At 36.2% G+C, this 288,358-nt stretch overlaps 2 protein-coding genes across 4 annotated transcripts; both read right to left on the reverse strand.

The window, feature by feature from the left end:
- Nucleotides 1-1,346: 1,346 nt before the first annotated feature.
- Nucleotides 1,347-13,416, reverse strand: BLOC1S4 (biogenesis of lysosomal organelles complex 1 subunit 4). Of its 2 annotated transcripts, XM_031946764.1 has the most exons (5): nt 13,046-13,415; nt 8,542-8,613; nt 7,801-7,902; nt 6,461-6,595; nt 1,347-6,120 (listed from the first exon to the last, which is right to left on the reverse strand). In XM_031946764.1, exons 1-5 carry the CDS (start codon nt 13,364-13,366, stop codon nt 6,019-6,021), a joined length of 732 nt encoding a protein of 243 aa, XP_031802624.1. In that variant the 5' UTR covers nt 13,367-13,415; the 3' UTR covers nt 1,347-6,018. The 2 variants fall into 2 exon arrangements, with proteins under 2 accessions (XP_031802624.1, XP_031802625.1); XM_031946765.1 differs by lacking the exon at nt 8,542-8,613 and having other exon boundaries at nt 13,046-13,416.
- Nucleotides 13,417-39,322: 25,906 nt separating this feature from the next.
- On the reverse strand, nt 39,323-186,247 carry PARD6G (par-6 family cell polarity regulator gamma). Of its 2 annotated transcripts, XM_031946766.1 has the most exons (4): nt 185,846-186,247; nt 143,134-143,356; nt 73,954-73,995; nt 39,323-41,174 (listed from the first exon to the last, which is right to left on the reverse strand). In XM_031946766.1, exons 1-4 carry the CDS (start codon nt 185,915-185,917, stop codon nt 40,318-40,320), a joined length of 1,194 nt encoding a protein of 397 aa, XP_031802626.1. In that variant the 5' UTR covers nt 185,918-186,247; the 3' UTR covers nt 39,323-40,317. The 2 variants fall into 2 exon arrangements, with proteins under 2 accessions (XP_031802626.1, XP_031802627.1); XM_031946767.1 differs by lacking the exon at nt 73,954-73,995 and having other exon boundaries at nt 185,846-186,246.
- Nucleotides 186,248-288,358: the final 102,111 nt, after the last annotated feature.

Below are 288,358 nucleotides of genomic sequence, written 5' to 3' on the forward strand. Positions count from 1 at the left end.
TGAAGGAAAGGGATACTTAACAATTGTAACCACTATTTAATCAAATGAAAACATAACTGGACTTGGATGAACTAATTCTAGTCTGAATTATGCCAATTACTGAAGCCATGAGAAATTGTTCCTTTTTTTTGAGGCTGATACCACAAAAAGTTGCAGATGTGTTTATTATTTGAATGTTTTATCACACCTAATAGCATGAGCTATTTCCTAAAACAATATTCTATGGTGCCCAGTACTAATGGATAAATGATGAAAGAAGGCTAATAATTTTAGAGTTGGAAAAAAAAAAGTAGTCATCTAATCCCATTTATAAATCTTGTCTTATACAAAAATCTTGTCTATAAACTTCTTTAACAAATGGTCATCCAGCTTTCTTTTGAAAACCTGACAAACATACCACTGCTAAAAGATAGTTTATAATACTTTCAGATAGCTAATTTTACTTTCTTTGAGCTCAAATAGGTCTCTCAAAGAACTTGGTGCTTTAGGGCCTTGGCAAAAATATACTTGACTCTCCTATCCCATGAAACCCTACTTACTGTCACATTCTGTTACCTGAACTCAGTTCCCTCAATTAATCCTCATGACAATATAGTGTAAGTATGAGTATTAAAGAGGGACTGTTGGTGGGTAAGAAAAAACTGGACACTAGAAAATGCTTACCTGGCTTTTTTAGTTCCCTTGACACCTCAAATACATCTCAGACTGTCAGTGCTTACCTAACATGCAGTACCTCAAACTCAACAAAATACTACAGATTTTGACTCAGGTTGGAAAGAAGATATAATCTTATTCTGAACCATGTTTCTGTTAGTGCAATTTGATAGTGTTCCTATGGTCTTATTGGTATGAGTATTCCCACTGAGGGATACTCTTTACTGCCTATAATATGCCAGACCTGAGGATGCAAATAAAAAAAGTTAGGTAGTCCCTACCTTTAAAGAACCTGTCTTTTTTCTTTTAAAGTTTTTAACACTATAAATATTTCCATACATAAAAAGGGGATTTTACATATATGAGACCGAATATCCATTTCTCATCCCTTCTTTAAAAAAGCAAGTACCAATGCCATTCTACATTCCTGTGCTTCCATCTGCATTTCCTTTTTCTTCTTGTGTGCATTTTTTAAAATGGCTGGGTTTTTTTTTTTTTTGGCATTTTTGCTAATCCTTCCCTTTGCCCCACCTCTCCCAAACAAAAGGGAGGGCCCCTTGTAACAAATCATAGCAAAATAAAATAAATCCACATGATGGCCGTGTCCAAAAATGTATTTTCTTCTACTCATATCTGTCAGGAGGTGCTTCATTATAGGTCTTCTGGAATCATGGTTAATCATTGCTTTGACCTGTGTTCTTTAAAGTCTTTCAAAGTGGTTTTTGTTTTTTTTTCCTATTTGTGAAAATCGTTCACCTGGTTCTTTTGTAGTTAAGATTTTCTTAGCAAGGATACTGAAATGATTTGCCATTTTTCTTCTTCAACTCATTTTATACCTGAACTGAGGCAAGCAGGGTTGGATTACATAACTAATGTCTGGGGTTACATTTGAACGCGGGAAGATGAATCCTGACTTCAGGCCTGGTACTCTGCTAGCTGCCTGATTCTTGACATTTCCTAGCACTTATGATTTTCTAAAATTATCTCATGTTATTTTTTATGGGGTAATAGTATTACATTACATTTATATGCCATAATTTACTTACCCATTCCCTAGTTAAAGAAACAATATTACACACAGAATGATTACACACACATATAAAAGACAGGAAAGGAAGGGAGGGAAAGAAAACATAGAAAGAAAAATCAAAGTCCTAACAGTTGGGACTATCCCAAAATTCCACAACTGAAGGAAGAAGGTCCTTGATGCTTCTCAGCCAATAGGAAGATGCATATTAAAGTTATGAAGGATCTAACTCACTTTCTCAGTTCAACATTAAACTGAGAAGCTAATATAGATCATGGGAGATTAATTGCCAAACCTCACTTTGGGTATGTTTTTCAGTCTGCTGTGGAAGTTATGTGTGAAATGAAAACAAAATGTCCTGGTGTCCTTTGATTTTGTTTGTATTTGACGTTTACTGCATTGTTACTTTGGGACCTTTGGATTTTTTAACTTTGTTTTAAAGAAGTGAATCTATAATCTCTGAAAACATTAAATAAATAAATAGATGTTTTTCTTTTTTAAAAAAAATATAAACACCTTTCCCCTTTCTCTTTAATTCCTTTCAGGATCATTAAGTTTATTTTGCTTGTATCTTCCCTCCTTAATATTACCCTTTCTTAACCTTCCCCTTCATCCCTACTTGTTCATTTGTTCAGCTTCATGTATATTCACACTAAATCTTATTCATTTGAACAGACTTTACCTCTTCATCTTTCTATTTACTCATGCCCTGAAATTAGAAAAATCAAATTCCACCTTTCCTTTCCCTTCAAACAACATCCATTTACAGGACAGGTTTTTCTTATTTAATTAATACCCTTACAAGATATTGTTTCTTTTCCTGCTATTAGTACATCATCTTACAACTTTAATTGCTCAAAACAATTTACCTAACTTTTTTTCTGGATTCTTGCTTTTGAAGATCAAAGTTCTTACTTAACTGGTTCATCAGGAATGTTTGAATTTTTTTTTTTTTTTGGTTAAAGTCCATATTCCCCTGTAGAATGTGTAAGGGAAATTAGTTTGTCTTATATTGTCTATTACCTTTTAAAATGTTGATGCTTGTTATTTTTTTCTGGATACTTGAGAGTTTTTTCTTCTCTATTAAAAGAGGAAGTGTGAATTTTGGCAATGATACTTTGGGCACTTTTCCTTTAAGAGTTCCTTTTAAAAGGATTCAATAGATTTTGTTCATCTTCACTTTGGCCTCTGCTTATAGTAGTTCTGGGCAGTTTTAATTTCAGATTTCTTGAAATGTTTTTGGTTTTCGGGGAATCCAATCATTTTAAAACTCTCTTCTTAATCTGTTTGCCAGATAAGATCACTTGTTTTTTATATAATTTTCCATTTTTAGCCATTTGATTTTGTTCAAATATTTCTTGCTTTCATAGAATAAATCAGCAAGTTATGGATTTTGGTCCCTTGACCATGAGTGTCTGGCTAATAATTTGATGTACTCACTAGTTTCTTATTGCATTTTTTGACCATTATTTGGTCTGGTACCAACTTAAAAGGTTTTGCTAGTTGGTGTGAGACACCTGAGCAGTCTGTCTCCAATTTAAGTAGGTTTCTTGGCAAGTATAAACTTATATTAATATAGGGACACAACAGAGGAGTAGAGGCCAGGGAATTATATGAATAGTTATAGGGCAGTAGATTTTAAGTATGGGGATAATAATAGGACAAGTGGTAAGATGTTAGTGCTAACTATGCCCTGGTATCTTGGGGCTGAATGGTATATGAAATATGGTCTAGTGACTGACTATATATAGTGGGTTAGGTGAGATTTTAGTGACCTTTAAGGGTGGAGTGCCAAAGCTAAGTTGCAATGAATAAAGTGCTGGGCCTGAAGTAAAGAAGATTCATCTTTCCAAGTTCAAGTCTGGCCTTAGACACTTACTAGTGTTGTGATCCCAGGTAAGTGTACTTAATCCTGTTTGCCTCAATTTCTCTATAAAATGTGCTGAAGGAAGAGGCAAATCACTTTGCTAAGAAAACCCCAAATGGTATCACATAGGATCTGAAATGATTTAACAAGCCAAAGCTGAGGCTAGTTTGGGGAAGACAGAAAAGAGTGGTGGGAAAATCATGACGTCTAGGTCTGAAGGATAGTTTTTTCATGCTGGGGAGAAGGGAGGAACTGATCAACAAATAGCAGAGCACATGGCAAGATGCCTTTGTAGGGTAGGCTTAATTTTCTGGTAGATGCTGATGCAGCTGTAATCTTTTGTTAGATTTCTTGAAATGCTTTGGCCAGAAAACCTGTTATAGATTAACCAACTTGGTTAAAAGCCTCTCCAAATTTAGCTGATCTTTAGATGAAATAATTCATTTTTTAGAGTGTACTTGAAGTCTTCGGTGTTCAACAGGAACTATCTAAACTTGTACTCTTTTAGAACCTAAAGGACCATAAGTAAACATGTGAGAAACTGAATTCAGACTCTAGTGAGAGAACTTGGTATATTCGTTTTTCTGGCACTACACTAGGTCAGTGCTAATTCACTGAGCCTCTAATACAATAAAACACTCCACATCTCTTTCATTCAGTATACTGTGGAAGCCCCATCTTTCTTCACTTATACTTGTACATCTGATTTTTTGAATCCAGGTAACAGGACTTTGCAGTGATCAGAATTGGTCTAACCTGTATATATACAATCTCTCATACACACACACACACACACACACATACGTGTGTGTGTGTGTGTGTGTATACTAAAAATACCATAATAGTGAAAAAAGTGTTTCACTTGGAGTTGAAGAGATAGGGGTTTGAATCTAATGCCTACATGAAGTGTGTGACTTTAGATAAGTTATTTAACTGTAGTCCATCCATTTGTAAGAAACAAATGGGACAATATGTACAAAATGCTTTGCAAACTTTAACATGTGTTAATATAGAAAGCTCTTAAGATCCTGAATTATAGGCTTTTTAATAAAGAACTGCCAAAATTATTTACTGAGAACAAATGAGGACACTGAATAATGGTTAGAGTATCAAACAGTAACAAATACTTATTAGCAAAGTATAAAATCCTAGTGAATTGTCCTAGTTCTATTAACACCAGTATTACTTACAATTAAAGGAATCTAGAATGGACCCAGACACCTATTTGTCCTCTTCATTGAAAGGTAGACCAAAGCTCTGAAATGGAAGCTGAAATCTATTATACAGAAAAGACTACATCTTTTTAGCTACTGTAAAGAAGATCCAACTTGTTATCACGGAATATAATAGGGAAAAAAATGACATTGCATAGAACTGGATTTGGGGTCAAAATATTGTCACTACTTGTAAGGCCTCAGGCAAGTCACAACATTGCTGTGCCTCATTTTCCTCACCTATAAGGGAGGTGGGGGGGGGGGCCTCATCCAACTCTTCAATTTTAAGAATGCAAAGCTTACTATTTAGGGTGGAGGACACAAGTTTTTCCTCTTTTACTTATATAAATCTTCTACTAACTGATTTTGTGATTTTAATTACTTTGAAGTCCAGTGCAACTGTTTCTTGATCAGAGGACCAAACCTCCATAGGCCTTTCTAATTTTCTAATGTTTCTATGATCCTTTGACTTAGAAGAATTGTATGATTTTGCTAAAACATTAGCTAAGAGTAAACTACAATTTCCCCCCCCACGTAAACCTTTTATGGAAGTTCTTAAAGTTTACTGTATCCATTGAGAAAATGGAAATCTGTATTCAAGATAAAACAAAATTTCTATAAAAAAGTTTCCTAGGCTTTTGCTCAATAGCACTTCAAGAGAAAAATCTATGCAAATAAGTCTTTGATTTTAATTGAATTTAAATTATAACTCAAACTATGTACACAGTCATTTACAAACAAGATTATAACGAGCACTATTTCAATATAATTTTCAAAATTAATTACAAGTTAATAGTCTTGCATAGTTTACAATTCAAAATGTATAAAGCTCAAATCATGTTAATTAACAGTTTATTTAAAAAAATAAACTATAGGAAGACTGTCAACCATTAAGAATAAATAATGCTCTGTAATACTTCAGTAGTTTTTTCTTTAAGACCTTGTGAATGTAAATCTTAAAAAACGTAATACTGTTGACACAAGGATAGTATAAATACAAAAGTAGCAATTTTGATAATTATAAGGAAATATTTACTCATTTTACTCCCCCATTTAAACAAAATTTTAGTTGAGATTTGGAAGACATGGGAAGCTATGCAATCTGCACAAAATGAAAAATACTGTTTTAAAATTACCTATTTAATATACACAACATCTTAAATACACTAACTAGTAGATATGTATAATAATAATCTTTTCAAGATAAGAACTTCTCCTTTGATATGTCTTTTCTTAAGTAGTTGTATTGTACAGTATCATGCCTGAGGTCCTTCTTTGCAACAAGGAAAATAGTCTTCTGTCCTGAAAAGGATAGGAGGTTCATAGACAGTTTGCTGTTGTTTTGTGGAATACGATTTCTGGAAATAATTGCAAAAAAGAAAAATTATTCATATCACATATTACAAAAGATTTTGTCCCACTTATTTGTTATCCTTCAAATTTTAGATTTAGCTTGCTTTAAAAAAAATTATTTGTGACAGCTTCAAAAACATGTTGCCTTTTCAGCCAGAGAAGTTAAGCAGTTACTAACTTCTAAATTTTAAAAATGTCTTCCTATCCATACCTATGATTTCATTGGTTTAAAAAACTAGCTAGTGGTCAAGGAAGCTTCCCAAGTATAAAGTTAGGGCTATAATTTAATCTACAGGAGCTTTTAAAAAACCAGATACAATAAAGCCTCTAAAATTAGTAACTTACATTAAGGAAGGATGGCACATTAATTGTGTGCAAAAGTTTCTTTAATGTGTTGGGAAATGTTCCAAGCTCTGCTTCTGCTTTTGTCACCTGCTCTTCCATTCTTGTCACACAATTTCCAATCATTTTAACAAAAGCCTAGGTAAGAAGGAAAAATGTGGGAGTTGAGAGAAACAGAAGACTTTTCAGTATTATTTATCCCTATGTGTATGGTTCAAATGTATGGGTGACTGCAAAAGTTAAAAAATTTTAGCAACCAGTATAAGCCTACACTAAAGAAAACAAATTATCTCCTGCCTGCCATCCTATTTACATAAATGTCTCTATTCAGTTTTTCATGTTCATTTGTGTTGAATGACAAAAGAAAAGGTAAAACAGTTTAATAAGTGGCACTGATATTATTTAATTCATATCTTAAGTTAAACATTTTTGAAAGTTAAAATCTGCTTTTTTAAAGATAAAATTCCTTGCCTAATTTTACTTGTACATTTCTCTGACTCTTATAAATATATACAAAAAAGCTGATTAACAATAAAAATTAGCTTTAATGAAGTCACAATAAGAACATTAAGTCACTCAAAAAGCGGGTGAAATTAAACTAGTATTGATGACTTTAGAGTTTGTAATTTGACCTTCTATGAATAACCTGATTTTTTATCTCACATCCAATTAAGAAAATTAATCTTCAATATTTTTTGAGCCCCAAACTGTTTTCCAGAATCTCTAAAAACTTAGCCACCATGTCGTAAAAAACCTAATGAAAATTAAACCCATTATTTCTCACTGATTTCTTCTGAAAGTAGAAAAGAATCTTATTTTCAACTTGCTATCAAGTAGTCACTACATGTGGCTTATTCCCATCATTAACTTCTAGGATGTTGTCTTTTATTCTTAATTCTTACCACTAAATTTAGAACTTTTGCATTAACTGCCCACTAGTCTTTTCAGACAATACTCATTTTTAAAAAATTATAAATATGCTACCTATATTGCTAGTTTATAGATATTGTCTTAAAGTAACTGCTGTTAAGAGGATAAACAACATATATCCTTGATAAGTACTAGGATAGTGAAGCTTCTAAACACAATGAAATGTCCCTTTGAAGTTTATTACAATTCATTTTACCTATACATCAAAGTTTGAATAGCTTAGTTTAGCTTAGTTACCTTAGCTGAGAACAAGTTGGTGCCAACAAAAAGATAAATGAAAAATAGTTTTAAAATGAAATACAGAGCTAAATAAATTTTCAATAAAATGCAAGTCTATAAACATAGTAATACACTGTTTCAAAACTTTCAAAAATTAATTTGTATCATATATACTTTTAAAAGTCACTACCTACCTCCAATTTGTCAATTTTTCTATATATCTCATTCATTTCAGTGGCTTTGTTGTGAATATGAGGTACACTTTCATTGACTACTTGTGAGGAGTCACTTCGAATCTAAAACAAAATATGAATGAATGAATATTAATTAGAAAAATATGAATACCATTACTAGAATGCATACATATTCTGAATTTCCTTTACTTCAGTTAATCTAGTGATTTTATTAGTGTAGATATTCCCCACCACTGATCCATATTACAATCTGTCTACCTCATAATGTGACATTCAAACAGTATTTCCTAAGGAGTATACCTCTGATGTGCTTGTGGATGTAAAGAGTCGATAAATTTCATTAGATCTCCATATTATATAGGAATCAGTCCAGCATACACAGTTTGTTATCTATCCCTTGCTCTCTCTACATGGTTAGCCTGCATGTTACTTTCCATTTATATATTTCCTTGATGCCATTTAAAAATCTTAATTTCCTACTCTTTATATGGCACTGTACTGGGTGGGGTCCTGGCAATACAAAGACAAAAGAGACAATTCTTTCAAAAGTAGTTTATGTTCCACTGGAGAGAAATCACTTATGAAAACATATAGAGTAACTCTAGTGTGAACACAGCACTTATAGCACTAAACAATGCCTTAAAAAATGGAATGGAAAATGAGTTTCATGGCCATTTAAATACAAGTGCATATTTATAACTATTTAAAAGGAACAGCAAAATGAGTTTCATCAAAACATACCATATCTAGCATCCCAACAAATTCATCAACTCTAGTTAGTAAGTCTTCAAGACTCCTGTCTAAAGCTTCTATCTGCAACACAAAAATAGAAAGTTTAACCATGATGTTTGAAATTGTCATACATGAGTTTACTGAAGGATCAATAAACTTTGGAAGCAACTTTCTAATCAACTGATTACCAGGATAGAAAATACAGTGAAAATGACTTATCCATAGATTCTTTGCACTAATTTTTATGTTACTCTAGTTCAAGTGATTTTTATTTTTCATTAATGTGGAGCGCCCTCCACTGAAAGACAACAACTTCCCTATGTCTAAAGTGATTAAAAAAGAAAATTCATCATGTAGTAGCTGATCAATTCTATATTTCATATAGTCAGTAGAAAAAATAATCAGTGTATTCATTTTTAAGATTTCTCAGTTGATATGGTAAATGAGTAAACTTTCAGAATTCCAAAAATATTAAAATTCAAAACCTCATTCACTTTTTCCTCTCTTGGCGTACAAGCATACCAACCTACTGATGTTGAGACATCAATACCACAAAGAGGCTACAGAATAAAACACAAGTAGTTTGTATGGTACCAAAAGGATAATTCGTTCATAGGTGTAAGAAGAGAGGGCTTAAATCAATGATGTTCACTATATAGCTATAACTAATTTATTTTGGCTATTAGGCAAACTAGCCCCTACTTAAACGTAAAGAAGATATGGTCTTTAAAAACGGCATACTTTAGAGAATAAGAGTCTTTTCTAAACATGGGAAAATTGCATGCATGTAAAATATGGAGAACAGCTACATGGCACAGTGGATAAAGTACTGTCTTTGTAATTAGGAAGACTGTCTTCCTGAGTTCAAATCTGGATTCAGACACTTATTGTGTGATTTTGGGCAAGCCATTTAACAATATTTACCTCAGTTCCTCATCTATAAAATGAGCTGGAGAAAGAAATGGCAAACCAGTTGGCAAATCTTTGCCAAGAAAACTCTAGATGAAGTCTCAAGAATTTGGACACAACTTGGGGGAGGAGGGGGGGAGAGGGAACGACAAATAGATTGTGGCTTAAGAAACACTGAAAGAAAGTAAGACATGGCACAAAAGGAGAAAAGCAGGAGATGAGTAATGAAGGAAAGGGGGCCTATAACAGACTATTTAAGCCTATCTTATAATAATACATGTAAGATACCCCAAAATAGCATTAACTAGAGATAGATAAGCTGAAAAGTTTAAAACCACAATTCAAGATCTGAAACTGATATAGAAGGATAATTAAGAGTAACTATTGCAGGGTTTCCAATAGGGAGGGAAAAAAATAAAAACAAGTAATAATGGAAAATTTACCCTCATAACTGAAGAAGGCAGATCAAATTTTGCTAATATCTAGGCCCAGAGAAATTACATATTAGAGCAGTGAAAGAAGCAAGCTATCAAAGTAATTTTTGAAAAATCATGAATAGGAGAGAATAAGCTAGCAAATTTTAGAAATTCTAGGCTGGTAGTTTTGACATTGTACTCCTGGAAATTCTAGGAATCCAAGTTATGGATGAATTGCTGATATGCAGTGACAAAAGGATGATGAAATTATGGATCCAGAACCAAAAAATCTTGACCTCAAGCCTCAGCAAATGGATTATTAAAGAGATGGTTTGTGAGCATTTAGGAAAAGATGTGATTTCTAAGAAAGACTAGATTTGCTAAGAATAACTGAGTACAAAGAAGTCTGGATTTGAAGTTCAAATCCTATCTATTTACTACTGCTTGTGTAATTCTGAGAAAATTGTTCTCTCTCTGGGCTATATTATCTTCAGTCTCTTCCACAGTCTTAAATCCTATCTATTTACTACTGCTTGTGTAATTCTGAGAAAATTGTTCTCTCTCTGGCCTATATTATCTTCAGTCTCTTCCACAGTCTTATTCCCTTCCTTCCCTTTCTCCTCTATGAACATTTTTGTATGTTTGCCTTTGTATCCCTTGAGTTTAGCAATATATGTTCCCTAATTAGTCCCTACCAGCTCTAAATTCTATTATCAAATACATTCCATAAGTATCAAGAGATGGTCAGACCTTAGAAAAATTGTTCTGGCAGCTATGTGAAAGATAGATTAGAGATGAGTCAGGAAATGATAGCTAATTTCTATATAAGTTTTTGGCTTTCCATGGGTATCTCATTTGATCTTCAAAATTCAGAAACACTTAGTTGTGACAATAGTCCACCTGAGAGAAGAATACAGATATAAGAGATATGGGAATATATTAAGACTTTGCAAAATCAAAGGGATGATATACTCTTATTTCAATAGACATAAAATTTGAATGAAAGTAGAGATTTCAGGTGGAGTGATGGTTTCTGCTATGAACATGTTTAGTTTTGAGTTGTTGACTAAATCTGACAAGCAGGCACTTGTTCGTGGGAGGTCACATTGAATTAAGGAATATTAAGTCTTCAGTCTATATATATTACAGCAATCATCTGGGTAGAGACGAGTATTTATATGTTTTGTAAAAACCAATGGATAATATTTAAAGTGTTAACTTCTCTTTGTAGCAAGAAGTATTAAGTCCCCAAATCACATATCTATATGTGTGTGTGTGTGTAGATATATATATATATATATCTACACACACACATATATTATACATATATGTATGCATATGTATAATATATGTGTATTATATACACACACACATATATATATATATATAAATAAATGCTCAATGAATCACATTTAAAAGAGACAAAAGTAACTTAAGTGACATCTCTTGGCTTCCTCATGTTTCACAGTAGACTGAAGCTCAGAAACTGTTCAAAGTCAAATTTGTGGTAAAGCTAGAAGAGTCCAGACTCAAGCCTTACTTTTCTCCAAATCCAGTATTCCTTCCACTATGCCAATGCTGCCTGAGTTCTCAGAGTTGAGAAATTAAATTTCTTACAAAATACTTGGTTAGGAAGCTAGCTTAACATGTAAAGGAAAACACAATATCTTAACTGAACAGCACAATCATCCTTCAGTTTTCAGTCTGTTTGGGAAATATATTTTATTACAAACTATTCATAACAATACAATAAAATAATACCTAAGCTCAAAAACATCTTGTTAAAATACTAAGTACTAACAAAATAGTACTTTTCTAGCCCCTGTGACACCTTTCACTTCTACTTTGATTTCCTTTTTCCATCTCTCCTACTTATTTACTAAAGTTCTGTACTGAAAAATGCAAAGAACATTTAAGCAGGAGATTCAATGGCTGTACAAAACTTAAGCCAGGTCACGGGTACCATTCTTAAACACTGGGAAATGGAAATGTTTTTTTTATTTTGACTTTCCTAACAGTGAATTTCCTTCCAATGAATGGGGGAGGTGGGACTGGAAGTAGTTCGAAATTGCCAAGTTTATTATACATTACTTCCCATCATGCACTCTAAAGCCCAAAGAAACGGATCTGTTTGCATCTTCAGGCTTTTGCACAGGCTGCTCTCCTTACCTGAAACATTTAAAGCTTTAAAAGCTAGAACCACCCCAGAGCTTTTGGGACACAGGGGCGCTTAATAAATGTTTGTTATATTTTCTCCGCCTCACCCCTACCTCTTGGAATGCCTACTTGTCTAGAAAGCTCTACTCAAGTATCAACTCCTCGAGGAGGCCTTTACTGAGGTGTTCGGCGGCTGGAGTCTCCCACCCCACACTATTTTGATTGAGAGAGAGAGAGAGAGAGAGTGATAGAGAGAAGAGAGTGTGAGAGTGATAGAGAGAAGAGAGAGAGAGAGGAGAGAGAGTGAGAGAGAGAGAGAGAGAGAGAGAGAGAGAGAGAGAGAGAGAGGAGAGGGGAGAGGAGAGAGAAGAGAGAGAGAGAGAGAAGACAGAGAAGAGAGAGACAGAGAAAGAGAGGAGAGAGAGAAGAGAGAGAGAGAGAGAGAGAGAAGAGAGAAGAGAGAGAGAGAGAGAAGACAGAAGAGAGAGACAGAGAAAGAAGAGAGAGAGAAGAGAGAGAGAGGAGAGAAGAGAGAGAGAGAAGAGAGAGAGAAGACAGAAGAGACAGAGAGAGAGAGAGGAGAGAGAGAGGAGAGAAAGAGAGAGAGAGTGGAGAGAAGAGAGAGAGAGGAGAGAGAGAGAAGAGAGAGAGAATGACTCAAACAGCCAGAAAGGTGTATTTTTAAGTGCCTAGGAGTCTGCATCCCCACGGGCACGGCTTGCTACCACACAGTTAGCACTCGGTAAGCGCAGGGAGGTTGGCTGACCGCTTTGCTACGCTAGCCCGGGTCAGATAGCGGGGGTCGCGTCCCCTCCCTAGCCCGGCGGATCAGGGGTTCCCGGCTTCCCAGGGGGCGGAGCACACTTTATGGCGAGGACATCAGGAAGTAATTAGAAGCGACCCGAGCCGGGCGAGGGGAGAAGCCGTCCCAGGACAGCCGGCTAAGTCCGTCCGAGCCCGGGGTGGGATAGAGAGGGTGGGGGAAGGGGGGAGGCCCGGCGAGGAAGCCTCCTCTCCCCGGGCCCGCTCACCTCGGGGCCGCCTCCCTCTCCCGCCGCCGGCAGCAGGTAGGCGGCGTAGCCAGCGGCGGTGCGGCGGAGCAGAGGCAAGTCCGAGCCGGCGGCGTCGCCAGTGCGGTCCCGGCTGGGCCGCCGCCGCCGCCCGCTGCGCTCGCCTTCCTCCCCCTGGGCCCCCGCCGCCGCCTCCTCCTCCTCCTCCCAGAGCCCGGAGGCGCTGCTGTGGCTCTGAGAGACATTGCCGCTGTCTCCGCTCCAGGAAGCTCCCGGGGCTTCGAGCTCCTCCTCGGGCGCCAAGCCCTCGCGCGGCCCCAGCCCCGCGTGACCCCTCTCCATGGCCGCGACGCCGGCAGCTCCCGCGACGCGGCTCCCTCCCCCACGGCTCCTTCCCTCCGCCTGCGCCCGCAGCGCCAGGGCGGGCCCGCGCGGACGCGCGCGCCGGGGTCCTCCTCCCCCGCCTCCTTTATCGGCCCCACCCCCTAGCGCGCGGACGCGGGCCGGGGAACTCTGCCCCGCCCCCCGTTGCCCCGCCCCCTTAGCTGAGGCGCGTCACGTGCTGGGAGGAGGCTAAAGGGAGGCCTCGGGAAACTAGCCTAGACGGCTGGTAGTTTGGACAAGTCCGGAGGCTACGGATGCTGTGCAACCGAGAGAGAAATAACCACGACGGAGTGGAGGAACGTCCACTCACCGATAAGGCACCGGGAGCCCAAAACTGAGCCCATGTGGATGAATCTGCAGCAAGAGGTAGAGAGGCGACGTAGGAGATCTCTTGTATCCGTCTTATTTTGCCCACCAACACTGACAATAGGGGAAATAATACTAGTAGCATTAACAACAGCAGTCGGAGCTTTTCGTTGGATACCGCCCCCTCTCGGCCGCCTCTCCCCACCAAACCCCGCCCGATGCTCTCCGTTAGGGAGGATAGGAAGCAAGCATTGTGCTTGCGTCGGCTGCGCTGCTTCCTTCTCAGCTTGGTGGAGCGGCTGGTCCCCCGGGAAAGGCCACCGCTTACAAGGAACCACCAGCTGCTAAGGCGCGTCCTGACCGACACCCCCTCACTGCTCTCCCTTGCAGAGGGAGGGCGGGAGGGTAACCGGAGTCCGCCCACCGCCTTCCTTTATGCCGGGCAGAAACTGGGCTCTCAGTCAGGCCTCGCGTCGGCGTGGCGTTATTTTCCCTTTCCTTGTTTTTAATTGTATCCCCAATGCTTGGCCTAGTGCCCGGCACATAGTAGGTACCTCATGTTTATTGGCTTGGATAACGTTTTAGGCTCATAAAATACTTTTTTCATCCTGGACTTAGGAGGTTATAATGCAAATATTCATGGGTGAGAGAACAGTCTTGGAAAAGGGAAGCTCCTACAGCCAGTGGATGTAAGGACTGAGATTTCTCCTTAGAGTGGTAACCATCACAATAGCTGACTCTCAAATTCAGGAAATGTCTAAATTATTTTGTTTGGCCACCACTGGGAAGTTTTGGAAATTTCTATTTTTCCTGTCGAGCATGTTGAAGAAGAGCTCTTGAGTTTAAATTTTCTGTGGAGCTGATTAGATGCGATGTGCATAGCATCGTGTTTAGGCCCTGAGGGATTCAAGTCTTGAAAAAAATGGTACAATTCATACCTTTATAGTGCTTACAACTCTTAACAGATGAGTTAAGATGCATATTAAATAGGTATGATACAATAGAGAATTCAAACAAAGGTAGAGCTCCTACTACAGATAGCTGCCTGGAATAGTGGATAGACGTCAATAAGACATCTTCCTGAATTAGAATCTTGTCTCAGTTACTTAGTAGCAGTGGGCAATACTATTTGCCTTAGTACCTCATATGTAAAATGAGCTGGAGAAGAAATTAACAAACCACTCCAATATCTCTGGCAAGGACTGAGCAACATTAGAAATCCTAATAGTGCTATATAAAAATTTGAGAAATGAGAGAGAACAATTGTGTATGCTGAGGTAAAAGGATCTTGAAATATACATTGCCTCCCCAGTCTTCCTTCCATTAATTGTAAGATATTAATATTTCCTAACGCCTGACAACATCTATTTAAATATTCAATGATCATGGCTTTCCTTTATCCTTTTCAATGCTTATATAAATATTTTTTCATATATATATATGTGTATATATATATATATAAAACGACAGCAAAGGACCCTACCAGGTTCAGAATCTAGATGAAGCCAATTCTGATCTCTCAAAAGTCACTTGGGAACACAAACCTAGCCTGTGTAGGAGAAGGCTGAGACACTTTGAGATCTAGCACCCCAAAGAAGTCTTGAACAGAGAAGAGGGAGTTAGAGTGAACAGGGGAAAATCAAAAAGGAAAAAAAGAATAACTGAAGATCTTAGGAAGAAGAAAAACTCAGAAATCTTCAACATAAGCAAATAAAACATCAAAGAAAACATTAACAGCAGAAAAAAAAATATGATTTCCAGATTAAGTAAATTAGTTCAGGCATGTGTAAATAATGCAAAACAAAGGAAAATAATCCAATTTTTGATTAGAAGGACTATAACTTCCTGTTTCTGAAAAGAGAAATGAGAATTATAAAAGCAGGATTTGTGGTCTTCACAACAAAAGTAATGGCAAGATAGAAAAACCGGAATCTTTGATGACCAAGTATCACCAAATAAACACAAGAGAGGATAGATTGGGAATGTAAATTTATAAGGGTGAAGGTGAAGTTAGAAGAAAAGAAGCAAAAGACACTAACATTAAAGAAAATATTCTCACTATGCCAGCAAAACATACTGATCTCAAACTCAAGATGTATGGAGACAACATAAGGATTATAGATCTTCCAGAAGAACACAATAGGATCAAAAGCTTAATACCATAATGCAAGACATAAAAGGAGATAACTGTCCAGAACTTCATAATGTAGTAAATGAAATAATATTTGAAAGAATTCACTGATCATCTATAGAAAAAAAAAATTCCAAAGCTGCAAACTTGAAAACATGAAATGGTTAAATTTAGCAATTTAATTCAGAAGCAACAAGTTCTTCAAGTAATCAGGAGAAATTGATAAATGGTCAAAGGATATGAACAGACAATTTTCAGATGAAGAAATTAAAACCATTTCTAGTCATATAAAAAGGTTCTCCAAATCACTGTTGATCAGAGAAATGCAAATTAAGAGAACTCTGAGATACCACTACATACCTCTCAGATTGGCTAAGATGACAGGAAAAGATAATGATAAATTTTGGAGGGGATGTGGGAAAACTGAAACACTAATACATTGTTGATGGAATTGTGAATGGATCCAGCCATTCTGGAAAGCAATTTGGAACTATGCTCAAAAAATTATCAAACTGTGCATACCCTTTGATCCAGCACTGTTTCTACTGGAGTATTTGTCTTTCCAGATTAATTTTGCTGTAATTTCTTCTTCCTCTATCAAATAGTTTCTAGTTTGATTGATACGGCACAGAATAAGTTTATACTTTTGTAAATATTCTCCATTTTTATTTATATAACTTACAATTATATTGACATATAATTGGGTAAAATAAGTCCTAATAATTGTTTTGCTTTCTTCTTCAGTGGTGATGAGTTCTCCCTTTTCATTTTTTGATACTGGTAATTTGGTTTTCTTCTTTAAAAAAAAAATCAGATTAATCAATGGCATATTGTATCTTATTGTTCCCCCTCCCTCACCCCATAAAACTAGCTCCTAGTTTTATTTATTAGTTCTATAGTTTTCTTTCAATTTTATTAATTTCCCTTTGGTTTTTAGGATTTTCAAATTGATGTTTAATTGTGGATGTTTAATTTGTTCTTTTTCTATTTTTCATTGATTTGCTTTCTCTTTATTTTATTTATATAAGGGTTAGAGAGAGAAATGTTCCTTTAAGTACTTCTTTGACTGCATCCTTTAAGTTTTGGTATGTTGTCTCATTGTTTTGTTATTCTCTTTAAATTATTGATTGTTTCTGTGATCATTTCTTTGATCATCTCTTTCTTTAGGATTCAGTTATTTAGTTTTCAATTAATTTTATTTATTTGTTTTTGCTGAGGTAATTGGCGTTAAGTGACTTGCCCAGGGTCATACAGCTAGGAAGTGTTAAGTGTCTAAGACCAAATTTGAACTCAGGTTCTCCTGATTTTAAGGCTGGTGCTCTATCCACTGCACCACCTAGCTGCCCCTCCAATTAATTTTTAACCTATCTTTCCACTGCCCTTTGTTGAATGTAATTTTTATTGTATTATCACCTGAAAAGAATGCATTTAATATTCCTGCCTTCCTACATTTGATTGTAAAGTTTTTGTGCTATAATATATGGTCAGTTTTTGTGTAGGTACCATGTGCCACTGAGCAAAAGGCATATTCTTTTGTATCCCTATTCATTATCATATCTAACTTTTCTAAAGCTCTATTCACTTTCATCATTTCTTTCTTGTTTATTTTGTGGTTAGATTTATTTAATTCTGGGCGAGGAAAGTTGAAGATCCCCGCTAGTATAGTTTTATTGTTTCCTCTTGTAATTAACTCAATTTGTTGTTTAAGAATTTGGATGCTTATATTAGATTTAAACATATTGTTTAACATATATTGAACCCCTTACCATTTAGGGGAAGGGGTGGGAGAAGTGGGGGAAATTGGAGCACAAGGTTTTACAAGGGCTAATGTTGAAGAATTGTCTACACATATGTTTTGAAAAATAAAAAGCTTTAATAAAGAAAAAAAAAAAGAATCTGGATGCTACACCATTTGGTACATGTATGTTTAGTACTGATATTACTTTATTGTATATTTAAACTTTTAACAAGATGTAGTTTCCTTTCTTATCTTTTAAAATTACATCTATTTTTGCTTTTGCTTTATCTGAGATCAGGATTGTTGCCCTTGCTTTTTTTACTTCAGCTGAATCATAAAAGATTCTGCTTCAGCCCCTTCAGCCCACACTCTTTGTGTGTCTCTGCTTCAAGCGTGTTTCTTGTAGACACACTTATTGTGTCTCTGTATTGTAGGATTCTGGTTTTTTAATCCATTCTGCCATTTGCTTCCTTTTTATAGGTGAGTTCATCCCATTCACATTCACAGGCATGATTACTACCTATATTTCCATCCATTTTGTTTTTCCTCTTGTTTGTCCTCTCCTTTCAGTCCTTTCCCTTCTCAGTTTTTTGCTTCTGACCACTGCCTTCTCCAGTCTTCCCTCCCTTCTGTCAGTCTCCAGGCCACCTTTATTTAATCTCTTCCACTCCTATTTCCCTACTGGGTAAGATAAATTTCTATAACTAAATGGTTGTGTCTGTAATTTCCCTTTTTGAACCAATTCCAATGAGAGTAAGATTCAGGCAATGCCTCCTTCTCTCCCTACTTATTTCCCCCTCCACTATAACAGGACTTTTGTACCTTCTCATATTAAATAATTTATTCCATTTTATCCTTTCCTTCAGCTCCCAATTGATCTTTTTAATACCATCCCACCAAAGTCACTATATATCTGCATCCTCTGTCTATGTATACTCCTAATTGCATTGTTCTTAAGAATTACAAGTAATTGGGAAAATATTTTTACAGTCAAAGGTTCTGATAAAGGCCTCATTTCCAAAATATATAGAGAATTAACCCTAATTCATAAAAAATCAAGCCATTCTCCAATTGAAAAATGGTCAAAGGATATGAACAGACAATTCTCAGATGAAGAAATTGAAACTATTTCTAGTCATATGAAACGATGTTCCAAGTCATTATTAATCAGAGAAATGCAAATTAAGACAACTCTAAGATACCACTACACACCTGTCAGATTGGCTAAAATGACAAGAAAAAATAATGATGATTGTTGAAGGGGATGTGGGAAAACTGGGACATTGATGCATTGTTGGTGGAGTTGTGAATGAATCCAACCATTCTGGAGAGCAGTTTGGAACTATGCTCAAAAAGTTAACAAACTGTGCATACTCTTTGATCCAGCAGTGTTATGACTGGGCTTATATCCCAAAGAGATCATAAAGAAGGGAAAAGGACCTGTATGTGCACGAATGTTTGTGGCAGCCCTCTTTGTAGTGGCTAGAAACTGGAAACTGAGTGGATGCCCATCAGTTGGAGAATGGCTGAATAAATTGTGGGTATATGAATATTATGGAATATTATTGTTCTGTAAGAAATGACCAACAGGATGATTTCAGAAAGGCCTGGAGAGACTTACACGAACTGATGCTGAGTGAAACGAGCAGGACCAGGAGATCATTATATACTTCAACAACAATACTATATGATGACCAGTTCTGATGGACCTGGCCCATCCTCAGCAACGAGATCAACCAAATCATTTCTAATGGAGCAGTAATGAACTGAACTAGCTATACCCAGAAAAAGAACTCTGGGAGATGACTAAAAACCATTACATTGAATTCCCAATCCCTATATTTATGCCCACCTGCATTTTTGATTCCCTTCACAAGCTAATTGTACAATATTTCAGAGTCTGATTCTTTTTGTGCAGCAAAATAACGGTTTCGTCATGTAGACTTATTGTGTATCTAATTTATATTTTAATATATTTAACAACTATTGGTCATCCTGCCATCTGGGGGAGAGGGTGGGGGATAAGAGGTGAAAAATTGGAACAAGAGGTTTGGCAATTGTTAATGCTGTAAAGTTACCCATACATATAACCTGTAAATAAAAGGCTATTAAATAAAAAAAAAAAATTAAATTAAATTAAAAAAAAAAAGAATTACAAGTATTGAGAGTACATCAGTAAATTTCAAACTCTGTAGCATTTCCCCACAAACAAAACAAATTTGTGCCTCAGGACAAACATAAACTGGTGAAAAATCAAGAAGATCTGGGGCAGAACAGGGGTCCTCCTAGTATAACCCAAGATAATCAGAAGAAAGTTCCCAGGCCGGAATTGCAAACATCTTTGGATTAGCTCCACAGAAACACCAAATATCACACTGATAGCTGGGTCTGTCTGGATCCACAGCAGGAACCACAGGAACTTTCACCTCTTGGACTGCACGGGGGAATGGGAGATTTGAGTTTTAGAAGACAGAGAGAACCTTGGCTGATTGGGAATGCCAGGCTGAGATGTGCTGCAGTGATGTAGCCAGCATGCCCATGAATGCAGAAGCAGGTGGGCAGAGATGCTGCTGTCTGCAGGCATTTGTAGGAGAGGGGAAGTTTTGGGTTTGGAGTTCCAGGTCAGTGGGGAGAGCTGAAGTGAAGCTATAGGCACCAGCTCCCCACCCCACAATTAGAAGTGCTTACACTAATATTAATCATTTTGAAAAAAAAAAATGGACCAGCAAAGAAGAATCTAACCATAGAAACTTAACATGGGAATAGGGAAGTCCAGGGTTCATCTTCAGAGGAGAACATTGAAGTAAAAAAAAAGCTTCTTATATCCCAAAAAGTAACATTAAATAGCTACCTACCCAAAGAGAATTTATAGAAGAACTCAAAAAAGAATTTAAAATTCAAATGAGAGACATTGAGGAAAAACAAAACAAACAAACAAACAAAAAAACCAAAAAGAAAAGATACAGTCTCAAAGATGAAAGTAATTCTTTGAAAATTAGAATTGGGCAAGGGGAAGCTAGTAAAGCTTTTAGAAACCTAGAAATAACAAAACAGAATATAAAGAATGAAAAAATAGAACAGAATGTGAAGAAAGAAAAACAACTGATCTGAAGAGCAGATCAAGAAGAGAAAACACAAGAATAATTAGACTACCTGAAAGCTGTGACCAAAAAAAGAACCTTGATAAAATAATACCAGAAATAATTCAAGAAAATTTTCTTGGTGTGATAAAACATGAAGGGAAAGTAGAAATAGAAAAAAATCCACCAATCAACACCTCAAAGAGATCCTTTGTGGAAAATACATAGGAATATTATCACCAAATTTCAAAACTCCTCAAAGAGAAAATTCTGTAAGAGACAAGGGAAAAAAGCATTCAAAATACACTGGAGCTACAATTAGGATTGTACAACATCTATCAGTAGGCACAATAAAAAACTCCAGGTCCTGGAATCATATCTACCAACAATCAAAAGAACTAGCCTTGAAAATAAAAATATCATATTCAGCAAAATTATCCATAATATTGAATGAAAAAAAATGGACATTCAATGTACTTGCAAACTTTCTATCAAACTCAAAGTCAATAAAAAATTTAATATATAAGAGCCAATATCAAAGATAAATTTCAAGAAACTTAACATGGACAAATTGTTTATGTTTTTTTATGTGGAAATGTATACCATATGACTTCAACAATTGGGTAACTCAAGAAAAAAGATTGGGACAGACTTGAGTATGATATGACTCTAAAAACCAAAACCGCCTAGAAGAAGGTAAAGTTAGTAATTATATTATACAAATTGGATGCAGAAGAAGAATAGTCATAGAAACATTAGAAGGCGGAGGAGGGCTCATACTTCTGAAAATCTGCTCACAACAGGAATGGGTTAAATAGGCAACACTACATATATACCATGAATGGTATAGCACTCTCCAAATATATACGTAAAGAAATAAGGGGGAGGGATGGGCAGTGGGGGAAGCAAAGAATGTGGGGAAGAAGAGGAGAGGGATTTATGAGTAGGGGAAGGTTAAGTAATAGCAAGGCAAATTGAGGAGTAGAGTTAAATCAGAAAAGTTAGGAAGGATAAAAAGAGATAACTCAAACTTAAAGATTAAATCAAGAGAAATCTGTAATATGTTAGCCATACTAACACTGTTTTAGATACATGTTTTCATTTGGGTAAATGTATATATACATAGATGTAGATGTATGTGTGTATCTGAATATATTCGTGCATGTTGCTCTGTGTATGTGTATACATAGAGTTATGTATATGTGAGTGGGTTTGTGGGTGGGTGTGAATATATATGTATGTGTATGTATATAAATGTGTGTATGTATGTGTGTGTGTGAAAGAGTATGTGTGGGGTGGTGTGTGCGTATGTATATATGTGTATGTATATATCTATATATGTATATAACATCTGTGCCTAATTATAGCCTGTTTGGGGGAAGTGGGAAGGGGAGGCTAAAAGGGAAAAAAATAAAGAAAAAAAAAGTGCACAGTAGAGAACAAAAGAATAACCTACAAGGAAGCAAAGAGAAGATGGATACTCATGAATATAATTTCTTCTACTATTACATATAACCTTTTTAGAACTGGTAATTTATTGTTATACATTTTGAATCATCCCTGATGTTCTGCTGCACACTTGACAATGTTCTGTTTTATTTTGTTTTCCTTTTCTGTTTTTCTTTATTCTTTTTAAAAAATAAAATAAATTTTAAAAAAAGAATTACAAATATCTTCTTCCCATGTAAGGATGTAAACAGTTTAGCCTTATTGTCTTCCTTATGTTTTCTTTTTTTTTTTATGCTTCTCCACTCATATTTGAAAATCAGTTTTTTTTGTTCAGTTCTAATGTTTTCATCAAGAATATTTGAAAGTGCTTTATTTCACTGAATGACTCTTTTCCCCCTACTTAATTCTGCCAGATAGGTGATTCCTGGTTGTAGTCTTAGCTCCTTTGCCTTCTGGAATATTACATTCTATATCCTCCAGTTTTTTAAAATATACAAGCTCTTAAATCCTGTGTACTCTTCTGTGTGACTGCGTGATATTTGAATTGTTTCTTTCTGGCTGCTTGCAGTATTTCTTTTTGATCTAGAAATTCTGAAACTTGGCTATAATGTTCTTAAGAATTTTCATTTTGGACAAACCCAAAGACCCCAGCTTTTAGGATAAGAATTTACTATTTGACAAAAACTACTGAGAAAATTGGAAACTAGTATGGCAGAAGCTAGGTGTTGACCCACACCTAATACCATATATACCAAGATAAGGTCGAAATAGGTTCACAATCTAGACATAAAGAATGATATTATATACAAATTAGAAGAACATAGGATAGTTTACCTCTAAGATCTTTGGAGGAGGAAGAAGAACAAAGATCATTACTGATCACAAAATAGATAATTTTGATTATATTAAATTAAAAGGTTTTTTTTTTAAACAAACAAAACTAATGCAGACAAGATTAAAAGGGAAGCAATAAACTTTACATTCAAAGGTTCTGATAAAGGCCTCATTTCTAAAATATATAGAGAATTGACTCAAATTTATAATAGTTCAAGCCACTCTGCAATTGATTCAGTTCTCCTTTGACCTTTTGGTCAAAGGATATGAAGACAATTTTTAGATGAAGAAATTGAAACTATTTCTAGTCACCTCTCAGATTGGCTAAGATGTCAGGAAAAGATACTGATGAATGTTGGAGGGGATATGGGAAAATTAGGACACTGATACATTGTTGGTGGAATTGTGAATGTATCCAACCATTCTGGAGAGCAATTTGGAACTATGCTCAAAAAGTTATCAAACTGGGGATACCCTTTGATCCAGCAGTGCTTCTACTGGGCTTATATCCCAAAGGGACCTGTATGTGCAAAATGTTTGCAACAGCCTTTTTTGTAGTGGCTAGAAACTGAAAACTGAATGAACGCCCATCAGTTGGAGAATGGCTGAATAAGTTGTGGTATATGAATGCTATGGAATATTATTATTCTGTAAGAAACAACCAACAGAATGATTTCAGAGAGGCCTGGAGAGACTTACATGAACGGATGCAAAGTGAAATGAGCAGAATCAAGAGATCATTATACACAGCAACAACAAGACTATACAATGATCAATTCTGATGGATGTGGCTCTCTTCAATATTGAGATGATTCAAACCAGTTTTAATTGCTCAGTGATGAAGAGAACCATTTACACCCAGAGAGAGAACTATGGCAACTGAGTGTGGACCAAAACATAGCATTCTCATTCTCTCTATTGTTGTTTGCTTGCATTTTGTTTTCTTTTGCAGTTTTTTTTTCTTCCTTCTTGATCTGATTTTTCTCATGCAGCAAGATAACTGTATAAATATGTATACTTATATTGGATTTAACATATATTTTAACATATTTAATGTTTTGACTATCTGCCATTTAGGGGAGAGAGTGGGGAGAAGGAGGAGAAAATTTGTAACAGAAGGTTTTGCAAGGGTCAAAAAACCCAACAACAATAGTTTGAGAAATTGAGAAAATAGGTATACATATAGTAGATATATAGACATCTATTTTGCAAATGATACAGTTGACTTAAAGAATGCTAAAAATTCAACTAAAATTTAATTAAACAATAACTTTAGTGATGTAGCAGGATATAAAATATAACTACAAAAGCTTCATGCTACGTTTTATTGGTAATATTGATAAAGATTCAATTTTTGAAATCAAAAAAAATGTTTGTGCATAAATAAAAATAGTGCAATTAGAATTAGGAAGGAAATGGTTAACTTTGGGAGTGAGGACGAAACAATTTGTGACATAACATAATCAAGAATTTGAGAGCTGACAAGTGTGTTAGCAATCATTTCTTTTGATTCCCTATATGAATGAAATATTCCTTTTGAGATGTCTAACTGTTCATCCAGGCTCTTCTTAAAAATCTCCAAAGAAGAAATAATTCAACCCCTTTTGAAGTTGCCCATTCTATAGCTTTAAGTGTAAGGAATTTGTTCCTGACATCAAGCCATCAAAATTATATTTGTTTCTTTACATCTTTCATATGTTATTCTAGGTTCTATACTTTTCAATGACATTGAACATCAGGTCTTCTCTTTTCCAGACTAAGTATGATCATTTCCTTCAAATGAATATCATGTCAAGAGCTCAATCAAGGATTTTCTTTTAACAATCTCTAGAATATAAATGTCCAACAAAATTTTGCAAGCAGCTTAGAACACTGTGCTCCAGGTGTAGTTTGATGAGGGAAAAAAATACAGTGAGACTTTTGTTTCCCTATGTCTTGGAAGGCAAACAAATTTAATGTAGCACAATATGACATGTTGTTATTGTTGTTCAGTATGGGAGAAGACTGTCACATTATACTGGTGACTAAACATAAGCCCAAAGAGTTTTTTTTTTTTAAACTGCTGTTACCTATCAATGTTTTTAACAGTTTACAATTGTGAATTTAACTTTGTTTTTCATCCAAGTGAGAGACTTTATAGGTGTTGAATTTGGTTGCATTAAATTCACATCACTATTTTAGTTTGTCAAAAAAAAATTTTCATTTTGGGATCTCTTTCAGGAGGAGATCAGTGATTTCTTTCAATGTCTTTTTTGACTTCTGATTTTAGATTATCAGGGCATTTTTCTTTATAATTTCTTGAAGAATGATTTCCAGGTCCTTTTTTTGGTTATGGCTTTCAGGTAGTCCAATAATTCTTAAATTATTTTTCTGTATCTATTTTCTAGGTTAGTTTTTTTTTTCAGAGATTTATTTATATTTTCTTCTATTTTTTTTTTCATTCTTTTGGTTTTGTTTCATTCTTTATGTTTCTTTTTTTTTTTTCCTTGCCTTTTTTTTTTTTTTAAATTTAATAGCCTTTTATTTACAGGATATATGCAGGGGTAACTTTACAGCATTAACAATTGCCAAATCTCTTGTTCCAATTTTTCACCTCTTACCCCCCACCCCCTACCCCAGATGGCAGGATGACCAGTAGATGTTAAGTACATTAAAATATAAATTAGATACACAATAAGTATACATGACCAAAATGTTATTTTGCTGTACAAAAAGAATCAGACTCTGAAATATTGTACAATTAGCTTGTGAAGGAAATCAAAAATGCAGGTGGGCATAAATATAGGGATTGGGAATTCAATGTAATGGTTTTTAGTCATCTCCCAGAGTTCTTTCTCTGGGCGTAGCTGGTTCAGTTTATTACTGCTCCATTGGAAATGATTTGGTTGATCTCGTTGCTGAGGATGGCCAGGTCCATCAGAATTGGTCATCATATAGTACTGTTGTTGAAGTATATAATGATCTCCCGGTCCTGCTCATTTCACTCAGCATCAGCATCATTTCTTTATCTTTCTTGGAATCATCAGCTTCCACTTGTCCCATCCTAATTTTAAAGAATTATTTTCTTCAATTAGCTTTTCTCTTTCTCTTTCCATTTGGCCACCATTTGTCCAATTTTACTTTTTAGGGAGTTTTTCTTTTCAGTAAATTTATATAAATCTTTTTTTTTTTTTTGTATGTGTGTTTCCTTTATCAAGCAATTGAGTCTTTTTTTCATGATTCTTTTGCATCATTTTTATTTCTTTTCTCAATTTTTGTTCTCTAATTTGATTTTAAAAGTCCTTTTTAACTCTTCTAGGAATTCTTTTTGGTCTCAAGACCAATTTTCATTTTTCTTTCAATTTTAAATGTAAACATTTCAACATTGTTGTCCTCTTCTGAATTTGTGTTTTTATCTTCTCTGTCACCATAATAACTTTCTATGATAGGTTCTTTGTTATTTGCTCTTTTTTTCTAGCCTATTTCATTACTTTTAAAGTTGAACTCATTCCTAAAGTAGAGGGGGCACTCTTCCAAGCTTCTTGTGCTGGGCACTGCAGACCTTGGCTGCTAGGCTGATGTATCTGGGCCATAAGGGACTGGCTATTCACCTGGTACTGTGCTGGGATTGTAGAGATGGAAAGGGATTGATTGGCCTCTTGCCGGATGCTTCATTGGGGACTATAGTGTGTATATATGGGAAGTTGTTAAGCTGGGGCTGCAGGGAGTCCTGGTACTTTGCCAGGGCCCATGAAGGGCCTGGCTGCTCACCTGGTCTGTGATGGGGCTTTAATGGGAGGGTGGGAGAGACTGGCTTGGTGGTTCGCTGGAGCCCATGGTGGGATGGGGTGCTGCTCTATGCAGCTCTATTGTTTGCACTGGGGCTCAGAGTTTCTTGCTGGCTTGCTGAGGTAGACCCTACTGCTGGCTTTCCAGGAAACTGCCTCCTGAACTGTACTCCACTTTTATCTGAGACAAACCTTTCCTGCCAACCTTCCAAGTTGTCTTAGAGTTGGAAATTGTTTTACCCTATCTTTTTGTTGGTTTTCCCTTTCCAGAATTCATTTTGAGGCACTGTTTTTATAATGTCTGTAATTGAATTTAGGAGAATTCAGGCAATTTCCTGTTTACTCTGCCATCTTGGCTCCTGGAAGTCTCAATATCCAGTTTTGACATCTTTGAGCAGCCCAGTCCTTCCTCCCTTGACTTTTATTGTACATTTCTCTCCTGGTTCTTCTTTTTCCCATTCCTTCTCTGAGCTTTTGCCAATTCATTTTCTCCCACTGAATAAGTTTGGATATCCCCCAAGGTTTTGTCCTTGGTATCTTTTCCCTTGATTTATTTCATCAACTTTCATAGGCTTAATAATCATCTTTGCTCAATTGACTTAAAAATCTATGACTTTAACTCTAATTTCTGACCTGAACCCCAGGACACAAATAAATAACTTGGTCATATTGGTGATGTGAGCCTTAACAATGGGGTGGTCCTTGTTGAAGGTGGCATTTGAGCTGAACCTTGAAAAGGAGATAATAGTTTGAAAAAGCAGAGATGAAGAACATTCCAGGCATTGGGGACAGCCTTGCAAAAGCATGTGGGCAAGTTTAACAGTTTAACCTCTTGCTCTCCTCCTTGCCCAGTTTCTACACTCCCTCTTCATCTCTGATCCATCATAATCCTGACTTTCTTTGAAGGCTCAGCTCAGGTCTTATACCCTCCCAAAAATCTTCCCTGATTCTCCCAATTATTAATATTCTTTCTTTTCTCAAATGATCTAATATGTAGTCATTTTATATATTTCAGTCTAATATAAGCTCATGGAGGAAAGCAATTTGTATTTTATATTTATAAATTTATATTTTCCCCGAACTGTTTACCCCATATTAACTCATTATATTAATGAAGTACAAGGGCCATTTGGGCTCTTTCACATTGTGAATCTTTTTCTTGATGTTTATTAAGTCATGCTCCTACTTTTTTCTAAAATTATACTGCTTGGTCCAGTAATTTCTTGTACTGTAGGTATGTCGAGTTTCAGATATCTGTGGTATATCCCAAAACATCCAGTGTAAATGTAAAGGCCAAAAAGGATAAAGACTGAGAAAAATTTCAACAGTTAAGAGATAATTGATGAACTTAGAGAAAGCAATTTTAATGGGGGAGAGAGGTTGGAAGCCAGTTTGCAAAGGATTGAAGTTTGAGAAGTGAGGAAAGGAGGCAAGATGACTTTTTCTAGGAGTTTAGCTGAGGAAGGGAAGGAAGATAGAAGATATAGCTATAGTAGCTGCTTGTTGATTTAATTGTCTGGGCTCTCGTAGGTCATACATTCTATATTGAAATACAATAATGTGAATAATTAAAATATCAACTTTTCTAGCTAAAAGCAATTGCATTTTAAATAAAGGTACAATGTGCAGGAAGAAGAGTTTAAGCCAAAGGAATATACTTATAATAAGAGAATTGAACTATTAGTGAGCCAGCGAGCAAATTTGGGAAGGTTGGCTTCCTTACTATTTGTGAAAACACGCCACTAGGTGGCTACCTATCCCACCCATTCATAAAACAAACCTTTTTTCGTTGTTTTGTTAAACTAATGGAACAAAACTGAGTGATAGAAACTATGATTACCTCAATAATAATACTGCATTTGGAAGAGGGTTGCCTTTTAGTATATTTTCTTTCTTTTTCTTTATATATTTTAGAAAAATAATGACACTGTTGTTAGATATTTCCTGTCTCCTCTGAAATGACTGTGTTCAAAGCCTGAGGCAAACTCTATAGCATTATCTTTATAGCTAGGAAATAGTAAACCAAGATGATATTAGCAATAAAACTACTGTATAATTATGTTTAAAAAAGCAATTTTCATTTTCTTTTAAAAAAAAAGTTTAAAAATGCTCTCTCCTAGCCCCCAAATCATTATACAAACAATACAAACAAAATACAAACAGGTTGTAATTATTCTATTACACAGTATCCTTATTATCCAGTGGATTAAATAGGACTTGGTGACATCAACAAATAAAATATAACAACAAATTGGATACAGAACCAAAGTGTTAGGCATCTATCACTATACTGATCTCCATCTGTAGAAAGAACAAGTTTTTTTTCCCTCAAAACTGTCAGAAACAAGACTAATTTTGAAGATAATAGGAATTAAAAATAAAAACAAAGATGGATAGAGAACTGACTTGAAGTCAGGAGTTCAAGTTCCAGCTATTACATATTAGTTGTATGGACATGGCCAAATCACCTAATTGCTTTAGGTCTCATTTTGTTTATCTGTAAAATAAGGGGCCTCTATGTCCTCATCTTTTGATTGGCAGATTCTTACTAGAACTAACATTTTAAAGCAGGCTGTGTAGGTTAACAGTCTCTTCATTCTTCTCCATCCTGCTTCCTTACTCTTCAGACCTTATCATTCCCAGAAATATATTATCTTTTCACATTGGAAAGGAAGCTCCTTGAGGGCAGGGAATTTCTATCTGCTTATATTTTGTAAGTGCTTTATAAAAGCTTATTGACTTACTTTGAAATGTGTATCAAGTGCCTACTAAGGAAAGAGCATTATGTTAGATACACATTTAGATAACATTCAGTCTTTACTCTCATGGAATTTAAAACCTAGTAGGGAATGGCACATAGAAATGACCATAATGTAAAATAACATAAATGTAAGTTGACCAGAGGAGTCTTGATCAACTCAGATAAATCTGTAGGGAGATGAGTTTTTGCTTGATGTTATTTTTGTTATTCATTGGTTTTCAGTTGTTTCTGATTCTTCATGACTCCATTTAGGAATTTCTTAGCAAATATACAAAAGTGCTTTGCCATTTCCTTCTCCAGCTCATTTTACAGAAGAGGAAACTGAGACAAACAGGGTTAAGTGGAAAGTGTCCAAGGCCAAATTTGAACTTGGGAAACCATGTCTTCCTGACTCCAGACCTTACATTCTATCTACTTTGCCACCTATCTGCCACCTACTTTGTATTTTTGTATCTCATTTCTCCTCCCCAGCCCCGATCTTGAATTCTAAGCCTGAGTCCCTGGGCTCTGATAGGTGAGTTTTATACTTTATCCTGCCAAAAACAAGCTCTCCATAACACTAACTGCGCCTTAAGAATCAAATTAAAGGTTTTTTCAAATGCTTTGTTAAAATTGTGGGTGGATAGTACTCATGGTATTATTCGTTTTTTTATCAATTTTGTGACATTGTCAAGAGAGAAAGAAATAGTGAATGTCTTGAAAGACTTGTTCTTGATGAAATCAAGCTGGATCTTAATATTCATAACATCTGTGTTCAAATACTCATATTTCATTCCTTTAATAAAGTATTTTAGAATTTTGCAAGGAATGGAAGGCAATCTTATCAGCTTGAATTTGAAGACTATTTTTTTTTCCCTTTTTTGATATTAGATATTTGCCCTGCTCAGTGCTAGCTTTTTAAGTTTGCCAGTCTTTCACCTATCCACCCACACCAGCAGCTAGACAATCATATGTGCCAGTACTTTAGTACTCCATATAGTAATTTATCTGGGTTTAGGGTCTTGATCTCAATGAAGCAGTTAGATATTCTCTTACCAAGCTCAGGCTTATCTTGAGGATCAGCTCCCTATTTGAACTTTATTTGTGTAAGAAGAATCCCTTGAAGTCTCCTGGCTCAGGAACCCTACAAACTTCTCAAGTTCAAATGTAAACTCTTTTGAGATTATGGCTTGAGTCATAACCTAGTGCAGTCCTCTTTTCACAGACCATGAACGAGGTGGATCCCGCTTATACTGGTGCCTTACCTCTGAAACCTCCATTTTGTTCTGTTTATATCTGTGTATGTGGTTGTTTGTTTGCGTATTGTCTTTTCCATGAAATTGTAAGATCTTTGATAACAGGAACCATTTTTACTTTTCTTTGGATCCCTAGTTCTGGGAACATGGTAGGGAATTAATGTTTGCTTGCTGATTTGATATGATACCACTTGGTAGTGGTACAGTGGATAAAATAAGGACCTGGAATCAGGAAGACCTTATTCAGGTTGTCCCTCAGACATATATAATCTGTGGAACCTAGGAAAAAAAGCATTTTACCTCTACCTGTCTCAGTATCCTTGTGTGTAAAATGGGGAGAATAGTAGCACCTATCTCCTAGGGTTGTTATAAGGAAAAATGAGATAATATTTGTAAGGTGCATTGAAAAATTTAAATGGCTACATAAATAAGTTGTTACTATTATTATATAATAAAAGAAACGAATATCTGGACATTAGAGCCATTATTAAATGTCCTTGCTTTCTCCCTAAACCAAAAGGGGACAATCTATTATACCTTCCAAGGTAGTAAGTGGGGGAAATTTTCCAGGGCAAACTTATTCATGAGTGGCACACCATCTCTTATATATGTCTTTCTCAGGAAGCATTCCATGCCTGGCACAGATATCTATTCCAGCCCTTGAAGGTAGATTGTCAGCTATATTTCTGGGATCCCAGCTCCCTCCTTATGGAGGTTTTGCTCTACAGTATTATCCCTGTGTGGGGAATAGATAAGGTGAAGAACTTACAGGAATGTATGAATTCTTTTTCTGTATTTTATTATTTCTGTATTTCCCCTATGGCCTGTATAATATGTACAGGCTCAAACCTACTTGAGCCTTGGCCAACTAGAAACATATTTACTTAACTTGAGCTGATGACATTTATTGGTATTTGACATTTATCGATATTTAGTCTATTGGCTGGACCACTGTCTTCTTGATTAAGCCTGAAGGCCTGATTTTCTGTTTCCTTGAAATCAGGAGATTTCTGGGAAACAGAAACCTTCCATTCCAATCTCCCCAAATAGCAACAACCAATTAGATGCCTCCCCCTCCCCTTCTCAATGCTCTCTTACTTGTGATGTAATTTCTTGTATAAAAGCTATGTATCTTTACTACTTCTTTAGCCCTCCTACCTCGAGCTTTCTCTTTCTTATCTCGCGATGGGACGGCTCATCCTCCGGAGGTTTTCAATAAACAACTTTTCTGCCTTCTACTGAGTGATCTCTGAGTAATCATTTTGGGTAAGGGTCTTCTACATCCCTCACACCTGGAACCCAAAGAGATTGTGTCAATAGAAAATGTATCACATCAGATAGTTAGCTGTCTGTTTAGCTTTGTACCCACAAGCAGACCAAGACTGTCTTTTTCATGTGCACAAGCAGACCAAGACTGTCTTTTTCATGTGCTTTATCATCTTCCTATTCCAACTTCTCTCCCCAGAGCAATTCCTGCGTCCAGGCACAAGTTCCATGGGATTCTGACTCCTCAGCCTTCTTCCAACAAACACTAGCTACTCGCCAACCCCCACCTTCTCATTCCTATTCCATCTTGGGTATATGGTCATGTGATGAATCCCCCCACCCTCCACAGGCTGGATAATTTTTTTTTCTTTTTTAACATAGCTGTGATTGGTGCTTACATGTTTCTGCCCAATTATTTTTATGCTGCCTGTTTTTCTTGGTTGCTTGTTTGGTTAATAATTAAGGTTAGAAGAAAACAATAAATGAGGAGAACAAAAAGAAGACTCTTACTTTACCGTTTTGCTTACTTACTTTGCCCTCTGGTAACTACCTTGGGACACTGAAAATCTTTCTTTAAACAGACAAATCAACGCCATGATGATGGCAAGACACAACCATACTAACAACAATTATAAGGCACAATAATATAGCTTCATGATGTCTACAATGCTTTTCCTCCTATGAGAAAAGATGTACAATATGATGTTCCTCTTCAGAGACATTCAGGAAACTGCCCAGAATCACCCAGCAGCTTCCATGTGGCTTCCAGTGTGGGATGGTCGAGGGCCTCCCTGCTTAGTGCTCACTGCTGCCCTGGGCATGGGGAATGACATAAAGGCAGGCCCAGGGCTCCATTCTGGTTAAGACAATTTTTCTGATTCACTAAAGTTATTTTTTCCCCTGGGGGGCTCCCAGTCAGAATTCTCTTGCTCCTCACACCTGCCCTATGAGGATTTCTTTGTCCTTAGCCCACATACAGACAGAGGCTTCAAGGCCTTGCTCACACACAGCCTGCGGGGGGAGGAGATGGGAGTGAGGGAGAGTCTCTGCCATCAACCTCAGCTCTCTCCGACCCCCACCCATTGATTGGAGAAGGTGTTGGGAAGGTAGCTGAATCATCCTGAGTTCTCTGGTTGTTCCCCATCTCCCGAGCCCACCACTTCCTCCCGCCTACACTCAGGAGCAGAGATGGGGAAGATGGGGAGGGTTCACTCCCAGCCAGTCTTTTCTGGGAAGGGGGAGAATGATAAGAGAGGTGTGGGATCACCCCTCCCCCTTGGCTGGGTCAGCCCTTCTTGGGTGGAGCCTTCTACACCTTGGCCGTAGGGGTTCTGGTAGGGACTGGTGGGGACTGGTGAGGAGGGGAATGTCTCTGCACTGAATCCTCTCCCTGGAGAGCCTCAGCTTCTGGGGAGGGGTTAGGGAATTGAAGGGAGGGAGAGGGGGGTTGGCTTTCTTTACAGCAGCTCCCTAGGTGGAGCAGGTACTTTTATCCTTATTTCATAGATGGGAAAACTGGGGTCCATACAGATGATTCATTCCTCCTCCATGTCCCACTGCTAGCTAGGTGAAGAATCTCAAGGACATCTAGGAATCTGAGGACTCCTCCAGGACAGAGACTTTGGAGAATTCTGTCTTTGGAGCCCAGTGCTCAGCACAAACCAGGCACATCATAAATGCTTGTCTGTGAATGGCCTCAAAGATCACCTGGTCCAAACCCTACTAAGAAGATTTCCATTTAAAATCCTACCCTTCATGTAAAGCCCACCCCCACACACGCAGTGCCGAGATACCCTAATTCCCAAAGCTATGCATCTGGGACACCTCGTCCTGCATTCTGTTCCCAGCCTCAATGACCTCCTCCTGGCTCTTTCCCTGCACCATGTACTGAATTATTTCATCACTGGCAAAGGCAATCACACTGCTAGACAATCAGAAGTCACTGCAGGATTTTAAGAGATTTAATCATCATATTGGACAAGGGAGGCTCCTCAGGCAGACTCATCAGAAGGTTATTGTAATATTGCAGGTGTGAGGTGATGGGGGCCTGCACCAGAGAAGTGACAGTGGCAGAGGAGGAAGGGAATGTATTTGAGAGAGGCTGCAAAGGTGAAATTGGCAAGCCTTAGCAACAGATGGGATGGATTAGGGTATTAGTGAGAGGAGGAGTATGAAAGGAAGTGAGGAGTGAAGGATGACACCTAGGTCATAAACCTTTGTGAATTGCCCATTAATTTATAGAATAATTAATTTGTGGTAATCATAGGTAGAGGGGGAATCTCCTAGAAGACAAAAGGGTTAGTTACCCAACTTTGCTTTGTACCAATGCTCTTTCAATAATAGGGCAGCCTTTTTTTCCCCTTCTCTCAGGAGGAGAATTTAAATAGGGGGTCCCTGTGGGTTGAGATGGGGCAGGAATTCTCAGATACTCCCCAGAAAATATCATGATGGTATCAAGGGAAGAGTAACTGTAATGCGGCACAGAAAATACAAAGGCAAATAGCCCGGATGGAGATGGAAATAAGGAAAGGGATAAGGATGGGGTAGTGGAAGGAAGGAAGCAGTGGTAGGGAAGAGTGGGAAGGACACAAAGTCATTAATATAATCTTGGGATTTTGGAGCATTCAGACAACAAGCACCTGTAGCACGGAGAGGAGTGCTAAATGGGGTTCTATTTTTATAAAGTTTATAAAGTTTTGGTGATAGGTAACAGACTAACATATCCATGCCATGTGCAAGTTTATTCAATAACATTCACATTTTAAAGCTTATCAGCAACACCTTAGATTTAATTCATGAGCATAATGCTTTGCTGGTATCTTGCTGCTGTTACTGAGAATGTCTGGCGCTTATCTGAGGTTTACAGACCAAGGGCAGTAAGCAGAACTGAGGGACTATTATCTTAAGGTTTAGCTCCCTTCCCTTAATTTAGCAGACAGTTTCAGGATGTGGCCTTAATTTATGAGTTTCCAGTGACTCCACAGCTTACCTAATTTATAAGATAGTTTGTGAGTGACTTCTAGGTTTCTCTTTACAATCTTACTTCTTATGCTTAATACCTTATACTAGCTATTTACAAATTTGCTATATTAATGGGGGTATGTAGGTCAGAGGGACCAGAACAAGATAGTTTCAAACATATTGGGGGACTGGAAGGAGAGTGGTGCCCTTGACAATAATAAAGACGTTTGGAAGTGTTTGAGGTTTAAGGGGAAAGATGTTTTGGACATATTGCGTTCAAGAGATCTACTGAGCATCCAGTAGAAATGTTATGCCTGTAGCAACTGACAGAACCTCAACTATTTGTGAGATGATAGATCAGCACAAAGGTTAAGGCTGGTTTGAGAATCATCAGTTTAGAGATCATAATTAAATCGATGAGATCTAATGCAGTCACCTAGTGAAGCAGTATAGACAGAGAAAAGATAGAGCTCTGTAGGATACCCAGGATTAACTGTTATGTCCTGGATGAAGCTCCAGAAAAGGAGACTGAAGAGCTAGAAAAGGCTCATGGGAGGATATAGCTGTCTTTATATATTTAAGGTCTAGAATTTGAATGTGATGGCCCTGTTGTAATATGCTCTGGTTAGACTACATCTGAGAATGAGGAAAGCTGCTGACAAGGATTTTGAGATCATGAGATTAAAAACTTATGGGGAGAAATGATAGTTGTCTTCAAGCATCTGAATGGAAGTCTCATGGAAAAAGGGTTATACTTGTTCTGCTTGGCATCCAGAGGGCAGAACACAGAGGAGAAGTAGGGTAGAAATAGTCATTTTTGCTTGAGGGAAAAAATAAAACTTCATGATATTTAAAATTAATGCAAAAAATTATGAGTGGCCACAGAGGTTGTAGGTTTTCCTTTACTTGAGATATTCACACAAAAGCTAGGTAGGATAGCATTCCGGTCTAGATTGAACTAGATGGCCTTTTAAAGCCCTGATAATTCCAATATTCCATGAAAGATCATTTTACCTGATAAATTATCACTTGAGGAAGAGGAAGGTACCAGCAAACTGAGATATGAAGGACTCATGGAATAGATAATGAAAGAATTGATTTTTTTTTGAAAGATAAGGATTCTGAAACTTGATCTTAGACAAAAGACCAATAAGCAATGAAGATAAAGGATTACTTAAAGCGGAGATGAGGGGGAAGGCATATTTTTTCTTTAATAAATAATGAACTGGAAATTAAAAGATGAAAGATAGTTTATATATATTTGACATAATTAGACTTGTACTTTAGGAATATCAGCTTGCAAGTGGCTTAGAAATGAGTTAAATGTGACAAAATAAAGGTAATTAGAATTGCTAGATGTGTCACGGTGGATAGGACTAGGCCTAGAATCAGGAAGACCCTAGTTCAAATCTAAGGACTCATTTATTAGCTGTGACCCTGGGTAAGTCACTTTACCTGTTTGACTCTGCTTCCTCAACTGTAAAATGCAGATAATAGCATCTACTTCCCAGGTTTTTTGTAAAGACCATAGAAGGTATTTGTAAAATGCATAGCGTAGTGTCTGGCACATAGTAAGCATTTTTCAGTTGTGTCCAACTCTCTGTGACCCCATTTTAGGGTTTTCTTGACTGAGATAATGGAAGGTTTGCCATGTTTTTCTCCAGCTAACTTTATAAATGGGTTATCTTCATTTATAAATGAAGAATTGAGGCAGAAAGGATTAAGTGACTGGGTGAAGATCACACAGCTAGCAAGTATCCGAGGCCAGATTTGAAATCAAGAAGATCAGTTTTGCAGTCCAAAACCAATACTCTCTCTGGGCAAGTTTTTTAAGGATGGAGAGATCAGGGCAGATTTGCCCTGTTGTAGGGAAGGAGTTGGCAAATATGGGGAGTTGTATAAGTTACATTACCTTTTCCCAGAGTCATATCAGATCTCAAAGATAACCACTCCCATTCATAAAATCTCTTCATTTTAAAAGTTTTTTTTTATCTCTCTGCCAGTGGAAAATAAATTTTTTTGACTCAGGAAATCAGTGCATCCTTGATACATCTGATGTGGGTAAATCTGATAAGGCAAAAATAAAGTAATATGAATATTTTTGGTCCTTAACTTTTGAATGTACACTCAGAACTAATAACTTTAGAGTTAACAGATGTCTTAATACCATCTTCTTCAGCTAGTCCCTTCGGAAGGGGTTGAGCTTGTAGATCACCGAGTAAATCACTATCTGTCTTCAAGTTCTAATATTCTATAATTCTGTGATTTTTTACCAATGACAAAACTGAGGCATGAAGTATCACAGATGATAACATTGGAAGCCATTGCTACTGATTCGTAGTTAAATGTTATTAGTATAACATTGTGATACTTCTCATCCCTTTGGCTCTTTTGCCTTCCTTCATTTAAAATGGAGATTATTAGGCATGTAACTGTACTCTTACCAGTAACATGTAGTAATTTAGCAATCATTTAGGCATTTCACTATTATCAATAATATACTTTAGCTTACCAATGAAAAAAATATATAAACAAATTTTAATACACAGGCAAAGGAAAAAAAATACTGATTCTTCCACATACAAAAACCAAAACTTTAATAAGCAATACTACAAAGTTCTTTTTTTTTGTTTTTTTAAAGAAAATGACAAGTAGCCGAAGGTAGAAAAATACACTTTGTTCTTAAAATTGAAGACATTTCCAACTGAGTTTTCTTTTCCTTTTTAATAGCAATTTTCTGAATTGGGGAACAAAAGTAGACTGGTACAAAAGGCTTCTTGACTTTGGCCAAGAAAACAAATTACTAAATGAACCAAGCAAGTCAATAGTGAGCAGTATATTCAGCATGATTGTTAGGGTTCACATGATGAAAACAACAGTTTGCTCAAGTAATATTTGCATTCTGGATGAGCTTAAAAAAAAAAAGTTCCATTGCATTTTTCATTACGATGTATCATATTCATCTTGTTTGAGTCTTTTCCCCTAGACTTCTAAAAGTATGATCATCTTCAGATCTCTATATATTGTGGATCAGAAAAGCTTATTAAAGCTGTTTGCATCCCACAATATAAAAAAACAAACAAACAAAAAAAAACTAGCACAGGTGAAGAGAACCACAACTACCAAAATACACAATTTCTGTCTGATATAAATATTTTCCAAAAGAAAGAGATTTTTTTTTTCACATAATTCATTCCAAATGCCTTAAGTCAATTGTTTTCCTTCCAATATATAGTATATGCCATACATGAAATATATCTCAAAACAGTACTTCCTTTGACCAGTAAGTGGTGCTGATCTAAAAGGAATCAGGAAATCAGCAGCCTTAGCTTTTTGCATCTGTTGCAGTGTTAAAAAAAATATTTTACACATACATATTTATACAAAAATTTATTTTGGATGACTTCTCAAAGAATATATGTTGAATGTATTTCCCCCCTCCCCAATAAAATACATTTCATATAAAATTTAACTAGAGCATTAGGAAATCTTTAAAATTAGTTAATATGTAAACACATTCCTGGAAGAATAAAAGGAAAATAGCCATAAAAATTATGGAATTAGGATTTGCAAGGTAACATTGATCTTGTTTGTTAAAAAGCAGTACGTTCTATATGACTTGCAAAAACTTATTAAAAAAAACATGTATGGATACACACATGTACCCTATAAACATGTTTGCATACAGAATACAAAATGTGCATATGATCAAATATGTATATATAGATGGCTTCATATAAATAATACATATATTCCTATATATGAATATATGCATTGCTTCTATATATACAATACAGACATATATACAATATAACAATATATGTATAAATACATGCATGTGTATGCATAAGCATATGTTCACATGTCTAGATGTGGCATACGTATATATCATGCTATATTTATACATATATGCATGTATGTGTACAAACATGTTTATATGACACACACATATAATATTTATATTTATATACATTCTGAAGGCTACTTCACAACTTTTTGTAGCTATGGAGCAATGGAAGCATTATTGGGATAAGTGCATACCCTTCTCAAAGAACACTACTTTATGACACAGTTATTTGACTATGTAAATTCTGATTCATGTATATGCAGACACACGTTTATGAACATGTGTACATGTGCATAGAAACGTCTACAAACGTACATATATGGACAGAAACATGTATGCTTATGCATACATATATGCACATGTGTACACACACATATAAATATTTATGCTTCAGCTCTGCTTCAAAACTTAAATATTCAAATGACTGTTATCCTCCAAAATAGTCACCTTGGGAGGCCACATACTTATCCCAAAGCACTGACATTGCTCAGATATTTTTGAAATTGCCTTCAGACATTGGGAAAAATCAAGTCTATGGGCTCTCTAGGTTCTTTCCTTCTTTTTTTTTTAAACACTTCTTCCTGGTTTATGTGCCTAGTTGTCTTTAGATGTTGACAAAAAAAAAAAAAAATTAAGTCCCTCTTTCAAAAGGAGATTTCAGAATTTTTAAAGTAATGAATGATACTATCACCTACCTTCAAATGCCTGTTTTGATAATATTTATTGTAATGTAATTATACTGATTTATACAAACAGGAAAGATGGCATTTTTCTTTTTTTAAAAATATAGTTATAGCTGTACCTTATAAAGATTCAGATATGTCTGTAAAAACATTCAGCCTTATTCCTTAAACTTAAGCCTTGTATGTAATGTTAATGCATAGATGTACAAACCAAATTCACTTGTAAAACATCTGCAAATAAGGAGAGGGGATTTGCCCATGTGCAGTGGCCATTAATGATGTTGCCAAACTATATCCTTATTTAATTTGAGGTTGTACTTATTTTAAAATTCACTGTTCTTTAATACAACAATCAAACAATTTCATATTTCAAAAACTCTTAATAAGGCTTTTATTGCATTTGGATGTGATATAATTGATTTGCAAATGGCCAGTTTTTGCATTTAAGCATTAATATAAATATAATTTATATGCATTTGCAAAGTCATAATTACAGAACACTTCTGTTTTCCAACTTATCCCTTGGAAAGAACCGTGCAAAACAGGAAAAGGAAATTGAAGACAAACAAGAAAATATACAATTGAGTTCCTACTTATTTTTAAATGGGGATGGCTACTTTCTGTGTTATTTCTCCCACAGTGTCTTTGTTTTTTTTTTGTTTTTTGTTTTTTTTTGTAATGTGACCATTATGCATGTAATCAATAAGATTTCTTGCAGTTCTTTTCCTTCCATTTGGTGAGGTTTGTAAAAATATAGGTCCTTTCTTCCTGGGTGTGTGTGGTTCTAGTCATCTCTGTTCTGAGTCACTTTCAGATCACAAACACACACAGAAGAGTACACAATGGAACCACTAAAGGGTGATCACTGTCCCATCCTCCTCAATTCCTCCCCTGGGAATGACCAGACTATGACGTGGATCTGATTTTAGGGAACTCAGTAGTTTGTGGAGATTGCCATTGCTTTCTCTACTGGAGTTGTTGAGAGTGAGATCCCTCTGTAGCCTATGGCTGAAAGTTGTGCCATTGACCCGGGAAAGGCTGCTGGAAGGCAGACTTGGCGTTTTGGAGATATGCTGGGGCTCCAGAGCTCCTTCAATGACAATGTCGGTCTCTTCATCACTCTCCATTTCATCAGGGTGGAAGTTCTGTTCAGCATGGGAAGAAGGCAAGCTATGGTGACTGGCTGTACTGTCTGTTGACTGACCTGAGCTACCAGACATCCGGCTGCTACGAATAATATTGTTCCTTTGGTTGGCTGGTTTAACAGTAATAATGAGATTATGGCTGTTGGCAATCATCATGTCTGTGACCTGGTCAAGGGTTTTGCCAGCCACTTCAATCCCATTCACTTCTAAGACTTCATCATTCACAGCCAGCAGCCCTGTACTCTCAGCAAGGCCTCCAGGGACCATGCGGGAAATGAAGATGCCCGGGACTTTCTCAAGGCCTTGGGACGTCACCCGCACACTGGTCCCATCACGGATATAAAACCCAAGTGGCTTTTCACACCCGTGCCGGTACAGCCGGACCCTCCTGTGGGTTTCAGGAAGGATGTCCACATCAATGATAGAAGATACCGGTCGGAAGTCATGGGGCATGCTGATGTTGAGGTGAGGACGCCGGCGGAGGTTATCATTACGAAGGGTAACCAGGACCTTCTTCTTCCTAGTTAATGTGCTGGTCCCAAAGTTACAGAAGTCTACTTCTTCTGAAACAACAAAAAATAATTAAAATCAGTAATGGTCTCTATTCACATAGATCACATAGTAATAACCCCTGTTTCAGTAATGCTGGATGGTTTATAGAGCGCTTTCTTTACAGTCCACTAAAAGAAGTAGTTCAAATATTCGAAACTGGCTCTCTTGACTCTTAATCCTTAAGAGCTGATACTACCTCACATTTAACAGTTTGGCTAATATGACAGAAAAGGAAAATAGCAAATGTTGGAGGAGATGTGGGAAAATTGGGACATCAATTGGTGGAGCTGTGAACAGATCCAATCATTCTGGAGAGTAGTTTGGAATTATGCCCAAAGGGCTTTGAAATCATACATACCCCTTTAACTAACAATATCATTCCTAGGTTTATATCCTAGAGATTTTTTTTTTTAAAGAAGCACCTAAATGTAAAAAATATTTCTAGCAACTCTTTTTGGAAATTGATGGGATGCCCATCAATTGAGGAATGGGCAAGCAAGTTGTGGTATATGATTGTGATTTGAAAAGTGACAAGCAGAATGCTTTCAAAAAACAAAACCAAACCTGGAAAGACTTAGACAAACTGTTTCAAAGTGAAATGAGCAGAATAGCACCATTGTACAATTATTAAGTTAGATGACTTAACTAGTCTTAGCAGTATAATGATCCAAGATGATTCTAAAGAACTCATGAACAACAATGCTAACCACCTCAAGAGAAGGAACTGATGCAATGTGAATGCGGATTGAAGCATACTTTAAAAAATTTTTTCCTAGGTTTTATTTTGTCTCTGTTTTTTCACAATGTGACTAATATGGAAATGTTTTGCATGACTGCACACCTATAGAGGAAGAGAAGATGTGTAGGTCAAAATTTTTAAAAAGAATGCTAAAATTTTGTACATAGTTGGAAAATGATTTTTAAAAGATATAAAAGGCATATTGTATCTTCTTTTTAACTTCATGTTTTGTTTTTTTAAAATAATCTTGTTCTATTAGAAAATTAATTCTGGGAGCAGAAAAATAGTTTTGGGGGAAAGAAATCTGACATGGATTTAAAATTACAAGATGGTTTGAATCCTGCTACTTACCGAATCTTGCTCATCTTTGGAACCCCTCAGTAAAATGAGGGGGTTGGACCTGATGCTCTCTATGGCCTTTTCTAATTTAAATCCTGTGATCCTATCTTACTTAGAAACCCAATTCCAGTCACAAAGAAATGCATTATAATTACTAACTTATCATTTACTGTACTTTACTTTTTCTTCATCTCAACCAACTTCAGGCATTGATTTTTGGAAATTATAAAAAATCCCCACTCAGTTGCTGCTAAGCAGCCTGCCAGAAAGACCCACATTTAGTTAAATACTTCGCATACTTGCTTCTGTTGGGAGTTCTCTGTTGATCTCTCTCAATGGCATCTGCTTTGTTTGGGTTGGTGAAAGTGTTTTCCAACTGAGAAGCTTGGCTAATTGACAGTTTCCTTCCACTTCCCAAATGCTGGCAATTTTTCTGACATTTCTCTTTATATATGGAACCTTCTTCCTTAGCCTCATCCTCCAAATCTCAACCTCAATGAGGTATCTTGAGGTAGATACCTGAAAAAATCTTATAGGTACAGAACCCTAGAATCATGCCATATGACCTTTGTGAGGAAATTGACCTACTTTATTTACAACTATTTCTATGAAACTCAAAATAACGGATTCATTTTATTGAAAAAATAGAAACATGAGGGGAATTCAGAAGTTATCAATGGAATATGGTTAAGTGTATTCTTTTAAATGGCTATTTATGAAAAAAAAAAATTTAAGACCGTCTCTAGAGCCTAGCTGTAGCCAAAGAAGTATAATATCTCTAAACAAGAAGTTATAAACCTCCTGAAATGGCATTAGGAGCACCAGCCACACCCACTGCTTCAACAGCTGCTTTTCATAGGACTTGCTGCCAGACAGAATGCCAAAACTCAGCCAGATAAGATTCTATAAACAAGCTGAATTCCTCAGAAAAGCAGGCAACCAGGCTCCTATAGAAACAGTTTAAACTCTTACATTGTCGGTATGTGAGAGCTCTTGACTTCTTATTTCCTTTGGGAATCATGGAACATTAGTTGACAGCTTTGGAAAGTACTTCAAAGACAGAATCACTTCCACTAAGGAGAGCAGCCCTTCAGGCAGCTTGGGAAGGAAGCCAATGACTCATTAAGAGAGATGTGCATTGTCCCTCCGACCTGAAGATCACCATTACTGAATATTAAACAGAGAAGTCCTCCTACCTGTACTAAGGGACTCAAAACAGGAGGAGCTCTCAGAGCTAACACTATGGCTTCCTGTACCATAGGTATAACAGAACTGTTGAGTTTGAGCTGGAAAGAACCTGAGTGGTTGTACAGCTCAACCTCTTCTTGGGCAGCTGGATGAAATCCATGCCTGCAGTCAGGAAGACCAGAATTCAAATGTGGTCTCACAGACCTACTAGTTGTATGATCCTGACCAAATCATTTAACCCTTTTTGCCTCAATTCTCTCATCTGTAAAATGAGCTGGAGAAGGAAATGGCAAACCACTCCAGTATATTGGCAAGAAAATGACCATGAAGAGTCAGATGTGACTGAAACAAGCTCAACTTCCTCATTTCACAGAAGAAAAAACTGAGACCCAGAGCAAGTATTATATTAAAAACTTATCTACTAAAGTAGATCCTCTCTCCTAACCTTTCATAGATGGACAATGTTCCTAATAATGTAGCCAATTAAAATGGACTGTTTTAATATATGTAATATATGTGGTTTATCTGGAAAAGATGATGGTGCAGAACATATCCAACTCAACCTACTATTCTAGCCTGTTAAAATCTTGTTGATTCCTATTAATCTCTTTGTTATATATTTCCCTTATGTATTGCTATAATCATGCCATAATCTCTAGGCTTAAATACAAATGCCTTAGCCTAGAATTTAAGGCCATCCAAAATCTGCTTCAACTTACCCTTCCAACTTTACTTCCAGTCAATTGAGACTACTGACAATTGCCTTAGGTTACCCTGTTCTTTTCTTCTGCCTTGTAATCTTACAGGCTGCAGTTAATTGATTTGCGCAAAATCACACAACTAACTACAGTATCCTGCAGTACCTGGCACAGGTACTTAATAAATGAATGTATGAATGAATAGATGGACAGAAGAACTGTGATATTTTTACCATTGAATATTTTCCACTGAGCTAACTTAGAGGGAAAAAATTGGCTATAAACAGGAGCCCAGACCCATTTACATTTTCAAAATTTGAATTCCAGTGATAATTGTTATTAAAGGCTTTTAGTGTCTATGCTAAAAATTAAAAGCAAAAGTTTGGCTGAGTTTTCTTGTTTTCTCTTGAGGGTATTTTACCCATCACAGTGAGATTCTGGGGATTAATGTAATTACTTATTTGATTTTGAGCCCGGATTTCCCTATTTGGAATTTCAAACCACTTTTAGAATAGTTGTTGTATACAAACAAACAAGAATCCAAGCTAGACTACAGTCACAACATCTTGGCAACCCATTCTTGGCAGGGCAATCACAGACAGAAGACAAGAAAAGGTTATTAACAAGAACTGTAAGAATTCCCCAGAGCAGACAAGTTTTTCCAGCACTTGTGACAGTTCTTTGAATGAACTCTTCCTGGATGTGAGAATTGGGACTGGCTATGAAGGGAATTCTGTAGCTTTGATCATGAGAACAGGACTCCCATCTTTCTCCAAAACCCTGGGCTGATAAACACCTGATGATAATTACACTATGGGAAAAAAGAGTTGAAAGGCAGTTATCCAGCTGGCTTGAGCTGTTCAATGGAATATCTTACACTATCTCTCACATAAGTAAGCAGTCCTTGGCAAATGGGAAAACAGAAGACTCTCATGACATTACCACAGAGGGCATTTTAGTAGAGTGGTGAATGAGGCTGAAGAATGAGTTTTTTTTAAACAATGAAAAAAGCCCTGATCAAAACATTATCTAATATTTTATTTTTTAGTAATTTATTCTATTTATGTATTACATCCATCATATTCATATTATGCATATTATGCTTTTATTTATAACAAAATTTAATAAAAATCATTACTTTAAAATTTACTACTTTAATCTTTCTTCTTACCCTAGCCAACTCCCTCCCAACTGTTCCGAAACCTAAGAAGTCTACAACTTATAAAACTACCTAAACTGTTACCTCTACAAAAGCCCTACTCTGATGGATAGTGCTGGTGGTGCAGAAGAGCCTAGCAGTGTTTAGTAAGCCTGAAAGAAATAGAATGATTCTTATGACAGAGAATATGTGCTCTAGCTTGACATTGAAAACTGTATCAGCAATACATTGTCCAATGTGTGATGAATTCTTTGGCCCAGTAATATACTGCACCAATTTCACCATATCCCCTCCTAGGGCATGATTCTACCAAAGCCAAGTGTATCAAATCTGAATTCTTGTGCCTTTCTATTGTTAGTGTCCACAAAACCATAATATTAGAAAATTAGAAAGCAGTCATCTTGTAGAAATTGATTCTTGAATGTAGTGACTTATCAAATCACACACTGAATTAGTGATTTTAAAAAATGATCTCCCATCATCTTTACCCTTCCAGGTAAGCCATGTTTTAATTACACTGTCTTCATACCCCTGTCTTCTCATACTTGCTTCTTAGCATCTGCTGACACTTCTTCAAATCTAGAATCCCTGCTAGCTACATCCTCCTTCAAGACTTACCTTCCTAAAAAAAAAATACCTCTCAACCCATTCTGATCTCTTTCTCATATTTTCTTAACACACCAAGTCTACACCATTCAATTTAGGACACAATAACATTGTCTCAATTACTATCTCACTTTCTGTTTCATATACCTACATTTTCTCTCCAACAATTCAATTTTATTTCATTTTAACAGACATTTATCTATATCTTCTATAATTAAAGCATTATTTTGGATAGTGAGGATGCAAAGATTGATGTAAGACCCAGCTCATGTTCTCACCGAGTGTACAAGTTAAGTCCATGGAAAATTCTAGGTTGAATAGGAAGACATACATTTGGGTGGTGGGGAATGGGAGTGGAGGTGGAGGGGGGAGATTAGACTCACAGGAGACATGGTACCTGACTTAGGCCTCAAATGAAAGGAGTAAGAGGCCATTTTGTGCCTGGCACATAGTAATGCTAAACTAATTAATGTCTGTTGATTGACCGATTCCAGGCATGGAAGATGGAGTGAATATGAGAGAGAACATTAAAAAATAGAATGTAGAAGAAGGAAAGAATGAGAAAAGATATTTTAAAAATGAGCCAAAGAGGGGAAATTTAAAAGAGAATTTAGAATAAGCATCTGTTTAGCACTGCTAGTCATTGTAGCTTACTATCTCATTTAGTCTCATAATAACTTTGAAAGATAAGTAGTATTATTATTTATAGTCAAGGAAACTGAGGCAAACAGAGGAGCCCTGGGTCGTTAAATGTCCAAGACTGGATCTGAACTCAGGTCTTCCTGATTTCAGACCCAAAATTCTGTCCACTATGCCAAATAGGTACATGAAGTTATTGAAAATCCTCCTGTTTCTCAGAAAATGATCTTGAACATTTTAAGATAATTGAGGCTTTCTTTTGGATTACATTTTTTTTACACTCCTGTGCCTATAAGGACAGTTCTGGAACCAAAGGAAGAATTGAGTAATTTGTTTATTCATTTGTAGAGGAAGGGATTTTATTTCCCTTATTCCAGCTCACATTATGTAGTCAAGGAATATTGCTTAATTTTTGCCAAGTATGATGGCACACACCTGTAATGCCAGAAGCTGTCTGGCAAATCTCTTGAGCTCAGGGGTTCTGACCTGCAATAAGCTATACCAATCATATTTCTCTGCTAAGTTCAGCATCAATATAGTAAACCCCAAGTACAGGAGAGCATATGGTTAAGAAAAGTGGGGTGAACTAGCTCATCTTGGACACTAAGAAGTCAAAGGATCCAGGTCAATCAATCACAGACATTTTAAACTGTTTTTCTTTTTCTTTCTTTTCTTTTTTTTTTTTTTAGCTGAGGCAATTGGGTTAAGTGACTTGCCCAAGGTCACCCAACTAGATGTTATGAAGTATTTCTAACCACCTAATGTGCTTTGCTAAAAATAAGATGTGTCTTATTCTTTTAAGTCCTTTCCAAACTAAAATACCTATTTTGTCATCATCTGGATGTGTAAACAAATGCCATCCTTTTTCATTTGTGTTTATCCTTCTGAAACCATGACATAGGGAGGGATCACAGTGTAATGACACCATATGGCCAAGTCAACTCTAACAAAAATATACTGAATTAATCATTCGTTTGTTTATGTTCACATATAATGGACATGCGTGTGTGCGTGCATACATGCCAAAACAAAACTTTCAAGACTCAGGTGTGTAATCTTCAGAAAAACTGTATTACTGACTTCATTGCATACGCTCCCTCTTAGGTTCTTTTGGAAAGGCTAAGATTCTGAAACTTTTTTCAGACTTTATTAACATGAGGAAAAGATGTTTAAGCTCTTGAGTCACAGTTCTACAACTAGGTTTTTAAGAAAGAATCATGGTTCTACTTTTAGAAGAATGGAAGAGTACAAAACAGGCTCCAACATCCCTAGATAACATGAAGGTTTGATGTTGTGTTCCAACAGTGAAGATGGGTGAAAGGACCTTCCAATTCAATTAATAATCATGAAGCAAATAGTGAACAGGTTTTAATATTCAAATAATCTATAACCTCATACAATGGGTGGTGAATTCTTTGGCCCAGTAATATACTCCATGTTTTCATTGTACTTCCTCATCTTTTTTGAACATCTAAATCACCAACTTGCTTAATTATATCCATGATGAATAAATTATAAGAAGATTCTACATTGTTATTTATTGTGAAAGCAGGACATAGAAGTACTTTCAACTCAGAATTTTAAATTCTAAATCCTTCAAGCGATTAATCAATAACGCTTCCCTTTTGAATTGTACAAGTCCCTGGAAAGTAATTTTTTTAAAAAACAGTCACCATACCCCACACCAATACCAAATATTAATCAATCAAGAATGCTAATTGTAAATATAAAAAGTCATTCTATATCTGATATTATCAGGAGTCAAAATGTAACTGAAAGAACTAAATTAACTCATCTAATTATTGCCAATTCGGTTATAAATAACTGTTAATTGAAAACACTTTAAAGATTGTAAGATGATTTGTAATGAATAGGAGATGCAAAATGACAAATGTTAAAGAATTTTTGAAACCATATATTTTTTATTAATATTCATCAATGATCATGATCTCCCCTGGTTTTTAAAAACATATCTAACACATATAAAAGATATCTTGAGGTGGGACTGGGGATCGATTTTTCCTTAGGATGGCCATAACAAAAACTTGAGGTCAATTTATCATTTTACCTGAATCACAACTCTCCCCACCCCAATAATTTGATTAAATTAAAAAAAAAAAATTGTCTGCAAACTGAAGTGGGATCTTATCTTAGAGAAGGAAGAAAACTTAGGTGATCATTTCCTTCCATCCCCTAGTTTTACAGACTTCATTTTACAGAGAAGTGACTTGCCTAAGAGAGCATGTAGCAAATAGCAGAGGGGAAAATCAAAATAAGGTTGAACTAACACTGAGCCCGACATGCATTCTGTAGAAGAGGTGGTAGGAATTTCAAAGTATAAAGATCAAATGCTTTGTATTTCATGATTTTCATCAAGTTTTCCTTTTAATGTAAATAGCATATAATATAGGTCTAAATATAGACCACCCTTGCCCCCAAATTTGACAAAGAAATCCTGAATACAGTCTAGAAATCTAGTCCCATACCAAACAAACAACACTAACTCAGTGTAGACCAATCTAGAACCGATTCCCCCCCACCCCTTTTAAAAAGAATCATTATTAATCTGCTGTTATAATACTTTTTCTGGAAGATACATAGGTATATAAAATTAAACATAGGAAGCAAAGTAGTGAATGCTTGTCATCCTGCTGAGTCTAGTAGATTGCTTGAATCAGGCATTGTGACATGCAAGTTCCCCAGCTATATGGGAATCTGTATGAAATTTAGCACCAAGTCAGGGTGAGATAAAGAGATCCTAGCTGCCAAAAAGACAAACAAAAAGAGAAATATTTGGATGGATAAATAGGTAAGAACTTGAATGAATAAATGAACACATAACTTTTAAGAAATAAGAGAGATAGTAAACAATACAAGAACCAAATGGATAATATTTATTACAGAAATAAAACCATCTCTTTTAGGTTAGGGTAGTTGGCGAAGAAGATAGGACTTGAAAAATAAATAAGATCTGGACAAACAGAAAGGTAGAACATCCTAAGGGGGAAAAACCTATAACCCCAAAGAGTTTTCAATCTCCTAATGCAGATGAACCCTTACGATCTTATTTAACTTTTACCAGCTGCTGTACAATAGAAAAAAAAAAAATCCTTCCTTTCCAGATAGAGAGGGAGGTACCTGGCAGGGCTCACAAACAAGTCCTGGGGCATATTAAGGAGTGCCAATGATAGAGCCCTAAAAGGAGGTAACATCCTGTCCTCCTCCTCAGAGAATGCCACTGTCACTGGCCTTTAATGCTGGGTCAGCTAATTCTGAGAGAAGGGAACAAGGTGAAGAGAACATGTAGGTTATTCTCAAGTAAGAAAAGGAAAGGGCCATTACATAACTTGTTGGCCACTCAGATCTTTGTATGCTGACATGCAGGAGTGTTCTTATATGTGGCAAGAGCTTAATCTTTGTGGAATGAATGATGAATGATTAAGTATCTCATTTGTCTACATATAGCCACCCTTCTTCCAATGAGATTTTTTTTTTGAAAGGAAAATTTGTTTTGGAAGGAAAATATAGAATTATTAAAATATACATATTGAAAAATAGCCCATTGAAAAATGGGCTATTTTAAGTCTTCCTTGGTAGATTAGGGGGAGGGGAATGATGGTCTAGATTTGGACTTAATGTATGCTATTCAAATTAAAAGGAAAACAAAAAGAACTAAGTTGTTTTTTTGTTTGTTTGTTTGTTTTTTAAAGAATCCAGGGATTCCCAAATAAGTGTAGTGGTTTTATGCTGGAAAAAATGACATGGAGGTATCTCAAATAATGACAATAGCTCACATCTACATAATATTTTAAAGTTGCAAAACACTTTATATATATGACCTCATTTGATCCTCATAATCCTGTCAGTATCCCATTTTATAAATGAGAAAACCAAGGTTAAGTGTCTTGTTCTAGAACCATAAAGCTAATCAAGTAGCTGAGCTGTCCCTGGAATCTAGGTCTTTTTTGTCACCAAGTCCAATGTGAAAATCAAGGTAAAATGTCTTCCTCTAGAGTCACACAGCTAGTTTAAGACCTAAGCCATCATTCAAACCCATGTATTTTTTATCTCTCCTATCCAATAATCAATTATAAACTGCTTTCTCTTCTCATGTAAGTGGTTAGCACATACTCCCCCACCCCCATCCCAGTATTGTGAGCTAAGAATGGTTTTTATAGTTTAAAATAAAGTTTGGTTTTATAAAATGTAAAACTCACACAGGCTGCATTTGACTTAAACCACTGTATTATGAATACTACTTTGAAACCTAGTGCTAAAGTGAGAGGGGGAAAATCTGTATCTTTCCAGATGAAGAAATAAGGAAATAAGATAGCATCTAATCTCATCCGGCGTTCACCCGTGGAAGCTGAAATACATGGGACAGGCCCTATTATTTATCAACATATGATGCTGGTGTTTCTCATCCTATTTTCTTTCCATTCTCCATGAGTTATGGCAAAGTATTGTGAGTGAACCAGCATTTTCCACTCTTTTTTTCCGTTGTGGAAAAAAATTGTGGTTGAATGCCATTTATGAAACAACTACCTTTTTTTTTTTGGTCTCTATAATTGTGGTTGAATGGAGCTCTCAGGAATAAACATCATTACACCAAACTAGATCAATTCTTCTGCGGTCTATTAGTCTTAGAAAGGTACCTGGGCACTTTCCTGAAGTGATTTGTCCAGAGAAACAGAATCACTGTTACTTGTCACAGAGGTAGACCCTAGTCTTCCAGAATCTTAGACCTACTCTCTATTTACTAGGCCTTCCTTTTTCTTTAAACAAACTGACTTAAAACTGTACATAAAGAAATTATACATCAATTATGCCAAATAAAGACTATCTTTCTCCTTTTCCCCCTATTTCAAGATTCATCCATCCACGAGATGGAGAAATAAGAGCCGGACCTTTGATAGAGAAAACTTTTTTTTTTTTTTTTTTTTTTTTTTGGGGGGGGCAGTACTTTAAAGTTAACTTCATAATATATTACTTATTTTAAAAGATTTGGGTTAGGACAAAAGTAAATTAGAATCAGAAATTCTAATTCTGTCCACTGTTAGCTCTGGAATCAGGAAGACCTGACCTCCTCAAATGCTTACTAGCTGTGTAACCCTGGGCAACCCTTATATGTAAAATGAGTTACAAACCACTCCAGTATCTTGGCCAAGAAAATCCCAAATGGAGTCATAAATAAATTTTATCTATTATATTTCTTTTTTATGATATCCTTTTATATAATGGTATTCAATTAGCCAGGTTCTTCTAATTATTGTAAAAACAAGGGGATAATCCTTTAGTTTCTAAAGATTCTAATAGGTTTACTACATGAGAATATACTTATTTTCTAAACACCTTTTCACAATAGTATCAAATGCCAAGGGTAGGGTTTTTTATTTTTGTTGTTTTTTTAAACCAAAGCCACATTTTTGATCTTCTACTATATTTTCATAGCAAAAGTCAACAGTTAAGGGAGAAGAAATGTTTTTGAAGCCAATCATGTCCACCCACTCACTTGCCACACCCTGCTTAGCATTTTCACTAAAATAAAATGTATTTTTCTTCTTTTCTTTCCACTTCAAGATTTCATCCATAAGAGATGGAGGAACAAAAACACAAGTAGAGGTAAAATGGTTAATAATATTTGTGAATCAAAAATATCTTGTTAAATAATCCCCAAAGATCATGATGAGGAGTTCATATGTGTGTGTGTTTTAAAAAAGATTTTAAACTATTCCACCTCTTCTAACTTCGAGCAAGGGTTTTTGCCTTCCCACTGGAGTGAAAAGGGGTGTGAAACCTGTATAACCAGTCTCTCACATTTTCAGAGTGACATCTCCCTTGGCACAAGAACCTGAGGAACCAGGTTTCTACAAATGGAGAAAACTTAAAATGAGTTAGGAAGTGTAATTCTCTGAAGGCTTCCCTCTTTCTGTCACATCTGGGGCCTGAGAGAAGGGAAAAGCTGGAGGAAGGGTAAAGTCCCAATCCCTATACCTTCAAGGATCCATAATTTGTTTGTTATATTTTTCTCCCCTATCTAGAGGATTACTTTTACATTTTAGTTTATCTTAGGTGAAAGCCTGCATTAGCAATATTGGTTCCTCTCCAAGTCCCACTCCCCCATAAAACATCCCCACCCAAACCCATGTTCAGATGTCTAGTGATGACCTTAGTCAATGGGCAGGCATTCTGTCATTAGTAAACTTATCAGAGCTAGCACTCCACTAGTATGGCCCCAGTGAACCCAGTGTCATTTCCCCATCACCATAAGCCATAAGAAGAAATTTATGAATTATGTATTTTGTCAGATATTGTCAGAATGCAGCGAATATTATGTGTGCATAGTGCTTTCAATAATCCACTCCCCATCTCTTTAACACCAATATTTTCCTATCTCAGAGGAATTAAATCTAGTGGGTCAAAAAGGCAGTAGGGTATACAGCTTATTAGCAATGATGGCTAAATATTATCCAGGATACATATGACAATGAAAGAATTGAGTAAATAATGTAACAAGAATGAGATGATCTAGAATATTTTGAATATCATTTTGGTACCCTGGAATTTTTTGAGTTGTGAGGAATGGTGGAGGTGTGAATCCATACTCCATACTGTCCTTTGGTAACCTAAAGATCATGTTTCCTTTTAGTGAGGAAACCCAAAATGAGTTTAGTCACTTTGTCAGGGGCTCTGAAATTTTCACTTGTTCAAAAAGGAAACATCTTGACAACCTCTGTATACAGGTCCCCTGAATGTTGCACGCACTTTGTCTATGAGTTTTTGTTTAAAAAAATCAGGAAAAATAAAAAAAAGTAGAACTATCCTATGAATCATATAAATCACCTGCTTGTCGGGGCAAGTTGCATTTAAACAATCTGGAGAGGATCAGCAGGCAGGAGGAGAATTGCGTAATTTCCGGAGTAGGGTTATCACAGCTGGACACTGGATTCAAAATATGAAATGGCCAACACCTCCTGATTCTTTTCCCAGCTAACATGGGAAATTATGGAGACTATGGACAAATAACACTATTAATATTCCCTAAACCTAATGCTTACCTTGTGCACCCTTCCAGTAAACATGATTATTCTTAACTCTGTGTCCCCTGTTTTTTTCAAATGCCTGAGAAAAACTTAAAACTTTTATGCCAGGTTGGTTCTTTTGACTTTTTTAATGAAATCATAATTCCCTGTACTCCACACCCCCCAGGAAAAGAGAAGTGACTTAACCATATAATAATGTTAGCCAAGAGCTCCCAGCACATACTCATTATCAGCACACAGCCTATGAACACGCCATTGTTAGCTCCACACATCGTGGGATGGTGTTGGAGACGAGACTGGTCACATTGTGCAAAGTCAGCCTTATTCCTTTCACAATGGGAGCTTTTTGTGATGGGGCTGATTTCTAAAAGGAAAGCTTCATAAATGATAGAACCAAGTAAGCAAGTTAACTGAACTCAGATTCAACTCTGCCAAACTTAAATAATGAAAACAAATGGAGGGAGATTGGTGGTATGGCTTGTAGCATCTGGGTATGGATGGTCCCAGGAGGAACTGTTTCTCACCCAGCACCAATGAATGACTTGTTAATATTTAGTTTTTGTGCTTAATTTAAGGCCTAATATTGTATAGATGGGACTGATTTAAATAATTTAATGTCACCTTAGCTAAAAGTTCTACTTTCTGGGAAGAATGTTGTCATATTTATCACAGATGAGTAACCGAGGTAACCAAGGATCTGGAATTAATAGGATGAAAACATGTTAATAGGTTTATTTAAGTGGCAGACAGACTTTCCCTCAAGTTTTTCCCTCCTGTGACTATAATAGCAAACGTTAAAATTACTTGGACCCATCAAGATTTTATTCTGCTCTTTTCTTGACAGAACTGAAGGATCAAAAAACACATGCTTTGTCAGTGCACTTGTCATTACAAAGTGTTTTCTCATATTCTTAATATTAACCTATGACAAACTCATAACTATAACTCTCTGACTTGAGGCATATGTCTTTTGGGTTCTCAGAAGGCCTTGAAAAATTTTGTTGACACTCTATAACTCACTTCAGGTTAGATCATTCAGATGGTCAATAAGCATTAAGCAAGTATAATGTGCAAGGTATTAATATCTTAGGGAACTGATGAAGATCACTTATTAATATTTCTAGGAGGTATTAGGGAGCAATTCTCAGAGACCAAGCCACGAATATGGAAGTTAGTCAGGAGCATAGGGAACGATTATGAATGGGGTATGAATAGCCATGATTAGAGTGCTGAGAATTTTTCTTTCTTCATATTCATTGTTTTATCATGGGAGCCACAGATTAGGTGGCTAGTGTGACTGGCTGCTTATAGATATTTCAGTTTACTTTGAGGTTGGACTCTACTAAAATCCACTTCAACCTCTTGGTGAGATGTAGAGGTGATCTTGGCCTTTCAAAGGCTACAGAAGCAGAACACAAGCTCTGACAGGTCCTGAGTTGTGTGTCATTAACTTACTGTGGCCAAAGATAATGATCTTTAGACTGGAAAGGATGGCACAAAAAATGACTAATAGGATAGTTTAAAACTCTTGATAAGGAGGGAGGTAGTGAGAGATCACTCAGCTGCCCCTGCTGAATTCATATTCCTCTGAGTACTGAAAGAATAGGAGAGGTGCCTTACACAGAAGAAAAGTAAATGGTCTAATTTTCCAAAAGTGAATATAGTAAAGTGCATAATCTATAGTCCGTTGACCTTGATTTCTAGAAAAAATTCTAAACGTTATCAAAGAAAGTTTGTGAGCATTTATATAAGGAAAAACAAGGTTTTAACAAGAATGGATCTGTAGACTTCATTTTCCTTGTGATTTTACCTAAAGTGTCAGGGTCTACGTTTTTGATTTGTAACCAAATGGTCCACTTGGACTCAGTTACCTCTGCTAGAGAAATCTGTTGAAATTGTTTTAAGTATTTGAATGCTTTAAACATAGATTAACTCAAAACTCATAGGAGTGGGGGAAATATAATCTTAAAGATGAAATCCTGACCATTACTTCATGATGATCTTTCTCTTCTCTGACTAGTCCTAAGTGATGTATGTGCTATTCTTAGTTATGTTAAATTCAATTCCATTGAAACATTTCTAGCCATTTTTCCCCCTTTAGGGCAAAACACCCAGAATCAAAATTCAATAAGGTTCAAAGACACAGGAAGTGTCTTTAAGACTTTAAGACCAGAAATTCACACATTTTCTTTAATTTGGCTTAATTGCTTTGAAAGAGAGATCTAAGCTATAGGAGATATGAAAAGCTTAGGAAATACCAAAACTATTTGTTTTCTGGAGTTATCTCAAATTATCTTCTCTGTACCAGGAACCAAATGGCTCATTTTGGCTTCAAAAGTCTTTTAGCTAGAGCATAAGCATCAAAGCATATTATCTTAAATGTACAAGTGAATTCATGCTCCCATTTCCTTCCCGGGGAAGTTGCTTACCTTGCTCTGGTTAGATATCAAATGAACCTAATTTGCATTACCACTAATAGAAAACTACAACAGAAAAATATATTATCCAATAAGGAAAATCTTGCACAGAGACACCATGATTATATTACAGCTCTGTTACAAGTAGAAGTAATCAAAGAGTTATCAAACTATGCATACCCTTTGATCCAGCAGTATTTTTACTGGGCTTGTATCCCAGAGATCTTAAAGGAGAGAAAGGAACCAACATATGCAATGTGTTTGTGGCAGCCCTTTTAGTAGTGGCCAAAAAACTGGAAACTGAGTGAATGCTCATCAATTTGAGAATGACTGAATAAATTGCCGTATATGAATGTTATAGAATATTATTGTTCTACAAGAAATGACCAAAAGGATGATTTCAAAGAGATTTGGAAAGACTTACATGAACTGATGCTAAGTGATATGAGCAGAACTAGGAAATCTTTATACATAGCAACAATAAGATGATATTATGATCAATTTTGATGGACATGACTCTTTCCAACAATGAGATGATTCAGACCAGTTCCAATGATCTTGTGATGAAGAGAACTATCCACACACAGAGATAGCATTTTCACTCTTTGTATTGTTGTTTGCTTGCACTTTATTTTTTCTTTTTTTTATTTGATTTTTCTTGTGCAGCAAGATAATTGTATGACTACATATGTATATATGTATATACTGGATTAAAAAAACAAAACAAATAGGAGTAGTATTGGAGGAACCACAGACTAGACAACCTCTGGTCCAGGGATATGACAATGTTTGGTCCATAATGTTTCATTTTTGGCTCTACCAATTTTGCTCAGGAGTATAGGCTCTCCCAGCCATCCCATCTTGGGATGTTTAACAGAATCACTGGAGAGTAAAAAGTGGTTGGATTTTGCTATCTCATGTCTTTTCCTAATTTATTTCCTTTCATTATCTATAGTAATTTATTTCATATAGTCACTTTAAATTTACAAACAAAACTGTCTGATTTATTATAATACTGTCTTCTATTAAAGTTTTTGGCTATTTCTCTAAGGCTTACAATAATGAAGAAAACCTTTAAATAAAGATTGCTTTAAATCCAGCAGCTATCATTCCATTTACTTGTGTGCAATAATGAAGAATTTCAAGAAATTTAAGCTCCTGGGGATAGGGGGACAGGAAGAGAGAGAATGTTTTCTTTTGTCAGTTCAAAGACCAAAAGAAAAAATGAAATTGGGGGGGGGGGGGGGGGGGGGGAAAAAGAGGGAGGAAGAAAGAGTGATGTGGACAAATTTCAAATATATGTAATATAACTTTACTTAGAACCCTTTACTGATCTTAAAGTTACCTTGAAAACAATTTCCAACATGACTTGATAATAAAAGCAGTTGGTATGTTAGTATATTTCATTATAATTATTTTTATCCAGTTACTTTTAAATGTCTAATTTTGTTTTACCATCAAGCTACATGCTGCCAAATTTCTTGGAATCTAGTATTGGGGCAGAAATTTATGAGACATTATATAGCTATCAAAATTATAGTATACAAAACTATATGCTGAATAATTATAATGACTAAAAAGATAAAGAAGCACTTCCTTTCTGGAGAGAGATGGAAGACCAAGAATGTATTAACATGCAAAGTTAAATGATATAAACGATATGTTTTGTTTTATTTCTTTTCTTTTTTTAAACCAGGGAGGACTCATTTGTGGGAAGAAGGAAGGAATATTTGGAGAGATATTATTAGGGAAGTATCTGGAAATAATTGACCTACAAAACACATCAATAAAATTTTTTTTAAAAATTTAAGTTATATGATGTCTTGTAGGTATCAAGTAACTATATAAAACACTTCTTTTTTCAGGAAAGAAGCTGGGGGGGGGGGGGGATGCCTAAGCTCACTGAATAAAACTTTTGCCATGAGAAATTTTGATCTAATCAGATATCATTTTCTGATCCAACATTTCCCAAATTGTTTGGTAAAAAACAAGTACAAGAAAAATATTCCAGTGATATTTTCTCCTTTAAATATTAAATATGAAACCATATACGCACCAATAATGTTTCACATAGGAGTAGTCTGTAATGAAAAGAGACTGAATTTCCTGTATTTTGTACTAAATATCTATTGCCCCATTCCCAGAGGTAGGATCTATCAATGAATATTGTGATGGAGTGAGGAAAGTATTCCATTTGGAACCACAGAACAAGGGATCAAATTCCAACTTTATTATTTGCTACAGGTGTGATCCTGAGTAAATTACTTAAGTTAACCTCTATACACTTCAGTTTCGCCAGATATAACATGAGAGGATTTGATTAGCTCTGTTCTATGATCCCTATATTATGACCACAGAAGATTGAGCTTTGTTTCCACTTAACATATTCAGATATTTCTGCTGTTTCTGCAACTTTAATTTGTAACAGCTTCAAAAGGAATTCATTGCAGATGGGGTCCTCCACTTATCCTACTAGAACTCGGATGACAAGCAAACCTCATCACATTCAGTCCTAAGCAGTGAATTTATTTCTTATCTTAAAATCCAAAGGTAACTAACAACTCTTACATTTCTGTCTCTGAATCATGGTTCTATGAGATATACAAAACTACAAATGGACAATTTTCTTTCCTCTTATTCTGCATTTGATCTGGAACAATGTTTAAATTGTTCTATTAAACTATTAAAGAATAGTTCATTTTATGTGTCCATTTGCAGGGAGAAATGAATCTAATAGCTTTAAGTGCCTTTTGCACTTATCATCTGTATTTTTCTTTGAAAATATTTGCTTTTGCCATAAAAAATGAGAACATATACAAGTCAACTTTTAGGCCAATGACAGATTGAATTAATGGCTAATGGGCCTTAAGTGGCTTCTTAATTCTGTGGGAATTGCCAGATTATCTGTTTGATGCTCCCAGAATATGCTGGAATGAAAGGCAACAGTAAATCTACCTTATTAAATATTTTAGTTTATGTTTTTTGTTTATCACAGTTGCCAATTCCCTCCCCATTATGAAATGTCAAATATTTAAACACACTTGGGGCTGCAGAGATTGAGGTTGGATATTCATGAAGCACTCAATTTATCATAGAGTAGTCGTATACTTGAATGTGGTCCAGTAAAGACTGCTGATGGAATCTCAAATGACAAATAACCATGATGTGATATTCAATAATAGATCTGACCAAATACTGGTAGTAGACTCATTGCTTTGGTGTCATGGTGCTCTTTCTAGTGCTGCAGTTTTTGTTATTAAAATATCTCCTACCCTGGATATCACTCTGCAAACCTCTGCCCTCTCTCTATTCTTAGTGATTTCAGTAACACCATTTGGCTCAATGAGCATTTCTGCTTATATTAATTCTAAAATTTATAAGGTTAGCCATGCCTTTTCCCCTAACTCCAATCCTACCTTCTCCCCCGTTATAGACACCTGAAATTCAGTTATGTTCAAATTAAACTCATCATTTCCCTCTTGACTCTCTCTTCCTCCACCTTTCCCTTTTTCTTACTCCATATTCTCCATTACCTTTATATTAAGGGTACCATTTTCCTTACCCTACTGGTCATTCCTTTAACCTCAGAGACAAGTTCTTTCAGACTCACCCTATACCTCATATCCAATCATCTATCACATCCTGCTGACTCTACTTCCACAACAACTTGCAGCCAGGATCCTTCAACTTATCTTCTCATTTATTCCTATCACCAACCTCCCTGACCTATTGTAATAATCTACTAAATCTGCTTTGGGCCCTATTCTCTCCAATGCATAATTCACAGAAGTCATTAGCAAACCATTAAATTATATATACTTACAATTGAATGCCTTATATAAAAATCTTTCTAAGCACAGGTGTAATCATGTCATTTTCCTGCTCAAAAGCAATCCGTGGTTCCCCATTGCTTTAGGTATTTAGGTATTGCTAAATTCCTTAACATATTTAAAGGTCACCACAATCCAATTCCAGTCTAATTTTCCAGGTTTATTTCATATTTCTCTTTGGACTATACTAGGCCACCTCTGGCATTCAATCAATCCCCCGTGTCTAGAATGCACTTGCTCTTGAATTCTGTCTTTCAAGGTCCATGGTTGAACAAGATTATATACATTTAGGAAACAGCAATGAAGATGGTGAAAAGATCATGATAAAGAAGGGTCAAATGAAGGAAGGGAGATTATTTTTTCTGAAAAGAATACCTAATTTCTAGACCTAAAAGAGAAGAGAAAGGAACAGGTAGCTATTCTCAAATATCTGAAGCTCTCACACGGAAAAGGACTGATCTTGTCTGCTTTGGTACCTAAAGACAGCACTAAAAACAGAGGATGAAATTTGGCTCAATATAGAGAAAAATTTCCCTAACAATTATTAGAGCCATGTAATAGTAGTGTATCTTCCTTCACTGGAAGTTAAGTAGAGGGAACATGGTAGAAATATTTCTTGTTCAATTGTCCTTTTTACCAGGTGACCTCTTAAGTTTAGACTATGTTTGGAGTTATTTTTTAGGCTTTTTTTTTTTTTTTTAATAGAACCTGTGGTATAGAGAAATTCCCATAAGAAAGCTCCCCTCTATCAATATAGATTAGCACCTGCTCTGAAATTTATACTCTTAGTAGGGTCTGCCTAGGGCACAAAGTTAAACTAAACCAACTAACTAGACCAAAGTTACATAGCAAGTTATATATTAGACAAAAACAGTGGTGAACTAGACCTGACTTGTTTATACTGGCTCTACAAAAGCTGATTGTTACATTTTAAATGAATGGAATTTACATTTTCAGGAATTTTTCAAGTTGATTGGTAAGAAGCTATTAGTAAAGAATTAAATTATACAAACCTACAATCGAAGGCATTATATAAAAAATGATACTCAATTCTTAATTATTTTACTACTATCTATATATTTGAAGTTATTTACTATTATGTAGTAATTATACTATCTAACGATGTACATCTATCTTCCTTATCCCCAAGCTCAGTGTTGTTATTATAACTTAATGATGAAACTATTCATACCACAGAAATTGAAAAATCATATGAATCAAGGATTGTTTTGGTGGTTTTTAGGTTTCAAAGTTGTAGAGAAAATGCTAATAATGCAGATAAAACTTAAAATGTATCATGTCTGTTACATTGTGAATAGCACAAAAATTGTAGAAATAGTCTTCCAGTATTTGGAAACCATTTAGAAAAAAACTGATTTAGAAAAAAAGTTGTTCACGCCATTGACAAATAAACCTATATCTTCCTCCAGCTCTCTCTCCCTTGTCATATTCCTCTCATTTAACTATTAACCTTTGAATTTAAGCTTTATCAGCAGCCCTTTATCAAGGCTCTAGGTTAAAATTCATTCTTCCCCTCAAGTTCTACTCATGATAATAACTAGATTAATATAATTCTTAAAGACAATAAATTTAAAAGGAATAGAGCTAGTGGATTGGGATGCAACTCCATTTGAGATGACTCAGTTCTCATAGGTTTTGGTGGGAGGGTCCAATTATGGACATGGAAAAGTTTGATTATGGAAAGTCTTAGACATGGGCCTAAGACTAAGTCATCAGGAGAGCCTAACTACAAGGAGCCACCCAGGTTGGCAAGATTTTTAGCCACAGCAATTCTCAAATCCCTTCTCCTAAATTTCAAAATAGTTGAGATCTGTTTTGTGGGAGTTAGCTCTTATATTAATCACTTGAAGTATTAACTGAAGGTTTCTATTATTTTATTTGAATTTTATTATTTTAAACCCACATTAGATAGTAACCAGAGATTAGGACCTTTAGTGTTTAAGTAATAAAATGGGTTTTGCATGTGTAGGTGCCTACTTCTGAGCCATAAAAATGGAACTGTCTTCCTTTTTGGTGGCATCCAGAGGAGAGAAGTATCCATAAATTAAGTTGGATAGTGGAAAATCAGCTAATGATGTAGAAGCTGCAGAGCTAGATTGAACATGGGACTCTAGTCAGGAGGACCTGAATTCAAATGTACCACTTACTAGCTGAGTGACCCAGGGCAAATTACTTAATCCTGTTTGCCTCAGTTTCCTGATTTGTAAAATGAACTAGAGAAGGAGATAGCAAACCACTCTTTGACAAGAAAATCCCAAATGGGGTCATAAAGAGCTGGACATAACTAAACAACAAAAATGAAGAACCAGTAGAGGGCGAAAGTGTCTTGATCCCAGGAAGCAAAAGACTTTGAAAACAGAGATCTTGAGATTTTGAATCTTAGACACCTTTAAAAAAAATTAGATTAGTTGTAAAATAATTGTAAAACTCTGAAACTAAAAAACAACAAAACAAAATATGACTTTTAATTTCATTTTGGAAGAATTTTTAAAACACAAAAAAAGTGCTAGTTAGTGGAAAGAATGAAATCTAAATATTAAGTTCCTACTAAATGCCAGGCAAGCAAAACAAATATGGCAAAAGTCAAAAATCTTCCCTACCCTGAATATGCAAAGGAGTTGGATCAAAGTCCAGCTTTGCTGTTTCTCAGTATGTGACTTGGAGAAATCATTTTACCTCTCAAGACCTGTTTCCTGATCTGTAAAATAAGGTTATAGGACTGCATCAACTTTATCATCCCTTCATTTTCTGTGCTAAATGTCAAAATGTTTCACAGCAGCATCTGCCTGAAATGCTATTTAAAATTCCATTTGATCTCCATTGTCTCATAAACAGAGATTAACTAAAAAGCAACAATGTCTTCCACATTTATTTTAATGAAGATTTATTCAAATACTAGGCCTTAGTGAATGCCAAATCCATTTGGAGTCAAGAGTTTTGTGAGAAAACATCTTTTCTAAAATGAGTTTCTTTTATTCTAAATAGCTTTCTTCCTTTCTCTACAACTATCTGAAATCTTGTACCACCAGGGAAAAGTTTTAGAAGGAACAGCTGGGGAAAGAATGCCTAGTTTGAGCCTAAATTCAGCCATCTGTGGTGCTTTTCAACACCTGGTGTCTACAGACAAAAAGAGGTAGTTCACTAGAGCAGGGCTATTTCAGATGTTGGTCAAATGGGAAAGGAATCATCCAAGAAAGGCAAGTGAATTGTGCTCATGCATCATTATTCCATGTAAATTCTAGAAATCATCTAATAATGGTACAAGTGAGGCTGAACATGAGGTCCAATGGCTGTGTGTAGATGTAGGTAAGGAAGGAGCATTTAAAAAGATGGCATGTGATTGGAAGGAGGCATTGTGGAAATGGGGCTCAATAATAGAATTAAATCAGAGAAGAGGTTCTAGATCAAAATATTTTTGCAGAATTGCTTAAGGGAATGGGATTTAGCTTTAGATTGACAACTTCCTTCCTGGAATATTCCTGTTTTAACCTTGAGGGCTTTAGCCACAACTAGAGCCATAACTAGCATTCAACTGAATGGGACTTTTTGCCCCAGGATGCTGACCCTGGCAGAGTCATATCTGGAAAATCTTCTTCCCATCCCTGCGGTTCTGCTGCCTAAGCAACAGGTGCAGCTGCTACACCCAAGGGCTCTCTTTCTGGGCTGCCTAAGCACCATCCCCACCTTGGCCCTTGCTCAAGTGTTTTTGATCCAAAATGTCTAAAATATCCTTTTAAAAAGTCTAATTACAGTTATAGCCATGAAAGAAGTAAATTGAATTATGTGGAACAAGATAAATGGAAAAGACAATGGTAGGGGAGTCTTCCGTACAAGACAAAGCACTTTCACCATCTACATTATGATTAAGGATTACATATTTCTGACTCTTGTTTCCTTCTGGCTCCCACCATAAACAATCCTCATCCTTCCCTACTTGCACAAGCAGAGAACATCAATCAGACCCTTAAGGGGCCTTAGAAAATGACTTACCTCAAATCTAATAAGTGGCATGCCAGAACTTAAAGCCTGGGTTTTAAATTTTAAGTAAAATGTTGTCACTTAAAAAAAATGGATACTTTTTGGTTTTGTATCATCTTTTCACTTTTCTTCCTCCTTTTCATTATTCCTTCTGAAAGATCCATTCATTATACCCAGAGATCCATCCATTAGAACAAAGAATAGAGGGGGTAAAAAGCGGCTTAATAAAATCAATATATCAAGCATAATTGAGGGCATAGGTAATATTCCACTCCCCCACCTCTGCTTTGGATTTATTTAACTCTTTTTTAGGGGCAAGCTTGCATTAGTTTTCCATCTCTCCTTTATGTGTAGTCGTGGTGGTAGTAGCAGTAGCAGTAGTAATAGTGATGGTGGCAGCAGTAATAGTCTGTAACTACTCTGACTTATTTCTCTCCACCATTTGGAGTTCCTTCTTCTCCTCCTCTCTTTTAAACTTTCTTTTATATTTTACCTTTCCATTAGATCACAAATTCCTTGAAGGCAGGGACTGTCTGGTTTTGGGGGTTTTGTTATTTTGGCTTTTTTGGATTTGTATCTCCATCACTTAGCACTGTCTGATATATAGAATGTGCTTAATGTATATTTGGTGACTTTGACCAGTCATTGTGTTGATTGCTTTTCTGATTCACTTCTTTTATTCTCTATCGGTTAACACCACTCTTCCCATGTTTTTCTGAATTCATTGTATTTCTTTAATTGACAATAATATTGTTAAATGTTATGTTTCATAATTTAGTTAGCAGTTCCTCAATTGAAGGGCATTTACTTTGGTAACACTATGAAATATTTTGGAAGAAAATTTTTGAGGGGATCCTATATATATATATATATATATATATATATATATATATACACATACACTTATCATCAGTGAGGGATCAAGGAACGTGAATATTATACTGGCACTTTTCTTTTGCTTGCTTTTCCCAGCCTCTCCTCCCCATTTCCTGATCAGGGAAATCATTCTTTAAGCAAAACTAAATGAAATTAAATATTAATTATGACAACCAAGGAATATTTCAGATTCCTGGCCATCCCTACCCAGAGAAAGCATTTAAGACAGCCTTTACATTTCTTTGAAATAGGATTTCCTAAAAGGCTTTATATCATAAGCCCTTATTTAAGTCAGTATTTAAGTCAGTGATAATTTTGGCTTGAACTTTGGCTACTTTGCATGTGGGTGTGGTATAATGGAAAAAGGGCTAGTCAGGAGAAATTTGGGTGTGAATCCTGCTTACTAGCTGTGGCAAATCGCTACCTTTCAGTCAAATGGGGAATAAAATACCCTCTGAACTTTGCTCTCTGGGCTGTGTTGAAGATCAATTAATGTACTGTAAAGCACTCTGCAAACCTATAAAGTTTATAAAAACTATAAAAGTTTATTTTTTAAAAACCTATAAAATAAAGTTAATTTATTTATTTATCACTTTTTACCAAGGTGAGGTGAGGAAAAAGATGAGAGAAAGGAATTTAGATCTTTGTACCTACTGACAGGGGAAGCAGTACTGTCTTACAACTTATAATTCTGGAAATGAATTAACTTGTTTTCCAGAGATAGAAACTGACCTTCAAAAAAGTGAAGTACTTTGCTCAGTAACATGAACCTTTATGAGATATTATTGCACACTATTCTTGTACTTTAGAAAACCCATGGGGGCCTCTCCAGAAAGTCTTGGCAACGAGATGTGTGATTTAACTTTGCAATGATCATATAATGATACCAAATTCATCATGGTTTGTGGTGCCCAGCAAGAGAGACTTACAGAACTGACTCTCCTTGAATATAAATATATGTTATTATAGCCTCCTGGTTTGAATGAACCTCCACTAGAATATCCTTCTATGCGCCAACAAAACCAAATAATTTTTATAATTTAGTCACAAATTCTTTTATTTTATAGTACACGCATAGAACTAGATAGGGAGGAATCCTTATGTGTCTATAAATCTGATATCCATTTCTCTTACTTTTAGCCAAAAGAACTTATGTCCATGTAAACTTCAGGACATTAGGGACCTCTTGGCTTAGCCATTTTAGCCCTGTCCATTATACTTTGTATTTAGGGGGTTCTTGATATTTGTATTTGTATACACCCAGGGGATAGAAATGAATGAAAATAAATAAGAGCCAAAGAATAGTAGAAAGAGTAAATTGATTTTAAAAGCAAAGCATCTGGGCTCACATACTGGTTCATCATTTACTTCCTGTGTGATATTGAGTAAATCATATAAACTCTGGTCCTCAGATTTCTAAATTGTAAAATTTAAACTTCCTTCATTCCCAAATCTTAACCTCTAGTCAGGAAGAGGGTAGGAAAGAACAATGAAAATAAGGCAAAGATGCACTCAAATCAATCCTGTTGTTGGGTACACAGGATAATCCACTTCTTAACAGAGTATACTAATTCCTTACTTCCTATGGGAATTTGGAATATGTAATAATTTCCCTCCTAAAAATTTTACATAATACCCTTTGACCATCGGTGTTTCTTAAATCCAAAAGAGATTTTTTTTTTAAAATTAGTTTTTTATTTGCAAAGCATATGCATGGGTAATTTTTCCAACATTGACCCTTGCAAAAACCTTTTGTTCCTTCTCTCCCACCCCCTCCCCAGTTGGCAGATAGTCCAATACATGTTAAATATGTTGAAATACATGTTGAATCCAATATATGTATACATATTTATACAATTATCTTTTTGCACAAGAAAAATCAGATCAATAAGGAAGGAAAAAAAAAACTGACAAAGAAAACAAAATGCAAACAATAACAGAGAGAATGAGAATGCTATGTTGTGATCCAGACTCAGTTCCCACGGTTCTCTCTCTGGATGTAGTTGCTCTCTTCATCAATGAACAATTGGAACTGGTTTGAATCATCTCATTGTTGAGGATGGCCAGATCCTTAAGAATTGATCATCGTATACTCTTGTTGTTGCTATACAATGATCTCCTGGTTCTGCTCATTTCACTTAGCATCAGTTCATGTAAGTTTTTCCAGGCTTCTCTGAAATCATCCTGCTGGTCTATTCTTACAGAACAATAATATTCCATAACATTCATATACCACAATTTATTCAGCCATTCTCCAACTGATGGGCATTCATTCAGTTTCCAGTTTCTTGCCACTCCAAAAAGGGCTGCCACAAACACTTTTGCACATGTGGGTGCCTTTCCCTCCTTTAAGATCTCTTTGGATAGTCAATAACTATAGTAATCTAGTGTTTGATAAACCCAAAGATCCCAGCTTTAGGGATAAGTAGTCACAATTTGACAAAAGCTGCTGGGAAAATTGGAACCTAGTATGGCGGAAACTAGGTATCAAACCACATGAGAGAGTTACATGAAATGATGCTAAGTGAAATGAGCAGAATCAGGAGATTATCACGGCAACAGCAAGATTATACAATTTTCAATTTTGATGGAAGTGGCTCTTGTCAACAATGAGATGATTCAGGCCAGTTCCAGTGATGTTGTGATCAAGGGAATCATCTGCACCCAGAGAGAAAACTGTGGGAACTGAGTGTGGATCACAACATAGCATTTTCACTCTTTGTGTTATTGTTTGTTTGCATTTGGTTTCCTTTCTCATTTTCCCCCCTTTTTGATCTGATTTTTCTTGTCCAGAAAAAAAATTGTTTGTGTGGGTGTATTGGATTTAACACATATATTTTTAATATGTTTTAACATATATTGGATTACTTGATATAAATTGGATTATCATCTAAGGGAGAGGGTGTGGGGAAGGGGGGAAATTTTTTGCAAAGGTGAATTTGAAAAATTATCCAAGCATATGTTTTGAAAATAAAAAGCTTTAATTAAAAAATATGTAAGCAATTTAAGCTGCAAAAATGGATGAGGAACCATTTTAGCTCTCTTACTTGTTCCCCGCTACTCCCTCTTCTCTTTTTCCCTCCCCCCTCACATTATTGTGTCTGACTATTCCTGATTCTGCAGACCATACTAACCAGAAGTTTGCTTGGCAAAGATATTGAAGTGGTTTTCCATTTCCTTCTCCAGTGGATTAAGACAAACATAGGTTAAATAACTTGACAAGGGTTATACAGCTGGGAAAGGTCTGAGACTAGATTTGAATTTAGGTTTTCCTGAATTCAAACCCAGTACTTTAATCAATGAGCAATCTAGCTGCTTAATAATGTTATCCTCATTTTCCCCCCGACGTATCCAAATTAGAGTTGCAGGAAGGAAAAAAGTTATCATTACTTGGAATTATGACCATTATTAACATTTAGGAGGTAGGAGCTCATCTGTTCCTCTGTTCCATTTCTCTAATAACAGCCCCATACCCCTAAAATTTTACCCTAAATGCCAAAATCTGTTCCTTCCAGTCCTATCCATCCCCTCCCCCAAACAAAACAAAACCCTCCAATGTGCCTCAGTCCCTTAGTCAATAACTTGATTCCCTCAGTGTTACTAGGAGAATTAAATCCCTGCTTCCAAAACAACACAAGGAAAAATTGGCATTGGATTATTCGTTTGTTCATTTCTGTATCAGAAAATCAAAACACCATTGTACATGACTGGGATGCACCTAATACAAAAAGACAGAAGCTAGACCTGCTCAACCTCATTTACAATCTACTTAGCCAGGTTGCTGTGAGGAAAAGCATGGCATACAACTATAAAGTGCTATCGGTATAAATGGGACTTGTTATCTTTTCATAAGCATCCTTCATCTCCCCTCTGGAGCCAGGATGTCACACACACAAAAGGAAGACCAGAAATCTTCACATAAGATTACTTTAATCCTGTCAGATCAACATGCCCATGTTAAAACACCTCTTCCAGCCCCGGCTTGTTCAACAATAATTAAGACCCAATAACTTCCCTCCCCGCACTTCAACAAGCATGCAGAGACACATACTAAATATTTCAGGACTACAGCAATTTGGCCAAACAACAAGTCTAAGCAAGGTTGAAATTTTTTTTTAAGAGACCGGAAATGTCAACATTTTAAAAGTCTATCACTAACTAGAAAAACAAAACACATCCTAATATTGCAAAACAAACAAACAAACAAACAAGAACACATGGGCCATTTTATTTCCCCTTTCACCAAAACTTCCAGCAAATTTCACTCTTTTCCCAAAACTCCCTTCCCCCTTTGCCCTACATCAAGAGCCAGCCCCCACCTTATGGCCCTAGCCCTAAACACAGAATCAGTGTTTTGATAAAAGTAAAATTAGACACTGAGTAATAAGCTGAGGTTTTCCTATCAAAGATACTGGAGTGATATATCATTTCATTCTCTATTCAATTTATAGATGAGAAAACTGAGGCAAACAGAGTTAAGTGACTTATTAATGACATAGCTACTGTGTCTGAGGCCAGATTTAAATTCAGGTCTTTCTGACTTCAGACCTGATACTCTATATAAATATATAACTATAAGCCTAGTTGCCTACAATGTAATGATTCCAGATATAATAACTCAAAAATTTCTTAAGATCTGTGTTTAGTAACATTTACTGAGAAGTTATTTTGAAAATTCTGGATATTTTCAAATAAACACCTGATACCCAATAGGTAAAAGGCATAATTAAAACACAGTCCCTGCCCTCAAGAAGTTAACTCTCGCATTGTAAGGAGTAAAACAAAAGCATATTATAATACAAGATAGAATATAAATAATAATATTGTATACAATATTTTTATTTTATCATTGTATTATATATATAATACTATATAGTACAGATAAATAATAATAGTAATAAATACCTAGGATTTATATAGCATTTACTATGCTGATTCCCAATTATCTCATTTGACCCTCACAAGCCAATAGGTGCTAAAATGATCCCCATTTCACAAATGAGAACTGAAGTAGTTAATAAGTGACTTGTCCAGAGTCACACAGCTATTAAGTCTCTAAGACTGGATTTCAGCTTTCAACTTTAAACCCAGAGCTTTTTCCACTGCACACCTAGTATCATAAGACAGGAATAAGCAAAGTAAGAATCCAGAGGTAGGAGAGATCAGTGTCTTTTCAGTAAGGGCTGGTTTATTAACTGTGTTTATTATATTCCCTAGAGCCTAGCACAGAGCTTAACATATTATAGATACTTGATAAATGTGTTTCAATCATCTCTAATCTGTGTCAAATTGTTTACTTCTCAAGAATCTGGAACTCAAATTTAAAAATTAATGTTAAAAAAATTTATTTACATATGAAAAAACTAAAGAAAAATTAAATGTGTCTCAAGTAATTGTTCATATTCAAATTCTGGAAGGGAGGAAGATTTAGAAAAATCTCATGATGCCTTGGCATAGTTCTTGAAAGATGATTATGAATTTAATAAATGGAAGGAGCAGAGAAGGGTTGGGCATGCATGATGGGAAAATAGTACAATGTGCGTGTATGCTTAGAGAGTCAGAAACTATGGGGTGTGTTTGGGGAATGGAAATAATTCATTTTTATGACACTTTAAGGTTTACAAAGTGACTTCTTCACAACTCTGAGGCAGAAGTGCAGGTGTTGTTATGCATTTTACAGGTGAGAAAATTGAAATTCAGTGTGACATTCAGAAGACAGAGCATTTAGACCTGCAAAGGACTTGGGGGACATATCCCTTTATGTAAAAGCAAGGGAAACTGAAGCTCAGGAACCTCAAGGGATTTGCCCAGGAATACAAAGCTTGTATCAGAGGTAGAATCAAATCTAGAAGTCTCTCTCTCTCTTTCTTTCTCTTTTTTTTTAAATAGCTTTTTATTTACAAGTTATATGCATGGGTAATTTTACAGCATTGATAATTACCAAACCTTTTGTTCCGATTTTCCCCCTCCTTCTCCTCCTTCCCCCCACCCCCCATGGCAGGTTGACCAATACATGTTAAATATGTGAAAGTATAAATTAAATACAATATAAGCATACATGTACATACAGTTATTTTGCTGTACAAAAAGAATCAGACTTTGAAATAGTGTACAATTAGCCTGTGAAGGAAATCAAAAATGCAGGTGGACAAAAATAGAGGATTGGGAATTCTATATAATGGTTCACACTCATTTCCCAGAGTTCTTTTGCTGGGTGTACCTGGTTCAATTCATTACTGCTCTATTGGAACTGATTTGGTTCATCACATTGCTGAAGATGGCCAGGTCCATCAGAATTGATCATCATATAGTATTGTTCTTGAAGTATATAATGATCTCCTGGTACTGCTCATTTCGCTCAGATCCAGAACTTTTTACTGCATCAGACTAACTAGCAGCAGTATAATTAAAACTCAGTTTTCCTTATTCCAAGTCCATCCCTCTCACACTCTAGTCCAGGCAGAGAGCTAAACTGAAAGAATTAAGGTGGGATGTGGTTTCCTCTCCCAGTTCTTCTTAAGCTTTTCCACACTTTGCCACCATGTCCCAGTTGCCTCTTTCTCTCTTTGCTGGTGGCCCCTCTCTCCCAGAACTGTCATTTTGAGGAAGGGCCCAAGGTAGCCTCCCTTTGCCAATATGCCTCTTTGGACAAGCATGCTCCTTGAGAGCAAGAGTAGAATATGTATTCCTACTACTTAACTTAGTGACTGGGACAAAGCTTCTTGACTAGACCATATTACATGGACCTCAAGCTGAGGAGTTTTGTTCTAAGCTTTCCTCAGTAAATGGAAAATGGTAGCAAAGGAAAAAACTCAGAAATACCTGAGAAGTGGGCAAATGACACCCTAGTTCTCAGCTTCAGTGACTAAGGAGTCTGGGTGCATTGTTAGATATATTAATTTAAAATATAAACATACCTAAAAGTATATGATGTACTTAACATGTAACATGTACATGACTGCCTGCCATCTAGGGGAGGGAATGGAGGGAAGGAAGGGAAAAGTTGGAACAGAAGTGATTGCAAGGGACAATGTTGTAAAAAATTACCAACATGGGTTCTGTTAATAAAAAGTTACAATAAAAAAAAAGTATATGATGGTTGAGATATTCTCATGACCCACAGAACAAGAAAAGACAAGGCTACCATAGTGCCTCCTGATCCATCTTGCTCTCAACTCTGAGATTAGGGGTACAGAGATATTTATGGACTTAACTGAGTCTCTAACTCATACAAAGGCTATCCAGGTAATTTGAGAATCAATTTTTGGGAAGAAGAACCAAATGTTAATGATTTCCTAAAGAGCTTTCCTAATAGATAAAGAGTCTCAAAAGAATCTGGGGGCTGAAAAGAAGAAGAGTAGGGAAGGCAAAGTAGAATTCACCACTCTCAACCAGGGTATTGATAAAACTATTTTCTGTCCTCTTGAGGCTGACTGAAACAAATCTCAGAGATGGAGTCAGGATTTCAATAAGCATTCAGATAATAGGAACATGTTTTTGTAATGGAGTCTACCTTTTAATAGAATGTAACTTCCTAGACTTTCGTTTTATATATAGCACAGGTCCAACCTCCTCCCTCCCATCCAATCACCTTGAGTTGGAGAATCATTTAAGACTTGCTCAGTTAATGGCCTTTACTTTTATTTTTAATCTAATTTAATTATGTGGCAGCTACATGGTACAGTGGATAGAGCATCAGGCCTAGTGTGATGGGAAGAACTGAGTTCTAATTTGACCTCAGACTTTTAGTAGTTGTATGAGCCTGGGCAAGTCACTACTTGCCTCCTTTTCCTTCTCTGTAAAATGATCTGGAGAAGGAAATGGCAAATTATTCCAGTATCTTTGCCAAGAAAACCCCAAATGGAGCCATGAAGAGTTGGACAAGACTGAAACAGCTTAATAATTTCGTGATGCTTTTTGTCCTTATCATAGCCAATTCCCACCTACCTCCAAACTGAATCATGTGTTAATTATTTCAAAGGGAAGAAGCAAAGAATATGTATTTGGAATCCCTTCTAGACTGACCAGGCTTGTCTACGTGGCTTATTGTGAAGCAGCCCAGCTGTTTGCTGCTGGAGTTCTCACTCTGATTAAGCAGAAGGACCGTAGGAGAGAGTTCCCGAATAGCTGTGTGGGGACAGCTGCACTCTGAAGGCTGGAGCCATCCTGTTTCTCCCACTTTTCTCCTTCATATCCTTCTTTGTATAATAATATAAATATAATAGTTTAAAGATGCAAATTATTTCTCAAGTGCAAAGTGTTAATCAGCGTCTCCTGGACTGCATGTTCAACATTGGAAGTTATTCCTCAACATTTCATTTGGTGCTACATAAACCCGCTTTCCTCACTCTATAAGGTTCTTATTAGTATTTATTATCATCAATGAGGCTTTATTGAATCCATAATGTATAAGCAGTGCAGTTTAGTAGATTTAAACTAAAGTTTAAAGATTTAAACTCTTAAGTTTGGAGTCAGGATTCTCTCTGAATGAAAATGACAATTCATATTTATAGAAATTTTTTTTGTTTTTTGGAAGTAATCAGGAAGTCAGAAAGCTGTTAAGTGTCTGAGGCTGAATCCTCCTGACTCCAATGCTGGTGTGCTATCCATCACACCTATAGAGAGCTTGATGAGTGAGTTTGCCTCAGAGTAAGAAGACCTGTATTTAGATCCTGGTTCTGACATATACTAGCTGTATGACCCTTCCTTCATTTAATCTCTCCATGCTCTGGGCAGTTTTCTAAGCAAAGTTTTCTAAGTTTCAGAGAACATACTAATTCACATGAAAAGACCGAGTTTCTTCAAAAGAGTTTCTATATGATATAATGACATAATCACAGTTCCAGGTCTACTCCCAGAATGTTCACAAAATGCTTTCTTTACAACAAACCCCAGGGCTGATTATAATTATGACAACTCTTTTCTCATTATTGGAGAGAACAGTCACCAGCCAAATGCTGCTTCTCTGAGGCTCTCCAAAAGGTAAGGAGTTGTGTAAGGGGTTCCGCTGCTGGCCCAATATCATGGGTAATAGGAAAGCACTGAAGGTTTTTGGAGGACCTGTGAGTTCCTTTAAAAGTCTTAGAGTTCAGGACTGTTTTATGAAGATGCTTCTAACATGAATGTGTATGATTTCTCAAGAGTTTAGAGGCAGTTAGGAAGCTACTGCTCCCAGTAACCCTCTAGTGAGAAAAAGAGTGAATTTGGTTTAAGATTAAGTGAATGGAAAGAAGAGAAGAGAGTGAACCCCTACTTACCTAACCAACATGGGGTAGAGGGAGGTAATGAAGAACAGCCACCTTCAAAGGAGACAAAAAGAGTTTAGAGAAATAGGAGGAAAATAATGATAATTCAATGTTAAAGAATCACAATACAGGAGGGGGCATGGGTAGTATTCCATGGTTTCAAATGCTGCAAATATTAACGAAAATTTGACCTGAGAAATGGCCACTAAGTTTTCCTCATCTGGGGAAAAACAAAATAAAAAACTTGTAGGCAAAAGTTCATAATTTACTGTGACAATTTCAGTATGGACCAATTTTTTCTATTTTTGGTTTGTACACAATTCAATCAAGACTTAAGCAAAGACATTAAACGATTGCAAAATCAACTACCTCATTTAAAACACCAAATCAGGGAATAAGTCTTCAATAGTAGATTTGGGACAAAGGGATGGTTAATACAAAAGGATTCTTTGCTTACTAAGAATCTTATATTTTCTCTCGATATGAATGCTTAAAATTCCACATTCAATTAAATTACTATATCTTTCCCTCTGCTCAAAATATTCTAGACCCATGATGTATATACCACCTCCCCCTACCATATATTAGAAATCTAATTTCAATTCAATAATGATTTATTGGCTAGAAGGGGAAAAGGAAACAAAGTCACCCTAATTTCTACGTTAAACCTCAGGCAATCTGACTGAGAATTCATTTTACAGCTACACAAGTCTTTGGAAAATGAAACTGAGTGTATATGTAGCATGTCTCAATTTGAAGGAGAAAATGATAAAGAGAAATAGGTTAGTAAGTTACTCCTATGAACATTTTAAAGACTAGATCAGCAGTTAGAGAATTGCTGTAATTAAACTTAAAAAGTAGTGAGATTCTGCCTTCAGGAGTTAATAGTGAAAGTAAAGAAGACAATAAGAATGATTATGCTGTCAGAGTTGACAAGATTTGGCAACTGAATGGATAGAAGTCAAAGATGATTCCAAAAAACACAAGAGGAAACAAAATAAGTATAAAATTTAAGTCTTGAGACACCAATAGGACTTTAAGATAGAAGTGATGATTTGGTAATTGGAAATACAGAGCTTGGTGTGGTTGCTTTAATTTGCATTTTTCTAATTTTAAGTGATTTATAATAATTTTTATACAGAAACTTGAAACTCTTTCTTGAGCATTGTCTTTTTATATCCTTCAGCTATTTATCAACTTGGGAATGACTTCTAATACCATATTTTCACCTGAATATCTTTCCATCAGCAAAGGCCCCACAAATCTAAAGCAACCTCCTCTTCTTGAGTTCCATATTTCTGTCAATGATATCATCATTTTCCTTATTTCTAGCCTAACTCCTTATTTTAGAGGTAAGAAATAAGGCTTAGGTAATCAGAAAGATAATCCAAATCCAATTCTCTCCATTTTGATATATGAGCAATCTCACCAAAATCTAGGCTTATTACTGCATACAAGCCAACTTCTTTTCAAAATGGTTTGTTGTTGCTTCATGAATGAAGTTTCCAATCTCTATGATAGAAGAATGAATTAAACCATAACTTGTCACTAGCCAGAATGGTAACAAAATGATCAGTGTTTGTGGGATCAGAATAAATGCAAGACTCTCCAAAGAATGGAATAAAAAAATACAAAAACATGAATGAGCAAGCCCACTTGGGAAAGACCTACTCAGAGCAACTACACTGCCAATTAGGATGGGATGGAGACTGTATTCTGGTCTGGGGGCAATGGCACGCTAAAACTCATGGGAAATTGAGCTTAAATTCTTAAGTACAAATCAGCCCAAAGAAACAGAAAATGGAACAAAGTGCCTAGTCCAAGATAAACCTGTAGACATATGATGTTTGGCAGCTCAAGTTATTCCAAGAGACTATGGGCTACTTTCCATAAGCTGGAGCAAAGATTTTCAGAGCATTTGAAAGTTTGGCTTCATATTGTAATCAAACATGTTCTTTTTTCCTGAGTCCCCATGATGAGAGTTGACAATCAGAAGCCTGAGTTGGGCTACTTTGAGTACATTTCCTCACCATAGTTATTTTGTTTACTGCTATTTATGACTTGAGCTGGGATGGATCATCAGAGATATTTTCTTAGCTTCAGTGGAGAAATACTTCCTCCTCTCTATTCTCCCACTCCCCAATCAAAGGAAATCGTTGATTTAAAAAAATCCTCATGAAAGATTAGGTCAAAATAATAACTGACATTTATCTAGTATGTTAAAACAGTCATCAGTTGGAAATTTTTGTATCTTAGTTGAATTTAAACTAAAGTAGGGATGTATAAATCCTACACTACATATTTACTTTGATGCTGCACATATTTATACATGTACTTGTTTCTTTCATTAGAATGTAAGCTTCATGTTATTATTTATTATCTCAGTCATGTCCGGCTCTTTGGGGTTTTCTTGAAAAAGACCCATTTTGGGGCAGCTAGGTAGTGCAGTGGATAAGAACATCAATCCTGAAGTCAGGAGGACTGGAGTTCAAATATGGCCTCAGACACTTAACACTTCCTAGATGTTGACCTTGGGCAAGTCTCTTAACCCCAACTGCCTCAGAAAAAAAAAAGACCCATTTCCTTCTCTAGTTTACAGATCAAAATTGAAGCAAACAAGCTTAAGTGACTCGTCCAGGGTCACACAACCAGATTTTTGAATTCAAGAAGGTAAATCTAGGTCCACCTTGCCCAGATGCTAGGGATCCAAAGTCAAAAACAGTACCTGCTCTTGAAGAGTTTACATTCTGTTGCCCAAGTATCAGAGGTGAAGTCAGGAAGATGAGTCTTCTCAAGTCCAGGTCTGATACTTTATCCACAATTCACCTAAGCTGCAATTCTTGAATGTAGGTATTGTTTTATTCTTCCCACTTACATCCTCAGGATCTAGCATAGTGTCTAGGTACTTAATAAAAACTTATTAATTACTGCTACTCATCCAAATACCAAACTATTTAATTCCCTAATCAAACACTGGGAAGAGATTTATCAATGATAACAGGGCTAACTAAAAATAAAATCTACAGTTAAAGGAAAAGTTAGTGTAACATCTTTCAAAGAGGTAAGATAGGTGTATAAGGTTCCTCCCTTCGGATCTTGGGAGGGATCTAGATCATCTTATTCCTGATATTCTGCATAGAACAACATACAAGAGGCAGCTCATAAATAAAAATTCACCTTTTTTACTTAGCTGTTCTCATTAGGGCCAGCAATAAGCATGAGAAGAAAGTCATGGGATTGGGGATAAGAAATATTGTTTTTTCACAAATACCATATAGAAATCCTAAATGTAGGAAAACTGGAATGAATTTGGTAGAAAGAAGGGAATGATAATTTTTATCAGCTCATCAAAAAGAAAGACATGGCTATTTGGGGAAAGTAAGGAGAACGCACACATGTTTTTCCCTAGGTTTATTTTGAGAGAAAAGCTCATTAGTGGGATTACCAGTCATTGACCCTTCTCCTCCCTTTAACTTCAAAACAATATTCTTTCAAAATAAACCTTCTTTATGAGAGATTTCAGAGGGATTTGGGGAGCTTAGGGTGCCTAATAATAAGCTTGCTTTCACCAGAAAAAAAGTATAAAGTAGTAGTTTGTATCTAAGTGGTGTTTTTTTGGTAATTCTTAAACAATATTTTATTTCCACTAATATAGGAGGCAAAGAATAGGGTTGCATACTTATTTTTGGATTCTGCCTTTGGCAAAGTTGGACTAAAATGTGGCAGAACCCAAGCAATGCTTATATAAAGAATGGTGGTTTTTCTCCAGGAAGAAAAGAGATTGGCATGGAAAAGAAATAGGAGTCTTAATGCTGACACAGGAAATAGAACACAGAGAGGAAGAAGGTGGTGGAGGGGTCCGTAAGAAGCAGAGAGAAAGATGAAGAGAAAGGGAGAAAAAGTATCAGAAAGAGGAGAGACCATGCACAAGCAAAGGAATTAAATGGGAAAAATTTAAATATTCAAGAAAATCAGTCCTTGGGGCAGCTAGTAGATAAGAGTTCTGGTAGGGGAGTCAGGAGCATTTGAGTTCAAAATCAGAACTCAAATACTTACTAGCTGTATGATCCTGGGCAAGTAATTTAACCGGAATTGCACCTCTGCCCCTCAACCTGCATCATCAAGAAAAATTCAGTCCTTGTTTTAATTCTGATTCTCTTGTCATGATATATCCCAATTTCATGTCTTCCTTGAGAAATCTTTTTACCTTTCAACTTTTTCCTTTTCTATCAAAAAGAATCCATCAACAAACATGTATTATGTCAGACACTGTGCTAAGAAGGATACAAAGAGAGACATAGAGATAGTTACCCTAAGCCTTGTGAACATCCTATCTTGCTACACCTCTAAGGCTTGCCTATTTGTCCAAAGAACCCCAGAACTCTTACCTGATATAAAAATACTATGTGCACCCCCTTAAGAGATAATGTACTGTTTTGATAGTCCCTCCTCTGGCCTAGCCATGGCACATAAAATCCTGTTCTTTCAAAGAAGACTATATTTAAATGTATTTGTTCTCAGAGAATGAATTACTTCTCATAATTGATTTTCCAGATAACCCATACAAATTATCTTGGATGAATCTACCTACAAAGTAACCTACCTACTATCTAGAATATATTACTACTTGTTATAATAAACTGAAGAATTACTGTTGTTCATTTTTATCCAGATTTTTGATTTTGTAATTTATATGGAACTCCCTGGTAGGGAAACTTTCTTTACAAATGCAAGTCAGCAACCCTTTTGCAACTCCTAGACTGAGAAATTTTCAGGGATTTGGTGACATGCCCAAAGTCACAGAGTCATGTTGTCCATTTTTCCCCCCGAGTCTAAATGAGTTTTTAATTCACTGAAACATATTATCTTACAAAATATTATTTAACCTTTCTTTGTCAGCATCTTATTAAGAACATATGCTGAGCTACAATCTAGGGACTCCTTTCTACTCCCGTAACTGCTATAGTATGCAGCCCCCTCTGTAACATGCTTTTGCTTTTGGAATTTTGACATGGGATTTTCAGAGTTGCTTGCTCTCTTGCCTCTAGCAATCTCTTCCTACTTTTGCTCTATCTAGTCCACAATGGGCTGGGTAATATGATTGCTAAACTGTCATAATTATACAATACAAAGCTAGGTGATGTGAAACATAAATATAGATGCAGAACTGTAACTTGTCAATTGCACAGATTTTGGGACATCTGTTTGACTCATGGGTCTTTTTCCTCATATTTCCTAGTTTTTGTCTATTTTCCACATAGTATAGGTTGCCAGATTAATGAGGTGTGATTGCTTCCATTGCTTAACATAGATGGTATTATGTGATATAGATTTCTGGTACTGACCTATTAATAGTTACTATTTACCCTTCAAGACACTGCAAATAGATCTATTTACTAAGAGACAGGGGGAAAAAATTAAATAAATATCAGAGAGGTGACTATCCATTAGAGAAAGCTTTTTTGGAGAGACTCTGGGACCACAGAAATCCACTGTGAATTTCTGCCATTCTGATTCTTCCTAAGTGATTTTGAGCTCATAGGGAGAGACTGACATGTATATACAATCTCCTCAAAAGACAGGCAAGGCTTCCTGCTGGTCTGTGTAGGAAAACTTGTAGTTCTACACACTTCTAGATTAAGAATTGAGGAACCCCTACATTTTTCTTCCTTCAGGTGTAAACAAGAGTTATTGGACATACCTCAAATAAATGGATTTTTTTTAAAAAAGATATCATATTGATATAAAATGAACTGAGTGACCTGCTTTTAAAAATTAGACAATACTATCTTATATGTGTGTGATATTTTACACACATACATATATATGGATATATACATATACATATATAGCTTATGTAGATTTAAATGAGTGTTTGGATTACTACAATCTTTGATTTCTGATTAAATTTGACATATTGGATTTAAAAATCATTCACCTAATACAATGATTGAAGACAATTCAAAAAAATTCATGATAAAAATGCTATCTATTTTCAGAGAAGGAAATGATGAAGGCTGAATGCAAAATGAAGCATAGGTTTTTTAAAAAAAAAAAAAAACACTTTTTCTTGTTGTTTTTAGTATTATGTTTTCTTTCACAACATGACTAATATAGAAATGTGTTTTGCGTGATTGTACATGTAGAGCCTCTATCAAAATGCTTACTGAGAGGGAGGAGTAGGAAAAGGGATAAAATTTTTTAAAGTGTTTTTTAAAAATTAATTTACATTTTTAAAAAATTGTGTATGTAGTTGGGGAAAACAAAAATATTAAATAAATGTAAAGCATAAAGAAGTCATGTGCCTTATTAACTTGGTAATGAATAATAATGATGCCAACATAATACCAAACACTTGTATGGTGTTTCACAGTTAACCAAATATCATTATACCACATGACCTTCATTCACAGAAGTTCTGCAAAGTAGGTAGGGTATATTAGCTGCATTTTAGAGATGGGGAAACTGAAGTTGAGAGGATAAATTACTTGCTGAAGTTCATATCAGCTAGTATATAAATGCTGAGTGGGTCGTTTATCTTAATCCTAAATCCTTTAGTGATTTTTTTTTTTTTTTGATCAGCAAGTTATCCCTCAATGGGAGAGTTAATAAATAGAGATTTGTTTTAACAAGAAAATAAACCTTTGAAACTGTACTATTCTTAATCAGCCAGTAACACATACTACTTGCATGTATATAGGGCAGTGTATTATTGAGCATTAATATCATATAAACTGGAAGTTTTACCTAATGCTTACAATTATATTAAAGATTTTTTTGGCAAGTCTATAAACTTTAAACAATGAAACCCTGCAACCAGCCATGAAATTCTTTCCACCTTCTCCTAGATAGGACTTGATGCTGAAGTTTGGGGCAGATTATTTTGCTAATATCAAGTTATATTTAACTGCAGCATTTTTCAGGATTCAATAAAGTAAGTAAATCACAAGTAAGCCAATGGGGTCAAGGTCTTCTTTACCTTGTATAATGGGATTTATTTTTTTAACCAATTACTGGATATAAGATGCAATTCTGGGTCTCAACCAAACATTAAGACAAGGGAGAGAGGAGCTTACAACCCAGTACCCTCCCATTTTGTGCACTTCTAACCAAGACAAAGGGAGCTTGAGCAATCAAGTGGAACCCTCTATTTCCAGCGCTTCCCTTTCCTTGGTTTCTTTCTTTCTTTTTTCCATTACTAAGGTCAACCTGGGCCATCACCAGATCCCTTGCCCCTGGACTTTGATGACTGGAGGACACCAAGTCTGACTCAAATCCATTCATTGGCAAGTCAATCCATTGCTCTTGTGATGTCACAGGTCCCCAACACCTAGTACAGTACCCAGAACAGTTTGTATGGGGGATGGAGAGAGAAATAAAGTATACAGCTTCCTCCATTGATACAGATCTACAATTGACTCTGTAACTTAAAACTTGAGGCACTGAGAGGTTCAGTACCCAAGTTTCCTACATTCAGGACTTAAATTTGGTTTTCCCTTTCTAAGAACTCTCATCCACACCACACCATTGTATCTAGTTGTTAATAAGTGCTTAAACAATACTGGTTAGATCAAACCGAAGTACTTTTGCTTTTTAACTCATAGAACTGATAGGCCCCAAGGAGGGCTCTTATGTGCAGACAAGCATTCTTGGGCCAAGTCTAAAAACTAAAACAATACATAGTTGTATTTGATCACAAAATTTGGCTGTACATTAGTGCTATGTCATTCCCTCCTCTCTCAAACATAAAAAAATGATCTAAAACTTTTGGGACACTGTACCTATACATATACTCTTATACAACATATTTTAAGGGAAGGCAGACTCATGGTATGCATAAATATACCCTTATAATTGCTTACTTATATAGCATTTTTAAGATTTAGATATGCCTTCCAGCTTATATACAGTACAAATGTCATTACCACATTCAACAACACAAATGTGGTTTATGCTACCACAGCAATTTACAATTTGAGCTTTATGGGTGGCAGGCTTTAAAGCATGTGTTTCTCCTTTACTACAGTATAGGACATAGATTATCCAATTCTAAGAGAGGCAAATTGTCACCAGACCCTCAAAGTTGGAAGAACCGAGAGATCATCTCATCTCTCACTTTTAGTATCCATAAAGAAACACAGGGAGATGACTTGTTCACAGTCACACAGAAGCAGTATCTATTATACCCTGGTGAATGAGGGGAGAAGTTGTTAAATAAAGGAGTAGCATCAAAGAAGGTCTTACAGAAAAGGGCAAAGAAAAAAGGAAAGAATGAAAAAAGCCAAAGACAGTAAGTCAGACAGGAGCAGAGGAGTCAGTGAGCTCCTTGCAATTAAGTCAGCAGAGAAACTGCCTCAGTTTTAAATTTCACATGTAACGAACATTTTCTCTTTGTTCTTATATCTTGGAAGAGTTTAAAATATTTGATGGAAATATCTCAGTGGGACTCAATGTTTTAATTAATACTAATTAATCTGTCACTAACTCTGATATTCAAATTTGGTCCTCAGAGTAAGCAGGCTTTTTTCCCCCCTTAGAGTTAGCTTAAAGATATGTTCCCAATAGCTATAAAACAAGAATCAATCGATAGCTTAATATAGAAAAAAATGGCAAGGTTGAATTCTAATTGCATGTATTGAACAACCACAGCAAAAGTAACTAAAAGTTAAAATTTAAAAAAAAAAAGATTTCACTAAAAGTCAATATGACTGTGGGCTAGGAGCTCTAAAACTACATGGTTGTATTTGATCACAAAATGTGTATATTAGTGGTATGTCATTTCCTCCTCTTTCAAATATAAAAAATGCACTAAGACTTTTGGGACATACTGTATCTATACATATACACTTATATAAGATATTTTAAGGGAAAGCAGATTTTTAGTATGCATACATATACCCTTATAACTACTTATTTACATAGCATTTTTAAGATTTAGAAATGCCTTCCTCACAATAGCTTGTATGTAATGCCAATGTTACTACTCCCATTTAATAGATGGGCCCCCGTTCCCCATTTCTATCTTTTGTCAGACATCCATCACAGGAAACAGAGGCAAGCTATTTATTATGTGAATAGAACACAGGCTCAAACCAACCAGAACTAATTAAACAAGGCAGAGTCGTAGGTGATAGGCAGTTTGCTATTGGGGGACATGATTTTTCAGATCTCAAGGGAGGAGGGGAAAATAAGGTAGGATCTGGGGAGTAAGGGAAGGAACCAGGGAGATGTTAAAGAAGGTCAGGGAGGGATCAAGGAGGAGCCAGGTGGAAGCCACTTGACTGGCCAGATCCCAGAACTGTTTAAAGACATATAAGCAAGATCTCTCAGAGAGGTTGAGATGATTTAAAAGTTATAGCCTACATCAATAAGATCACAAATATAAAGCTGGACCACCAAGTCCAACGCCCTTACTGACAGATAAGTAAACTGAGACACAGAAATACTAAATGATCCAGCTAGTGAGTATCTAAGGTAGGATTTGAACTCAAGTCTTTCTGTCTTCAAATCAAGTATAAGCTCTAGTACTCCAACCTAACCCTATCCTTTCATATCAGATCCCTTTATTACAGGAAAATTCTGTAAGATGCTAATCTATTTCTTCCTTCCAAATGCACGAAACTAGAAAATCCAAAGAATTTCTTCCAGTTCTAAATCCTATGAACCTAAAATCCATTGGAGAGCCTTATATGCTTGTACCTACACCAAAGTAACAACAAGGCAAAGACTCAGACAAAATCAAAATTACTATGACTTTCTATTCCAGAAAGCTTCCATGTTACTTTTTCCAACTTGACATCTGAAATAAATGAGACAACTGAAAGAAAAACAAGTTCATAAATGAAGGTACCAGAAGTGGAAATATGGAGTAGAAAATATAAAATAGATTTGAGAGAGCATAATAGTTCAATTGACCTATATCAACCACAATCAACAAATATATCCTCCCTAGAAGCAGGAGAAGGAAGAAGAGAACAAAGAGAAGGAAACAGAAAAGAAGAGGAAGAAAAGGAGGAAAAGGAAGAAGAAAAGAACAAGAAAAGGAAGAAGGAGGAAGAGAAGAATGAACTGAGCAAAGGAGGAATCTTATTTAGAAAGCATTTTACACACTTAATCTCATTCAGCCCTCATAAAGAACACTAAGATAAGTACTATCATTATTCTTACTTTATAGATGAGGAGAAACCAGGGCTAAGGAAGAATGGATTGGACTGCTCTGGATTTCATAGCTAAATGAACTTCAGATTAGATTCTCAACCCACTGGGCCCCTTGGATAATCATAGCTCCCGAGATCTAACGAGAGGTTAAATATCTTGTCCAAAGACATACAGTTAGCTAAAGATAGCATAAGTAGTGGAACCCAGGTCTCCTGCCCAAACCAAACCAAAGTTTTTCCTATCCATCCTATCCCATGACCTGCTTAACTACACAAAGATTGGGGGCTCCTCACTTGACAGCTTCAGGAGACCTGGGAAAAAATATTATCAAAATCTTTGGGGACACTGCAGAAGGACAAATGTGTTTTTCCCTTAGCAAAACCATCACTAAATAGCATCCATTTGTCAAATCAGACAGTTACTGCTTCTCCTCACAACATTAGCTGTTTCATGGGAAAAATACAGTCAAAATGAGATTTTCCTTTAGGAATAAATGAGTACTTACTGAATACAGATTTATGATTGATGAACCAGGCTTATTTCAGGCCATTATTTCTTTTCCTAGTTCATTCTCCAGATTTCAACTAGTATTAACATCTTTAGATATCAACAACCGAGGAACCATTTAAGTAAGTTTCTGACTTTGCTGGGGAATTGTGGAGAAGAAGTTTTGATTGAAAAATATTGACTTCCTAAAATTAGGAAACCTTTCTCTTCCAACCCATCAGGAGCCTCAAGCTATAACAGCTAACCAAATTTTTCTGGGTGCTATAGAAGCTTTTTGAAAAACTCTTTTTTGTTTGTTTGTTTTTCTTTTTTCTGAATTGGCTTCAGAAGTTGAGTTAGAAATAGTTCTAAAAGGAAAAAAATCTGTACTTGAAAAACATACAACTTCAATTTTTCTATCAATTGTCAATCAATTTCCCAAGATTTTGCTTCTGATTTTATAAGAGACATATTATTCTTGTCAAGAACCCGAACTATATTTTTTTCTCCTTTAATTCTGGTTTCTTCTTTGCCCCTTCAGATGAACTCAGCAGTTAGACATAGGTCTTGCCTAAAAGAGTTTTCCAATAAGTTTTAGTCCATTGTTCTCTGGCATATAATTAAACAGGTAAACAAGCTGTAAGAATCACTGTTAAGTACTACTCCAAACTGGATTTGATGTCTCTCTGATGTCACTGATGTGACATCAAACAGTCCAGAGAACAACTTACCTATGCTGTGGCAAACCATCATTCATGTCCTTCCTGCATCTGAATGGGGGTCATTCTAAGTCAGGGGTCCTCAAACTTTTTAAATAGGGGGCCAGTTCACTGTCCCTCAGACTGTTGGAGGGCCAGACTATAGTAAAAACAAAAACTTTGTTTTGTGGGCCTTTAAATAAAGAAACTTCATAACCCTGGGTGAGGGGGATAATCGTCCTCAACTGCCGCATCTGGCCCGCAGGACATAGTTTGAAGACCCCTGTTCTAAGTCTTTCTTCCTTTCCCTCCTCGGCTATACAGTAGAGTTAGCTAACCAACAACTCTTGCTCTTTGCTATGTCTTTCCTCACCTCGATTTTTTCTAATGATACCTTTGAAAGAATGAAAAACAGACCTCTGTCATGACTGACAAGGCAGAAGAGTCCCAAGACTCAAGATTTTAAAACCTTCTGTAAATATTAGTTGTCATTACAACAAATCTTTGCCCAGTAACTGAGTGGACATGTTTCAACCACATCCCTTGTCACATCCAGGCTCCCTCTGTACCCCACATCTGAGAAAAAGTATATCTGGCTATTTCTAGAACTGCTCCCACTCCCAAATCCACATTAACTTTCATGGAAAGAGCAGGTATTGGCCTTTATACTCGGCTATCTGCAAATGCACAGTGGAAAATATTCCCTTTTTCTTTTTCTGTGAGCTATATACCTCTCTACTTTGCTGTCCTACCATCAACCCCACAGAGTGTAAAGGAGGAAAGGACTTATTTTCCTCCTACCTGTATGCCTCCAAACCTGAGAGAGAGAAAAAGACAGAGGGACAGAGAGAGAGAGACACACGAGAAAGGGGAGAAAGAGAGAGATTGGGGGAGGGGGGGGGGGGGAGGCGGCAGCGGCATAGGTCATTAAGTGTACATATAAATGCATGTGTATGTGTGAACGTGGATATGCTAGATATATGTATATAACTGCACATATATGTACATGTTATAGCTATTGTATATATTAATATATTATAATACATATGTGTATATAATATAGATAGACAAATATAGATACACATGTGTGTATAAAAATTTAATGTCTATTCCAGACCCTTTGTGGTACCATGTAGCTCGTTAGTTCCTCTTTCAAAGAGAGAATAAAAGAGAAAATAAGTAGGGAAAGAAGAAAGGAGATCTGAACATCTTGCTCCTGGAAAGTTGAGCAAGTTTTACCGACAACAGATCAGCACAGTATCTGCCTGCCAGAGTCAAAATTACCAGGAATTGGGCAGGAGCAGTTTTGTACTAACAGTATAACCACCAGCCTCATCCATTTTGGTGGTGAGGATGGCTGAGCTCAAAACTTGTTTTAGATTAACCTAAATCCCGCTGCCCAAGAGAGCAGAATGCTTCCAACATGAGACTACTGGATGGTTTCTCTTTCTTCAATAGGCTAATGATTAATCCTTCTCCAGGACAGAGAGAAAATGCTCATTCATTAGGCTCTCTGAGCTTGCCTGTACCCAGAATTACCAGCTTCTGAAAATAGGACAAAAACCCTGGTATAAATAAGCAAATACTCTAACAGTGGTTCTCAAACCTTTGTTCTCAGTATCTTCATGTTGTTTAAAAAAAAAAAAAAAACTATCGAGGATCTGTTCAAAGAGTTTTTGTTCACGTGGTTATATTTATAGCTATTTACTATATTAGAAATAAAAAAAATGATTTTGAATTTGTAGACCTTATGAAAGGGTTTCAGAGACCCCAACAATTCTTTGGACTACACTTTGAGGACCACTGAGTCTAGGAGCTTCCTGTTTCTACAGTCAGTTTCCCAAGTGATACACTGTCTTTAAAGGAACAAAGAAGTCTTGGAAGAAACACTGAAGCAGTTTTGTTGTTGTTGTGTGAGTGTGTTTTTTAAATTACGACTAGAGGGGAACATTTTTCTTTAGTAATCCCCACAAACTGAAATCCCTCAGGTGTGTCTCCAGTGAAGCAAGCCTCAGACACATGGCAAGACCATGAAAGGATGAAATCATTCCCTCACAACTGAGCAGCACATGCCCCAAAAGTGCAGGGACATGCTCTCCCTCCCACTCAAACCATTTCAGAGAAAACCCTGACGTGTACAGGAGCTGCAGTTGGTGAGCACCTGTGGTGGCTGGTGAGCTCTCATAGAAGAATGAAGGTAGGGGAGTTTGAAGAGCCCCGACAGAAATACAAAAAAGAGGAAAAAAACCATTCCTCTTTAAGGGTTCATGTTCTAAAATCTCCTCATCTTTAGTCCATATCAACTCTAAGTGTTAGAATACTTGGCTTTTGTTGCATAGAAATACAAAGGAGTGTGTTGGTAAATGTTCACAACCAGCTCTCAAAAAAAAAAAAAAAAAAATTACCAAAATTTTAAATCTTCATATACATTATTATAATTTCTTCTTTGCATTCTCAAGTCCAAAGAAATCAACAAATTAAGTTGCTTTGATTTTTAGTGTTTAGCAATTTCATGTTTACCAAATATTCGTACTAATAATTTAACAATTCTCTCCCTCTCTCTGGTATGAGCCAGCTCAAGCAAACCACTAAATGTACAAGATATAAAGAAGAGAGAAAGGACAGGATAGTTAATAGGCCTAAATTTGAGTCCAGGCTGTGAGCACTGGCCTTCCTTTCCCCCTCTACAAGATGAGGAAGTTAATACCTCAACAAGGATATTTTAAGGAAGGACCTTTGCATAATATATTTATGCATAATGCATAAAGATTGCAGAATTGAATTATAATTATCTGTGTTATTATTGGGGAGCCACAATTTGGATAATTTGGAAAAACCACAAAATGCAAAATCATTCATATTTGGTTTAACAATACATGTTGATTCAATTCAACAAATGGACATATGATATGGACAGGTTAGGACAGCTAGATGGTAGGATAGATTGACAAGCCTGGAGTCAGGAATTCTCATCTCTCCGAGTTCAAATCAAGCATCAGACACGAACTGTATGAATCTGGGCAAGCCATGTAACTGTTTGCCTCAGTTTCCTCATCTTTAAAATAAACTGAAGAAATAAATGACAAATCACTGCACTATCTCTGCCATTGAAACCCCAGAAGGGGTCACAGAGAGTCAGACATGATCAAAACAACAAGAAGTTTTTGTTATGAGAGTTATAGGTACAAAGAGAGTCATTGCCTTCAAAGAGTTTATGTTGTAGAAGGGATAAAAAAACACCGTATCAATATGAATGTGGAAAAACAGAGCCTAAAATATGGCATAAACAAAAGCAAGGAAGGAGATTTCTTTCCCAACTATAGATAAGACAAAATCACAGGCAAAAAAAGGGACGGGAAAAATTACATAAGCATCTAGATGACTCAGAAGATAAGAGCATCAGACCCGGAGGTAGGAACATCTGACTTCAAATTCTACATTTATTGGCTGTGGGATCTTGAACATAAACCTCTGTGTACCTCAGTGTCCTCATCTGTAACATTAGGACTGATAATAATTCCTATGTCTCAGGGTTGTTGTAAAGATAAAATGAAGTAAAATTTGTAAAACACTTTGCAAATCTTAAACAATTACATAAATGCTAACTATTGTTATGGCTTCTGCACAAACAAAAACAATACAGTTAAGGTTAAATAAGAAATAGTTAATTAGGAAAAATATGTGCAGCAATACTCTCTGATAAAGTCTAATATCCAAGATGTATAAGGAAATGGTTTAAATATATAAGAAAGAAAAGCATTCTCCAATAGATAAATGGTCAAAAGATATGAACAAAGAAGAAATCTAAGCTATGAACAGCCATATTTTAAAAAAATGATTCAATTAATTAACAACAAGAATAATGAAAATTAAAACAACTTAGAAATCTTACTATCAGAGGAAAAATGTTTATTACAAGGTGTAGAAGAGTCATACTAATAAACTACTTGAGAGGGTTAATGATAAGAATGTTTCCTCCTTTCCCCTCCCAAAAAATGAGAAAAAAGGGCATTTTAAAAATGCATAGAATATTCAAGACACAAATGGAACAAATTTGAAACTCACATGTTGAATAAAAAATTTTAAATTAATGAAAAATACAACTAAAAATTCAAGCTAAACTCTTGTACAATCTTCTGTTCTTCAGTATATGTAAAATGTTCGTGCTTGATATTTGTCATGCAGTGAAATAAATTTGTTTTAAATCATAAAGAATCAGAGGACTTGAGCTCAAATTTTGTCTGTTGATACTTTATTGCCTAAATTTAGCATTTTCAAATTGAAAGGGCAGGAATAGTAAAGGATGGGAAATTAGAGAAGGCTCCATTTGTAGAGGAAGACACACCTGAATTTCAGTGTTTGATGTTATTATAAGAATTTGCTATCCTTAAAAAAATAAAACTAAAAATAAAATAAACTACACTGAAGATCTAGGTACTGGATACATTAGTTAACTATTCTCTTTCCTACTTCATGCCGAGGATGGATAGTACCACCCCTCAGAATAATGAGAAACACAAGTCTAAGCAAAGTTGTCTTTTCCCTCATCAGATGGAGTCCTTAGGGGGACTCATTCAAGCTCCAGCTTGGCCACAGGCCCAACTGGAAGTATTGAATAAGTAAGAGTTGGTGGTAATGTCTTATGCAAAGCAGGCAATGATAACATCAAAGTCTAGGACCTGATCCACAACAGTGTAGTGATAAATGACAGTGTGTAATTAAAAGTGGATGGGACTGCCAGCTGTGACTTATCCATGCTAATAGAAGGGAGAAAAACATAAATAAATAAAATTCTTTAATAACCTAGAAGCATTGGCAAAGCTACCACCCAAGTGTATCCCCTATGGTGAGGAAGGTCTCCAGGAGAATTTTCTCTCCTTCCACCATAACTGTTGAGGCTCTTCTTAGGGAGGGGAGAGAGGTCATCTCCATTTTGTTTGAGGTCCAAAATTTAAACATCAACAACCATAACCCCTAAGTCTCTTCTATGATCAGAGTTTCTGTTAGATTTGCAATGATAGATCTATAAGATAAACAGGTTAGATTAAGATGATTTCAAATATCCTTGCTACTCTAGCATTTTATGATTCTTGGAGCCCAGATTTTTTTTTTCTTTTAAAGATTTTGTTGCTTGTTCTATACCTAAGAAACAACTATGAAATTTACATAGACTTAACATCTTAGGGAGGAGGGAAAGAAATGTGAAATTCAAAATCTTATGAAAAAATTGTTCAAAATTGTCTTTACATGGAATTGGAATAAAATAAAATGCTATTTAGAAATTAGAAAATAAACTTCCATATGTATGGAAGATAAGAAAAAGAGGATTATACATGATATCACGAATCTTACATACAGGTTGAATTTTTTTTTTGAAAGAACATAATAAATTCAACATGTTAGTTTCAAAGCCATCTTACTTTTTTCTTTCTGAACTTTCTTCTGTCCTGTTGTATACATTTTTGCTACTCCCTTCCTTTTTCTTCTTCTTTTTTGGGGGAGTGGGTTGTATTTATCTATCATTAGTCTCTACTCCTGCCTTCCTCCCAAGACACCCCCCCTCTTGTGACAAATAAACATAATGAAGCAAAATAAACGCACAAATCAGCCATGGCCAATCTCAACTGACCCTCTATCAGATGATAAATAACATGATATAAGACGTATTAGTGGTTTAAATCTTGAAAATGTTGATTTTATTTTAAAGAAAGATAAGAGAAACCGAGTGTAATTTGCTGCAATATCCTTCATTGATCTGCCTTGAAATTAATCAAGTACTGTAAAAACTGGTTTGTTTAGCATATCTACCATGATATCAATCTAAAACTATAAATTAATTGAAAACCGGTTGAAATAAACACTTGTCTAAGCACCTACTGTGAGGGGTTGAGTGGAGCTAAAAGGATAAAGACACTATTCCTTGCCTTTCTGGAGCTCATAACTTCAGAGGTCAATCTGCCATGTATGCAGTTAGGTATTATACAGAATAATGCACGATCAGCATATGAAGAAAGGCTATGAAAAAAACAAAGAAGGAAAAAAATAATTTCTGTCTCCAAGGGACAAGGGGGAAAGAGGAAGGAACCAGAGAAGTCTTGATGGCATTTGAGGTGGGTAAGGAAAAAAGAGTGTTTGAAATTTTCAATAATAATGATCCTGAGGTATTGTAAAATCCTGAAGTTCCTTCTAAATCATAAAGAGAAGGAAGGAATTTTAGTGTTGAATATTTCATTAGACTCAAATTATTTTCAAAACTGGAGATCTATATTTTCCACAGGATGATTATGATTATTACTATTAAGATAAACAACTCACATTTTTATAGAATTTTCTGGTTTGCGCTTTTCTTGCAACAGATCTGTGAGGTTATTATTACAATTAGTATTATTGTCCACATTTACAGCTGGAGAAAATTGAGCTTTTCAGAGATTAACTGATTTGCCCCGTTCATACATGTAATAAGTGTAAGAGCTCTGATTTTAACCACAGGACTTCTTGCTTTCAAAGTCAAATGAGTTTATAACAATAAATCCTATTTGGAATCTTATGCTGATATAGATGGTTTTTATCAAGTGAAGAAAGAAATGCTAAGTAGTTGCTGTGTATTCATCTTTTTCTATGCTCCCAATAAAAACAGCCTGTTTTCTAAGACTGGAAATAGGTAGGGAAAGAGGAAGTTATTCTTACATGTTTCTTCTTAGCCTCTGGTGCATCAGGGGAATCCAAGTTCAAAATAAAAAACACTTGTTCTTTGATTTATTAAGTTGATTCTCTTTGAAATTTTCTAATGCATATTAAAAAAGAATAACCTGGAATCAGCACAGCTATGAGAACAAGGATTTATAGTTTGTAGAAGAGATTATTAGAAAAGAAAAATCCAAAATTAATTCAATTTAATTTCAAAAATCTTTATTAAAAGCCTATTATGGCCAAAGACTAAAACATAACAGATCTTGTCCACAAAGGCGAGACAAGACAGGGGTACAAATAAGCAACAATCTAAGAGTAATTGAGGAGAAGGGAACATTAATAACTGGCAGAATTAAAGAAGGCTTCATGGAAGAGAAGGCACCTGAAAAAAGCCTTGAGGAAAGACAAGGATTCTGAAAAAAAGTTGAGGATAAAATGCATTCTAGGTTTAGGGAAGAAGTGCCTAGGGAAATGAATACATTTGGAGGACAGCTAGAGATCTAGTTTGGCTGGAGTATAGAATTTGTGCTCTCTGAAATAAAACTAGAAAGGTAAGCAGGAGACAGGCTGTGAAGGGTCTTAAATACTACGTTAAAGAGTTTTCATTTTATCTTAGAAGCAAAGAATGAGAAGCTATTGGAGACTTTTGAACTGATATGGTCAGATCTCTGCCTTTGGGTGATTATTTTGGCAGCTATTTAGAAGATAGATTAAGAGGATGGAGAATCTGAAAGCAAGGAAAATAATTGACATTAGCAAGAAATCAGGAGAGAGAAAATAAAGACCTGAAAATAGAATAGTGTGAATGAAAAAAAGGGAATGAATGAAAGAACTGAAGCATCATAATAAAGAGAGAAGAATCAGATACATAACTCTAAGATGGTGAGCCTGTGTGACTAAAAAGATGGTAGAAATGTAAACAGAAATAGGAAAATTTGGAAGAGAAACAAATTTAAGTGGAGAAACATACTAAGTTTTAGTTTGGACAATTAACCTATAATCGGCAAGGTGTCTAAGTGTATAGAGAACTGGGCACTCATCTTCATGAGTTCAAATCTGGATTTGAACACTTCCTAGACCCTGGGAAAGTCACTTTAACCCTATTTGCCTCAGTTTCCTCATCTGTAAAATGGAAATGGCAAACCATTGAAATATCTTTATCAAGAAAACTCCCAAATGGGATTACTAGACTGAAATAACAACTAAATGGGAGATTCAGGTAATATTGGCACATGGTTTATGATGCTTAACCAGAATTACCACAGTATTTACTTCATGGACCAAATGTAGATCTCATCAATCAATTTCAGGTTTCAGATATAGGATGTTGAGCTGTAAAGAATCTTAAGAGATCAACTCTTCTCATTTTAATATAGTCCAAGGATACCTGGGTAGAGTGAGAAATGGAACCCCTAGAAGTACAAAGACTTCATTCTTTCTAGGGCAGGGCCAGGTGTATGGATGGGAAGTAGGTGTGAGGAAGGAGTAGTTCACAATATATCATCTGATTTCCTTTTTCCTGATTTGCTCACACCCCATCAATATGACACACTGGCAGCAACAAGCCATCTATTAAAATGACCCTGGTCCTGGTGTTCTGGTAATGAGTTATAGCTCACTGGTCAATAGATGAACTGCAGTACTGTTGTGATAACTTGAGGAACCAAGGATACTCAAGGGCAAAAAGTATGAAAGGGAATACTTTAAAGCCAAACCTATGATGACTGAAATCTGAGGGAGAAGAAAAATTGGGGCATACTATACAGCTGGGGTAAATAAATACAATTAGACTGCAACACATAACTGCTTTCAAAGAAATCGACCCTGGATGTAGCCTGCCTCAACTGGAGCACATTTCTGTTCAATGAAACACATCCACTTGAAAGGTACTCTCCAAAGCTCCGAGTTCTGCTGCCCTTTTTAAGGTCCTGTTTTTCAATAGCATGATCACATCTCTCAAGAGTTCTGCCTTTGCTTCTGGCACTTAATGAATGTTAATTATCCATAGAACTTGTTAATACAAGGCAAGCACGGGGTCTGCAATGAATCCTAGAAGATAGGCTCACTGTACAACCTCGGCCACAAGCCATACAACCAATCATAATTCCAAGAGGGCATCCATCTTTCAAGCACTGTGAGTATATCAAGAAGATCTCAGGCAAATCTGGTCAGCAGGATTCCTCTGAGACAGCCCACTATGAAAACAAGCTCCTCTTGCATAATTTCTACAGAACAGCACTAGGACTTGCATTGTCAGCTTCCAAAAGAATTTAACTCAATGGTAGGATCAAAGAATAACAAAAGAAGTGGAAGATTAAAAGTGGGGGATAAAGTGTCAAATACTTCGATAAAAGAAAGAAAAAAGCAAGAAAAGGGGAAAGGGGAAAGATGGAAAACAGAAAAAAGAAAAGTAAAATATGAGTGAGGGAAAATAATAGCAGGAAAAAGAGAGAAAGGAAAAAGACAGGGAAAAAAAAGAATTAAAAAAGAGAAAAGAGAGAGGGATACAAGGAGAAAGGAGGAAAAAAAGAGGAAAGGAGGGAGGAAGTAAGAAAGACTCAAACCAGCTGTTCAATGACTCCAGCTTTACATCACTCATTTCATTTTATCAGCCTCTTCATTCCCTGCTCTCCTCAAAATCCCATATGTAAAAGTAACATTAAAGATCTGGATTAAAGCCAAAAAGGGAACAGAGATGGGAATTACTATTTGCAGGCTATCATTACCTCTGCCCCACTGTGCCTAGGTATTTAAGTATGTGAGATCACTTCTTGGTGATACAATCTCCCACAGTCCTTCTGTCTGAAAAATGAGTGTGAAGAGAGTGGGCCCTTTGACTCCAGTCCTTCATGTTTTGGGGAGTTTCCCAGGAGCAAGGGCCAGGCAGCAGTGGGTGGTGACAGACAGGCACTTGGTACAAGCGGGAACTTGTAGGAGCAGGATGGGGATTCTTTGATAGGGCCACAGTATACCAGAGCTGCTGTGTGGTATGGCTTTTGGGGGAGAAGGGGGAGAGAATGTTGTGTTTGGTTTGATTTTTTGAGGGGCTATGAAGAGTGGCTAGTAAAGCAGTGTAAAGGTACTTCCTCAATATCCTCATTCAGATCCTGGGTTCACTGCTGCTACAATGAACTACCATGTGAATGAATGCCTTAAGGGGCATTCCAAAATTGGTACCCGTTTCCAAACATCTGCTCGGCCTTGTTCACTCACCAAAGGTTCACAGACCATTGTGAATAAGACTGATAATATTTGTAAGAATTTTAATAAAATTAAGTATAGGCTCTATTTCAAGGGCATCCAATCAGTTATTTAAATTTTAGGCTTGAGCCTAATTGTATGAAAGGGCTCCTAGACTTCAACATCTCTATTCCCTCATATATTAATCATTCAACAAGTATATATTAAGCACTTGCTATATGTCAGGAATTAAATTCTAAAGATACAAATCAAACAAACAAAAAGCTCATGAAGGAAAATAACCTAAAGAAATCAATTACATTTAAATATATTTATTAAATTTAAATATAATGGGAGCAAATTTATACACACACACACATGCATAAATAAATCAGTATGTTTTTATAGATGGAATGGAATGGAATGAATAAATGGGAGGTAACCTTACTAGTGAAGCTTTCAGCAGTTGGTAGCACCAGAAAAGACATACTAGAGAAAATGGTATGTGAACTGAAAACCAAATATTTTTCTAGCCTCTCCTTTATCATACTTAAGCCAAAACCGACACACCTGTACTACAGTTAAAATATTCATTCTCATCTGATAGCAAACTTAAACTGTTAAAAACACAAATGGGGGGAGGGGGGAGAGAATTAAAATCCCCATATGCAGTCTGTGTTTTACAATACAAATGTTAGTGTGACATTGAAAAGTGTGGTTAGGTAAATTTGAAGGAATTAATGTAATAGCAATTCTCCAAAGGATCAAAAAGTAACGTTTAGAATTGGATATCATTGAGTCAGAGAAAACATGAATTATGGGCCATTAAAAAAACAACCTACCAAACTAAAAATAATTTCTAGGCTAGTTGTTTTCTGTAACAGGTAAGTAGTAAGGAAGCTACACTGGATAACCCTTTCCCAAGAAGACTTTGCCTTGTAATAAAGATATTAAAAAGCTACACAAACTACAGAAACTGGTCTTGTTAAGCAATGCAAAAGCTACCTCAGACTGAAAGACGAATCCTTTCATTGATTGGCAATAAATTATGGCACCTAGAATAAGAGATATAGATATATACACACACACATAAAAAAAAAAAAAATATATATATATATATATATATATATAGAGAGAGAGAGAGAGAGAGAGAGAGAGAGAGAGAGAGAGAGAGAGAGAGATACACACATAAATACATTCCTGATCAGACTTGGGATCAAAGTTCTAGATGTGGAAGACCATTTTACAGGTAAGGAAACTTGAGACAAAGGAAGCAAGTAACTTGCTCAGGATCACACAGCTGTAGAGACAGGAAGTTAGTCTTTCTAACCCCAAACCCAACTTGTTTTTCATGATACCCTTCTTCAGGCAGAGGCTGGCCCTACTAGAGATATTGGAGAGGGACTGTTTTATTCAGATATGCACATGACGAGATAATTATGGTCCTTTCAAATCAGAGATTCTCTTGATTCTTGAATTAATAAAATTAAATCAACTTTCTAATATTCTTATCTACCTGGAGACAGAGATTCCCTAATCAACTAATTAATCAGTATTTATTAAGCACTTAGTATATGCCTAATTCTGGGCAGCTAGATGGTACAGTGGATAAACCGCTGGGCCTGAAATCAGGAAGTCTTCCCAAGTTCAACTATGGCCTCAGACACTTATTAGCTGTAAAATACTAAACAAGCCACTTAACCCTGTTTACCTCAGTTTCCTCATCTATAAAATGGGCTTTAGAATAATATGTCAAACCACTCCAGGATCTTTGCCAAGGAAACTCCAAATGGAGATATGGAAGAGGGAGATATGACTAAAACAACTCAATAACAACAATAATAAAATGCCTTATGTACCATGCTAAGCTTTGGGGATAACAAAAAGGCAAGAGACAATTTTTGCCATCAAAAAAACTTATGAGGGAGACAAAACATATACAAATATATATATAGCAAGCTATATACAAGACAAATAGGAAATAATCAGAGGAAAGGAACTACAATTAAGAAGCATTGAGGAAGATTTGCTATAGAAGAACTAAAAGAAAACTAGTGAGGTCACCAAAAAGGAGAACATAGTGATTTTAGGGCATTCAATCCAAATGGTTCATTATAGGAACAGGCAACAGAAACTATTGTTAGACTGTTATGTTAGACACAGTCCATGAGACTTAACTACTTCCAGAGCCAGATGGCCCTAGAGAACCAGGATTTGCTGCAGTGTAGTGGAAAATTCAGCTTTGAGGATAGATGGTCTTGATCTGGACAGAATCTATAAAAAAGGCATCTATTTCAAAGATGCCGACACTCGGTAATTTAGACCTTGTTCATCAGTATACCTTATGGGTGCCTTTGTGACATGTTCAATTATAGACCCCTCCGACAGTCTTGTGAAACCAGGTTTCATCTTAAAATATTTTTAAAACCATTAAATAAATTACATAATATTACAAAGTAAATAAGGGTATTTAAGAATCCCTGAATTAGGAACAATTCTATCTTCGAATGTAGGGCAAAAACAGTGACTGGGCTATACTATCAAAGATCTGAGTTTGAGCCCCAGCTTTACTGCATCTTAATTGTGTGATCTCCAGAAAGTCAATTACTCAGTTTCCTCATCTATTAGATTGGATGAGATAGAAAATATTAATTATAATAACAGGAACTTACATTTATTGCTTGAATATCTTCAAAGAGAAGTGGTAGACAGAAGGACAGTGAGACTTGTTGATAAGAAATGCCTGGAATGACTTCTAAATCCAAAAGTGGGTACCCCTGACATTTACGGATTTTTTCCCTTTTAAATAATATTTTATTATTTTCCAACTACAATTTTAATTTTTATTTAAGAAATTCTACTAGCCCCTGTATTTATCCTTTTTTAATCCACTCATAATCCAATCCAATAAATATTCATTAAACACCTATGTGCTCCACAGGCACTGTGCCAAGTACGAGAGATACAAATAATAAAATGACAGTCAGAAATGATCTCCCACTCCCCACAGGAGAGGGCAAAGGAGAAGGCACATCTTGTTCTGTGAAGTTAAAATTAAGCAAAGCAGCAGCAGATGCAAAATATAGTTTCTGCCCTCAACAAAAAGGAAGGCTTCAGACATAGGAGAGAGGAAGCTGAGGAGGTGGTACTACTCATCAAGGCTTGAGTTTGAAGCATAGTGGTGGTTTCAGAGTAATGAGCTTATCCTGGATTGGACACCTTGGTCTATGGAGGTGAAACCAAAAAAGTCAGCAGAAGGTATTTAAAGGTATTCAGTGTTATTTAGAGGCCTGCTTTTTAGGGATCTCTGCCCAATGTTTTTGAATACCCCAGAAAAAACTGTATAACCTCTAATAGCCTAGGTCAATTCTTAATTAGTTAACAGTCTGGATAGGGCTAATGTCCTGGGCTAAGTTACCCACATGGTTTTATTTTCCAGCACTAGACCAAGATAGATACAAGAAACACGTCTCCATGTACTTTACTATGTGACTGAGTATTTTACCAGCACTGTGTACGTTTTTAATAAACTATAGGTTGTATTGCAATTTTTACTCAGAGAAATGTTTGGAATTTGCCTCAGCTGAACCTTCCAGTTCCAGTACAGTTGAGTGTTAAGCTTGGATAAGGAAGGGCTAAATTTATGGTCCCATGTAGATGTGTAGATTCCTTTCCTTAAAGCAATCCCATGAGGTAGGTACCACAAGTAGCAGCCATTTTATTAAAACAAACAACAGCAACAACAACAACAACAAACAAACAAACAAACAACAAAAAAAAAAAAACACCCAAAAACTAAGCTCAGAGAAATGGACTTATGAGAACTGTTGATATTAGTTCTTGACTCCAGAGCCAGTACTGCCCTTCTTAAAATGATACAAATATAACATACCAATAAGTATTAATTTACTCCTCTAATCCCAACCTGAAATACTGATAAGGCTAATGCAATGTACATGTTGCATACAAAACACACAATATACTCAGGCAACTACATGGTACACAGACACACATTCTCTATCATAAGATATATGAGCAAATGAACAAGAAAACTGCCAATTCCCTGACTTTTAACTCCTCAGAAATTTAGATTCCTGCTAAGCTAGTTACCTAATTAATAGTCACTTTAGGAGAGAAGGATTCTTTGCTCAAGACCAATCAGTCATCAGGTGCTAGAATCTATTCCCAGTCAGACAGAACAAAAATATTCAATGCAATAGCTATTCCACGGGGCAGGATATTGAGGGCTGAGTATGCTGGGAAATGTTTAACAACTAGCTCTGGGAATGAAGGAGGAGGTGGGGAGAGATTCACGATACATTTTTAATCATTTTCTCTATCAATTTCTTAAATTTAGACAATCCACAAAATAATAAATCAAACCCTGATTTGCAGAACTTGTATTTTTCTGAGGAGCAAATTCTCATCCTGAAAATTTAAACAATTGAGTTAAATGAGATGACTCCATCACACCCCCCCTAGGTCAAATGGTCCCAAGTGACCACTTTTACAAATTGTTTCATAATTTAAAAAAAAAAAAAAAAAAAAAAACCACAAGATGATTGAGTAGGGAAAAAAAAAGAAAAGAAGTTAAAAAGAATAAAGAGTGACTGACTGTGGGCAGATGAATACCAAGTTGTTCTTACCTTTCTTCCTCCATACCTGACCCCACCCTCTCTGAGGCTGGGGGATGCCATGTTAGGTGTTTCATAACTCAAGGCAGAGTCATAGGCACGGATGAGCAGGTCACCCATGCAACTTCCTGGAGTAAGCCTTCTTTCCTTGCCATATGACTTCACTTAAAAAAATATTGCATGAATCATGTTCTTATCAAAAATCCCAGAGTCAAAGGATGAAATAGAAAGAACTAGAATCGATACTCAATAGTGCTCCACAGTAGCGAGGGTCCAGTGCCACAGGCCATTGTAGCACTTTTCTAGAGAGCAACTGGTGAGAAAATTATGTCTCCCATGTTTTCTATTTGCCCTTCATTCTCCAAGAGAACCATGACATCAGGGACGTGACACCATGCCATGCAAGTGTCTCGTGGTACTTAGTACATCCTACAATGTATTAAACCTGTTTGTTTACATGCCATATTTTCCCATGTGACTAAGTTCCTTGAGAGTAGAAATTGGGTCTTGGTTCTTAGCCCTGTGCCTTCTACAAATGAGATATTTAATGTCTGTCCAAAGAATATATATGATTCATAACTTTAAAACCAATTCTGAAATTAAGTAAAAAAACCCATGTAATTTCAAAATGACAGGTTGAAAAGATACTGGTTTTTTCCTTCTAGAGCATTTTAGGAAGTCTGCATTTCAATTCTGATATTGTTGCATTATCTTTCTTCCTCACAACTCCTGAATAACTTAAAATTTTCTATTTTCTTTAGGTAATTGAGAATAACATCACCTTCAACAACTACGAAAGCAGTCTTGACTCTTATTCTGGGCCCACTTTTCATAAAAATACCTATTGAGCAGGTAAGTGGCCCAGAGTCTGTAAGATTTATATTCCTGAGTTTAAATACACTCTCAGAAAGTTACTACCTATCCAATCCTGGGCAAGTCATTTAACTCAGTTTACCTCAATTTCCTCACTGTTTTATAAAGTGAGCTGGAAAAGTAAATGACAAGTCACCCCAATATCTTTGCCAAGAAAATCCCAAATGGAGTCTAGAAAGGTCAGACATAACTGAAAAATAACTGAACTATTAGATCCATTTAGTCCAATAAATAACCTGGCTCTTGAGAGTGATACTGGGGGAATATGATGGTTTTTCTCAATGTCAACTTTGAAAAGACCCAAAATCCTGGCTCCTCTCCACCAACTGGGGCCTTGCATTTGTAAAATGGAAATAACAATATCACTTGCTTTATAGGACTAGGGGGAAATCAGTGACAAGATACTGTAAGATTCCTTAAAACAGTTTAAGTAGGCATTATAGGTGGCAATCTATTTTTTTTTTTTTAAACAAAAACCTAATGTACAGTTAGCATGCAAACTCTTGCTAGTTCTATGGCCTTCTACACTCCCCCAAGTTCTTTACAAAAATAGCATCATTAGCAACATTCTCCACCCTCACCTTCCCAAGTTATGAAAGATGACTCATAATCACAGCATTTTTATAATCTGAACAGTCTGATCCCTCTGTGAATGGGTTTGTGACAGAATATACAAAACAAATGATCATAAATAAACACACATGTCACATAATCAAAAGAGGAGGGAGTAGAATAAGCATTTATTAGGCACCTACCATAGTAAGCTGGGTAGGGCTAGATAATGCAGCAGATAGAGTACAGTGCCTAAAGTCATGAGGACTCATCTTCCTGAGTTCAAATGTGGCCTCAGACACTTACTAGATGTATGACCCGGGAAAATCACTTAATCCTGTTTGCCTCAGTTTCTACATATGTACTGCAGAAGGAGGAAAGGGCAGTGTCTTTGCCAAGAAAACCCCAAATGGGGTCACATTGGGCACAAGTAAAAATACCATCACCATCACAACAACATGACAGGCCCTTTACTAAGATCTCTGCAAGTATTATTTCATTTGATCATCACAATAACTACTGTGCTGTAGGGGCTATATCCCCACTTTTTAATTGAGGAACATAAGACAGATATAAGTTAAATGAGTTGGCCAGGACCCCAAAGTGGCTAAGGCTAGATTTAACTCAGATCTTTCTGATTCTAGGCCCTGCACTTTATCGATTTTGCCATTTTGTTGTGGCCACAAACTGTAATTCCTGGGTGACTGACTACCAATTCCAAAAAATTCTGGACAAGTTGACTAGTTCTCTTGAAAGAGTGACTCCCCCTATTCCTTTAAATAAACCCTGCCTAGTCACCACCCACAAAGAAATTCAAGAGCACCACCAAATGGTTCGTGAGATTTGCTTCCCAATTCTATTGCTCTGTTTCAACTTTTGTGTTCTTCTCTGCTATGAATCACAAGGAACTCCTTTGTGGAGGTTGAAACCAGTCATTTGTTTCTGCAAACATTCCTTTGAGTTTTAATAGACCTTCTACTCTCTTGGCCACTAGAGATGGTTTTATCAAGGTCAGCCTTTACAATATATATGGGGAAAAGTGCTGTAGAACTAGAGAGAGGGGAAGCAGGAGTGAGGAATCATCCACTCAGTTCAGGATGCATTAAAGGCATATGGGAAGTTAGAATCTTCCAAGTCAAAATCTCTGAGGAAAATACCCTTGCCATCACAAGTCAGAGTAAAACGAGCTAAGTGGCTTGGAATTCAACTATCCAAATGCAAATCACTTCTTTTAAAAGAAATGATTCTTCTACAATGATTTGCAGACTCTTAACTTCTAACTTATATTTATGGCTATTTAAAGTGGTCCTTTTTTTCTTTGAAAACCAAAGAAATAAAAATATTTTCCCACCCAAGCAGCCATTCTCATCTATCACAGAAGGAAGACAGCAATACTAAATCACACACAGCTTTGTGCAAGGCTCATGGTACTCTAGTGCCTCTTCCTTTAAAATCCTGCTACTTCTCAGCCCACCCCAGGATCAGCTTTCATTCACATTCTGTCCACCACATACAGAAATCATTGTTAATAATACCCCATCCCCCAATCTTTGACTTTTAGCATTATTGCCAGATAGGTATTAATTTGTTTGATAAGCAACTATCAAAAATAAATTAAAATCTCCATTTGGGAGGTGGAATTCACTTTTACAAGTAGGATGCGCCCTTCTCCCAAAGCCAAGTATAGAGTTTAATCAAGTCAGAGAAACTGCAAATTCCTGACTAGAGTGGAGAATTAGCACCAGGAAGAAACTCCATTAAGATTCTGCCTGTGATTTGGAAAGACAACTGTGGTAGCTACAGAAACTAAGATTAGAAGTCAGTTTGTTGGGAGTTTCCCATTTCCAGATTGTTGAAATGGCTGTGCCCCAGACCTGAAATGTACATATTTACTTCTGAGAAGTTTCCTTGAAGACCCAGTTCAAGGACCATTTTCTACCTTTTCTAATTTTCCAGTCTTCTAGTACCTTTTCCTTCAAATTATCTCACCTTGATTTTGTATGAATCTATGATTTCTCCTTGCAGGTGGTGATAGGTACTCCATTCTTACAAGCTGGAATATTGGCTGCATAAATTATAGTATATGAAAGTAATGAAATGCTATTGCTCTATAAAAAATGATGAACAGCATGATTTTAGAAAAACCTAGAAAGATTTACATGAACTGCTGCTGAGTGAAGCAAGCATTAACCAGGAAAACATTGTGTGCAGTACACAAGACTTTGCAATAATCAGCTATGATAGAGTTGGTTGTCTCATCAGTTCAATGATCCAAGGCAATCCTAATAAACTTTGGGTGGAAAACATCCGCATCCAGAGCAAGTGAGCTATGGACCCTGAATATGAATCAATGCATAGTATTTTCACCTTTTTCCTTTTGGCTTTTCCCTTTTGTTCTGATGTTTTCTCTCCCAACATAATTCACATAAAAATATGTAAAAAAGAATGTACTTTTAACCTAAAAAGCTCACAATGTACAATAAAGTGTACTGTATATGTGTACATATAAAAGCTGACTGTTAAACATTTGTCCACCTACCCCTGAACATAAGTACCTCAAAAAAAATTATCACTTATTTCTTGTCTTTGTATGCCCTATACTTAACACAGTGCTAAACATCAAATAGTTGTGGCTAATTAATTTTAATTGGTGTTGGTTAATTTATTGATAGCTCCAACTTTGCCTCTAATAATTTTCTGTGATGGGAAAGGGATCCCCTTACCTCTTTGGGTACCCTGGTTTTTGGTGCTTTAGAATTTGTAATATTTAAAGACACAGTGATCACAAATAACTTATTGATTACTTTCACAAAACCTATCTGGTTTTATCTTAATTACAAATATTATATTATGAACAAATGTTCATGGCAAAATGTGCCATGGTAGAGAGCGTACAGAATCATTATTCCCAGATTTTTTACTCTCCTCTAGGTAGCTCTTAGCCTTTCACATTGAATCCTGCTCAGTAGAGTTCTGACAAGGTTGCCATTATAATAAAGAAATGTTGGGATGGGGACAGAAGGTGTGAGAATTACAGGGTCAGCAGATTAAAGGAGCAACAATTAGAGGTTTTCTAATAAAGTTAATCCTGAAGTTAAATTCTGCCTTTTCATTTTCAATCCGAGGCAGAAGGAAAGACAAAACAAACCTGTTAATTACTGTTAGTTTTAATGATACTTCATATACACATGAAGTCTTTCTTCTTCCAAGCTCCCAGTAATTTGCAAACATTATCTCATTACTCCTAATAGCACCTTTTTCAGGTAGGCAATTGACAAGCAAAATTATCTCCATTTGTAGATGGAAGACAATGCAATAGCGAAAAGTCAAAAGGATATACATACAAATTTAGTACAATGTGTACACTTGCTAGATGTGATAACCCCCAAGATGATCTCTGTATTTCTATATCGTGTGTGATTTCCTATGTGGATAGAGGGGGAAGAGGAAGGGGAAATTGAATACTAGGTCACTGTTTGGATTTTGATGGTGCAAAGTGAGTATAAAGAGCAATTGTTTGTTTACAGGACTAGGGGGAAATTGGTGACAAGATAATGTAAATAAAGCACTTTCCTTAACATAGTGAATGAAGTAGATATTAGAGGTGGCAATCTAAATTAAAAAAAAAAAACCTAATGTACATTTAGCATGCAAATGCTGTAAATTTCTGGCCAGAACTGTCTACTCCCAGACTTTTTTTTTTTTTTTTGGGGGGGGGGGGGGAGGAGGGGAGGATAACTAGGTAAAAGGGGTCATTCTTTGCCTTTTTTTTTCTGACTTAGCCTTAATCAATGAATGGGCCTTACCTCAGACAAACTAAGACCAAGGTCTCCTACTATATCCAGTCATCCTGCTCTATATCTTGCCATTGGACCCAGATGGCTCCAGAGGAGAAGGTAAGGCTGATGACTTTGCACAGACCGAATCATTTGCAAGTCATGATATCATCTCCCTAACATCCAGGTCCACTGGGGGGAAAAGGACAAACAACTTTAATGGGAATTCCCCAATTTGAAATAAGGCTAGTCCTATATAACTACTAATAAAAACGGACACAATGATCAAAGCCAAAGATCAGATTGCAATTTATTTGCCACAACAGGAGTGGGAGGCTTATGAACTGGAAAGAAATAAAAAAATGAAAACCTATTATTAGATTCAACCAGAATTTTTCTTTTTTTTTTGGGGGGGGGGGTCTTTTTCTCATATGCTAGACATAGTAGCACAACTAATTGATTCCTGCTTAGGTTAGGGGTAGGGAAATGAAAAGTATATACTAAGATATTCAATATAAACAATCCATAGTGAAGCTCTAAAAGTGGACATAAAAACAACTTATTAAACAATTTCATCTTCACAAGGCTAATTACAGGTCACTTTCCAGACTCTAATTCCTAAGATAGAATTCTTGAGGATTTTAACCTTACCCAAAGAAGTAACAGCAATTATTTCTATAGTGCTAAGCACTATCTTAGGAGAGAGGTACTATTATTTTCCCTATTTTACAGATGAAGAAACTGAGACAAATAGCTTAAGTGATTTTGCCCAGAGTCAAATATTTCTGGCTCCATTTGAACTTAGGTCTTCCTCATTACAGATTCAGGGATCTATCCACTGAGCCACCTAACTTGTTTTTGATTCAATATTAGAGAATAATATTGTGTTCTAGAAAGCTTCTGCTATCAATATAACCTCTCATATCAAGGATTAAGTGTACAGGTAAAAATGATGCAAAGAAGAGAAAAATGAATTTTGCTTTTATGTAAAAGGATTTTAATATCATTCTGGTATACATATGTATTTCACATTTAATACTGAAGAGAGGAAAATATGCCTGACATTTTAATTTCCTCAGATGACCAAACTCTAATCACATTTTGAGGATCACCAAGGTTTGGGCAACTTTGTTCTAAAGAAAGTAGTTTATTCAACAACAATACTACATGATGATCAATTCTGATGGACATGGACATCTCCAGCAATAAGATGAACCAAATCAGTTCCAATGGAGCAGTAATGAATTGAACCAGCTACACCCAGCGAAAGAACTCTAGGAGATGACAATGAACCATTACATAGAATTCCCACTCCCTATATTTTTGTCTGCCTGCATTTTTTATTTTCTTCACAGGCTTATTGTACAATATTTCAAAGTCTGATTCTTTTTGTAACTGTTAGGACATGTATACTTATATTGTATTTAATTTATACTTTAACATGTATTGATCAACCTGCCATCAGGGGAAGGGAATGGAGGGAAGGAGGGAAAAATTAGAACAAAAGGGTTTTGCAATTGTCAATGCTGTAAAATTACCCATACATATAACTTGTAAATAAAAAGCTATACTAAAAAAAAGAAAAAGAAAAGAAAAGAAAGTAGTTTATTAGCATTTGTGGAATTTGACAAGCATCAAGGTGGAAGGGACTGACATTTAGACCTGTAGTCAGAAATTTGGGTTTAAATCTTGCCTAAGTGATGAACAAATCACTTAAACTAAGTTTCTGAGCCTTCATCTGAAAAAAGAGACTTAACAAAAGTTAAAACTAACAAGTGGGTTTGAAATGATCCACTGTAACTTGGCCTATTTTTAAGTACTATAGGAAATATCCCAAAACTCTTATTAAACCACTAAAAGATTTTTATAGCACATTTTTATTGTTCTCATTCAAATCTTATTTTTAATAGAGTTCAGATAGAAACAGTCTCCAGATAGGTTGCTATTATTTCTTTCAGAATTAATATTCAGAGTACTATTGCACAGGTACACAGTATAATTGTATTTTCTAATTGAATCCTGTGTATGCTCACTGAAGGCATCCATAAACTCTAGAAGCAGACCAAATACTGGAGATTTCAATCTGTTCACTCTTGGTTTTGGTTTTTTCATTTAGGTCTTACACTTCTAATTTGGACTTGTTACATATTATAGCAGCATGTATTTTTAAAGTTTCTCCAGTTTTTATGCATCAATGTGATATCTGAGCAATTGTAAGCCAATTTTCAATATAGTTATATGTTAATTTCCCAAGGATATTTTGGTGTTCATAATTTTTTGTTATTTGTTAGTTCATGAAGGACAGTGTATTTTCTGGTATTTATTTCTGGCCATTTGATCATGCTTTGGTAGGCATTCAGTAAATGCTAAAATTTTTGCAACTTTTATATTGCGTCATCTACTTTTCTTATTTTCCTACTGAACTGTAATGATCAATAATAGGAAACTGAGACAAACAGCCTCAAACTTGCTCAAGATTATACAGCTAATAAGTATCTGAATGCAGGATTTGAATTCATATCTTGACTCCAGGTTCAGTTCTCTATCTACTGTGTTGTGTTACTTATTATTATTGCTGTAATGCCAATAAAAGATGGTGACATGTTAAAAAAACCCATCATTTCCTGCTGACTGAAATTAACACATATTATTTCTCATTATTAGGGGTTTTTGTCAGATTTTATTAATTTAATCCCTTTAAAATATGAATTCTTATTTTCTGGATGATCAAAAGGAAAAATCAAAAACAAAAACATAAAACCTTTTTAGATATGTTTTTTCCTGCCACCCTTTGGAGGAGTTAGATGGTTATTTGTCATGCATAAGTCATGAAAAACTCATTTCCATCAATAAACAAACCTTCCAGTGCTATTCACTTTGCTGAGAAAAATAACTCCCTTTGATTATACATAAAGCAGGATCAAACAAGTCTGCCATTCAAAAAAGAGTTATTAGATAACTACAGAGGAGCCTGGGGGGGGGGGGGGGATTTTATTTCTAACCCATTAAGAAATGACTTCCAAATTATTTTAAATGAAAGCAATAATGTGAAAGACCATTTACCCTTTACCCGGAGTTAACCATATATACCTCCAGTGTGGGGCCTGATTATTTTCTTATTAGCCTTGAAACATATTAATAAGATTCTTTTTTTGCTGAGGCAATTGGGACTAAGTGACTTCCCCAGGGTCAAACAGCTAGGAAGTAGTAAGCATCTGAGGTCACATTTGAACTGATGCTCTACCCACTGAGCATCTGGCTTCCCCCAGAAAAATTCTTAATGCATTTTAAGTGATCGTATATCTCAAAGCCATTGAATATGAATACACCTTCCTGCCTTCAGTGTGGTAGTCTCACATTTGCAAATAATACAAAGGCTTAAGATGGGTTTCTTCTTTCAAATACTCTTTCACAAGAAGCTGCTATTAATCCCTGTTTAGTTTCCTGGGATCTCAAATCTAGATAGTAAAAACAAAAACAAACAAACAACAACAAACAGGAAACTTCTTGTTATGCTGATCTTCCAAGAGACAGGAAACATGGCACAGGACAGGCACATCCTCCAATTCTCACAAACCTTCTGATCCATAGAATTACTTGTTAAAAAGGTCGAGAAAATAACTAGATTATTTGCCATACTTAGCCTTGGTAAGCTTCCCCCTTATGGTTGTGAGGGCAGATTCTCTGACAAATATCAAACTACTAAGGTTCCCATCATACACAAAAAAAAAGCTCTTTGGATGTCTCTTATCAGAAAAGCCTTTTGACCTTGGTGACAGATCTCCTATTCCTTGGGGGCACAAGAGCATCACACTGGATTGACTATTGGCTCATTGGTTTCCTCGTGCTGGGACCTGCCCGAACTTCAATATGAAAATAATATGGGGTCCCCCCCCAAAGCTCAACATACACACTAGCCTGGAGGACCTGGATGGTATGGTATGAAGACAAGTATTTAGCCATTGTGACTTAGTAAAACTTCACAGCCAGTTGCCACAAATAAGTTGTCTGTCATTAGCTAACAACCCTTCCACCTGTCCCTCCCTCTACATTCTACTTCAGGAAAGGCAGTTCCCTCCCTAAGGCAAAAATCGAACCAATGAAAAAATGTCCCTCTGTAATGAGTCTGACTAAATGTCAATCATCCAGGAGTTGCCAAATGACATCCACCTCAGGTAATTAAAGTCACAGAAAGACAAACTGAAAATGCTGAACTAGCAGAAGAGATAAGCTGTCCTTTGGGAAAACTACTGTACTATCATCCATCCTCCTCTGCCCCAATACCATGCCTGGAATGTTCTCCCTCTCAAGTTAAGATCTTTGGAATCACTTGACAAGAGTCAAGTGCCATCTCCTCCAGGAGGCATTTCCTGGTCATCCTCCTCCCCCAAAATGCCATCTCTGTAATATTAAATTCCACCTACTCTGCATTTTTATTCTATGTACTGTCTCATCAATTAAAATATAAATTCCTTGAATGTGATATTGGGTTTGCTTTGTCTTTGTATCCCTAAAAAAAAATCCCAGTAACAAAGTAAGTGCTTAATAAATGTTTGGTGATTGGTTAATGATTCAGGCTACTTGCTACAGATTCAATAATAATTGAAATATTCTTTAAGGAAGGGAAAGGGACCTGTATGTGCAAAATGTTTGTGGCAGCCCTGTTTGTAGTGGCTAGAAACTGGAAAGTCAGTGGATGCCCATCATTTAGAGAATGCCTGAATAAGTTATGGTATACGAATGTTATGGAATATTATTGTTCTATACAAAATGATTAGCAGGATGATTTCAGAAAGGCCTGGAGACACTTACATGAACTGATGCTGAGTGAGAAGAGCAGAACCAGAAGATCATTATATACTTCAACAATACTATATAATAATCAATTCTGATGGACATGGCTCTCTTCAATAATGAGAGGAACCGAATCAGTTCCATTTGTTCAATAATGAATAGAACCAGCTACACCCAGCAAAAGAACTCTGAGAAATGAGTGTGAACCACTACATAGAATTCCCAATGCCTCTGTTTTTGTCCGCTTGCATTTTTGATTTCCTTCACAGGTTAATTGTACATTATTTCAAAGTCCAATTCTTCTTGTGCAGCAAAATAACTGTATGGACATGTATACATATATTGTATTTAACATATACTTTAACATATTTAATATGTATTGGTCTATCTGCCTTCTGGGGGAGGGGGTAGGAAGAAGGAGGGGAAAAATTGGAACAAAAGGTTTTGCAATTGTCAATGCTGAAAAATTACCCATGCATGTATCTTGTAAATAAAAAACTATAATTTAAAAAGAAAGAAAGAAATATTATTTAATTCTGAGTCACTCAATAGGGTCCAAGTGTCTACTGATAATAAGAGCATAAATAAAATGCTTCAAGAACAATTACCTAAGGCCCTCTCTCCCTTCTGCCTCTTATGAACATCAGGATGATAATAGTGCATCTCACTTGTGCAACAGGAATGGCAATGAAACAAATCATTCAGGGCAATGAGCAAAGTAATGATTTGGGAGCTGACTATCCCGGGTTTCCCCATAGCAAGGAAGCCTCAGAAATGAAATGTTCTTGTGGAATCCATGAAGCAACAACTCCGGACACATTGATAATTCCTAAGACACCTCCCCATCCCCGATTACCATGAAGGTTTCTAACCATGCAGGAACTGACCATCTCTGCCAGAATTTTATCACAGAAGAATGGTACTTCTTACTGATAAATCTCATTAGGACCCTTTCATTGCTCTTGTTCAATGTTAGTAATTCCCTCTGTACTACACTGATCTATTCTAATAGTTTTTAAAAATCCTCTGGTTCTAAGCCAAGAAGTTGATTGACCCCAGTGTCTTTGCCCCATGAGATATAAACACATCTATTTTTAGAACACTATAAAATTCTTCCCAAATCTAAGCAATATAACAGAGACCACTCAATATCTCCTTTCCTCATAAAGTCCAAGTGATTTCTTTTTATTTATTAGGCTGTGCATAACGAGCGGGGTCCTGCCTCCCCCACCCCCAACAGGCCTTAAAAAGGCAATGCCCCCATCCCAATTTAGCTCCAAGTGCTTGGTTGTTGACATTCACCCTGAATTTACCTAACATGACTGATTACCCAAGAAAGTGATTGAACTTAAAGAGCAGTGACCTCAGAGTTAAAAGACCCAAATTCAAATCTTTGAACAAGGCACAAGGTTTGCTAGTTTTTTCACCATGATCCTTTCTAACCTCAATTTCCCTATCTCTAAAATGTAGATAATACTTGAGTGATTTATCTCATAAAATTATTGTATGTTAAGTGATTTGTAAAATTCTCTCAGTGTAGTTTATTATCGTGATTTATCAGAACAGTTAAGTCAACAAATATTTATTGTCAGCCTTCAACATTTAGGTTTCTACTACATTCAAATGTAAATCCTAATTAAATGAAGAATAAAACCAGATTTTTTTTTCTTTAAGACAAATTTTCCAGAAGTATAATCCTGGGATTTTTTTTCCTTTCTCTGTTCTTCTTTCAGTAGGCCCAGGAGAGATTTTGGTAGCTCTAGACTACTGATAAGAGGTAACTCTTCAGAAATAAAAATCTGAAATTCTGAATGATAGTTCACAATTTCTGGCTCAGAACAATCATAGCTCAGAACATAAAGTGACTATAGGTGGGTTGGGAGCTGGTAGAGATGAGAGGAATTATAAAACAATCACCCCAAACAGTGAAACTTTAGGGTGGGTATTAAGTAACCTGACTGTCCCAGGAATAAATACTGTTGACCAGAGAATAAAATTGTTTCCTTCTCTAATCTTGAAAGTACAATTAAATACAAAGCCTGACTTTACGAGTATTAAGAGTAATATTAAACCAAATTCAGGTTTAATCCTGATCAAATTAACTTTTCAAATAATCTCCTCCTCCTATTTTTTCCCCCACTTCTTTCCATAGTCTTGTTCAAATTCTATGATATGAGGAAGGGGAAAAGACTGAAGTCATTAACCCATTACAAGATATAGTATACTAATAGTTTATACATGTCTCTTTAGGGTGGCATTCTGAGTAAGAAAAATTCTTTTATTTTCAAGTCATTTACTTTTTCAATAATTCCTGAACTTATAATTTCATTAGTGTGGATGGTAAATGGTGTCTCCATTAATGCAAACTTCTGCAACTCATTAGCTGGTTGAAGGATAAATGTTATTCAACTAGAGGATCTTCAAAAGCCACTTATTCCCAAACTTTTGTTTTAAGTGGTATAGTTATTGAGTTATAGGTGGATTAAGTGACTTGCTCATCATAATCTAAGCAGTGAAATGGCCCTTGAAAGTTCCTATGGCTGAAAAATTCATCACCAACCTGTTAAAGGGCATCCTTAAACTGATCAAGGCAGGTTCTAAAAAGGTACAGATGTTCGATCCATCAAGACTCTCATCTTCAAAGCCTTTCTAGCTTGGTAGGACTCAGTAGAGCTTATCCTCTTCTACAAGTCTTTGGAAACCTTCTCCATGCTATGATGAGACACATGGTATAGGACTAAAGTCCTAAAGGAAGAACTAAGGAAGGTTTTTAAGGAAAAAATATTTAGATAGTGTTAAAGGCATCCTTAGCTTCAGGAAGGAGCCCCTTTTAAGACATATATTTAAAAAGGAAGAGGCTAACAAATGTAAGGGACCAAAAAAAAAAAAAAAAAAAACCCACAAAAAGCTCCTCTATAGACAAGAGACCAAAAGACATCAGGGAAGAAAAAGAATACGATATTAGCAAACTCTTTACCTTCCTTCAATATAACTGAACATAAGGACAATTTTATTTTCAAGCTTAGCGGGTAGACCAAGATTTAAAACAATCAAGCCAATAAGCATAGTATAGCACAAGGCAACCTCAGCATTAGTTGTGTTCATATTTTCCTTCAGAGACAATATTTAAAAGGCTAACCACCACCCTGTCTCCAGGGCTGTCTCTTCCAAGTTAAACTTCCTGCTACTGCTTAGACTTAAAGCCCTCATCACTCCCATGGATCTGTGAAGGAAAGAATCCCAGAATGATGGGAAATGGGAAAGGGCTGTACCCTTGTCATCCACTCCTATCCTCTGTTCCTCCCCCTCTTCCCCCATCCCAATTTGGCTCCAACAGTTTGACTGTTGTGATCCAGCCTGTATTTACATGACAGGACAGCGGTTACCCAAGAAGACGACTGTAATTGAAACAACTGAAAATAACCATTGGCAGGGAACCCCCATATTTAGAGCAGACCACCTTCAGCAATTCTCATGGACAAGATTCAACAATGCAGGCTTAGCCAACCCACCAGAAAGAGAGGATTGCTTTTCTTCATTTCCTCCTCAACCTTTATTTGCAAAAAAAATCCCAAAACCCAAAAAAGTGAATGAAGGCACCCAATGAGAGTTTTCAACAAGGATCCTATAAATTCACTTCCTGATAGGTGGTACTGAATTACTGTTAGAGCTTCATAATGATTGAGTTGTCAGCATCAAGTCTCCTAACATATTCTTTCCCACAAGGCAAGCTAATTCATATTGCTTTTCTTATTAGTTGAATCCAGGAAAACTGGAACTGAAGGGTTATAGCAAATAGCACCCAAGGAGAGAAACTAGCAGGACCAATCATTGGATCTCACAGTTAGCAACAAAAACAAAAAAGTCTTATGGGAACATTTCATTTTTTTCCCAAGGCCATACAGATGGTCACTAACTATAGCCATTTTCAAGTGCATTACTAATATAAGATCCTGAAAATCATAATTTTTAAAAATCTTTCTCTACATATTGTAGTTGGACATTTTTTCGACTCTTAGTAAATGATGAACAACAGGTAAATGTTTTAATGAATAGAGACCTGGAGTTAGGAAGATTCATTTTCCTAATTTCATTTGTGAACTCATGCACTTACTAGTTATTATGATTCTAGGGGAGTCACTTAACCCTGTTTGCCTCAGTTTCTTCAACTGTAAAATGAGTTGCAGAAGGAATAGTAAATTACTCTAGCATCTCTGCCAAGAAAATCACAAATATAGTCATAAAGAGTTGAACACAACTGAATCTACTAATGAATGATGTCTCAGTGGATAGAACATAGGCCCAATTACCAGCTGATTAACAGCTTAAACCCTTTCCTGGCCTGGAGTTCAAATCCAACCTCAGATACTCACTAGCTGTGTGACCCTAGTCAAATCACTTAACCTGTTTGCCTTAATCCACTAGAAAATGAAATAATAAAACACTTCAGTACCTTTGGACAATGTAGTCTACAGGTCATTGGACACAACTGAACAAGAAGAAAATGATAACATTTAAGTTGGGAACTTGCAAACTATAAAAGTTTGCAACAGATATCCAGCTAAATCATTTGCCCATCCTATAACATCCTATACTTAGTATAGGTGTTCTTAATCTGGGTCACATACACTTCCAAAGAGTCCACAGATTTCAAAATTTTGGGAAGTCTGTGAACTTGGTTATAAGAAAAAAAAATTACAACTTTATTTTCACTATCTGCTGACTGAAATTTTATCATTATGAATGTCCTCCACAAAATGCTATTTAGAGAAAGGACTCAGACTTCACTGGAGTCACCAAGAAATGATCCATGACCCAAAAAAGTCAGCAAAATTCTTAAATATCTAAGCTTAATAAGCACCAAGCACTATGCTAAGCAGTAGACACGCAAAGAAAGCAGAACAAAACAAAACAAACAAACAAACAAAAAAAAAAAAAAAAAAAACACATACACAGTCCCTGTTTTGGAGGAACTCTGTTTAATAAGGAGATATTATGCAGAAAAATGATGTACAAATAAAATTTAGATAGTAGAAAATGGAGATCATCAGTAAAGAGAAAGTACTAGCATTAAGGGGGATTAGGAAAGACTTCCTGTGAGATTTTATTAAAAGTTAAAAGACACTAAGGATGTCAGGAAACAGAGAGATAAAGAGAGATTCCAGGCTAGAATCCCTATCAAAAGCAGAGAATGAGTCATTCCCAGATATAGACTAGTTTTAGATGATTAGGGACTCACACCAAATAAGATGTTCAAATTGGACCATTTCTGGGACAAAGTCTGACAAGTTTCTTACCAGAACTTTGGTTCACTTTGAAGGAAAAAAAAATTCCCTGGTGGCAGTATGGATGTCCTCCAATAACATCAGTTTTAATCCTCTGCAATTTATTAGAGGGATTATAGGATCTTGAATCTTCCTCATTTTGTAAATGAAGAAATTAAGGTGTGGGCAGGTCAAAAGATTTGCTCAAGGTTCACATTCATTGGTTTCCCTGCAGGATTCACAGATTTGGTTGTCCAATCTATTTTGGGGTTCATTTGTGATTTTATTTAAATCCATACTGATGTATCATAGGATTGTTAAACACACTGCAATGGATTGGAAGCTACATGAAGTTGGATTCAGGTAGTCTGAGTTCAAATCCCAATGCTACTTTTTACTATTTGTACAAATTGCTTTCCCTCTTAGGACCTTGGTTTTATCATCTCTAAAAATGAGGCGGTTGCATCTAATAAACTCTAATTAAAATAATACCTGAAGAGTACAAAGCCACCTTGTAGACACTGTCTCACTTTTAATATTACAGCTATTGAGTGAAGCAAGTCCTACAGGTATTCTTATCTATATTTTACAGAGGAAAAACTGAAGCTAAGAAAGGTCAAGCATCCTTCTTTCTCATGGTTGTGATCCCAAATAGAACCCCAAAGTAAATTAGTAGGTCAGTGTAGTTTTAACTTAAGCTTTATCAGTAATCAAAAGGAAGCTAAGTGCTGCACAAAGTTGCACAATAAGGTGTTTACTTAAGTTCCCAAAGGGAATAATGTTTTCATTGAAAACTAGTGACTCATAGAAACTAATAAATTGAATAAATTTACTTCACATGTATACAAATATTACTATATAAGTTTTAAAAAATTACATTAATAATTTTTTGAAGGCCTGAAGAGACTTACATGAACTGATGCTGAGTGAAATGAGCAGGACCAGGAGATCATTATATACTTCAATAACAATACTACATGATCATCAATTCTAATGGACGTGGCCCTCTTCAACAATGAGATGAACCAAATCAGTTCCAATAAAGCAGTAATGAACTGAACCAGCTACACCCAGGGAAAGAACTCTGGGAGATGACTATGCACCACTACATAGAAATCCCAATCCTACTATTTTTGTCCACCTGCATTTTTGATTTCCTTCACAGACTAATTGTAAAGTATTTCAAAGTCTGACTCTTTTTATACAGCAAAATAACTGTTTGGACATGTATACATATATTGTATTTAATTTATATTTTAACATTTAACATGTATTGGTCAACCTGCCATCTGGGGGAAGGGGTGGGGAGGAGGGAAAAAGTTGAAACAAAAAGTTTTACAACTATCAATGCTGAAAAATTACTCATGCATTTATCTTGTAAATAAAAAGCTATAATAAAAAATAAGAATTTGTTGAGAGCAGGAAACATTCAAATGAACCACTTTAAATAGGAAACATTTTATCAAAAAACAAAAAGAAAACATTTTAGTTTAATATGAGGAGAATAAAAGTGGCCACAGAAACAGTTTCCCTCAGGCTCTGTCAGTCCCCAAAATACCTACAACCTCTTCCACTTCTGAACCCACTAATAGTCACTAAGAACTACAAGGATTATAATTTGTATCTCAGAATCACAGGTGGCTATCCCTTTCAGCTTCCCAAATCCCAAATATCAGGTTTGTCAAAGAGGAATTAAAAGAGCTAGAGAAGAAGAGGATGAGAAAGTGAGTCTTAAATCCCTACAGGACCCCTTTCTATTAGGTTCATCACATGCACCTATGTCCTTCCTAGCAGGCCAAAATGCCACAAACTAAGAACCAGTAAAGCACTTCCAAGTTCATGCTTCTGTTATGAATATTGCCTCAATGCCTTCTCCTTTTCTGTAAATGCTATCTCAGAGTGGAGCACTGACTGAGATGAGGAAAACCCTCTGTAAGGAAGGCAGGGTGCCCAGAACTTGCTGCTGGAACAACTCTGAAATGTGGAAGAGTTATTGGTCACACAGTTAGGATAAAAATCAGGATTCAAAGATCTAGACCCAAGTAGAACCCCTTCCAATTACATGATGAATGTGACTATTAGCAATTCACTTATGGCTGTGAGCCTCAGCTTCCTCATCTATAAAGTGGGGATAATAACAGCAGCTTGCACTTATGTAACCCTTAAGGCTTACAAACTGCTCGACAAATACATTACCTCATTTGATCCTCACAACAACCCTGGGAAAAGAACCAGAGGGATTAACATATACCCTTTAAATTAGGGTGGAGAAACTCTGACCCCCAGGCTTAATGCCAGATTTTTTTATTATTGTTGTTGTCATTATTATAAAAACGACTCCCATATTTGGCATTTATCAGACAGCACCTTACCTATGAGGTAAGCAGTACAAATAATAATATTCCTCACTCGCAGCGCTATAACTGAAAGCCATTATGATTATCCCAATAAAAATTATAAGTAATAATAATTAGTATCATAATAGCTAACAGTTACATAGTGCTTTTAAGGCTTGCAAAGCACTTTACAAATATTATCTTATTGATCCTCACAACCTCACTGATTTTATTATTCCTATTTACAGATGAGGAAACTGAGGCAGGAAGTGAAGTGATTTGCTCAGGGTCACGTGATTAACAAATTATCTGTATTTGAACTCAATTTTCCTGACTCCAGACCTAAATATCTCATCCCTGACCCAAATAATACTCAGATTTTATTTAGTTCTTTTCCTTCCCACTTCCAAGCTGTATCAGAAAACAATCTCCAATGAAATTTCCCATGCAGTTCTTGGGGCTCCATGGCCAACAGCACCTTGCTAAATAGGATAGATTCCAATTTCTAATGTGTCAGCCTGATATTCTGCAATGCACAAAAATACTAAGGAATAAATGGAATCATGATTCCAGAGAGAGGTAATTTATTAACAGCACATGACAAAGTTTGGGGTGGGAGGCAACCTACTGCCTCACTTTTATTCTGCTCCACTTTGAAAACAGAAGACAAAACCCCAGAAATAATTAGCAGAGTGGAAGTAGTCAGGATCTGAGTAGGCTATTTTTCCTTCAAGATCACCCTCCATATACCTAAAACCATCAACCAAAAGATGATCTCTAAAATTACCCTAAAGTTATCAACTCCATTTCATAAACATGAAATCAGTCAAAGCACCAACTACCTATCTACTAGTGATGATTCAACTCTTCTGATTCAACTTCTGACTAGGATCGCTAAACTTGGATTGCTTTTCCAGCAAGGGGAAAGTCCTAAACAAATAAATTCATCCTATCATCTTTTGCAAGAAGCATGAGGTTCTACAGTATGCTTAGTTAGCCTGGATTGGTGTGAGCTTCCTCCAAGAGACTAAGGGATACGGAAATGACAGCAGATGGCTAACCTAAAGAGGACTCCCATTCCCACAAAACCATATGTCCTTTTTTATGGAGTAACTCCAGTGATCCTTATAGATCTTCCTAACAAGAGATTAGCAGATGAGTTTAAAGTAGTATTGATTTAGTGGTTTAAAGTTTTCAAAATGCTTTGTACAAATTAACTTGACAATTACAGTTGTCCCAAAGTGGAATGTGCTGCCTCAGAAGTTGTCAGCCTCTCCACCCCCACTACTGAAGACTTCAAACAAAAAGAAGTATGTGGCAGAGGGAATTAATTTTAGGTACAAATTAGATTTAATGGCCAATGAGGATCTTTCCAACACTAACATTCATGCCTACATTTATATTGGAACATTAGGTGTGCTGAAGATGATTTTTTTTTTTCCAAAATAGCATATTTATAAACTTAAAACTAGTCAACGATATAATCAATTAAACATGATTTGCCCTATTTATAAATGAATGAATTTCAGGGCACAAGCTATCATAACCATGTTTCCTATTACTCCCCTCTAAAACTCAATCAGAATTCTTTTTTTACCCATTCATTTATTCATTCTTATTCACCTTTTTCCTTTTATGGTCATAGTTTATATTCTTCTAGTTCTGATTTTTTTCACTTTGCATCATTTCATAGAAGGCCTTTCCAGAATTCTTTATATTCTTACTGCTTGTTGATGTTAATTACATTAGGACACTCTTAAGTATTCTGCAATTTATTTAACCATTCCCCTATGGTTGAGCAGTTAGATTGATTCTAGACTTCATTTTGTTTTGTTTTGTTTTTTAATTATAAATCATGCTGCCATAAAAGTCTTTGAAAGATATCTTTTGGTTGTTTTTTACTAATACTCTCAGGGAACATTCTAAGCAATGGAATTAATCATTGGGGCAATGGGTATGATTATTTTGTACAACTTTTACTATGTACTGACAGACTGCTAGAGATGGTTTCTCGATTCCCATGTTTCTCAGCAGAAAGGAACCACATCATTGGCTTGACAACTATTTTCAGTCTACCTGAATAATTTGATGAAACCACCCACACTTATGAGGTGTAGCTTTAATACATACCATAATATCAATGATGTGTACAGGAAATGCATGACTGGATCCCTAGCAAAGATCTGCAAAGCATACCTATAGTCATATACATATACTCCTAACCCAATCATCTCCACTCCCAGGAAATTGTCTATTGTTCTCCAGTCACCCCAGACAACTTCCATCCTGGGGCCCTTTTCACCTCACTGGTGATTCCCTTCAATTACCATTTTTAGTAGGACTCCAGTCATACCATACTCCCACCTTTACTCTGTCAGGCTTCTATTCATCAGTTGCATGGCTAGTGAGAAGTTACCTTCCTCTCCCACTTTCCACTACTCTTAATATGTATTGTCTTCCCCCCCATTAAAATGTAAGCTCCTTGAAGGCTGGGATTTGTTTTGCTTAGTTTTTATATGTATCACCAGCATTTAGCAAAATGCCTAACAGGGGTCCTCAAACTTTTTAAATAGGGGGACAGTTCACTGTCCCTCAGACTGTTGGAGGGAGGGACTATAGTAAAAACAAAAACTTTGTTTTGTGGGCCTTTAAATAAAGAAACTTCATAGCCCTGGGTGAGGGGAATAATCGTCCTAGCTGCTGCATCTGGCCCACAGGCCATAGTTTGAGGACCCCAGGCTAACACATAGTAAACATTTGATAAATATATTTGTCCATCTACGTGGCTAAATTTGCTTCTTAGTACCCCCAGAGTATGTGTTCATCCTCCTCATATTCATTATCCCCTCTGAGGTAGGGGATCCGAATTAATAATAACAGAAGGGTGAAAAGAAAAATGGAGAAGTAACTATAAGGAATTCAATTTACTTCAACAGCAGTTGAGACTGTAGTTCTCTGAGATAATGTCAGTGTAATTAAGAGCCACGTAGGCACAGTGCAGCATTTAGGGAAACAAAACAGGAGCAAAGATGCTCCCCTGGAGACAAATTTTTGTGTAAAACTTGCCATAGTACCAGAAGCAGAACCTAGATATTCTTGGAAACTTCTAAAAACTTCCCAAAAGATGTTCAAAAAGACAGAAGACAATGCCTGCTAAAGAAAAAGGAAACTTTGAAGATAAGTCCAAAGTGAAATTCAAGAATCCCAGTACACCAAAGCACCTTGGCTTTGCTTCCCCACCCCCACCCAGGTTCTGAATACTTTCCAAAAAACAAAGGGGAATGTTCTGACCTTTCCACTAGAAATGTGACCCAAAAAAATCAGGAGAACTGGGGAATGATAACCCTGCTACCAATAACAAGGACTCTTACCGAGAAAGGCTTGTTAAAGTGAAGGAAAAATGTGAAAAGGATATTACTACAGAGGGAGTTCAAGGACAGTTGGGGGGGAGATGTCTCAGGCTAAGAAGAACAAGGTGAAGATGAGAAGGATGAGGACAATAAAGACAAATGTGTTTGTTTTTTGTGTTACATTCAGCTGGCTTATATTAAGTGCTTAATGAAAGCTAATGGACTGACTTCCTTGCCTATAAAACAAATATTTAACCTATCTCCGTATGCACAATTCATTTCTTTTAAAGAAAAAGTAAAATGTAAGACTATATTTTATTTTTCAACTGTATAGAATCTTTTGGGGAGGGTATAATTAACACACCACCCTACATGTATTATGATAACCTTGTCCTTCAGTGTTATTGTCAATACTCAAAAACTCTGACTAATATACTCTGAGCCTTGTAATTTGGCCTGGATAGTCATATCAGTGCACAATACAAATTAGCTACATATGGGGATGCAAGTCATTTTCATTTTGTTCTTTGGTAGTTGCTCTGTTAACTGAATATCAGTTTGTTACTTGCAAAAAGAACCCAATTTGAGAACACAGTCACAACATGTTGCATGCTCAAGAAAGGAACATAATTGAAATTGCATTATTTGCAATTGCCTGTGGTCCCAACTTTGTCTTATGTCTTCATCATTACCTTACGTATGTGTATAAAATTTTATGCACTGATGTATATAACACGTCATCTCTGAAAAGAATGTATGTGAAAATTTTTTGTTGCCTCTAATCAATCATAGAGTTTGGGGCCAGAAAGGATCTTGGAGATCATCTATTCTAATCCAAACTCATTAATTTACAGAGGAAAAAATTAAGGCAAATGATGGTGTGGGAAAATTCTAGTGAAAGCCAATGAATTAGACAAGCAATTGCTCCACATTCAGTAGACAGGCTATTTAACAAGTATGGAATAAAATCATGAAGGTGGCTGGAAGCACCAACAGGTCACCACCTGGCCATTTCTCACCTGCTGCAAAGCTGTGTAAGCCCACACCTCCCCCTGGGAAGTCTATCCTACAGCAATCATTCAACCAAGCACTCACAAACAAGAGGATGGTTGACCCCTCTCTCTTTCTCAGCTAGCACAAGCAGAAAGTTTCTTTTACAAACAATGTTGGGTTTGGACAGCCAAATGGTTTTCTTTCCTCAGTATTTGCTGCTGAAAGCACTTTCACTGTGTTCCAATCCTCCAACACATGATCCCAAAACAACTGTGCAAATTGGTTTCTCTCCTCCCAGTCCTCCAAAACAACTGTTCAAATTGGTTTCCCTCCTCCCATTTCTCTCCTTCCCAAAAAGCCACAGCACTAAAAACTGGAAGAGGCGTGAATATTACAGTGCTGACTTCAAAAATGCCTACTTAGGAGGGCTTCTCAGGTTCTCAACTCCTTCCCCTCCCCACCCAGTTTTGTTGGATGGGCTGCAATGACCTAAAGGAAGCCTTTTTAATGACCTGGAGGCAATGGGAAAGGACTCATTGCTCAAAACACACTCAATGCCAACAACAGCAGCTTGACAGATTGAGAACCCCCATCTGTTTCCCCAGAGCATTTCGGTAAAAACACATTAATTTTATGCCATAGAACTGCAGTCCCTTACTCGGACTACTCTGAACCTATCTTCTCCACATAAATGTACTTGACACACATTTCCTTTGAAACAGGAGATTTTTCTCCTACCAATAAAAACTGCAGCAATAGTACAATTTTAAAGATTTAACTTTAAAATTATAGCAAAACCAAGTTAACAGAAAATAAACATATGAAGTAAAATAAATATTCATTTTAACATGTTTTAAAGCAGCATATGCAACCCATTTCAAATTACCTTGTATAAAGATATATGGGTTTTGTTTGTAGTGCTGACAAAAAGTCAGTTCCTAAACCACACAACCTAAAAATTGGCCAAATGCACAATATCCATCCAAACTTGCTAATCATTTTAAACAATGTACAGGTAGGGTTTTCAATGTTCAAAGTCACTGTTTTGTACAAATGATTTGTTGAAATTCAAACCTAACCCAAAAAACGTCAATAGGAGTTCTCAAAGCCACTGAAAGAAGTCAGAAAAGCTCAATTTGAGAACCAATAGGTTGATTTATAGTATAGAGGGAAAGGTGCTGAATTTAGAGAAATCAGAGAATGAGAGTTCAAATCCCACTCTACCATTCAGCTTCTGCATTACCTTGTTTCCACACTAGAAGACCTCTACCGTTCTTTACAATTCTAAATCTTAATGACATACTTGTTCTATAAAGAAATGGTTACATCATTTCTAGATGGTCTGAGGTCCCTTCTACCTGTGTTTATGATAATCAAAGCCTTGAACTAAATTTGGGCCTTTTCTCCCTGAATGTATTCCATGTCAAAGAAATCAGTTCTGTTTTGTAGTCTTGGAATTGGACAATCACTTGTATCAATGTACAGTTTATTTTTAATTATCAAATAATGACCAGAATAAGTTTCAATAATTCTCCTGATATTTATGCTATTCTAGATTAGACTGTTCAGCAATGTTCCAAAGACTTGTGAACCTAAATTCATACTGAGTAGTACATTCTGCCTGAGAAGTGATTGATGAGTCTGAAATGTTTCCATCAATTATCTCATACTTGCCATCTCCTAGCAAGCTGTCAACAAAGTACTTTCACGATTATTAACTGTAGGGGAGGAACTGTAGGATCATGACCTTTAAGGTCCAATGAACCAAAGTGGTATAAAGATTCCCATTACTTGCTTGTTGGTGTTTTGTTGTTGATGTTGGTGGTGGTGGTGATGGTGATAGTGGTGGTAAAGGGAGGCTCAGAGATAAGACAGGAAAAAAGTATAGGACAAAGTAAGATATGTTTAAAGTTATTTATAGTGGTTCTTTTTATATTTCAAAGAACTGGAAACAATGTTGATGTCCATCAATTAGAGAATGATTAAATCAATACTAGTATATAAATGTAACAGGAGTATTACTGTGCTATAAAAAATTGGTGAAAGGCACAAATTCAGAGGAATCTGGAAAGACTTATATGAATTAATGCAGATTGAAATGAGCAGAACCAGAACAATTTATATAACAATAATGATGTAAAGGAAAATAATCTTTCAAGTATCTAACCAGTGATCAAACATAACACCATGAAGAAACCTCTTCCCACAGTTGCAGAAGAGAGCTACATACTCAGAAATTCAGTGTATGCTTTTGTCTGGGTTGGCTATACTTCTTTGTAATAAAGAATGGCTTTTCTTTAGAGAGGGAGAGAAAGGGGAAGGAGAGTGGGTGGATAATGATAGTGATTTTTTAAAAAGACTATCAATAAAACATTTGAAAAATATACAGAAAAGAGCAAAAGTTCAGAAGAGAATAAAAGCAAGGAAAAAAATAGTGTGTCTATGATTTGTTGTTTTTTTAATTAATGTGTTCAATTGAATGCACATTTAAAAATAGCACAATATACAAGTTCACAATTCATATACATTCCTATTTTTTCCTTTACTTCTTTGTATATTGAAATGATCATATTAAAGGTCATTTCATTTTGAAGTATACAAAAAAAAATGTGTTGTGTGTAGAGGAATTGTATTTTGTATTTTTCCCAGAGCTATTTTAAAAGCTTTTATTAACTTTTCACTTGTAGAATTATCAAACTTTTATGTGCAAATTTATTTTATCATTTGTAGAATTACAAATGCTTAATGCTTTTCATCCAGAATAAGAACCCCACCTTCAAACGGAAAATGACGATTAAGTTTCTGCTTAAATGAATATCCCCATATTTCATTTCAGAAAACTAACCCATTCTAAAAATCCTCTTTATGGAGCTAAGAAAAAACACCATTCTGTGAAGATTACCCGATGGTTGCTGACAACCTCCCTGAGTCACTGCTGAAAAAATGCCCTAACATGTTCTGAACGGGCACCAAGCTTCTGGGTGGTGCTTTTTTCCAAAGACATTTAACTTGAACATTCTCACCACTTGTAATCAAAATATCTGGAGGAGTGTCTCCCCAAATGCTGAAGGTAACTTTCACATTGGCGCTAAATGCCAAGGAGGATAATTGCTTAACCACGTCTCCAATTTAAGTGCCATAAATGTGCTATTTCTGATTGAATTCACCAGTGAATGATTAATTCTTATCATTTATTTTGGTTTAGGGAGTGAGATTAGAGAGGGGTATAGCTTACTAAGTGCCAGGACTTTGTATTTCATAAATACTTCTTCATTTGAAACAACCCATGTAATGTCATTTAACAATGAAAGTGGGACAGAGTTTAAGTGATTTGCCCAGACCCGCTCAGTATCTGCTGCTGAATTTGAATTTAGTGCTTAGATTCTGGTGGAGTTGGTAGGGTGTGGGAGTGGGGAGTGGAGAGTGGGGAGTGGGGCATTGTTGAGTAACACAGGATGGAACAATTGCCCAAAGATGCACCCTGTTCTAATGGAGGCAAGTAGGGAAAACATAGACACTAAAAGTAATATGTATTTATTAGACATCTTAAAATACTTTTAAAAAACTCAAAACATCCATCATCTTGATTTTAGATATGCAATTTACAAATGTAGGTTTGACAATCCACAGGTGTATATGTTCATGGGTAAATAATGAACTGTATTTAAATAGTTTTGACTTGAATTCACTAACAAGAGCGTAGAAATAAAATATTAAAAAATATAGAAGTTAAGCTCTTCTGCCCTAATTTTCTCCCCATCTTTGGGTCAAGTGGCTATGAGTTTATGAAGACCCCTGGGATCCAGATGGAATCTGCCACAGATGAAGTCAGTTGTGCTTTAATATGACCTCCATTCTGTATCATTTTCCAACCGCAGAATGCAAATTATAGTGATGTAGATCAGAAACGGGAAAAAAAATCTAATAAAAAAGGGTAAATCAATATCGTGTTTACATCTATAGCAAAGAGAAAAAATGTTCAGGGTGGAAATTTCCCCCATTTAGGACTTCATATCAGTTCTGGACACTTCCCAGACTAACATTCTCTCTGTAATCATTATTGCCTTCAACACTAAGTCAAACCTGCATCCCCTTTCCTTCCTCCATGTAATTTTCTAATGTTAACGGTTCATTCCAGAATGGAATTTGGTATGGCCTCTACATTTCAGTCGCTTTTAACAAAGATCTGCACAAAAAGCCAGGGCATGCTTGTCGGCTCTGCTGATGAGCTGGAGTTGAGAAGGGTGGCTAATAACCATGGCTAACAGAAACAGGATCCCCAAAGATTCAGAGGAGCTGGGAAAATAGGATGACTCTAACCAAATGAAATATGAGACTGGAAGATATTTTGCCCCTTTCATATTTGAGTGGTTTGATTGTTGAGTGTGACACACAGATAGGAATCTGTTTAAAGTTTGAAATTGGGGGGCGGGGGGAGAATTCTCAACAAAAATAAAAGAGAGGAGATAAAATTGGTCAACAAGCATTTGGTATGAACCTACTAAGTGCTAGGCATTGAACTAAGTTTAAGGGATACAAAATGGGTTAGGAGGAAGGAAGAACAGTTCCTGTTCCCAATAAACTCAGAATCTAATAGTGGAGAGGGAAGGAATAACATGCAAACAATTATGTGTAAACAAGATACAGCCCCTGGAGTTTATTGAATTAGGGGTTGGGGGGTGGAGAGAGAATGGGGGAGAGAAAGAAAAGAATAAGGAGAAAGGACAACCTCTACCCTGAAGAGATTATATAAATATAAATATAAAAGAGACTATATAAATACTTTGAAAATATAAATATATAATATTAATATATTTAATATAAATAAAAATAAATAGCAGGACTTATTTCATCTTTGCTGTGTTCAAACAGCTTGGATGAACCCCTTGTCAAGATTTCTATAAGAACCCCACCCCATTCTCTTCCAGTCATTTTTGGAACTTTCCTTTGGGGGGGGGGGGGGGGGGGGGGGGGGGGGGGGGGGGGGGGGGGGGGGAGGGAAGAGGGGAAAGAGGAGGGAGAACAAGGGAAATGACTGTCCTGATTGGTGACTGGGCTAACAGACTTGACACTATTCACCAAGTCATCTTGCAATCTGCACAGCTACCATATACCAATAACTATGTATATATGTATCCCTCCCCGACATCTACTACTTTCTGTAGGTACCATAACCAAATTAATACTAACACTTCTTTAGGAAAGAGTGTGAAAACCCCACTGCCCTATGGCACTAATCACCAGTGCCCTGGGTTCTCTGGCACCCTTTTTATATATGTGTTGTTTTTCTCTAATTAGATAATAGTCCTTTGAGGGCAGATACTGTCTCATTTCTGTATTTAGATCCTTTGCATGAAACAGTTTTTGGAGTGTAAGTATTTAATAGATAACTGATTCATCCATTGACTAGGAGATGAACTATAATAAGCTCTCTTTGGACTTTGGAATTATATGATTCTATAGAGCAAATAAAATATGAAAACATAACTACTGTCATTTTTCAGTTGTGTCCCATTCCCTGTGACTCCTTGGAGAGTATTTTTGGCAAGTATCTTGGAGTGGTTTGCCATTTCCTTCTCCATTCATTTTATAGATGAGGAAACTGAGGCAAAGAGGGTTAAGTTCCCAAGCTCACCCTCCTAATAAATGTCTGAGGTCAAAAACTCAGGAAGATGAGTTTTCCTGATTTAAGCCCAGAAATCTATGTGGCATTGATTTTGTGCCTGTGGGATTAAATTTCCAATTAAAATCTTTCTTAAGCTTGAATTTCTTAATTTTAGGAAGGTCCTCGGTTGGTGATGGAGGAATATGAATGCTAGACATGGTTTGGATTTGATATACAGTTTACAATAAGGAGTCAAAGGAATTATGGAGTGGAGAACTCATATTAGTGAACATGATTATTCTGACAGTAGAGGGTAGGTTGGCCAGAAACTGAGAGGAGGCTTCTCCTTACATAATTCAAGAGTGAATTCTGAAGGTTGGACCTAAAGTAGAATGGTAGTCATGGAAACAAAAATGAAGTAACAAATCCAAGATCTAGTTTAGAGGATGAACAAATACTTGAAGACTAACTAGATTTGGGGTAGGAAACTGATGAAGAAAAGAATGTTTTTTAAAACCCTCAAAGGAGAATCAAGAATGGTCCATATCGGGCAGTGGCACACTACCCACAAGTGACATGGTCGATGGCTTGTACAATTTCAAAAAATTAAATTTAACAAAATACAACTACACTCATATGGCTGTTTTTACACAAGGGCAGAATTGAGTAGCTGTGACATAAACCATACATGGTGCTTTCACTGCTTCATGCTACCAAAATCTCAGGGAAGCTGTTATTACTTAACAGCATTGAGTGCCGCATGTATTTTTACTCTTGGCTGGTAAAGCCTAAGTATTTATCACTCGGCCCTTTATAGAAAAAGCTTGCTGAATCACTGGAGAGGAAGGGGGAGGGGAGAGACAGAGATAGACAGAGAGAGAGAGAGAGAAGCAGGGAAAGATGGAGAGGGAGGGAAGGAAAAGGGTGGGCTAGAATTTTAGTTGAGTGCCAGTTGTACTATATATATATGTGTGTATAACATCAGTAGCTGAGTCTCCAAGTAACTAATTTAAAGTATAGTCATTAAAATCAGGGGGAAACAAAACATTAACTCCCGGACTAATCAGACCCTAGGATCTAAGTTGATCTAGTCCTCAGGGGATAGTTTTATACTTCAATAATAGCACATTTCCAAATGCTCTAAGCTAAAGGTAAAACAATGATTTTGCATCATAGCCACTAGTATTTCAAATACAAATATGGTTGCTTGTGGTTAAACTTGGTGGTCTGGGGAAAGAAAGGATAGAAACACAGAAATGCTTCCATTTCTAATCTATATCACTTTCTATTACATTTATTAAAAAAAAAAAAAATGAAGATGGGTAGAGGGAAAGGTGCAAAGCTGCATCAGATTCCATGAACTTTAAGGGTAATGTTGAGATATTTAAAGCTTGAGCTCTACCCTTGGTCATCCATGAGGAAGGAGGAATAGTAGCAACCCTTTATAATTCAGACAACTAAGCTCTCTGAAGAGTCCACGCTTTGCTTGACCCCTCATGGAACTGCATATTCAGTGTTCTGTAGACACCCAAATCTGTTAGAATTGGCCTGAATCAACTAATGGTTGAAAAAAGTCAAATCCAATAGTCGATCATCACATAACCTTGTTACTGTGTACAATGCTCTTGGCATTACTCACTTCACTTAGCATCAGTTCAAACACATGACATTTCAGTCACCATAGCCTAGCTCAGTATTATGGAGAATGGAGATGACCAGAACCCAGGACTGCGAATGTTAATCCAGTCCTCACAGAACATTAGTACAGATATGAAAAGGAAGAGTGAGGAGGTGCGAGGAGAGTAGTGTTTTGTTTTGAAGAGAATCCCTATACAGTCACTTCAATGCAAAATGACAGAGCAGCTCATTTTGTAAAAGGATTCCATTGATGATTAATATAAACAAGACATCTGCCTCATTGACCTGCTCAACCCCTGGAGGTTAGATGGCTAAGATAAAGTATAGCCCCATCAATGTGAAGTATGTATTTGTGCATGTGGGAATTAATTCCACAAAGGTTAGTGCCTCCTGTGAACATTAAAGAAAGCATTGATAAGCTGGAGAACATTCAGAAGAAAAATAGGACTGTGAAAGGCCTTGAGATTATTGTCACGTGAAGATCAGTTGGAAGAAACTGGAGATGGATACTCTAGAGAAGAGAGGACTGAGGGAGAGGGAGAAGAATAGGCAAGGGCATCAAAACTGTCTTTCAATATTTGAAATGGCATATAGGCAGATAAGTGAATGAATTATTGAGCAATAAAGAAATTTAAAATAAAATACATACTTTAAAAAATAATTAGCTATAATTTCCCCTTTTGCAAATGTACTTTTAATACAGATCATTATGAATGGATATCATACTTAATTTGAAATACTTTCATTCTATTTCTTAAAAATACATAAATTCAAATGCAATATCAGATACTAGCTGCATGATGAAGTCATTTAATTTATTTCCTTCAGTTTCCTCATCTGTAAAATGGGGATAATAGCACCTACCTCCTAGAGGATATTGTAAGAATCAAATGAAACAATATTTGGGTTTTTTTTGAAAGTTGTTCAATTTTAAATTTTTTAATATTTATTTTTAAATTTAATTTTAATTTTTGGGATTACTTTATAAATCCCGAATTATCTCCAACTCTACACTCAGCACTAAATAAGAGTGTGTGTGTGTGTGTGTGTGTGTGTGTGTGTGTGTATAAAACCATATTATGCATACTTCTATTTATCAATTCTTTCTCTGGAGATAGATAGTATCTTCCTCCATAGGTCCTTTGTAATTAATTTGAGTATTTATAATACTCAGTCATTAATAGTTATTCTTTGGATAATACTGTTAATAATTAATATATTATTACAGTGCACAACAATTTCTTAGTTCTGCTCAATTCATTCTTCATTATTTCATCCAAGACTTTTCACGTTGTTCTAAAAATCAATCCATTCATCATTTCTTACATCATAGTATTCTAGAAATAATATTTTTAAAGCACTTTGCAAACCTGAAAATGCCTCAGAAATGCCAGTGTCTTCAAGGACCCATTAAAAACATGAGAAGGGCTAAAGAGCCTTTTCATCTGGGGTAATCAGAAGGAAGCAAATCCTGCAGAGTCAAACTGGAGGGAATGGTATAGTTGGAAACCAACAAAAGGAGCATCTTCTTAGAAAGAACTTTAGAAATGAATGTCCATAAGCAATTTGGAACTATGTCCAAAAACCAACCAAACTGTGCATACCCTTTGATTCACTTCTATTAGATCTGTACACCAGAGATCATCAAAAAAGGAAAAAGAACCTACATGTACAAAATTATTTACAACAGCTCTTTTTATAGTAGCAAAAAATTGGAAACTGAAGGGATGCCCATCAATCTGGGAAATAGCTGAATAAGTTGCGCTATATAGATGGATTTCAGAAAAACCTGGAAAGATATGAACTGATACAAAGTGAAGGGAGCAGAACCAGAAGGACATTGTACACAGTAACAGCAACATTTTACTATGATCAATTGTGAATGACTTAGCTCTACAAAGAAATACAATGATGCAGTGTCCACCCAAAACCAAATAAAGAACTGGTGAACTCTGAATGCAGATCGAAATATATTATTTTCAGTGTGTGTGTGTGTGTGTGTGTGTGTGTTTATGTGTCTGTCAGTTTTCCTTCTTTCATAACCATGACTAATATGGAAATATGTTTTACATGATTATACATAACCTATGTCAAACTGCTTACCATTTTAGGAAAAGGGGAGAGAAGAAAGCAAGAAAAACTTGGAAGTCAAAATCTTGTAAAATGAATGCTAAAAATTACTGTTATAATTATTTTTTTTTGGGGGGGGGGAAGAGAAGAAAATACTATTTAAAAAGAAATGGATCTCCACAATGGTCTATGTCAATTCAAAGATGCAAGAGAGGGCAGGAAAAGATTGGGAAGTAGTTAGCTGAGAAATAGTGTTTAGGAAGCAGTATATGACATTAGAACTGGAAAAAAAAAGGAAAATAGGACCTTAAATGCCAAGGATAAGGAGTTTTATTCAGACAAGTGAATTATAAAGAGGAGCCTCTTTAGCCTTGCCTGAGATGGAAAAGCAGACTTGAGCACTTAAGACCCTTAAATAAATGAACATTATCAAGCAAGTTGTCTACACCTTGCTTCTGTCAATCAGCAAGCATTGATAAAGTGCTCAAGTGTACAAGACACTGTGCTGAGCTGTGGGGACACACAGAAAGGCAAAATACAAAAACAAAACTCTGCCCTTAAGGAGTATAAAGGAGGAAACAACATGAAATAACTTGGACCAGAAAAGATATATACCAAGTACATGAAAGCAGAAGCAACAGTCCTTGCAGCAGCCAAATCTGCTTGCATAGCTGTCCAAGACATCAACCACATAGTCTTATGAAGATCTCTCTCAAAATAAAGAGTCTTTAAGAAGGTTTGTCCTCTGGGCGGGGAAAAAAAAAATCATTCAACAGACAATCCATGACACCTGGGCAGACCAGATAGGTCCTGCCCCTCTTCATTAGAGCATTAAAATACCAGTAATGCTCTAGTGAAGGAAGCCTGGCAGCTCTTCCCTCTGAATGCTGCACATTCCAAATGGTAAAGCCATTACCACACAGGGATGGGTGAAGTGTTTACAGAAGTAGGGCTATTCCAGATTGCTGAAGAATCTTTGGTTGGGCAGGAACCTTCTCTGTTGAAAAAAAGGCCAATTATGCTTAATCTACCACCCACCCTGGGAATTTAGAAATATAGCTCTGTCTTACTATCTGCAAAGGGAGCTTTTTTTGTTTAAAAAAGATTTTGTTTCAAAGACAAGTCCTCCTGCAGAGCAGAGGCTCCCTGACAAATAATCACTGCTGCTGGGGGATTATCTGCTTAGACATAAAAGGAAAAATCCAAAAAAAAACAGGCCACAGTGCTTGACCATTGGGTCTGTCTTTCTTTGCCATTACCTTTCGAAACCTATAAATTCAAAAGATTAGTTGACTGAAAAAAAGAATTTCAAAGTAAAACTTGGATAGTCAATTTTACAACACTGAAAAAAATTTCTCTGCTGTACAGTATTTTGGTTAGCATGTAATAAAAATTACTGGGATGGGAGAGCAATAACAGTCTGTGGTGGGTAAAATTTAGTTTTTCTCAGGCCTGTAGGTAAGAGGTCAAGGTCCCAGAGGAGGAGCCTCTCACTGAATTGTATTCTTGTGATTTTTCAGGAGACACAGAGACATTGTCACTGAGTGTGACAAATCAGTTGGATCGGCTTGAAATTCCTGTTTAAGAAAGTAAATGCCTTTCAGGTTGACTTTGAAGTCAAAATTATTTTTTAAAATAAATTCATGTTGACCTTTCATTTTACATCACATACATTTCCCCCTAACCTTATCCTTCCCAGGGACCAATCCTACATAACAAAAAAAAAAGGGGTGGGAGTGGGAGGGGAAGAGTAAAACTAATCAACATATTGAAAAAGTTTATCATTTTCTGAACAGTTCCCCATTCAATCCTTCATTTCTGCAAAAGAAAAAGATGTGCCCCTTCATGTCTCTTCTTTGGAGGCAAACTTGTCTGTTATAATTTCATAACATGCATGTTATTGTTTTTGCTATTTAAATTGCTATAGTCATTGTCTATATTATTTTCCTGATTCTATCTATTTCACTTTTCAACAGTCAGGTCTTCTCATATTTTTTTATTCATTTCTTACTGCCCAGCAATATACAATTATATCAATGTAACAAAACTTGATTAGCTTTTCCTAAGTTGATGAACTTTATTTCAGTTCGTTGCTACCACGAAAAATGCAATGATAAATATTTTGATAAATATTGGACCATTTTTTTCTATTATCAAGTAACCTCATTGGGATCCATGCTTGGTAGTGGAATCCCAGTTCAAAGACATTTATTTTAGTCACTTCATTTGCAAAATTCCAATCTGCTTTCCAGAATGGCTGAAATCCTATCAATAGCCCATCTCTCCAAAGCCTCTCCAAAATTACTATTTCCATCTTTTGTCATCTTTACCAATGTGTTGGGTATGAGGTGAAACATCAAGGTTATTGATATGCATTTTTTTTACTAGTGATTTTGAACATCCTTTTGATTAAAGATTTGCAATTCTTTCAAAGAATTGTTTACTGATACCCTATGATCATTTAGCTGTTATAGACAAAAAAAAAAAAAAAAAAAAAGTATTTTCAGAACTAAGAAATAGCCTCAAAGAGCATAGCTGAAAAGCATTTCTTTCTTGTTTCTTGATTTAGGAAGGATAAAATCAGAGTCAATTTTTTAACCATAATGAGACTCCTCTTCAAAAGCTATGTGTAGATATAGGGTATTCCAAAAGTCTTAAAACTGTACTAACACTTTCAAAAGTGTGTGTGTGTGTGTGTGTGTGTGTGTTTGTGAGTACACGTGTCCACCCATATGTGCTCAAGCACGATTAAAAGTCCTGCTTCTGAAGAGATCTATGACCTCAAGACTACTTACTAAGGATACCATTTTATACTAATCTCCCAAAAAAAACCAGAGAGGACCTTTGCAGGCAGCTTCTGAGGGATCTGACAGGCTGTTTCTTTGTTGTTGTTCTTATGTACTGCTGAACTAGATCAGCATATTTTCTCTCTCCTTATCCTCCCACCGGCTCCAGCTCTTGCTCCCACTCCAGGGGTGATCTCCGCTCAGAGCATTTTGTTCTACTTTCCAAGTTCCCACGGTACATAATTTAATTTTTTTAATTCTAAAAAACCATAAAAACCCCTGAGAACAAACATATTCCCCCTCAAAATACACACACACACACACACACACACACACACAGTTCCCATACAATTTGGCAATTAAAAAAACAATATTCTGGGATAAGGAAGACTTTCTAGCATGGTTGAAGATGCTCAAAACATCAGACACAGAGCTAGAGAGGACCTTAAAGGTAATCTAAGCCACATAGTGTTGGTTCCTACCAGAATAAATCACAATTGGGAAATATTTAACAAAATAAAAATATTTTTGTTCTTCGATCCTTTTCACTCTGTCTCTTCTTAACACCACTTTTCTAATTTTCCTGGCAAAAATATTGGAATAGTCTGCCATTTCCTTCTTCAGCTTATTTTACAGATGAGGAAATTGAGGCAAATGGAGTTAAGTGACTCACTCAAGGTCACACAATATGAAGCCAGATATGAAACCCAGGTCTTCCTGACCACCCTAGCTGCCCTAATAAAAAGAATTGTACTATCCATGTCACAGCATCCTGAAAGGAAAGTATTTTTACACCTTAATGCTTTATAAAATGTGAGTTATTATCATTATCATCGCATAAACCTCCATCTTCTCTTAACACATTAAAGTATGATGTCACCATGGTACAGGGTTACAGAAAAATAAACATAATAAAGGCAAAGAAAGAAAAAATAAAGATGGACAGGAAAGAAGCAGGGAGTAGCAGGGAAATATAATTGTTTTCAGTACACAGCTTAAAAATGGGTTACCTGTGAAGAAGCAGACTATGAATCATGTTCCATCTTGATTCTGAGAAGAAATGATAAAACACTTCCTATTGGTAGAGAGTAACCAATGCCATTATTCATCTCCACAACTTAGTTAACCTATCTTCTTCACCACCAGCACCATCTATGTACCAACTTAAGAGTTCATTTTATCAGTTGGTTTTAACTATTTTCTGTGTTATAAGGCGGGGTTCAAAAGAGGTAGAATTGGGGAGTGATTGTGGGATAAAAATAAATATAAAAAATAAAATTTAAAAAATGTGGCATAAAAAAATTTAAAAGTAAAGAGACAGATATAGGCAGGATTTTTTTTTTCTACTAATAGCTCTTAATTTTTCAAAACACAAGCAAAAATAGTTTTCAAACTTCCCCTTGCAAAACCTTGAGTTCCAAATTTTCCCCCCCTCTTCCCTCCTTTAGACAGCACTTAATTTAATATAGGTCAAATATTGGCAATTCTTCTAAACATTTCCACATTTATCATGCTGCGTGCACAGACACACACACACACAAAATCAGATCAAAAGAGAAAAAATGAGAGAGAAAAAACAAGCAAGCAAGCAACAACAACAACAAAAAGATGAAAATACTATGTTGTGTTCCACACTTAGTCTCCATAGTTCTCTCTCTGGATGAGGATCCATCTCTAACCAAGTTTATTGGAATGGGCCTGAATCCCCTCATTGTTGAAAAAAGTCAAGTCCAACATAACTGATCATCACATAATCTTGTACAATGTACAATGCTACTCACTTCACTTAGCATCAGTTTATGTATATCTCTCCAAGACTTTCTGAAGTCATCCTGCTGATCATTTCTTATAGAACAGTAATATTCCATTATATTCATATACCATAACTTTATTCAGCCATTCTCCAAATGATGGGCATCCCCTCAGTTTCCAATTCCTTTATAGGTAGGATTTTAAACATCAAACCCAACACATTAAAACTTCTCCTTTTGGACCAAATGATAATCATTATATCTTGTGTGTTAGAGAATTCTGAAATCTTTTCTTTTCATCTAAATAAGTCACTAAACTGACTTGTTTAAAGTCATGAGGTGACTTTCTTTTAAGGTCACATAGCGTGACCTTAAAAGAATTTTTTAAATTTTTAAAAAATTCCACCATGGATGTAGAATTATAGGCTTCTCAAAGGCAGGAGCATTTTTTCCCCTAGTCTTTCCAGTCTCGGGCCCAACCCTGCACAAATCTTTCGAGAGAAAGAATGCCAAAATTCCAATAGACTAGTGATGGAAAGAACCATTTGCATCCAGAGAGAATAGAGACTAAATGTAGATCAAAGCTTAGAATTTTCACCTTTTATTGTTTGCTTGGATTTTTTTCTCTCATTTTTTTCCTCTTTTGATCTGATTTTTTCTTGTGCATCATGATGAATATGGAAATAAGTTTAGAAGAATTGCACATGTTTAACATATATCAGATTGTTTGCTGCCTAAGGAAAGGAGGAGGAAAGAGATGGGAAGAAAAATTTGGAACACAAGGTTTTGCAAAGGTGAATATTGAAAACTACCTTTGCATGTATTTGGAAAAAATAAAATACTATTTAAAAAGAAAGAATGCCAAACAGAAGGAACATAGGTTGGAATCCTTCCTCAGGGACCAGAAGAATTCTAACTTTTCTGAGGCTTAGTTTTGTTTATCTAGAATGATGATAATAGCACCTATTTCATAGAGTTGTTGAGTGCATCAAATAAAAATATGTACTTACAACACTTTGCAAACCTTATATTGGTATGATGATGATGATGATGATGATGATGATGATGATGATGATGATGATGATGATGTTAGGCTAACTAAAATGTGGAAATGAATAATGACTGTTTCCAAATCCAAGTCTGAGGTTTTTTTACCTTCATTTTCACATTATGGAAGTCAAAGAATGTAAAAATATTAAAACAAATTAATAGCTAAATATGTGTGAAATATTTTATGTAGCACATAAAAGAAAAAAAAAAATTTAAGTTCTCACCAGACTAAAAATTACTAAGTACAATAAATATCTATCACAGCCTCAAGAGAAAGATTGTGTTCATTGGATAAACGTGGAAAGGAAAGTATCTTGAACCAAAGAGAGCTTGTTCTTCCCTCCACTTCTTAACCTGGAACTAAATAGAACTAGTAGATGAAATTGTCTCACTGACTCATAATTAAACTTTGTGGTCTTTCATTTGTACTGTTTTTTTGGCATATGGAGTATTTATTAGATAGAAAAAAATAAATATGGAGTTACTGTTTGTTCTTCCTGTTTAGTGTGCTAAAAATAGAAAGATTTGATAAATATCTTTCACAATGACCAGTCTTGGTTCTTCATTCTCCTGCCTGAAGCAGGGGTCATCTTCCAAAAATATTGCTCCATCCTGCCAGAGAAGGAGGGGCCAAAGGAAAAGTCTGGGAATTCACAATTCAAGTAAGATACTAGTGTAGCTTCTCTCATTTGGGGAAAGGGTAGGGGGGACACAGAAGGAGAAATGAATGCCTCTCAGTTCTAACTTGAATTGCATTTTTAAAAAGTAATGGAAATGCATAAGCATTATTTATGCTGCCTAAGAACAAGGTCATATGAGAACCAAAATCAAATTCCTTTTGGAGTAAAGAAATGATGGGGAAAGAGAAGCATTTTTGCTTTTATATATGTTAGATTTTTAATGGAAATTTGACACCAAAATGACAAACGTCTTAATGACAGCATCCTTAACCAGTCAAATTCACATATCCAAGAGTTATAAATCAGGATCCTCAAAAATCAACACAGGGAACCCAGAAACTGTGAGTCAGATGTCCTTAAATAAGGTGGTACCCCCAAATACACCATTGCTACCATAACCAAGTGGGGTCACTCCCAGATTCCACAAATCTAGGAATATGAGCACTATGCCTTGCTCATAGCCACCAGAAGTTAACAGATCAAGGGAGGACTAAGGATAACAATGGGAAGGGGAAAGGGCGATGACACCATTCTGGTTTCATGTCAAAAACTGAAGGGATAAAAAGTTCTAACCTCCAAATGCATAGTTTACAGTGTTACTATGGGGGCAATGACACAATGGGAATAAGTAGGGGAAAAAAATAGAGTTCAGGATTTTCCTGCAAATGTTTTTGAAAAAGGATGACTAAAAACAACAACATATTTCTAATCCAAAACTAATACATTCCCAATTACAAACACAGACCCAAAGCTTCCTGTATTCATCTCAGCTTTAGTAAAAATGAAAACAGTCTGCCAGGCGTTTAGGCTAGGTCAGGTCTTTTTAAAGAAGCAAAAAGATACAATAAAAGCTCCTTCTCCAGAATCTAGTATACACAGTAGAGTGGGGAGGTGGGGAGGGAGAGAGAGAGAGAGAGAGAGAGAGAGAGAGTGTGTGTGTGTGTGTGTGTGTGTGTGTGATATAGTTTAGATTGATTCATCTACATAGGAACTTCCTGGTATGGTACCTCCCTTGGCCTGTTTGGACAGTCAAGCTACCATCTGTAATTTAGGGTCTTACAGTTGGCAGACAGCCTGATAGATTAAGTGATTTGTCCAGGTCATAGAACAAGCTTATACCTGTGGCGGTATTTGAATCCTGGTTCTTCCTATAAGGCTCACCCTCTATACACCATGGAATGATATATATTTATAATAATGATATTTATATTCTTATATATTATATTCCATTATATCATATATCCCATCATATTCTGATTTTCCCATTTTTCTTATCATTAAAAATGTATTGATAGCTCAAATATGACATATTCTGATATGTGTCATTTGGGGATAGGGCAAAAGAAATCCAGAGGCTCCATGAGTTATAATAAAAATTAAAAAGATGAGAAATATTCATGTGTTTTGAACTTACCATTTTCCATACATTAAGCAGTTCCAGGAAAGTTCAGAGGAAAAAATCCTTAGTATCCTGTTTTCCATGCCTTTGGTATCTCTTTAGCAGAGCTAAAGTTTGGAATCCTATACCTCGGAACCTACTATTCTCATCCCTACTCTCCCAGACACATTAATCCTTCTGTTGCTACTAATCAGCAGCCCACAGTGAATCAGGAAGAACAGAATTCAAATCTGATTCAGTCACTTAGTAGTTTTGAGGTCCCATACCAGTCATTTAACGCCTCTTCTTCAGCTTCCTCACCTGTTAAATGGGGACAATAACAGCACCAACTTCTCTGGATTATCTTGATGATGAAATGAGTTAATATATGTAAAGTGTTCTGCAAATCCACTATAGAAATGCTGGCAATTATAAACATTATCATCCTGAAGCTAACATTCCCATCTGTAACTGTTACTCACTGGAGCCATCTTAGGAGTCTGACGTGAAGCCAGCATTCTGTTATCCAGTGCTCTGGCCAATTCCTGCTTTTGGTTGTTTTATTGCTCATTAACACCTGCACTACAAGGTGGGGCAGGAAGAGGAGAGGACAGACCAAATCTGCTGATTCCGTAGCTATGGTAGCAAGGGAGGTTAAAATAATAGTTTAAAAAGAGATCTCTGAGGATCTTCTATCCATTCCTGTTTATCAATGCTTTTTGTTGTCCTTGAAGAACTGTGATTGAAGCTGCAAGTGTGAGCAAGGATCAGAAGACTTGAACTTGAATCCCAGGTCATGCCATGACTTTAAACAAGTTCATTTAATTTATACTTTAATATATTTAACATCTACTGGTCATCCTGCCATCTAGGGGAGGGGGTGGGGAGAAGGAGGGGAAAATTGGAACAAAAGGTTTGGCAATTGTCAGTGTTGTAAAATTACTCATGCATATAATTTATATATAAAAAGCTATTTTAAAAAATTCATTTAACATCAAAGGTTTAGAATTTAGAGCTCACAGGAATCCTAGACACCATCTAATAGAAGGCTCTCACTTTACAGTGAGGAAAGAACCAGAGAAATTGGGCTTTTTACCCCCCATCCCCGTTACACAGAAAATAAGCAAAAGTGATGAAATTTGAACTCCAGATCACTAACTTCAAATTAAGCATGCCCATTTCCATTGTACCACATTGCCAGTTTCATTTGTCTGAACATCAGTTCCCAGAGAATGAGATGCCCACTGAGATTCCTCCCAGCTTTGATGTTCTGTAATTCTTCACTCGTTAACAGAAACTCATCATAAGCAACAGATCTGTGATATCAGAAAACCTATCTTAAATGAATTAGTCATAACCAAAGCAAGACTGTGTCTTCTCCCTCTTTCATCCACCCATCAATCGTGGGAAACATCAAAGCCTTCCCTTATAACAATCCTGTGGAAAAGACAGTACAATTACTGTTACCCCATTTTACAGATGGGGAAACTGAGCCTTCCTCCTGTGATAGCACAGTCATACAAATAACAAATTGCTTTGATACAAAGCCAGAATTCCTTCATTCAGATTCACAGAATTATGTGGGACAGGACCTCCATGGTCATCCAGTCCCTTATCTGGAAAGAAATCCTAACCTTAGCACCATCAACAAGTAGTCATCAAGTTTTTTCTGGAAGACCTCTGATAAGGAAGCATCATCACTTCCCAAGGGAGCCCATTCCACTTATAAATAACTCTAGTTTTTAGGAAAGGGGCAGCTAAGTGGCCCAGGAGATACCTAACTCTGGAATCAGAAAAACTGCTCTCTCTGTGTTCAAATCTGGCCTCAGCCACTTATTGCTGTGTGACTCTGGGTAAATCACTTAACCATGTGCCTCAGTTCCCCTTTTGTTAAATTAAAAAAAAAAAAAAAGCTGGAGAAGGAAAGGGAAAATTTCATTAGCTTTGCCAAGAAAACCCCAATGAGATCATAAAGTAAAATAATTGAACAACCACATTTTAAAATTTTTAGCAAGTTTTTCCTGATATCAAGCCTAAGGTGTTCTGATTCCTGGTCCTAATGATTCCATGAAGTTCTCTTGGCTGATCTGCAACTAGATAAGTTCTAGTCTGGAGTCTGGAATAGTAAAGACTCATGTCAACCATTTGAATTATTCTTGGGATCTGCTTGACACCCAACACAATTCCTCACAAACAGAAAACTTCATACTCTACATGAGATAAGCAGGTCTATTTGTATTCAGAGAGGTATGAAGCATGGCAGACGGTTCACTTATTAGGAGATCATATTTTTGACCACTTCGTCTGTTTCTGGAACACGGCTCAGTCAAGCAAGATGGAAAAAAGGCCTCTGAACAAGCAACACAGATGTAGCAACTGTATACTTTAAAGTTGTTATATTCTACTTAGACCTCATTTAAAAGATATTTATTACTTTATCTTCAGTTCTAATAAAATGAGGAGTTCCTAACTCATAGAAAGAACAGAAAATTAAAATATAATAGAAATGCTGCTGAAAGCAGACAAATCTATAGCTGACAGGCCCAAATGAAGGAGAGTAAACTCTATAACATCAGACAAAAGAACTGAAAAAAACAATAATGTTAAGTCATTTGGTGAAGAAACAAACTTCTCTATAGCTCATAGGGATGTCTCTGTATTATAGGACAGTCCAATGATGTTCATAATAGAGATCCAAGTCATTATAAAGGCTAAACAGTACAGTAGTTCTCAAAGTGTGGTCTGGAGAGCTCTGCGGGTCCATGAGGTCAAAATTATTTTCAAAATAATACTAAGACATTTTACTTTCTAAAATAGCAAATAGAAATGACCTAATGAGCAGAAATAAAAGCTCTTGGGGGGAATGGGGCTTAATAATGTAAGAGTATAAAGGGGGCCTGAGACCAAAAAGTTTGAAAACTGCTAGCATAGTATATGGAGAATTATCACTGGAGCCAGGAAAACCTGAATTCAATCCATATTTCTGACAAATACTGGCTATAGGACAATTAGTAATTTTTCTAACTTCTTGGTGGTCTGACCCCATGGTATCAAAGTCAAAACAAGCAGCTAGGTAGCACAATGGATAGGGTCAAGCCTGGTGTCAGAAAGACTCATCATAGTAGCACCATGACCCTCAGCAAGTCACTTAACCCTGTTTAACCTCAGTTTCCTCATCTGTAAAATGAGTTGGAGAAGGGAGTGGTAAAGAAATCTAACATTCTTGCCAAGAAAACCCCAAAGGGGATCATAAAGAGTTGGATATGACTGAACATATCAAACTCAAAATAGAAATGGGGGTGAATAAATTGCACACATGGATCTCTGCCAGCTAAATAAATATTAACTTAGAAAACCACACACGTTTAAGGGTTCTTTTTGTATTAATATATCTACATGTTAACATCAGATAGGAATTTCACTTTAATCTGGCACAGGCCAGACTAGGGAGTATAGTGGGCAATGTATCTGACCCCTGTGTTACAAACAACTTTCTAAGCCTTTAAGTAGCAAAGAAGGTACTGACCTACATTGGTAAACTGAATGAGCTGCTTTTATGGGAGCTCCTACATCACAAGTCCCTTCCTGATCCTTGACTCCTATGCTCTGTTTAAGAAGGCAGGGAGGTTTATAACATACTTTAGAAAGAGTTCCATCCAAATGATTTTTTTTTTTTTTAAGGAGCAACGTTTATTTACTTAGAAACTAATTAGAAAGAACTTCATTTCTCAAAGATGCCATGTAAATAAGGTATTATCATACCTACTTCTTACCAAAATGCAAATACAGGGTTAGATCAAGTTTTTCTCAGAGCACAGTTTTTTTTTTAGCAGGAATATTGTTTTGCTGAAAAGAGATCATTTTCTATTCACAAAAAGCAAAAATCCAAGTATGCTACCAAGAAGTAACTCGCAAAAGGCTCCAAGATGAGTCAGTTGTAGGGCATACAGGAACATCAACCTCGTTTTAACCACGAACCTAAATTAATAATTATTTTAAGTATAATGGTATTATGTTGTTACTTATAACCATGCTAGGCTTCAATTCAAAATTAACCAAAGTTATAATTTAGAGCTAACTTTTTTTTCCAACTCTTGAAAAAATATGATGGAAAATGTATGCTGCTGTTCTTCAGTTACATTTAAGGTGCTGACTGATGCCTTTTCTTTACTGAATTCATTTGCTTCCAATTAAGAACTAAAAAAATCATTATTATTATTTATCTCTCCCCAGGAACTCAGAACTCTTCTCCAAAACACAGAAATTACAATCCTATTTGAAACAGAATCCTTTTCAAATCCTCTATCAAACTAATTAAATGCCATACCACATGATCTTAATTTCTACAGCTCCAGTTTGCAAAAACTATAAATAGAACAGAAAATGCAACATGAAACCTTGAGAACATGGAGAAAATAGAAGCCATGATATAAGAGTGAAGAATGTATACCTTGTCTTTGAATGAAGACTCTGAGCAATGGATTTGCACTTGAGACAGCCTTGAAGAAATTGTCATCATTATTGATGGGCAGTAGGTCACCGTGCACATCAGCATATCCAATCATCACGTCCATGTTCGAAATGTGATGGATGTGAAGGATAAGCTTGTAGAAGTCTTCAAACTTTCCAGGTTTGTAACGGTCCAAAGAAAATCTTCGAAACTCAGCCCCAAACTACAATTAAAAAAAAAAAATTGAAAAAATTGAAGGGAAAAAAAAAAGCTGATAAGTAAATGGCAAATAAATAGATATGGGAAGGGAAGGGAATAAGCATTTGTACAACATCTACTTTGGGCCAGGCACTGTGCTAACATGAAATATGATCCCATTTGATCTTCGCAATTCTGCAAGGTGGATAGTGCCAAAATCCCCATTTTACAGGTGGGGAAACTGAAGCAGACCTAAGTTAGGTGGCTTGACCAAGAGCCAACAGCTGGTTAGTGTCTGAGGTCACATTTGACCTCAGGTCTCTCCATTCCAGGTGTAGCACTCTATGTTCTGCACCACCCAGCTGCCATCTGGTTTGGCTTGCTATTATCTTCTGATTTTCAAACTACAAAACAATCATGGAGAGAATCCACCTTCTTAGGGCACAGCTATCTATTCAAGAGACAGTACATTACTAACATGCATTTAAAAGCAAGTTAAAATGACGCTGTATTTATTGGCATATTAGTAATTTGCTATACAAAATGTTGCTCTTTCTCTTCCTAATTAGGCTGATCTAGCACTGTTAAGTCAGAAGGGCTAATTGCCATACACTGACCCCAGAGCATCCTTTTGGCTGGGTGGTATTCACTGACAGATTGCTGAGATTGTCTTGAATAGCATCCAATTATTACAGCACTAAGTAGTCACTTAATGCCATACTTCAAAGATATGGAAATTACATACTTGTAGCTGGAGTAAGGAAGAGACAATTCCAAATCCAACCTCAAAAAATTATCTAGTTAGTTAAGTGTAGGCAAGTTATTTAACCTCTCCAAGCCTCAGTTTCCTTACCTATAAAATGGAGATGATAATAATAACACTTTCCAAGATTATTATAAGGATCAAATGAGAATTTTAAAGTACTTTGTAAACCTTAAAATGCTATTTAAATGTTAGCAATATTATTGTTTTTATTATTATAGGTCTTCCATGGATATAATCCCTCTATCAACAGGAATTATAACTCCTTTAGAAGGCAAGTGATAGTTCAGAGACACCTTTTCTGCCACTAACATGTAAGGACTTTCTTCAATTTTAGCTAGCTTATCATCATTCCTTACACATAGCCAAAGTACTACATAAATTCTTGTTGACAGATTGGTCCTCAAAACATAGTCACAAGACCGGCCAGGAAGACTTTCTAGATTGGCTATTACATCTTTCTAGAAACCTGGGTCTCTTTTCTTTCCAAAGGTATAGTTGTCAAATATTGCATATACTGTCACAATCAGATTTTGTATTGTCTTGTTTTGCTGAAGTGGGTTGTTGGGATTTTTTAAAATTAAAGTCTTTTTTTTTTTTTTTTTTTTTTAAATAAGGACATATGGGAAGGATTTCCTTCAGAAGAAAAGGAGATGTAAAAAGGAAAGATAATTGTTAAGAAGCCAGGACGACTTCCCTACCAAGATAAGGTATTTAAGTGGAATTTCAGTTGGTTTCATAACAAACCATAAAAATAGCAATAACCTACATCTTTATAGTAATGCACTGCAAAACACACTTATATATATATATATATATATGTAAAATATCATGAAATGATATGATGATAACATGAAATGTTAGCCAATCCCTGCTTTTACAAATGAGGAAATTGTAGATAAAAGCAATATATCTGTAATGAAATTGAGGGTTCACCTGGAGATGTACACTATTCTCTGTGATCCATGTTGGCCAAAGGTAATTTAACTGGTTTAAAATCTTATACTCTTAGTCCTACCAGCTAACCTAAAGAAAGCTGTCCCATTTGAATGGGGCAACAGAAGGCTTCCAGCCAAACTCTAGAACTAATGAAACTCATCTTGGGTAAAGTTTTCAACACAACAGATGTTACTGTTGGCTGCCCTATGTTTAGGAAATGTCCCCAAAAGAAATCAAGGAAACAGGCAGCTAAATCAACAGGATCCAGTTTTGGAATTATTTAAGAGCAGTTCCTGGTATAGACCATCTAGAATGAGAAATATATTGAGGTCACAACCAGAAGCTTCAATCCAGCTGCCCAAAGAGCTGATCAAGCTGGAAAAGCAACAAGAAACAATTGCTGGCCCGTCTAACTCTTTTTTCTGATTCCTGCTAACAAGACACTTCTGGAAACTATGTACCAAATGTTCCATATGATGTAGTGATTGTTTTCCCAATTTTTTGTCAACAGTAAAGTTTTATAGTTTAAAAAAATTCAACTTTCTTGAAAAATAGCACACCAAGATATCAAAGATACTGTTGAGAAACAGTGATCCCCTCAAGAAGCAGTGAGGAAAAAGACATGCTAGGTGCTTATGTGAAGGACATTATCTTCAGATTACAAGACAAGAGAGGTGGTTGTTTTCTACTATTAATTTCCATCAGGAAATTAAGAAAGAGTCAAACCTGAGATGCAGTGGATGGAGTGCTGGAATTGTTGGGGTTCAAACCTGGTCTCTGATATATACTAGCCGTGTAATCCTGGGCAAGTCACCACTCAGGGCTTCTAAATGACTTATAAAGCTATAAAGTTAAGGAACTACAGTTCTGTGTCAATGGAGTAAATTTCCACACCAGGAATGTGTTACTTTTTCAGTCATTTCTGATTCTTTGAGATCTCATGGACCATACTCTGTTCCTAGGGTTTTCTTCGCAAAAATATGGAGTGGTTTGCCGTGTCCTTCTCTAGTGAAGGCAAACACGAGTTAGTGAACTGACCAGTGTCATACAATTAGGAAGTGTCCAAAACTGGTCATACACTAGCTAGGAAAGTGGATAGAACGATTGAAATCAGGAAGACTCAAATACTTAAAGCTGCATGACCTTGGGCAAGTTGCTTCATCTTATTTACCTCCATTTCTTCATCTGTAAAATGAACTGGAGAAGGACACAGTAAACCACTCCAGTATCTTTGCCAAGAATATCCAAAAAATGTGGTCACAAAGAATCAGATGTGGCTGAAAAAGGACTGAACAACAACTTCCTGATTGCAGGCACAAACTTCTATCTCCTGAACCATCTAGCTGCCTCTAGTTATTATTATTAATAATAACATTCAGAATAATAACTAGAAGTTTACAAAGTGCTTTTCATGTTATCTCATTTGATGCTTACACAAATAAAATCATAGGTCTATGTAAAAAATGTCATTGTGATAGCGATAACTGGAAAGTAGTGAGTGGTCAAGAACAGGAGAATTCAGAATATAAACTGGAACTATTTAGTGGTTTCTTTGTTTTTTCTTGAATATAGCATTCCCAGTGCCTCATACACAATGAGCACCTAATAAATGTTTATTCACTTGAACAATACCAAATGATATGAGCATGGAGGTGGGTAGAAGACACTCTTTTATAAAATAACTGAGGAGTTCAGCTTTCCATAAATATCCAAAATGCCATAGGAGAAGAGGAAAACATAAGAAATCACAGAGCAGCAGCTACAGTTATTCCTCACCATACAGCAAACTGGAATAAAGAATGAAGGCTAAAAGGAAGCCATTCTCATCTAATTCCTCCAGAGAAAACACAGGATATGACACCTCAACCAATCTAACAAGTGGAGCAAGCTTTTCTGGCCCCTGGTTTGTCCTCCAGTGTTTGTGGGATAATTGGTAAGGAGGGCAGAGGGCAGGCACTCACTGAACAGGGCAGAACTTGTACTTGCCCCTTTCTATAGTCTCTCAGATCCCTTCTGCGTGTCTGTTCCTCCAATCTTCCTTCTTCCACTCCCACCCCCAATCAAACCATTTTAGCTTAGGAGACTGTTCCTTCCTCATTGCTACCCAAAATAATGTTGCTTTTTTGAATGTCAAGCACAGCAAATATTCTATTTCCTCTCTTCCACCTCAGTATACCCCCAATTATTTATGTGAATCCAACTCTCATTTAGCAGTCACTTCATTAACCTAGAAAGAAATCTTTTCCATCAATAAGAGATTATCATTATTTCACATTTTCATTTTAAACATTAAAAAGGATATATTTTTGAATGTTTCCTTCTCCAAGTCCTAACTTGTTTCTCTAAAAATGGCAGGGACTCTATTTAAACTTACAGTCATATGAATCTGCCCTGTGGGGAATCTCAACAACTCCTATTCCAGGCATGTGTGGTTCTAGCAACTAGAAAGTCTTTTAATAGACTCATACTATGTCAAAACTTGAAGACATACTAATCCAAACTCTCCATTTGATAAATCAAGGTGTCACAGACTATTAATGATGGGCCTAAACTAGAACCCAGTGCCATTTCAGAGTCTTTACTATTCAATCTGCCTTTCTTCATTTAAAAATGGGCTGCTGAAAAATTTTTTTAAATGTTGAGAAGAGAAAAAAGTTCATAAGGAGATAAATAGGATAGCTTTAAAAGTATGCTGAATTTAATATATGTGTATTTTAAAAAGAAGTTATAAATGGGTTTTTGGGGTGCTTAATTTCAAAATAAAACAAAAATTTTAAAGGAAAAAAAGGAATACATCTTAAGTATCCACAGTAAAAATCAAAGTGTTGGGCCACAGGCAAGATTTTAGAAGGCAGAATGCTGAATGTGTAATGGGTGCAAATATCAATTTGAATACTTATCTGTGTGGGACTTTGTTTGCTTCTGGGTAAAATAAGAACACTGGATTTAATGAGTTTTAAAGTACCATTTAGTTCTAAATCTATAATCCTATGATTATGTCTCCTCTTAAATCTCTTTCTATAATCCTATCATCTCAAATCATCCCAGTCTAAGCAAGAAGTTCTGGGATCTGAATTAATAAATCCAACAACCACTCCCTTCCCCACCCCCAATCAATCTTAGTTGGGTACACTCCCACTAGCACTTGGCCTTTTCATCTACTCCCAGATGATTCCCACATTCTTTCTTATCTCTAATCAAGACCTGAGTCTCAAATTTTCAGATATCACCTAATAAGGAACTTGTCTTATGGTTGTACTATCCACATCTCAAGCTCAAAACTGAGCTCACAATCTGAGCCTCCCCATTTCTTTACTGTTCCAGTACTATTACTAGGACCAAAGGCTCCAAACCTTAGAATACTTTTTGGCCTTTCCCTCTCTTCCCACAACGTGTCACCAAGTTATACTGATGTCACCTCTCTATCTCCGACATCTGTTCTCTGTGAGTTCCCACCGGCACCACACTGGCTTAGGCCCTCATTATCACCTGTCTAAACTATCATAATAACATCCTAACATCTTCCTGCTTCTACTCCAGTAGCCTTCCCCAAATCTTTTATTCCATCGCCAGAATTTTTTTTGTTATGACTTTTTTTCATGTTATGCCTTTACTATTTTTAATGGCTTTTTTTTTAAAGATTAAAAAATCTTTAGTGTTCCTATTGCTGTTCAAAGTCAGACTTGTGTAGTTTTCAATGCTCTCTATCATCTTGTCCCACCCTACCTTCCTATCTTAGTTCATATTGCTCCTACCCATTCAATCTGACTCTAACCAAACTGGTCTGAACAATCCCCACCCCACTCCAACATATCATGTACTTCCCTCTACATTTTTGCTGAAGCTGTTTCTGTGCCTGGAATGTTCTTTCTCCCCTCTCCACCTACTCTATAAACTCTTATGGCTCCCTATTATTTTTAGGATCAGTCACCAAATATTTATTAAGTAGCTATGTGTCACAAACTGTTAAGCATTGGGGACATAAAGAAAAAGGAAGTCCCTGTCCCATCAGAGCTCACAATTTAATGGAGGAGACAACAAACAAATACACAGTTATCCCTTCTATATCAGTTTTCCCCATTGTAGTTTCAATTTATAACGGACCAACATAAGAAATTAAATCTGAATTTTTGAGAAGTTTTGTGTAAGCTACAAACAACATGCAAATGCCACAGAAAAAGTTTAAAAACTCAGAAGTGCAATTTTGCAGAAATGTAATATTATACAATAATTATATATTATAATTTTTATATTATTGTTATATAATATCAACCCAAATTTTACAATAAGGTACTTTGAACCCTCCATAAAAGAGGGAAAAATTCAGATTTCTTTTCTGGTACAAAGGGAGGCCAGAAAATTTTACATGATTTTCCAGATCATGGGGGTACCACACTAACCCCCACGGGGTGGAAAGAATAACTGTATAAATAAGCTATATACAAGATAATAAGAAAATAAATATGAGAGCCAGGTTACTGTTGGTGGAAGGAGAGGGAAGAGACTAAAAATGTTTCTAATAGGGAAAGGTATTAGAATTAAGATTAGGAATGAGGTATGTTCTTTTTTGGCATTTAAAGCTCTACCAACCTATTTCATTCCTTTGAACCTGGAACACCATCCTATTTGCTATTCCTTGAACACACTATCTTCCATCTCTATTCATTTATCCTGGCTGATCTCCCATACCTGTAGTGCTCTCCATTCTCACATTCACATCTCAGCTTTCCTGGCTTTTTGAGACTTGACTCAAATCCCACTTTCCATAGGAAGCCTTTCCTTATTCCCATTTTAGAGATGAGGAAACCAAAGGTGGAAGAGATGGGCATGATTTGCCTGGGCTCATCCTCCTAGGAACTTCTAGCCAACTTCCCTGCTTAAACTCTCCTGCATTCATTAAAGCCCCAGTAACGACAGGATATAATATTTTCATCGATCCCCTTTTTATCTCTATACATGAGTTCCCAAATTAGGAAAGACTTCTTCATTTCTCTCCCCCCCCCCCCCCCCCGCATGCACAGTTGACAAGTATTTGTTGAACTCTTACTCCTTCAGTATTTCTACATTTCTCCTATTTCTATATTCCCTCCCTAAGTTTTGAGTGAGATAGGTGAAGCTTTCTCAAGGAGTCTCTGAGATTAGGTCCAAGTCATGTGATCCCTCTTCCTAGAGCCAGAAGATCAGGTCTTGGGCCCAGGTTGCAGAAGATCACTTGAACCCTAAGCCTAGAGGTCTCTAACGACCAAGACCCTAGGTAAGTGACAGGAAGTGACGTGACCCACAGGAAGCAGACAACATTACTACTTCCTGTGGACCAGGTCAACAAGCCCGTGTTGGGAGCTAAATTGTCTCCCAAGTGTGCTTGGACCTCTCCCTGCAGGGAATAAATAAATGTTTTCTCTTTGTACCTGAAGATGTCTCTGAAATTGGGGAAGGGGGTCTAGCACCCATCTCACACAGTTTTATATTGCCCTTAGAATAAAATGCAAACTCCTCTGGAATGTAAAGCCCTCCACAATCTGTCTCCCATATTTTTCCATTACTTCCCAAAAACGCATTCTAAGGTCTGGTCAAAATTTGCCGCATTTCAGGCAGGATATTATAATTAACCATTCCATGCTTTTGGCCAGTATTTGAAATGCATTTCTTGGTTAACTCTATTAGAATTCTTAATTAACTTCAAAAGTTCAGCTCCAATACCTTCCAGATTCCTTCTATAGTTAAGTGTCATTTCTCTCCCTTCCCTTCCCCCTTATCTCTAATTTTAATCTTCATCTTTCTCTTTAACTTTAATCTCCAAATTGCTGCTATCAGATGAATTTCATCCCCTGGATGTTTCATTTCATCTCAACTTAAAACTATCCAAAATGGAACTTTTATTTCCTATAGATTCATTTCTCCTCTAAATGCCTCCAGTTCTGTAGTTGATGTAGTAATCCTTCCAGGCACTCAGGTTTGAACCAAAGGAGAGTCATCCTTAATTCTTTTACATCTCTCAATCCCCATATCCAATCAGTTGCCAAGTTTTGTGGAACTTAATTCCACAACATCTTTGGAATCTTTGCCCTTCAATTCTAATTCACTAATTCATGCATGATCTAATCACTTCTTTCCTGGTATACTTACTAATTGGTCTCCCTGACTTCAGTGTCTTCTCTTTCCAATCAATGGTCCACAGACCTGCCAAGCAGATATTCCCAAAATACAGAATTGACCATTTTAACCCTCCTGGACCCCAAAATCTTTAATTGATCACTATTGCCCCTAGGATAAAATTCAAGAAAAATCCATAATCTGGAATTTAAAGGTCTTATGGTTCCCACCTACCCTTCCAGTTTTATTTCATGATACTCCCTCCATACTCACATATATTCTCTCCCTCTCTCTCTTCCCTTCCTTTTCAAGCCAAACTGGCCTGTTAGCTGTTCCTATAAATGGCATTGTAGATATCCTACACAAGTAATCTTCCAGATATGAAATGAACACCTTCCTCACAATGTTTCTAGAATATCTTTGTTGTTCAATCATTCAGTATCTCTTTCTGACCCTCTAGACTTTTGTCTATGGGATTTTCTTCACAAAGATACTTGAATGATATCATTTTCTTTTTCAGTGTGTTCCCATTTTACTGATGTGGAATTAAGCAACTTGCAATTTATTTAATGATGGTCAAATTATTTATATGCATATACAAAAATCTGTGTCACCTTGCTTAACCTGTGCCTTCTATTAGCTAAAGAAACCATGTCTGACAAAGTTTAAGTCTTGAACTTCTGTGTGTGTGTGTGTATGTGTGCAATTAACAACATCCCAAAAAAGAGATGTAGAGAATGAAAAGGTAATCATTTTATCATAATTTATAGCCAAGAGAAAATAAAATCTTCAGGTAGAGGAATTCACACCTTTGGCATTTTGAATAGCCTTCTACTACTATTGTCAAAAGTCTTTTCCTGGTTTTAAAAATAGATGTTGAAAATAAAATGAAGTGATCATTGTTCTTTTATTTAATATTGTTATTTTATTTAATAGCCTTTTATTTACAGGATATATACATGGGTAACTTTATAGCATTAACAATTGCCAAACCTCTTGTTCCAATTTTTCACCTCTTACCCCCCCCCCCCCCCCCCTAAATGGCAGGATGACCAGTAGATGTTAAATATATTAAAATATAACTTAGATACACAATAAGTATACATGACCAAAACATTATTTTGCTGTACAAAAAGAATCAGACTCTGAATTATTGTACAATTAGCTTGTGAAGGAAATCAAAGATGCAGGCGTGCATAAATATAGGGATTGGGAATTCAATGTAATGGTTTTTAGTCATCTCCCAGAGTTCTTTTTCTGGGTATAGCTAGATCAGTTCATTACTGCTCCATTAGAAATGATTTGGTTGATCTCGTTGCTGAGGATGGCCTGATCCATCAGAACTGGTCATCATCTAGTATTGTTGTTGAAGTATATAATGATCTCCTGGTCCTGCTCATTTCACTTAGCATCAGTTCGTGTAAGTCTCTCCAGGCCTTTCTGAAATCATCCTGTTGGTCATTTCTTACAGAACAGTAATATTCCATAATTTTCATATACCACAATTTATTCAGCCATTCTCCAACTGATGGACATCCATTCAGTTTCAGTTTCTAGCCACTACAAAAGGGCTGCCACAAACATTCAGTGCACATACAGGTCCCTTTCCCTTCTTTATAATCTCTTTGGGATATAATCCCAGTAGTAACACTGTGATCAAAGGGTATGCACAGTTTGATAACTTTTGAGAATAGTTCCAAACTACTCTCCAAAATGGTTGGATTGTTCACAACTCCACCAACAATGAATCAATGTCCCAGTTTTCCCACATCCCTCCAACAATCATCATTATTTTTCCTGTCATCTAGCCAATCTGACAGGTGTATAGTGGTATCTTAGAGTTGTCTTAATTTGCATTTCTCTGATTAATAATGACTTGGAGCATCTTTTCATATGACTAGAAATAGTTTCAATTTCTTCATCTGAGAATTGTCTGTTCATATCCTTTGACCATTTTTCAATTAGAGAATGGCTTGATTTTTTATAAATTAGAGTTAATTCTCTATATATTTTGGAAATGAGGCCTTTAAGTGATCATTGTTCTTGCCCCATAATCACAAAAGTGTTCAACTTCCCCCATCTCTGGCAACACTAGTAAATTTCATTTTGACAAATATCAGAAAAAAAAATAACTAGAACAAAAAAGGAATGCACAGTACCACATTCTATGTCATAGAGCTGGGAATGTGAGGGGAGAGAAGGGGCCACTGGCTAAAGGATACCCTCCCCAGCTAGCTCTGAGGCTATAACTCTGAAGTGGAATTATCTTCCAGTTTATAGGTTCTTAAGAGACTCCTACTTGGCTGCCAGAGAATTAGGAAGGGACTTAGGCAAGGCAGCCTGGAAGAGGATGCCAAGTAATACTCTTTCCCTCGATGCCTGGTTGATTGGATGGTATATGCTAATTTGTGGTAGGGTTTCAAAGCCAGGGACGATTGGGTTTGGCAAGTATAAGAGTCAGCAGTAGGCAACTTTCCATAACCAAACTCCACTTCAGCAGGAAAGTAAATTCTAAGACCACCTGTGGTCATTCTTTCAGTTTAATCATAAAGCTAAGATCCAGCAGAACAAAACAGAAAACTAGCATGAGGTCTCAATGCCTTTAGCCAAAGGTTACATGATCCTCCCCAAAAAAATTCTCCAACAGATTACAGATTACATAGGAGAAGCAAGGAGAGCAAGCAGAGGTGGACAGGAAAGAAAGAAAAGGAGACTGGGAAAGTGGGGGGGGTCGGAGGGAAGAGAGACACTGAAAGGGAGAGACATACACAGAGATAGAAAAACACAACTGAGACATGGATCCAAGGCAAATATGGTTATAAGAATAACTCCAGAAGCCACAAAGAACAATTCCTTATTTACTTATTAGCCACAGACATAAACTGGAAACAGTTTGGAAACAAAATAATCCATGTGGTGACTGTAGATTAGCTTCACAACGAATCAGTTTCTTGCACATAGTAGGCACTCAAAAGAATATTTATAAATAGGACTGGTTTAAAAATTAGGTGTGGCAAAATAGTTTCTTTTACACTTCCTCTAATAAACTCATGCATCTCAGCTCAGAAGGGACAAAGTCTTAGAATTTACATGGACAAAGGCTGTATCTTTTTCAGATTACATTGTTAAATGACAATTCCCTAATTAAAAATAAAAAAGACAACAAGGCTGATATGGTCTTAACCACAACAGCAAACACTAGAACTGATGGCATGCTCTAGCAGGACCTTTCCTTATTATAAACAAAAGGGATTCATTTAGACCAGTAGATTACACTAGCAAGTGAAACAAAGTTTACCTACTTACCTACTGATTGAACAGAGGGTGGAAGGATATCAGCATGGAATGGAGGGAATAAAAACACTATGAACCCTTTGTTCTAATGACTAAAGAATTAGTCACAAAGGTGCTTTCCAGACAAGTCAAACAATTTCTTTAAATTTTTTTTCATTATCAACTTAAGCATTTTTAAAAATAACAAAGGATTTTAATTAAATAGCATCATTAAAAAATAGAACATTTCTCTCCATAAAGTTTGAGCATTTCTATGAATATCTATATGCATAGACTAAAGAGAGATCTTAGAAAATATGTGTGATCTATCAGCACATGGGGCAGCTGAGTAGTGAAGTGAATATTGCACTGAGCCTTCCTGAGTTCAAATCTGGCCTCAGATTTGGGGTTTGCCTCAGTTTCCTTATCTGTCAAATGAGTGGAGAAGGAAATGGCAAACCACTCCAATATCTTTGCCAAAACCCCCAAATGTGTCATGAAGAATAGGAACGACTGAAATCACTGAATAACAAATAAATGTTAATAAATCTAAACACTTCAATATACAAAGAACAGAAAGAGGTTTGTGTTAAAAACTGGAGTTCTATTAGAGTATACATTGCTTTTAATATATATATGTTAAATTTGACAAGATAGTAACAAAAACTGCCCTGCTTTTGAAATTCTCCATATTTTAAGTTTTCCTGATGTTCTTTTCTTTCTTTCTTCCTTTGGGGGGGACCACCCTCTTACCCCACCCCAAATAGAAGTCCACCCTTGTTAATCAAAAATATACTCCAATAGACTTAAAAGAGAAGTTCTTAATTTTTGGTGTGGCTTATTCCACTCTCCAATCTGTAGTTCAGCCTGGTTTCAATGACATGTCCCTTCCAGGATAAACTGATAACTTCTAATCTCAGAGACTGTGTGATCCTAGGCAAGTCACCTAACTGCCTCAGTTTCTTGTTTGTAAAATGAGTTGGAGAAAGAAATGGCAAACCACTCCAATCTTTTCCAAGAAAACCAAATGAATAACAAAAGAGGGCAGCAATCTAGCTTCCAACTCACTCTACTCTTTATAGGCAGCTCTGCCTAGTGCCTGAGCCAGCTACCCCCAGTGTCTCCCCTCTGCCCCATCATAGACATTTTTGCCAGGCTGATGAAGCTACCAGAATAATTTCTGTTGCCTACATTTGTAATTCAAAGGAACACTAAATTTCTGTTCCAAGTTAGTGAAAAGAAGCAAATTTGTTGCATGCAAATTCAGACTTCCTGAAATGCATACATGGGAGATCAGGAACTTCCATACTTTCCCCTATACCAGGCTTGTCCTCTTCAAAAGCATCAGTAGGAAACCAACTACAATGTGGCTTCCTCCTGAACAAGTCACATGTTCTGACACTCTCCCAAAAGCAGGATGCTCCTCCTCTGCTGCACTGGTCCTCTGGAAAACCAAAGCTGGAACACCAAATTCTCAAAAACCAGGTCAAGAGTCAACCAACTTCTTACCCCCCCCCCCCCCCAAGAGGCATCCAAATCTTGTTCTTTGTCACCATCACTCAGTCATCTGTCTTTGAAAATTTATTCCTCTCAGGTATTGAAAGCCCAGTTGCAGCCTGTCTCTCCTAGTTAAATACTCATTAATCCCCTGACACACGTCAACTCAATTGACCTAACTCTTTTTTCTATACAGAATATGCCACCTCACTTCCATAGCTTTACACAGCTTGTTTTCCAAGCTTCAAATAATGTTTTTCCTCCACATTTTGGAACCCCTATCTACCTCTTACAAGAACTTTTTCCTAATTCCTCCTGGGTCCCCTTCCATGACCTCATTTTTAAAAATCTTTATTATATTTGTGTATATTTTCTATTTAGTCACCTACATGCAAATTATTTTTATGTTGAGTCATTTCAATCATGTCCAACTATTCATAACCTCAAATGTGATTTTCTAGGCAAAGATACTAGAGTGGTTTGCCATTTTCTTTTTCAATTCATTTTCCAGATGAGGAAACCATGTCTTAAGTATCTGAAGCGATTTGAACTCGGGTCCTCCCAACTGTAGGGCTGACACTATTTCATCTAGCTGGCATAGTAAGTGCTTAATAAATTCCTTTTGACTAAATTCTGTCTCTTAAGCATAGGTGACACACACACAAAAAATAACATCCTTAGTTTTTTCTTTCCCTCTAATATTGTCCTTTAATAATCTTACACTCTCTCATGGTTACAAATTATGAATTCCATGAAGAGGACTCCAAACTCTCTGTATCTAGTCCTAGTCTTTTCCTTAAGCTCCAATTCAAAACCCAATAAAAGTTTTTGGATAGCTCCATCTGGTTGTCCCACCTGTGTCTCAAATTAACATGAGGTGGAATTAATCATGTTTCTTAACCTTTGCTTCCTCATTTTTGACAGCATCAAATGACAAATATGTGGCATCAACTCAGTTATCCAGAATGCTAGTCTTCTGACTCCTCACCCTAGTTTTCCAAGTCCAATCTATTACCAAGTTCTGCTATTCCTATTACTAATGTCAAACTTCTCCCCTTCTCTCCATTTAGGAGAGGAAAACTCTCAGGGTAACTGTGACCCTAGTCCTGTAAAAGCCTCCTTTCTGGCCTTCCTACTTCCAGTGAGTTTCTCCTCTCTTTCTAACAGACTTCAAACATCTGTCAAAGCAATCTCAGCAATCTTCCTCATGGAAGGGTCTGACCATGTTATTCCAAAAACCTTCAGTGGTTCCCTATTGCCTATAGGAAAGGTAGCATTTAATAAAATGAATTTATTAAAAACACCATGTTATCAAATGAGAATATTTGTTTTCATAAAGGGAAGGGGCTTAGCAGTCTGGCACATGACAAGCACTATATAAATGTTCATTCTCCTTCCCTCTCTCTAGGCCCATTTGTAAAATGAGTAGGTTGGACCTGATCTAAGATTTCTTCTATCTTTAAAAGCTATGATCTTATGATGAATCAATCAGTGTTATGAAGGACAAAAAAATTTTTTGAAAGGGAGAACACATTTGGTGAAGCCAAATAGTTCATTTTAAAACTTCAGGCATGAGATGAAGGGAGTCTAAATTAACATAGTAGCTCACAGCATAAATGCTAAGGAAATGACAGATATTTCTAAGGAAATAAGAAAACAGCCAGGTTCTAGAATAGAAAGATATAGAATAGTAACATTTTTAAATCTCTCCCAGAATAGAGCATTCTCCTCTTTCAATATTTCCAAAACAAATTCTTAAATATTTATTTTTAATTTAAAGTGAAGAATTCCGAATTACAGTGCCTCTTCATTGTTTAAAGTGTTTTTAAATAAATCTAGTGGAGTATTTGGTAACAAATGTAATTTATTATTTCTTTTGGTTTTTTAAAGTCAGCAGGAAAATATGTTTTTAAATCTATGCTACGTACTACTGGGATTATGGTTGAATTCAAAAGGCACCTTTAAAATCTCCAGGTTAAAGTATATGTTTGTGGAGTGGTTAAAATAAACAGCCATAATAAGACAAGAGTGATAATCAACAGGTTTTTATATGCAACCTATAAAAACAAAAACAACCCTAAATAGCCAGCTCTCTCTTTTTTCTATATAACTCTTAAAGCAATGAAAACTCTAGACATATGAATTAACTTTTACTTTGACCTATCTCCAATTCACTCTTTGATTATGAACCATACCATGAGAGGAAATACAAAGAAATCACTTTACAACCCACTGGGGGGTGTGTGTGTGTGTGTGTGTGTGTGTGTGTGTGTGTGTGTATGCACATGTGCACACATGCATACCACAGACTACCAGAAACAAGAGATAAAAAATCCATAATTAGTTTATGGAGTTATAGAGAACCCAGGAAACCAAGGTGAAGCATCTATGATACATTTGGAGGAAATCTGGTATGGCCAAACATCAATCTAGTCACCATGTGGTAGCTTCTTTGAATTAATTACTCTTGCTATTTTAATATGCTGAGTTCTATTCTTTGTATGAAACTAAAATACTTAAGGTGCTGTCAACACAGATCTCAAAATTTGGTGCCTTGGAGCAAAATCCTGATTGTTCTACCTTAGTTATGGGCTCTTTCCTTGTTAGTCTTCCAAGGCAATCCCAATAAAGTTTGAATAGAAAGCACCATCTGCATCCAGAAAAATATCTATGGAGCTTGAATATAAATCAATACATGTTCACTTCTTCTGTTTTTTTTCCTCTTTTATGGTTTTTCCCTTTTGTCTCCCAACATGATTCATAAAACAAAGAATATTACAATTTTAAAAAGTTCAGTCCAAGTCCTTCTTTTATACAAAAGAATAAACAAGTTCAGATTTTAAGGGATTTGTCCATGGACACATAAACAGTAAGTAGTGATCAGTTATAGTATAAAGAATAGATTCCTCTCCTGCCCCATCCCCATTTCTTGATCAAGATTCTCTTCTCTAAATCAAAACTTTTTAAACTGTGGGTCACATAACATTGGGGGGGGGGTCCCAAAACTGATTTATTATCAGTAAATGTTTGATTTGTACACCTATTTTATACAGCTACATACCCAGGGTCATGTAAAAATTTCTTAGACAAAAAGAGGTCTCCAATGGAAAGTTTAAGCTCTGCTCTAAATCACAACCATAACACCTTAAATTGTGATTATATCTATATAGAGATAGGGCTGCAAGACTTGGGAAGTCTAATAGGGAATAGAGTACCAGTCTAGATGATACATGGTTGCTCACTTAACTACATGTCTGCTTGGCACATTGGTGGTTATCAGAGGACCAAAATGACATCTTAAAAGTTACATTGTGTCTGACTAACTGATCAGACCAACAAGCTTGGAATGCTCTGACATAGATTGAGCACAAATACTCCACACATTTAGGGTGGATTTGTCCTCATGTTTCTTTTGAGTCATTTCAATTCTGCACAGCACCTTTTCTGATGAAGGCACACATGCTGGGCAGTTGTGTGCCAGCGTCTCCTCCCAAGTCACATAATCAATTCCAAAGTTATTCAAAGAGACCTTGAGAATGTCCTTACATAGCTTCTTCGCCTCTATGTGAGCACTTGCCTTGTGTGAGTACTCTATAAAATAATAGGTGTATGATCAAGCTAAACTGATAAATATTTGTTGACTGATTGATCTTTCTACTTCTTAACCAGTTTATCTCACCTCCTACTTCCCTAGTCAGCTCTGCTTAAACTTGTAATACTGCCGAGAAAAAAGAGGTTTAGAAGCAAAAACCACAGTAGGCGAGGCAAATTAGTGGTAAGAAGTTCCAAAGAAACTAAGAATAGGACACCTAGTGAGAGAAGCAGAGCTTTATAATTTGCTGTCCCTTTTCCTCTCTCTGCCTTCCCACCATTACCCCAGCACACATTCTTAGAGGCCGATTTTTGTCCCTTTCCTGGGCATTTGAGGAGAGCCAATCAAATTCTAGCTCAAGCCAACTAACCCCAAGAGTTCAGAGTTGCCTAGGGCATTCTCCCAAGATCTCCTGGCTGAAGAGCTACATGAAACTTCACTGGTCAGACCAGGGCCTTGACTCCTTCCTCTGTTCTCTGGGGGTTTAAAAGGAATTGGAGTTAGAAATAAAGTTTTGTTAAATACTGAACCACAACATAATTTTTGCTGTATTTTCTAAGCTTCTATTATGCCCTTTAGCACAAAGGGCTGAAACAATTGATTTTAGATCATATAAATCTTACCTCATCAGTGATGTGTGTGCATGGGGGATTGGTTTGAATCAAATAACTTTACAATCCAAATGAGTCCTATTTTCTTTATTTTTTTTTTTTTTTATTTAATAGCCTTTTATTTACAGGATATATACATGGGTAACTTTACAGCATTAACAATTGCCAAACCTCTTGTTCCAATTTTTCACCTCTTACCCCCCCACCCCCTCCCCTAAATGTCAGGATGACCAGTAGATGTTAAATATATTAAAATATAACTTAGATACACAATAAGTATACATGACCAAAACATTATTTTGCTGTACAAAAAGAATCAGACTCTGAATTATTGTACAATTAGCTTGTGAAGGAAATCAAAAATGCAGGTGTGCATAAATATAGGGATTGGGAATTCAATGTAATGGTTTTTAGTCATCTCCCAGAGTTCTTTTTCTGGGTATAGCTAGTTCAGTTCATTACTGCTCCATTAGAAATGATTTGGTTGATCTCGTTGCTGAGGATGGCCTGATCCATCAGAACTGGTCATCATCTAGTTGTTGTAGAAGTATATAATGATCTCCTGGTCCTGCTCATTTCACTCAGCATCAGTTCGTGTAAGTCTCTCCAGGCCTTTCTGAAATCATCCTGTTGGTCATTTCTTACAGAACAGTAAGTCCTATTTTCTTTATAGCAGCATTCTATTTATACTCTGGATGTAATTAATGCCTACTTAGGAACATCCAAGAAGCTATTGTGACCTTCTACACTAATCACTTCTAAAGCTATATTTTAAAACAATAGAAGATAAAATGGAGAAACAGAAAAGTACCAGATAAATTATTCTGGCTACAACTGCCTTCCAAGCTGATTCAATTCAATTGTACAGGACTAAATCCCTTACTTAAGAGACTTAGAGCACACAGTGCCATACATTTATCCTTAAGCCTCCCCAAAAAAATACTTTTCTGATATTCAGAGAAAGCTATGCTGATTTCTACTGTTCCCTGGGTTTCTCTAGATCCATTTCTACCAAGTGAATTTAATATCCCTTCCAGTTTTAGACCTTTCAAATCTCATGGAATAACCCATCCTTTAACACCCAAATAAAATTTCACCTTTTTCACAAAGCCTCTAATTATCACCAATGGCAATATCTCTCTTTCCTTAGCCCACCCTCCACAGCTCATTGCTTGCACCAATGTTCTACAAATTCAGGTAACAGTTTTGGCTATAACATAATTTTCCATTAGAATGTAAGCTCTTGTGAGGGTAAGAGCTATCACATCCATTCAGCATCTAACATAGAATTCTATACATAATAGTAGATGCTTAATTGATAATGATTAAAGTCACCTACACAGTTCTTAAGTGTTTAATCAGTGTTGAGCACTGTCCTTGGTACTGTGGAGTTATTGTAAAAACATAACAAAAGCAAAATGTTAGTCAGTTAGTTAGTTAGTTAGCTGGGGACTTTATTGGGGGAAGAAGAGCATAAAAATCCCTACCAAGAAAATAACACTGGCAAGGCAAAGCATAAGCAAGTAAGTACAAATTAATCCAGTGCCTCAAATGGAACTCCCTAGAGACACTAAAGTCAAGGATATGGATTTTAGCTTACAATGGAAAATGGTCAGGAAGCCAAAACAAAACATGACCTACACTCTCATTCACCACTTCTTCTCCTCTTGTACATTTTTTTAAGTGAAAAGAATGTGCTCTCCCCTTCTTCAAACCCACAAAAGTGCTTATGCTAAAGCCCTTACCCAGAGATTCCTACTGCCAGCTTGGACTGAGGAGACATAAGAAGCCACAGATCAAGGATTTAGAGGTGGAAAGAGCCTTAGTGGTCATGTGGTCCAGCTCCTTCATTTTCGAGATTTGGAAACTGAGGCTCAGACAGCTTAAAGGGTGCCTTCGTGAATGGCAGAGCCAGTTCCTCTGACTAGCTTGAGAGATGGCAGATTTCCAAAGTTAGGAAGGGGGAATGGACACAGAGACAATGAGGGTGGGGGGAGATGAGATGAAATTGCTATCTTCTCTGTAGCAGAGAGCATGGAAGTTTGTGGATTTTGTTGACATTCATAATGATAGCAGCCAACATTTATCTAGCACTTGTAGGTTTTTAAAACCTATATTTTCTTATTTGATCATAGATCTTTTCAAGTATAAATGCTTGTGCATGTCATTTCTTCTGACTAATCAACAAGTTCTTCAGGGGACCAACACTTATCTTTACTTTGAATCTTATTCCTCTCATAGCAAACGACTCTATCCTCCAAAGAGTACTTAAATATGCTCACTGGATTATTTGGGGTTGGTTATGGTGCCCATTTCTACTCTAGCTTTGTTCTAAGAAGAAATAAATTGTTTTTAATCCTATCCCTTCTCCAATGATTATCAGAGGCTGGCAGACCTAGTGACTGAACCTGTGACACAAACACTGCTAAGAAATAAATGTAATCTAAAGACAAACTGTCTCCTGCTGCCAGTTTACTTTTGGTTATGCAAACCCTATCCCATTCAATGGTACAGGGCTGGTACAAAAGCTATGCGTCAAGGGGTTAAATGGAGTGGAGGCTTGGTATTCCTACCCAATTTCTACACCTCCTGTACCCATCACCCCCCCTTCAGACACTTCTGAGTCTCTGTCACCAAGATCCCACCATAGCACTGGGATTCACATGAATGAATTAAAAAACCATTTATTAAGCACCTATCTTGTGCCAGACACTGTAGCAGGAGCTACAACTATATGAAAATGTGACAAGCCCTACCTTCAAAGAACTTATATGTTTTTGGAAAGACATAGGATATCTTCATAGATAAATAAATGAGATAGGGACTGACATTTAATTGGCATAGAAGGGTTCTTGCCTTCTATCCATACAAGTTGGCATATTCTCTGAAATTTTGACTCTTAGAAGAGGAATGAAAGATTAGATGACTTTCTAACAGTTGCACAGCCAAGTGTGAGCCAGGTCACACTTGAGCCTCCTGGCTGCAAGTCTAGATCCCTATTCCCTATGCCAATATATACAAAATAAATTACAAGGGGGTTGGGCAGGGAGGGGAAATTAGTGCAGGAATTAGCAAAGGCCCCTTAAAACATGTGCATTTAAGATCACCCTTCTGGGGAGATGGAAAATCCAAACAGCAAATTGTGAGGAGAGCTTTCCAAATACGGTAAAACACCTTGTCAAAGGTATGGAGGTAGAGATGAAATGTCTATCTGGAACATGGAGTAATGTGGAATCAGCCTGGAAAGGTAGGCTAAAGATTGATTGTGAAGGGTTTTAAATGCTTAGCAGGAGTTTGTATATTGTTAACTTAGAGGCAAAAATAATTAAGTGCTGAAGTTTTTTGAGCAGGATCAAGATTTAGGAAATGGTAGCAATTCATAAGTTCTTTTCCAGAAAAAAAAAAAAAAACACGAGGAAAACCTGGGAACTGCAGCCTTAAAACTGCAGAGGTTTAAGGGCATAATCTCATCCAACTAAATCATATTCTAATATTGAATCCTCTAAAAGGGTAAAAACCAGTTTCTCAACTCATGTACTCTTCTTCATGGAAGTCTCTCTTTTTAGTGGACTTATTTTAAAAGTTCAAAAATGAAATAATTAATTGAATACTCAAAAATTCACTCACCAAATGGTAAAGCCAAGGGAACCTAACCAAAAGTATATTCAGGAAAATCTTGTAAGCAACCTGTCCCTTAGTGGCATTCGGGGATTCTCTCATTTTTGAAGGGGGGAAAAAATCAGTTTCTTACACAAATAATTGTTTCTTACATCCTTCCTATGTTTATTAAAAATGGTAGTTACTCGAGGCTTTCAGTAAAGTTTTTCATTTTTTAATAACTGAGACAGTAATATAGGTAATATAATTCACATTTTATAGATAAGGAAAATGAAGATCAGAAGTTAAGTGAAATGTCCTTGGTCACTGCTACTAAGTTTGATAGACAGTATCTATAGCCAGATCTCCCAGTCCTGTACTCGTTCCTTTCCACTGCCTGTCATTTAAAGGCTTCTAGGAGTATATCTCAATCCTGCCCATCTTTAAAAGGAGACTCTTGGGTTCTAAACTTGAAGTGAAAATATTCCAATGAGAATAGTCTAAAAGTGGAAGAGCAGCTTAAAGAAGTAGTTGTGAGTTTTTCATCTGCAGTCTTCATTAATTGCTGTATTAGGAAAAGTAGAGCAGACTCCTATTCAAACATGAGTCAAGCTTAAATGATCTTTGAGTCCTTCCCATCTCTGAAATTCCATAAGTACATTGAAAAACTAGCAATCTGTTCTTCATCAATTACTACCTGCTCCATCTTCAATATCTCCCCCTTTATTTTCTGTCACATATATCTATTCAAACCTTTCTTTTTACCAATGAAAATTCTTCTGCAGGTCCAGATATTCCCACAAACTATTATCTGCCCTCTATTCCTTCCCTTCATCAGTAAACTTCTTGAAAGAATCAGTCTAAATATTATTGCCATCCAGTTGTTATATCAAACCTTTGTATTCAGAGGACCACAAATACAGAACTGGAAAGATGCCATTCCCAACTCCTTAATTTTTTCAGATGATGAAATTGAGCCCCAAAGTTAAGTGACTAGTCCAAGATCATGATGGCTGTAAATGTCAAAAGCAGGATTTGAATTTAATCCTTGAACCTGTTGATGATTTTTCTCACTGTCATATACAGACACATATATGTGTATAGATGTATAGACATTGTTACATATACCCACATAAAAACACACACATAAAAGATATGAAAAGGTTTCTGAAGAGGAAATGTAAGCTATCAATAAACCTATGAAAGAATGCTTGCCATCACTAATAAGACAGAAAGTTAACACAATTAAAGAGATTTCATCTATTTCACCCTTAGCACCAAGATAACAAAAGACAAAAACGATGGAAAATGTTGGAAGGGTGCTCAGAAAATATGCACACTAATTCACTGTTGATAGGGGTATGAATTGGTTTGTCCATTGTGGGAAATAGTTTAGAATTACCCTGTACTAAAAAAGATTGCTAAATTTTACATGATCTCTGACCCAGTAATATCACTATGAGTCATAAACCCTAAGAAGGTCAAAAGTAGATGAGAAAGTTCCCATAAATAAAAAAATAATTATAGCAGCACTTTTTTGTAATGTCAAATAGCTGGAAGGAAAGTGGGTGTCCATCAATTAGGAAATTGCTGAACAAATTGTTAGGTGAATGGAATGAAATATTATTATCCCAATAAGAAATAATTTAAAGAACTCAGAGAAACTTGAAAAGATATCTAAATTGAAGAAGAACAAAGTAAGTAGAGTAATTTACACAATGACTATAGAGTAAGAAGGCAGCTAGGTGGTACATTGGGTAAGATCCTGGGCCTAGAGTCTGGAATATTCATCTTCCTGAGTTCAAAACCAGCCTCAGACACTTACTAGTTATGTAACCCTGAGTAAATTATTCCTGTTTGCCTCAGTTTCCTTGTCTGTAAATATGAGCTGGAAACAGAAATGGCAAACTACTCCAGTATTAGTGCAAGGAAACCTCAAATAGGATTACAAAGAGTCAGACATAGTGTAATAATAATGCAAAAGAAATATTGTAAAGGAAAGCAACATTAAGAGACTTCAGAATTCAAATTTCTGCAGTGATCAATCTTTTTCTTCAGAAGACTTCATGAAAGCATGTCTCCTGACAGTCAACAGAAAGGGAGTAAACGATGTACAATGATTGTTTAAAAGACCACCAATAAAACATTTTTAAATGGAATGCCCTTTTGTACTAACTTAACCCAAAGAAATCCTATCTGCCCTTTAAGACTCAGCTCAAATGCTACCTCCTCCCTGATACTCTCTTATTCCCCAGCTAGAAATGATACCTCTATACTTCTCACTGCACTTACATATTATAATTTATGTTGTAAAGCCATTATTAGGTCATATGTAGGTTATATATACATGTATAGAGACATAGACAGACAGACCAATAGAGAGACAGATGTATAGATCAATAGATAAGAGAGATGGATCTATCTATTGTTAGCCAGTACATGTCTTCAGAGCGTAGTTCCTAACATAGCACTGCTGTGTTGGCTGCCCAGTAAGTATCTTTGGAATGAATGGAAGGCTCTTGTGTGCAAAGTCAGGATTACAATGTCACTATGGAACTATAAGCATCTCTTCCCTGTATACTAGGAAATTGCTCAACTCAGGAAGATTCTGGGTTTTTGATTATATCTTGAGTCTTAAGTATAGTAGAAGGGGAATCTGAGGACTTGAACATTAGGATTTGACATTAGACAGTGGTCTGCCCTCTTGTCACTAAGGATCCCTGGCTAGGCACTTGGTAATTTGAGAAGATGCCCTCTGGGAACATATTTTTTGTCTATTAGCAACCAAAAGATATGAACTTTGTGTACATGACACCTTCTAGATAGACTAAATACCTATCGTACTTGCCACCAGTGCCCAGGTCAGGCAATGTTCTTTAATTGCTGGCCTTCCTGCGTACTTGTCTTAGGCCTGCATCTTGTCCGTACACCTATCAATTAATCATGTGACAAAATCCAAAGGAAGAATTTCAGTTATAATATCAGAGAAACATTTGTAGAACTCCTTTAGAGAGAATTTAAGTTATTTAAGCAACAAAGGTGGGAGATTTCATTCTTCAATACAGCTAATACAGATAACCCACATACTTAAGGTAGAATGGGACCAAAAAAGTCTTATGGATGCCAGATCAGAATAAAATAGAACAAAAGACTAAAACAGAAAAAGTTCTTCCTACTTCTGAGATGAAATGCCCATTCTAATTCTTCAGAGAGCTAACCAGAAAATCTATTTCTATAATAATTTCTTTGCCTTGATTAACAATCCAACCAGACACTTTCCATATCTTAGGCTGAATTGGGCTTAAAGAATAATTTAGGAAAGCTTGAACATAGTTGAATAAATATATTAACTGGTAACCAATTCTCACTGAATCATACTATTTCAAAGGTAAAAGGAGTCTTAGAGGGCAAATAGTCTCCTCATAAACCATAGAATCAGAATTAGAAGGGTACTTAAGGACTTCCTCCTTTGAGGAATCCAAGGCCAGGATGATAGTGGCTTGTTTGTACAGAGTCCTGTAATGGGCAAGACCAAGACAATAGTCAGTTATCCCATAACTTTCCAACCTAAAAACCTGCCAAAATGGAATTACACAACAACTATATGGCAATGAAAGCTGAATTACAAGATAGGACAAAAACACTGCATGAACTTCATGAAATGACATCAGAGAATTTAAATACTTAAATTTAAATTTAGAGTTTAACCTTCCTCAGCTCACCAAGAACAGTCGATGCAAATAACTTTATAGGTTTGTTTCAGGATTTGACTGGAAACCTATGTGTGCTTCCCCCATAACAGTGACTTACTGTGAAAATCCCCCCCCTCAGTTCTCAACCCTAAAGAGTTAAAGGACAATGGCATTGATTCTGCCCCCATCACACAAAGGAAAACATTAAAGAGGTGAAATCTTAAGGGCTTAAGGTGAGATGAGTGAAAGGAAGTCTATCACAGAACTTGCTAAAAGCAAAGTGGCTTCCATGCAAAATAGAAAGGGAACAAGAAAACCTAATCTAGTTTCCAAATAGAATTTGTTCTGGACAGGGAATCAGTAGGATCCTTAAATCTCTCAGCCTCAGGGATCCAAGTAGGAAAAAAGGTGTTTGACACAGCAATGAAAGTGGAAGAGGCTAATGAATAAAAAGAAAAATTACTGAGACTTCAAAAGACAGTCTGAAAAGTAAAAATGCCTAATAAAGAATGACCAGCTACAAATCTAATTCCCAAGCAAAAAAATAAGAAAGAAAATAGAGAAGGAGGGAGAGAGGGAAGAAGGAAAGAGAGGAGAGAAACAGAGAGAGGAAGGAAGGAAGGAAGGAAGGAAGGAAGGAAGGAAGGAAGGAAGGAAGGAAGGAAGAAAACAAAGAAGAAAGAAAAGGAAAAGAAAATCACTATAAATCTTTTAAAACATCATATCACAATGAACTAAGAAAGAAAGTAAACCAAAAACTCAGAAGGAAAAAGAAAGTTGTGTGGACTCTCCATTGAACATGAAATGAATCAAAGGAGAAATAAGTATTCGGATAGAAATTAAGTCAGAAATCAAAAAGCTCAAAGCAGAATTTAATAAAGACAAATAGCAGACTAGAAAATTTAGCAAATATGAAAGATCCCTCCAAAGAAAGATCCCAGAAGAGGCGAGGATGTAGGGTAAGGGGGAGGAAGAGTGATAAGACTTAGAAATTGAAAATTCATAAATAAAAGAAAATTTGGTAGAAGAAGAAAACAAACCTTTGAAAGAACACACAATTTATACATACCCCGATTCAGTATATTTTGAAGACAGTATGTGAGGATATTAGATATCAAAGGGGGAAAAAATGTTAAATGTTTTAAATTGTATATCATACTTCAGGAAATAACAAAAATATAGACTATGTTGAATATTGATGTCAAAGTAACGAGTGAACAAATCCACAGATATCCAGAGAAAAATCCCATGTGTGAAACTCGTGAGATTAAATTTTGGAATTGCAATGCCAAGCCATAAATTTTGCAAGCAAATCAGGAAAAATGTATGAAAAAATTAATTTAAATAACCCTGAATTATTCTGCAACCAGGAAAAAAATACATAAAACATAGCAAAATAAGGCTATTCTAAAAAGCAAGATGCAATTCTCAAAAACCAATCCTAACTATCAATGAAAAAAAAAAAAAGACTATCAACTAAAAAGAGGTATTTAAGGAATTCCTATCTCAAACAAAATAGACCAAAAAAAAAAAAAAGGAGAGTGAAGGGAAAAAAGTTGACCCTGAGGTTTCAAATCTGGGGTAACTAGGAAAATGGTGGTCCCATTAATTGACACAGGGAATTAAGGAGGAGCTACAAGTTTAAGTAGAAAGATGAAAAAAGAATAGTTTGGAACATAACTTACGATATACCATTCAATTATCCAGGATGAAGAATTGGAAGGAATTTCAAAGGCCAATTAGTACAATCTGTACCTACACAAGAATCTATCCTCTGCAAATGTATCCAACAAGTGGTCATCCAGAATTTTTTGAATATGGGGATCTCACTACTTCTGAAAGCAATCTATTTTTGGATACCTCCAGTCATTAGGAAGTTTGGGTTCGTTGTTGTTGATGTTTTTAATATTAAGCCTAACTTTGCATGTTCCAAGTTCCATTATCTGAGATAAGCAGAAGGAATCAAAATTTTCCTCCATTACTTGAAAGCAATTATCATGCTCCTCCTCTCTCCTACTCTTTTCTTTTCCAGGCTAAATGTACCCAACTTCTTCCCCAATTCCATCTGGAACTTGAGTGGTGAGATATGAATTTGGGAGACAACACTATAGTAGTGATAAAGTGGGGGGGAGGAAATATGGATGAAAAGGGCAAGAGATGAAGTTCTAAAGACAGAACATTAAAAGAATAAAAAAGAGGAAGAAGAAATAATGAAGAACATAAAGAACCATTCCTTTAAAAAAGTCTTTTTCATTTTGGTTGGCACCAAGCGCTAGGGTGGTTTATAATATTACTTTCAATTAAAAAATGCTTTGATGTAAGAAAATCAGTTTGAATTTGGGGGAAAAGAGATGAGTTTCCTAATACAGAATAAAGGCATTTTAGTCTTAACGTACGTTGTCTGTATTCTTAATTCAAGGCCAGATAGATCCAACTCATCCATAAAGATGATAAAAATTTTACCAACAGTTCTGAAGTCTACATGTAGAAAACAATGTGTGTGCTGTGTTACTCCTCCTCCTCCTAAGACCAAGCTGACATCCAAGTGCTTACAGAATCAGTCCATGCTGGTCCCTCAGATAATTTGTATCCTACAAAGCTCTTACAGCCCCACCAGCTTGAATTCTTCATTTACTGATATTTTCAAATGGAGATTCATCCCATATCAAAAGTAATAGCTTAAGGAAACATTTATATCTGAATTGAAGATGAGGAAAGGGTGTATAGTATACACTGCAAGACTATTACTCTAAGCAAAGTCTTTTAATAGGCATAAATTTGAAATCTCTATCTGTCCAACTACAAAAATTAAGCATTTTATCGGGGGGGGTATTTGAAACATTTTTTGACTATAAAGGAAAAATTTCTGATTTAAGAGAACTGGGCTGAGTTCCACAAATTGCAGATTACTGTTACCAGGGTCAAGTTTTCTAAAGCTAAATGAAATACAGCTCCACATCATTTTCAAAATAGTTTTGTTTTTAAAAGTCATAAAAATCATTGTATATCAGGTTCAATATTTCTTACTGTCTTTTTTTTTTTTCAATTTTAAATATTTCTTTGATCTTTTTGTCTTACTATCACAGGAATCTTACCTAACAATGTATATAACATTGTGGTCTACTAGCTCATCTCCCTGATATGGGGAGAAGGAGGTAGGTTTCTTTATCTCTTTTCCAAAGTCTTCACTGTTTTTTCCAATACTCAAGTGTTCTCATTCCTTGTAGTGAATTCTAGTTCATTTATAACACTGTAGTCAATGTATATTTTATTCATTTGCTTCTGCTAATTTCACTGTGCCACAATTCATACAGATTTGTGCCATGTTTCTCTGAATTCCTCGTATTCATTTCTTATTAAATAAAATTCTATTATACTCATATATCATAGCCCCCCCCCCCATTTTTAGCAACTTCCTAATTGTTTTCAATTCTTTTGACACCACAAGAACTATTATGAATGTACATCTCTGTGCATACATGTGTATATGTTCAATGGATCTCTATTTCTGTCTATTGTCCTTAGGGAATAAGGCCAAAAATGTGATTTCTGGGTCAAAGGGTGTGGACAGCATAGTCTTGTGGTGTTCTTTTTCCAAAACACAGCCAGGTGATAAAAGTTCAGATCTTTTATTGTGTCCTTTAATATAGCCCGGTTAGTTGAGGCCTATCTCTCTGCTTGGTTCCAAGAGATCTTGAAGCTTTGTCCTTGGCGTCTGCCTCTGCTTTCTTCAGTCTCCAGCCAGAACCAAGGTAGAAGATACGATGAATCTCTCTTGCCTCGAAGATAGGGCTTGTGGGCTTTCTTGCAGAGTGCTCCTCTCCGACTCCTGGGAATGCTCCCAAGAAAAACTCTCTCCAGTGGCTCAATGGAGCTGTATTTATGCTACTTCTCTGAGAGTGGGATTGTGGGATATCTCCCAGCATGCTCTCTGGCCCTAAGGGAGGTGTAAATTCAGATATCTCTTTCTAAACCCTGAAATTTCTCAAACGTGTGAACTCCATTGAGTACTTAGATACTTATGAGCTCTCTAAAGGTGTGAACACAAGCATCATTTCTATCAGTTGTACCTTGTTTCAAGTTCTGGCCCAAAATATCTCCTTCTAAGATCAAATCAATCATATTAAACCATGCCAAATTAGATAATTATTGTCTCTATCAACTCCAATGGCTTAACAGTTTGTAAAGATTGCAACATAGTCTTTTTTTAAAATTTCACAGTTACAAAGGGAAACACAAAACGAGTGGACTTCATCACAAATCTACTAACAGAGAAGGCACCATTGGTTTCCCTGTCAAAATATGGAATGAACTTCCTCATAAAATAGTGGATTGCTCCTCATTGGAATTCTTCAAACAATAGCTACATAACCAACAGTGGATATTTTTTAATAGGAGTTGAACTAGATTTATAATAAGTTGAGGTAAAGTTTCAAAGTTGTTTTTGATTTGTATTCCTTTTATTATTCACAATTTGCTGCACATCTTCATATGATCACTTAGAGTTTGCAATTTTTTTAAACTGTTCATATCTTTTGACAATTTATCTACTGGGAAATGGTTCTTGGTATTTTGTCTGTCAGTACTATATGGATATTAGATATTCTCGTTCTACCATTTCCTTTTTAATTCTAACATAATTTATTTTATTTGTGCAGAATTTTTTTTATATTTTATATAATCAGAATTGTTCATCTCTGATGATACTTTATTCTTTATTTCATTTATAATTCTCATTCATCATTATGATTTTGTTACCTCCTGATTTTTATATATGTTCTTTTTATATTTACTTCACAAAAAAAAGGAAGTAATTGATTTTATTGTGATGGAGATGACTGAGAGACCATAATGTTTAAGAATGTCAAATACTTTTTCTAGACAAAAATTACAATTTTCTGTTAAAATATTTTTTTTAATTAAAAAATGAGTTGTAAAATAAGGATGTCAAGTACCTAGGATTATTTTCATTTTGAAAACAAGTCACATCTCTTCAAACCAACAATTGCCATTTAACTGAACAGAGCACACTAGACTGAGGAGCAAACTTGCTTCTAGCAAATTTTCCCACAATAGTCCATAGCAAAAGAATATGTAACTCTATTGCTCAAAACAAATATGATGACTCACATTCTAGATAGTGCTTTCAGGGTTTACAGCCCTATTCAGAAGCAGTATGTTCCCTCAACCCAATTTGCAGATTAGGAAATTGAGGCTGTAAAAGTTTGAAGTAGCTTCAAGTCAATGAACATTATATCCAAGGCATTGGAAGCATAAGGATAAAAGTGACTTTCAGAAGGTATCATAGCACAGTGGGTAAGTTATTAACTTTAGATTCAGGAAACAGGTTTAAATTCAACATTTGATGTTTACCAAGTATGTAAATGTTTTGTAATCTCTCTGGGCCTCATCTATAAAATGAAAGGTTTAGACATGAGTGCCTACCATCTAAGAGGTAATTAATAAATGATCATTTACTTGGCTGACAAGAATTTCTTAAATGTTTACACTGTGCAAGACACTGAAAATACAAAGTAAGATGAAGAGGAGGGAGAAAAGAAATGGTTTCTCACCTCAGGGAGTCTACAATTTACAAGTAATTTTTTTTTCCCCTATGGTTTCCCAATTTCACAGGAAATTAGTATAGGTATTCAAAATGTTTACAAAAAAAAAAAAAAAATGTTACTTCTTAAAACCAACAATGGATTCCTCCTTTTTCCTAAGTCTTATTCTTGACACAACAGGCTCTTGGTTCCCAAATACTTAGAGCTGAGGAACCATTCTCCAAAAAGGAGAGTGATATAGTCCTCTAGAAGAATAAAGTATTTTATCTAATCTTGGGGAAACCCTGGCTTAAGCTCCATATCCTAGCATTCTGTGAAAGGTTCAGACTTTTAGAAATGGCTGAGCTAACTAGGGGAAGACTAAAATTTAACATTAAATGAAAAGTTTTCCAGAACACTCTTAAAGGAACTAAGTTCTGTCAGAGTTTTTAGATAATGTGCTCTTTTCCATGACTTCATGTATAAAATCTATAGCAAAGTGCTTATCTTCTTACAAGGGGAGAATGGAGGAAGACAATTTGGAACACAAAAATAATTTTTTTAAATTATCAAATTATTTTTAGTTATAATTGAGAAAAAATAAAAACCATTATTATTATTTTTTTAAATCAGTGGAGATGAGCTTGAGCTGAGAGTTGAAGGATAAATGGGATTTCAACAGGCAAAGGGTATGCGTGGGAAAATGGTGTGTGAAAGGATGGCATTGTTTAAAATCTGTTCTGGGAGGTAGAGGTCAGACCAACTTGACTGAAGAGAAGGGTTTATATAGAAAGAAAGCTGAAAAGTTTGGGTGGAACCAAGTTGTGGAGGGCCTCAAATGGCAAACTAAGGAATTTGGACTTGTTCCTCTAGACACTGAAGATTTTTTGGTGGGGGAGTGAATGATGAAAGTAATATGCATGATAAATTGAAGTTGGTAGAGTCTAGGAACTTTGAAGCCATTTGTTGAGATTCTTCAATAATCCTGAGACGGTAACAATGAATTATCTATCCTGCCCCAACCTCTCTGCTGACCTCCAATCTCAATCTCCAACTGTCTTTCAGACATCTTGACCTGGACATTCAATTAGACTTTGTAAACTAAACATGTGCAAAACTGAATTCTATCTTTTCCCCTACACTCTCCCTCCCTCCTTCCCTTCCCTGTTACTGTAACACCATACTGCAACACCATCTCCCCAAGCCTTCAGGCTCATAACCTAGTAGTCAAGTTTGTCTCCTCACTATCTGTCACCGCACCCCATGTCCAATCTGTTGCCAAAATCTGTTTATTTCATCTTTGCAAGATCTTTTCAATACACCCTCTTCTCTCCTCAGGTGCAGGCCCTCATTACCTCACGTGGGAACTGTTTCAGTATCCTGCTGCTGAGTCTGTCTGCCTCAAATCTCTCTTCCCTACTTTAATTCATCCTCTGCTCCAAAGATTTTCCTAAAGCACAGTCTGACAAAGTCACTCCCCTACTCCACGAACTCTAATGGCTCCAGGATACAATACAAAATCTTGTGCTTGGGATTTATAACTCTACAAACCTACTTCCCCTTCTCCACCTCCAGGATGTTCTGAGAAAAACATTCCGTCTTTCACCTCAAGGCATTTTGTCTGGTTGGACTTGTCTGCTCTCTCCTCAACTCCACCTAGACTTCTCTGACTTCCTTTAAGTATAATTTAAAATCCTATCTTTTATATTAAGCCTTGCCCAACCCCTCTTAACCCTTGGGCTTTCTCTCAGCTCCTAAATTTCCTATTTATCCTGTATATAGCTTATTTAAGTATTTGCATGTTGCTTCCCTCATTTAGATAGTGATCTCCTTGAGGGCAGGGACCCTTAATTATTTTTGTATTTTCAGTACTTAGCACATAGTAAGCATTTATTAAATGTTTATTGATAGTAGTGAAAAAGAAGAATGGATGTGAATGCATAAAGGAAAATTTTAAAGAGAAAAGCCTAGGTGAATGATTGTATTTGAGTACTATGTAAGGTGAATCAAAGATAAATCACTCATTAACAAATTTCCATGTAACAAGGTATATGGATAATCAGAGAGCTTCAAGAGACTGGCTAGGTTATAGGACTTGGAAAAGGCAGTCTACAAATTTAATTAAGTTCACAAGCAAGGATATGGAACAACCAACCCCAGTGATCTCTAAAAACAGGATTGACAACATGCAACCTGTTCTAGACAGCTTAGGTGTGGAACATGCCTGGAGGCAGTTGGTTGGCCCAGATGACCCCTTAGACATGCTCTTTCTATAATTCTGCATTATGAGAAATTGAAGAATTCTTTCAGAACAGTAGTAGCCACATTACCAAGAATTAAAGCAACTATTTTATTTAAATTTCTCTAAAAATATTCACAAAAGCTTCTTGATCAATTAACCAGCATGTATAAAATGCCTAAAATGTCATGGTTATTTACTCATATTCCCCTCTTCCTACTGAAAGCAGAAAAATGTCTTTTAGAAGACGTTAAGGGACCTCAAATATCATCTATTCTAGGACACCTTTAATCTGGTGTCTTAAAAAAAATAACTGATAACTATATAACTGATTTCTTTGTAATCTTATATAGTCTATACATTTAAAATCTGAGAAGGGGTCCATTGACTTTATAAGCCTACCATGTTACAGCGTCATGACACAAAAAAAGTAAAGAAGCTCAGATCTAATCTAGCCCTTTATTTTATGAATGAGGAAAATCTTACAAATCTGGAAAACTGACCAGGTGGTCAATAAAGCCAGAATTCAAACTCAGATACATGGATTCAGACTCCAAATTGCATGCTCTGGCCTCTGATCCTTAATTATTTTCTGAATCCAAAAAAATAAAAAAAACAGAGAGAGATTTAGAGAAAACAAAACAAAAAAAGTGGAAGGAAAGGAGAAGGCACTGGACAAAAGAAAAAACTGGACCAAAAAAAAAGGAGCTGCCTCCTCTAAAAGGGATGAAGCTAAGTAAATTGATGTATCTGACCTTTCTTGGAATTGAGTTTGATACTAGTTCAAACTGACAGTTCCAATTATAATAGGATACTTCTTTTTAAGCTCATTGTATCCCCCTTATTTTAAACTAGTTACTAAATAAAGTTTATCTTTTTTTTTTCAAGAGGTATTAAATTATCTAGGGTGCAGAAATTGTTTCTGCAATTTCTCTTTAAGAACCACATTCTAGAGGGCTGGGAGCAGAACCAGAACAATTTATACAATAACCACAACAGTGTAAAGACAAACAACTTTGAAGACTTAAGAATTTTAATCAACCAAGGATTCTAGAGGAATCATGATGACGCATGTTATCCACCTTCTGACAGAGAGGGGATGGACCAGGGTGCAGATTAAGACATGTCTTTCTTGGACATGGCTTGCCTATGCATATTTGTTATAAAAGTTGTGATCTTATTTTTTTTTCCTTTTCCCCTTTTTTCTTGGGGTGGTGGTGGTGGCAAGATGAACAAAAAAAATAGAATTTTATTAATTAAAAAATTAACAATTGCATTCTTTACTGTTTCTAGTGTTCTAGTACTTCTATGTGCTTGTAGGGTGAGTCGACTAAACAGATGAGACAAAGAGGGAGACAGAGAGAATGAAATAGACCCACTGGAGATTGATTTCAAGAAAACCATATATGGTAAGGGCTTACCCAGAGAAGAAAAGATATTCTACCCTGTCACCAAAACAACCTAGAAGATTCACCCATTCCAGATGTTGAAAACTAGAGATAAGAGTAACTAGGCTGCAAGTCTGGTGATGATGATAGGTCTTAGCGGATGCATCTACTCCTGGCTGGTGGCTTTAAATATATTCCCAATTGTGGATGTGGGCAAGATCTTTAATTTGGGGACATAAGATTTCTTTCCCTCCCCTCCCCTTCACCTTTAATTGTAGGGTAAAAGATTTTTAAAAAGAAGTAAAAAGAAAAAAAGCACTATTTTTAATTGTTGAATTTCATATTCATGACCAAATTGGCTTTCCATCCTTAATATTCCTTAAAGTTATTACTATTCTCACTATTTTTTTTTTTTTGGCTGAGGCAAAAAAAAAAAAAAATGACTAAATGACTTGTCCAGGGTCACACAGCTAAGAAGTATTAAGTGTCTGAGACCAGATTTGAACTCAGGTCTTCCTGACTCCAAGGTTGATGCTTCTATCCACTGCATCACCTTAACTGCCCCAGTATTCTCCCTATTAAGTTCAAAGCAGAGGACTAATCTGTTGAACTGTCACAATATCTGAGAAATTAGCATGTGTCTTTTTGTTATCTTTCTTATTTAAAGAGGTCTAAAATGAAGTCACAATGTTGGGGTCTTGGCATAGTATGGTTTCCAATACAAGCGTGGAACTCTACCACAGAACACAAAGAGAGTTCGTATGCACATTTGAGAAGGAGAGGGCTCCAAACTTGTTCATCTCATATTTCTTTTGGGCCATAATTCTGCTTGCGCATAAGGACACAGCACCTTTTGATACCGGTGTAGCAATGGTCCTTTGCCAGTGTCTCCTGTCTCATAATCAATACCAAAGTTCTCCAGAGAGACCTTGAAAGTATAGTCTGACCTCTTTGTGAAAATTTACCTTGTGCAAGTTCTCTGTAAAACAGTCTTTTAAGCAAATGAATATTTGATATTGGAATCCATTGCAAGCAGAACTTACTATACAAGGTGTTAGGAGACAAAGCTTAGATAAACCACAATCCCAGCTCTCCTGGAGATTAATAAGGGAAAAGGTCTTTGAGCTACTTTAGCAGTATAATAGGGACATTTATGGAATCTGAAATCAAATCCTTATCAAACATAACATTGGATTTAGAAGTGGAGGTGCCTTAGAAAAGATTTAGTTCATCCTACTCATCTTTCAGATGAAGAAGACTTCTAATTGTGACTCTCCATTTTTGTAAGACTGTCTATGGATAGGCTTCTCAATTTTTTGTTGGTTTTGACTTGTTCCTTTAGTTAGACAAATAACATTCAAATTTTTTTCAACTCTTCTTTAGTGTGGAAGCACCAGACAAAACAGAGCTAAAAACTCAGGGGAAGGATTACACATTGGAGAATAGCTACAGTATTCAGCCTCTCTTTATGCAAGAACCTCCTATAGCAACGTCCAAAAAAGATGGGCAGGGGCAAAAATCACTCATCTTCCTCCAAAGACTAAACAAGTCATTCCCAATGTCAAAGCAACCTTAATATAAGCCATCTTCTAGAGTCACTCAAGGGACTCAAGTCCAGACAAATTGAGAGCGCTCTCTTATTTCATGCAGGAAATCTTGGCTCTCTTTCTTAAATCTTAATTTTTAAATTCATGGTTGCAGGATCAAAGCATTCCAGTTGAAAGGGACCAGGCATCTAGTCTAGTACCTTCATTTTAAAAGAAGAAATTGCAGCATAAGGAAGTTGGTGTTAATACCTTTAGGAGTGCAACCAACCAGCTCAGCCCATCAACCTGAGTTGGATGTTAACAGTAATTGATGATGATACTAGCAACAACTTATATGTATATAATGTACTATGATAAAGCCCTTTTCCAGATAGTTCCTCTAATACAACCCAAAGCAAACTTGCAAGGACTGATACAGATCAAGAAAAGCAAAAGTTTCAGAATATTGCAAATATGCATGGGGGGAGGTATGTATTAGGAAAGTTCTAAGAGGTAAAAAACAAAAGATTCAACAAGATAATTTAAAGAGTTTAACAAGAAGGAGCTGTCCCTCCCAAAGATATCATAAAGGAGGGGAAGGAAGTACATATACAAAAATGTTTGTACCAGCTCTTTTTGTAGTAGCAAAGAATTGGAAAAGGAGTGGATGTCCATAATTTGGGGAATGGTTGAACAAGTCGTGGTACATGAAGATAATGGAATATTATTGTTCTATAAAAAATGAACAAACTGATTTTAGAAAGACCTGGAAAGATTTATATGAATTAATGCTGAGGGAAACAAAAAGAACCAGGAATACATTGTATACAATAACAGCAAGAATGTGTGATGATCAACTATGAAAAACTTGGTTCAGTTATTCAACGGAATCTCAATACACTATGAATAGAAAATGACATCTGCAACCAAAGAACTAAGGAAACTTGAGTAAATCACTACATGCTATGTTCACTTCTTTTTTCTGTTTGTTTTTTAATCTCTCGTGATTTTTCCTATTCTGATTTTTTTTCTTCCAACATTCATTAAACAATATGCATTAAAAATAAATAAACTAAAAAAAAAGGAAGATCTGTTCCACTTTTCAACCTCTCTGCTAAAATCTAAAAGTGGTTCAGGAGAAAAAATCAATAGGTTATTTACAGACTCTACAATCATATGAAAAAAATGCTCTAAATCACTTTTGATTAGAAAAATGCAAATTAAAACAGAAAAGGAAAATAAATATTAGAGGGAATGAGAAAATTGGGACATCAATGAATTTTTGGTGGAGTTGTGAACTGATCCAACCATTCTGGAGACTAATTTGGAACTATATCATTTAACTTCTCTGTGTCAGTTTCCTCAGTTGTAAAATTGGGATAATAGCACCCACCTCATAGGGTTTTTGGGAAGATCAAAGGAGAAAACTTCTAAACACTTCAAACTTAAAAGTTCTATTTAAATGCTAAATATTATTATTGAGCAATGAGGTGGCCCAGTGAATAGAGTTCAGGGCCTGGAATTAGGAAGACCTGAATTCAAATCAGTTTTCATAAACTTATTAGCTGTGTAATCCTGGGCAAGTCATCTAACCCAGTTTGCCCCAATTTCCTCACCTTATTATAAAGTGAGCTGGAGAAGAAAATGGCAAGCCACTCCAGTATCTTTGTAAAGAAAACCCCTAAAGAAATCACAGAGTCAGACACAATTGAAAAATGACTAAAAAGCATTGTAGTAGTAATAAGTAGTAGCAGTAATGGAAGCCACTGAAGGCAAAATAAGCAAGACGCAGCATTCTGAGGATCATAGGGGAGAGAATACTATTTCAGCCCAGCTGATGGGCCCCAGTTACCTGATAAGATTCTTCTCTAGATGATACTTCCCAAATCAAGTAACAAAAACTGTGTGTGTGTGTGTGTGTGTGTGTGTGTGAGACATACACATACAAGCCAAAATGTTAAAAGGGGTGTAGTTTACACTTGCAAGTGAGTCTAACCATGTTGGGACAATTCTGAACCAGCCCTTGATGATGCAAGGAAAGCCACTACCTGATGGAAAAAAGCTGTTTACTCAATCACCATTCCAAGAGAAGATATGAGACACAATGTGGAAGGGATGTGTGGAGAGCTGTACTGCTGCCAAAAACAAGAGTTCAAAAGATAAATAAATATCAAATGCCAGGATATACAACTCTTCAATGAAATTGTTAACATTCTCCTGTCCCTGTCCCTTCAGAACCCACCAAGTCATCGGCTCAGTCCCAGTCCTGAAACATAATATACAGTGTACCCACTGACCCATTTTCAGAGAATATAATCCAAATCCTTCAGGAAGAATATTCCAAGGGGAAAAAGGTCAATTGTTCATTCGAAACATTTGGAAAAAAGCACACCAATACCTTGAATGGCTTAAAAAAATTATCTCTTATTATCTCTTAAATTATCTCTTAAAAAAATTATCTATTTGCACAATTGTTACAACTCAAATACCATCAAGTTGATGCAGACTTTCGTTGGATCTAGAAAGACAGTACCCCAAATAAGTAGCTTTATTAGCAAAAAAGTGACAAGAACAGAAAATGGGATGCAAGAGGTTTGTTTTTTTCAAGATAGGGGAGAATGGCAATACTTAACTCTAGTAATACACAAATGATCTGATTAACACTTGGTATTGGAAGTAGTATCTACTATTAGTGAACAGCCAATGATGATTCTGGAACGGTATAGGGCAGCTAACAGACTCCCCAACTCAGTGTTTATAGGAACAAAAGAAAAAGAAATCCCTAAAATGTTATGATTTTCTTAAATGTAACTCTATACAGGATAGCAAAGGCTATTGCAGTTTCTACCTCAGTTCAAATTCGAATTATGATACTCACTAGCTGTGTGAATATAAGGCAAGTCAGATAAACTACCTGGGAGGTAGGGAGAGGTCCATTTAAAATGGAATACTAGATGAGCACTTTATGTCACAAAGACAGACTTTGTATACTGTAAAGTACTACATAAATATAAATATTATTAAAATGACTATATTTGGGTTTTCAGAAAACATTCTTTACAAACACTTTTAGTTTTAAGAAACAGAATTGAAATCAACCAATAGGCATGTGCCAGGGACTCTGAAATGTCATTAACAAGAAACTACAAGTATAGAAAAATCAGAGTTAAAATTAAGTTTTTTCAATGATTATACTCATACACGAACATGTTCTTGCATTGGAATGCAGACTACTTTGTGAACTGAAATTGTTTTATTCATTCTGTGTGTGTGCGTGTGTATGTGTATGACCTAGCATAGTCTCTAGCACATAAGAAATTAATAATTGCTAGTAAGACCTAATAAAGAGTAAAAGGAACAGAAAGTATAAAGAGTAAAATCATACTTCTCCACTTTTTTACTCTATTAAGAGTATTATAGTTCCTTGGGTTCGGCACCAAGACCATCTATTAGAATGCATCGATATCTGAATATTACTTGATTATACATACATGTATATATATTAATGAACAACAGTCTCTACCTTCAGCCCCACCTTCCCAAGTCTTCAAGTAAATCCAACTTTAAGATTTTACATAAGCTCACAGGAAGATGAAGGTATGTTCCATAAACAGACAAGTGAATATTTACCAACTAGCTTTTAGCTGTCTCTTTTCCCTGCTCTATCCTCTGGTGCCTCCTGTTTTTCCATGTTTCAAGGTTTAGAGATGGGTACTACATTCAAACTTGGACTCTTGGGTTCTAGTGATAGAAGAAGTGTTTACAGGTCATCTAGTCCTGTCCTCTCACAGTTGAGGAAAATGATAGTGAGCAGGAGAGTTGTGATTTCAATCCAGATTCTTTGATTCCAAATCCAGTTATAACACACTCCCTTCTTATATGCAGACTTGAGAGATCTCCTATGTGAGAAAGTTTGCTTTTCAGTCCCTTTGGTCATATCACAAAGAGTATGACCATATTTGGGAGTTTCTTTGCAAAGAGACTACAATGGTTTGCCACTCCTTCTCCAGCTCATTTTACAGATAAGGAAACTGAGGCAAACTGAGTCAACACGATTTGCCCATGGTCATACAGCTAGTAAGTGTCTGAAATCATATTTGAATTTAGAAAGTTAAATCTTACCGATTTCAGGCCCAGCACTCTTTATCTAGTCTCCCTGGAGAAGCTGAAAAAGGGACTGACTTGACTTTGGATTCAAAGCACCTGGGTTCAATTTCACTATCTTATGTTTGTAACCTGTGTGACCTTGGGTAAATCAATTAACCTTTAATTTCATTTTCCTCACCTATGAAATAATATGATTAGACCGGATGGCCACCTTTCCACTTCCAGTTCTGAATTTCTGATCTTAAATCTAAACTTTTAGGCAACTACTATGTTCAGAGAGAGTATGTGCTTTTTTTTTTTTTTTTTTTTTTTTTATTTAATAGCCTTTAATTTACAGGATATATATACATGGGTAACTTTACAGCATTAAACAATTGCCAAACCTCTTGTTCCAATTTTTCACCTCTTACCCCACCCCCCCCCACCCCCTCCCCTAAATGGCAGGATGACCAGTAGATGTTAAATATATTAAAATATAACTTAGATACACAATAAGTATACATGACCACAACATTATTTTGCTGTACAAAAAGAATCAGAGAGAGTATGTGCTTAAGGGAGGAGTGGGTGATATAACAGGGGAAAGGAATGTTACACATATACAAGGAATCATAATACAAATACTTAAAGAGTTGAACAGCTAGGTAGCAAAGTGGATAGAATGCAAAGTCTGGAATCGGGAAGATTGTGTCACCCTGATCAACTTACTCTACCCTGTTAGTCTCAGTTTCCTTATCTGAAAAATGAGCTGGTAAAGGAAATAGCAAATTTCTTTAGTATCTTTGCCAGAAAAAAAAATCCTAAAAGAGATCACAATAGAGTCACACATGAAACAAATGAACAATAACAACCTAAGAGAGTTGCAAAGTTCTAGCAGAAGAGATGGTAGGAAAAAGGATGGAGAGAAGTTAGGGAACAGGAAGGAATGAAGGCATTACAGATATAAGGTGAGGTACACATACAGGAACAAGAGGTCCACTTTGGATAGCTCACAGAGAAAATAAAAAGCAATAACTATGAAATAAGGCTGGAAAGATAGTTTGGTGTCAGGTTGTGGAAGATCTCAAATGCCAGCCTTACAAGTTTCAGCATGTAAACTGCTCAGTAACTAAGAGGAAGATATCATGGGGTTTTGATCAGAATAGTAACCTGAACAGCTCTATGTATTAGGAAGAATGAATCGAAATGGGATGGAAGGTAAAAAAGGAAAACCTGCTAAGTTATTGCAACAGTTCAGGCTGTTGATAATGAAGACCTGTCTCAGGATTTTGGTAGTAAGAATAGAGAAGGGTCAAATGTAAGAGATACGGATGAAGCACAATCGATAAGAGCTGGTAACTGAGAAGCAAAGGAGAGTAAGGAGTAGAAGATAACAGCAGGATTTCTAAGATGGGAGTCCAGGTGAACAGTGGCATCTGTGGCAAAAACAGTGACATCAGAAGGTTTAGAGGAAAGATAAACAGTTTTGTTTTAGACCCAGTGAGTTCCAGGTGTGGCAAGAAAACCTGGTAGAGACTTCCTGTGTTTCTAGAGCAGGACAGAGAAATGAGGGCTGATTGTAGAGTTCTGTCATCTGTAGAGAAGTGATAGTTGAAGTCACTTTTCAAGAGATGGTGCAAATCATTCCAACCCTTCTCTTCTTAAGAATAAAGCCTCAGCTTCCAGGGAATACTGCAGGTTACTTGTTTTGGGGATGAGCAAAAAAACAAGCCTTTTCATTTACTTTTAATAGGTTGGAAGACTTCTTGCTCAGGTCCCTTGTCTTCCCTGAGAAGTCAGCACCCATTCACCGGCCTTCAAGAAACTAAAAGATTTTAAACCGTATTGTTTGTGATCCTTCACATAACTCTGAACAGGATTGAATTTTATCTGGATACTTCCAAAAGAGAAAGAAGAGGGATAGCGACTGAATTTGCAATCCAAGGAAGCATTGATTGCTTTAAAGGAGGCTTAGGGAAGATTGCATCCAGCTTCCTCTAGACGATCTAGCTTCTGCAGTAGAATGAAAGACAATGTGTGGAGTGCCTGTTGCTGAATGTCGAACGTTTGTCTACCTCCTGCAGTTCCCGATTGCGGGAGCCGGGCCCAGGCAACAATCTCGCCCTCTGAAGACGTGAACTGAATGATGGGGGTGGGGTGGGTTCTAGACTATCGAATCTAGATCGAGCTCAAACACTACCAAAACCTGAAGAGCTGGTCTTGGGCATCCCACTTTTCCTCGCCCCTGGGGTCCACTGTAGCACCTTCTGTTGTCTGAGCTTTGCGAACCCCGGCAACTCCAAACTGTAATGCCCTGCCGGGTTTACAATCCCGCGGGCTCCCCATTGCTTCAACATCTTCGGCGGGTTTCCAGGAACAACAGAGAAGATGAGGACCATGTGAGTGCAAAGATGCAGAGGAGCAAACCTTCAGTGTTCCTCACCGCCTTCCCCTACACCCCTCCCTTTCCCCCAGTGAGCCTCCGGGTGCGGACGAGCCCGCACAGATAATGACCCGACACAGACAAGCGTGTCTGCAGTTGAAAGCAAGGGAAGGAAAGAGAGCCTTCCCCCACAGGAGAGAAAATTCGGAAGATCATATCAGACGATCACACACACACACACACACGCACACACACCCCACATCAACACACACACACACACACACACACACACACACACCACACTAACACATACACACCACACAAACAAGTTTAAACACGCTCCCAGAAGCGAACGAGTTGGGCTCAGTGCAGGCAGGCGAGACTGACTCACTGGTTAGGATCCGCCAGAAGCCTTCACTAAACTGCCCCAACCAGGGGCGCAAACAGCTAGGGGCGGGGGGGGGGGGGAAAGTTAAGAGAAAAACAGGGAGCAAGGAGGGCAGACATATGAGGGGATATGGAGAGGGGAAAAATGAAAGGGTGTCTGGATTCCTTCTCTTTGGAAATATTTCTCCCCCTGAAGCTTGTAAGAGTAGGTCCTTCCCGCCCCCTGCCCCCCAATTTTCCATTCCACAGATCCTAATCCCCAATGAGTTTTAAGACTCTCAGCCCAACCCCCCCCCCCCAAAAAAAAAAATTGGTTAGCCCAAGAAATGTCGCCCTCCTCTCTAGCCTCCTTCGAGTCTAGGATAGCTTCTCAGTCCGACTAAACAAAAGAGCAAATTTAAATTGAGTAGGTCGGGAGCAGTAACATTTTTTCCATAGTTTCCCTACATTACCGACGCGCTTAGATCTAACGGGCATCTCCCCCCGGGTTGGAAACCCAAGCTTTAAGCTCAACAAGACAGACAGCGGATAGACAGGGAATCTGCTACCCCGGCTGATTACACTGTAGCTGCTGGAATCTGAGAACAGCGAACCCCAAACGCAAGAATACACTGCAACAAAACTTCTCCCTCACTGTCTAGGTTGCAGAGGGGGTCCCTCAGTCTCCATCGGTTGCAGGAGACGTCGCACATTCCTCGGATTCCCCAGCACAACCCGGAGAAAGGTGGACCTGTTACTCGATCTCACAAACATCAAAAGAGCGCAAAAAAGTTGTCACTAATAATTCTTTCGCCTCCCACTTTCCTAAAGTCACAAAACGTGAAAGAATCTCCATTCATTTGCAGGAGAGAAAGGCGGAGGGAGGGCTGGATCAGGGCTGGGGGCTGGCATTCAGCCTCGCTTACCTTACTCTTGACTTCCACTGCGTTACAATCGAAAAACCGCAGACTCTGAGATTTATTAAAACTCCGATTCATTTTTTCGGTCCCAGTTATCTCTATTCTTCGCCCTTGCTCAACAAGGGCTGCAAAAAGCTGATCCGTCTGTGGGAAAGCGCCCCCCTCCCCCTGCCTGCGTCTGGCCCCCAGACTACAGGCGATTTTTCTCTCTGTTTGGATCGCTGCAGCCACGAGAGAAGTCTCTACTTTGCCCCAGCGTTCTAATTGGAACGCCCGCCTCAGTCTCTCGGCTCTCCCCAGGCTTCAGTAGGTAAAAATCGCCCGAACAGGGCTCACAGCGCGCCGTGACTCAATGGGAAGAGAAGCTAGGAGGGAAGACGCCTGCACGTATTGCTCCGCCTCACGGGAGACCCCGCCTCCTTTCTCTCCTCCCCTTCATCATTCCATTTCCCTGGAGTCTGGAAGCTGCTGCTGCCGCGGCTGCTGTCGGTGCCGCTGCCTTAGCAGGCTCCTCGCCGGCAGAGGACGCGCTCTGTTGTCAGCAATTCAGTGGCGAAATTCCTGAACCCGAGGCAAAGCCACACAAAGCTCTGGAAACTGCAAACCGGGTTTTCTAGCCAGCGAAATTTGCACCGCACCGTGAAACACCTATCGTGGCCAAGCTTCCTGGCTTTAGCGACCCCGCGAAATCCAAGTGTCTACTCGGCTTTTGTTTCCTTGCATCAACCATATCTTGTAGAGATTTTGTTTGTTTGTTGGGGTAGATGTTGTTTTTAGTTGTTTTTAGTTTTTAGTTTGGTTTTGTTTTTTGTTTTTGCTGCTCCCTTGGGTAATTTTTTTGAGCGAAGCATAGCAATGAAAACCACAAGGGGGAAAAAAAGAAAAATGCATTCCTTATTTAAGAATTTCTTAAACTTGTAAATTCAAGAATAGATAAAATCACGAGGGGCAGGGGCAGGGTGGGAGGGGGAGCGGAATATCTTTGGATGATCTACAGAAATGTCATTGTCCCTTTCTGGCTCAGGCCCTGAATACTAAACAAATTCCATTCACGAAGTTTTTAGTTTTTCAAAAGCCCCCTCGAGAATGGATTACAGTAAGATTTTTTACCTCTGTCCAACTCCCAGCCTCAATCTACTTGTCAGGGAGAGTTAGGGTAAGGTAGGGTGGGAAGAATCTGATCTATCTATATATACCTGGATAGTCGAACCTGGGAACGGCTAAGGAATACAGTGGATAGAGTCTTGGGCTTGGAATTAGGAAGACCTGACCTAAAATTCAGCCTCAGACACTCGATGTCACTTAACCCTGTTTGCCTTAGTTTCTTCATCTATAAAATGAGCAAATACTAACATTTACGTAGAGATTTAAGGTTTGTAAAAAAAAAAAAAAAAAGAAAAAGAAACAAAACAAAAAAACCACAGTACATCTATTTAATCCTAATAGTAACTGATCGTATTTTAGTGATGAAACGATCAAGGACTTGCTCAGGGTCACACAGCTAGTAAGGATCTAAGGCAGAAATTGAACACAGGTCTTCCTGGCTTTACCTCTGGCACTCTGCCCTCTTTGCCACCTACTCATCTGTCTATATAGTTGAGTTCAGGGGCCACTTATTTCAAGAATTCTTTCCATCTCTCTGGTCTTAGCCAGAAGCATGCTAATAAATATTTAACACCCGACTTTCCAAAAGAAATGTACATGTGATGTACTTTTTTTTTTCCTGAGGCAATTGGGATTAATGACTTGCCCAGGGTCACACAGCTAGGAAGTATTAAGTGTCTGAGACCAGATTTTGAACTCAGGTCCTCCTGATTTCAGGGCTGGTGCTTTATCCATTGTGCCATCTAGCTGCCCCTATGTGATGTACTTTTAAGGTTAATCTCCTTTATTAACATTTTCTTCATCATAAAGCCTTCTCTGAAGTCTCCATAAAGCCTTCCATAACCTTCATAATGGCCATCCTGGAATTTATCACAGTTAGTCCTTAGACAAAAGACATGCTCATTACTCTCCAAACTTTATTAATGGATTTTATTATGCCTAGAAACCTTCTGCTTTCCAATTTTCTTCATCACATTTAAGTCTAGGCAATTACAAAAAAATAAATAAATCAAGCCCCGATTTGTAGCATTTGCAGATTTCCAAGATGGTTTCCTCTGAGGGTTAGATTCCAGCACACCTCTAAATCCTCCTCTTTCTCTAGTTTCTCCACATTGATTTATTTCAGTGGATAGAGCATTGATTTATTTCTGTACTTGTAACCTTCAGTAACATTCTAGTTCCTTGAGCACAAGGATTATTTCCTTTTCCTTCTCAGAGGTGTAAGGGACATTCAGAGAGGATTAGCTTCTCTGGTGTGAGGGATTGTCAAACCCTTTTAAGGGCTGCCCATCCACCTTTGGTTTCCACTCCATCATCCAACTCTCATTTGTGGCTCTAAGAACTGATAGCATTCAGAGCAGCCACAGCACAGCAAAATCTACTTGGCAAACAGACTTTTATTGGTTAAGGATAATCAATATCAAACCCATTGGTGAGTTCGGGGCTGTCTACCCTAAGCATGAGAAGATTTCCCTGCTGGAATGGACAGATGAGAACAATTTATCTTAAAGGGCATAAAGGTAACTGAAACAAGTGCTATGGAATACTTAAGACTTGATCAGACATTGAAGATACCAAGATCATCTACTAGGTATCCCTAGCCATCCAAGAGAGGGGAGCCCTCCTACAACACAATATCCTACTCTCTTATGCATCTTTCATTGTCCCCTCCTCCCCTCCATTTTTTTTGTCTCTAATCAAGGGCAAAGACAGCTTGGGCAAACAAGCAGAGCAACTGCATTTCCATCCTTTCTCTTTCTTTGGTTTCATTTATTTTGGCTGCCAAGATTGCCCACTGCATTCTGGATCATTGAGTTGTCTTGCCTTTTGTCTTGCCACTGGACTTTGATGAGTCTGGAAGAGAGAAGGAGGCAAATGACTTTGGGCAAGTTTGCCTCATTTAAATCCAGTTCAGTACAAGTCAAAACATTACCCCATGATGTCATTGGTCCTCTGAAACAAAGGAAGAACAACATTCTCAGAGCCCAGAGTTTAGTTGAATTGGCCTCCAATTGACACTGACCTGGAAGGCAACAGCAGAAATCATCGAGTCAAACCCTTTTGTTTAAAGATGAGGAGAAATGAAGCCTCTGAGAACCATAATGATGTGGCCAATGATACACAGCTAGTAAATAGCCACACTGAGGTTTTGACCCAAATATTCTCATTTCAAGTCTAGACCTCTTTCCACTTTATCATTATAGAAATCCTCAAATTAAAAAGATGAAGTCCAACTAGGAGAATTTCAGCAATAAACTTGTAGGTCCAGTTAGTCAATAAGTATTTATTAAGTGCCTACTATATGTCAGAGATAATGCTAAGCACAGTATATACAAAGAAAAGTGATTCCTCCCCACCCACCCACCCGCCCAAGAGTTTAGGCTTTGGGAGAGATGAGACTTAGAGACTTTTCTGAAATCTCCACCACTAAATTAAAAAAAAGCTCAGGCCTGGGGAAATACTGGGATATAATACTGGGATTTATATATGTAAATGTTAGTGATAAAATATTTGTTTTTTAAACAAAGGAAAAATGACACTATTTCTTCAATATATCTCTAACATTTGTAATTTTTTTCCCCCAAGGAAGAACCACCTTCCATTGATAAAACTCACAAAACCACCCAAACCTTCATGGTGGCCATCCTGGAATTATCAGGGTTAGTCCTTAGACAAAAGACATGCCCATTACTCTCCAAACTTTATTATGGACTTTCTCTATTATCCCTAGAAATCCTTCTGCTTTCCAGTTTCCCAAAAAGTATTGTGTTCTTCTATTAAGTATAAGCTCTTTAAGGGAAAGAACTGTCTTTCAGCAGGTAATATTATTCCCAACAATAACCATAGAGCCTCGCATGGACAAACTCACTAATTCTAAAATGCTTTCCTCAAAATAACTTTGTAAAGTAAGAAGTACACATATTGTTTTAGGATCATAGATTTAGAGCTAGTAGATACTTTAGAGATTAAGTCCAATCCCCCTTTTGAGAGAGACAGAGACATAGGCAGAGACAGACACGTGGAGATGTTGTTCATTTGTTCAGTCATTCAAGGTTTGGCAAAAGTGAATGTTGAAATTTATCTTTGCATGTATTTGTAAAAACAAATTAGAAAAAGAAAATTGTTCAGTCAAATCCAACTCTTCCCATGGATTATAGCACACCAGGACCTTCTGTCCTTCATTATCTCTTTAAGTTTGTCCAAGTTCATATTCATTGTTTCCATACTTTCAATCTTTCCCAACATCAAGGTCTTTTCAAATGAGTACCCTCTCATTACATGATCAAAGTATTTAAACTTCATCTTTTGTATATGACCTTCCAGTGAATAGCCTGAATTAATTTCTTTAAGCACTGTTTTATATAATCTCTCTAAGAGACTCTTCTCCAGCCCCACAATTTAAAAGCACCTTTATTTATAGTCCAATTCTCATAACCATACATTGCTTCTGGAAAAACAAAACAAAACATGGCCTTGACTGCAGGAACCTTTGATGACAAGATGATGTCCCTGCTTTTTAGAAAGAACATTTATTGTTTACTATCTTCCAGATCCTTTCTCAGCACTAAGAAAAAAAGTACAAGCATACAGTCTTTGTCCTCAAGAAGCTTACATTCTAACTGACAACACTTCAAAGAAGGGTGATTGTTGGATTTGAAAGTTCAGCCATCAAATCCCAGGGATCTAGAGACAGAGTCAGTGGTACCTACTATGTGCCTGACAAGGAGTAGGGTACAAAAATAGGCAAAAAAAAAAAAAAAAAAATCCCTGTCAAGAAAGACTCACAATCTAATGGAGTCAGCAAGCAAATACATACAGAAAAGTTGTATACAGGATAAATTTTTGTTGTTGTTTAGCCATTTTAATCTTATTTGACTCTTTATGACTCTTTTTAGTGTTTTGGTGTTTGGCAAAAATAAGGAAATGGGCTGCTATTTCCATCTCCAGCTTATTTTACAATGAGCAAACTGAGACCAACTGGATTAAGTGACTTGCCTGGGGTCATATAGTGAAGAAGTAACTAAGCTGGATTTGAACTCAGGTATTTCTGACTCCAAGCTCTACACACTCTACCACCTACTTGATCCAAGGAGTAATAAGAAATAATTAAACCAGGTAAGGCATTAGAGTTGGGATGATGAAAAAGTTTACCTGAAGTAGTTGAAATCTAAAGGAAGCAAGGGAAGCCAATAGGCAGAGGTGAGGAAGGAGAATATTCCAAGCAATAACAGAGAAAATGTCCAGAATGGAGACAGTATCTTGTTTGGGGAATAGTCAGAATCATTGGTGTTAGTGAAATAATGAGGAAGATAAAGGCAATGTGGTGTAGAGAAATAAGGAAACTTAAGCCCACAAATGTTAAATCACTTGCCCAGCATCCCACAGAGTGTCAGGATTTCATTCCATATCTTACTGACTCCAGCCGCTCAATGTTATAGTGGATAGATCCTGGAATTGGAAGATTTGACCTCAAATCCAGTCTCAGATGACTCACTAGCTGTGTGACCTGGGACAAGTCACTTAACTGTTTGCCTCAATTTTCTTATCTGTAAAACAAACAGCAGAAGGAAATGGCAAAGCACTCCAGTATCTTTGCCAAGAAAACCCCCAAGAGGTCCTATAAAGACTTGATTAAAATAATTCAACAACAGTTGAAGACCTTTTAAACATGGATTGTAAATCAAGGGGAGAAATCTATCAAAGCAGATTATAGAAGCTCTATTTCTAAAAGACTTGAAAACAGTCTGGATTCTCATGTCTTCCTTCAGGGTTACAAATGTATTCCTGACTGAAGGTCGAGAGGCTTTGAATGGGGGACTGTAACACTTTGTTCTTCTGGGATCTAAGAAGCTACAAAGAGTCTGCAACACTCCTTTGGCTCTAGAGCAAACGCTGCCTGGTATTGTTATGTAACTTTTCAAGTGTGTGTGTATTGTTTTCCCAGCCAGATTGCAAACTCACAGAAGATAGATAAGAATTATACCATAAACTTGCCTGTGTCTCCTCTCCCCTCCCCTAGCACTTACTACAGGGCTACACACAAGGGAAGCAATTGATTCAATTAAATATTAATAGGTCCCTACTATGTGCTAAGCACTGAAGATACAGATCATAAAGGTGAAAACAAACCTTATTCTAAGAAAGTTTATATTCATTTTTTTTTGGAAACAATTTGAGTTAAGTAACTTTTCTAGGGTCACATAGCTAGTAATGAGTCCACATTTGAATTCCTGTCCTCCTGACTCCAAGACCAGTGCTCTATCCACTATGCCACTTTTAAATTCTATTAAGGTGACAACATATATTTATCTAAATACATAGGGATAAAAACTGGTTCTATGATTTTTTAGTTGTAGAAACTTCCTCTACTAATGTAGGTCTGTACCTTGTTTTCAAATTGTGTTCAAATTCTACTCTTAGACAGTTATCTAGAGACCACTGCCTAGACTTTTTTCCACTCTCAATCCGCTCCCCCCTTTAAAAAAAATAGCTTTTTATTTTTGAAAATACATGAAAACATACAAAACTTTGTATTCCATATTTTTCTCCCTCCTTTCCCACATTCCCTCTCCCCTAGACAACAAATAATCCAATATAGGTTAAACACGTGCAATTCTTCTAAACATATTTCTACATTTATCATGCTGCATACACACATACACACACACACACACACACACACACACACACACACAAAATCAGATCAAAAAAAAATGAGAGAAAAAAACAAGCAAGCAAAAAAACAACAAAAAAGATGAAAATATTATGTTGTGATCCACATTCAGTCCCCATAGTCCTCTCTCTGGATGTAATTGGCTCTCTCCATCACAAATGTATTGAAATTGGCTGAATCACCTCATTGTTTCAACCCCTTTTTGATCCAGAAATTTTTATGTGATTCCAAGTGTATGTATGTGTGTGTGTATGAATGTGCATCCATATATACATGTATGTATTTATACACAAACATATATATATATATAAAGGCATATAAATAAAATGTTTACTAATAATAAATCATAAAGAAATTAATTTTTATTTATTTAAATTTTTCCTCAGTTATATTCAAAACAATTTTTTCACAATTGTTTTTTTTTTATTTTTGAGTTCTAGCTTCTCTCCCTTATCCCCACCCACAATTAAGAAACCACATTGAAGTTATGCAAAACATTTCTATAAAAGTCAAGTGGTGAAAGAAAACAGATCTGCCACTAGTAAAAATAAAAACCCACAAGAAAAATTAAGTTTAAAAGGAGAGGGAGAGAGAGAAAATTCTTCAATCTGTATTCAGGCACAATCAGTTCTTTCTCTAGGTATAAATAGGATTTTTCATAAATCCTTCAGAGTAGTTGTGAATAATTGTACTACTGAGAATAGCAAAATTATTTACAGCTAGTCATCCCAGAACAAAGAAATTTATTTTAAAATAATTCTTTGGTATATATATAATTTTATCATTTGCTAAAAAACAAAAGCAAATTGGCATATAATGAGATAGATGTGCATGGTTTTTTTTTTACATAAAGAATCAAATCTTGGCAGAAGTCTTTGTTGCCAAATTTTTCACCACCTCCATATTAAGTTCCATAATTCTATATCAAGTCACAACCCTCAGTTTAAGCTTTGCTCTAGAATACTGGAAATTGCAGTGACTTGCCTAGGGTCACCTTGCCAGTATCTATGCTAGTGTCTTATGTGGGGTTTAATGAGCAACTTAGATGGCACGTGGATAGAGCACTGACTCTGGCTGGAAACAGGAGTACCTGAGTTCAAATATGACTTCAGAAACATAGTATTTCAAGCTGTATGACCTTGGGCTAGTCATTTAACCCAAATTGCCTCAAAAAAAAAAAAGTTCGATGCTTAAACACCCCTGGCTTCCTGGTTTTAAGGATAGCTCTTTAGCTTCTAAACCATTCTTCCTCTCCATCTATGTGTATGTTCATATAACCCATACAGGTTATCCCAAAAGTCATAGTGCAGTTTTAAGCTTTGATATCTCAATGTTGTCATTTTAGTGTAGGTTTAAAATATTGAAACTGCATTAAGACTTTTGGTATATTCTATATGTGCACAGAATAATTATGAAATAAATACATGATAATTATAGAAAAAGGAGGACACTAACAATTGGGAGAATCAGAAAAGACTTCCTGTAGAAAATAGTAGCTAATGGAAAGACTTATATGAACTGATGCTGAGTGAAGTGAGAAAAACCAGGAGAACATTATGCACTTAACAGCAAGATAATATGATCAACTATGATGGACTTTTTTTTTTTTTAATAATAGCCTTTTATTTTTCAAAATACATGCAAAGATAGTCTCTAACATTTACCCTTGCAAAATTGTGTTCCAAATTTTTCTCCCTTCCTTGCCTACATAGCAAGTAATCCAATATAGGTTAAATGTGTGTAATTTTTCTAAACATATTTCCATATTTGTCATGCTGTGCAAGAAATCAAAAGGGGGAAAAAAATGAGAAAGAAAGAAAAAAAAAAACAAGCAAGCAAACAAAACAAAAGAGGTGAAAATACTGTATTGTGATCCACATTCAGTTCCCACAGTCCTCTCTCTGGGTGAAGATGGTTCTTTCCATCACAAAGTGATTGCAATTGCCCTGAATCACCTCATTGTTGAAGAGCCAAGTCTACCACAGTTGATCATCACATAATCTTGTTGTTACTGTGTACAAGATGTTTTCTTGGTTCTACTCATTGCACTTAGCATCACATCAGTTCATGTAGGACTTAGCTTTTTTCAGCAATACATTGATCCAAGAAAATTCCAATTGACTTGAGATGGAAAATGCCTTCTGCAGAAAAGAGAACTATGGAGACTGAATAAGGATCAAAGGATACAATTTTTATTTTTTTAAAAAATTTGTTTTTTCTCTGTTATGTTTCTTTCTCTTGTTCTGATTTTCTTTCACAACATGATTATTATGGAAATATGTTTTAAATTATTGTACATGAATAACCTGTATCAGATTGCTCACTATCTTAGGAAGGGGGGAAGGAAGGAAGTGAGAAAAAAGAAAATTTGTACTCAAATTCTTACAAAAATGAAGGTTAAAAATTATTTTTACATGGATTGGAAAAACAAAATACTATTGGGGGAAAGTATTGGCTGACTTGCTTATAAACAAGCCTCCCTTCCCCCCAAAAAAATTAAGTCTTTGTCCTCAAGAGGCTTACATTCTCCTGAATTTTAATCCTTGGGTCCAAGAAAGAATCATCTAACCTCCTGTTTCTTATTGTACTCCCAATCAGTCTTTTTCTTCTACCTTTATGCTGGGAAGAAGAGCACTGCCAGCTGTCCAGTACCGACTTCCAAAGAGTATATTGAATGCAAGGGAACTGGAGGCACCCACCAAGCTGGTCTCTAAACAAACCTGTGTTCAATGTAACTTCCAGCATTGATGTAATGATCCCATATGCTAATCCACCCATTACTTTTCCTTTCAGTTCAAACCTCTGGCTGAAAAACTGGCAAAGACTAAGTAACAAACCTCAATCCCTCTACCCCCCAGCTCTGTCTAGTGAAGGGGAAATAAAAACAAACAAACAAGCAAACATAAAGTTTGCTTTTTTGTTTTTTATTTTTTTAATTTATTTTTGTTTTTTGCTGAGACCTTCCTAGACCACATTAACCTGAAGTGCTCTTTCTTTGCTCTGAATTTCTCCAGCAAAATAAAAAAAAAAAAAGTATTCCTCATTAAGCCTACATAGTATACAGCTTCATAATGTTATAGTAGTTATTCATTCACAATTTATGTGTTATCTCCTCAATCAGGCAGTGTTCTCAAAGCTAGGAACATAAACTGATATTGCTTTATATACTCCTCAACCATCAGTATAGTGCCCTGTCTTTAGAAAACACTAGAAATATTTGATGTGCAGTTAAGTGGCATAGTGGATACTGTCATGAATTTAGGCAGGAAGACCTAAGTTCAAATTCTGCCTCAGACACTTGCTAGCTATATGACCTTGGGCAAAATTATTTAACCTCTCTGTCTCTCTGTTTTCTCATCTGTAAAATGGGGATCATAACATCACCTATCCCCTAAGTTGTGAGAATTAATTGAAATCACGTATGTAAAATATTCTTAAAATGTTCTATAAACTCTTTGAGTTTTGTTCTTTAGAAAGTTACTTCAATATTTTAAAAGACATGTGATTTTACCCCTGTAGATAGTCTTTCCATTGACACAGATAACAAGCCTCCCATACTTTGGCAAGGGAGTCCTGGGCTCAAATCTTAACTCTGACACTCACATTTATTTGACCTGGGACAACTTTTTGGAGTCCAAGTTTCCACTTCTCTAAAATGAGAGAGTTGGACATTCTCTAAGATTTCTTAGAAATGTTAACTAAGAGAACTACAGCAAAGCATTTCCTTCCCCCATATTTTCTCTAGAGCAAAGACCCTAGCAGCCAGCTCTACTTGTACTGCCTCAGGCAGGGAATGGTATATAATTAAGTGACCAAATTCCAATTCAACAAAAACATCTTAACTCCCTTTGAGCCAGGATGCAGCTTCATCCTAAGAATTGCTTCTTCTTTTCTTTATTTGGCCTCTTCTCTTCCCACAATTGAAAAGTGAATTTTTAAAAAATGATTTTTAAAAAAATATCTTTTGTTCTTATCTTGCCTACATTTCTCAATGTGGGTCTCTACTTTCTAGCTTATTTCCCCTCCTACAAACCATTCCTTATAACAACAACAACAAAAACCACCAAAAAATACTCCATCTATTCAACAAAATTAACCAATAGATTGAAAAAGCCTGGTGTAATATACAATGTTCTATACCTATAGTCTTCCACTTCAGCAAAGGAGGGAAGAAGATACTTTTTCCTGTCACAAGGAAAATTCTTGATGATTGGATCAGGTAATTTTGAAAATATATTGCCTAGGGCAAAACTAGACGCAAAAATATCTTTTATTAGGCATCTTTAGGATTTAACAATAGATTCAGTTCAATTCAAAATAGATTTTTTTAAAAGGCATCTAATATTTGCTGAATATTACATTATGAAAATGTCCTTGTTTTTCATCCTTCATTTTTGAAGAGGACCAATGACATCATGGGGTGATGTCTTAACTTGCTTATGAATTTGATTTAAGTGAAGCAGAGCCACAGAAGTCTCAGCCTTACTCTTCCAGAGTTATCAAAGTCCAGTAGTAAGACAAAAGTCAAGGCTAATAGCAATAGGCCAGGATGCAGTGGATGACCTTAGAGGCTTCCATGTCTGTTCAAGCTGTAAGTGTTCCTCATTTCCTGCTTCAACCACCTCCATGACCATTGGAAAAAATTTTTTTCCATCCATCAATTCCACATGGGGAAATCTTCACATACTTGGTTACCCCATCCCCCTAACTCTGATGAATTTGAGGTTTACTGATTACTCTCAAACTGATTTGTTGAGATTTTTGGAGTATGTCAATGGTATATGCTATAGTTTCTTGAAGCTACAGGTGAAAGTTGGGTGACAAGTAGACACCAGAGATGACTGAGCAACCCTAAAAAAAAAAAAAGGCAGAGTCTTCACACCAGAGGTGCTAGTTTTCTCTGAACACCCTATGCACCCCATATTAGGAAAACACAAAGTTAGAAAATCCAATCACAGAAATTGCAATCTTTCAGGGAAATATGGCACACATGTATCAATAACTATAATACACACAAAGAGGCACAAGCAAAGTATTATGTATTAGATAATGGAGGAAATGTCATTGCCACCAAGGATATCAGGGAAGGCTTCCTAGAGGAAATAGAATCTGGCTTAAGCTTTAAAGGACAGAGGAGAAAAGTGTGGCTTGTGGAACAGTGTAAGCAAATGCACTACAGCAAAGAATAGAGGATGTGAAGGAAATGAAAAATATTCCAATTCATTTGAAGTACAGAGCTTGCCAAAGGAAAGAGTATGAAATAACCCTGGAGAAGTAGAGTGATATTATAACCTGGAAGATCTTGTTAACTCCCAGGAATAGGACCTACTTGTGATTGAAAGCAGTTAAAAAGCCTGGAGGAAGATAACCTGCCTGGGTGGGAAAGGGTGAAATCCAAAACTGTAAACAGTGTTGCACCAGAAGCAGATCAAAATAATTAACCAATGACCAAAATCCACAAGACTAGTCCACAGAGGCTAAATCTTTCCAAGAAAATTTTCATTTGGATCAGGAAAATAACCTGGGGAGAAGACAAGACCTAGGAGTTGCAGATTTTTATCAAACAAAATCTCTGCCTGGAAAATTATCCTCTAAGAGCAGCAGGATGCCAGCCATGCCCACTTTTTCTTTCATTAGCATTAATGCCACAGAAGGACCAAGAGATCCCATAAATATCAGATTTTGCCAAATTAGAGACAGATTACTAGATGGAGAAAAGCACAGAGACTTTACCTAACTTGGCTTTTTTTTTTTTTTTTTTTTTTTTTAATCTCTGCTCTTCTTCCCAGCATACATTTATCTAGTGTTGTAGGAGGCCCAAGACTCCTTGGGAAGACAAGCTAATCATGCCAGAACATGTTAAGTATTTTCTCCACTCTTCTGCTGCTAACTAGGCTATGCAGAGTGTTTCCAGTTAAACTAAAGTGAAGCAGAATCACCTGAGTTACTAGGCAGACTGTTTTTGTATAGAGCCAGCCCAGCTGTGGGCATGAAGCCCTAAGGAGTCCTGTTCAAGTCTCAGCTAGTAATTTATATTCATGGCATCTACAAGGAGGAGTCTTTTCCAGCCAGGACCCTTTAATTGTGCAATTAGGACAGAAATGCTAAAAAGTTAGCCTTAGAGTCAAAACAGCCTAGGGTTCAAGTCTAGCCTCTGACACATATTAACTGTGTGACCCTGAACTACTCATTTGACCTCTCAAAATCACTTAACAACCTATAGAGTTGCCCAAAATAACTCTATAAGACTCTGATCTATATCAGTAGGTGTTTCCTTACTTGGGTGTTTCCTATATTAATGATGTCATGCCTGCCCTTCCCCCTCTACCCAAAAAGCTAGTCAATGATTGATAGAGCTTTAGAGATAAGACTAAGTATCAAAAATCCAATATGTTTTGGCAATATGATAAGCCTAAAGCAAGGTTTCTTCTCCTGGAATTGGCAGGCTTTTAAAAAAATTATTTAACATTTTGATACCTGTATTTCAAAATAATTGGTTTCTTTTAAAATTCTATGTATTTATTTTATACATTTGAAAACATTATCATGAAGAGGGGTCCATAGGTTTCAACAGAGTGCCAAAGGAGTTCATGAAAGAAACAAAAAAATTAAGAACTGGCCTAAAGAGACATAATTCTCTTGAATCATCTTGCTGTTGAAAAGAGCCTCATGCATCGGAACTGATCATTGTATAAACTTGTTACCATGTACAAGATACTCTTGGTTCTATCCACTTCACTCAGCATCAATTCATGTAAGTCTCTCTGTGTCTTCCTGAAATCATCCTGCTGATCATTTCTTATAGAACAATAATATTCCATTATATTCATATACTATAACTTATTCAGCCATTCCCCAGCTGATGGGCATCCACTCAGTTTCCAGTTCCTTGCCACTACAAAAAGAGCTGCCACAAACATTTTTGCACATGTGGGACCTTTTTTCCTTTTTTATGATCTCTTTGGGATACAGGTCCAATAGAGACAGTGCTGGATCAAAGAGTATATAGTTTGATAGCACTTTGGGCATAATAGTTCCAAATTGCTCTCCAGAATGTGAACTCAGGTTCTTTGATTGCAAATGTAAGGTTTTTTCTTCTTTTATGCCATTGTCTCCAAAAGGAGGTATCTAGTGGAATGACCCAGAGGATACTATTCTTTTTATAGTTTTTATCAATAACTTGGTTGAAGATTTATCTTCATTTATTCAATCATTCAACAAATATTTATTAAACACATGCCATAAGCAAGTTACTACATTAGATGCTTGAGACAGAGACACAAAAATCAAAATAATCCCTGAATTTATTTACACAGGTAAGCAAATATAAGGAAATTTGAGAAGGGAAAGAGCTTTAAAAGTTGATGAGCTAAGTTTAGAAAAAAATCAAGTATACTAAGCATCTGTCTTTTGGCAGATGCCTTTTGCCTCTTTTTGTATCCTTAGCATTTAGTAGAGTCCCTGAAACATAGGAGGTTTATTGAATGAATCGAACTGAATGAAAGTAGAGATGTAGAAGGAGTTTATTCCAGGTATCAGTGATAATCTGTACAAAAGTTCCAAGACAGGAGATGAACTGTCATGTTTAGGGAAATAATAGCAGTTTATATTGAACTGGCAGTCCACTGAAACCTTCAGATCCTCAGTTTAGGGAACTAAGAGCTATTCTAGTTGCATATCTTCCATCCCGATTTGAAAAGGTTTTTGCACTTTTGTTTTTGTTTTTATCCAAGTCTATTTTACATTAATCCCTATTAAATTTCATTTTATATTTTATTTTGTCTCTTATATTTTATTGTGGGGTAGTTTGGTAGTACAATAGATAGGAGTGCTGGGCCAGGAGTCAGGAAGATCTTCCTGAGTTCAAATGCAGATACTAGTGGTGTGACCCTGGGCAAATATCTTTACCCCATTTGTTCTAGTTTCCTCATATGTAAAATGAGCTGGAGAAGGGAATGGCAAGCCACTCCAGTATCTTTGCTGAATAAACTCCAAATGAGATCACAAAGAATCTGAAATGACTGAATAAAAAAATATTATATGTTATATTATAGTTAATGCTTTATTTGAACATATTAAGTTATTTTTAGAGCCCATTTATCACCCAGTGTATTAGGTATGCCTATCAAATTTATACCATTTGAAAATTTTATAAGTATGCCATCTTTGGCTTTATCTAAGGCAATGATTTTTTTTTTTAATTGGATGTGGAGGAAATGATAGATCTCTGAGGCACTCTACTAGAGACCCATCTCCAGATTTGCATCAATTAATGATTATTCTTTGGAAACAGTCAATAAAGCAGTTGTAATTATACTTAAGTGGACTATCATTTAGCTGATATTTCTTTATCTAATCTAGAAGGATTTCATGAAACTTTATCTAGTGCTTTGTTAAATCTAGGTAAATTATAACTACTCTTTCCCCAAGATCTACCAGGCTAATAACCCTGTTAAAAAAAAAAGAAAAAAGAAATGAAATTAGTCTGTTCTTACTGAAGTCATGATGGCTTTTTGTGATCACTGCTTCCTTTTCTAGATATTCATTAATTATTCTTTCATTCATAATTATTCAATATATCTTAGGGCTTTGATAAGAGTGAAAACAAATTAATTGCCCTATAATAGTTGACAGACTAGACTCTTTTTCCTTTTATTTGCTTTTTTTTTAATGTAACATTTCAGTAACAGCAACATTATGCTATGATCATCTATGATTGAATTAGTTCTTCTCAGGAATGGAATGATCCAAGATGATTCCAGAAGATTCATGAAAGTGTTATTCACATCCAGAGAAAGAAGTGATATAATCTGAATGCAGATTGAAACATACTTTTTAAATGTTCTTTATATTTTTTTCCTTTGCAAATAGTAATTTTTTTTTTTGCAAACTTTCTTTTTTCACAACATAACTAGTATGGAAATAGGTTCTACATGATTGCACATATATAATCTATATCAAATTGTTTACCATTTTAGAGAGGGAAATGGAAAGAGAGAGGGAGAGAGAAAATTTGGAATGCAAAATTTTATTTAAAAATATTTAAAATTGTCTTTAAATGTAATTAGAAAAAATAAAATACTATTTAAAAAGAGAAAAAAGAAATTATAAAAAAATAAAGAAAATTGTGACTTCTGTCCTCTCTAATCTTACAAGACCTTTCCCATTGTCCATGGTCTTTCAGAAATGACTAATAGTAGCTTAGAAATCACAATAGATATAGGGAGAGATTAAAGATGGGCAAAAAGGAACAATGGAGAAGTTTTTCTTCTTGACAAGATGGAAAAGGAAGGGCACAGGCATCAGTGTTAGCTTGATTACCCCCCTAACATGGTGAAAGTATCTTTCTTTGAGAATAGAGCAAAGAAGGAGACATTAGGGGAGGACAAAGAAAAGTTTTGAGATACAGAGGTAGAAAATAAAAGAATTTATAATAACATCATTTTTTTTCAGTAAAATTGAAATAAAAGTTATTTGTTGAGAGCCAGATTCCAGAATTGGACGGAACCTTTTAAATTAAATAATGTAATTCATCTTTGGGCAGGAATGTCTTCTGTAAAATTCTTGACAAATGGCCATCTAGCCTCTACATGAAAATCTCTAATATTGGAGAACTCACTCTCACCTAAATCAACTCACTGAATGCTTCCAAGTGTGGGGAATTTTTCCCTTACAAAGATCCAAAATCTGTTTCATTGTAACTTGTACTAATAGCTTGTGGTTTTGTTCCCAGAGATTATGTAGAAAAAGTCTGAACTTAGTTGGAATAGCTTTTTGATGATTTGAAGACTACCATCATATTCCCCTTTATTTTCTTCTAGGTTATCTTTGGTTCCTATTTTTTTGGTTCAAATTTGTCAGGGTCCTACAATGGAGTCCTTAATACTTTAGGTGTGCTGTACTCAAGGAAGAAGCCAAAATTCTGATAGATTTGTGATAGAAAGTGCCATCCACATCCAGGGAGAGAATTTAGGAGACTGAATGTGAATCAAAGCATAGTATTTTTACTTTTTTATTATTGTTGTTTGTTTGCTTGGGTTTTTTTTTTTTTTTCATTCTCATGTATTTTCTCCTTTTGTTCTGATTTTTCTTGCACAGCATGACAATTATGGAACTATGTTTAGAAGAACTGCACATGTTTAACCTCTATTCAATTGCTTGCTATCTTGGGGAGGGGAGAAGGTGAAGAAGGGAATAAAATTTTGAAACAAGTTTTTGAAAAAGTTTTTTAAAAGTTATTGAAAAATTATACATATATTTGGAAAAATAAAATACTATTTTTTTTTTTAAACAAAGAAGTCAGAATGACCCTCACCCCCTCCCTTATTCTAGATGCTATGCTTCAATGTTACCTATAAGTTCATTGAATATTTAGCTACCATGTTACAAAGCTGACTCAAAATGAGCTTTCCAAACTTTAACTTTGTGTTTTCTAACTAGGTGTTGCTCATCTTATACTGGCTCAGTTAATTTTTTAAAAAATGTTTTTGCATTAATCTCTACATTTCATCTTCTTAACATTATTCTGAAATGTCAAATTTTCTTTGGGTCTCAGTTCTCTTGTTCAGTGTGTGAGATAATCTATCCCAGTTCTGTGTCAGCAGCAAATTGATAAACATGCTAACTATGCCTTCTTCTTGATAAAAACATTAAGCAGAATAGGGTCCAGGAAAAACCCTGAAGAGATTTACCTAGAGAAATCTCTCCAGTTAGTTAAATAATTGCTTTCTAGGTATACTCATTCAAACATTTTCATATTTACCACACTATACTAATAGTTAACTCATTTCTCACTATCTTGTTCAAAGGGATATTATGAGAGTTCTTGCCAAATGTTTTCTGACTTTCTGATATATATATGCTGGTCTCTTAATCTAATAAGATTGCCAAAAAAAGGAACCACTTTAGCCTGGAATTATAAGGTTTCTTTCTTTCTTTCTTTTTTTTTATCTCAGGTCAATCAGAGTTAAGCAACTTGCCCAGATACACACAGCTGGTGTATGAGGCTGAATTTGCCTTCAGTACCTCCTGATTCCAGGGCTGGTGCTCTATCTACTGTACTACCTACCTGCTCTAATGATGAAGTCTTGATAAAACGATGATGGTTGATTGGGAGAGACCATTTGATATTAGACTGAATGAATATGAGCAGGGTTTTATGCCCTCTTTCTGTGGTGCCTCAATGGCTAAAAGATGGATTATAGAGATGACTCAGGGTTGGAAATTAACCAGACAGGAATAGTGTAAAGGATAAAGAAGCAAGAGATTTAAGACTGGCAAACAGTTTCTTGCTAAATTAGTTATCTAGAACAAAGCTTCTTAAATTGTGGGTAGAGACCCTATGTGAGTTCACTTAAAACAAATTTGCCAATAATAAAAGGTATCAACTATTCAGTCAAGATTTAATTCTTCATATAAAAATAAACAACTACATCCACTTTATTAGTATTCAGATTTGCTTTTGCCTTTAATACATGGCAAAATTATATGTATATTGAGGAATTGTTTTAAAATAAAATTTTTTGTGATTTATTATCAGTAAATGTTTGGTTTGCATACTTATTTTATATACTTATATACCCAGGATCATGTAAATTTCTCTGGCAAAAAGGGACTTCTAGTGGAAAATGTTAAAGAAGCTCTAATCTAAAAGACTAAAAGATAACATTTAGACAATTATAAAATGTTACAGCTAGAAGGAACCAGAGATCTAATCCAACCAACTCTTTTTTCTGGACTAAGGTCCAGAAGGGTGATGTGACTTAAATCACTTGATTGTGTATACTTATACACTTGAGTCCTTTCTCTTACATTCTATTATCTATTATTTATTCAACAAACACTTGCTAAATGACTTGGTTGTTGTCCTTCATTTTTGAAGAGGACCAAAATGATATCACTATGTTAGAGTTGATTTAGTGTGTGTTCAACTGTGGCTGATCAGAACAATGTGAACTCAGACACAACTTGTCTGAGTATATACATTTGGGGTAACTTCTCTGATTTTGCACATCTCTCATTTCCTTTGGGCTAATTCAATTCCACTTTGCTCATACAGCACAGCACCTTCTCTAATGAGGGCATGCCATGCTGGGCGGTCCTGTGCCAGTGTCTCCCAGTGTCTTGCCAGTATAGGCAACATATGGTGATAGATGCTGGGAAAACAGCAAAAATGGAAAAGAGTTCTCAACCTTCAAATGGATGGAGAGGCTACAACTGCAAAAAGGTAAATAAGTATTGTATAGAGCTTACTATACAAGGACTTACAACAAGGTGTTAACTCAGTGGAATTGATGAGATGATGGTTCTTTTGTATACATATACTTAGTACTTAGCATGGTGATATAATGATTCTTTAGTTCACACATATATAGTATGCTGTAATGATGTAATCATACCAAGATATTTAAGGGCTGAGGAGGACTGGAAATGAGACATTCCATTTTTGATCATCCTCCTGCCTCCTGCCTCCTGCACTCCTGCACTAAAGAACAAGGCTGGTCCCCAGATCTTCCAGAAAGCTAGCCAGAACATTACAAAGTATAAGATAGTTTGAGAAGAGAAAGAACACTAACAGCTAGAGAGATTTGGAAATGCTTCTAATGGGAGGTGACACATGAGAGGCAGCTCTCTGGAGGCAACTGAAAGGGTTCATAGGGCATTTAGGTGTCACATTAGAATGTAAGATCTAGAGTCTGGAAGACTCATCTTCCTGAGTTCAAATCTGATCTCAGATACTTACTAGCTGTATGACACTGGACAAGTCACTTAATGATGATTGCCTCAGATTCCTCATTTATTAAATGAGATAGAGAAGGAAATGACAGAATCTTTGTTGAGAAACTCAAATGGGATTACAGAAAGTCAGACATAACTGAAATGATTGAACATCAATAAAGATATGAAGTATCTTTTATTCATTTCCATTACATTTTGCAAACATTTATTAAATATCAATTGTATTCAAGACATTGATATACAGAGCAGCTAATGGACTCATGAAGAGTCAGATATGACTAACTGACAAAACAACGAGGATTCATAGACACAGAGATTGAAGAAGGATTGCTTTCCAGGTATGAAGGCAAACCTATGAATAAGCATGAGGATAAGAGAATGGAATGACAAGTTTGGAATTGAAAGACAAACAGAAAAAACAATTGTTAATTCCTTTTTCTTCTCAAGTGTGTATATCAGTTGGCATTTTTCTCTTTACCTATTGTATTAGAGCTTTAATCTTTTAGAATATTTGGTCAGAATTGGGATTTGTTGGGAGGAAGGAGAATCATGAAGTTTGGGGTATGAATTCTGTCTCTCCTCCACAAAGGGCACAGTTCAGAATTTCAGGTATTGATATGTGACTCTGTTCCTTTGCTACCTATATCTTTATTCTGGTTAAGCTAGTCTCTCCTCTTTTTCTCCTTCAGTTGCATTCATTGCTGTCAGTAGAGCAAGTACCTGTTTAGAAGCATTAGAGTTCACTTCACTTTGTTTCTCTCTTTCTGGATATTTTCCATTTCTTCCCTCAAAAGCTTTTTCTGGGGGCAGCTAGGTGGCCCAGTGGATAGAGCACCGACCCTGAAGTCAAGAGGACTAGAGTTTAAATCAGGCCTCAGAAACTTAATATTTCCTAGCTATGTGACCTTGGGCAAGTCACTTAAGCCCAATTGCCTCAGGAAAAAAGAAGATATGATCTGTACCCAAAAGGCTATATATTCATGCATATCCTTTGACCTAACAATACAACTAATAGGCATGAATTCCAAAAGAGATAAAAAAACAAAACAAAAAGGACCTATATGTACAAAAAATATTTGTGACAGCTTTCTTCTCAGGATAAAAATAAGGGAAATTGAGAGGATGACCATCAAATGGAGAATGGCTGAATAAATTGTATGTGATTGTCATGGAATATTATTATTATATGGGAAATAATGAGCAGGATGCTTTCAGAAAAACAAAGCAAGACAAATAAAAGAAAAATCTTAGATAGTTCTCCATGAACACAAGTGAAATGAAATATACTATGTACAAAGAAATAGCAGTGTTCTGGGATGATCAGCTGTAAATGACTTTGCTATTCTCAGCAGTACAATGATCCACAAGTGTTCTGAAGAACTTATGATGAAAAATCCTATCCACACCCAGAGAAGAAACTGATTGTGTCTGAATATAGATTGAATCACTCTCTTTGCATCTATCTCTATGTCTGTTTCTGTCTGTCTCTGTCTCCCTCTCACTTTATTTTTCTTGAGGTTTTTTTTTTTTTCTTTATTAGAATGTCCAGGGCTCAAAAGGTGGAAGACCTATATTTTCTTTAACATGACTTTCATGGAAATATTATACATAACTTCATATGTGGTTTCTTAATGGAGGTTGAGGGTGGGGATAAAGGAGAGAATCGAACTCAAGTTTTAAAAAACAAATGTAAAAAAATTGTTTTAAATATAACCAGAGAAAATATTAAATAAGAAAAGTTTAAAAAATTAAAAAATTACATATAATAAAAAAAAAGAAATGATTGGTGAGTTTGGTGAGTTCACTTGAATGAAATCTTTAAATGTCCCCCCAGTTATGCTCTTCCTCTTAGTTATGATTGCCTTTCAAGAAAGGTTGTATGATATAATGCAGAGAGAGTCAGACACAGCTGGTGGACTATATAAAATCTACAACACTCCTGAATGTCGAACCAGATTAAGATGTAATTGGGAAATATTTAGCTATATAAATGTAACCTGGGACCCAAAGTCTGTTGACATGGGACTCTTTTCATAGGTGAAGATAAATATCTCATACTTAAGAGATGAGGGTTGCACCTGGTGAGAACAGAATAATAATAATAATAACAATATCTAACATTTATGTAATTACTACTAGATCCTGTGCTAAGCACTTTACAAATATTATCTCATTTGATCCTCACAACAATCTTAGAAAGTAGATACTATTATCATCCTCATTTTTATAGATGAGGAAATTGAGATTAAGTGATTTGCCCAGACCACACAGCTAGTAAAATATCTGAAGTCGGATTTAAACTCAGATCTTCCTAACTCCAGGCCCAGAACTCTATCCATTGAGCCACCTACCTATACCCAATTATCTTACCTCACCACTTGAGTCCTCTATTCATTTACTTCATTCAGCTCTTATTTCTTATGATACTCTCCTCATAGGTTGTTGGAACGAATATACTTCAAAACCCTAAATATCTATAAAAGTATGAGCTATTAAAATTCATTTTTGTTATTCTGTACTTGAGAAGACCAGTATTATACATATCTCCCTACCACAGGCCCCCCCCCACCATTTTAAAAAACAAACCCACTCTTGTGTCAAGTAAACATTAACATGAGCTCTTACTATGCCTATTATTATGATAATTTCTTTGTCTTCATTTGTGCTTTTTCCCTTTTTCTTATTAACCCACCTTGCTGAAGTTCTTTCAATTTTATATATTATGCCTTAATTTTTCCCCTCCAAAAAAGATATCCTTTTCTCCAAACCTGCTCAACAATTTGCTTTTACTTTAAATAGGTTCTGCCATACCCTCCCCAAATCAAAAAGGGTTTTAAGGTATTTAAACTAGCCTCAATCATCTGGAGGGGAATAAAGAGACACTGAATGATCTGTCTGTCCATGTAGAGTCTCTGTGCTTGTTGCTACTTGTTCTTCTTCCTTACCTCTCTTCTGAAAAATGATGTCAGGTCGAAAAGGATCCAGTAAGAAACTGGATTGTGACTGACTTTTCATCATCCCTTTTGGAGTTTTCTTGGCAAAGATATCACGGTGGTTTGCCCTTTACTTCTCCAGCTCATTTCACAAATAAGTAAACTTAAGGCAAATAGACATCACTAGCTGTGTGACTTGTACAGGATCACATAGCTAGTGAATGCCTGAGGCAGATTTGAACTCATGAAGAGGAGTATTCTTGCATTTTATGCATTGTATCAACACTTAACTTCCACTATATACAGCTAGATATTATAGTGACAGAGTGCTGCACTTGAAATCAGAAAGTCTGAGTTTAAATCCCCTCTCCCACACCTATTAACTGTATAACCCTAGTCATGTACCCTGTGTCTCCCTCAGTTGCTTCATTTGCAAAAACAAGCTATAGTAATAGCCTTTATACCATGTAGGTCTCTTATCAGCATCAAATGAGATAACATGTATGAAAGCAATGTATGCACCTTCAAATATTACCTCTTATTGTTTTATAAAGCCAGCTAAGTTCCAAGCTGTAGAATGGGAATTGGGTCTTATTTTGCATCTAAGATGGCTGTGATATTGAATCTTGGGTGTATTACAGGACACCCAGGGCCAGGGACTGGGATCAGTTGATTTTAGGGACCCTCTGCCAAATCTGAGCTTAAGAATCTGGGTTAGAGAAACAGTGGGTGAGAGAGCAAAGAGATCTTCACCTCACCCCAGTTCCTTCCCTCTTATGAATAGAGAGAATCTGAATGTTTCTCTCCCTTATTTCCCAGGTAACATTCCTTTTATTGGGCCAGGTTCCTTGGATTATTAGACAGAAGAGAGAGTTAGGCTGTTAAGTTGGTGTTCGAGAGTTTGATTAATTGAACCCACCTTTGAACTTTTTAATGAAAAATAAACAAACTCTCCTTTTTCCAATGCTTACTACTCTGTGCTCCCACACACATTTCAGTAACCAAAGTTCCTAACCTTTTGCTCCTGTAAGAAACTGATCTTGCAGATTCCTGTGGAACGTGTCAAATGTACAAAATCTTTGTTGACTTATTTTGCCTTCAGATCCTTGTGTCTAGTAATAAAGGAAAGGAGACATAGGAATCTCTCAAGTGTCTGTTCTGTGAAAGCAGGCAGTACTCAGTTCTAATTTTGGCTCCTTCTCTAGGTTTTCTTGACATTTCAAAGATATGGCATATATATATATGCCATATCTTTGAAATGGCATATACAAAGCTATATACATATATATATGTGTGTATGTGTGTGTGTGTACACACACACACACACATACACACATATGTAGAGCTATCTTTAAAAGACATCTTTCTATGAGTTCCAAAAAAAGTTGCATTAAGAAAAAAATAGCCTTAGTCCTTCTTTGCTTTGGAAAAATCTATTCTGGTTTAAAAATTTCAGTGGAATCAGAAAGTCTGAGCTAAATATGGGCTCTGCCTCTTGCTATTTGTGGGCCTCAATTTCTCAGTTTTCTAATCTGCAAAATGATAAGTTTGGACTGCATGACTTCTAAGATCCCTTCTAACTCAGTCTATAATCTTGAGTTAATTTCTTTGGAAAAATCAAAATGGGGAAGGGGAAAAAAGTTCCATTAATACTCATGGTATCATTTCCTCTCTCAGCCTTTACTGATTGGCTATAGAAATTCATAAATAAATTTTTAAGTGTGAATATAATAATTCTGATATTAATTTTGATGGTTTAAAAAATTAAATTATTAAAAGTTTAGAATATGGTATAGTAAAAAATGAGACATTAGGCAGGTTCTGATCCTGACTGTGGTGCTAATTTGCTATGTGACCTCAGTTGAGTTATTTCACTTCTTATTTTTAAAAATGGGATCAATTGGAAAATGTCATCCACATCCAGAGGGAGAACTATGGAGACTGAATGTAGATTGAAGAACACTATTTTCACCCTTTTTTTTTCCTTTTTTTTTCTTTGTGATATTTCCTCTTTATTCTGATTTTTCTCTCAACATAGCTCATATGGAAATATGTAAAAAATGAATATATATGTATAACCTAATTTTTTTTTTTTTAATTTTCAAAAATGGGATCAATAATAACACTGTGGTTCAGTGGAGAGTGCACTAGGGTCAGGGAGCCTGGGTTCAAATCTTACCTCTGAAGTTTACTACTTGTGTAATTCCTGTGTTTTGACCCTGGTAACCTCCAGGGCCTAAGATTTCTCATCTATTAAAATAAGAATATTAATCTTATCTAGAGCCTCTGAGTTGACCTTTACCTCTAGATCTATGATTCTATGATATCTACTCTATCTGGCAATACAAAGATCAAGCAAGATATCCTACCTAAAGAAAAGGCAGCTAGGTGATATGGTGGGCTTGGAATCAGGAATACTTATCTTTGAGAGTTCAAATGCAGCCTCAGACACTTATTATTTGTGTGACCTTTGTCAAGTCACATTGTCTCAGTTTCCTCATTTGTAATAGGAGCTGGAAAAAGAAATGGGCAACTACTCCAGTATCTTTACCAAAACAAACAAACAAACAAACAAACCCAAATGGGTTTGGACAGCAATAACTTCTTTTTTTTCCCCTAATAAATTTATTTGTTTTTAATATACATTACTTTATGAATCATGTTGGGAGAAAAAAAAAATCAAAGCAAAAGGGAAAAACCATAGAAGAGATAAAAAAAAAAAATAGAAAAAAGTGAACATAGTATGAGTTGATTTACATTCAGTTTCCTTAGTTCTTTTTCTGGATGCATTTTTCTGTCTAAGATCTATAGGCACTGCTTCAGAACACCAATAACTCCTATTAAAGATTCTTAGGCACTAAACTTTTTAAAACTTAGAACAAAGACATTCCTGGCTAAGTAGCTGGTACCCTTAGGCTTAAATGTGTCTTTTCTTTGGACTCAACATGTCACTGCGCTTGGGGGATGGGACAAGGGCTGGACTTTGTAGGCAACCTCACTGATTGAACTCCAGCCAATTGTATTTTCCATCCCACTCCCAATCCCAATCAGTAGATAATAGTGACTAGCACCAATGAAACTAAAGTTTATTTGATCATCTTCATTTATGAGTTTCAATTTCCTTTTTTGCAAAATGAGGTGGTTGGTTAGACAGCTTCTGAGCTCCCTTTTAGCTCTGGATTTCAGATCTTTTTTAATTCATGGCAAATATCTGAAAGATCAGGAGATTTTGGAGCTTGCTCTCCTTGATATGTGTGATCATGACTTTGGCCTCTAACTTGAGAATGAGGATAGAATTGGAAAGCTCTGGGATATGCTACATATGCATACATACATACATATATGTGTGTGTGTGTGTGTATGTATATGTATATGTATATATTGTGATGCACACTCAGTCTCCACAGTTCTCTCTGGGTGCAGATGGCTCTCTTCAACACAAGAATATTGGAACTGGCCTGAATCACCTCACTGTTGAAGAGCCATGTCCATCAGAATTGATCATCATATAGTAGGTAATATTATTATCTGGATGAGGAAACTGAGGTCAAGTTACTTGCCTAGGGTTTAAAACTGGATTTGGACTCAAATCTTCTGTGTTCGGGCCAAGAGCTCTACTCACTGTGCCGCTTAAGCACCAAGGACAGGGAGCTCTTCTGATTGAGGGTGTCTCCAAGATAATTGATGACAGATTCTATTAGGGAAGTTCTCCCTCCTCCTTGTCCCCATCCCTATAGTCTATAAAAAAGTAGCCATAAAACTGCTCATCTCTTTTCTGACCTCCATCCTCTCTTAAAGGTCTGGTGATGTACAGGAGAATCTCATGGAGAATACATAGTCAAGTAAAGTTCCTGGCACTCTTCTGTTACCTGTTACCTGTTACAGATAATAGAAAATAATATCTGAATCAATGAAATGTTCCATCATGAGGCAGTGCATGGTAGTAAACTGTCTAGCTTACCACAATGTCATTTTGAAACCAGAGTTGGAAGAGATTAAAAAAAAAATAATCCTCCCCACACCAATCTTGACCACATCCTTCAACTTTCCTTTTCCTCCTCCACTTCTTAATGTTAGTCTCTGCCTTTGGATTTGTGGGGAGGAGAGGGGGGACAGGATGGAGAAGAAAGAAAAATGAAAAGTGGATCATAGATTTAGGACTGGCAGGACATTATTGTTGTTGTTTATCCTTCATTCTCAAAGAGGACCAATGATATAATTAGGGTAATATCTTGATTTTCTTGTGAATTTGATTTAAGAGAGGTAAAGCTGTGCAGTTATCAGGCTTACTCTCTCCTCCAGAATCATCAAACTCTAGTTATGGGACATTAGAGACTATCCAGTCCAACTTTGTCATTTTACAGATAAGGAAATAGGATCAGAGAGGTTAAATGCTTTCTTCATAGTCACATAGCCAGTAAGAATACTTACTCATTCAAAACATCTCATGTTATTTACTATATCACCATGAAAATTAGATGCAGTCTCTTGAGAAACATGCCAGAGGAATTCAAGTTGGGATAGAGAGAATTAAAACTATCACAAAAGCTTGCCTAATGACAGATTTTAATTTTTAATGTCTTAAAGATAAATAAAAAAGAAAAGATGTCATATGAGGTTTATATTTCTATTGTCTTCAGTGAAAATCTGGGGATAATTATGTCTCATTTTTCTAGAAACATTATTCTTAACTTGATGTGGGAATCAATTCTCAGGTTTTATAAATTGTTTTTTTTAAGAATCTTAAGAATATTATACTTTGAAAAAGGCCTTTGGCCTTTGGCCTTAGGAAATAGCAGTTCATATATCACTTAGCAAGCATATTTCTCTGACTCATGACATTTCTTATAGTATGTGCTGATTTATTATCTTATAACCATGAATAGATCTGAGTGCATCACTGATTTTATTGTTTAATCTGTGAGAGAATACAATGCCAGGGTGATATGACAAGAAAGGCAAGCCAGATCCATCACATCTTATAGAAAATATGTTTTCTTTAACCTTAAGGCAAATCCAGTTAGGATAAGACAGTAGACATTACATTCCAAGCCTGTGGTTTGATAAAATATGATACAGCTAGGTTATATACTGGATAGACTACAGGGTCAGGAATTAGTAAGACCTGAGTTCAAATTTCATCACTCTGGGCAAGTTGCTTAAGCTGTCAATCAATAAACATTTATTAAGCAACTATTATGTACCAGATATTGTACTATGATCTGGAAATACAAAAAAGAAACTAATAGTCCCTATCCTCAAGAAGTTCACCATCCCCCATCTAATGGGGATACAACAAGCAAATAGATATGAATAAACAATCTTTATAAAAGCTATATAGGAAATAATTAACAGAGCAACAGCACTGAAATTAAGAAGGGTTGAGAAAATCTTCCTGTAAAAGATAGAATTTTAGCTATGATTTAAAGGAAGTCATGGGAGTTATTAAAAAGAGCTAAGTAGAACAATGCAGCATGGAGTATAACCAGCAGAGAAAATGACCAGAACTGAGAAATTCAGTGTCTTGTTTGATGGGTTGAGGAAAATAGAGCAGAAAGTAATATAAAAAGACTGAAAAGAGGAGGAAGTGGTGGTTAGCAATAGGTTTTAAAGGGTTGTGAATGTCTAACAATATTTTTGTGTGTTTGATCCTGGAGGCAATAGGGAACCATTGGAGTATATTGAGTGAGTATGTGTGCATGTGTATGTGCACACATGTGCCATATTCAGTTTTTTGTGCTTTAGGAAAATCACTCTGGTGGCTGAATAAAAGATGTATTATTATAGGGAAGTACTTGAGGCAGGCAGATTCACCAATAGGGTTTTACAACATTCCAAGTATGAGGTGTAAAGGGATGAAATTATGAAAAGATGTACTTGAATCAGACAATGGAGCACTTAAGACTAATTACCTATTCAATATAAGACAATGACTCTATTAACATATGTTTGGAAAAAAGGCTCTTCTTACAGTTGATGCTGGGTCAATGTTTGGGGTTAAAATAATCCCAAAATAGGCAAGGTTTAGAGGGTGGGGTGACAGAGGCCAGAGACTCAGTTGGGGGCAGGACAAGGAGGAGCAAGGTGGAGATTCTGGACTCCAGAATCAAGAAGAGATCTTTGGCAAAACTCCTGGCTGTTTGTCTGCTTCTCCCCCTAAAGACCAAGGACTTTTACTTATCCTGACTCTGGCTGATCCTGAGGCCTCCAGGGAGCTAATCCGGACTTTACATGAGGTGATAAGGTTTTGTACCTGAGGAGAAAAGGGAGATTATTAGAGAGATGTTGCAATGGTGAGATTGACAGGCCTTGGCAACAGATCAAATATGGGGAGGAAGGCTGAAAGTTAGTGATGAGTCAAGGATGATACTTAGGTTATAAGTTTGAGGGTCTTAGAGGATAGAGTTGTCCTCTAGAGAAAAAGGGAATTTAGGGGCAGGGGGGGGGGGGGGGAAGAGGATTTAACAAGAAAGATAATGAGTTCAGTTAGATGTCTGCTGGACATCCAGTTCAAGATGTCTGAAGGGCAGCAAGATTGGAGAGGACAGAGCCAAGATGGTGAAGAGCAGACATGTCTCTATGTAACTTCTGAGCTTCCCTCAGATTAACAGCAGATTAAGCCTCTGAACTGGTTTTGGAGTGACAGAACCCACAAATATTTGGAATGTAATATTCTTCTCTCAATTGTAATGTTCTCTGGGAGCAGGCTTCTTTTTTTTCTTTTTAAAAAATTTTTAATAGCTTTTTATTTACAAGTTATATGCATGGGTAATTTTACAGCACTGACAATTGCCAAACCTTTGGTTCCAATTTTTCCCCTTCTTCCTCCCACCCCCACCCCTAGATGGCAGGATGACCAATACATGTTAAATATGTTAAAGTATAAATTAAATACAAAATAAGTATACATGTCCAAACCATTACTTTGCTGTACAAAAAGAATCAGACTCTGAAATATTGTACAATTAGTCTGTGAAGGAAATCAAAAATGCAGGCGGGCAAAAATATAGGGATTAGGCATTCTATGTAATGATTCTTAGTCATGTCCCAGAGTTCTTTCTCTGGGTGTAGCTGGTTCAGTTCATTACTGCTCCATTGGAATTGATTTGGTTCATCTCATTGCTGAGGATGGCCAGGTCCATCAGAATTGATCATCATATAGTATTTTTGTTGAAGTATATAATGATCTCCTGGTCCTGATCATTTCACTCAGCATCAGTTCCTGTAAATCTCTCCAGACCTTTCCGAAATCATCCTGTTGGTCATTTCTTACGGAACAATAATATTCCATAATATTCATATACCACAATTTATTCAGCCATTCTCCAATTGGTGGGCATCCACTCAGTTTCCAGTTTTTGGCCACTACAAAGAGGACTGCTGCAAACATTCTTACACATATAAGTCCCTTTCCCTTCGTTAAGATCTCTTTGGGATATAAGCCCAGTAGTAACATTGCTGGATCAAAGGGTATGCACAGTTTCATAACTTTTTGAGCATAGTTCCAAAGGGTTCTCCAGAATAGTTGGATGTATTTACAATTGCACCAACAATGTATTAGTGTCCCTGTTTTCCCACATCCCCTCCAACATTCCACATTATCTTTCCCTGTTATTCTAGCCAGTCTGACAGGTATGTAATGGTATCTCAGAATTGTCTTAATTTACATTTCTCTGATTAATAATGACTTGGAGCATCTTTTCATATGACTAGAAATGTCTGAGAATTCATATCCTTTGACCATTTATCAATTGGAGAATGGCTTGATTTCTTATAAATTAGAGTCAATTCTCTATATATTTTGGAAATGAGGCCTCTATCAGAACCTTTGACTGTAAAAATGTTTTGGGAGCAGATTTCTTGCGGGGCTTATGGAGGCAGAATTTGTTTTAGTTCAAAGTAATCACCCTCAATCTAGCCAGGAGTTAATGTCCAGATCTTTTATTTTCTCTTTCTAAGTATGGTCACCTTTCTTGGGCCTGGTTAGCTTTCTTAAAGGCTTATCTCTCTCCTTGGTTCCCAGAGCTCTTGCTGCTAGTTCTTTGCCTCTGCCAGCTTCAGCCTCTCCTCCTCCAAATGTGTTCAGCCAGAACAAAGGTGGAAGTTGGAATGAATTTGACTCTGCCTCTGAGAGTGGGCTTGTGGGCTTCCTGAAGTGCATCCTAGTTGAGGCTCCTAGCTTATATATGCTCTCTTAAAGGTGTGAATCTTGTGGAACTCTTAATAAGTACTAAGTACACTTAGAGAATTGTTAAGCACCCTGCTGAACAACCATTGTCTCTATCAATTCCACTGACTTAGCACCTTGTAAGAATCATAACATTGGAGTACAACAAATTTCTAGAAGAAGATACTTTGGAACAACTTCAGAAAAGGTCTGTTTCACTTGGGCAGGGGGAGAGGCTGCTGAGCCCAGGCCACAGCACAGGGAATCTGAGACAGAGATCTGGGTTGGGGAGCCAGGGCATTGCTGCATCCTACAATGGGAACTGTGAGGCTCTTAGACTATTCTGTCCTGGTTGCAAACCAATAGTTCAACAGATTTGCTGTAAGATACCTAAAAGCAAATACAAAAGACAAATTGTGAGCTGCTGAGCTCCAGAAGAACATGGGGACCTGGCCATACTTACCCAGCACTGGAAGGCAATCAGCAGAACTACCCTAGAACAAACTAAAGTAGTTTGTCACCCCTTTGCCTTAAGAGCAGAACTCAATCCTTTAAATAAATGAGCAAAAAAACCCAAAAGGAACTCTGATTATAGACAGCTTTTATGGAGAAAGAAAAGAACAGAACTCAAATTTTGAGGTTCTAAAGGCAAATCAGCTCCAGAGTTGGTCCCCATTTTACAAGGCTCTCTTGGAAAAAATTCAAAAAGGATCTTAAAAGAGAGTTAAAAGAAAAATGAGGAAAGGAAATGAGATCTTTGCAAGAGGGAATGGAAAAGGAAAACTAGAATTTATCTGAAGAAAACTCCTTAAGAAATAGACTTGATGAAATGGCAAAAGTATATAACTCCTTACAAAATAGATATGAAAAAGAAACCAATTTGTTGGATAACAAAATCTGTGAAAAGGGGAAAAAATGTAATGAAGAAAACACTTCATATAAAAGTTCAATTGGCCAAATGCAAAGGAAATAAAAAGAGCTAAGTGAAGAAAATAATTCAATAAAAATTATAATTGAACAAATGGAAGTGAATGAATCAATGAGACTTCAAGAATCAGTCAAACAAAACCAAAAAAAGGAAAAAAGAAAGAAAGAAAAAGAAAAAATAAAAAAAAGAGAAGAAAATGTAAATGCCAAACTGGAAAAACAACTGACCTGGAAAATAGATCTAGGAGAGACAATCTAAGAATTATTGGACTTCCTGAAAAATATAAGATTGGAGGTCAATAGAGTGTATAAGGCAAGACAGGTATATTTGGGAACCATCAGCATACCAATGATAAATTACACATAAATTACATACATTATTGATGAGATCACCAACTGAAAGTATAGAGGGAAAAGAGAAGAAGGTCTTGTGAGACACCGGCAGGGGTCCTCAAACTTTTTAAATAGGGGACCAGAGTTCACTGTCCTTCAGACTGTTGGAGGGCCACACTATAGTAAAAACAAAAACTTTGTTTTGTGGGCCTTTAAATAAAGAAACTTCATAGCCCTGGGTGAGGGGGATAAACATCCTCAGCTGTCGAATCTGTCCCGTGGGCCTCAGTTTGAGGACCCCTGGAGAGGATGTGATCTGTGGAAAGATCCAGCAAAGGAGAATGAAGAGAAGGTCAGATAAGTAGGAGGAAAAAACAATAGAGTGCTGTCGGGAAAACCTAGAGAGGGGAGAGTTTCAAGGAGAGTGTAATCAAAAATATCAAAAGTTGCAGGATATTGTACAATAATGAGAGTTGAAACCAGGCAATCAAATTTGGTGACTAAGAGATTATTGGTTACTTTGTAGAGAATAGTTTCAGTGGAATGATAATATCAGAGTCAATTGTGAAGGATTAAGAAGAAAGTGAAAGAAGAAAAAATGAAGGTATCTATTATTAACATTCTTTTCAAGTTTAGCCACAAGGGGCAGAAGAGAAATAATATTTTAGCAAAGGTCACTTTCAGTTTTCTCAGTTGTAAAATGTGATTAATAATGAAACCTACCTCCCAGGCTTGTTGAGACAATCAAATGAGACAATATTTGTAAATTCCTTAGCTTAGTATCTGGCACATAGTAGGTGCCCTAATTAAATGCTTATTTAGTCTTTTCCTTGCTTGAACAATAGACCCTTCTCTCCTAATTCTATACACATCATTATGGGTGGCAAAGCTTATTTCTTCTTAGTCTCTCTAGCCTAACCCTAGTACTAGGTACTAGGTACTAGGAAGTACCTTGCCTAGCTTTCTTAGTCTTCCTTTCACTGTCCTGACATAAATACCCTTCCCACAATTTCCCAGGATATCATATCCAATAGTCTCAATTTCATTGAGTATACCTCTACTTATTCTCTCCTCATAGATCACGTATGTGCAGAAACATTGTTTCTTTGGAAATATTGTTCCATGCAATGTTGTTTCAATTTATGAAGAGTTGTTTTTTTTTCTCCTTTTCTTCAAAACCTATTTAAGATATACTGGGAATGTCATTAACAATAATGACATAAGACATATTATGAAATAATATTATGTGACATCAAATGACACAATCAAATCTTAAACCTGAAATCCATGAACCTTACTTGACTTCTCAACAGTACCTTCTCCATCTGCCAGGAATGTTATGCTGCTCTTTGTCCCTTTGTAAGATAAATATATAATCAGTTGAATGAAGCATTGTGATGATAAGCATGTATTCAGATAGTAGTGTTATAAACGTAAAACAAACATGGAATGAGACCACCTAGCAATGATAGGAGCCACAAATTCAGAGAAGGAGATGACTGCCAATTGGAGTTAGTTGAAAGCTTTTAGAAAATGTCTAAGGATTTTAATAATTCTACAGAGCAAATAGCTTTGGTCCAAAATAATTAAGGTTTGGCAGAATGTTCATGGTTTTAATAGGTCCTGAAAGCATTGGTTGCCATAGAGATAAAAGAAAAGTATAAATAATATAAATAAAGATAGTAAATAGTATATAATATAGTATATACTAAATATAATAAAATGGCATAGTTTATTTATATTTAAAAATATCTTTTAAAGATATAAGAAAGAATTGAAAGTTTGTCTTTTTCCTTTTTTGTATTTTTTATTTTAAAAGTTTTTATTGATTTGTTTCATTTTTACATTATAAGCATTTACAAATTAATTTTGCTGATCTAGTGAGAGATCTTTTGTAACAAAGTAAAATAGCTAAATAAAACTAATAATACAGAGACTTCATGTGAAAATACATAGGACATTTCATATCAGTTAATAATCTCCCCACCTCTCTATTGAAGAGAACTTAAGATGATGGGAGGATTTAGAGGAAAGATAATGAGTTCGGTTTTGGACATTCTGTAATTCACATGTCCACAAGACATAGAGTTCAAGATATCCAACAGGCAATTGAAAATTTAAAATGGGAGCCTCTATCTTTCCTTCCTCCTTGGTCTGTTGTTTGGTTGTGTCCAACTCTTTGTGACCCAATTTGGTGTTTTCTTGGCAGAGATATTCGAGGGGTTTGCCATTTCCTTTTCCAGCTCATTTTTACAGATGAGGAAACTGAGGCAAACAGGTTTAAGTGACTTGCTCAAAGTCACACAGCTAGTAAGTATCTGAGGCTGCATCTGAAGTCACAAAGATGAGTCTTCCTGACTCTAGGCCTGGTATCCATCTACTGCACAGTCTCTTCAGTCCACAGAGGCATTAATGTCAGCTATAGCTTCCCAGGATTAAGTGCCCTGCAAAGAGTCAATAAAATAAACAGAACCAGGGGAAGGATTTAGAACAAATTTTACCACACTGTAATAACAAAAATTTCAAAGCCATTAGAACTATGATCAATGACATAACTACTCATGATTGTAGAGGACTGATAATAAAACATGCTATCCATCGCAGACATGAGACTCTCTTTAGTATGATGTAGTATGTAATAGTAGTAACACATATTATATATATGTGTTAATGTATATGTATATATGTGTGTGTATATGTATGTACATCTATATGTGTATGTGTTTGTGTGAGTATATATGTATGTGTTATATAATTTATATTCTCTGAGAGAATTTGTTTTACTTGACTATGCATATTTCCCACTTATAGAGTCGAAATGTAAGGAAGAAAATACATATATACTCACTAGGAGGAGGTATCCCTAGTTTGGCTGATTTCCTCCTCAGAGTTCCTACTTCTAAATGGAAGGTCATTTCCCTCTTATTTCTGTTGAGGAAGATATATTTTTGTACTCACTTTACTGTGTGTGTATATTCTTCCCTTCTTTGACTAAATGAGATTGAAACTCAAGTAATAGTTCTCTTTCCTTCTTTCCCCTTTCCTTCTTTGTTTGCATAGACTTCTACTTGCACACCCTGATAATATCAGATCATTTTTTTTTAACCTTCCTTTCATTTCCTTTCCAGGATATTTCTCTTTCCCTCTCTTTCCATTCTTCTGTTAACATCAATACATAAAACAAGATCACTCCCAGGCCTTCTGTCTAATTCAACTCTTTCTTTGACCACTGATATTATAGGATTTAAAAGAGCATATATATATATATCATCTCCTTACATTAGAGTATAAACATTTTTATCCTCATTTAGTCCCTTACTATTGTTTGTGTTTATCTTTTATATTCTCTTATCTCATGTGTTTGAACTTAAAATTTTCTATGTAGCTCTGCTATTTCATCAGAAATGTTTGGAAGTCCTCCATCTCATTTCTCTCCCACCTCCATCCCTATAAAATTACATTCAGTTTTGCTAGGTAAGTTATTCTTGGCTATAATCCTATATCCTGTGTCTTCTAGAATATCATATTCCAAATTCTCTCCTAACTATAGGAAGGAAGGATGGAAATAAGCATTTGTTATATGTTCAGGGCTTTCAAATATTATCTCATTCTCTTTTTACAATAACCTTAAAAAGTAGGAGCCATTATTATCTACCTTTTAATAGTTGAGGGAACTAAGATAGAAAGAAGTTAAAGGACTTACCCAAGGTCATACAAGTGTCTGACATACTAAGTGTCACTTAGCTGCCTCTATCATGGTGGCTGACAAATTGTGTGTGATCCTAACTGTGGCTCCCTGGTACCTGAATTCTTTCTTTCTAGCCACTTGGAATAATTTTTCTTTGACTTGAAAGAACTAGAGTTTGGCTCCAATGTTTCTTGGGAATTTCTGGGAATTTTAATTTTGAGGTGTCCCCCAGAGTGATATGGGGACTCTTTCAGTTTCTACTTTGCCTTTCAGGTCTAATATATCTGTGTAGTTCTCTTTTAAAGATTGCTTGAAATATGCTATTTAGACTCTTTTTTGGAGTCATGATTTCTAAGTAGTCTAATGATTCTTAACTTTTTTTTCTTGTTCTGTTTTCTAGGTCAATTGTTTTAGCTAATACTTCACATCTTTTCTATTTTTTTTTTTTAAAGAGTCATTTGACACAGAACCAGTGACTTCTAGTTGGTCCATTCTAATTTTCAGAAAGTTTGTTACTTGTTATCTCTTGTGGCAAATTTTTAATTCTTTCTCTGATTCTTTTGTAGCTCTCATTCCTTTTCTAATTTTTTTTTTCCTTTAGTGCTTTTTTAAAATTTATTTTCAATTTTTTATTTTTTTAATTATTTCCAAATTACATGAAAATTTGAAAAAAATTCACTTTTGAGTACTATATTATCTTCTTCCCTTCTACCTTTCTCTTGCCTCTTGAGATGGCAAGCAATATCTCATTTAACTTACAAGGATATCTTTCAATTCCTGAAAAAAAATGTAATCCCAAAACAACCCTCTCTTCTAGGAATTCTAGTCGAGTTTGTGTTTAAGTTGTGTTTTTATCTGAAGCTTTGCTTGTGGATATTTTGGAATCATTTCATCTGGATTTCTATCTTGAGCCATAATCCTTATCACCTTAAAATCTTTTGATGATGGGATTCTTTTTTTCCCTCTTCCTCATTGTTCTAGCTTACTTGACTTTAAACTTGATATTTGGCTGGGCTCTGTACATTGCTGGAGGAAAGATCTGGCCTAGTTTTATTGCTGCTTTCTTGGGGATATCAAGCATTGTGGTTTTCTGATGTCTCAGGGACTGCTCAGGTTAGTGATTTATAAACTTTCACTGCTCCCAAAATGCTCTGATCAAGGGCAAAGTCAGATTGCTGCTCTCTGGTCTAAGCTCAGCATTTCACCTGTATTTGGTGTTGAGTAACAGCAGATTGCTTTTGTATGCAGCAATAGTCAGCCAGGTGGAAAGCTCTGATATTTCAGAGGAACAATACTGTGGGCTTCCCACTAGTCTGGGATCATTCCTCTGTAGTCTTTAGATTGGGCCAGAAACTAGATTTGAAGCCCTAGTCTGCTCCTGGGATCTGAGAGATATCATTGTTGCTTACCTCTGAATTTGATCCCAATATACATTATCAGCCTTGGATGCAGCTAATTTCCTCAGTCTGACCTTAATCTGTGAATTAGAACCTAGCTACTGAATAAGAGAACTGCCAATTGGTACCCATTCTTGTGTTTTACACAAATTTAGGCCCATCTGTGCTAGATTTGTGACCCCTAGTTGCCTAGTACATAGCCTCTCCTCATGTTGGAATATTCCTTAGAGTGCTTTGTTGGCCAAACTGGATCTCACATATCTACACACCTCTATTTCCCAGTGTCAATATGGGCTGGAATAATGATTCACTGTGACTTTTTTTCCTTGAATTTTCCTATTATAATCATGTCTGATACATTTTCTAAATTTATTTGGAGTTTTTTAGGGAGGAAATTGGGGGGGGGGGAATTCTATAATTTGTTATTCTGCCATTTTGGCTCTGTCCTTCCAAAATATATTTCTATAAATTATGTAAATATTATTTATAAAATAGAATATGAATCTCCTTAATAAATTCCTACCTCCAATATGTTATCATAATATGGAGGTAATTTTGTGCCTTTGAGGGCTAAGTCAATGGAACATAAGCTTTGCCAGTCCACACTAAACTTGGAAGGCTTTGATTATGGCCCAACAACTGATTGCATCTGTCCAACTTTGGAGAGGCTCATTATTAAGCTGACTGCAAGGTCAAAATTTTTTGGTTGTAGTAAAACTTTAAAATTATCTATCAAGTTATAGAAAAGCTGGGATCTGCATTAATGATGATGGTTGTGGTGGTGGTAAGGTGTAGAGGCCAGCACATACCAAGAGCATCCTGAATGCCTTGAATAGTTCAATTCAATGAGTTAACCACCTTTATTTTTTAAAAATTTTTTTCTATTTTTTTTATTAATTAAAGCTTTTTATTGACAAAACATATGCATGGGTAATTTTTCAACACTGACCCTTGCAAAACTTGCTGTTTCAAATTTTTCCCTTCTTCCCCCTACCCCTTTCCCTAGATGGCAGGTAGTCCAATACATGTTAAATATATTAAAATGTATGTTAATTCCAATATATGTATACATATTTATATAGTTATCTTGTTGCACAAGAAAAATCAGATCTAGAAAGGAAAAAAATGAAAAGGAAAACAAAATGCAAGCAAACATCAACATAATGATCAAAGTGTGAAAATGCTATATTGTGGTCCCCACTCAGTTCCCACAGGCCTCTCTCTGGGTGCATGTGGCTTTCTTCATCATTGAACAGTTGGAACTGGTTTGAATCATCTCATTGTTGAAGAGAGCCATGTCCATTAGAATTGATCATCGTATAGTCTTATGGTTGCCATGTATAATGATCTCCTGATTCTACTCATTTCACTTAACATTAGTTCATGTAAGTCTCTTCAGATCTCTCTGAAATCATCTTGCTGGTCATTTCTTACAGAACAATAATATTCCATAACATTGATATACCATAATTTATTCAGCCATTCTCCAATTGATGGGTATCCATTTAGTTTCCAGTTTCTAGCCACTACAAAAAGGGCTACCACAAACATTTTTGCACATGTGGGTCCCTTTCTCTCCTTTAAGATCTTGTTGGGATGTAAGCCCAGTAGAAATACTACTGGATCAAAGGGTATGCACAGTTTAATAACTTTTTGAGCCTAATTCCAAATTGCTCTCTAGAACGGTTGGATCTGTTCACAGTACCACAAACAATGTATCAGTGTCCCAGTTTTCCCTCATCTTCTTCAACATTCACCATTATCTTTTCCTGTCATCTTAGACAATCTGACAGGTGTGTAGTGGTATCTAAGAGTTATCTTAATTTGCATTTCTCTGATCAATAGTGATTTGGAGCACCTTTTCATATGACTAGAAATTGTTTCAATTTCTTCATCTGAAAATTGTTCATATCCTTTGACCATTTATCAATTGGAGAATGGCTTGAATTCTTATAAATTTAAGCTAATTATATATTTCTGAAATGAAGCCTTTATTAGAACCTTTGAATGTAAAAATGTTTTCCCAGTTTATTGCTTCCCTTCTAATTTTGTCTGCATTAATTTTGTTTATACAAAAACTTTTTAACAATATAATCAAAATTATCTATTTTGTGATTAATAATAATCTCTAGTTCTTCTCTGGTAACAAATTCCTTCCTTCTCCACAGATCTAGAAACAGAATAGTTGATCCAATGGAATAGGTTAGGTTCACAGGACAAAATAATCAGTGACTATAGTAATCTAGTGTTTGACAAACCCAAAGACCCCAGCTTTTGGGATAAGAATTTCTGTTTGACAAAAACTGCTGGGAAAATTGGAAACTAGTATGGCAGAAACTAGGCATTGATCCACACCTACCACTGTATACCAAGATAAAGTCAAAATGGGTTCATGATCTAGACATAAAGAATATTATAAACAAATTAGAAGAACATAAGATAGTTTACCTCTCAGAGTTAAATCATCTTTAAATGATGTACATTTATCTGTCTATCCAAATATGTATCTAAATACATATTGACATATTTGTGTGTGTATTTATTTATTTCTCTATCAAATTTCTGCTTAATTAAATCAGCTTAACTTTCCTATTTGTTTACTGATAATTTTGGAAAGCAGACAACAAATGTCCTCACTATCTATTGTAACAATTTCCAATATTGACTGGGTACTGTCTGGGTAGTTTTGGGGAACAAATAGGAAGCTGAAGACAAACACTCAAAAAAGCTCCACAATCTAATATTAAGGGCACACAGCTATATAACAAAAATATACATTAAAAACAGAGCAAAAAGAAACAAAGAATATATGAGCAGGAATGCAAATTAATACATTATATATATATATATGTGTGTGTATATATATATATATATATATATATATATACACACACACATATATATATATATTTAAATGGTTGTCTTTGCTGTTTTCCTTCTAATCACAAACAACTCAAACCAGAAGGTTGAGAGTAGTGGGAAATGAAGAGTGATGGATCATGGGAGCATATGAATACTGAACCATCATTATACGGGCATACTTCAGAGATATTGAGGATTTGGTTCCAGACTATCACAATAAAATGAATATTGCAATAAAGCAAGTCACATGGATTTTTTTGGTTTCCCAATGCATATAAAAGTTCATGTTTATCTTATACTGGAGTCTGTTAAGTGTGTACTAGTCTAAATATGTCTAAAATAGTGAACATACCTTAATTTTAAAATATTTTATTATTTAAAAATTGTTTATCATCATCTGAGTCTTCAGCAAGTTGTAATCTTTTTGTTGGTGGAGGATCTTGCCTAAGTGTTGATGGTTGCTCACTGATAGCGTGATGGCTGCTGAAGGCTAGGGTGGCTGTGGCAATTTTTAAAAATAAGGTGACCATGAAGTTTGTTGCATTGACTCTTGCTTCCATTTGAACACTTAGAGGCCCTTATAGGATTATTAAATGGCCTAATTTCAATGTTGTTGTGTCTCATGGAAGAGATAATGAGAGAGGGACAAAGATATGACTGGTTGGTAGAGCAGTCAGAATGTACACGACATTTATCAACAAACTTTACAAGTGTGATTTGTGGTAACCCAAAATAATTACAATAATATCATTAAAGATTATTGATTACAGATCACTGTATCATACATATATATACCCTAAATGTATATACACAAGCATATACATATAATGAAAATTTTGAAAATTGTGGAAATCACCAAAATGTGACACAGAAATGTGATGTGAACACATGTTGTTGGAAAAATGGCACCTCTACAGACTTGTTTGACCCAGGTTGCTATAAACTTTCAATTTGTAAAAAATGAAATTTTCGAAGTTCAATAAAGCACAATAAAACAAGGTATACCTATATTTAGTATCTTTTATGAGTCTAAGACAGAGACTTATTTAAGAGGAAACAAATAAAGATTAAATGACTTGTCCAGGATCACAAAACTCTGAATGATGGTGACTTAGTGCTAGTCACACAGCCAACAGTGACTAAATTTGATAGACAATAGATTGATCATTAGCATTCTCCCCTTCTTTTAGCAATTCCTGGCTGTGCAAAGGAAAATACCTGATTAGGAGGAAATTACTTACAAATAATCAAAAAAAAAAAAAAATTGCACACTAGGAATTTCTTTTCCTTTTAAATTTTAGGTGAGTGACTTAAGGAGAAGCAGAATCATATTGAGGAAATAGCACTGGATTTGAAGCCAGTTCTGTAATTTACTATTAGTGGGATTTTGAGTAAATGACTTCCCTTTTGCAAATAGCATTTTTTTTAACCTCATCTGTAAAATTAGAGTTGAACTAGATAACAGTTCTAAATCAATGATAATTTAGATCTTGAGAATCTTTGATGTCCATAGGAGTACAAAGTGTCCTCAAAAATCTTAGTGCAGTTGTAGACTTTACTAGCTTACAACTACACTAATTTCCTGAGACCCTGTATTTACTAGCTATGTTCTGCTTATCTTCTTTGCACCTAAGGCAGCTCTGTAGGACATTATTAAATCTTGGACTGGTGTTTTTTGCTATTGATAGAAATCAATACTTGAATAGAAATTCTCTACTAGGATATAATCAGATGTTTTCCTACAGGCTTTCTCTTCCTATGACACTCTGAAATCTTTTACTAGCTATATTGGTAAGAAAAAAAAAGTTGTAAGGAGTTGTAGGAGGCTGCAACAGCCTCCTAATTGGACTCCCTCCAACTTCTAACTTCTCCTCTTTCTAATTTATCCTTCATATAGTTGCCAAGATCATCTTTTTAAAGCATAGGTCTGACTATGTCACTTCCTTACTCAAGAACATTCAAGAGACCCTATGTCTAATAGAATAAAGTACAAAGTCACTTAAAATATGAGTCCAAGATAAGTTCCAGTCTTACTTGCTTCTCCAAAGTTGGCAATCCATCATCCGTTGCCATACGTGGTTGAGTGGGAGTAAATTGGATGATACCAGTTGTTACCTTTTATAATCCTTAGCTCATGATAAGCAACTAATATTTTCAATAGAGGCTATGTATATCTGGCATTTCTTTGGTATAAGGTAATCCTATTACCTTTGCTGGACAAAGAAATGGCAGACTGCTTCAGTATCTTTGCTAAAAAAAAAAAAAATCCATGAATAGTATAGTCTATGGAGTCACAAAGAATTGATTATTGAATGACAACAACTACAACAGTTTCAAAAACTACTCTATCAATTCAGGCCAGCATCTTTTATGTAATTTACAGAGACTCTAAGAGGACAGATGATTTGTTCAGTGTCACACAATATGTTTCAGAAGCAGAACTTAAACTTCACTCTTCAATCATTACTCTTGTTTAATGTAATCCTTCATCTTGAGAGATTATTTAGCTCTGCAACACTGGGTAGGTCACTGAATTTCTCTTAGCCTCAGTTTCCTCATTTGTAAATTAAGGTAGTTATGAAAATTAAGCCTTTGGCAGAGAGGGTTTTTTCCTGGTGAACTCCTATTGCACACTGAGAGTTTCAGTGACAAAGCGTCTCCACACAGCTAAATTCCAAGTTTTCCTGCCTCCAAGGCCAACCTTCTATCAAATATCCCACAATTCACCATATAAAGCAGTGTGTAAATCTCAAAGCTACATATCAGCTTTTAATATTCTGGAAAGACAGCAGTCCATTTAACTAGAAAAACCTGCTGGCACTGGGGTCTGTATTTCAAATCAAGGGGTATTAGGGTTTAGGGTTAGGAAAGAGCAGAGAATAAGCATTTATAAAAGTCAATTATTGTTCAGTCTTTTCAGTTGTATCTCACTCTTCATGACCCCATTTGGAGTTTTCTTGGCAAAGACAGTGGAGTGGTTTGCCGTTTCCTTCTTCAGCTCATTTTACAGATGAGCAAACTGAAGAAAATAAGCTTTACAAATATAACCTTATTTGATCTTCACAAACTCTTCAAGGGAGATGCTACTATTCTCATTTTCATTTTACAGTTGAGGAAACAGAAATAAACAAAGGTTAAGTGAATTATCCAGAGTCACCTGGCCAGTAAGATCTGATGGATGATTTGAACTCAGGTCTTTCTAACTCCAGACCCAGAGCTCTAATCACTAGACACCTAGATATCCGATTAATGCAAATAATGAATCCCTGGAACTAATCTAATTATTCAAACTCATGCTGCATTTTAGAACCAACGACCATATTCGACATAACCATAACTTCAAATAGTATAAATATAAGCATATACTATTACTTCAGGAGATTAATTCATCATTCAGTCTAATGTACTCATGGTGATAGATGAGGGTAGGATGAGGGTAAAGAAAAGTAAATGAGTTTGTGTAAATCAGGACGTACAGGACATAGATTGAGATAGTTCAATGGAGCTGTTATTTCAACTCTCAAATCCTCTTCCAAGCCTCACTGTCTGTGGTACGATCCAACCACAAAGAAACATTCCATTTAGTTGAACATTCAACTTTTAGGAGGCTCAGCAAGTTGTGGTCAAATCCTTTATTTCTTACAATGAGAATATTGGTTGAGATGCCATGAGTGGAATATTGTGCTTAAAGGAACTATTCACCAGCCAATAAAAAAGTTGTTGATGTTTTGCAAATTACAGAAACTGGGATTTCTTAAGCCAGTAAAAAGGTTTCAGAGTGTCATAGGAAGAGAAAGACTGCAGAAAACCATTTGATTATATTCAAGTTGTGAATGCTTTCTATCAATAGCAGAAAACAATGTCTATGATTTATGTAATGTCCTAGGAAGTTGCCTCAGGCTCTAGTTAAATGGATTTCTGTCTTTCAAAATATTAAGAGCTGATATGCAGCTTTGAGATTTACATATTGCTTTACACGATGAGTTATGGGGTATTTGATAAAGGGCTAGTCTTGGAGGCAGGAATATTTGGGATCTAGCTGTGTGAAGACAGCTTAGTCACTGAAACTCTCAGGACATAGTAAATATTTGAGGTGATGTTTGAATTTATTAAAATAATGTGTTTCTTACTCCAGTTCTAGGACTTTATCCATTACTTCATCATGCTTCACATTAGAGAAAAAAAATGTACTATTCTGCATTCACATGGTCAATATCCAGTTTCTGGCTTTTGACTGGACTATGCAACAGCCTCCTAATTAGACTCCCTCCCAACTTCCAAACTCTCCTCTTTCCAATTTATCCTTCATACAGTTGCTAAAATCATCTTTTTAAAGCATAGGTCTGACTATGTCACTTCCCTACTCAAGAACTTTCAAAAAACCCTATGTCTAATAGGAAAGTACAAAGTCACTTAAAATATGGGTCCAAGCTAAGTTCTGGTCTTACTTGCTTCTCCAAAGTTGGCAATCCATCACCCATTGCCATGCCTTAGAATGCACTCTCTTCTCATCTTTGCTTTTTAGAATTCCTAGCTTCCTTCATGGCTTAATTTATATCTAATTTTTTTTTTTTTTTGGCTGAGGCAATTGGGATTAAGTGACTTGCCCAGGGTCACACAGCTAGGAAGTGTTAAGTGTCTGAGATCAGATTTGAATTCTGGTCCTCCTGACTTCAGGGCTGGTGCTCTATCCACTGGCACCACTTAGCTACCCCACACACACAGCTTAATTTATGTATCCATCTCATGTGGGAAAACTTTTCTGATATTCCTGATGTTCTTGGCAATTAGTGCACTCTCTTGTCTCATCAAATCATTGTGTTGAGTCATTTCACTCGTGTCTGACTCTCTGTGACCCCATTGGGAGTTTTCTTGGCAAAGATGCTGGAGTAGCTTGCCATTTCCTTCTCCAATTCATTTTATAAATGAGGAAACTGAGGCAAACAAGATTAAATGACTTGCCCAAAATCATAACTAAGTCTGAAGCTGGATTGGAATTCAGATTGTCATGACTCCACAGCAGTATTCTCTCTACTGCACCATCTAGTGGCTTGCCCCTCTCCTCAAATAATCTTTTGTCAATTTATCTTTCTGTTAGGTGTGTCTGCAAGTATAGCAAGTATAACCTGAGGTCCTCAAGGGCAGGGATTTTTGTTTGTTTTCTCTCAATCTCTAGCTCCTAGAACAAAACTTTGTTTGCAGGCTAAATGCTTAAACAAATACTTGTTAATTTGATTGGATTGAGTTTAAAACTTTTTTGGGCAGTGCCTGAAAAGCTATAGTTTTTTTAAAAACCCCAAAGTACTTTCTTTCCTGACTTGGGCTGGTTCTGCCCCACCTGAGGCAAACTAAGTGCTCTAAAGGCATGGGGTACCCACTTATTTCAGAGAATCATTATATTAATGCTAAATATATGATAGGCAGTTCAGAACTCCAGAATCCACTAGCCCTAGCATCTAGTACCAGGAATTATCAGTGTTACACCACTATTCTTTCAATGCTGATACTAAAGAAAAAAGAAAAAAAAAATAAGGAAATAAATTAGTTTTCTAAAAATGGAATCAAAGCACAAACAAGATTAAGTTAACTTTTAACTTAAAGAAAATTATATAAGGCCATTGGTTACCTAATGACCTTGGTACAGCCCTGACATGGTCTTTCAGAAGTGTTCAGCAGGAAACTGCTAATAGGAGACTTTTCTGGAGAGTGTTTTGTGATAACCTGGCATCTAGAACCTCTCCTAGAGTCCTGGGACTTCAGCATGGTACTCTGTCTCTGTAAGAAGGTTCAGTGGTCAGATGCCTCTCTGTGCCTTTTTGCCATAGAACCAATTCCATCTCCCTCTATTGAAGAGACTAATAACTGACATTTTTATGGTGTTTTATGGTTAACAAGCCCTTTACATATATTATGTCATTTGAACTTCCCTACCACCCTGGGTAATTGGCACTACTTGGATAATTATTTCCATTTTTACGAGTGAGGAAACTGAGGCTGAATAAAAGCATGCCATTTGCCTTCGATTACATTGTTGGTGAGGGTCCAATTCACATGTCAAGGTATCACCTCCCTAATGTCACTGGTCTTCTTTGAGAACAAAGGACAAACAATGCCACAGTAAGGATCAGAAGTCAGAATATGAACACAAGTGTTTTCTGACCCCAATTCCAGCCCTCTTTCTACTATCCCACATGGCAGGACTCTAACTTCAAGGCTGAGATTTTTTTAAAGTTTGTTTCTGCAGTAGCAATAGGGCATAAGTCTATCTCATCTGAAGCTCATTACAACCCTGTGAATGAATTTCCATTACTTAATTACTTAATAATAAATATATAATAAATATTATATTATATGTTATATAATATATAAATATTATAAATATATCTATATATAATTTAATGATATATAATAATAAATAAATACAAAATAAATTACTTAATAATAACAAGTGTTATTATCCCCTTTTTCCAGATGAGGAAACTGGGACTTAAAGACAAGAAAAACCTTGCTCAAATTTTGACTCCAAATTTAGCACTCTTCCTACCATATCACAGCTACTTCTCAACTCTGACAAAAAAAGGAAATAATTCACATTTAGGTAAGAATGGATTACTAGGCTGAAAACCACTCCAATTAAATGATTGTGATGTATATTCTATAAAGGCAGCACTATATATATTTTTTCTTTTTCCCTTTTTGAGTCTTTATATTCCTAGTATCTAGCAAAATGCCTGGCACTTAACAGATGTTTAATAAATGCTTTTGGAGTCAGATTAGATAGAAATTATGCCATTTGTGTCCTGGTTTCTTAAGGGACTTTCATCTCAAGAAACAATAAGGTTTGTGATGAGACAATGGGAAGAGAGGGGTGTGTGTGTGTGTGTGTGTGTGTGTGTGTGTGTGTGTGAATGGGTTGGTGGATCCAACTGCCAATGGGAAAGGAACCAAAGGAAGAGGAAGATTTAACTTTGCTGGCTCTAAGTTACCTGCAACATGCTCCCATAAGTTTCATAAAGGTGGGGTTGAAGGATACTCCTGGACACCATTGCTAAAAGTTTTTCCTTCTCTTTCTCCTCTTCTCCTTCTCTATCTTCCCCTCCACGGTGTTTAAAAAAAAGAAAGAAAGAAAAAAGCTAACATGCATAGTGTTGGGAAGGTATCATTTTAGGAATGTCAATTTGCAGTTGCTAAATTTAGGCTGAACTTATGCCTTGGCAGCAATGTCCCAAGGGTCATGGATAGGAGGAAAAGCTCTTGTTTCATTTTTTGAAGACCATCCCTTACTATTCAGGGAAGCATACTTGCTGAAAGCACATTGTCTCTTCTTTTATAACCCTTTATAAAAATGTGGATTGTCTTAGGCGATCAATTCTGTTTAGGGTAGCACATCTATAATCCATTGTTTAGTAGAGCTTAGAAATCTTGTCCGACATATGCCTTCTTATTAAAAGAATCCATTTTAGAATGAATTAGGTCCCAAGCCTGTAAATTTATAAAGACAGGATCTTTCTAAATAAAGAAAAAATACAGGCTTTTTTCCTCTTTTGGTGGAACATCTGTTCCTGATGTATTCTCCTTGTGAAAATAAACAGTCTTTCAGATATGTTTTCATTTGGATGATATGAAAGCATTACTGTATTCTTTGTATTAGAGTGCCATTTCCTTTGTAATGCCTTTGGATATCTTTCTGGAGAGAGTTGGGGAGGAGGAAGGGGAGAATGGCAGTTTAAGCAAATATAAAGTATAATGAAGCTTTTATACAAACATTACTGACTTAGGGTCTATCTCTTGCTTCTTTCCACTTTTTTTGCTGGTCACCCAATTCAAAACCTGATCATTTTTCTCTTTCTAAGATGCAATCTTAAGAGTGGGGAGCCTATAGCTCATCCCTGGGCTAATTGGTGAGCCGGTTCATTTGTCTGACTTTGCCTCCAAAGCCCTTTAGAAGCCACACATCGTTACCCAGAACATAAGAATTTGCCTGCATTCCAGAATCATGTGGGAATCATTGTTCCCATCTGCGCCCCAGCATCTCCCACAAATGTGGTTCTGCATGAAGCCCACTGGACTGCCTGGAAACTGTCCAAGCTGAGGTTACAATGTCTTTTAAAGAAGCCCCACGGAGTTGGACTTTGAGACCTAGCTTATTAGCTCAGAGTAGCTACATGTCCTCACATAGGAAGCTGATGGGGAGCCAGCCAAGCATAATCTTAGAGTTCTTAGATTTTAATACAAAAAAGGCCTGAAGGGCTTATTCAAATTACAAACAAAATAGAGGCCTAGAATATAAAACAAATGGCACTTGTCCCTAGGATCTCTTTCAGCTTAGAATGAAGTATTTGGATCAGAGTTTAAAAGAGAGAAAGGGGGAGAAAATCATTTGGAAAATGTTTTCACTGACTTCTTGAAAAATATATGGACATGATTTCCTAGGAGATAAGTGCAGTCAGCTGTCAGCAGTATAGTTAGTTCCTGGCGTAGTATATGTCCCAGCTGCTTTTTCCAAGGTACTTCAGTTTTTGAAAGGATTTGCACAATTTGCTGGATTTTCCAAAAGAATAGAGGTCTTCTTCCCGTTTCTACCCCAACCTCAGGTTCCTTGATCCCTTTTCCTCATGTCTGCTTCAGAAGTTTCCAGGAAACTGACTCCATCTCCTACTACAGAAAGAGGACAAATATAAAGGAGTTTAGACTGATGAGACCAAATCAATGCACTCAAACTTGCCATGTTCAGTTCACCCTGCCAGTGATGTAGGCTGGACCAATAAGCCCCAAGAGGTACATCTGGTGTAGAGCCATGGTCTCCAAAGTAGGCGCAAAGCACCTTCTGGGGTCTTTGGCATGAACTCCAGCTCTAACTAGTTAAAAGGATTGGAAGATGAGCTGCATCCCACCTTCTCCAAGCAATCTGCAGAGATTGTCTCCAATTCAATGGGATCACTCCATCCACCATTATATCTGTAGCTGGCTTCTCATGGCTGTAAAAGCTCCAAATCCTTCCCAATTTTCTATGATATGGCTTTGGTTCTTCAAAATAGACCTGAAGAAGATATGTAGCTGCTTTTGAGAACCCCTTTTGCTGTCAATGTACCCACATCCTTTCTCCTCATGGAGAGGGTAAATAGTGCTCAGTGGGCCAGTCTTTGAAATCCAGAAGAGTGACTAGAGAATAAAATTCACATCCATTCCCCTTTTTTCAGTTTCATAAGGGATAGAGTGAACCTCTTTCATAAGGGATAAACAGATATGTATAGGTTGCATTGTACATCAGTGAAGCTCTCTTCCCATTATCTTTCTCCCCAAACCCATTCTTTTTCAGAACTTCTTTCCCTCTGCCTATTGGGAACATCCCTATACTTGCAGCCTCCCAGTTCCTCCACTGTGTTATCCTTTACTCCTCACTCAACTGAAACTATTTTCTTCAAAGTTGCCAAAGATTTTTTAAACTTACTTATTATTTTAAAAAATTTAACTTAATTTTCTTTTCAGTTCTGAATTCTCTCTTTTTCTTCCTTCCATTGAGAAGAAAAACAAAACTCACTAAAAATGTGTATTGTCATGCAAAATAAATTCATGTATTAACTATACTTCAAAAAAAAAAAGAAAGGATGAAAGAAAGAGAAAAGGAAGAAAGAGAAGAAAACATGCTTGCCTCATTACTTTGAGTTCATCAGCTGTCCTTCTGGAAACAGATAGTATAATTCTTCATGAGTTCTTTGGAATTGTGGTTTGTCAACAAATTTTTTCTTAATTGATAAATCAGATTTTTTAAAAAAAGTTCTCATTTATTCTTCCCTTTCTGCAACATTTGATGCTGTTAATCGTTCTTTTCTTCTGGATAGCTACCCTTTCCTTTCTGATTTGCAGAAAATGATATGGACCATATAACACCTTGAATCTGTACATGTAAAAAACTTGGAAACAGAATTTTCTAATTTGTTTACAAATATTCCAAGCAAAATATTAGTGTGTTTTGAGAATACTTGTTAAAAATATAAAAATGCAACACTTTATGACAGTTTTGTAAACACAACTGACATTAGAGAAGATGGAAATGTTCAAGCTCAATCTCAACCAAAATTTTTGCATCATTGGTGGGATGAGAGTAAAAATTGGGTAACCTGATTTACTAATTGCAGTCTCTGATGTATTTCTTTGATTTGGATAGATGTGCTTTTGTGTAGGAAGAATTTTTTTCAGCTATGACAACCATTGAAACTCAGCATGGAAATTAGCTGAACTTAGAACCAGAAGTTTGAATCATTGTGTCATAAAGTATTAAAACATCCAAAGAACTTCCAAAAATAATGAAGCCTAATCAGTCCCATTGCTCTCACTAAAATATCATTATGAATAATACTATTTTTAGTGAAAGCAAAAAATTTTTGTGCTATTAATAAATGAAATAAAATTTTAAAAATATCTTTGCTACCATTCTGGTCACCTCTCTCCCTTAGACCATCATGGAAATAGCCTTAGTGCCTTGAACCCAATAGTCTCTGGATAGCAGGGATTGTGCTTCTTCTTAGCCTCTGTAGTCATCAACACCTGTTATAGAATAATTCCCCTTGGTGATAGAATAAGACTTTGTAATAGTAGTGCTACCAGAGACACTGACCCTTTCCTTCTAGCCCAGTCTTCACAGCCACTGTTCAAGGGAACAACAGACTCTGAGCTTCAAAGTCCATAAAAGGGCAGATTGGTCCTCCAGACCACTTTCTCTAACCCCAGCAGTAATTATCCAGAGAATTCTCTTTTGTGAAAAATCAATAACCTCCTCAAAAACCACAGCTATTGAATAGAAAAGAAAATTCTCATTATCAAAGACCTTGGCATTGTCAAATGGTTCAACAAAGTATCTGCTTTACTTCTCTGTCCTGAAGACCATGGGTCATTTCCTCTACTTTGCAGACCTGTTGTCTCCCTTTTGCTCAAAATAAGTACAAATGCTTTTTCATTCATTCAGTATATCTTTATTTTAATCTCTGTATGATTTATGCTATGTACGTTTATCAGTATTGCAGTATATGAATATAATTTGTAAAAATATATGTAGATTATGTGCTCAAAACTATTTTCTTGATAAGCATGTGTGTTCAGAAGTGGAGATTAGGTTGGAAGTCATTCCATCTCTTATATTTGCTATGTAGTAGGATAAAGGACCACACCTGTAATTTCATATGTAGAGGGAAGTTCTAGGTGAGGACATTCCCTCCACCAAAGCAGATCAGCATCTTCTCTGTAGCATAATATCAGAGAGTTGCCTGAAGTCACTGAGTGACTTAGCGACATATTCAGGGTCAAATATTTAGTGTGTACCAGAGGTGAGACTTGAACTCAGGCCTTACTGAACCTCAGGGCATCTTTTCATGGACAAAACATTTAATTCCTCAGGATTTTCTCAGAATCTTAGAATAATACCTACTTGGCAGCATTGCTGTGAGCATCAAAGGAGTTAACATGTAAACTATGTTACAAACCTTAAAGTGCTATATACAGTTGTTATTATTGTTGTTGTGAAAACAGTATGCTGGAGAGCTCTGCTGTTATCCATAAGATGCAAGGTCTATAATAATGCTAAGATGAAAAAAAAAAGCCTATTAATTCTCAGGGTAACTATTCTTTGTTTGTTTGTTTTTTTAATAATAGCTTTTAATTTTTTTAAATACAAGCAGAGATAATTTTCAACATTCACTCATTCAACACATTTACAACCGTCAACATTCACCCTTGCAAAATCTCGTGTTCCATATTCTTCTCCTTCCCTCCCTATCTCCCCCCTTTCCTAGACAGCAAGCAATCCAATATAGGTCAAATGTGTGATTCTTCTAAACATATTTCCACATTTATCATGCTGCACAAGAAAAATAAGATCAAAAAAGGGGAAAAATGAAAGGAAAAAAAAAAACAAGCAAGCAAAAACAGCAACAAAAAAGGTGAAAATACTAAGTTGTGATCCACATTCCATCCCCATAGTCCTCTCTCTAGATAGAGCAACTATTTTTAGTCAACCAAATTGACCTATAAAGATAGAGAATCTTTACATTTACACTGTATATGATTTGACTTCTTTTTTACCCAATATACATTCAAATTTCTTAACAAAAACCCACAAGTAAGCTATCTTAGGTCATAATAATAACTTGCATTTTAAAAATTTACAAAGAATTTTCTTTTCCTACTTGTGAGTTAGGCAATGCAAATATTATTGTATCCATTTTATAGATAAGAAAACAGGCTCAGAGAGATAAAGTCATATAGTCAATACATGTTAGAAACAGGTTTCAAGATCAACTTTGACCTCAAGATCAACATCCTTTCTTCCATTGACTCTCCAATAAATAATCATTCATATATGCTAATAACTTATAATTGGAAGAGATTTTAGAAATTCAATTCAACCCAGTATTCATTAAAGAATTATTATTTAATAGTTACTATAGTGTTTTGGGGAGAGATACAAAGATGGAACAAAACATTTGGTCAAACTAGGTGGTAGAGTGGATAGAACATCAGATGACATCAGAAGAAATGGGAAGGATTTCATAAGATGGAACTGTGGAGACCATTCAAGTTTTCCAGAGAGAGGATGAAACATTATGAATAAAGATTTGAGGGCATATTATCAGATCAGATACAAAACATTGTAGCTATAGTTTTTTGGGGGGGAATGATCAGACTATCTGCTAAGGAGCAGTATACAATGAGTTTTAAATGAAAGTCTGAGGAGTTTATGTGTTATTCGGTAAACAATGGTCAGACCCTGGAATCTCAGAATGGTTAACAAAAGGATAAGCAACTACATTACATGAGATTGGTATGTTTAGTCTAGAGAAGAAGACACTCTCTTCAAGCACTTGAAGGTTTGTCATTTGCCACAGGGGTTAGATGTCATTCCCTACCTACCCCTGTATCTCTTTTACTGCTTGTATCTATACTTTCTCTGGTGTTCCACACCTTCTGTGGTTATTAAAGTGTGATTATGACCCCATTTCCTACTGTCATCATGGTCTTTTCTTTCAAGTACCCAAAGAATTGGTGTGCCTGCCCCCATTTCACAGTTTCATAAATGAATTATCAATTCACTAGGATGAAGGCATTTGAGCAAGGGAGTCACTTGGCTGGATCTATGCCTTAAGAAGGTTTATTTTTTATTTTTTATTTTTTAATTTGGCAAAGTGACGAAGTATGAATTATATTGGGATTCTCCAGACCAATGATTTCCATGCTTTAGATCTCATAGTTAATAAGTGGTAGAGCTGGAACTAGAACTCACACCAGTGCTCCTTCTACTCTTTCAAGCCCCGTCTCTTCAAATATTGGCTGCCAGGTCGATTTGCTGACCTCTTAGGGTAGTAACATCTATCGAATGAAATTTTTGCTCATCATTCAAATCAAAAATAACTAATCTAATTCCATCTAAGATATTGCTCCATTTAAAATTAAAGTTTATTATCAAAAAATTTTATATCACTTATTTATATTTACAAACGAATACATTCCCCCTCCTCTATCCAGAGCCATCTTTTATAATAGAGTACCAAAAGGTAAGTCAGTTCAACAAAATATCTCCACCAAGTCTGATAGTATATGCAGTGTTTCACATCCATTGTCCTGACACCTATGCTAAGAGGGGAGAGAATATATTTTTTGTGTGTGTGTATGTAAGACAATTTGTGACCCAATGGAAAGAGGGTTAGACTGGGAGTTAACAAGAACCAAGTTGAAATCTTGCCTTAGACATTTACTAGCTTTGTGACCCTGGGCAAGCCACTTAGCTTTTGTCACTCTCAGTTTCTTCAATTGTGGATAATAATAGCAGCTACCTCCCAGCGTTGTTGTGAGAATCAAATGAGATTATATAGGTCTATTATATATTTGCATGTTACCATCATCATCATCATCATCATTATAGATATTTTGTTTGACATGATGTCTGAAATTCCCACTTTGTTTTTTGGGGACAAAAATTGGTTAAACTATTGTTGTGTGCTAGACTAATAAGGTAGTAAAAACGGGGACTAAGAAATGGGCAACCCAAGTGATGTCCTGGTAAGTACACTGGGGGAATAAATCCTCTATGGAGGATTTACAAAAAGATGAGGGCAAAATTCATGACATTCACTAGAAGAAGAATATCCTAACAATGAGTTCCATTTAAGGTCTAAATATGGGTTGGTTTGGCAAACTTGTTAGCTTTACAATGAATTTTTTCTTCATTTCTGTGTTACATCCCATCTTTTATTTAATCCATGTTCTACCTGGCAGTTACCTGCTTTCCCCTTAGGTCCTATTAACCTTTCCTGGCAACTCAGTTACTAGTTTAAAGTAGAATTTTAAAATGTTTTCATGGATGTTGCTAAAAAACATTATAACACCACTACAATCTTTGAAAGATGGCTAGGCCATCTGTCCTGTTCTCGCTTATTAATATTGGGAGGCGCTGCCCTCAGGCTGAAAGGCCTGGGCTGGATTTGAAGTTCTGTGATTCTGTTTTAGGGAAACTAAGCCAAGTTCTTCTCTCTCCTTTGATTATATTGTTTTTGCCATCTTGTTGGTCATGGATGCTGATTATCCAACTAATTATAATAATGCGACCACTGCAAAGCTCAATAGGTTGGTCTTCCTGTCCACCAATCAAAATAAAACTAAGAAAAAAAAATTCCCTCTGCCCCCAATTCAAAAGCTAAGAATTTTTCAAGAATTTTTCATGCATTTCTGTGTGTGGAACCACACTGTGATTTGCTTGTTTGTTTTTGTTTTTTAAATAATTATACCGTTTAAAATAATCATCTATTTTAATAACTAATTTTTATTCTATTGCTAGCCAGTTCCATTACAGCAATACAGTCATTCTTGCTGGCCTGGCAAGCTATGGGTCACTAATCTTCTTTGCCTCAGTTTCCTGATCTATAAAATGAGCTAGAGAAGGAAATAGCAAACCACTCTAGGGTCTGTACCAAGAAGATGCATGTGGGTACATATAGCTAAACCAACATATGGCTGCCATGATAGCTTCTCTGCCACACTTGAAGTCACTCAGTATGTACTGGTCAGTGTAACTTACCAACATCAAAGAATGGCCCATCGCAACATCATTTCATAGATAGTGGGCGTGCAGTAACATATCCAGTGCTTCCCTCTGGGTAAGACATGTGCACGTGAGCCAGCCTCGGCTACCCAATGGCATAATTGTGTTGGGATGGAGAAACCAAAATAAATATGCACTTTATTGAAATGTTGTGGTAAATAAACCCTTTGGCTTGGTGCAGTATCTGTGACCTAGAGAACAGCCATTTTGAGGAAGCCAGTTAACTTTGCCAAAATCTAGGTAGAATTTACTCTGCATCTCTTCTGGGCAGGCTAACCCTTCTGCCACAAGACAAAGAATTCCCGCAGGGACTCTTTTACTCCTTTGTAAAGATTTCTCAATTCCAGGAGTTTCCATCCAATCCCTCCCAGGAAGAGCTACTTATGAACACAACTTTTGACTACAGTATCTCCTCCCTTCCCTTCTGACCTTTTGGATTTTGTTATTCATTTATGTCCAACTTTTTGAATGATCCCATTTTGGATTTTCTTGGCAAAGATGCTGGACTTATTTGCTATTTTCTTCTCTAGCTCATTTTACAGATGAGGAAACTGAGGTAGACAGAGTTAAGTGACTTATCCAGGGTCTGTATCAAGTTTTTTAGCCCAGATTTGAACTCATGAAGATGAGTTTTTCTGCTTCCAGGTCTGGCACTTCATCCACTGTGCTACATAGTCTCCCTTTTGGATCTTTTCTCTTAAAAGTCCTCAAGGCACTTATTTCAACCTGTATCCTTTGGCTACCCTGTTCCTACTTTCTCTCATACTTGGACCCATATCTCTGAGTCGGTCTCCTTAGTTAAATGTTTCCTCCCCATTCTCTAATAAATCTTTATTTTTTCTATACCTCATTCCTCTGATTTGTGCTTTTTGTCTGTAGTTAGTGATTTATTATTATTATTTGTCATGGTGACATGATTGCATTCAATCATATCATTTTGCTTATGAATGTTTTCCCTCTCATCTTTGCTTCCTGGCTTCCATGGCTTCCTTTAGGATTCAGCTCACATCCTACCTCCTGAGGAAGGCCTTTCCGTTCCTGCCTGCCTGCCCCCTTTCCCCAAAGTGGCTTCTCTGTGCTCCTCACCCAACCCTTTGAGCAAAATTGTCAAGTATGGCAAGCTGGAACTATTCTAAATCAAGCTGGCCCTTGTGCATGTGAGAAGGGGAAAAATGACAACTATGGCCTTTGTTCAGTGCCAGCAGACTAAAAAGGGCTGTAACACTATTATTCCAACTACACACACTGACAAGTCCCCCAGGGAAATGTTAACAGAACCTGAGCTCTAAGACATTTGTATTCACTTGTGTAAATCCTTTGACTAAATCCAATGAAACTCCATTCAGTTTCTAGCTGAAGACATCTCCTAGCTGTTTAGAGGGTTGTTCAGTTGTTTTTAGTAATATCAACTCTTTGTGACCTATTTTGGGGTTTTCTTGAAACAGATTCTAGAATGGTTTGCTATTCCTTCTCTTGCTCATTTGATAGATCAGGAAATTGAGGCAAACGGGATTATTGACTTGTCTAGGATCACACAGCTATATCTGATTTGACTCAGGTTTTCCTCTCTTCAGACTCTTGTCATTGTGCCATGTAACTGGCCCTATGTTTTAACTGTGTGTGTGTGTGTGTGTGTGTGTGTGTGTGTGTGTGTAGCATTCACTATGAATTGCTTCTTTTTGTTCCTTTTAACATTTCCGTGTGCCCCCATTAATCTTCTCCCAAATTATCTCTTTGGTGGTATTTAGCCTTTTAATTTTTTTTCCACTTTCTTCTTCTGCTTTCTTCCATTTCCTCTTTTCCTCTGAAAGGAACCCTCTTTTAGGCATCCCAGTCTGTTTCTATGCCCATTGTATTCTGCAGTTAACTTGATATTCCTAACTGGCAGCTATTACTGCGTTGATGGCTGTCATCAGTGCAGACTGCAACTAAACTTTGGGATTAATGACTCTGTGTCAGAACTCTTTTACCCAGCCCCTTTCTCCCCCTCTCCCCTCACACACTTAGCTCCTTGTCCTTGGCATTGAGTCGCCACTTTCCTTTGGGAGATTTTTATAAAGTTGGAACCCTTGAAGGCATACATTTGAAAGTGCTCCCGCTGTGAGACTCAATCGGGTATTGTGGGGAAAAACAAAGAAGAGAGAAGATATTACTCCTTACTTAAAAGGTTTTACAATCTAAGCTCCTTGCTTAGTCATGGGGGAAATGGGATAAATCATGTGTGTTACGGTGCCATTTTATGGCACTGGATTTGGAGTCAGAGGTCCTGGTTGGAATGTCAGTTCTGATCCTACTTATGTGACCTTTCACTTCTGATGCCTCAGTTTCCTCATGTATATAAAGAATGAGTTGGACTAAATGATTTCTGATATCATTTCTTGCTCAAAATCTATAAAACCATGTAAAAATAAATGTAAGCATTCATATAAATACTGATATAATGATACACACAGACTGTGTATTGTTTTTAAAATATGGTATAATTTGGAACTTTGCTCAAAGGACAATTAAACTGAGCACGCCCTTTATCGAGCATTTCTACTACAAGTCTGTACCCTAATGAGATCATAAAAAAGGGAAAAGAACCCACATGTATAAAAATATTTATAACAGCTCTTTTAAGGGTGGCAAAGAATTGGACATCAATTGGAAGATGGCTGAACAATTTGTGATATGGGATTGTAATGGAATACTGTTGTGTGATAAGAATTCATTTCAGATTTCAGAAAAGCCTGGAAAATTTTACAGGAACTTATGGTGAGTGCAATTAGCAGAACCAGAAGAGTATTGAAGAGTAACAACAACATTATACAATGATCAACTAAGATAGATTTAGCTCTTCTCAGAAATACAGGGATCCAAGACAATTTCAAATGATGGAAAATGCTTCCACATCTAGAAAGAACTGGGATCAGAATGCTGATCAAAACTTAATATTTTCACTTTTTTGTTGTTGTTGTTTTATGTTTTTGTGTGTATGGGGTGGGGAGGGTTGTGGCTTTTCCCTTTTGTCCTATTTCTTTCACAATATGAGTAATGTGGATATAAGTTTACATGATAGCACATGTAGAAACTACCAATTATTTGCTTTATTGGGGAGGGAGGATGAGGCAGAGGGAGTGAGGAAAAAAATTTTAAACTCAGAATCTTATAAAAAATGAATTTTTAAAGTTATCATTACATGTAGTGGGAAAAAAGAAAATACTATTTGCAAAAATAAAATATGGATGCTAAGCAGAGATATATCTTTGCATTGGGATCAAGGGAAGCATGCCACAAATTCTCAGATACATAATCTCCTTGTGATATTATATGACTTTGAACCTGGAACACCAAGATGACAGAAGATTTATAATTACAGGCAACTCAAAGGACAATTGGAAGATGTTGGGTGGATGTTTGAGGCTATTACTTTGCATGCCAAAAATTACATATTTATATATCCATGGTAAAGCAGTGTTTCCCAATTTACAGTGGAATAATTAAATATATATATTTTACTCTGAAGATCAATAAAAGATCATAGACATCTAATATATGTATTAAAATTTTCAATACCCACATAAATGAAATCCTTTCTTATGAATTCATTTGGACATTAAAATAAAACACAAATCCACATGAAGAAATTATATTTAAATATTAAGTGATACATGCACAATATAATTAAATATAATTAAAACTAATCAGTGTGATAATAGGTTGTTGTTCACTAATTTTTCTGTCCTTGGATTCAAAATAACAACATAGAGCAGGATGAAATACCATTTGATTTCCTTGTTTTGCTTTGATTACAGTCAAAATGATTAATAGCAGATCAAAAAGCAATTTAAAATAAAATCTTTGCATTTTTAAGCTAATAAGCACATTTTGAAAAATATTAGCAATTGCTTCCCTGATATTTTAAAAAGTTTTAAAATATTTAATGTTTAGTTTAAATATTTTAAAAAATAAACTTATTTGATAATTTTTAATGTTTTATCTTAAAAAATTTTTTGCTGATCTAATGCTTTTAATTAATAACCTATTCTCATGAATTATACTTTTGATGAGCTCTTCTCGATCCAGACCAAACAATGAGCCTGGGTGGTCAGGTGGTGTAGTGAGTAGACTGTTGCATCTGTGGTTAGAAGGCTCCTCTTCCTGAGTTTAAATTTGGCCTCAGACACTGTGTGACTCTGGATAAATCACTTAACTTTGTTTGATTCATTTTCCTCATCTATAAAATGAGCTACAGAAGGAAATGGCCCCCCTGCAATATTTTTGCCAAGAAAATCCCAAATAGGGTCAAGAAGAGCTGGATGTGACTGAACGATGTCAAATGACTAGCAGGTTATGCCTTATAATAATAATAGAAATAACAATAATAGTTATCATTTATATGGTGTTTTGAGATTTTCAAAACACTTTACAATTACTATCTCATTTGATACTTACAATAGCCCTTGGTAGGTATATGCTATTATTATGCCCATTTTAGAGATAAGGAAACTGAGACAGAGATGTTAAGTGACTTGCCCAGGTTCACACAGTTAGTTTCCTCAACTAGATAATCAAATTCTGTTTCATCGAGGATGGTTAAATCTGAAATATTTGGTTCACTGCAATTTGTGTGATCAAAACCAAAATTTTTCCTTGAATTATTCCCTCTCATTTAAAAATTGATGATTAGAAAATACATGGAAGAATCTAATGATTAAAATAACCTTCCCTATACCACTAAAAATGAACTTCTCCCACTGCCTGGTCTCTGGTAATTGTGAACAGAAATGAAATCTAGGGTACATGTGTGGACATGACAACCTTCCTCCCAGATATGTGACTTCTTCCTTACTTCTGCCAAGAAATTAATTGAGAGTTACAATTAGCTCATATTAACCACATTAAATTAGGGTGTAATTCGTCTTGTCTATAGATGGGAAGTATTTTAAATTAATTTACAGGCTTTAAGAAGTAAACACTTTTGACAATAAAATTTTGTGGATGGATAAATATTGCCAATAATTGGTGTTGATGTATGACCAGAAATTCTGGCAAAAAAAAAGTTTCATAGAGCATATTTATGATTGAAAGAAGATGTGAACTAATTGGATATGGAGAATGAAAGACAATAGACATCTCCAGGGTACATTTGTAGCACTGAAGAAGATGACATCCAGAGAGCTGGGTTGATTCTCAGTAGAAGATTTATAGGGAGAATATAAGTAAGAATTGTATAAGGAGAAAAAGCATAGAGGATTCTAATCTGTGTTATATAGGTGTATTCATACTGAGAAGATTGAAGAAGATTTTTCAGTCTCCCTCTCTTCTTTCCATATCTCCATGAACATGTATACATATATGTATAAAAAATGACATAAATTATTCATAGAAACATATAGATTATATTATTAAAATAATTCTATAGATTATTATAGAATATTTATAGATTATATAAATGTACATGTGTATGAAAAATAATAATTCATATAATATATTAAAATAATTTTATAGATTATATAAATGCACACGTAGCCACACAGTTGGGTTTGGTGTCTCCTCCTATGTATAGGGAGACATGATTTTCTTTTGTGTTATAAATGTTTGGAGGAAACTGTACTAAGCAAGATTAAGCTATCACTGTCCAAGTCTGGAGTGGATTTACTTCCCTCCCAAGAGTGACCAGGGGAAGAGTCTTTCATCCTGACCCCCTTCTCCCCCACACACATATACTTCCTCCCCTGAAGTATCAAATACCTAGATTTCAAATATCTGATGTGTAATAGATGTAATTCCAAGCTCAATAGCCCTCTTGAAGATGAGGAGATGAAAAGGTAAAGGAGTCAGCAGCCCTCCCTTCTATTCTCTGCAAAGGTGGAGTTTTGTCTCCCTGTGTGGGAAATTTTTATATCTATCTATAAATCCATGCCACGTATGGGCCACTTGGACTATCTTAAAACTATTTTCATACATACACAGAAATATACATATATTTCAGATATAACAGGCATATTTGATAGAGAAAGTACTATACTAACCAGGGTCACAAGGACATAGATTTAGAATCTTAGCTGTAATTTAATTCAATTTTCTCTCTTCATAGATGAAGAAACTTTGGTTTGGTTTGGTTTTTTTTGAGGAAACCAGGAGACTTGTGTGTGGTCAAGAATAAGTCACGATTTGAACACAGGTTTACTTATTGTAAATCCATTGCTCTTTGCAATATATCGTGTCTTTTGCAAAAAGCACAAGCGTTCGCTGGGGGAGAGAAAGGAGTTTGTTCATTTCTCATCAGGCTTTGATCCGATGACACAGCTATTTATTAGAAGTAGTTAAGTGGTGAAGTAGATAGAATCCTGGGCTTGCAGTCTGCAAGACTTGAGTTTATACATGGCTTTAGACACTTATCATCTTTCTGACCTTGAGCAAGTCACTTAATTCTGCCTCAGTTTCCTCATTTGTCAAATGGTAAAAATAATAGCATCTATCTCTCAGTGTTGTTGTGAAGATTAAATGAGGTAACCCTATGTTAACAGGTGCTATATAAATATTAGCCACAACTATTATTACTAACAAAGCTTTTTTGAGAAGGTTTAGGAAAGCCATAAGGATGAAAAGTTTGTGAACAGTGGAGTCCATTGGCCAAGGAACAGTGGCAGCAAAGATCCTGGTAGCTCAGGCATCCACAGTGAACTTGAAGCAGGTAGAGCACACAAATTTTGTTGTGTAGTCATTTAGTTGTGTATGACTCTATGTGACCTGTGGACAAAGTCTGTGGGGTTTTCTTGGCAAAGAAACTGAAGTGATTTGTCATTTCTTTCTCCCAGTGTGTTCCCATTTTACAGATGAAGAATTAAAACAAATAATTTTTAAGTGACTTTTTCAAAGTCACATAGTAAGGTGTCTGAGGCAGAATTTGATTTCAGGTCTTCCTCTATTCATTGCACTTAAATGCTTGTTGACTTGCTATCCTGCTATATTGCAAGCTGGAAGGACTGAATCCCATCTGAGCTAGGACTCAAATACTTCTTTCACCAAGCATTTCCATTTCTCCTCCTCCATTCTAGCTAATGAGAGACTTTGCTTAAACCTTCCTTATCAGAATGATGAGTATTTGAAAGAATTTAAGACTTGAACTAGGTGGGGGAGGGGACCACAGGGAGAGGATGATGCTAATTACTGAAAATGTGGGTAGAGATTGCTTTCTGTTGCCTTACTGTGCCTTTCTGTCCTAAATAAATGTTCTGTACTTCTCAACCTCAGCCTTTGATTTGCTGGCAAAATAGATACTGGATAACTTTGGCATGAATTTGTCTCAGAAGTTCTCAAATTCATATGGAAAGGAGAAAAAGAGAACCATGGAGGAGATCATTAATGAAAAGACTTTTAAATAATGAACATAGTTCCTTGCCATTCTAGAGCTGTTTAGGGTCATGGACTACATAATCAAGGATAAATAAGGACATTTCTGTGTGTATTTATATCAATGCATATTTGTAGTGATGTGCAGTGATGATAAATATTTAACAACTGGCACTCAAAAAATTTGCAGTACACTTTTAAGTTTAATCTTGTTATTGATGTTTTCTCCTCTGCTTTCTTAAATCTATTTTTTAATATATTTTTTTTAATTTTGAAAAAAATTTCTTTACAGCATTATCCCTTGCACTCACTTCTGTTCTGACTTTTTCCCTCCCTCCCTCCACCCCCTCCCCCAGAGGACAAGCAGTCCTATACATGTTAAATATGTCACAGTATATCCTAGATACAATATATGTGTGCAGAACCGAACAATTCTCTTGTTGCACAGGAAGAATTGGATTCAGAAGGTAAATGCTTTCTTAAATCTAAACATCCAACAAAGCAATATTTATTGAGCCCTCTATTTGTAGGGTTTTTTCCCCCTGAGATTTAATTTCTAATATATAAATTTTCTTTTCTTTTTTCTTTCTTTTTTTTTTTTTTTTTTTGCTGAGGCAATCGGGGTAAACATCCAACAAAGCAATATTTATTGAGCCCTCTATTTGTAGGGTTTTTTTCCCCTGAGATTTAATTTCTGATATATAAATTTTCTTTTCTTTTCTTTTTTCTTTCTTTTTTTTTTTTTTTTTTTGCTGAGGCAATCGGGGTTAAGTGACTTGCTCAGGGTCACACAGCCAGAATATATTAAGTATCTGAGGCCGGATTTGAACTTGGGTCATCTTGACTTCAGAGCTGATGCTCCTATCCACTGCACCTAGCTGCCCCTGAGATATAAATTTTCAACAATCTGCTCTCAAAGGTTAGTATGAGCTGACTGTAGTGCAGATGCATACACACATGAATTATTAGGTTGACAAGAGTTACAAGGACCAATTATTCTGAGATGGCTTCATAGAGGAAATGAGTTTTGAGGGAGTAAAGTATACTATGATATGAGTTGGGACAATGACATATGCAAAGATTCAAAGCCAGGAATGAGTGAGTCTTGAATGGAAATGTTAAGCAAAAAAAAAATTTGGCCATAGCAGAAAATACTCTATAATAAAAGGAATGTGATATAACTTGGAATGATGAAGGGAATCAATAAGTGGGAGAATTTAAAAATATTTAGCATATAAGCAGCATAGAACATAGAGAAATAGTAATCAAAGAGATTTCCATTTAAATGTCATCTAGGACAGATAGTAATAAAAGGTAACTAAAAATATACGAATGGATAACAACAACAACAACAATAGCTATTATTTATGTAGTGCTTTAAGGTTTGTAAAATACTTTATACTTATTATCTCATTTGATACAAAAATTCTCTGAGGTAGTATTATTATTGTGGCCCCCATTTTTCAGATGAAGAGACTGAAGCTGAGAAAAAGTTAAATGACTTTCCCAATGTTACAGAGATTGTAAATGTCCCAGTCAGGGATTAGAAGTCAGATATTTCTGAATTCAGGTCCAACACTCTATCTACTATGCTCAGCTATCTCTTTATACTACACTTAAGTATTGCAAAGGACTTTAAATACTTAATTATTGAGTCTCTGGTTGTTCATGGTAGGTGCTAATATAATTTCTCTTTTACAGTTGTATGAATAGAGGATGAGTGAATTTACGTGACTTGCTGGTCATATATCTTGTAAGTATCTGAGGTAAAATCTGAACTGTTGTTTTCCTGACTCTTAAGTCCAGTGCTCTAGACACCCCGCCTCCATGGAGGTACAAAAAGAGGGAAAAGGGGGGGTAGTTAGATGGCACAGTGGATAGATCACTGGCTCCAAAGTCAGGAGGACCTGAGTTCAAATTTGACCTTGGATATTTAACACTTACTAGCTGTGTGATCAGCTAGTAACCCCATTTGCCCACCCTCCCTCCCCCCCCCCCAAAAAAAAAGGGAGAAGAACAGGGAACCATCATTGTATGGTGGAAAGTTCAATATTTAGAGGCAGAGATCCTGAGTTTGAATCTTAGCTCTGTCATTTACTACTTGGGTTTGTTTTGGCAAATTAAAAAGCCTCTTAGGATTTCAGTTGGCAAATCTGTAAAATAAGAGAATTGTATTCCTTGACCTTTAGGGTCTGTTACATCTCTAAATAGGGATCCTATGCTCTTGTCAAGAGAGACACAGTGTAAAACACACTCCAAATAGGGCAAAAAAGAGATAAAACATAACTGGTAGAACAGGACAAGTAGGGGTTGGAGAATCTGTGGAGAACTTGAGCAGAATACTTTGGGTTATCTCAAATTTCCAATGACCATGATTTCTTTTATTTTCTCAGTGGAGTACTCTACCCCTGTTTTACCAAAAGATCTCAATATGACAAATATTCATAGGCACCTTCAGCAAAAAAAAAATATATTCTTCCAATCCTCTTATCAAAATAAGCAACTTGCAGCCCTTAATGTGTGGTGGTCAAAGAATAATGATAGGAACAAAACAAATGCAAACTCTGGACACAGATTTAAAAATAAACACAGACCCACTGACTTTAGTTTCAAATCTGACTTTCCAGAGAAGAGAAAGGTACCATTTAAGTGTGTCTGTCTGATTCTTGATGCTGATTACTTGGGGCAAGGCAAAATATTCATTAGAGGCTGGATCCTTATAATTTAAAACTATGATGTCCTCATTACTCCATCTAAGACTGTGAACCCTTGAGATGTTTTTATGACAGACCCTAAGAGTCTCACTTCTTTACAACAATTATAAGAGCATACTTTGCAAACACCAGAACAATTTGGAAATTTAAAACAGATTTGCTGAAGGATTAAAACGATTTATTCTCACTAGCTATTCTCAGGCTTTTCAGTGTCAAAGCAATGCTACATTTGAAAACTTGGATTTATTTATCCCAATCCAATTGGTTATTTAGTGTCTTAGTATCTTGTTGCTCCATTTACACTAAGTTAATATGTACCTGTTTTATATTCCTCTAAAACTGTTCTTAAGTCATTCCCATGTATGTATAGTCTGTTTGCTCAGATAAAATTGCAGGGCCTTCAGAAGGATAAAGACAATAGGAGCTGACCTTGGTGGAATTGACTACGCTCTCAAGGGCATTTACTACTATGAGGAAAATAAGTTCTGGAATTTGGCTTCAAGTCAGGACAGTGGCCCTTTAAGTAGCAAAAGATTCCTCAGTGCTACTGTCTGTCCTAGGACAAATTGTTCATAGATTTTTAACTCCAGGGAGTTCCCTTGGTGTGAGTCAAGATATTCTTGGTATCCTACCTAACTGCACACTTCATTTCTTCCCTATCAATAGACATCCTATTGACAGCAATCAAGAGAAGAAATTTATTTTAGGGTCTTCCTCTCCCAGACTGATTCTTTTGAGAAGGCAAAGTACGACATCTTTTGCCTCAATTCTTAGCTAAGTTTTAACCACTGAATGGGTGTTGCCTCAGACAAAATGAGATCTGGAAAGACCTGAGCTTAAAAAGGTCAAGTCTCCCATTGCATTTGGTTCATTACCAGTTGCCCTGATCTATGTCTTGCCATTAGATTCTGATGATTCTGGAAAAGAGAGTGAGACTGATGAATTTGCATATTTAAATCCAATTCATTTTAAGGCAAGACATCCTCCTCCTGATATCATTGGTCCTCCTCAAGAATGAAGAATGAACAACAATTTTTCCTCATTGGAATAGCACCCTGTTGAATGAATGATGCTTCAGGTGCTGAAGGAGATTTTCAATTTCCCTTTTAAATGCAATATATAATGAATGAATGAAAAAGCACTTATTAAATGTGCATTACATGCCAAATAATCAACAACCACTTATGTGTCAAGTACAGTGTTAAGCTTTAGAGGAATAAAGACACAACTCTGTTCTCAAGGACCTTACACTGAAATGGGGGAGACAACTTATATTAACAGCACATAGAAGACACATAAAAGAATAGATGGAAGTTAACCTTAAAGAAGATGTGAAAGAGAAGGGAAAAAAAAGAAATTTGCACAATAACTTTATTATATATTTAAAAGGAATAGCAAGCTGTACATAGCAGATTTGCAGTTTCATGTGTAATCATTTTTTATTATATTATCTTATGGAAATGCTTTATTCCATAAATTAAAAATAAAATAAATAAATGTTAAAAAAAAAAGTGAAGAAGATTTGAACTAGAGTACTGGTATATGAGTAGAAAAAAGAAGATGTACACGGCAGTTGTTATGGGGTAAAGTTGAAAAGATTTGGCAACTGATTGAGTCTTAAAGAGTTAAAATTAAAGTTAAAAAAGTTAAAGTCTTAAAGTAAAAAAAAAACAAAACCAAGTTATATAGTTCCATCTTCAATAAAGGAGTGTGGGAGTGGATTTGGGGCAAAGATGAATGTTATTCAAGCTTTCTCTAGGGATGTAGTCAACTTCTTGTTTATTTGCTATTTTGATGACATCTTGGGGCACTCCATCCCTCCCAAGTAGTCCTTGATTATAGGAACTATGGTCTGTGGGATGAAGGTAGGGAGAAAGTGAGATTGGAATGCATAATTTACATAAAACTTTGGGGGCATCTAGGTTTATAGTGAATAGAATGCAGGGCCTGAAGTTATAACAAAAATCTACAATAACTTAACCTAGCCATTGCACCATAGATTAAGAACTAGAAGGGACCTAAGAAATAGAGGCCATTCTAGTCAACCCATCATTTGTAGATAAGGAAACTGAGGCCAAGAGAGATAACTATACTTTCAAACTATAATAAATATATTTTTCTTTCAGCTCATGAAAAATTAGGAAAGAGATAAGTGTCTTATTGGGAAATGAGACAAGAGATATATCTGGAGAGTTTCCCAGAACTTAAATTCTAGTTGGAAGCAAATGAGTCAACTTGTGATAAATTTATGAAATGATTATGTTAATGATTTTATTTTGACCATAGTGACAAAAAACATTCAGGGCATTTCAGAAGAAAGGAAAGAAACATTTATTAAACTCTTACTATGTACCAGATACTAACTATTTATTTAATTTTATCCCCAGAACAGGCCTGGGAGGTAGGTACTATTATTAGCCCCATTTTATAGCTAAGGAAACTGAGGCAAACCAGGTTTAAGTGACTTGCCCAGAGTCACACAGCTAGTAAGCATCTAAGTCTGTATTTGAATTCAAGTTTTCTTGACTCCAGGACCTGCATTTATCCATTGCATCACCTAGATTCTTTGAATAGATAGATTAGCCTTGGCAAGAGAAGGGCAAGTTCTTCAGAAACTGGATGAGATGAGAATAGTGCATTATCTAGAGAGGTTCTGAAATAAAAGCCAGAAAAAGCGATTAGGGGGAATATGGCTTTGATATCCTCAGTCATATAGACTTTGAGAAGGAGTAAGATGAGGTGGCAAAAAGGACTTGAGGAAAGAGAATTTCTGAAAGCATCTCTGTGTGGAATATGGTGTGAGAGAAGTTGCTCAATGAGGTTGACTTCATGGATCAAGTTGGAACCAGAGTCAAGGAACAACACAGAGAGTCCTGGAGGAGCCAACCCAGACTTTGCACTTCATTAGTACCAGACCCAATTTAAGTCAGATTCTGACCTTTTCAGGGACAGTCCTAACAGGTGAGGGCAACACAAGCCAAAGACAATTATTGTAATAATGAATTTGAACAGGCATTTATATCTTCATATTCTTCATCTCAATGACCTCTTTTTATTGTTAGTGTACAATTTCTACTCAAACTATCTTGTATTTCCTTTTCTGATTATAAATTGTATTCCCCCAGCAGAATGTGAAAGATTTGTTTGTTTGTTTTTTTTAATTAGGAATGAGTATTATATTTTGTCAAATGCCTTCTATGTATCTACTGAGATAATCATATGATTTTTTTTAGTTTTGCTATTGATCTGTTCAATTATGCTGATAGTTTTCCTGATATTGAACCAGTCTTGTATTCCTGGGCATAAATCCCACTTGGTCATAGTGTATTATTTTGCTGATAAATTGCTATAATCTCTTTGCTAATATTTTATTTAAGATTTTTTACATGCATATTAACTTTTTAAATGCACCTTTCTTTATGAATCATGTTGAAAGAGAAAAATCAAAACAAAAGGGAAAAAATCAAAGAAGAGAAAAAAGAAATGAACATAACATGTGTTGATTTATAATCAATGTCTATAGTTCTCTTTCTGGATCCAGATGGTGTTTTCTGTCCAAAGTTTATTGGGTTTGCCTTAGATATTTAAGATTTTTGGGTCAAAATTCATTAGGGAAATTGGTCTATAATTTTCTCTCTCCATTTTGATTCTTCCTGGTTTAGGTATCAGCACCATATTTGTGTCATAAAAAGAATTTGTTAAAACTCCTTCTTTGCCTATTTTTAAAAAAAAATTTATATGGTATTGGAATTAATTGTTCTATAAATGTTTGGTACAATTCATTTGTGAATTCATTTTAGCCCTGGAGATTTTTCTTAGGGAGTTTTTTGATAGCTTGTTCGATTAATTTTTCTAAAATAGGGTTAAGTATTTTATATCCTCTTCTATTAATTTGGGAAATTTATATTTTTATAAATAGAATGTAAACTTTTTTAAGTTAAAGGCTCTTTTTTGGGTTTTCATTTTTATATATTCAATGACCAGCACAGTTGATGCTTAATAAATGTTTGTTGATTTAAAGTTTCCCAATGTTCCTGGTAGTAGGGTCCACCTTATTCTCTGAAGAACACTTTGACTTTAGAGTTTAGCTGTGGTCTTGGTTTTTTTCATTTATGTCTCAGTCTTTTGGATACTGGTGTTGCTGAGACTTTCTAGTTACCAATTTGGCCTAGTCTCTGATTTATTATATTCACTTGTATCCTGATTTGGACTCTACCCTCCTTTCCCTCAGTCCTTGTAATTTTCCTAATCACTGGTATTATATCTACTTTCCTGTGGAATAATGGACACTCCTCTAACCTCATAATGCTGGTATCTTGTTTTTCCAAAACCTAATATGGGCTAAGAAAATAATTGCAAAATAATAAAGGGAGTACAACGTTCATGTGAAATGTGTCAGAACGGATACACAGTGCAGGAGTTGGGCAAGGCTACAACTGCCTTAAGAAGTCTCAGGTAGTTCAGTCTTGTTGAAAAGCCAAATGCTTGACATTTTTTCCTCTGACCAAGATGAGTCAAGTCTGATGAATTTGTGGCACCTTCAACCATATGTCTGCACTGTCTCCCTCTTGCATACTTCCTATTTCCTTTGTATTCCTCAAACAAGCAAACAGAATTCACTAAGTAAAAGGGTAAAGACTCCTGAATATCTTCTCTCTCTTCCTCCCCAAATTCCATTAGAGTTTTCTTTTAGGAAACAAAACAAAAAACTGTAATTTAAAAGTTTTTCTAAAGGCCTAAGAAATAACCTAAATGGGTATCTTGTAAAAGCCTCAAAATTCAAAATTAAGATTGGCAATCAAGACCAGTGATATTCTGCCATCAACTCGTGATACAGTGTCTTCTATAAACATGATGACTCTCACCTTGAGCCCTGTAAGATCATGAGTGTTCTTTACAGGAAGATCCTGTTAAATAGAAACTGTCATAGGTATTATTTAAATTTATTATGATGACTAGTCTCTGTGTCTTGTAGAAACAATGGAGAAATGGATAGAAGAGAATTTTAAAATGTTATTTTAATAACATTTCTTAGGCAATAATTCTTTAAAAGCTACTCTACTGAGGAAAATAGATAAAATCTTCTCATTTTAAAAAAATGACTTAAAAACTGAGGATCATAGGATTTAGAACTGGAAGTAATCTTCAAAATCATTTAGCCCAACCCTTTCATTTTACATATGAGAAAACTGAGCCTGTAGGAGCCATTTCCTTTGGCTGTCTTCCATGCTTGGAATATTCTCCTTTCTCCTTTCTGCTTCTTCAGATCTTAGCTAATATACAACCTTTTAAAGGAAGCTTTCTCCAATTCTTCTTAATGCTTTCCTCTATTGATTATTTTTAATTTATTCTGTCTATAGATTATTTGTACATAGTTGCTTGTATGTTGCCTCCACCATTAGTCTGTGAGAACTTTAAGAGCAGAGATTGTCTTTTTGCTTTTGTATTCCCAGGGTTTAGTGTGGTACCTAGCATATAGTAGGTGCTTAATAAATGATGACTGCCTGCCTGCCTGACTCTCCAAACTCACTGGGTTTCAGATAAGTGCAACATCCCACATTATTATTATCCCTAACATGACAGGAGTTAGAGATGGCACCCCCTCAATTTGGAAAACCTTTGTAAATTTATTTGGCTCTCCTTTCATGCCAGAGAAGAATTCTGAATTTTTTCTTTTTCTTTTAGGGGATGTTTACAGTTCTTTATTGTAAATGTGGGCTAAGTATTTGGTCATAGGCTTTGTGTTGTTCTAGGTCCCTATGAAACTCCTCCCTAATTCCCATTTAATTTCTTATGCTAATCCCATGATAAACTAAACTGAGATAGGAAAAGTGGAGATGTGGAAGAGATAAATATACTTCTTTTCTCTGGAGGTTTTCCTAGTAGAGTACCAGCAACAGCTTTTATCTTGGTTGGACACAGCCCCCTTTTATCTGACCAGCTTGAAAACTGTACTGCAGAGGATAGCTGCTGTCTGGTCTGCAGGGTCCTGAGTATATGCGCTCTTTCTGGGCCCTCACCTTTCTTTCTCAGTTACCTTCAGGTCTATAACTTCCCATCCTGTGAAACCTGCTAACAGAGCAGGAAGAGGGGGGAAGGGAAAGGAAAAGGTAACAGAGAAGTTGCCTATTCCTTCACCTGCTGGTTCCTCTGCATCCTGCTGAGCTCCAGCTGTGCCTGCCCACCTTAATCAGCCCTAACCTTCTCCTCCCACATGGAATAGGAAGCTTTTCTAAGGACAAGCAGTCCATTTATCCCAATCATTTTTCTCATCTTTTGAATTTCATAAAAGCAATAAAATAAAAAGCCTTGAAGTAAGAAATTACTCTAGGGACAGACTAATTGGGGCTGGTTAAGTAAATAACCTTTCTTACCAAAAGGCAAACATTATTTTCTTTTTTCTTCTGGGGTTTGGGGATGAGGAGGTGGTGGTGTTTTTCCATGATTTTGAGTTGGGGAGATGATGTCTCAGAATCATGCAATTTGAGTTGGAAGAAATTTTAAAGATTTTAGAGTTCAACCCTTTGCTCTCTCCCACTTCTCCATTAAGGAGATTGAGAAAAAGACAGAGTCAAATAACTATTTAGTGTCTGGGGCAGCACTGAAACCCAGATCTCCCAGATTCCAAGTTCAGCATAATATTTGATCAGCAGGACAGCATGCTAGTGAGAAAGTTAACTAGCTGCTCTGTTTCTATACTTAGTTAGGAGGACCCTGTACTGCTGGACCAGAAATGAGGCATATAAAAAAAATTTAAAGCTTTACTAGAGGATAAGAGAGGAAACATTTGACTAAGGAGCTGACCAAGGGAGATGGCCCAAGTATGAGAGAAAGCAGGAACTGGGTAGCCAAAGGATACAGGTTAAATTAAGTGCCTTGAGGACTTTTAAGAGGAAGGAGCCAAAAGGGTAGCTAGATAGCCCAGGGAATGAAGTGCCAGATCTGGAATAGGGGAAACTCATCTTCATGAATTCAAATCTAGCCTCAGATACTTACTTAATATATGACCCTGGACAAGTCACTTGACACTGTCCACCTCAGTTTCTTCATCTGTAAAATGAGCTGGAGAAGGAAATGGCAAGCCCATCCAGCGTATTTGCCAAGAAAATACCAAATGGGTCATTCTAAGATAATTCAGGGAAGCAGCTAATAATAATGAGTTGAATGGTACTCTCAGCACGTTGTTTAGGGACAGCCCCTATTCTAGTCCCTAAGGTGACCAACACCACTGTTATTATTGTTATTCCTGATTTGCCCCACCCCTGAAGTACAGCCTGCAGATCACTTGAAAGGCTTAAAAGGAGTGAAAAAAAGATGAGGGGCTCAGAAAGGCACATGCCAAGCTTTGCAAATGTGTTCTTATCTTTTGAAAAGGGAACAAACGCACATACAAAAAAAAAAAAAAAAAAAAAAAAATCTGGAGAGTGAGTTAACCCAGATCTTTTGCAGACTCAAATTCCGTGACCCCTGTGGCAACAGATGTTTCGGAAAGAGATTTCTTAAGGTTTTCCAGAACCACCCTGTGTTTTACTTCCCAGCAGAGCCAGGCCATCACAGAGCACATCATTTCCAATACCATTAGTCCAAAGGGATTGATTTCCTAGAAACTCTACCATTATAACTAAAATAACTTCTTTATTTTTGTTTTTTTGTTTTTTACCACTTTATATAATAGGCCTCTGACTAAAAAAACACCTCTTCCTCTCCTTCACAAATAATACCACACCCTTCCTAGGAAAGTGTCAGCTATTTTGCCATTAACCAACCACCTTAACTGGTTACAGTTGAGCCAAACATGAGGGATCAATTATAAGGGTAGGGCATCTTTATATTCATAAAATAAATAAAGCTTCTGGGTACAAGAAAAAGTAAATTATTTCAAGCTTTCTTTGGAATATTTGGGGAGGTTTCCCCACCATCCTTACCCATCCCCCCATTTCTACTGATTTATTTTTTAAAAGTTTTGATTTTATTGGCTTTGGAAACTTATGATGAAGAACTGCATCCACCAATGGGGCATCTTTTTCTCAATTTCTCTTCCTAGATGTCTGGGGTTCTGACAAGATTTGAGACTTACCCAGAGTTACACAGTCAGTATGTGGCAGAAGGACTTGAACTCAGCTCATGCTGACTCCAAGGCCTCCTCTCTGTCATATATATATAATAAAAATAAGTATATAGCTAAATATGTATATTTAGCTATATACTTATTTTTATTGATTTGTTCAGTCATTTTCTGTTGTGTTTGATTCTTCATTACTCCATTTGGGGTTTTCTTAGCAAAGATATTAGAGTGTTTTGTCATTTCCTTCTCCAATTCATTTTATAGATAAGGAAACTGAGGCAAATAGAGTTAAAGTGACTGATTCAGGGTCACAAAGTCAATTAAGTATTGGAGGCCTGATTTAAACTCAGGAAGAGTTCTATTTGTTGCCTAGCCTTAGGGATAGGGCTTAGTTTAGGGAAAAATTGTATTAAATTTAGTAAAATTGTGCAATTCTTAAGCTAGCAATTCAAGGTTCACATTTTCCCTTAAAATTCCCCTTACAGGAACCCTTCACACTAATTCCATTGGTAAACTCATTGTCATCTGAACATACCATGTGATTTCTTGCTTCTATGCATTGGTACATAGCGTTGCTTCTACATGGAATTCCCTTTCCTTTCTTCCCTTCTCTCCTCTCTTTTATTTAAATCTTACTTAAGACTAAGTTCTGCTTTGCCTTCTCTAAGACCCTCTGGTATTAAGTGAGCTCTCTTTCTTTTCTTTAAATTCCCTTCATATTTAGAACCACAATGCTGGCCTCCTCCTTTAGCTCTTGTCATTGGAAGCCCTGTTGATTGTCCAATTAGATTGTCAGCTCCCTGACAGCAGGAACTGCTTTATATGGTCTATTTCTTCCTTTTCCCACTTCATGCAGAGTTGGCTGTGACTCCAGTGGACTCTCATATGATTTGTTGATTTGACTTCTCAAACACTAAATTGAATGGGTCAATTTGATCCATGCAGATCATTCAAATGCAAATCCATTCAGAGATAACCTTTCTCCAACTGAATTCTCTCTATCATAGATCCATAGATTTGGAATTTGGGAGGGACCTTAGAGGTCATCTAATTCAGATTCATTTTGCAGATGAGGAAAGAAAAATTAAGTGAGTTACCTAAGAGTCCACAGAGACAATAACTAGCCAAGCTAACATTTGAATTAACTTTAGAGCTAACATCAATATACAATGAATGGGGTTGATGAGGAACATGCTAATGGATAACGACTCTTTTCAGAGATTTTTTTTTTAATGATTCTTTTTTTTTTCTGGTTAAACATGTACATTAATTTTAAAAATACACATTTCTTTATGAATAATGTTGGGAGAAAAAAAATCAGAACAAAAAGGGAAAAACTATAAGAGAAAAAAAAAAACAGAAGAAAAAGGAAAAAAAAGTAAACATAGCATGTGTTGATTTACATTCAGTCTCCAGATTTTTTTTTTCTTTTTAGCTCCAAGTAGTCCTAGAATATCTGTAATTCAATCTCCAGAAAGCCTTTATTAGGGGTACAGTCTGTGGCAACAGCTCCCCTTCCATGTTGGCAAACTCTTTATTTTTAGTAAATTTATTTTTAATACACATTGCTTTATGAATTATGCTAGAAGAGAAAAAACCAGAGTAAAAGGGAAAAACCATGGGAGAGAATTTTAAAAAAAAAAGTGACCATAACATGATTTACATTCAGTCTCCATAGTTCTTTTTCTGGATGCAGATGTCATTTTCTATCCACTGTCTATTGGGATTGATTTGGATGACTGAGCTACTGAGAAAAAAGAAGTCTTTCATAGTTGTTCATAACACCTTCTTGCTGTTATTGTGTACAATGAGTTTCTGGTTCTGTTTGTTTCTCTCAGCATCAGTTTGTGTAAGTCTTTCCAGGTCTTTCAAAAATCAGCTTGTTCATCATTTTTTAAAATAGAACAATAATATTCCGTTATCTTCACATACTGCAGTTTGTTTAGCCATTCTCCAGTTGATGGCCATCTACTCATTTTCCAATTCTTTGCTACCACAAAAAAGTTACTACAAACTTTTTGCGGGCAAACTTTTACTTCCTATCCCCTGTTTACTTTCTATTTCATATAAAAGTCTCTCATTTCGCAATCCTCCTCCTGTGTTGGCAGTCCTCCTCTGGGCCTGGGATCAAGAAGTTGCTCAGTTATTCCAGTTCTGTCAGATTTTGGGGGACTCCATTTGGGGTTTTCCTTGTCAAAAAAACCAATCCCTTCACCATTGCCATTCTCTTCAACTCATTTCATAGATGATCTGTATTAAAATCTGGCCTCAGATACTTACTAGCTGTGCAATCTCTGGTTGCTGCCTCAGTTTCCTCAATTGTAAAATTGGCTAGTCAAAACACTCACCTCCTAAGGTTGTTGTGAAGATCAAATATGATAATGATTGTAAAATGTTTAGCATAGTACCTCTATAGCTCATATCAGGTGCTAGTTAAATAAAAATGATGATTACCTCTCAGGGTTATTACAAGGAACAAATGAGGTAATATTTGTAAAAGTTCTAAGTACTGCCTTAATCAATTCGAGCCATGAAGGTATCCTGGCTTTTCATGTATCATTTAACTAGACAATTAGCCCAGTACTTGAGTCACACTGAGGGGGTGAACTGGTTAGTAATTTGTTATTATTGTTTGGTTATGTCCTCTTCCTTGTGACTTCATTTGGGGTTTTCTTGGCAAAGATACTGGAATTTTTCCATTTCTTTCTTTGCTTTATTTTGTGAATGAGGAAACTGAAGCAAAGAAGGTTAAGTGACTTTTATAGGCTGACACAGCTAATAAGTATCTGAGATCAGATTTTAATTCAGGAAGATAAGTCTTTCTGACTCCAGGCCTGACTCCACAGTAATACTTAACCACCCTTTCAAGAATTAGTAAGTAAATAATTTAGGGATTGATTGGAGTTCCTCTCATCCACTTCTTTTTGTTCAACTCTGATAAAGTTTGCAAAGAGAAAGACTAAAGCTGAGGAATGGATAGTCCATTGATCAATGGTTTTACTAAATAAATGAGAATTTAGTTCAGGGTGATTTCTATATGTCATTTTCTTCCCAGGGACTAGAGATTATGTCCAAATGCTTTACACAAAGTGAAATAAGGCCACATAAAGGGAGAGAAAGACTGACATGTCAGAAAGAGCATGAAGTCAGAAGACTAGGGTTCAAATACTGCCTCAGATACAGCACTATTTATGGGCTTTTAGGCAGCTCAGTGGACACTGGAGTCAGGAAAACTCATCTTTGTGAGTTTAAATCCAGACTCAGATACTTAATAATTGTGTGATTCTGAGCAAGTCACTTTACCCTGCTTATCTTATTTTCTTCATCTGATAAATGAGTGATTATGGATAAATCAATTTTTTCATCTATAAAATGGGAATGATAATGCTTGTATTATAACCTTCACAGAAAATATTACACTATCTTTCAAATAGATTTCCTAGGTTCTAGTTTCTCCTTTTCAAACCATTTTCTATAGAATAACAAATTTAATGTTCTTATGGAACAGCTGTAACCAACTCATTTCTCTTCTCAAAAACCTACAGTGGCTACATACTTTTTTGTCTGACCTTTACACACTGACTTCAGCCACCCTCTTTCTGACAAATACTTGCAATGCTCTCTTTCCTCACCTCTACCTCTTGGAATTATTAGTTTCCTTCAAGGAAGCTTCTTCATATGTTTTTTTTTTTCTACATGTGGCCTTTCTTTTAGTCTCCAAGATTCTAAGGTATCCCCCTCCCCTTCTCATTTACTTTACAACTCACAGAGCTGAGTAGAATGTAAACTATTTGAAGACAGGAGTCATTTCTCTTCCTTCCTTCCCTCTCTCCCTCCCTCCCTTCCTAACTCCCTCCCTCCCTCTCTCTTTCCCTCCCTCTTTCCTTCCTTCCTTCCTTCCTTCCTTCCTTCCTTCCTTCCTTCCTTCCTTCCTTCCTTCCTTCCTTCCTTCCTTCCTTCCTTCCTTCCTTCCTTCCTTCCTTCCTTCCTTCCTTCCTTTCTGTTGAATACCAAAGGTCTAGAACAGTGCCTGGTACTAGAAAGTACTTGAGATGTTCTTTTGAATTAGATGCACTTTGTAAGATGCTATATAAATGTAAGTTATAATTGGGAGTATTGACCCCAAATCATATTCTTTGATGTCAGTCCTTGAAATTACACTGAATCAGAGGAGGAAAGAATTAAGATGTAATAGATAAATCTTTCCAGAAGATCAGGACCTGTACCCACAGTGGGGGAGGGGGGAGGACTAGGACCACCTGCAGGAAGCAGGTGAGAGGGGAGAAGTTTGTTATATATCCCTGGGAACAAAAGAAAAAAAGAAAAGAAAAAAAAAAAGCAGTCAGCTGAGTAGCAATATAGGCTAATTAGAGTGGATTATCCTAAGGGAACAGTTGGTAGTTAATCATTTAAAACCTTAGTTAAATCTCTAAAGCTGAGTATTAGAATCTTCTCAGTCTTTGGTGTGTTGGGGCCCAAAGTTGTCACCACAGATTAAAATGGAGGATCACATGAATCAGATTCCTTTCTGAGGGTCTGCTGGGTAAAGTCCCAGAACCTATTTGTGGAAGGGGTCTTTGCTTGGAGAAGAATGACAGAGGTGTCATCTAGAAGTAGGGGATTCTCAGCCTGGGGTATAGAAAGAAGGTAACAAGCATTTATAAAAATAGCAGTCACTATATGCCAGTCACTATGTTAAGCCTTTTTTTTTTTTTTTTTTTTTTTTGTTACAAATATGATCTCATTTGATCTTTACAACGGAGAAGTAGATATTATTATCCCCATTTTAAAACTGAGGAAACTGAGGCAGACAGAAAAGTTAAATGACTTAACCAGTATCTAATAAGTGTCCAAAGCTAGATTTGAACTCGGGTCTTACTAACTAGAGGCTCAGCATTCTAACCACTGAACCACCAACTACTTTCAAAAATTCAAAACTCAAATATTCCTGGATTGCTCTGGAGTTGTATAATAGTAATGTTTTGAGTAATTCCAATATTCATAACCCAGAGGTAATGAAAGGTAATATTTCAATTAACCTTTGATCAATCGATACAAATAATTAACAATAGCCAACCTTTATAAAACCCTTATTTGAAATCAGTCAATAGTCACTTATTAATACCTTAGTGTGTAGTATACATTGTGCCTATGTGGGTTCGGGGCAGGGTTTGGGTGGGAACGGTGTGATAATTTCCGCTAGAAGAAACAGTATATGGAGATCTGGACTTAGAAGCCCTAGGTTTCTTAAACACTTTGTGTGATCTTGAGCAAGTCACTTAATCTATGTGCCTCAGTTTTCCTCATCTGTAAAGTGGGGATAATAATAACATCCATCTCATAGGATTGTTATGAAGATCAAATGAGTTTCTTTTTGTGGGATGTTTTGCAAATCTTGAAATGCTCCATAAATGTTGACTCTTATCATGATCTATCCATGACATAGACAAAAAAGTTGGAAAGGTAGAGATGCTGAAAATGCTCTCCCCATTCCTCTTCAGGCTGAAGCTGCCTCTTCTGTAGGAATTCCTTCATTTTTGTGTTGTCGGGTCTCTGTTACCCCTAATCCTCTGGGTTAGCTGTTGTGGTGACTAGGAAGTTGAAACTGGCGTCTCAGTGTCTCAGTGGCCACTGGACCAGAATCAAACAAAGCAGGAGAGAGACAGGAGAATCAAGGATCAAACAAAAGTTTATTTAATTTCAAAGAGTGAAAAATGCTTGCAAGTGGAAGCTCCATCTCCTCGGAAGGAGGGTGTAACACAGTGAGGCAAAGGCAATACTTTATATACATAAAAAACCATGCTGGACCATGACATGACCATTCCTGGGTCTTGAAAAGCCCTTCCCAGGCACGGACAATGCAGGCCTTCCTGGGTCCTGCAGGAAGTCTCCACGTTGATTGTCTCTCAGCACAGGGTTAGCATGGCAGTTGCCCGAGTTCTGTAACTGGTTTGGTTCACTTGGCAGCTACAAGAAACAGAGATTGTCAAGATGTGATGGATCAGCTGCTTCTGGCTTTCAGGTCTCTAAGAAATAGGAGGAGCTCCCTCAGGGAACATTTGGTGATGGCTCAAAGCAATACACTTTGCCAGAAGGTGAGATCATCCAAAGTGCAAAGGATTGTTGTTATACCAAGCTCAGGGCACAGCCTGCTTGCTGGGCCTTAGCTCTGGGAAATGACTTCAAAATATTTTAACAGTAGGACAAATTGGCAATAATCTGAAAGGCAACATGGCCTTTTGGTTACAGCTGTACCTAGAATCAGGAAGAACTGACACCGAATCCAATATCAGATAACTATTAGCAAGTCAAATAACCTTGGTCTGCCTCAGTTTCCTCATTTGTAAAATGGGGAGTAATAATAGCAACTACCTCCCAGCATTGTTGTGAGCGTAGAATGAGATAACATTTGTCAAGCACTTTGTAAACCTGAAAGCATTAAATAAATGCTAGTTGTTATCATTAATTATAATTATAACATTATTATAATTATAATTATTATATATTATTTATATTATATACGTATTATATTGTTTATATTATATATGTATTATTATATTATTTATATTATATATTATAACAATTATATATAATTATAATTATAACATTATTACACTTAGCAAATGTTTATTGAATTGAATTTCAAATTCCACCTCATGTACTTATTAGCTATATGATCTATGGCAAATCACTTAGCTATTCTGTACCTCAATTTCCTCAGCTGAGGGTTGGACTTGGTGGACTCTGAGGCTATATCTATGATCCTGTAACAGTGGAGGAGGTCGACTGTCACTTCATCTCCCAAGGCCTCAATGGGGAAGTACATAGGGCTAGACTAGGAATCAGGAAAACTCATCTTCCTGAATTCAAGTCTGGTCTCAGATGTTTACTAGCAATTCACTTAACCTTGTTTGTCTCAGTTTCCTCACCTGAAAAAAGAGCTGGAGAAGGAAACAGCAAACTAATAACTAAGGCAAGAAAACCCTCCAAAATCAGGAAAAGTTAGACACAAGTGAAACAACTGAACAACAAGAAAAATGAAGGTGTTATGGTACAGTAGGAGTCAGATGATCTGGACTCAAATTGTGAACTCTGTCACTGCCACCTGTGAATTTGGACAAGTCACTTGTTTTAAAAATGTATTTATATGCCCATCAATTGGAGAGTGGCTAAATAAGCTGTGGTATATGAATGTTGTGGAATATTATTGTTCTGTGGGAAATGGTCAGCAGGATGATTTCAGAGAGGCCTGGAGAGACTTACAAGAACTGGTGCTGAGTGGGGTGAGTAGGGTCAGGAGAACATTGTTCACAAAAATAACAAGATTATATGATGAACAGTTCTGATGGGCGTGGCTGTTTTCAACAGTGGAGTGATTCAGTTCAGTTCCAATGATCTTATGATGGAGAGAGCCATCTGCACCCAGAGAGAGGACAATATGGATCACAACGTAGTATTTTCACTTTTTTTTGTTTTTGTTTGCTTGCATTTTGTCTTTTTTCTCATTTTTTCCTTTTTGTACGATTTTTCTTGTGCAGTATCATATTTGTGGAAATATGTATAGAAGAATTGCACATGTTTAACCTATATTGGATTACTTGCTGTCTAGGAGAAAGGGTAGGGGGAAGGGAGGGAGAAAAAAATTTAGAACACAAGGTTTTGCAAAAGTGAATGTTGAAAACTATGCATATATTTTAACAATAAAAAGCTTTAAAAATTAAAAATGTATTTATTTAGAACAAATGCAAAATAAGAAGAAAAAAGAAGGTCAGAAAGAGAAAAAATAACAGTCATATGATTCAAAATATGAAACAATAAATTTCCATTTCAAGAAAGCATATGTAATAATAGTATTTATTTATCACTATTCATATATTTATCACTGTTCATCTTTGCTTTTTTGTAGATTTGGACAACTCAATCACTTTGAGCCTCAGTTTTCATAATTATTATATGAGGGAGTTGGATTAAAAAATCTTGAAGGCTCTCAGAGGTTGAACTAGACCAAACCTTCAAAGGTATCTTTCAATTCTAAATTCCATAATCAATGGGCTCATAATTCCCCTTAGGGTGATCTGCCTATTGATCCTTAGAATACCTTTACTTCTTGATTTCCTTCCCTGGGTAGGAATCGCTTGGTAGCTCTAAAGAATATTGGTGAGCCAGGAATAATGTAGAATATTTCTGCAATTTCTATACTTCTCTCTACTTTGCATAGCCCAACAGTAAATTAGGGAAAGTCCAGAAACACCAGAAGGGAAATTGAACATCTATTTTGTGTCTTGTGTAAATAATTTGGACTCTTAGGAAATGGGACAGGGAGCAGCAGTAGCCCATCATTCTTATCCGGAGGCTTGAGGACATGGGAATATGATTGTCTGAATATATGGTTGTTGCCTGGCCTTTTCTCCCCCATTTCCTCTCACTCCTCAGTTAATACTTTTCCTTACTCTCATTAGTCTGATGTAATCAGTGCCTGGGTACCCACTGAATTTCTTTCAGCATAAAGGCCCTTGTTATCAGAAGAGTATTTGATTTCCTGTGCAGAGAATGTGTTGGGTAATGCTGTCTTTCCCCAAACCCCCAGGGTGATGGCACGGCCAGGCACATTGCTAATGGAAACTACCATCAGCAGAGTGGGAGGCTATTTTTTAAAATAGTAACACCCGCTGTCAAGCTAGTTGTGCATTCCACACACAGTGAGTAAGCTAGGTGAAAAAGGTTGGGGTCACTCTTGGAGGTCTTCCCAGAGCCTTCGACATCATGAAAAACTCTTAAAAGGTACATGAGGCAATACACAGGTGATATATATATGTAGGTATTATATATATATATATATATATATATATATATATATATATATATATATATATATTAATATAATATATTAATATGATAAAATACAACGTCCATGCACAAGAGCACACATGCTTTTGTATCAATAAAATCAAAGGAAAGATGAGAAAAATTTCACATCTGGAGATATTTCACTCAGCACAAATGGGAAAAAAAAATCCAGATGTAGGAGGGAGGTAGAGAGTTGGGTATTTGTGCGTCTGATGGCAGGAATTGGGAGAGTGTTTGAGGATAGGGAACTATCCCTTTTAGGGCCTATCCTTTTTAGGCCACTAAAAAGAATTCACACTTGAGGTGCTAAAGAAGAAATATATCCAGGAAAAGATCAAAATGTGGGTCTATTTGAAGCCCTATGATACTGCAGATAAGAAGAGGAGAACCTAGCAAGGCAGAACAATAGAACTCACCTCTGACAAACCCTTGCATTGTTTAAGGAACCAAGATAACTGAGAGAACAAATAAAGAATAAAGTCAGGAAGTTGAAGAAGAGATAGAAATAAAATACCTGGAAAGATTATAATAGTCACTTGTGACCCAGCAGAGCCATGTTTATCATGGCCATTCTCCAGTAAGGATTAACAGCTATCTCAGTTTACAAAGGTAAGGATAGTGATTTTAAGATAATTAAAGAAAAATTTTGAGGGAATAAGATAATTTAATAAGAATTTAGAATTCTTCCTTTCCCAGGTTGGTTGCTACCCCAACTCATATATTCTGGTTTGTTTTGCTAATGCTGAGAAATCCTGAAACATGTGGCTCCAATATGCCATGGACAATTATTGTTCATTGTTAGTCAGACAATAATCACTCATTAATCATCTACTATGTGCCAGACACTATGCTAAGTGATAGGAATATGAAGAAAAGCAAAGATCCTGCTCTAGAGGAGCTGACCATCCAAGGGGGGAGAATAAGGGATCACTGAATCACCATATTGATGAAATTGTAGCTGATCAGTCCTTTCCTATTTGGGTAAGTAAAAATGCTGCTCATCACAATATAATATATTTAAACAAAGTCAACAAGTATTGATCAAACCCTATTTCTGTGCCAGGCATTTGAGGTAAATACAGTGGGTAGATATCCCAAATCAGATAAACTAGATTCAAATGATATAATATTTTATATAATTTTAAAAACAACAAAATGTGTAACTACACATATGTATATAAAGACATGTATATATAAATGTAAAATAACAATAAAAACAAATATGAATATAAATTATGAGTCTAAATACATAGGTGTATATAAAGACATATCTAAGTGACATACTTATCTATGTGTATGTTAATTCTTATAGTAGAATGGAAGTTCCTAATATGTTTCATTCTACATCTTGAATCCATTTGTTCTCTATCAGAGAGTAGGTACTATTTTTCATCATCAATCCTTTGGAATCGTGGTTGGTCTCATTGTACAGTTTAGAATTTTTAAATCTTTCAAAGTTGTTTTACTTTAGCTATTGTTCTGTGGTTCTGCTCACTTTATATTAGTTTGTACAGGTCTTTTCAGGCTTCTCTGAAACCATCTCTGTCATTTCTTATGGTACAATAATATTCAATTGCATTAATATTCTGTAATGTGTTGAATCATTCTCCATTAAGTTGGCACTTTCTTAATTTCTAAATTTTTGCTTCTACAAAAAGATCTGCTACAAATATTTTTGTATATGTGATCCTTCCCTTCTTTCTTTAATCTTTTTGTGGATATAGACCTCGTTGTGGTATGACAGAATCAAAGGTTATCCCAAGTTTAATGATTCTTTGATCTTTGTTCCAAATTATTTTCCAGAGTTACTAGACCACCAACAGTGGTTAGCTCACCAACAGTGCATTAGTTTGCCTATTTTATAACAGCATCTGTAACATTTTTTTGGTTACATCTTTTGCCATCTTTGCCGATCAGATGGATGTAGGATGGGACCTCAGAATGGCTTATTTGAAATTTTTAAAATTATTAGTCATTCAGATAACTTATTCACATAAGTATGATTGAACTTCTTCCTTGAAAAACTTTTCATATATGTATACATATATTGAAATACATATGTATTGTTATATATTTTAATATATATTATATCAATAGCTATTTTGATCATTTATTTACTGAGAAATGACTCTTGTTCTTATAAATTGGAATCAGTTCTTTATATATCTTGTATATAAGAGTTTTATGAAGAAATTTTTCATGAAGATCCCCTCCCCCCCAACTGTTTTTAAAAGAATTAAGTGTCAAGCAAGGACTCACAACAGCAAAGTACAAAATAAGACTACAGGATCATGAGATCATAGATTTATAGCTGAAAGGGATCTTAGAGGATATCATTCTAGTCTAGGGCTTCTTAAATTTTTGTACTTAAAGACTGTTTTTGTCCAAGAAATTTTTATATATCAGGTATATAAAATAGGTTATACAAATCAAACATTTACTAGTAATAAATCATAAAGAAGTTAATTTTAAAACAATTCTACTGCATACATTTAATTTACCATTTATTAAACACTAAAGCAAATTTGCATACTAATGAGATGGATGTATTTGTTTATTTTAACATAAAGAATTACGTTTTTGCAAAATATTTGATAACTTTTACTCTTGTCAATTTTTTTTTTTTTTTTTTGCCATCCTCACATTCACTTACAGGATTCCATATGGGGTTATGACTCACATTTTAAGGAGCTTTGATCTAGTCCAACCCCCCTTTTTCCCTACTGCACTGAGAAAGGCTCCTAGAGATGTTAAATGCTTGACTATTAGTAGGGTGCTTCTCCTGGGCCAGAATTACCCTTGTCATCCTCTCATACACATGTGTTTGGGGACATAGAGTCCCCAAAGATGTGTGAAAGATCCTCTTTCCTATTGGGCTATGACAGCAGTTTGAACGGTCTTCCAGATTCTCCCATCAAGCAAAGTTTGGGGAAATTAGTCACTTTCTTATTTCAGATGACAAAGTATATGTCAAAGTTTTTCTGATTTCCCCATAAAAGAGTTATGCATATTCTTTCCAGTTAGGAAGTAATAAGTAGCCAGGTTAGATGAAATCAGATGATTAATACTATTTAGTATTAACATCTAGATCAGTGTCTTGGAGTTCTGGAGTCAGTCAAATCAGCCTCAAACACTTGCTAGTTGTGTAACTCTTAGCAAGTCATGTAACCTCTTTGCCTCAGCTTTCTCATCTGTAAAATGGCAATAAAAATAGAACCTGGGATGATTATAAGATACTTTTTGTAAAGCACTTATCACAGTCCCTGGCATATAATAAATCCTTAATTAATTCTTGTTTCCTTCATTCCTTTTCCATTTGGAAGGGCTGCTTAAATATTCATAGAGGAAGAGAATTATCTTTCTTCTAAGTCTTTATGATATTTCTTAATATTAAAGTACTTGATCTTAAAGTAAGGCGATTAGGACTCAATCCAGTTCTTTGTTTTTGTTACAATAGGTAGGAAACTATAACTCCACAGGATGGGGTCTAGACAAATGGAGCCTCTGGTTGGGAAAGGCCATAGCCTGGGGAAATCTAAAAAGGGAGATTCTGGTATATCAGTAAGCTTTGGGAAAGAAGTTGGAGCAATCGTTTTCCATTGGAAGGCTTGCTCTCTTATCTTGAACTCATCTTCTTTTCCAAATGGAGCCAATTCCCTCAATTAGCTCTGTCTCTCCTGAGGTCCCTAGTTTTTTGAGGTTAAAAAAAAATAAGATCCAAAGAAAGGGGCATCCTCTTCTATTTACAGCCAAAGAGACTGTCCCCACAGAGAACATGACCTCAAGGGTTGTCTTTCTGGCTTTCTGTGAGTGCTATAATTCTTGTCTGTTTCTGAGTATGAATGAGTAATCCAGTGAAGTCACCACTCCCTCACAAGATCTGTCGGCCCAAGGCCAAATTCCCAGGCTTCATCTAAGATTAACTTTGATGTATCCTGGGTCAAGTAGGTGTACCATGAGTCAGAAAATGGTAGTTCGGGAAAGACAGGGTTTGGTGTGGTGTTCAAATTGTACATGGCTTTAAGCAATAGATATGTTCTAGAAGAGCTGTCCAGAAATGGAATTTTTGTAAGTACAATGTCATATTAGATGTATTAGGGCAGCTAACGTCAAAGGAGCCCTGAGTTGAACCCTTTTAGAAAGTGACTCCAATGTCTCAATCCTTTCAAATAAGAGAACCTCTTATTAATATCTAAAAATATGGTGTTTCCTATATGATATCAGTCACATCTCCTAATTGAGAAAAAACCCTAAGAATTCAAAAATAAAAAAAAAACATATATTTTACTAGTTATAACATCTTCATAAATTGTAAAATAATAATGCATGTGTAGTTTGTGTCCCAGAACTAGAACTCTGCGTTTAATATTGAGCTCAATTTGGGTCATGTTTTCATATAACCACTGTCTTCAACTAGTGTCCCTAACCAGGGTTTCCACAGGAGAACATCAGAATTTGGCCTATGTGGAGTTTCCTAGAAAAGGTAAAGAGCCTTCAGTTCCCATGCAAACACTGAGGACAGGTTTTATTTCATTTCACAGAAAAATGCAAAACATGGAATCAACTCTCCTATTCTGGGAATGGGGGTATGAAGGTATGAAGGTAAAGTTTGCCCATACGAGGACAAAGCATATGGAACTGATCTCCAGATTAATTTTCCCCTCAGCCCTGAAGGCCTTCTGATGTTACTCCTGTGGCCTCTTCCTCTGGTGAGTTCCTCTTTGGAACCTCCATTTGTAGAATTCACCTCTAATTCAGCTAAGAAACTCTTCATACTACCTCCTCTCTCCCTCCCCCTTCTTTTCATTTCCCTTTTATGTGTTGTCTTACCTCATTAGTAATAATAACTCTCAATTATTTGGTGTTTTAAATTCCACAAAGTGTTTTATTCATATTATCTCATTTTGTTCTCATAATAACCCTGTGGGCTAAGGGCTATTATTAGTTCCATTTTACAGATGAGGAAACCAAAGAAGACAGAGATTAAATGACTAGTCCTTGTTTATATAGCTAATGAATATCTAAGACTGGAACTCAAGATTTTCAGAATTTAATTCTAGCAGTCTGTTTACCGTGGATTCCAGCTGTTCTGTAATGTCAGCTCTATGAACACAGGGATTATCTTTCTTTTTGCTCGTATTTACATTCCCGATGCTTAATGTGGTGCCTGACACATAGTATGCTCTTAATAAATGGATTATCTAAAAAATTCTTTATCTAGCTCTTTTTTTTTCCAGTAGGCCCTGCCAACCCAGGGATCTATACAGACTCCTTCAGAATTATTGCATGTTGTCCTTTGTGCTCAAAAAGAACCAAAATAACACACCATGTTGGGATCAAGGTAGAGTGTATTTGACTGACTGATCAAAATAAACTCAATACATGCTCAGAAGTTTCATTACAGGTCAGGCACAAAGAGTACATGAATATTTGGAGTAGAGAGATCTAAATTTGTGCATCATACATTACTTTTGAGCTACTGCAATTCTGCTTTGTTCATAGAGCACAGTGGCTTCTTTTGATATTGGCACACCATGAGGGTCAGTCTTATTCCTGTGTTTCCTAAGTCTCCCAAGTGTTACCAAAGTTCTTCAGAGAGACTTTGAGAGCATTCTTGTATCACTTCTTCTGACTTCCATGTGAGTTCTTGCCTTGTGTGAAGTTCTCTGTAAAATAATTTTTAAAAATTATTTTATTTTTAACTCACTGAACAAAAGAAGCATTTCCATAATATAGTAAAATAAAAAGGATGATTGCACATGAAATGGCAAATCCGCCATACACAATTTACTATTCCCTCTGAATATTCAACAAAGTTATTATGTAAGTTTCTTTTTTTTCCTCTTTTTTTCCTTCCTTCCTACCCTAGAGATGGCTACCACTGAACACAAATTGGTATGTATGTATAGATACATATCTCTGTGTTTGTGTATATATATATATATATGCTCATGTGTATATATAGATATATATATATATATGTATGTAAAATTATTCTATACATACTTCTATTTATCATTTCTTTCTCTGGATGAAAGTAGAATCTTTCTTCATATGCCCTTTATTTTTAATTTGTGTATTTATAATAATCAAAATGACTTAGTTGCTCTAAGTTGTTCTTAAAATAATATGCTACGGTATACAATGTTCTCTTGGTTCTGCTCACTTTGATCTTCATCATTTCATGCAAATTTTTCTAAGGTCATTGAGCCAATGATTCTTATAGCCCAGTAGTCAGCTATAATGAACAATTTGTTTGACCATTCCTGAATTGATGAGGGAATAGAAGCTACTAGTTCTTGTGAAATCCTGACTGTATTTCTGCAGCATTTAAATGTTGTTGTTGTTATTGATTGCATAGTTTCTTCTTGACCGGTTTTGAAATTTGGCTTTGAAATTCCTATAAGTTTCCTTTTAGGGTAGATTGTTTTCTATTTCTACTTTACCCTTTTATTCTAGAACTTCAGGGCAATTTTTCCTTTTTTTTCCTTAATAATTGATTGTAATATTGTATCCACATTCTTCTTAGTAGTCCAGTAATTCTTATATTGTTTCTCCTCAGAAAAATTTTTGGATCACTTGTTTTTCTAATGAGATATTTCAGAGTCTCTTCTTTTGTTTTTTAGTTTTATTATTTCTAGGGTATCTTAAAACATCATTTGATTTCTCTTGCCCAATTCTCATTTCAAAGATTCTTCCTTAAAATTTTGGACCTCTTTTTCCAATGGGTCAACTTTCTTTTCATAATTTTTTTTAGATTGCTCTTCCCCTAATTTTTTTTCAATCTTTCTTATTTGATTTTTGAATTCCTGTTAAAGTTCTTCCAAGAACTCTTTTTGGGCTAGTCACCATCTAATGTTACTCTTTGGGGTAAAAGTAGTCTTTTAGGCAAAAATGTGTTTAGCATTTGAACAATGTGGTTTTCCCATCAGAATTGTGCTTTCTGTAGTAGAGTTGAATGCTTGGCAGTTTAGCTCAAGAAAGGACTTTGTTATACCATTTATTATTTTTACTAGATAATCTTCAAAATCTTTCTAAGGCAATGCAAATGGAAATGGTTTAATTTTCTGGCATGGTGCTGGTAGGTTATTCAGGTTTCACAGACATACAATGAGATCAGCATAGTGGTTCGGTAGATCTGTAATTTGGTAGGCAGGCTAATACTTCTTCTCTCTCATACTACTCTTCAGAGCCTTCCAAACACTGAGTTAACTCTGGCAATCCAAGCATTAGCCTAATGTGGACATCTCTGGAAAGTATACTGCCAAATAAGTGAACTTACCCAAAGTATTCAAAATTCTTCATTTGCTATAACTCTTGATTCTGCATGTAGTAATGCATAATAAAGAACTTCTGCTTTCTTGGTGTTAATTATCAAGCCAAAATTCACACAAGTGGCAAAGAAATCAATTCATACTCTCTTGTATTTTAGCCGTATAGGCTACATTAAATAAATAATCACCTGTAAACAAAAAGTCATATACCAAGTCTCCCTTTACTTTAGTCTTGTCTTTCTTTAAACTTTTCAAGCTAAATAGTTTATTGAGAACATGGTAACTAACCTTGTTGCCATTTTCACCCTTGGTGACATCCAGCAACATCACTGAAAACATCATGCTAAAAAAGCATGGGAGTAAATACACAGACCTACTTTATTCCAATGATGACTGGGAAAGTATGAGAGCATCATCCATTATCCAGAACCTGTGTAAGCAGGCCATCATTGAACTGACCTGCAATGCTGATGAACTTCTCTGGGCAACCAAATTTGCCATGATCTTCCACAAGTCCTCAGAACTAAAGTAGTAAAGGCCTTGGTCAAATCTATGAATGTTATATGCAGACTTCTGTCCTGTTCCTGGCATTTCTCCTGGAGTTGTTGGGGAGCAAAAATGCCATATTGACCATTCCTCAATCTTTTCCAGAGCCATACTGATTCTCAGGTAGATGATCAACTTCCAGGTGAAAGATCAGGTTTTCTAGTCCATTACTTGCCTCTTAACTGAATATTATGTCTGTCTTTTAACTAATTTATGAATAGATTGATGCTTCTCCCACTTCTTCAACTTCCTTATCTTTTATTCTTCGTTCAAGATATCTCTTTACTTTTTTCTTTCCCACTTGCTTCTTAGTGACTGATGGAGTCACACTCCTCTACTCAGTAAACTCCAGTGGCTCCCTAATAACTCTAGGATCAGATAAAAACACCTAACTTTGACATTTAAATCCTTTCACAACCTGTCCTGAGAATGCCACTTATGGCCCTCTACAGGTCAGTCAGACTTGACTGACTGTTAATGCTTACACATCCCTACTCTCTTCGTTATTGTACAGGCTGTTTCTAGCTGAAGTGTAGTTCCTTCTTACCTCAACCTCTTATAAGCTTTAATTCCTTTCAAAACTCATCTCCTTCACGATGTTCTACATGAAGCCTTGGCTAAACATTCTCCCTGCCCCACAACTGCTAACCTTTCTTTTCTGAAATTAACTTATATTTATTTACTTTGCATCTATGTATATTGGAGTCCCAAGGCAAATATTCAAAAGAGATGAACGATTTTTTCCTCAGAAGTTTCCTTTTTCTCTAAGATCTATTGAGTGGTAGGCACTTTCTGCTTAATGGACAATACTCTTGAATACAATCCCCAACCTATGAAGGAGAGAGGAGTCCCAGGGATTACCCATGCATTTTATGAAGGAATCTACAAGAAAAGGGTCACACACTAAATAATTGCTGCCTTGCATACAGTCACTGTGAGTTCAAATGAAATACATTTTGCTAGTCCTGCTTTTTTTGTTAACTATGATTTGACAGGGGGAAAAAGAATGAATTTAGGCAGGAGTTGAACTCAAAATTGTACAATAAAATTAGTCATCACACTGTGAGCCCTTGAAACAATGAAGCACTCTCTTTCCCTCAGTGTGAAATACTGCCAGCCACTAGTCTAGCTGCTGCCAAAATCCACATTAGCCACACTGCTTCCAATGGCAAGCTCCAGCTGTAGAATGAATGGGAAAGAGGAGGCAATATGGCATAATGAGCTGTCTAGGGAACTGGAGGAGACGTGATCCAGGTGTAACAATAGCATTCTACTTCTTATGTTGCTGCCAATTTGCTGTTTGCTCTTGGGTAAGTCACTTCCTTGTTTCCTCCTGGGTAAAATTAAGAGTTGGATTCAAAGGTCATTCAGCTTCCTCTCCGCACGAGATTCTACTTAGAATGTGTCAACACCTCCACCCCTCACCCATACTGGTTCAATAAATCCCAGTCTCATTCCATCCCTCTTGCTTTCACTTCAATCACAAATGAAATGCAATTTCATGAAATATAACATCTTCCAAGAGCAATCCCAAATATTTGCCACATCTATACCTAAGAATTAGTGAAACTGATCCTTTTGAAACCATATTTCTCTCCAAATGAGACTCTTTATAATGCCTATTACTTCCTTTTAAAATTTCCCTTGCAGAGAAACACTTTTACTTTGCCAGCCCCTTGTTACATCTCTCCCTTTGTGAGTTTTCTGCAAAGATAAGCTTTGTTTGCTGTAACTCCAGAAGTTAGTTATCACTGCTTTTTCATACATGTGAAAAAAAAAAAACAACAAACTTCTCAAGACAACATATACTCTTTTTTCCTTTTGCCTTTTTTTTTTTTTTAACTTTGTCTGATGAGTACAGAGACATTGTTTCTCTCAGAAGGACTCTCCTGACTCTACTATTCCTTTCTCCAAACAATGTTATGATAGCAAGTAAGCTAGCTCTGACGAACAAAGACTATACTTCAAATTGCCCCTCTGATGCCTACTCCCTGTGCGGATTTTAGGCAAAAAGAAAAGATTGGACTGGATGCTGTTGAGGTTCTTCCAATTCAATTATTATAAGATAATAAATCTTATAATCCTTTGGTTCCCCCAGCATAGGATCTAGAGTTCCTAGGAAGATTTTGGGGAAAGTTTTAAAGTTTGTGTTTGGAAGCGAGTATGAATGTGTGTGTGTGTGTGTGTGTGTGTGTGTGTGTGTATGTGTGTGTGTAAATATAGAAATTTTTGAAAAAGGAGACAAGTAAATAATAATAACATTAATTTTTTTTAGTTCTTTAGGTTTAAAATGTACCTCTCTTATATCATACCTGGGAGGGAGGCCACATAAATATCATTGTCTCCATTTTATAGATGAGGAATCTGGAGTTAAATGATTTGCCCACAGTCACATAACTATGAGATATCAGACCCAAACTCAAGTTGTCTTATTCTAAGATGAATGCCCTTTCTATTTATATAGAACATTCAAGGTATTACCAGTCATACCCTAATGTCTCAAAAGATTTTCATGGCATTTTGCTTCTTACTTTTCAGATTTGTGTTTTTAAAGTAATATTCAGTTTGTTAATATATTTTAAAAATTTATATCTAGTTCAATTTTGATTTCTTTAATTTGATAACACAATGTTCTTTATTCTTGAGTGTTTGATACGTGTTTGCCTTTAGAAAAAATAATGAAATTCCTCAGGTGCACATTCTAATCTAATGTCTATGCTTCTTCTACACCATATAGCCAAGAATTAGAAGAGCTTAAGTAGTTGGGGTATGCCAGTAGCAATTATAATAACAATAATATTTACGAGGCCCTTTAAGTTTACAAAGCACTCTGTATTTATTACTAAGAACTCTATGATTTAGGTACTACAAGTATTATATGTAGTTTTATAAATTAAGGAAATGAAAATAACAAGAGGCTAAAAATCACTTGTCTAAGTTCACATGGCAAATAAGTGGCTGTCGGGGGACTTAGCATCCTCTATCAATAACTCTAATAAACATTCCTTGAGCACATGTACTTGAAAATTCATTGTGAGTTTTCATTTGCCCTTCTCCAGTGTTCAAATATCTTCTCAAGATTATAAAATGATAGAATTTGGAAATAGAAGGGATCTCATTGGCCATATTGTTCAATTCATACTGGAAAGGGATTCCTACTAAAATATACTAATGAGAGTTTGTCTAGCTTCTGCTTGAAAACCTCCAAGAAGGGGGAACCTGTTATTTCTCAAGGGAGCTGCTCCACTTTTGACAGCTCTAATTTTGAGGAAAACTATTTAGAAATTAAACCTAAATTGGCTTCTTAGCAATTTCCAATCATCTCCTTCTGCCTGCTAGAGTCAAACAGAAAAGTCTAATCTTCCATCTGACAATCCACAGCATTGCCCTCTACTAGCATAGAAATCCTATTCCAGTTAAAAAAGAAAAAAAAAAAGGGAAATGTGGTTAGTCTGGCATGACCTATTGTTGAAGGAGCCATACTGCTTTGTATTCACAGCTTTTCTTTCTATGTTTTCTAGTCATTTTTCAAATGATCCATTTTAGAATTTTCCTAGGAATTGCACAAGCCAAGTTCCATTCCCCACTCCACCTCCCTTTTAAATCATTATAGTATTTCCCCTTCTTCAATCTTTTGGTTTCTTTGCTGTTTGCCCATGATCTTTTATATATCACCGTCTGTGGTTTAGTAATCATATTTGCCAGTTCTTATCCAAGGATAATTCATCTAAGCCAGATGACTTAAATTCATCAAGGCCAACTAGGTGATCTCATACTATCTGTCTCCTGATTATCTTGGGTGTCAGTGCCTTTAGTCATTTTTATTCTATCATCTCTACTATAAAAACCATTTTCCTTAGCAGAAAGAACTTATGCAAAATGAGAAATTAGCAGCTTCTTTCTGTTTTCATCATCCCATCTTCCCCAAGCAAAGATTATATCTCTTCCTTGATACAATTTCCTCCAATATAATTATTCTTAATCGTTCCTTGAAATTCTCAGTTCAGTATGAGCTTTAGTATTCTTGAAACTTTTTTTTTCTAGGACTGTATCACACTCATATTAAACCTCTGTTACTTGTTCTTGCTTCCATCTTTTGGATATTTCTTTATATTTTTGAAACTCATTCTTTTAGTAGCTCTCATTTCTTCTGGACAATATCCTTTGCAGACCCATCAGGAAAGCTTCTTTTTTTTCCTTTCCTGATTCCTAGAGAACACTGAATATGGGAACTATCTTCAGCTTTGATTCCATGCAGTGTGAGAATTAGATCACCCCATTATAACATACAGATATATTGAATTCATTCATGTAATTGCTGTAGGAAATCAAATACACAGGGTCTCAGTATGAGGAAGGTCTTTACTTAATGTTCTTTGGATTGATTTCTTAGCCTGATTTGGGTAACTCCCTTTGGGGAGCCTGCATTTTATTTTTTTCCATTCATGCAAGATGATCTGGACAGCTGTCCTGCATGATTGCTGAAAAATGAGTGGGGTGATAGAATTAAAGAATAAAACAGCAGAGAAAAATCCATAACCCATTTCCTTTTGTCTGCTAGAGCTGTTTTCTTACTCTTGTCTGATAATAGGTGGTAAAGTATTGTCACATCAGGAAGGATTAGCCTTTTCTTGGTCAGGAACTTGTTGATGGATTAATAGTCTAGAAGGTATGTTTGAGATAGGACAGCAACCAGTCTCCTTAGAAACTAGAGTTTTACTTGGCATGTCCAGGCAATCAGTAAATTCCATGTGTATTACTATTCTTCCTTCATTCTTCCATCCCTCCCTTTATTTCAAAAATTATCTTTTTCTCTCACCACTATTTACCTACAAGGATATTTATAATAGTGAGAAAAGGGAAACCACTTGACAGGTCCCCTCATGCTCCCATGAAATCTCTGGGTTTGATTCTTTAAGGACCTTTTCCTCCAAACCAGTCTTTATTTCAGTGAACCCCATTTAGTACTTTTCATTCAGTTGGACACTTTCAAAGGTCTTTTTTCTTTGAAATAAATTCTAAATACATGCAACCCCAGAGTTCTTTGGTTTGAAACTTTCTACTCTTTGGTGAAGATGAATGCCAGGCCTTGTGTGAGGGTTAGGATGGAGTTGGTAACAGTGATAGGCTAGTTTATTTAATCTTCAAGTTCTCACCAACTTTGAGTTGATGCAGGCCTGATGTCACTTTGGATGCTTCTGACTGCCAGCTTTGAGAGGGAAGATAGAGGAAACCATGGATGAAGCTATTTAACAGTCCAGAGTCTCCATCATGTCTTTATACCTCATTTGCTACGCTATAGACTTTGGGGGATTTCTATTTGCATAAGATCAACGACTTTATCTTTTGGTTGGGCTAAATGACTTCATCCCCAAGGGGAAAGCTCCTTCATTCTATATTGTCTGCTATATATTCTCATATGTATGCTTCTCTTATTTCTGTTTTGCTACTTATTTAGATAAATGGAATTTCTTGGCTAAATTCATAGGGGAACTAATATTTGATGGGAAAGGAGTTGAAACTTGGATAGAAAGCTTGGAGTTTTGCTTCCCCCTAAGGAATAAAAGAGTGATCAGAAATCAACTTAAACTTGAGACATCCTTTAGGCTAATAATATTTAAAAGAGATCATCCTTCCCATTCCCTACCCCCACCCCTTCTCTGGAGGAAACCAGAGTAGTCAAGCCTCTACCCTCTAAAACTTCCCGCCTTTTCCCCTGGCAGGAAATAAAATCTCCTCTGAAGAAAATCGGTGTGTGTGTGTGTGTGTGTGTGTGTGTATATACACGCCTGCGTCTGCTTTTGAAGAGTCTAGTGATGTCTATTCCACCTCTCTTCAAGCCACATAAAGATACCCCCATACCCCATATGGCGGATAGCTCTGGCAACATATGGGCTTCATTAAATGTGGGGCCTCCCTATATAAATATTCAGAACTTGCTGTATTTTCTGAGTCCTCATGAATGACTCTTTGCAATTTTGAGTAGGACCATTTATGATTACTTCAAGCAATTTCAAGCAGATTTGGAAGATAGCCATTTTGCAAGAGGGCCATTTATCATTTATAAAGAATAATTGCAATTGTTAACATACTAAGATCTAATAAGATAAAAGCCCAATAACAATAATAAAAAAACAGTAAAATCTTATATTTGGGTAAAAAAAAAAAAAAAACAAAACCTCCAACGTCACAAGTACAAGGTAAGAGAATTAGATAACAGTTTGTCTCCAAAAGACTTGGGGATCTTAGTGGACTGCAATTTCATTATGAGTCAGCAGTGTGATGTGGCAGGCCAAAAGACTAGTGAAATTTTGGGCAGCATTAAGAAGTATTGCTTCCAGGACCGAGGAGGTGATAATCCTGATGTACTCCATGTTGGTCAGACAATATTTAGATTGTTGTATTTGGTTCTAAAAACCACATTTTAGGCATCCACCCAGGAGAGTGTAACCAGGATGGTGAAAGGCTTTGAATCCATGTCATATGAAGATTAATGGAAAGAACTGGGGATATTTACCCTGGAAAAAGCTCTAGAAGTGATGGCATGATAATTTGAGTATTTGAAGGCTGTCATGAGAAAGATGGATTAGATTTGTCTTATTGGATTCAAAGGGTAGCTGGGTAATGTAGTGGATAGAGTGCCTGAACTGAAGTCACGAAGACTCAAATTTGGCCTCAGAAATCTACTATTTGTGTGTCTGTCACTGGGCAAGTTGCTTAACCTTGTTTGCCTCAGTTTCTTCATATATAAAATGAACTGGAAAAAGAAATGTCAAACTATTCCAGTATCTTTGCCAAGAAAACTCAAAATGATGTCATGTGAGGTGTGACATAATTGGGGGAAAAATAAAAGACTGAAAGTAAAGGCATTTAAACCTAGAGGGCCAAATTAGGCAGAAACAATAGGTGGGAGTCAGAGCAAAGTAAACTCCTTGAGGGCATGAATGGGTTTACTTTTGTTTTTCTATCCCCTTAGCTCCAAGTTTGACTATAGTAGGCATGTGATTATAATTCAAAATGGGATAAAATCCTCAGAATTTATGTACAATAGCTAGAGCGGCTTTGCCAAAAAAAATTATGTTTATAAAACATATAAGCTTCTCACTCATATGCTGAATCGCTTTTTAGGGGCTGAATAGTATAGACAGGAAGAATGCAAAACAGTTAATGAGGGTTAATGAAGAGGCAACGGCCCCTCCCTCAGGCTGCCTCTTTTCAGGAGCTGACCCAAATCACCACAATTTCCCCAGGAGGTTTTAAAACTTCTTGTGCTCCAATCTGCCTGCCCAACCTAGTTCCATTTCCCCTCTTACAAATATTGATTCTGGTGTGTTCTTGCTGGGTTTGCCAAATTAGGAAGGCTCATTTAGTGTTGGCTAGAGCCATGTGAAGGAGGTTTACTTTTTTTTTATTTTTATTTTGGTATTATGAATGAGTTTCTTTAGTTTCTCTTGCCAGTGGCATCTAAGAATTAATTTTCATTCCTGGAATTTAATAACAGTTTATAAGCATTTATAATCTATTAAGCACTAAACAGATGGTTGGAGATATGGTATATTAAGTACATAGTATGGGTTTTCAATTATATGTGTTTATTGATGTTTGCAATTATTTATATTTTTATGGCGATAGTCTATATAAATTCCTTCCTTATGCAACCTTCACAATATCTTTCCCTATTTTCAACTTGATCCACAACTTTGAAACAACTATGAAAAGCTGCCAAAAACTGTCAAGGTAATGAAAAGTGCTTTGTTTTTATTGAAGGAAATGGTTTTGCAAAGAGATTCTATAAGAATAAGAATAAAAACTACCCAAAGCACATGTGCCAAAAGCTCAGCAAAACATTGTTATTTTAATAGCACCACAAATGGTATTTCTCAGTGGGGTTCTTCTGATTTGGGCAACAAATTACTTTTGCTAATTTTATCTGCAATTATTGGGTTGACAATGGAAAACAACCACTTCTCAATTCACGGCCAAGTGACTAATTTTTCTCTCCGTTAATTTTACATGGAACATCTTCAGATTCAAGATTAAAATGAAAAGTTGCCCTTTAAAATCTGGGTTCCTCGTCTGCCCCCTACCCTTAACTTCTGTGGTGGTTGTAAGCCTCTCTCAGGCCTGAAGATGGCAGAGTCCCACTGCATGTGTCTGAAGCTCTTCAATTGAATAATGAACGGGAAGGTGGGAGGGAACTTTGATGTGCAAAGTTTCATTTTAGAAGCTGTTAATTTGATTTTTATATGGAAATAGAAAGCCTAGATGAAAAATATAATGCATTATTTCAGAGATTTGTTGAAAATCACCCAAACAATTAAATCTATTATAGTTCTGCTAAAAGATAGAATTAAGGTTGAGTTAAACTTTTGGGAAACATGGGAAAAATTAGATTTTTTTGAGTTCTTGGGATGAGAGGTTCTCTCAAAAGTGACTCCCTAGAGCTATCACAAGATCCAATTTCTCAATGCACTTTGCACCTCAGATTATTTGCAATTCTTTTATCTAATCTGGCCCTCTTGCATATCCATAGCTTTGTCTATACTGTCCCAGTAAGTCTGGAAGGAAACTTCATCATATCCACTTGCCAAAATGCTTGGGGATCATATCCCCCATCCAGTCTTCCCTGGTTCTCAGCTAACAGCTATTTTCATTCTCCTAATCTTTCACCACAAACTATCTGATGTATTGAATGAAGCAATGACTGAGGTGGGGTGCAGAGGAAGCATTAAGTGCATTCTCTGTGCCAAGCACTGTGTTAAGTACTGGTGTTACAAATAGAAAATGTTCTATATTCTTAGCTCTCAAGGAGCTCACATTCAACACAACTCAAAAGAATGGGGGGGGGGGTGGTGGTGCTGTCATAAATTAGATGGCAGGACTCAGGAACTTCAGGCACAGAGAAAAGGCAGATGATAAGACATGGAGAATCTTAAGAAACAGTGAGGGAGCAGATGCCAGAAACAATTAGTCGATTCCCATCTTATTCAAACTTTATGAGCATTCAAACAGCCCCACCCAAGGGGATGGAAAAAGGGGTAAGACTCCTCTGGTGATGATGGTTCTTTCTGCCTATCCTTATGCTAGATTGTAATCACCTTGAGGGTATCTAGATGGCTCAGTGGATAAAGCTCTGGACTTGGAGTGAAGAAGACCAGCTTCAGAGATTTACTAGCTAGGGGACAGTGGGTAAATCACTTAATCTCTGTTTGCCTCAGTTTACTCATGTGTAAAATGAGGGTAATTATAGCATCTTTTTTCTAGGGTTGTTGCCCAGATCAAATGAGATAATAATTGCTTAGCCCAATTTAAGCACCATTTAATTAAAAATAGTAAGCACTATTTAATTTTTTTCTACTTTATATTAATTTTCCCCCCAAAATGGTAGTTTTCTACTAGAAGATCAATCATTGCCATTATGAAAATGTGTTATTGTTATTCCTAGAAACTTTTGCAGAAAATATTTTCTTTTTAAAAAGTTCACCCATCCGCAAAATTCTGGCCTTGTGATCTCTGTGTTTTGTTTTGTTTTGTTTTTTAAACTTCAAGGTTCAATCCCTTCCTTTATTTTTGTAATATAGAAGAGGAATTATGTAAACTGAAAACCACAAAGCCATGGCCTCTATTCAAAGAAAATTTTGCTGCATTTTGAAGTCGTACCAGTAAGTTTAGGAGCTGTTTTATTGTTAGAAAAATTGAGTATTCCAATTGCATAGAAGATTATTACATAGTTTCATAGACATTCTTTACCATCAGAAAGCTATCATCACAGTTACATATTCATAAAAGTCTAAGTGAATCAGACACAATGTTTATATTTCCTTTAGATGTTAAAGAGATTCTAAGTTGCATGGAAACTTTTGCCATCATCATAAAGCACCATTTAAATGTTAGTTATCATTACTAATTTCACCTTTGTATCTCTGGCATCTAATACAGAGTCTTATGCCTACTGGATATTTAATAAATATTTGTGGAAGTTCAAAATGAGCAAAATCTTCAAACTGTGAACAAAGGAAAAATAGGAAAGGAAAGTTATTAAAAAAATGACAACTGGATGTAGATGTGTGAGGGGGAAAATGAAATAAATATAAAAAATAGATGTTATATTTGAGTCTGAGTCTGAATACATATATATGTATATATGATATTTCATATTCATAGTTCTCCTGCTCTGCAAAGAAAGGAGGGAACTGCATTTTGTTAATCCTTCTTTAGGACCAAGGTTGGTTGGTCATTATAATTACACAGTGTTCAGCTTCATTTCGTTTGTTTTCCTGTTCTTTTTATTTACATTGTTATAATGATCATTTATATATATTTCTAGTTCTTATTTCTTTGTTTATTTTGGTGAGGCAATCAGGCTTAAGTGATATGCCCAGGTTTATACAATTATCAACTGTCTGAGGCTGGATTAGAACTCAGGTCCTGACTCAGGGGGCAGTGCTCTATCCACTGTGCCACCTAGCTGCCCTTCTGCTTAGCTTTTTCTGCATTAATTCTTATGTCTTATGTTTTTCTGTTTTCCTTGTAGTCCTTATTCCTCATGGTATAGTAATTTACATATCATAGTTTGCTTAGCCAAATAATGGGCATTTATTTTTTCCCAGTCTTTTCCCACCACAAAAAGTAAAAACCTTACTTTTTAAAATTAAAAAAAATATATTTTTATTTTGATACAATAGACACTTTTCAATAAAAATTCAAACAAAGCTTACCAAGGACATTAAAGCAAACATGGAAATATTTAAACATTTAAACAAAATTCTCTAATCCTTAGCCCTTTTTTGGCTTCATTGACGCTTTTGCAATCTGGTGAAGTTGATTTATCCCTTCTTAGACTAAGGGAAGGGAAGGGAATAAACACTGATATTAGTGCCAACTATGTACCAGATATCTTGCTTCACTAATTTACCTCATCTTCGCAACACCCTTTAGGTAGGGGTTATTATTGTCGCCATTTTATAGTTGCAGAAAGTGAGGCAAACAGAGGTTCTGTCTTGCTCAGGATCACACCTCTAATAAATATCCAAAGGTAGAATTAGAAAGTCATGAACTATAAGATTTTATAAATAAACCAATTGAAATTCAACTATCAAAATGTGAAAAACTAGTTTAAAGATCCTTGATTAAGAACTCCTGCTCTTAGAGGATGATAGAAACTGGTTTATGTTCATAATACTTTCAACTTTCAGAGTTTACTGTTAGCAGAAAGGAAGAATTTATGGGACAGCTCTTCTTTTACTGCTTCTTACACAATTATAGAATAAAAAGGCTCCAGGCAAAGGACATACATTTGGAAGGGACCCAGTGATTGCTGTTTAAAATCATTGTATCAAAAGAGACTTTTGCAAGTGAGGTCAGAAACATACACAATTTTCTTTAGGATTAGACCAAACAAGAAGCTCTGAATGGAAAGGGAGATAATTTCTTGAGGTTGTAGTGTCTACTATAGGGGGAGGTGCTTGTTTTGTTTTGTTTAAGAAAATTGCATAATAACAAACTGTCTATTAAGTATAATCATGCACTAAAGAATGGATTTCATTCCAGAGGACATCAAATTCTCCTTCTAGATGTGAGTTGTAATTTCATTCCCCATTCAGAACTTTCATAGAAGAGCTAATAAGAATGACATTATTGAACTCTATTGTTTTGTCCAACCCAGATGTTAGAACTGCTCCAACAGTATAGTAGAAAAGATTATCAGAATAAGACTTGGGGAGTCTGATTCAAGTCCTGCCTATGACACTAATTAGTGATGTGATTTCAACTGAGTTATTTTCCCCACTTTCAATTTCAGTTTCCCAAGGGGTTTGGAATAAATATCCCTTTAAGCTTTCTTCTGACTCTAATATCCTGTGATTCTAACTTAGAATTCTGTCTGACCTTTCCCCTCTCCCAGCTACCCACATACCTATACTTCCAGTCCCAGTAATATAGAGTAATGACAAATATATTGAAATCAACAGCACACCACGCTTAAAAGACAGATCTGCCCTGTGCCCCCCAGTTAGCAAACTAGCTCTCTGCCAAACCACAGCAGGCTGGGAGCCACCCTCAGAAAATGCCTTTCCTCCTATTCCCTGCTGATAAAAATGGGGATTTGTCAGCAGGGTACTCGGGTTGATCTTAATGGCTATTACTGAACATAGGGAGGAGGCTAGTTGCAAGGCAGCAAGGACCGATACCTCTTAGGACATTGTAGACCAGAGCTTATATGTTTTAAATTGTGCTTACCACCAAATTGTCAGAGTGGGCATTCTAGCAGTTTATGTTTTCTCAGGTCCTCCAGACCTGAGAGCACTACCAGAGCCAAAGAACCTAGGTAAGTCTGCCATTTACTACCTGTGTAATCATAGGGAAATAAGTTACCTACCTGGGCCTCAGTTTTTTCATCTTTAAAATATAGGACTTCGACCAGATGGCTTCTGTGATCTTTGAGCTCAAATCAATGATCCTAGGATCACATGAATTAAGCCCATCAGTGCTTGGCATTGATCCAAACTAAAGGGACATATTATCCCAATTCTGAGTCTATGAATTGAAGCATGAAAAGGAGAGGGTAGAAATAGCAGTCATCCCTGGGGCATCCCTGGGCAAGAGCAATGCAGGAATAGACTGGGAGGAGCTGTTTACTATATCACTCCCTTATTTAGAATGATCACTGAAAGACATCTTTTAGTTTTCTAAGAGATGTTGATTGACAGTCCCTGCTGAAATATATTTTTTAAAAAATTTTAATACATATTGTTTTATGAATTATGTTGGGAGAGAAAAATCAGAGCAAATGGGAAAAAAAAAACATTGGAGAGATAAAA

This window comes from Sarcophilus harrisii, chromosome 1, assembly GCF_902635505.1.
Source record: "Sarcophilus harrisii chromosome 1, mSarHar1.11, whole genome shotgun sequence".
NCBI lineage: Eukaryota > Metazoa > Chordata > Mammalia > Dasyuromorphia > Dasyuridae > Sarcophilus > Sarcophilus harrisii.

Coding starts and splice junctions, on each gene's coding strand:
- PARD6G (XM_031946766.1), bottom strand. CDS start 185,917: ATGAATCGGAGTTTTAATAAATCTCAGAGTCTGCGGTTTTTCGATTGT. Junction 73,996..143,133: donor AGTCTTCATTCAAAGACAAG/GTATACATTCTT, acceptor TCTCCTTTGAAG/GTGGCTGTTCTTCATTACCT. Junction 41,175..73,953: donor CTCTACCCCATGTTGGTTAG/GTAAGTAGGGGT, acceptor TTGTTGTTTCAG/AAGAAGTAGACTTCTGTAAC.
- BLOC1S4 (XM_031946764.1), bottom strand. CDS start 13,366: ATGGAGAGGGGTCACGCGGGGCTGGGGCCGCGCGAGGGCTTGGCGCCC. Junction 8,614..13,045: donor GAGAGGGAGGCGGCCCCGAG/GTGAGCGGGCCC, acceptor TTTGTGTTGCAG/ATAGAAGCTTTAGACAGGAG. Junction 7,903..8,541: donor TTGTTGGGATGCTAGATATG/GTATGTTTTGAT, acceptor ATTTTGTTTTAG/ATTCGAAGTGACTCCTCACA.